This window comes from Ptychodera flava, unplaced genomic scaffold (genome assembly GCF_041260155.1).
Source record: "Ptychodera flava strain L36383 unplaced genomic scaffold, AS_Pfla_20210202 Scaffold_41__1_contigs__length_1339820_pilon, whole genome shotgun sequence".
In the NCBI taxonomy this organism is placed as follows: Eukaryota; Metazoa; Hemichordata; class Enteropneusta; family Ptychoderidae; genus Ptychodera; species Ptychodera flava.
In genome coordinates, this window is record NW_027248363.1 from 103,841 (window position 1) to 377,174 (window position 273,334).

Genomic DNA, 273,334 nt, shown 5'->3' on the forward strand with positions numbered 1-273,334 from the left:
GAAAAAGTAACATAATGACCTGTGCAAACGGACAGCATATAAGTTATTGAAAAATAAAACCAGTATAAGTCGAGTTCGAATAACCTCATTGGTTTTCTTTGCACACTGTCTGACAAGAAGAGACATGTCATCTACGGATCGGTAACAAATTACGTACAAGTTTAGTACAAAATAAGCTCGTTAACCAGTTATATAGCGAGCCGTAGAGAAAATTGACTTGGCATTTAGCGAACCACGTCTTTGTTTTCATAGCGATACCATTTTTTGTTTGAGTCTACTGTAGATAGACACGTTAATAAATACTTCGGGCTATGTTGCCATAAGACTTATCTTGGTGAGATGAATGTTGTACAGAAATGGCTAATTGTTAGGACATTGGAATCTGAATGAACGTAGTAGTGGTACCGGGCAAAATATTATACAATACACTGCTGAATAAAGATGCTTTTTTAAACTTCATTTGTCGTCTTATTTTTCTGCTTTTTGAATTCAATAAAGTTCCCATTGACGTGCTTTGTCTGTGACTATATGATGTGAATTGGTTTTCTCTTAAAAGAGTATGAAATAAGACGACTCATACTTGTAAATGCAGGTTAAATATGTCACTGTCATAAAGTGAAACGTCGCTAAATTAGGTACGGTAGTCTTAAACAAGGGCCATGTAACACTAGGCGTATCGGTAAATGTCACGTAATTTGTTTCACTTGTACCAAAGTTTACACGATGACCCCTGATTTTTATTCTTGTTTTGTTAAGAGCACAGCTGAAAGTTTCATTGAGGGAAGTGTGAGCAAAAGTCTTCCACTTTCACGGCACATGTTACCTTATCAAGTCTCCATTGCAAAGCAGCTGTGCAAAGTTAAAATACAGGTGCGGGTATTTATTGTGAATTGACAGAACACCATGGTTAGCCCTGGCAACGATTCCTGGATGTAAATACCGTGAGTATTATCAGAGTTTTCTTTTTAAGTTAATTAGGCTGTCACTATACGTATTCATGCCAAGAAAAAAGCTCACATCGATGACGTTCAACATCCCCTACGACCACAAGTTATCGTCCTTTGAAGAAAATGTATTCTACAATTGATTGTAATTCGCCATTACTTTTTTCCGGATAAAGGATACACAAACTCTGAAAATGATGCGACACAGCTATGCTCTGTTGACTGAACAGACTATTGTAGACACTGATAACACTATTCACAACTTTTGATTGGATCTCACGTAATCCATTAAAAGATCAATTACGAAAGATTTACCCAGATTAACAGAATAAAGCAAGACAAATGTGTTGGTTTCACTAACATCCCTACAATTACACCACTAACGTTCATCAAACAGGGAAAACTATGCTGACCTAGCAAAGCCGTTTGTAATAACATTCGAAACACAGTGAGCATGCAATGACCAAGACATTCCACGATGCTTGCCGTATAGCATGGAGGAACTACCTCTGCTCTTGGCTCCACGACTAACCATGCAGGTAGAAGATAACTTTTTACCTCCTTCGACTGACGTACGCGTGACCTAAAAATAAAGTCACGGAAGTTACTATTTATATATATATATATATATATATATATATATATATATATATATATATATATATATATATATATATATATATATATATATATATATATATATATATATATATATATATTTTACTAGTGTGTACATGTGTGTGCATATGGGGGTGTGGGGTGTGTTTTCATGGTACACATATTCTGTATCCTGGCGGAGAATGATAATCTTCAAGAAACTTAATGTAATTTGTTACAACAAGGACATCTACAGGTGACAGAAATCAGTGATGGATGAAACGATGGCACTTTGTTGTCGACAGATTTAACAGTTTGACAGGTGTGTACGTCATTATATCTCATTGACATATGTACCTAATATAGAAATAACGGGCGACGCGCTGACCATTAACGTTTATTTGTGGGCAAGGGCGAGAGGAAAGCCAAAATTAACGGGCGAGGCTTGCCGAGCCCGTTAATTTGGCTTTCCTCGAGCCCGCGCCCACAAATAAACGTTAATGGTCAGAGCGGAGTCTGTTATTTCCATTATATTATCAGCGAACCCAAGAAAACCGTCAAAATTTCCGAAAATTTCAGGAGCGAACGACAACTGGGCCCCAGAAACTGAGCAATACGCGACGCACTGTCACGCGCGCTGTAAAAAATTGGCAAATCCGGAAATATTTTCAAAAAAAAAGTATCTCAACTTGACCTAAGAGTGCTCCATTTTATTTTGTGATTGATTATGATTTATGTTTGAGCTGTAAAGTTACGATACTTTGAGTTGTTAATCTTATTATTCATATTCACGGGCATGTAAACGAACCATTACTGTGTATTTGTGGTCAGTCACGTGGTTCAGCTCGACCAATCAAAATGCGACGGGCAGGGCATGGTAATATAATGAAATATAAGACTATCACTGCAATCAAGAAGTGCAATATTGATTCCAGAGCCTACTCTTACTTTTTAAGTGCATGTCTTACAACTATCAAAAGGACATAACCAAAATAGGTGCCAACTGTAAAACGCGCTCTTTACATGAAGAAACCTTTTTCCGATTGCAAATTCATGCAGAAAATAAATATAATCAGGACAGCTTGCAACTTCAGACTGACAGAGATAAATTTTTCCTCAAATTGTCCTTTCAAGCATACTCTTGAATGTTCTCTTTAAAATTTAAGATATAAATGTATCGTAACTGTCCAAATTTTGGCACCTGACCAATATCACCTATATTTTACCGACACTTTACAATAAAAATGGTTTCGATGTCTCATTTACAAGTTTTTCTTTTAATTAATTGTTATGATCAAGTTCACCAGTTCTAACATCTGATTGTGAGTGAAAACATTGCCAATATAAGGGGGACTAAAGCGTGCAACTCTTCTTACGCTTCTCTGGTGTACCGATCCCTTTTGCTGCTAATTTTGTGTGTCCTGTATGTGTGTTGATACGTCGATTTCCGTGCTGTGTCGTGGGTTAACGTGTTCGACCTTATTTTCTGTTATAAACAAGTCTACAGTCATTATTACTAACAATGAGTTTGGGGCAAACAATGGCGGCGGAACTGTTAAGCCTACTGTTTACGGCTTCTTGAGTCTATTCAGAGGGAATTCTTCTATTCACTACTTTGGTTGTCTTTAACCCTGATGTTTTAGAAGGTGGAGTTTGATTATACGGGAAAATGGACACGTCTACCGCTACTCTTGAAAGGTGTCCCAGTCTTTGCATCGCTGTCGTACAGAAGTAGAGTCTCTGACTTCTGCATGACATTTAATGAGCCTTTGGTCGGTAAGTGTCGCAGCACGTAATCAATACCAAAAGCGATTTCGCACGTTCTCATGTTAGGTCCATATTTTTCAAACGTCTGGATGCAAGATTCGAACCTAGATTTTACAGGATAAAAATGTTAAACTTCGAAATCTCTCTTTGAAACCAGCCTAACCATATGTCTACATAGTTATTGAATCTAATAACCTCGCTTCGGATCCCATCAACCAATCTTAACTTAAGATTCATGCAACGTTACTTTAGATCCTGTCAAGTTACCTTCGAATCCTTGCAACCTAACTGCAGATCTTATCAACCTATCTCTCAAACCTAACTACTTAGCTTTGAATTCTCGCAATGTAATCCAACAATCTGCCACCTTAATTTGGCGTTTACTGTGCGCCATATATCTCATTAGTGACTGGATAATTGTCTAGTGGAACTAACGACCCGTGCAACGGCCTAATTAGCGAGTGGAGGCTGAGTGAAATCATTAGCAGTCGAAATCAGTCAAATTAATCAATACCTTCATTTTCAGTAGAATCACAAGATGCCTAAAACCAGTGACTGCAACAAAGTAGCTGCACAATGAACGACAAATCATCGAGGATTACCGACAGCATGACTGGAATTGGCAGGTGCATAACCTGGTGACAACTGAGTATACTCTTATAGACGAAGTTGTGACAAGGTGTTATTCGGGGGGGCGGAAACTGCTACAGTACCAGAAAATATTGTTTTGTGGGACTCGGACCTGTTGTGAGAATGTCCATCTTTAAAATACTCTGAAACTTTGAAATTAGAATAGGTATGATATTTGCAATTTGTTCCAAAGAGATGCTTTCCTATGTGTGTTTTCACTCGATTTGGGTTTTGTACATATTGTTCTTTGTTTTGTTGCTTTTTTATTTATTTTGTCTTTTACACATTCTTGTTCTGTTTCAGCTTTTGTCATAAAAATACATCAATAATTAAATAAAATAATTCATGCTTTAATAATAGAAAAAAGTATGCCTTGTATATATGTATGTATGTACGTATGTACGTACGCATGTATGTATGTATGTATGTATGTATGTATGTATGTATATACGTATGTATGTTTACCAAGTTTACCGTTTATCACTATAGTGAGAGAATCAAATTACGCGTAATCTCTTCGTAATCTGTTGCTCACAGTCGTGTGGTAATTGTCTTTATAAAATAAAGTATAATATTGATCTGCTCAAATTCCAAGAGCAATGCTAGTATCAACGATGTACCTAACACTGAATGTGGCTGTTTAATAAGACACTTGCAATATGCACATTTGAAAGTTTATCTACTAATCCAGATAACGAGCAGTTAAAAGTTTCTCGTCAAATATTGATGGTCCTGGATAACCGTGGCAACTCAGTTGCTTCCGTTATAAATCGTGCAGTCATAGTTTTTATCATGTGATATTTGGACGTGCCTGCGCCTGCGGCTCGTGTGAGACAAAATATCCCCAACGAGTGTCAGAAATCTGATCCCAGGCCCTTTGTGTGTGAGATTCTTTTTCTCACATGATAAAAAAATGCGTTAAATTCATATTGGACACGTAAAACATTATCCAAAATCGTGACAACTCTGTCGTCTGCCACTGTACTCCTGACCTGCTTACTTTGAAGTTCCGGTCCGTGTGTTACTCGTCGTGCCATTGGACAACATTTTGCGCTTGGAACGAAACATACTGTTTATCATCCAACCAGAGCTCGTGTAATATTTACTGCAGAGTGTGGGACGATTTCTGAGAGTGTGGCATCGATTTTTCCCACACCGCCGATCCCGCACTATCAGCGGCCAGGAATGTGAGAAAAAAATAGAATACTGTTATTATTGCTTTCGCTGAATCTATTCAATTTGTAATGAAAGAATAACACAGTAATTGATGAAGTTTGAAGTTGTTATTCGAATAGACAAGTTTGCGCAATGTTGAACATATTTACCAGTATACGTCTGTTCCAGATTTCATGCCTTATATCGTTAATCGACACATCATCTGAAATTAAATCCAACTCGAATATTTTCTCCATTGTTCCCCGAAAGGCAACTCTTTGGGTTCGCTGAAAGGCACAACTCCGAGTAATTATTTACAACGCTTACAGGCAAGCCTTGCCACTTCGATGCCTGGTATACATGTTTTTTTACACACACTAAACGTTTTCATATCATTAACAGGAAGGAACCTAATGACTGGATTGTTTGTACAGGATAAACAACAGAAAACCGACACCGAAATATATCTGACATGTAAGCCTTGAGACAGATTACTATCACCAGTCTGGGTGCAAATTAATGTCTTTACGACCAGACCAGTCATTAGGTTCCTTCCTGTTAATGATATGAAAACGTTTAGTGTGTGTAAAAAAGCATGCATACCAGGCATCGAAGTGGCAAGGCTTGCCTGTAAGCGTTGTAGCTTGTCAACACTCCCTTTTATAGGATGACATTGGTGTGGACGACTTGCAGTCTTGGCTGAAATTCAGTGATACTAAACAACAGTAATGCGCTTGCCCACAGAACCGAGCAGTTCAGTATGCTAGTTGAGTAGAAAAGTATGATTTAGATATTCAAAATGAACAAGGGTATGGCAGTTCTTGCTTATTAAGCTTTCTGAGGGCTGTGGCTAGGGTTTGAGCCTCCTAATTCAACCCAGAGTCAGCATATTGTCATTTTAATAGTGCCCTGAAATACTTAAAATGACCATCTGACAACGCTGCACTGTATTCTTTGTGATTTGAGAAAGTAATATAAAATACGACTGTCTTGTACCGCGACATAGAAAATGCATTCTACATACATGTAGACCAAGGTGGCCAGAATTATATGAAACCTCTTTTATTACTATATAACTGCAACATATTTTTACATTTTTATTGTCCATATTCTCCTTTATTTGGCAGTAAAGTGTAATTATGTTCATTTTTTAAAATCAAAAAGGCTAAAACTGTATGCAATGATCGCTGTTAAATTATAATTAAGAAACAACGCCAACAAATTTGAAATAAAAAATTATCCAATACCTTATTTTTATTTTAATCCTAAATCTAATCGAAATAGGGAAAAATACTGCATTCCTAAAAAGACAGGAACCAAACAATTTAAGATTGTCGAGGATTAATTCGACCAGAATGCACTTCGACCATCATGAATTTATAAATGACGTTGGATAAATCTGCATAATGAGTTATGCTGACAGCTGACACGTGGCTTTCCTAGTTGCATAAATATATTCATTCGGAGACAAGCATATCATTTTCAGCAGAGAAAGCATTGCGAAAAGACCAACCCAGTGATCAAGCACACAGTCAGCGAAGCAGTTTTGTCTGAAGAAACAAATTTTGTTGCCGCATACTCTATACTAAGGTAAGGTTTCACATTCATGATTCCCATCTGTACAAACGAGAAGAACCAATATTTCATTTAATTATTTCAACTTTTTATCCATCTTGCTTGGTTCGACAGAAATTGTTGGGCTTTCCACTCGTTTTTTTTTCTCATGTCGATAAATATTATCTGACTGTGTTTTTAACAAATTAAGGTAGAATCGAAAACTATGATGTTATTATCAGTGTTTGCACAATAGTCTATTCAGTCAAACAAGCATGGCTGTTTTACATTATTTCAAAGTTAATGTATCGTCTCCTCCGGAAAGTAGAAATGACGTGTTCCAATCAATAGCAGGAAACATTTTCGTTAAAGGATGATACATTGCGGCGGTAGAGGAAGTAAAATATGGATGAAAGGTAATCTTTTGGAATGAATACTTATAGTGACAGCCTGGTAAGCTTACAAAGGCAACACTGATAATACTTGCAATTTTTATATCTGGGATATCTTTGCCAGGGCAGTTCATAGTGTTCAATTCAACATGGTGTTCTGTCATTTCACAATTAAAGACCTTCACCTATTTTTTTTCAATGTGCGTAACTTTTCTTCAAAGGAGCGTTAAGGTGGCATGCACGTCGAAAATGGAAAGCTAAAACTTTTGCTCAAATTTTTCTCGATATAACTTTCAACTATGCTCTTTACCAAATATAAAAATTCAGATATAAATTAACTGGCATTTAGAGATATCAGAAATTAGAAACGGCGGCTATCCCTGTCTTAACTCAATAGGTAAAAATTCGCTTGCTTTTTTCGAAAAAATAAGACACTGAAAATATTGCTTACTTTAAGAGTTTTAAAAGAGTACCGTAAGTGGTAGGCTAGAAAAGAAGTTTACAAAACTTAAAGTCCGAAGACACATTACCGTAGATAAATGAAGCCGAACAAAAAACACATAAAAAGAGATTAGTGGAAGACAACTCTCGACGAACTAAATTTCCATCTCGAGCTGCTTTGACAGACTATCTGTGCCAAGTGTTACAGGGTACCCGTTTAAAACTACTATTCCTTACGTTACAGCGATGTCTTACTTTATGTGACATATTCAACTTACACTTAAAGTGTTGTCGTCTTATTTCGTATTCCTTTAAACGACATCAATTCACAAAATGTACTCACATTAAGGAAATCGAGAAGGACTTTATCGAATTTCAACGGGCACTGAGATGATGAAGCTTGAAAACTAGCATGTATTGCGTGATATTATCCCAGGTATCACTACTAAGTCCATTCTTAACCTAATGCTCTAACAATTAGCCATTCCTATATCCCATTCTTCTTACAAGGATGGGTTTTATGGCAACAACTTCCCCCCCCCCCGTATGTACAACCGTGTCTGCAGTCGACTCATATGAAAAAACGGTATCTCTATGAAGATAAAAGAACGTTGCTCGCTAAATGCTGAGTCAGTCTACTGTATGGATCTCTGTGTAGCTGGTTAATTTGCTGATTGTGTACAACGTAAATTGATCTGTAATTTGTAAACGATCCGTAGATGACATGCCTCTTCTTGCAAGAAAATATGTAAATTAAAGAAAACAAGACATTTACGGTTATCCAAACTCGACTGACGCTGGTTTGATTCCTCACTCACAAGGGCGCTCGTTTGCATAAAATATTTACATGTTCCTTTTTCGAAAAAAACATGACCTGCGATACGATTACCGTCAATGTGAATCACTGTTTGACACAGTAATACACGAGATTCTTGGATTTTTTGTCTAAGTTAATGTTATCGTAGAAAAGTAAAATGCCGAACTATTGCGATGTAAAAAGAGAAATTGTTCGATTTTCACCAGTAACTCGTTCTTTGCCGCGTTATGGTAGCAACGCTATATTATCTTTACCACTTTGATTTTCCGTCCGACTTTGCTGACAAATTTCAACACGCACGGCATTATGCATAGGGTGTTTTATTTTCATATTTTTATAGAAACTTGATAAACATATCAGCACTGAGTATAGAATGCAGTTCGGGGAAATATGTTCAGACTCTCAAATTTTCTGATTCTTTTTTCATCTACCACTAGTGGGGGCTCATTTCACTGCAAGGAACTTGACCATCTAAGTTTTTCGAAAATCGAAAAAATTATTTTTTCCAACACATTTAACACAAGGATGGCGGCCTTTTTTAATCTGAAAACTCGGTAAATGTTAGATAGTCTGTTTCTATAGTAACAAACCTTTCGCTGAATGAGAATGGTTGAAAGGGCCACTGAGGAAAGTTTGAGCACACATTTAAGTATTTCTATTTCGAGGCGCCAACTACCTTAGGCATCATAATAATTACAGCTTTCTCACAGTTGTGTTTGTATTTGCAACAAAATATTGTTGTTAATAAAATGAGAGTTGAGCTTGATGACAGTGTTTCCTCTCAGACAATTGCTATTCTCATTAAAAGTAGGCTCATCCATCATCAATGACAGTCTAGCTATCAGTTTTCAATCTTTGATTTGTGTTGATAAAGGAGAAAGGGGATAATTCTACTCATTTAAGAGAGAGACAGAGACAGAGACAGACAGACAGAGACAGAGACAGACAGACAGACAGACGACAGATAGATAGAGGCAGACAGAGAGAGATAGAGGCAGACAGAGAGAGATACTTCTCGTTGAGGCAAACTTCGACTAGAAAGTAACTTTTCCCTACCATTCCCTTCAATGAAACATGTTACCGCTTAGTTCCTCTTCTTATTCAAGTCCAGAAACCTTCTTTCTTGCAAAGCAGGAGACAAACAACATTTAAAGAATTCATAATTCACTGTGTCGTTTTGCTTCCACCTTCAAAAAGTCCCCAATGAAAAACTGCCTGTTAATTCGCAAAAAAAAAGACGTGTGCTGGTCGAAGTGCAAATAGTCGTCAGGACATTGACATGATAATCGGTTCAAAATTGTACTAGAGATGCACAAAAAAGTACAGTGAAATGACACAGGCATGCTGATTGGCACGATAATGATGCACGCCTTTGAGGGTTCTTTCGACTTACGAAGATTTACAACGGTTGAAAAAGACGTATCGTTAGAGTCATCTGTCTTTGATTTCATGTTAGCTTATTATAGACATAATAATTGTCATTTACTGAACACAGAATTTTGGGTAACAGTTGATGTTGTTACTTCAGATGGTAGGGTCAACATCTGTTACCTTTTTGCTTTGCATCGAATATTTTAACGTATGTGGGAAAAGTTCAGTCACTTCGCGCAGCCAACGTGTAAGCAAGATCAACAATAACTATCGACACTATTCGAGTACAATACCTGAATACGAATAAATATACATTAGCGTGTGGCGAAATCCTATGGGCTCGACCAACGGTTACTAGGACCTAGGGCGTGTAGAAATATACCCAGACCTCGTTCAATAAGCTTAATATTTGTGAAAGCTTATGTGAACTATGCTTATTGCGACTGCTTCAAAACCATATAATGGAAAGTATATCCGTAAAATAAAAGTGTATGTGTAGGACACATTGATTTGATCTACGAAGTAATTTATCGATTAAAAAATAAATTTTACGTCACTAACTTCACTTTTCAGAATCAAGACGATGTTGAACAGCGCCTCAAAGTGATATCATTAGTACTTGTACATTCCGATTTTCTGCTCTTTGATTACCAACACTGCATGAAGAGTTCTCTTATGTTTTATTTTTTCAATCTTTTTTGGACAGAACGAAACGTAAAAGTTCAGACATGGTTGCTGAACTGACGTTGTTCTTACTTGCCAGCACTGTGCTTTCAGAAGTGATGGGTGACGTATGTGTTGAAGTGAACACCGCCCGTCGACTTGATTCGTGTTTGAATACATCGCCATACAAGCCACTGTGCAATTCGGTGCCGAATTTGAATGATCTCCCCGGGACGCAACATACATGTGGAGCTGTAACTGCGACCCGAAGTGCCTTTACTTTGGAGACTGTTGCTATGACTACAAGGAGGTCTGTCAAAATGGAACTGACTCCCATCCATACAATAACGACAGTTACACTGAAGAACGTAACGACGAGAAGGTACATATGTGTACAAGCGTCGCAGATCTGCCAGGGAAAGGTTTTTGGATGATTCGAAAATGTCCCACGTCATGGAAAGACGACCTGATTCGTGAAAGCTGTGAGAATGTCACTACGCTTGGTGCGTTATACTTATTATTTACCATACCACTTCATACCAAGACAACAATAAGCCAAACTGTCAGGTCATTTAGCCAAGCAATCAATCAGTCTGCGTTACTAACCATGACATGCCCTGGCAGGATGACTATCAGTCGAAAATAATTTATTTCGGTTTATGTATAAAGCTATCTATAATTGTAAGGGTATCCGCAAGATTGCCAGGGTTGCTAATAACTGAGCTCATTTCATCTATTGCTAGCATTAGCTACTTCAGATGGTGTATTCGAAGGGAAAGTTCTTCGCCTGTCTAGTTTGGCTTCCCGACTGCCGTCCCTTTGCATTCCATAAGTGGCGATTTATCTTGAAATGTACATACTAATGTTAATACAGTACTCTCTTTAGAAAACTAAAATCAAGTATAATTATTTTATCAATTTTATAATACTTCTTCTCGTATTTATGTTTTTGTTAGAATGAGTAACTACGCAAATGAAGGAAATTTTGCAAACTTCCTCATAGTAGCGTGTACTGTACGCTGAGGCAAGTGAATTTGATTCTATAGTATCAACATCAATTTTATCTTTGCTAAGAGAATGGCTTTAAGTTTTGCTTAGGTATAATGCCTCTATATAGACTTCTACAGTTTTGTAATAATTTTGGGTCACCCCTTTTTCGGACAAGGATTAGCCGTGGCAGCTCAGACAAACTCGAAACTTGAATGAAGATAGCAGCCATTTTGAATTTCAAATATTGGTAAATGTTAAGCAGTTTGTTTCTCTCGTACCTAAATTGGTAAGGTGACCTTATCGTCGATTAGGTTTTCTTGAGTACTTTCAGTTTTGAGACGCCACTACCTTGAGAAAAGATTGACCAAACTTTCAATTTTTAGATGAATACTACTAAGACTAAATCTAGATGTCAGTGAAGCAAATTCTTTATTTGTATAATATTTGCAATGAAGCGCACGTGCCTACAAGGTGACAAATGACAACATGGTGTCTACGTTGTGACCATTTTCTGCTAGTTGTGGTTGAAGGGAAGCTCATGGTTAATATCTTGTGTCCGTTTCAGTAACAATTAATTATTGGCACTCATATAATAGTCTTTAACCACATTCTGAATATCGGAGAGTGACGTAATCTAAAAGAGCAAGATACCAGGATGTTAGATGTGCTTAAGTATCTTTAATGGTTGTAGGTTTATGTGGAATATAGCTAATCTTTTCAAGAAACATCGAAGAGAACCTCAACTATAACACAAAAATATTGAAGGAATGTCTTCCACGTCACATCGATCTGTCTTTCCAGACGTTTTGCAGTCGAAGCTTTTCCATATATTGTCTTTCGATGCACTTTTAGTGTAATTTTTTCAAGTTTTAGCTCTATTGCTCTTGTCAGGAAGACTCGAGAATCTTGCAACCAATCAAATGCTTTTTTCGTTTTATTTTGGGAGATGAAGAGATAATTAAATGTGGGTAGTAGAATCACGTGATATAAGCAATCGTTGAATATTCATAATAGCGACTTCATTTTTAAGTTTCTTTCTCGAAAAGTCTGACCTTACATCATGTTCCTTTCCATTGTAGATATATCCTTAAGAAGTATCCCAGTGACCTGGCCAGCAGGAAGGGACGTCTTCGCTAACATCTATTGCGCACAATGCAACGGCATCGGGCATACAGAGGTGGTAATGTGGAACGTTTCCGTGAAGTGGCGTCATTTTTCAAGCAGTGATTTTGAGCAATGGACCAACAGCATCAACCCTATGATGGCATTTCTGAACGTAACACAAATATTTCGAGAGAACTTGATAATATCAATGGAAGAGACCAAGGAAGCGTTTCTGCGTCCCTGTTTCTATGGAATCATAGATTCATGTCAATCGTCTCTGTACGATGACGAGTCAGAATTTCAAAGAATGGAGCAAATGTGTCAGTCAATGTTCTCAGTCCTCACAAAAATTAAAGCGGCGACGGGAGCAATGTTTGCATACAGAAATAAGCACTGTGTTATATGCAACAATCGAAATCTGGACAGGATGTCCTGTGGTGCAGACTTACATTTGTTTGGGGAAGGCACTAGATATCCTTTTACTTTAAGTATGTTGTTTGATATAAAACAAAATGGCTATATATCGCTTTCAGTTAGCTCAATGCGTTCATTTGGCCCGAACATGGATATCTCTTACAATTTCCTTTGTGAAGTAGGTGAAATATTCGATCCTAAGTTACAAACCTGTTCGAAGCTAAGTAACGGTTTGGCAAATGTAGATAACGAATACCTGAACAACACTACACAGAATAGAACATTTAATTCAACAGTTAATATCGAACACAATATTCACACTGTCATTCGCAATAGATCAAGTGATGACGTAATGACGAAATTCCGGAATAAATGTCCGTTATCTTCTTCGTTGCTTTTGTTGAACGAATCTTATTTTCAGATCGTTGAAGGTAAGCTTGTTTTCAAAATTAACGGTGATGTGATACACAGTGAAATGTTTGAAGTATTCGCCAATGGATCATTAGCAATTGTATGCTTCCTTTCACATGTTTCCCATGGTAACTATATTATATGGATAACGATTTCCTGTTCCTCGTTGTCCGCTCTCTGTCTCCTTATTCAAGTTGTTTCAAACATTAGAAGACGAGCCACGTTAACATTTCCAGGCAAGTTAATGCTGAATATGGTGATTTCAATGTTTTGTGCACAGATGATATTTTTATCAAGTATGGGTCTGAACGAAATTGCTGCATTGTGTTTCCCTTTGGCAATTATATTACACTACTCGTGGTTGGCGAATTTCTTCTGGATGGCTATTGTCAGTTTTGATTTGTGTCGAACATTTCGATCGATAAACAAGTCGTTGTTTGTTAAACAAAATACCAAATGGCTGGTTTCGTATTGCCTTTTTGGTTGGTTGATGCCTGCATTCATTGTGTCACTTTGTATTTTGCTAGACCTGAGCAATCTGACAAATTTTCGCATAGGCTACGGTGAGGATGGGGTATGTTGGATTCGTAGACGCCAAGCACTCATTGTGTTTTTCATAAGCCCTGTGATCGCCATCGTTGCGTTCAATACAATCTGTTTTTCAATTGCTGTGCATTACATTGGAGTAGGTACACTAAAGACACAGCAGAATGCATGGAGGAAATATTTTGCTGTATGTGCGAAGATATTCGTCATTGCAGGCTGTATTTGGAGTCTTGCTCTGGTTGACATGTTTGTGGATAATAAAATCTTGAGTGTTATATTCAATATGACTAACTCTCTTCAGGGATCGATGGTATTTTTGACATTGAACGAAAAGAAGATTTTTGCCAAGTGTATCACGCGCAATACAAACAATGACTAACAAATAATAGTACTTTAAGTCATACTCGGCCAAGAAGTAAAACTTCTTTTTGTTATTATCTTGCTGACTTTTTCATTTAGTTGTGATGTCATAGCGAAATTAAATAAAATAATAGGTTATCTGTTCAATCCAAAACCCATCCATGCCATACCATGTTAATGATCTTCGCAACCGTGTCAAATAAGTGTATCCTCTCTACCTCGCCATCCATTTATCCATTCATCAAGAAAGCACTCCAATAATCGTTGAAACGCATTGAATTGTATTGTATTGCCTGGTATTGCATTGCATGAAAACCCAATAATTCAGATAAATCAGATAAATTCAGATAAATTCAATCACATTAATGATGTTGCCTGTATTATAGTATAATACACATACAGTGTTTTGCATTGCATTGTTTTGCATTGCATTGTATTGTATTGTATTGTATTGTATTGTATTGTATTGTATTGTATTGTATTGTATTGTATTGTATTGTATTGTATTGTATTGTATTGTATTGTATTGTATTGTATTGTATTGTATTGTATTGTATTGTTGTATTGTATTGTATTGTATTGTATTGTATTGTATTGATTGTATTGCTATTGTATTTATCTATGTTTTGGTATAATATTGTACTAAATTGTTTAGGGATATTAAGGAATTGTGCTGTTTCTTCTTCAGCTGTAATGTTTTCTGTGATTATTATTGTGTAACAGTACGCACATTCTACGCACTATTCTATTGAAATCCATTTGGCGACCACAGAGGACAATTTTAGAAGAAATTGGGGAAAATTGTAGGGAGTCATGAATAATTTCATTGGCTATGTGTCAGTAATTTATGTCTAGATAATCAAAACAGCGTGACCGTGATATAAGTGTAATGCCGTCTACTTTTTAAATACGTACTTTCAATCGGTCTGATTTTAAATCCTATAATGTTTTTTTTGCTGGTTTGCCTCGAGTACGAAACAACTATTTAAAAAGGTAATTTGACGATAAGTAGTAAAGAAATATAAACCTGTTTGAAAGTTATTATCGTCTATCGAAATGTACAATCACTGCCTCCATGATGAAAGGTAACGAGCTGCAAGTCATAATGGAACTCACTGAGCAGTTTACATTGCGCACATGTGCATTGATCTCGACTAAACACGTCAGGACAAAACATCCTGCAATTCGTCAATGTACAATTTAAAACATTGAAAACTTTCGCCGAGCTATTTTTCGGCACAATTTTTGTAAGTGTTGTAATTTTTCATGAGTCATTATAAGGACTGTCATTGTATCAATAAAGTACGAATAACTTTTCTTTGAATGACATATTAAAATATTTGCTGAACTTAAACGTTAAGAGTGTAATGTAATTTTTCGATAACGTCTGAGTGAATTAACTGAAATAAATAAAGAAAATAAAAATAATTCCCGTCCAAAACCTTGCTTCCTGATGTGGTTGATTTTAAAATTGACGGGAAACTTCCATTGTTTTGAGCATAAAGAGGCTCGTAAAGTATTACAAATAATGACTAAGTTATGGAATATGAAAGATAAATTTTCTTTTGTGAGCTAAGCTGATATTATCAGCTTACGAATTTGGTCATTTCTACTGCAACAAATTACTTTTACATATCACCTAATTAGTTTTCAAAATATCAATTCCGTTGAAGGGCCATTTAATTGAACGAGGACTTGAAAGCATACAAATTCATCCTTATTTTCAAAATGGCGAACGAGGACTGGGAGCACATCCATGCAGTCGGATGAAGGATGACTTTGATAATGGTGTACTTGTACAGCGACTTTCACTAGCCAAATGGAGACAACGCAGTGCAACGACTGTATAGTTGGCAAAATGCCTTTTTCGTTTGTCGAGGTACAAGACAGTCGTATTTTTCTTTATTTCTAATTGCCCATATTACAGGTCAGTGTTGTCAGATCGTTGTGTTCGATAGTGAGGATAGTAAGATATCTGAATCTAAAATTAGGACGCGAGGACGGAATTTGAAGATTGTTTGATAGGATCCGAAATCAGGTCGCTAGATTCCAAAAACTGTGTCGACAGAATTTTAGGCTGATTTCCACTGTAGATGTGGAAGTTTAATGTTCGTATCCTAAAAACCTGACTTAGAATCTTAGAATCCTGATCTTTGGAAAGTGTGGACCTTATTTTAGAATGTGCAAACTTACTTTTAGTGTTGATTACGCGCCATAGCGACACTTACCGACCGAAGGTTCGCTAAATGTCATTCAGAAGTCAGAGACTCTATTTCTTTGAGACAGCGATGCAAAGACAGGGTAACCTTTCCAGGGCAGCGGTAGACGCGTTTATTCTCACGTATAATCAAACGGCACCATGTAAAACATTGGGGTTAAAGAGCACAACAGCGATGAAAATAGTCATTTCACTGAGCATAGGCACAAGAAGCTGCAGCAGTAGGTTTAACCGTTTCACCGCTATTGTTTGGCACAAACCCATCGATAGCAAAACTGACGGTGGACCTGGTTATAACAGGAAACTGAGTTGAACAGTTTAAGCCACGACACTGCTGGGAAATCAAACCTTCCGTACACATACAGCACACACCGTAATTACCAAGCAAAAGGAACGGGTACACCTGAGAAGTGTAAATGTGCGCTTATCGTATCGAGGGGGATCTGAAAAAAAAATTCAATCGCGATTCCTCCAGCCCCCCCCCCCCTAACCGCTATTTGTGAACGCAGCCTTAATTAAAGGAAAAACTTGTAAATAAATGAAATAACGCGGCCATTTTAATTTCAAGTCTCGGTAAATACCAGGTAATATTTTGTACGGTACCAAATCAACGTAGATTGCTATTATTAATTTTATAGAGAACATTCGAACGTATACTTGAGGAAAGTTTGAGGAAAAGTTTATCTCTTTCAGTTTGAAGATGCAAACTGTTCCGATTACAATCTCTGAATGTTGATTGCTGCGTGAAATTTGCTACTGGATTAAAGGTTCCCTCATAAAAAAGACTGTGTTTTACGTTTGACATTTACGTTAACAATGTCTTTTTGACAGTTGTAAGACATCCACTTAAAAATTGAGAGTAGGCTCTGAAATCATTATTGCACTTGTTGTTGGCAGTGATAGTGTTGTTGTTCATTAGGTACGTATGTCAATGCTATATAACGACGTACACACCTGTCAAACTGTCAAATCTGTCGATAATCAAGTGCCATCATTCCATCCATCACTGATTTCTGTCACCTGCGGATGTCCTTGGTGTATAAGAAGTTGCATTAATTTTGTTGAAGATTATCGTTCTAGGCCAAGATACTGAATCTGGGTACCACTGATTTATGCTTGAAATAGTCTCCAAAATATTTGCAGTATATATATATATATATATATATATATATATATATATATATATATATATATATATATATAATATATATATATATATATATATATATATATATATATCGCCTGTTCCTATGTCGTATCAGCATGAGTGTCAATTGTGCTGCGTCAGACACGAGACGAGGTCGATTGTCTGACGCAACACAGGCGATATGGTAATACCGATTTATCATATACCCGTGCCAAGAATTTTACAAATACTAATTACGAAAAAGCTAAAATTTTGAGGCTTTACTTTATTAGGCCTTGCTCATAAATACCGAAATATTTGTGTGAACAGGCTCCATTCATAAACTATACGACAAGTAAACATCACGAGCGACATCGCTTCAAGTCCTTGATACCTCAATGAACCCCCAAGAAGAAAGAATCCGGGATTCAAAAATTGTTTTCAAATTGATTAAAAAAGCGTTTTAAGTTGCAATATGCTGTTACAATTGTAACAGATCAAAAACTGTCCTTTGCTCTAAATCTCTCCTAATTTCACAGTCACCTGTGGTCTATTCCGCTCTGCGTCTATGCGCGCAATAGACGTGTGCACATATGCCTGAGAAGAAGATCTCTTCTCAGGCGGAGAGCGGCAGCCAATTTGTTTGTTTACGTTGTTCCCTATTAAATTACAATGTAGTTTGGGAACACTCCCAAACCGATGACGTGAAATATCACGGCTGATATTGTACGGTAAAACGTCACTAGGATGAAGCGATATGGGGATGTGTACATGATTAATTCATATATATATATATATATATATATATATATATATATATATATATATATATATATAATATATATATATATATTCGCCTTTCCTTAGGGAATATGTCTTTCAAAATTCTAAGCTCAGAAATACCCTAAAGGAAAAACCTAGCAGTGAAGAAATGAATTGTTTATAATTGCAAAGACCAATCATTACCATTGACCATTTCTGTGTTGAAACAACAAGACCGAGACGTTATGCTCAAAATGGCTGAAATTCTTGAATTAGTGCTTCCTTAAATACGTCCTTTCAAAAAACGAGAAAACTTCACGATCATTGTTCTAATGTTAGAATATATATATATATATATATATATATATATATATATATATATATATATATATATATATATATATATATATATATATATATTCGCCTTTCCTTATGGAATATAAGTCTTTCAAAATTCTAAGCTCAGAAATACCCTACTTACTGAAGTAAATACAGGTTTGAAAAGTATACATAACCGCCAGTGTTCACAATTTCTCAGTTTAATCCATGCACAGATGATCTTTTCAAGAAGGTTTATGATGACGTTTTAGGTATTTATCATGAAATGAAGTAGTAGGTTTTTTTCAGTAACGGCAAGATGTTATCTGTAATGGAATCCGTAGACTATATTAAGCAAATCTGCTCAAGTAGTCAATTTTTCCGAAAGAAAACGTTCAACCAGTTCTTATCAAATCATAAATAGAAATCGTGGATCACCAGGCACATGTTAGTACGAGAAAAACAACATTTACTGATATTTTGAATTCACAGTGGATACCTTCTGTTGTTAAGTGTATGAAAGAAAATTATTTTTTACTTTTCAGTATACCCAAGCCTGTGAAAATTACTTACTAAAAGCACATCAAAATCAGCCCCCATAAGTAATAGACTGAAAAAAGTATTTGTTCAAGCTGAGAGTCAGAACGTTAACTCTACATCCACATATGCACTTCAAAGACGTTACAAATTTAAATTTGGATGAATATTGTATTTTCCTTCTGGAAGTGTTAACAGGTGGCAAATTACCGATGGCAAAATAGCCCTCGTGACGTTTAAAGCTTTTTAGCAAAAGTGTAATGTTTGCATTGTAAAAAACTACTCTACCTAAGGCTATTTGCTATTCTTATCGTCGTCAGCTCAATAGAAACGCATGACTATCTGCCATTGAAAGGTTTCAATAATATCTTTTTACTGCTTGTTAACACAGTACCAGTGAGACGTGAACGTTCTCCTCTGACGTTCGCCCTCTATAGTTCACTATTCGTGGATATAAACAACGCAGAATATTTAGGTCAAGTGTAACACTCTCGTGCATATTATTCGCTGTAAAGAAGTTAATAAAGATACAGAATATCATCACAGCAACCCTTTCTGTCTCATTGGTTTAGGTCGCACAGGAATTGCCTTTATGTACAAACAACGTGCCATGAAAACGAGATGGCTGCCTGTTGACGTCATACTGTATGTTTGTTTGTTTCTTTTTATGATTCTTTCGTTTATCACCTATTCATCTTCACTAGGTGCAAATTTAAACGATATACCCTCCTGAGCGAAAATTGGCATAAATAACATCACAGTACAATAAACGCAGTTCGCCAGTTTTTTCTTGTACCATCCTCCTTTGACGTTCCGAAAATCTAAATGTTGTCGTCATGGTGATATTGTCCTAGTATTGTTAACTTATTTCATTCCAGAGATCGATGAAGCAAAGCTGTTGTTATTTTAGAATGGCAGAACAAAAATGTTTGTCGTCACTTGAGGTCGTCGAAGGTCATCCCATTCAGCGTAAGCACTCACTGAAAATCCACATAATAGGCGCAAATGGCTTGTTTACCCACAGTAACACGGCTGGGTAGGCATCCGTTCTTACGGTCTATGGCATAGGTTATCATGAAGAACACGGTGCATACAGTGTGAAATACTAAGAGCTAATCTGAAAGGTCATGCAGTATAGACTCCTTGTGACAATATGAAGTAGCTAGTGAACAGTAGTGTTCTGACTGCTCTGTTTGCCGGTCTCTAACCACATTTTCCATTACCTTCGTCATCGCATACATCGACCACAGACCGGTAACACTTGAAAGATCAACCTTTCAACAAAGGCAAATATCGACAGTAAGGGACCACCATCCCAATTCTGAATGTGGTCGTCTTCTCAAGTCTTTTTGGAGGTGATGCACACCTATTTTTGAGAGCCCTACATTTCAGTACAGTAGATGATGTAGTTCCTCAGGATATTATTTTGACTGATTGAGGGAATATAACTTCAATCCAATTGTTCTCCGTGCTTCATTTTATTTGGTCTTTCACAAAAATCGGTGAAACGTGTTCATGTGCAAAATAATTGAATGCGCAGCCCTAACCTCTGTGGTCCTAAGAAATAATTTATACTTTTAGACGAACTTCAAATTATCATGAGTTTGAATGAGGTACTTGAACGGTTTTTACATTGCTTGAGGATACTGAAAAAACTCAGTCTCTCCCTCGACATGTTTGTTAACTCAGCCTTACCCAACAGAGAAATTTTACCCCAAGAATATAATTTTGCTCGTACAACTTTGCTGCATTCACGTGAATTTAGACAAAGTACAACTGCCGACAAAAACTGAACGTGTGGCAAATTTAAACAGAATTGACAAAGGCGTTCTTTCAGTTGAAAGTCGGACGTTCCAAGTCCGGCAGGTCCCAGTGACATATATTTAAACGCTTGTCTGGTTATTGTGAAACTTTATATCAGAGAAAGACTGACATCAAACGTAGACGAAACATTTTAAACTTAGAAGTATTATGTCTATCCATATACTTAAGCCTGGGTGTGAATCAAGTTTGTAGAGCAATTCTTCTAAATCTTAATATCACTTTCATTAATTGTATGTACCAGTATCGTCTTTCTCTCTGTATCGTCTTCTCTCTGTGTTTCTGTCTCGGCATCAATGATGTATGTTTGTGACTGTGTATGGACCATATCTGTACGTTTAGCAGTGCTATTCACTGACTTTGTAACTTTGCAATTGTATTTCTCTAGCACAGTTGTCTGTCTGTCTGTCTGTCTGTCTCTCTCTCTCTCTCTCTCTCTCTCTCTCTCTCTCTCTCTCTCTCTCCTCTCCTCTCTCTCTCTCTCTCTCTCCTCTCTCTCCTCTCTCTCTCTCTCTCTCTCTCATCATCTGTTACCATGCAGCGTTGCCTGTGTCCATTGACAAAGTTGGACAATAAAGTATCGATACCCTCGTATCGTGAATTGGAGTAAGATTCTATTATTAAGTAAACAATGCGGTTTTCAAGGTTGCTCTAACATGGCCTCACTGTTTTTTTTATTGAAGAGTAACAATGGTATGGTTCCACGAGACAATTATGTCTGAAGTCTATATCTATAAGGAATAGGGGCATCAGTCCCTTTATCGCGACGTGATTGACAGAGTAAATAATAGATTTGTATATATTTATATGTGTTTTTATTGTTTGTATCAACCTACACTTTGTCGTCACTCAACTGTGATAGACTATTTACATAAGGTGCTCGTTTCCATTACAACAACAATAACAACAACAAAAACATTCACGCTTTCACGATTGCGGGTTGTCACGTGTTTGTACGGCACATACAAATCGTTCACCTCCTGCCTTGCGAGTTAAAAAGGCGTTTAGAAACTTCGCGTGAAGCAGGGCAAACGAGACCGTAGTGTGAGTTGTCATCACGGCTGGATAGCGACGAACAAACATGAAGAACCGAGTGTTTTGTGTCCTGGTCTTGGCGATCGTCTCCCTTGGACTGATACAAGGTTACGAAGAAAACTATCGCGACAAGAAAAGCAAAATAGATACCTTGGACAGATTACTGTCGAAGACATTTGAGGTAAATTACTTAGAGTTGCATTTTTTGCTCGGTAATATGCACAGTTTCTCGGAGGCTGAGTCGTCACGCCGACTACAGAAGTCAGTCTATTCTACATGGAGTCATATTTTGTCGTCAACTTTGTACTCGATCCAAGCATATTGAGCAACTAACCTAACCGCAGCACCGGGTGGACGAATATCCATTATTTATTACTTGAACCATACCCCTTCTTTCTGTCCAAATGTTTCCGCTATTTCTTCCCATGCCTCCCTGTCTGTCTGACCTTACTGATTTCAGAATCTTTTCTGGAATCTCCGTTACTGAAGCCATATTGAGCACGATAAACTTCGAGAGCTTTCACGTTTTGAACGTCTTGAAGTGAGATCTGATAATCAAGCCAGATAGATCTGGTCATAGAGCCACTACATGACTGCTGGTAACATAGACTCGTACTTCCATGTCGCGACCTCACGCTTACACACCGGCGTTTAGAAAGACTTCATTGATCGTTGCCTTTCAAAAATATATGAGCTTTTCAACGCGCATCCTTTCATTGTACCCGGTGTCTGCACCTTTGGCGAGCGAGAAGCCATTCCATAAGAGGTCAAACAGTTTAAAGGGACATTAGCTGTAACATTTGACAAATTTTTCACTACTCTGTTTCAATGTATCAACTACAGAATTTTACTACAATCCGATCATCATGACCAATGCCCGGTGTCCTGCTTGCCAACACAGCCTGTGTGTGTGAAATTACCATTGTTATTGTTGATAAATGTATTCTAGTCCGGACCTGAATACAAAATTTAAACATAACAATGCAGATTATACTCATATAGGGTATATTTATGAGCTAAATATTAGGAATTTCTCCATGGTTTAGGGATTCAAACCAGAAACCGCAGATGATACACAGGACAAACGAAATAAAAAAGGACCAAAGTTACAGCTAATGGATCTTTAATATAGAAAATTAGTCTGAACCCGATCTGTTCTACGTAAAACTAATTTTACGTAACGAGTCAACCGTCGATAAAAACATTAAAATACACCTCAGGTTATGCAGTCACATTTGGGACTCAAGCTCTACAGGACAGGATTCGCTAGATCCATAGTTTTCACAGTTTACTTCAGTTTACTCCAAGTCTGTGGGCATATATGTTTAAAAACACATTATAAATTGACGAACTAAACATCAGCTGACCGCCGTGCTTAGTGGTAGGCTGTTGAATAAATCATGGGGTGAACATCTGGGCCAGTAACTTCGCTGCCGAGAAAAAGCCAGGCCACTGGGAGCCAGCCTAGGTTCACTCAAAAGCGTTGCATTGTTTGGCCGTATACTGTACTCGTTCTTGACGTGACAATGATAATGATTGTATAATGTGACCTTTCTTTGCTTTGTCCTGACTGAGCTGCTCCTGCTGGTTTTATTGAGAACTTCGTGAGGTGATACCCCGGATGTTCGTAAAACTTCAAGCCTTGGTAATTCCGTCCGCTAAAAAGCAGCATGTCGGATATCAAATCTCGCGGTTATTTTCTGAAAATAAAGTCAAGGGAACGTTGCTCCATCGGTTTTCGCAGAGACAAGAAAAACTCAGCAATTTTACTGCGCATACCAGCCAAAACAGATGACCATGATAGATGTGTATATCATAGTGTATGTAAGGTCTTCAATATTTTTACTGGTTGACACCCATTCTGACCATTATGAACAAATGTTAAATCAAGTAGTGAAAATATCGGCGCGGTCTATAGTTTATGGCGTACCAGTCAAACAGGACATTGTGAACTATAAAAAGTTTGCCGGTGTTGTTAACAAAAAAGGCGTTCGATTTTTATTTGTAGCGACGAATGCACCGAGCATCATTTTTTTTCAGCTCATTGTTAGTCCAGTCACCTTTCTGCGTAAAGAATGAGAACATGGATTCCCTGAAAAGGTCTTGTATTTAAGGTCGAACGCACCTCGGGGACAGACATTCAGACTCTCAAACTTTTACAGTTCTCTTCTGATATACCACATGTGGGGGTTCATTTTAAAGCTCTTGGTGAAAGAAAACTTTTCACCGGCTTAGTTTTTTGAAATTCGAAATTTTATTTTTTCGCCATAGAGTTAACACAGGGATGGCGGCCACTTTGAATTTCTAATATCGGTCAATCTTGGGTAATTTGTTTCTCTAGTACCAAAATTTGCACGATGATCCCCTATTTTTATTCTTGATTTTGAAAGAGAATCGTTGAAAGATTCCTTGAGGAAACTTAGAGCAAAAGTTTTAGTCTTTCACTCTCGAGGCGCATATTGCCTTAAGTTGCTGTTCGGTTTTTGCAATTTTTGTTTGTTTGTTTTAGTTTTGTTAACTAGTGTTGACAGATTTCAACCTTTTAACCACATTAAGATAGAGCGCGGATTAGCGTAGATATCCAGACTCACAAAGCTTTATTCTACAACTTGTTGGGTCAGTTTGAAGCCAAGAGAGCAAGTAAAGTTTTCACTGGCGTCTATATCTCAAAAACAATATATTTTTCCCATTGAGATAACACTGAGATTTGCCGCCATTTTGAATTTGTTGTGTCGGGAAATCTTAGTAATTTTTTGTGTGTGTTACGAATTTTTTTTTCAGTGAGACTCCTAATTTTTATTCTTGATTTAATTTATAATTTCCATACGGAGAGTTTTAGCAAGAGTTTTACACTTTGGCTAGTGTAATTTTTCCCACCAAAATTTTAGTGCGACATTACACCAATTTTTCTATAAATTTTTCTGTTATGTTCTGATAATTTTTGACCAAAGATACATCGCATTTCATTGGCTAGAGCTTGTTATGAAACTTTTGGCCAAAATCTGATGGAAAAAATAATGGGGTATAACTTGTGATGGCGACAGATATTGACTTTAGCGCTCAAGAGGTAAGTCGTTCAATTTCAAGACGCGCTCTATTTTAGGCCGATCCCCCTACGGGAAGAAATATTAAACTATTCCTCGGAGTTGCCATTTCTACTCTAGCCAACTTTGATTTTTTTAAATGCAGCAGAGAATATTTTTGTTTTACATATTTTTAATGTTTTTGGTTTCTTCAGGAAACATGTAGAAATGATGAGAATTTGTCCATCAGCACTGCTTGTATATGTAATGCCTCTATTATTGCTGAGGGTTTGTGTAAGCTACACTCCAAGTCATCAGTAACAATGTAACTTTTAGGAAATTTTGCTATCAAGTTAAAAAAAATCAAAAAATCGCTCGTCACCTTGGTAGTTCCGAAAAATTCAAAAAGACAACATCTTTTTTTTTCTAATCGAAGTTTAATGTTTAGTTTTTTACTTTTCTTTTTCTTTCTAACTCACAGGACGAAGAAGCTAATAAAAAGGAACACAGTATACGTTCTTTTCTTCCAGGTAGGAAAATGATTCTTTTGCGTATTTAAACAGCGTGACAAGCACGTTGTCGAAAATAAATCAGTGTTCATGTATTTGTTTGCTCTGCAAATAGCATTATAAAAGTTGCCATGGTAGGAGAATAGATGTTTTTAAATGTTTTACGCTGACCTACAAGGTATAGCGTGAGTGAGTCATCAACCCGGCACAGTTCACATTGAAACGGTCGGCGTTTTGTGTACCGCTACATGCAACAAAAGGTTGCCGGGATCATATCAATGGCTTAAAGAAAGTGTTCGAACGTGTCCGTCTGTACAGACCATCTGATATTTAATCGGCGTCACTGCCTTGATATCGCTAAGTCGTATTTTGGATACTTTTTTATTACGTTTCTGTATGATTTTGAAGCAGTGGGAATCGCATCTTTACGTCAGACGTGTGTCTGTGTTAGGTCACAGAAATAGTGCACGAGACCACTGGTGCAATGTATCGCCCAGGCGTCAAATAGGCCGAGTAGGGACCATTTTCATGAATTTCTCAACATTTGTCTTCCAACTTCCACCGTTGAAAGATATATAGAGAGCACGCTACCGACAACCTTTGTAGCCACACGTAATGTGCGTACACGTACTGACTCTAACAATCATCAAATGGGACCTATTGTGAATATTTTATGTAATTGCACAGAGTCATCCCTAAGAAGACTGGATGTGGTCAAGATTTCGGACAGATTTTCCCGACCGTGTTTACTTGCGTGCGTATGTGCGTATGTGCGTATGTATGTATGTATGTATGTATGTATGTATGTATGTATGTATGTATGTATGTATGTATGTATGTATGTATGTATGTATGTATGTATGTATGTATGTATGTATGTATGTATGTATGTATGTATGTATGTATGTATGTATGTATGTATGTATGTATGTATGTATGTATGTGTGTGTGTGTGTAGGTGTGTGTGTGTATGTATGTATGTATGTATGTATGTATGTATGTATGTATGTATGTATGTATGTATGTATGTATGTATGTATGTATGTATGTATGTATGTATGTATGTATGTATGTATGTATGTATGTATGTATGTATGTATGTATGTATGTATGTATGTATGTATGTGTGTGTGTGACACGGCATTTGAACACACAATTTGAAAAAATCACATCAAAGGATCTTATTAACTCCCATTAAGTGTGCAGTTTCACGCCAAATGTTCAACAAAGTACAATGCGAAGTGAACTGAGAGTGCACCGTTCCCTGTTCTGCTCAAAGATCCTGACCTATTTAAAATCCCTCTCCACTATAGTCTGTTAATCATTTTATTTTAGCTAAACACTTCTTCTGTGGTCAAAAATATTGAAATATGACGAGAATGCATAACAAACTGTTTGGTCTAAGCCATGGAGGTAGGAGAGTCATGGTCCTGCCAAAATGTATCAAAGATGTTTATAAAGATATTTTCTCTAGGAATTCCTTTGTCCGATGGTTGAAGGCGAACACCAGATAATGTCAACGATTCTATCCCCCTGTAGTGTGCACTGACACCTGTGAATACGCAGCTGATACAGACTGTGATGATGGAGGTGCAGATTCCGACTACAATGTCTGCCAGTACGGCTCCGATTGCACCGACTGCGGGCCAAGATATAGCCCACCTCCAGGTACAGTATCACGCTGAGATTGTGCATACGCTGAGAAGCACAGTGGGCTGTCGTTACAAGTGCTTGGCGTTCAGAAATGAAAACATCCAAAGCCGGTTCTAACCCCTGCACCCGCGTTTCTGACCAAACTGAAAATCAAAAAAGTTGCTATTAGCCTTTGTAATTAATATTTTAATACCTTTAGGATAAGTGGCAAAGTGGCACTTTGATCGCAATTTAATCAAAGTAATCTTTCAGTTCTGTTCTTTCACTTTTTTGTTGGTTTCGTTTCCTCAGTGTGTTCCGATATATGTACCTATGCTGGCGACGGCACATGTGACGATAATGGACCGGGTTCAGTGTACGGTTTCTGCAGCCTTGGGTCAGATTGCTCTGATTGTGGCTCGAGAGATATCGGGGAGACGGAATATGAAGGTAAGTTGTGTTACTAAGCTCTGTGTTAAAAATCTCCTTCAAACTATTCTCAAAGGCAAAATCGGTTTACGAACGAGGCAAGGCAGAGTCCAAATTTCCATTCAGCTGAACACGATTTTATTCCCATCGGAAAAATCCTTTCTTGTGGGAGAGACTTCACTTATGAAGGACAACACGCTGACCTCCTTTCAGCCTTCAAACACAGCTTTATACTTCACTTGGTGTATCTATATCCGTTCTTCATGTTTTGTTATAGAGCTGCTTTCTTGAATAATTGGCGAGGCCATCTCATTACCCAAGATGTTTCCTCAAATTTGCAGACGTTACCGATAGCGTTATGGCGGTATTCACACGAATATGTCTTTGACGATAATTTTGCAGGGTTCATCAAGGACTAAAACACTTCCTCGTGGTCAGCTAATAGCAATCACACACACAAACGCACACCCATATATATATATATACAGACAGACATACAGACAGACCGACAGACAGACATACATACACACCTCCATCCATCCACCCATCCATGCATCCTTGATCTCGCATAGTTGTCAGTTCAATTGTCGATATTGCCTATGCATACAGGTTGTTCTTTCACGTGTTACTGGTCTGATGACGGTGAATGCGATGATGGTGGTATTGGTGCCACATATGCAGACTGCGAATTCGGGACAGATTGCGCTGACTGTGGAGTAAGACATGGTAGGCACACCCTCCAGTATTACAGCCGCCAGTATTCGTCGTTGAAGTCACGTATTACCATATCAAATTGACCACGTGGTATTCTGAAGTGTGAATATGTTAATCAGATGCAACAAAAGCACTTGTGTTCTGTACTTAAAGGTTTTCCAGCCTAACTCGTTATTAGTTATACTCTCACTAGTTTGTTTATGTTTTGAAAGTCAATATCTAGTGAACCTCACGGAGTTCCTCTGATGTATTCGTGCTTGATATGGGGATGAAAACGATAACAGGGACACACGATAGGTGACATATGTGATTGACAAGAGAGTCTAAGTTCTCAAATGCACCCTACATTCCCGTCCAGTTTTGTTATTGGCAGGTCAGGGGTATGGCAATGCCAGCTTCGTTTTAAATATAAAATGAAGGTGTTAATAAATAAGTAATTTGTTTTCAGTGGTATATCTTCTGGGTCAGGAACAATAAATTGTGTCTTTAAGTTTGAAAAAAACCCCGGAAACTTGGCTTTATGATTGATACTTTTGACTCTTGTAGTTTGTGATGAACTCTGTGAGTGGTCCGGTGATGCGGTATGCGATGATGGAGGAAGCGGAGCAGTGTACAACGTGTGTGCTCTCGGAACTGATTGCACTGACTGTGGTCCTAGGGAATAAGGTAAATCTAATTTTTGACACAGACACAGACACAGACATAGAGAGAAGACAGTCACAGACACCGACACAGACACACGTTCGTTATATATATATATATATATATATATATATATATATATATATATATATATATATATATATATATATATATATATATATATATATAATTGTAAAGTTAGAACAATGTCGTGAAGTTTTCTCATTCAATGTCCCGTACGCTTTTGTGAAAGGACGTATTTAATGAAGCACTAATTCAAGAATTTTAGCCATTTTGAGCATAACGTCTCGGTCTTGTTGTTTCAACACAGAAATGGTCAATGGTAATGATTGGTCTTTGCAATTATAAACAATTCATTTCTTCACTGCTAGGTTTTTCCCTATTCATTTTTTGACTCGATTTCTTTCTTTCTTGAATTCGTAGAATGATTGCAGCCGGCAATGGTGCATTGGTGACGTTATGACGTCAAGTGCCTATCACCGTGGAACATTCAAGTACAGACAAAGTTCGATCCCTAACGTCTGCCTGTGTCAACTGTCTTGTACCATAAGAATCTACTTCTAAATTCTTTTATCTACAGTACTTATCGAACCATTTGACATGAAAATTATTGAATCGAGTATATTAGGAGTACTATTGATATTTATGAAAGTATGCTTACAACATGTAGAATAAACAATATTCGACTCGCTGTAGCCTCAATATTAAAATAATGATTTACGTCACATGAAAATAGCAGTCTTCCTTTGTTCTAAATCGGAAAGTCAAGTATTGGAGAACAGAATCAAGGTGAACATCATCGTGCAATCCGATCCATTGAGTCATGGATGATAAATGCGAAAGGGCAAATAGGCCCCTATTGTATGTATCGCCGATCTTTCCTCTCCTGTAAGGGGCCAAAGCCCTATGCGGGCTGGGCCATTATTGTGTTTACTCTGTACCATTAGGGCTCAAGCTCTATATGGACCGGGCAAAAGTCCGGGTTTTGGTACACAAAGGTAACCAAGAGAAGAAACTTTTTTTGATAATATGTCACGTGACTTCAATGACCTTTGACGTCGAATATGCATATATGCATATGAGTTACCGCAAGTTCTACGCCCTTCATAGTTTGTATGTTGGGGACTTTGTAGTGCAACATCCTTGACCTCATTAATTATGTACATATCTAATCTGGGCTAGCCAATAGAGGTAGAGGTCTAGTTTTTGGTACAGAGGCATAGTGAAGAAAAAGTTTTATCAAAATGTAATGTGAAGCACATGACCTTTCACCAAATCAAATCAATCAAATTCACAAATACGCGAATAAATCAATAACCATGAACGCTGCTGCCTTAATGTTTGATGCGATGAACAACCGAAAGGAACTACATCCTTTACCTCATCAAAATGCACATATCTAATTATGAGCTGACCTGATTTTTTGTATAGGCCCTACATAGATAAAGTTGGGAACAAATTTTCTATACCAAAATCTGCAAGAGACCAAGACGACCTCTGAACACGATTTCACTTATACGCATATACATCAGTATAACCACAAGTGCTACACTCTTTAAATTCGATCGTCTGAAGCACACAGCGGCATTAGAGGGTCATTGATTATTTTTTCTGGTATCCTTTGCCATTGTTTGCAAGTGTTTGGGCCCATGAAGTTGCTAAGGGGCGACGTCAAAGTTCAATGTAGGATAAAAAACGTAATGCCCTTAGTTTCCCACCAACCCCCCCCCCAAACCCCCTAGAAACTTAATCGAATTATATTGAACCTATTGACAGGCTCGTTCTATGTAGAGCGAAGGAAAGGACCAGTCAATTATGGGGTGAAATAAAAAACGACTAAAATAATACTTCATTAACACTGAGAACACATTTCAGTTTTGTTTTATCCAATGAAATACGACAATATTAACAACAAACTTTAAGTTGTTACTTGTTGTAAGTTTTTGGAAATCATTCGAAGGGTTTTTATGATTGCGTACGGAGGAATTCGCCAGAAATATGTCAAAACAACTCACCAACTCTCCCTGCGCCATGCACCACTCCGGCCTGTTCTTACGACACTACAGTGACGTTACTCGCACGTGCAGTCCCCTAAACTGGTCCCATCGCATGGCCCGGCGATCGACATGTAAAATGTCGACACGTACACAAGAAATATAGCAAAACATAAATTTCGCGCGCAACAGAGGCCAGCCTGCATTGTTTGCACTAACTGGGCAGGGACCGTCGCACAAAATAACCTTCGTCTGCTGGCTTCAACACGAAAGTGCAAATTTCTGCTGTATATTTTTCAAAATATTCATTCCCCGGGCAATTTTCACCTTAAATCGATTTGTCGGATAGAAACTTTTCGGGGTCAACCCCCCCCCACCCTCAAACTAAAAGGATTAAGTTTTTTATCCGACATCGAACTTTTGACGCCGCCCCTAAGTATTGTTAGAATAGAATGCTTTATACGTTGCTCAAATAATCTGCCACACACTTCCCCACCATCGTCTAATCTTGTGACATTCTGCTGTCCTACGAAATCCAAGAATGAGGCTGGGAAAACTGCTATAATTAGATGGCAGCATTCATAAAAACACTTTGATCATCTAAATTGCATTCTTAATCTCAATAAAATAAGAACAACAACAACAACAATAACAACAACAGATCACGATACCATCGTGCCAATATTTCTCCAATACCAATTTATTAGAATTTTACCGCCACCATTTAAATTCGAATAATTTCGAAATATGCGACTTTTAGAGCACTATAGTTGTTAGCTTAGATGCAATAACGTGGTTTAATTGGCCATGACCTCTACTTCACACAGATTCAAATTCTTTTCTCTATCAATGAGCTGAATCGACACATAGCGCCCTCTCATGGGAGTCTCGCATCCACATCTTATCGGGATGGTTTCCTCTTTAGCCATCTTACCAAGTACCATCATACCACACACAGGATTGTCTTCGAAGTTTTCACTATCGCCGACACGAATTTCTGCATTCTTGATACGATGTGCTGTATACAATAAAGTTAAAGAACAAAGAGGACGTTTGTCACATTCTGCCCGAAACCCCCATGGGTTCCCGTGTGGGGATGAATGGGTGAGTCAGTAAATACGTTGATATAAAGCGAGCAAGCAAGCAGACGCGCGAACAAGCTACCAACTTATTCTGTAAGAACGTGCTATACATAGTTGTAAGTACATATGCAAGCAATAGTTTCCACTCATTACGTCTGTCAATAGAGTAACCAGCTTAATATCTACTATTGAACATAACTATCTGTCATCCATTTCTTCAGTGCATCTTCTCACCTTTACATGTACGATTCACTGTCTTATGAGCATATACTGTTGTCATGTAGCAAAGTGTAGCAACGACCCTCACGTTTGATTAACAATCATTTACCCTATCTTATTTTGTCGGCAAGACGAAGCATCTATCCAAGGTGAACATGACATTAGCAGACATTAGTATCATTTCTTCTATTTCGTCTGCATAAAATTTTGCTTAAAATAATACGACGCGATGTTTCTACTTTTAGCCTCATTTTTTTTGGGGGGGGGGGTTGTATGGCAAAATCAAACAAATCAGGACAAATGCCTAAATTTTGAAAATTGGTTTGCCCGTCATAATATTTTGCACGGGATAGTCTATTTGTAACAATACACTTAACTTACTGCAACAATCTTGTCGATTGGTTATGATGACTTCGTAAATATCGAAAGACTCTTCGAGATCTACTTCCCATCTTGGCTGATACTCTCTGTCAGTAAAGGTACACGAGTTCCCCTTCTTCAAATCACTGTCCTTGTTTCCATCTACTGCTTTCTCGGGTCCTCCATCTTTGTTCTTTTTTATTGAGCTCTGGCTCGCCGGTTTTCCCAGTGCAACGTTCGTCAGGTCTGCAGGATACTCACAGGCTAGAAATATATAATGAAAAAGGTTGTTCACTGCAATATCTTATCTTATTCCGCCTTCCTTTATCAAACGAATAGATGATAAAAATTCTATTATTAATTAAGCTGTAAGTATGCAATAGTGTATGTACAGGGAACTTGGCAAAACTATGGGGAACTTCTATGCGATTTAATATGTCTTACCATTACCTCTCTCTCTTAATATTTAATCAATAATTCTTTGAACACTTATTGAAAATATCGATTAGCAATCTCTGCATATTATGATGGCTAATGTTAACACATCACCACTGCACGCATTGGTACTATCATAACTGTTGCAAGTACACCTGCCATGACCACCACCACCATTACTACATAGATTTTTAGTATGCTGATGAAGTATAAAAAATATACATATTATTAGCACTACCACCACCACCACCAATAAAAGCAACAACAACATCATCATCATCATCATCATCAGCAGCAGCAGCAGCAGCAACAACAACAACAACAACAACCACAACGACGAGAACAACAACAAATACCACAACGACGAGAACAAGAACAACAACAACAACAACAACAACACGAACAACAACAACCATCGTCATCAACATCATCATCATCATCATCATCATGTATAGCAATAACACATTATCTTTAATTGTTCTGTGGCGAAAGTCCAATAATATTTTTCCTGTACGATATTTGTGACCTTTAGACAGACATATATTACAGTAAGGAAACTTACGTGGTAGAGTTGGTATCATAGTGGCTTTATTCAATCAGAAGAAAAAAAGGAATGACGTTAGTGACAGCTCAAAGGTAAACGATATAAAGATCCAAAAATTAATCCAATAAATCAAGTTTGTTTAAACGTATGAAATTGCCATGTCCTATTTCAACATATCGAATGGTTTCACGATTGTATTAAACTAACTGTGTGCAATCAATCGACAATGAGTGACTCTTAACATAAATCATGGTGTATGGCTGGCTTTGAGCAAGTGTGCATTTTAACCATTTACTCGAAACTTTTTAATTGATTGGTAGTTTGTAGTCATCCACAGCATCAGAAGGAGTCGAAAACCAAAGATATTGATGAGTAGATAGGCTAGGCTGCTTTGAAATGAATAAATACAGGAGTGATATTAAGCCGGTCAATAAGTTAAAAAAGCTTTCGAGACACTGTGCATTGCGAGGTGGCTTTTGTTAGCTTGTATGAAAGTGTACAAGTTCAATATCGTAGCATGAGTTTTGAAATTTTTTGACCATTTTGAACTATTTGTTTCCAAGATTAAATAGTCCAACTGAGTAAAAATGCAAATGTTTTGCAGGAGCGTCACATTCCTGTGACAGACCCTGCCATGATACGATTACGGCTACGAAATCAATACAATTTAAATTGCAATATATGTTTCATGAAAAGTTATCAGGAAGGTTATCATGCTACATTACTGATTACAATCTTAAAAGAATGCACAATTTAACAGCAGTCACTTTCTCTTAAATAACATAGGCCTTCTCGCAAAAGTTATATGACTTGACTCACTAATAGCTGCGCCACATAGTAAACATTTTCAGCGTGTAAGTAGCGATGAAAGCAGAAATGTTGTGATAAGCAGCAGATAAAAAACTGAAAATTCGAGCTTAGTGGCACTTATTTGGATGCAAAAAAATTATAGATTTCACTGGTATCCTGTACACGCCTTCAAACAACACCAATAGAGATATTTGACAGAACGAAACAACGACACTAAAAGTTTAGTGTTGTTTGATATATTGAACAATTAAATGCTTACTTAAAGCTTCTGTTGGCTCTGGCGGAGCTTCCGTCACTATAACTGTAATACAAGAAAATTGAAGTGTCACTTTGTGTATCAAACAATTCCTAAAATGTACAGTGAGATGTTACAGAAGGGTTGGAAAAATACTGACACATCAACTATAATTCTATAAGTCCGATTGGCACATTTATAATTTAAACAGCAATTTGGCACAGATAGGCATACTTTCAAGACAACATACCGTTTCCTGGCTATTTGTAGCTGTATCAGGAATGGTGATTGCTGGGTGAAATTCTAAGAGGCTTTATTAACCAATTAAACATATAAACATTCGGCTAGAATAATCATGTTTTCTATTTTTTGATCTTTCATTTAATCAACCCACCATTCCATTTAGCAGTACAAGCAATACTAAGTAATACACCCAAAGCTATGGCATAGGGGCTTTCAGGAATTGATATCTTACCTGATGTATCGATGATTCTGTAAACCTGATTGGCCCATCCGCCACCTTCCCCATCGCCCGCACAGTTATCTGCCTCACCATACATCTGATATGTATCCTCAGCATCTGCACTCGATGCACACCAACCGCCAGCTTGAATAGCGAACACTGAGAATCCCCTTGACTTTGCAGCTTCTTTGCACTTGTTGATTGCATCTTCCCGTGCAGTGTAGGAACCGTCAAGCCTGTCGTCCTCTCCTTCTAACGTTGGTATTGCTCTTGCGCTTGTGTCTGTCCAACAGCCAAGATTTTCCAAGTCGGAAGCTGACGGAATGAACACCATGCGTTATATATTTTTGGAAGAAACACCTCAAGAACACCATCCATATTTGTGTAATTTTGACAGATGCATGCTTATAAAATATGTTTGGGTAATTATATTGAAAATAGCATCTACACATTGATATACCCTTTTCTTGGGGTATGAATAATGTGAAAAATTATCTTTCCTGTGTGTCATATCCTTTCATCGGTTGTAGTCTGAAGAAATTCACACAGAAAGCGGGAACTTTTCACGAGTAAAAACAGAAGAAAATATGCACGCAAGCTTTTCGCTTACAAGATTATGCTATCCAATGTTAAACCGGCAATGATGAACTCGCATAATTTACTTAGGAGTGAGGTATAACATTTAACAAGGAAGGCATTCTACATGATTATCTAGAAATTCGATGACCAACAAAGGACAGTATGCAAAAATGCTACATGTACAAAGAGTTTTATGGTTGTTCTAAGAGGTACAATGTTACGGTCTCCCACCTAGCACTATTTTCAGTTTACATTTGTACATCAGCCTACGAAATTATTATAACTCACCAGGGGCATTTTTTATTCTGTAAACCTGATTGGCCCATCCGCCACCTTCACCGTCGTCGGCGCAGTTATCTGCCTCTCCGTATTTTTGGTAGGTGTCCTCAGCGATAACGCTAGATGCACACCATCCTCCAGCTTGAATAGCAAGACTGAGTACCCGCGGTCGAATGCAGCATCTCTACATTTTGTGATGGGATCTTCTCTCGTCGAATATGCTCCATCTAGTCGGTCATCCTTTCCTTCTAAAGTTCCTATGGCTCTTGTCGCTGTATCTGTCCAACAGCCAAGATCTTCCACCTCTGCGTCACAAAAAGGGTCAGTTGAGCTTACGTTGATCGTGATATTACTGCATGACAAGTATTCAGTAAGTAGCTTTTTTAAGAACCACAATTATTCGTTTCCGAAATATTTTGTAATTGGTCATAACCATTATCGTAAACAAAAAGAATAATTGTAGCATGAAGGTGAACGATTGCTTAATGCTTTTAAGTCATATTTTTGCATAACAATTGTACTGAAGTACCACTTTATTTAGCCTATTTTCTTGCGAGAGAACTTTATTAGTCTTATTAGTTATTGTTTAAGGTTATCCTAAAGTTCTTTGCGTTTTTCTCATATCGGCTGTAAATTAAGTATTATCATTTTTGTGGTGAGATGGTGGTAAGAAATACACCACTGATCTTGTTTCTGATATTATTTTTAATTGTGTCAACTTAATAATGAAACTACGAAAAGGCACAACCAGTAACATCAACATAGTAGATAATTAGACATTTGTATGTTTAAATTTTTGAATTAAATGAATTAAATGAATTAAGGCATAACACAACCTACAGGGTTTCAGTTCAGATTTTGGACGCATGTTGTATCGAAATAGGACGTGTGCTTTTCCCAGGCGACCTAGTAACAGCATTTCTAGCTTTGAAGCAATTTGATGGCATTTCAAGATTACATAAAATTTGGTATTTTGGTTCAATCTTGATGGGTGTGGCTTATTGGTCGGGAACACCTGGTTCTATTTAAAAAAAGGGGTTTAAGGTTAACCTAATCGATATTGTAATTTTCTATATGCTCATTGGCCCTACTAATTTATTGAATTACCCTGAATGGTACTGATTACTAAAATTTTAATGTGACGAATACGTGATATAATTTGAGTAGAGACCGTAATGCTATATTTTACAAACATAACTGCGGCGCTGATTAATGCTAAGTGAGTGTACATCTTACAGAGCTTCAAATATAGTTCACATGTGAATAATGCTAAAAACATTCCGTTGGTTTTGTTTTTGTGTTTGGTTAACAATATCGCCGTTACTGCAAACGTGATTTTCCAGAAGCTTTTGCAAAATTTGATTTCTTACGAACCAGGAAAAAACTTACGATCGTAAATTTGTATCCTGTAGACTTGATTTGCCCATGACCCGCCCTCACCATCATCAAGACAGTCCTCTGATGCCCCATACATTTGATATGTATCTTCAGCATCTGCACTAGATGCACACCATCCGCCACCTTGGAGTGCAAATACAGTGAATCCGCGTGACAAGGCAGCTTCTTTGCACTTAGTGATTGCATCTTCTCTGTCTACATAGTTGCCATCAAGTATGTCGTCTTGTCCCTCCAAAGTTGGTATCGCCCTGTCACTGGTATCTGTCCAGCATCCAAGATTGTCTAAATTTGGAGCTGAAGCGATATAAAATCCAGACTAGGAGTTAATGCATAAAATCACTGATTTCTGGTTTCTTACAACCGTCATGGTATCTCAATTTCTTATCATTTGCGCCCAGAGGTCGTAAACGATAGCCTTATAAGAAATTAAAAAAAAACTAGTGTAAAAGTCAAACAGAAACCTCGTCATCTCACATTAGTCGGTGGTTATAAAACGAATGTTTATCGACGCTCCGTTAGAAGTCAGTCTGTGAACACCAAATACAATGGTGACCTTACCCTAATGGTCAATGTTCAGACTTTTGGACGACGAGCATAGGTCCGGACTTGGAAATATTTCAGATCAGGACAAAGTTTTATAGTTTTCATGTACATTAGGCAAGTCTTCGTTAAGGTTAAGATACGTGATTATGCTTAATTGAGAAGACTTTCCGAGTAGTTAAGTCATTTGATTGAATCTTGGAGGGTTGTGGAGTAAGGATACGTTTTAGTGTTACCTTCTTGTAAAGAATCCAGGTATCAGCAGAAAACAAATGTACTTTTCTGAAATGGAGCCTTGAGGGCGCCTTTTCGCAAATTTGATTAAGATGGAGCTGCATGTTGCTAACACAGTATTTTTCAAAGCAATATTTCTCATCAAACTTGACAAGGAAACCCCCTCATACTATATATTTTCAAAAAGAATAGACTCTAAAATTTATTATGGTAGCAATAGCTTACGCGTAGAATGAACTGAGTGTATATTTGGGGTAAAAAAAAACCCAATTTCGGTATTAATGATAAGAATTAATTTAAGTCAAAAACTTGACACTATTTTCTGTAATGTAATATTTCACTTGAAAGAAGAGTATATGTAGAAAAAAAGACTATTTTATTTTGCATTATTTATCCTCATTCAAAAATGGCATGGGTTGAAAGACTGACACTCAAAAAAAGTGATCAAAATCATGATTAGCAAAATTCAAATGCCTCTTATTCAAAATGTAAGAATTTTATTGCCAAACAAAATAGTCGTTTTTAATAGAGCATTTAAAGAACATAATGTGAAAATTTCAGAAAATTTGACCCAGCCAGAGTGGAGTTAAATTCTTTGGAAATTTTGAAATTGGGAGAAAAAGAAGCCAGGAAATCGGGTGATTTGCATACATTTGCATAAATTAATACTTCTTTATCACATCACTTACGACTGCTTGACAAGCTAAAAGTGAACCCAACCAATATTTTAATGCTGGGTTAACAAATTCATTAAAATTGAATGAATATTTGCAAAAAATGTGATTTTTGGGCAAATACGCTGTGTGGGGTGCAGCGCCCCTTTAAGTTGATGGCGCTGGTTTAACCTCTTTTCCTTGTTTTTCAATTTCTACTGTGAAGGGTGTCTTGCCCTTGTTGAGAGTGTGAACAACAAAAGACTTACCAGGAACATTCAAGATTCTGTAGACCTGATTGGCCCATCCACCACCTTCACCATCACCGGCACAGTTATCGGATGTGCCATACTTTTGATAGGTATCTTCAGCATTTCTACTCGCTGCACACCAGCCACCGGCTTGCAGAGCAAACACAGCGTATCCTCGTGAAAACGCAGCTTCCTTACACTTATTGATTGCGTCTTCTCTGGCAGTGTAAGTACCATCAAGTCTGTCGTCCACTCCTTCCAGGGTTGCTATAGCTCTGTCACTGGTGTCTTCCCAGCAGCCAAGATTTTCAATGTCAGGAGCTGAGGGGGTGTAAAACAATTGGTAAAATACTAAAGGAAGTAACGTCAGGTTGACTTTTATCGGGAGAAACAAAAAAACCCAAAAGGTAGGCCTGCATAAGATAAACTCCCCTTATAGTATTTATTTATTTATTTATTTATTTATTTATTTATTTATTTATTTATTTATTTATTTATTTATTTATTTATTTATTTATTTATTGTACATTTAACATATTTTGTCGAGGGGTGTTAACATGAAAAGGCTATCAACCGTGAATTTTCAAACAAGGTTTCTGGTAAGGGACTCGCGGGGATGGTCGTAGAAGAAAGGGAAACGCTGAAAAAATGTCATGAAGGAAATTGCCACATCAATTAATTACTCTTCATTTGAGAGTGCTTGCTCTTCTTTGCATTGCAGATTTAATAAAGATGATAAAGCACATTGTATTGTACGGTGATAATGACGACTAAGTCGACGTTGAAGAATAATCATTAATGTACCCTTTCCGTATCACTGTACAATGGACGCTTGTCAGTTCCATTCAAAAACTCGCACGGTAAACGTAGCATTATTTTTGGTAAAAACGCAATTATACTTAATCAAATAGTTCTGGTAAAAAATGTGATTATTTGCGGTAGCACTAAAGGAGAGACATAGAAACTAGTAACACCCTTCCGCCACTTCCGACCAACAGTATGGAAGGCGAATACAACTTACCAGGGACATTTGGTATTTTGTAAACCTGATTGGCCCATCCGCCACCTTCACCGTCGTCGGCGCAGTTGTCAGCTGGTCCGTATTTCTGGTAGGTGTCTTCAGCGATAATACTGGATGCACACCATCCTCCAGCTTGAATAGCAAAGACTGAGTACCCACGATCAAATGCAACATCTCTACACTTTGTGATGGCATCTTCCCTGGCAGTGTAGCTGCCATCAAGCCTGTCGTCTTTCCCTTCCAATGTCCCTATTGCCCTGTCCGCCGTGTCTTTCCAGCATCCAAGATTTTCTAAATCTTCATCTGAAAGAGATGGGATGTGAATTTTAAGTTCAATAGTTAATAGTTATAATTTTGTTACGATGACAAGCGGTATGTTGTTGTTTGAGTATGCGAAGCAAACTTAATTTGTAAACAATGGCTTTATGGTGTTTTTATACGTTGTTCATCAAAATTAGATAAAATTAACCAATTTGAGCAAGACAGTGGGCAGCAACTTACTTTGTGCAATTACCAGAGGCACAATAGCCACCAGAACGCAAAGTATCTTCATCTTGCGGATTCCAAGAAAATAAATCTGCAACAGAGGCGGCGGTAAACAATATCACAAAAACAACTTAGTACGCATAAAAATATTTCCAAAGTTTCCAAAAGTAACACGATTTGAACTGAGTATAGAAAATTACTCTTTTAAGAAAAGTATCAGGAAATCAAAACGTAAGTTTACAAAATCGATGGTTGATGTCTTTGCTTGGCGACTAGGTGCAGCACGTAGGTTCAAACTCAGCAATTGAGAAAGAGGGACAAACTCCACCAATAATGAAACGTGCTAAAAGGTAGAACGCGCCACGGGGACAGATAGTCAGATTCTCGGACAATTCTTTTCTAGTCTACCACTTGTCGGGGCTCATTATAATGTCGCTGGAATGTTTTAACTGCAGCAAGTTTATTATGGGTATTGAAATAACTGCCTAATGTTAGCACTACAGCTAATCAAATAGATTAAATTTAGAAACATGCAAAACCATAATAACCTTGTATACATTTATGTAAACAGCTACCCTTGATGTTATATATATGCGAAATTTTAAAATACATAGCTAAAAGGTTAGGGAAAAAACAAAATAAAAAAGTTGCCATAACAGGCCCAATCTGATGGGACGGGCGACAAAATTAAGACTGTCATTTAAATAGAAGAAGATTGTGCAAAACGACGCAAAGCGGATTTAAAAGAGATCTTAGTTAGTCGTCAAAGTTGTGGCTCGTTATACAATTTTGTGATAACCTGTAAAACATATGGATGCAGTGATTAATTTAATAAAAGGTTTTGAACTTTAAAGTAGAACATCAAAAGCCGATACCGAGAACCTGAAATAAAGATTTTCGGGGGTGAATATAGAAGACCAAAATATTGCTATGAAATTTGCTTGCAGGGAATGGTTTGAAAATTATGCAAATGAAGCAACATGTTTGATGGGGTTCAAAATCAAGTCTATCAGAATTTAACTATTTCGCAAAGACGGTAATTATCAAACCAAAAAAAAAAGACTTAGATTCTATTTTATTGGCCCCCACTTGAGCATAGAGTGTTACCAAAGCAGTGAGGTAAACAGCAATAAGCGAAACCAATAAATATGACAATACCCCACCAGCTAATTGTATTAGTAACAGCGTCATTTTGTGATCAAGAAACGAAAAGGACTCCCTATGATTGCACGAAAAACCGGTATTGGAAATACAGGTACCATCTGGTGCCAATGCGATGGGCATGCGTAGTAAAAGAGAGTTTTTGATGCGGGGATACAAACCATCGAGTGAAATGATGTGACAAACTCTACTGTACTGTATACAGTGAGCTGTTCTTTGCGTGTTTACATTCACTTCCATTTTCCTTATTTGTGAGAGGAGCTAAACATGATCAACGAGATACCACGAGATTCATGAAAGCCCGAATACGACTTTTTCATCTAATTCACATTGGCAGTAACAATTGGTAGATTTTTACAAAGATAACATTACTGATTCGCTAATTGAATCAGCGCAAATCTGCGACTCGATTAAATAGTGTTGCACACTTGTTGTTAGATTTGAAGCGAAACAGACGAAACAAGAACAAAAAACAATCGCATTTTAAGGAATATTACGGAATAGAATGGAATAAAGTGACACGTAAACAAATTCGCCAAATGGTCACCTAACTATCATATCCCGATGTAGTACATGCCTTTCATTTACCAACACTAAGCAATGCGCCATTACTATGCGAAAGTCGTTGAAGATAACATTTAAAAAATCTGTGTTTGCTTTGTAAGTTGGATTGAATAAATAAAAAAGACCTTAATTTCATATTTAATAATAATTGAATCGTCATTATCATCATCATCATCATCATCATCATCATCATCATCATCATCATCATCAGACACTTATATACATTACACGATGTCCAGAAAAAAAAGGTATCAAGGTGAACCCTAGGTAGAGATTTTTGTGGACAGATATTTAGTCCGTCATTTCTGTCGTGTCGCAAAAGAAAAAATGAAAACCGTAATATATGTTGTTGATATGACAGCACTCCATTCCCGTAGTTCATTCCGCATAACTTAACCAGCTCCTGGTTTTATACGTAGCTTATATTGTGATGTTTGAGATAAAAGCTTTGAAAAAAAATTAAAGTTAGGTTTATTGATGTTATGATAAACTCAAAGCGAGTGCATATGTATGGTTATCTTTTCCAATGCAATCTATTCCATAACGAAAAGCAATGAACACGATTGGAATATTGGGAGAATAGGATACTGTAGAGATGTTGGTTTCATCACCAAATTGAAGCTAGTCTACGTTTTTGGCAAATCACTTTTTATCGGTAATTTTTGATATTGTAACTTTCAGATACAGCACATTTAACACTTTTGGTAGATTTGAAGATCCTCTCCTCTCAAATTAGTCCCAGTCGAGCGTGTTGATGGTGATGAACATGCCGATTGTCTACAGCTGCAGAACAAGGAATTCCATTTTGCCGAATATCTCATAAAGTGGTGACGTCTGAAAATATTTTTTCATGTCACTGAGATACCAGCCTGAGGTTGACAGATACAGAACCTGGGATTTCAGTAACAGTCAAACACTCATACCCTACCGTTCAAGATCAAATGCAGCCAAGAAGATCGATGAGCAGACGTCAGATAAAAAAAAATCCTGAGGAATTATTCATTCGATCAGTGTTTTTCACGTTGCCGGATTGACATTTATTACCTGATACACCCAAAGGTCAGTTACTGTGTCTAAGACTAGCTTTCGGTCACTCGGTCAACCAGTCTTTAGGGGCGGGGGCAACGATATTTGTTTCCGCGCAACTTAAATGTGCAGACCTGCTCGGACAAGACATTTTACTACATGGATCTGTTTATGGTTCAAAGTTAGAATAACCCAATCGTCACCTTGCTGTTGTCTTGAAAGGACAGCTGGAAGCAAAGCGATATTTCCTGCCTATGACACAACCAACAGCTACTTTTCTATTTTCCTGAAACATGTACGCCGATAGAACTAAGTTATTGAAGTACATTGCTTGACAATTGTCGAGTTACATTGCTTGTAACGGGCACTATGCGTCTCTCTTTATAAAAGTTGTTAGATTTGGTGCACGAAATTCGATTATCGTCTATTTTTTAAAATATAAGTGATCAATAACACAGGTGTACATCGGTGAAAAATACTCTAGATTGAGGGTGGTTAAGATTTCGTTTTGCAATGAGAAATGAAATGACGAGAAACTTACCTGCACTGAAGTCTCTGTACCGATACAGTGTGAGTTATGTGGACGTCTGATGCAATTTATATAGTTTTCTTTCTCTAAAAATAGTTTTGGCCAAGCAAAACAGGTTAGAGGTCAATATGTAACATATCAACAGTATCATCAAGAGTATCATGATGTGCACAATAAAGTGAAGCAATTGTCACTGTTATCCTCCCTGAAGTAAAAGAAAACCAAACTTTTTTTATCTTTCGATCACATTGTTGACATGTCGTCAATGTGTGGCTTATTGCCTTTAGTCCTTTGGGGAAGGATGATATGTAAATTCACTTGTTATCATTCGAAATTCAAGACGTGTAGCAGATACACTCCGTAACTTACCATGCAAGGAAAAAAAACGGTTTCACAAGCTAGGCATCTTACAAATGTACCGCGGAAACGAGGATTTTTATATTGTATTTCTATTTTAGTGTCATAGGATCAGACATAAGAATAGCAATCACGTATGTTTGTTACATGTAGCAGAAACTGTGGCATACAGCAAGTTTACAAACATAAATTCACTGTTTTGTCTGTTCATATAATCATATCCAGATGTAACATGTTATGCTTTTTGGCGTCATCTCATTTACAAGCGAAAATGGGTTTAAAAGTAAGCGTGGCTGACCTAGATTAACATGCGCAAGAAAAAAAATGAAAAGCATGTCTTGCTTATCCTTTGTCACGTTTAGAAATTGTTTAATTAAAATTTAAAAAAATGTATATAACGCTATAGAAATCCATCTTTCAGCTTAGCAACTTAAATTCGGAACTATAGCCACTTGTACTGGTACCAATATTAATGCAAATTAGCAAAAACAGGATGCATGTCTATGGTAATCTATATATATCACTCAGGTTAGGAATTTCCAGGGCATATTGAGACAAAATGTAATTTCCACAGTGTTAAAAAAGAGCTGCAAGGTTGTAGATTTGCAAATGTGGCGTCCATATTGATTGACAGTACGTTGACACGGTAAATGAGAGAGACAGAGACAGAGAGAGATAAATACAGACGGACAGACAGATAGGCAGGCAAACATGCAGACACACAGGCAGACGGGCGGAGGGCAGGCCGGTATACAATGCAAGATTCGAGGTACATGAATATTCCATATTGATTAAGGGTCATTAGCATAGAATATTAATACCGAAACAACACTCATTAGTGTAATCTGCATATTTGAATATCATTATACCTCGCATCTTGGACTAATAGCAGGCCGGAGGACGGACGAACAGACAATCAGAGATATTTAATATAATCATGCCAGTAATTAAATATCCAGGTTCTTATAAAAAAGACATTAACTGAGCAAGGTTCAACTGCCTACAAGTGGAACAACGAAAAATAACTAAAACTGACAGTACCAGGTTTCCAGGCTGGTTAACCACTCGCACTTTCTTACTCTTTCAAGGAGTCACAAACAGTTTTCAATTGCTAATTTTCAGTGTTCGATAGTTTGTAACATATCCCAGTGTCAGTTATTTAACTTTTGAATTACATGACCTGTCTCGTGTTTGAGGGGAGAACCCGTGTCCCATTGGCGCGTTACAGCAAGCTTTTATTGTATTACGTGAAGGGGAATATAAACGTGCGGACATGGAGCATTTTCCTATGATTTTGCTCTTCCAGAATTACTGTTATTGAAAATTAAATTTACTATTTTTATTATTTTTTATATCTACTATTTAATTATGTTTTTTGGGGGGGAGTCGGAGATCCGATTTTATTTACGTAAATTTAAGAAGTTTCAGACCTGCATTAAGAGAGCTGATCATGAAAAAGAAGAATTAATATTTCTTGTATGTCGATTTAATCATAAACTTGTTCGTCAGTTACACCAACGGACTTGTTTTGTATTTAGTTGTCAGCATTTGCTTTGTTCTTGCTGTTGCTGTTGTTGTTGTTGTTGTTGTTGTTTCTTTTAATAACGAAATCCGTAAGACCGAAATTCCTAACATATGACCTGGCGGTGAGAAGCACTCCATGTAATCAGCATCCACTGGGAGGGGATATGACATTACACTGGTCCTTTAATCATTCCCTTTCAAGGCAATAAGTTATTATACATTACCAGGTCCATGGGACTTTGTGATTTACCAATTCAAGTAGGACCATCCTGACCCACTGATAGTTAGTGGTGGTACCAGGTGTCCGGAATGGGTAAGCGTACCCAGCTAGCATGCTACACCCGTCGGGATTGGTCCCAAAACTATCTAAATATTTTATAAAAAGATACAGGATATGAATCACTATAATAAGTCGCTAATCATTTGAGTGACCGAGTGTCATTTTTGGCCACAATGTCATCATATGGACCGTAGAACTTTTGGAAAGTCCTCACGAGTCTTTTAGATTAGTATAAACGTTTCGTATATTGCTCTTTAGTGTTCAGCTCTTTAGAAACCATATTTGAAGGTTACAAACCAACCCATCAATATTCCATAAGGAATGCCAACAATTTTACAAATCATCTAAAATCATTTAAATGCCCTAATTCTTTGTTTATATCATGCAACATGCTATTTCAAAAGTCTACCTGTAACTTTTAAAGCGCAAGGTTGTTAATCTCGTTTTAAGGCTTTCCTCATGATCATCATTTCTTCTGATAGTATACACTATTCTCTGTGGTTTTGTTTCTATTTTGTCTATTTCTTAAAGGTAACTTGAGTTCATTTCCGTCATTTTTTCTGTTCGTTTTGAAGTAGTTTACAGTAATTTCCATTTTGTTGTATTAGGTTCAGATGGTCCCTGTTTGTGCATCTTTTTAGATTTGTTATATAATTGTCGTTTTAACCTTTCATTTTTCTAAGGTCTTCCCTTTAAATCAGCATTGATCATGATGACTGGGGCTAACCGCTGTAAATATGAATAAACAAAATAAGACCATGCCTCTTTCGCTGCAATTCAGATGTCGAAAGTGATATGTATTTAGGTGAACTAGACCTGCGTTTAGCAGAAGCTCGAACACCAATGGCCTTCATTTTGACGAGCAATGAATATGTACATTTTGTTAGTGTCTGTCTCACTTGAAATCAGTATTCAAACTACTATATGGTGTTAAACGCTCGCATTGTTCTCCCTGCTTATTTTTAACTTGCAACTATATTTAGGTTTTACACTTCCACATACCCTGGAAAATATAAAATTCAAAAGTTGTAATACTATGTATTGTAAATATGTATACAGCAGCAATTAATATTTATATACTCAAAAAGAACTGTTGTGGATATAATCATAGACAGTCGAGAAAGACAGGCGAGAAACTTTCTCGACTGTCTATGATATAAGGAATCGTATCACCCAGATAAAGTAATGCACCACTGATTCAGTGGCGTATCGCCATGTTACCTAGCTAATATAGCAGAATTCTAAGTACTAACCAAATAGACCCTACTTGGGGAGTTATTTTCTTTCATTACAAAGGGCGTGAAGATTGGAACAAGTTGAGGAATTGCCAATTTGATCGTACATGTATACACCCTCAGACTGCCTCGTATGAACTTTTACATGAACCCTTGTTGGGCAAGTTACAAATTGTATGATCAACATCTTCATGTGTAATAATACATATGGACGCGTGCAATTAACTCTCGCAACTACTGTTGCAATTTTCTGACATTTTCGTTGTTGTTGAGAGATAGATGGATTTTTCGAGTCCCGTGTGATTAGCTATACAACATATCTTCTGCACGTTGTCCATGGTCTTGTGTTCCTATAATGACCCTTGACCTCGTTCTCAGAGCAATCATGTATGATGAACATTTGTCCATATTGGTTTCGTAAGTGACCCTATACAAATTTGGTCATATCCTATAGAACCTGCGACCGACACTCTAGGATAAACAATATCATGTTGTACCGTTATAAGGGTTAATTAGGTCATTGTATGTCTTATAGTAAGTGCCCTAATGGGCCAGTGTTATCTTAACGTATTTTGGCAGTAATCCTATGGGAATTATGTGATTGGGTATGGACATATTAGGCTATTAGAATGCTTATCCATACGACAATAATGCAGTGTAACTAGTCTTTGAATTGAATGAGAACGGAACATGACCCCATGGTCAAATAGTAGAGGGGAAAGATGAGTACACAGTGCAACTCTGGATACTGGAAAATATCAATTGCCCTCATAAATGTCTTATTTTCTCAGGATTATGTCAAATTAGCTCCTGTTTAACTTGTCAAAACAACGTATTTGTAATGCTGTGCAATGCCCGTCGTTATTGTTGCAAATGAATTCTGGCTGGCTGGGACTAGAATTTATTTGTCTTGAGTAAAGTTTAATATTTTAGGTTATTCACGGTGTCTGGTGGGATTATATTTAAATTGTATATCTACATATATTTGCAAAGAAAAGGATATGTTGCTGGAATGTATTATCGGAGACTTGCAGAATATGCCCCAAATTTGAATTTGATATTAATATCAACAATACTAGTAGAAAACATAATCCAGTGTGAAAATGATGAAATAGATAAAATTAGCTGAGTGTGGTAATTGCAATTTTGTATTAAAGCCACAGTGCCAGTGTAGCAGGTGATATGTAATGATTCATTGCAGTGGAAATTGCCTAACCTGAATAGAAATATAAGATAACTATCGCTGGTATGGTTGTTAAGTCTTTAGTATCATCCAACAGATGGTATGCATAACTCGGCATACAGGTCAGGGCTGTATCCTTGTCAATCTTGGTGTGCTTGTTTAAAGGATGTCGACTATAGTTTATGTACGCACCAGGTGAAACGAAAAATATTGGTATTGTATTTGAATAAAGTAGAAAGATAAATGTTTATATCTTGTTATTGTGGAATCTCAGGGAAATAAGAAATTTTGTATAGGCCTAATTGCTCATTTTGTAAGGTCCACAATTTCTGATGTCTGAACCGAACATGTTTTTAAATGATCTAAACCTGCATTTTAAGAGCTGATCAAATACCAGAGGGTTTCATTTTGGAGAGCAATGATTATGTAAATTATGAGCCATTCTTCCATCGCTTGAACTGTGCGATTAAACAATAATATTATTAACGGTACATTCCGTTAAACAATAACCCTGTTCTTTTATTATGAGTAAGTCTGCGGTTATATCTAAGTTGTATACCTTCACATACCCTAGATAAGATATTACTGGAACGCTCAAACAATAATTTTACAGGGATCAGAAATGTAAAAAATGCGATGTATTATAAGTATTTATAATTTTTACTGGGATAAGAAATGTTAAACATACGCTGTATTATAAGTATATGTATATATTAGTTTTTTTCAATACACGACATAAAGAGGAAATTTAAAGTTTCTTTGGCTGTAACGTTCGGTGTGTTTTCGATGAGGTCAGTTACTTGTAAATATATTTTCCCTATCCTGCAAAGTAACGTAAAACTACCTGGGTTCAAGTAAAATATTGGCCGACCAGCGGGAGATGAAATACTTGTTAAAAGGCATGGGATAGAAACTGCAACAAGCTAAAACAAACAGTAAAATACTGACCTACCAGCAGGATATAAAACACTTGCAAATCGCAGAGAATCGCAGTTTGTGTTTTTATTCTCTGCGAGTTGCAAATGTTATTTTATTTGTCCCGCAGGTCGGTCAATATTTTATTGTATTCATTTTCACTTGCTTCAGTTTCATCCCTCTTTTGAGGTCGTTAAAATTTGAAATTTTTACCTGGGTTCAACTTTCGAAACAGCTTACGAGTGGGAAATGTACATCAGATTGAGAGAAAATGCAATATAGTAGGTACTAGAAATTATTTTCTTTCAAGAATTGTGTTCGATATTGCAGACAACCACTCTGATGATAAACGTCAGACTGGTATTTGCCAGTTCCCAAGAAAAGCATTATTGTATTTGAGTGAAACAGGCAAACCTTGATTTCTGACTTACAGGTACCTTCACTTCCATCTAGTTGTTGTGTCTAAGGTGATTTAATTGATTGAAATAATTTGACTGAATGGAAACAAACAAAACGAAAATATATTTTAACGCAACCCTGTTTGAAATCAATTTCCAGTGAAGCAATAGAATCGTAAATTTCATCACTGTTGAATACTTCTTTGAACTCCGTGAAGTCCATAACTATAGAAACTCTATAAAGGCAGCACAGACAGAAGGAATGCCACAGAAGCAATCGAGGTGGTAGAAAACAATGCGAAAGATCGGAGTTTTCGATGTAAAGAAATGGGTATAAATACTGAATTGTGAGAAATCAAGATAAAGAACTACTAAGACTTGGCCAAATTTTCACACCTTTGAAATTTTCTATTGTAATGTTTCTTCAAATAAAACAAATATCAAATCTTTGAAGATAAATCTAAAGAGTATAATAGACAATTGTAATGTCATAGAGCCAGGGTTATAGAAAAACAGCATAGCTGCTAAAACATCTGGTATACCATACCTGTATGGTGTTGATCAGCAGACAGGACGTACAGGAGGAATTTGCAGTTGTGTAGGTCCACAATAGGAGAATAATTTACTGTTGAATGTGTATAATGGAATGTACCCCATAGAAACGATGAATCAAGTTCGTGATAATCTACTGAGTTCTTTACTTGGAAACTCACCCTGTATATCAGTATCTTTCTGAATAAAATGAACTTGACATTTGCTTTGATACTGTTCTTGATTGTAAGTCTCTTAGGTTGAAATTCCGGTATTCGAATAAATGACGCTCATTGATCAGGTCTATTATAATATGCAATAATGCTTGTTTATCAAACACATCTGTGTCAACATAGTATCTAGCTTACATGTATCTCACAAATATCCTCGATGTGATCATATTAAAGGTTGAGGAAAAGATCTGTATTACTGCATCTGTACATCATCACTGTGTATCAGACTACTGTCTTGTCATTACAACCGTCAGCAAAACTAATGGGGTTTTACTTTAGACAGTTCGTTTATACTGTAAAATAGATTTAAAGGGATTGAAAATGGTATTCTGGAAACACCATCTTGTACCAAGACATTCTGACAAGTGATAATTTAGACATAGTCTCGACGAATAATTCTGCAACCAAGGACCTAATTGACAGACATGGTCATGTGGGGACAAAACGATCTGTCACAGGTCCAGAAATCAAGAGGCACCTTCTCCCCACAGTTTTTCAGCGAGCAGATGTATTACCTGACACTTTTATCTGCTATGCTGATGATGCTATGGAGATACTAGGCTACGTAATACTTTGTTGCTGTGAGAATCACCTGGCAGACATTGCCCTTGATTGAAGATCAATGATTGTTAATTTTTAACACGCACAAATATGCTAATTATCTGATTAGTCTAGACAATCCAGACATATCAAATTACTTACATCATATTTATCCTGATGAGTTGGAAATCAAAGAAACAACTGAGGGTAAGAACTCAGCTTCATATCTTGATCTGTTCCTACAAGTGGGTACTAATGGGCTACACACTAAGCTGTATGACAAAAGGGGTGATTTCGATTTTGAAATCATAGATTATCCCCACTTGTCAAGTAATATTCCATCTGCACCTGATTATGGTGTGTACGTGTCTCAACTTCTCAGATGTTGTAGGGCTTGTGATTCCTACATTGATTTTCAACTGAGACACAGCTCATTGGTATCAAAACTAGTGAGACAGGGATACACATCAAAAAGACTCGTGAGGACTTTCAAAATGTTCTACGTTCGATATGACGACATTATGAACATATATGACACCTCGAGCTCGGTCACTCAAATAATTAGCGACAGCATTCCTAGTTTTGACTAATGTGATTCATATACTGTATCACTTTAGGGAGCCTTCAGTAATAACAGGGGGTGGGCCGGAGGAATTGCGGGGAGGGTAACTTTTTAGAAAATAGCTCAAGGGGGAGGGTCACTTTTGACAGAAGCTGATTTTATGGCCAAAACTTTGATTGTCCGTGTGATATTTCCTGAATAGAAATCACCAACAAAATACGTACACATTATCTACAAGTTTCACAAGCAAAGAAGATGCAGTGGTATCCTACATTAAAAATGGAAAAGTGTATATCAATTATGAAATGTACATAAATACAAAGATATTGTCAGTTTTATATTGGAAAAAATTGTGCATAGTTCTCTCATATATAGGCTACCATTAACTTTTCAGTGAAATTCCAAAATCAAATTTCATGCACAACCATGGACCTGTAACCACTCTAGTCTAATCAAGAACATTAATATCAATAATCAAGAGCACACAAATGCAAAGATTTAGCTATTTTTGTGTTGGAAAAAACTATTCATAGTTTCATCATAGACACCAATGGATTTAGTGAACCAGCGTTTTAGATGAAAGTCCCTCCAAAAACACCAGCTTTCCCCTCTGTAATTTGTCCATAACATAACAATTGAACCAATTGTTATGTCAATTGGCTGATACTTTTTCAGTTTTTCCTGGGGAGAATACCGCAGTGGTTGGGGGGGGGGAGGGTCAAGTTTTAAACTGTCGGACATGGGGGAGGGTCACGTGTACATTTTAGACAGGGGGATAGGGGAGGGTCACATTTTATGGTACAGGTGTGCGCCAAAGTCCCCCGGCCCACCCGCCCTGTAATTACTGAAGGCTCCCTTATACAATATTTAGACAATTTTGGGACCAATCCTGATGGGTATAGCATGCTAGCAGGGTACACTTACCCATTCCGGACACCTGGTACCACCACTAACTGTCAGTGGTTCAGGACGGTCCTTTGCACTTATATTGGTAAATCACAAACGTTCCATGGACCTGGTAATGTATTACCTTGAATGAAAATGATTATTGGACAAGCTTAGCGTCATATCTTACTGGTCAGTGACAGACGTCATATCAAGTGACAGGTGCCACAACACAGATCACCATATAGTGAATTCCTGATTATGTGCATGTATATGGGTGTGTGTGTGGCCGTGTGTCTTCGTTTCAAAACTTTACTTTCTTTTGTTGTTTTTCAACATAGGTTATAATGGTTGATGAGGACCAATCAGAAATGGTTACCCTTTCCTCAATATATCCTCAGTCGGACATTCTTTCATGCTGGTTCCATGCAATGCAGGTATAGATTAGTTTTCTCGCCTGTCTTTTATCTTTGAATTCGTCTTGCTAGTGTATGATTATTTTTGCTAGTTAGTGGCAGCATATGTAATATAATGTGAGATCTGTTTCAGAATACAAGCGTACAATGCAAATATCTCTGACAGGGTTTACACACTGTGACTCTTTATTTTGCTTACTATCGTTCTCAGTCAAACTCTATTTCATTCTATTTAAGGCTGTACATCATGAAAGAGGAGGTGGTGCTTTGTGTTGAAAGACAAATGCATTATATGGAAATTTGATAGTACAAGCAATTCTTAAAATGAAGAACTGTGGGTCGGTGACCTCTTAATTTTTGATGAAATGCTGAAGATTTAAAGTATTTGCATTTATTTGTCCAGAGTTAGAATTTTTTTTATTGTTTGCTCGTTCACTGTCTTGTGAACAAGCAAACAATTAGAATATTTCTGATAGGGTTTATACGTTGTTACTCTTTATCTCTTTATTTGCTTATTATTGCACTGTCAAACACTATTGGATAAATATTTGTCCTTAAGGTAGAACGCACCTCGGGGAAAGACTTTCGGACTCTCGAACTTTTACAATTTTCTTCTGATATACCACATGTGGGGGTTCATTTTAAAGCTCTTGGTAAAAGAAAACTTTTCACCGGCTTAGTTTTTCGAAATTCGACAATTTAAATTTTTCTCCATAGAGTTAACACAGGAATGGCGGCCATTTTGAATTTCTAATATCGGTAAATCTTGGGTAATTTGTTTCTCTAGTACCAAAATTTGCATGGTGACCCCCTATTTTTATTTTTTATTTTGAAAGAGAATGATTGAAAGATTCTTTGAGGAAAGTTAGAGAAAAAGTTTAAGTCTTTAACTTTCGAGGTGCATACTACCTTAAAGTGTATACTAAATGTTAACAGGAAGTGTCTACCATAAACACTATCTCAGGCAATTGCCGAAATGCAGATAGACAGACAGACAGACATATTACATACAGACTTTTTCTCCACGAGATAGCCACCCAGTTGCCATATATTTATGGCAAATGGAGCTAACAATACTCTCATTTTTAAGTGTCTTCCTTTATCAGTGCGCCTCCTCATATCACTCGTGGCTTTTGTCTGCAGCAATAGTAGAGGGCAGCATCAAGAAAATACTGAGACCTATTTTGAGTGATTATTCACTTTTTTGAAAATTCAGAAACAGCTTTGAAAATTGATCAGTCAATGTGTCAACGACTGGGTATTTCATGGTGACGAAATTTGTGATTATTTTGGTTCAATGGATCTTTAATTTCCAGCAAGTTACACATTAAACATATCTTTAAAGCGCAGTGGTCGTCGCACTGCGCATGCTTCTGAGAGGGTCCCCCCTTGTTGACAACATATCTGAGAATGCCGCATGAGGTTCCGGGTTGATTATTATGTTTGCGATATCTGCAGATATGGCAGCTGATTTGTCACAAGCATACCAACTTACCAAATCTAGCACGCAATAAAAGGTCAATTAATCTAAGTGAAATATCTGCTGAATATTGAATAGTACTTACACGCTGGATTGAGATATAGTCCAGTCAATCTACGAGATTTTGGCACCTAACCCACCACAAATTGCAACAGAATTTTTTTCTTCAGAATGCATTTTAATGAGGTACCCAGAACAACATATTAAAAGTTTACTAGAATCCACCTTGGGGAAATATGTCTAATTTGCATAAATCAAATATGGCGGCCAACCATCCAACAAAATATCATAATTGGCTATATATCACATATTAAACAAGCTATTTCAGTTATTTCAAAGTCTGACACTAGTTATTTGGCTCAGGGAATACTTTTGGAGGTATAATGTTTCATATAGGCACCTTGTTAATTTGCATAATTCCAATATGGCGGCCAACATTCCTACAAAAGACATTTTCGGTCATATACCATGTACTGAACAAGCTATTTCAGTGATTTTAAAGTTAAAAGTATATTTCGTAGGCATGGACAAACGATTTTCGAGATGCATGATTTGCATAGGTAATTTGTTAATTTGCATAATTCCAATATGGTGGCTAACATACCTACAAAAGACATTTTGTGTCATATACCACGCATTAACCCGTTTGGTGCCAAAGTCTATTTTTGTAAACTTTATAAAATGTACCACAGTCACTTTTTCTGCTTTTTGCCAAAATTTTGATAAAAATATGTAGCTGCTGAAAAATGATATCCATTTGGTCCAAAATTATGAAAAAAACGTACAGAAAAGTTCACAGATATTGGTAAAATATTGCATTAAAATTTTGGTGTAAAAAATTACAGCAGTCAAAGGGTAAACAAGCCATTTCTGTGATTTCGAAGTTAAAAGTGTATATCTTTGGCATGGACAAACAATTTTCGAGATGCAATGATTTGCTTAGGTACTTCGTTAATTTGCATAACTCCAATAGGGTTGCCAACATACCTACAAAAGACATTTTCTGTCATACACCATGTATTAACCCTTTGGCGCCCAAAGTCTATTTTTGTCAACTTTATAAAATGTACCACAGTCAATTTTTCTGCTTTTTGCCAAAATTTTGATAAAAATATGTAGCTGCTGAAAAATGATATCCATTTGGTCCAAAATTATGAAAAAACGTACAGAAATGTTCAGAGAAATTGGTAAAATATCGCATTAAAATTTTGGTGTAAAAAATTACAGCAGTCAAAGGGTTAAACAAGCTATTTCTGTGATTTCAAAGTTAAAAGTATGTTTCTTTGGCATGGTCAAATGATGTTTGAGGTGCAATGATTTGCGTTGGCACTTCATTAATTTGCATAAATCCAATACAAAAGAAAGTTTCTGTCATAAAATGTATTGAACAATCTATTTCAGGCATTTAGAAGTTTAATTATATATCTTGAGCATGAAGAAACACCTTTTGTGGTTCAATGTTTTCAAAAGACACTTTGATGATTTTCAGAAATTAAATATGGCTGCCAAATTAATGCCCAAATAGCTTCAAATATAAATAAGATTATTGTATAGTTTTTAGGAATAGGAATATCAAGAAAAAACTGTCAAGAGGGCTCTGCACCCAACGCACTGTATTGTGCAAATATTCTTCCAATTTTTATTAATTTGTTAACCCAAGATTAAAAATTGGTTAGGTTCACCTTTTAGCTTGGCAAGCAGTCGTAAGTTGCATGATATAGAAGGCTTAATGTATGCAAATGTATGCAAATCACCCGAATTCCTGCTTCCCTTTTATCCGAATTTCAAGATTTCCAAAGAATATAACTCTGTTCTGGCTGGGTCATATTTTCTGAAATTTTCACATTATGTTTTTACATGCTATATCACAAAACATCTATTTTGTTTTGCGATAACATTCTTACATTTTGAATTAGAGGCATTTTTATTTTGCTAACCATGATTTTAAGCACTTTTTTGAGTGTCAGTCGTTCAGCCCATGCCATTTTAGAATAAGGATATACTCTTGTTTCAAGTGAAATATTACATTTCACAAAATAGTTTGTAAGGGTTTCCTTGTCACCTTAGATGAGAAATATTCCTTCGAAAAAACTGTGTTGGCAACGTGCAGCTCCACATTAAGTCCTTGAACATTTATTTTTAAAAATGTAGAAAATATACAATAAATTTACATACAATAACGATCCATTTACAAATAAAAGTTCATTTTAATAGGTGTCTGTGATACCTGAATTCGTTAAAATACCCCATAAATATATTGTATTTTGAAAAGAATGTTAAAGCAAATTTGGTAGACTTACATATATGACTTCCGAACGGATTAAAATACGTATATGTTGATGTGCGTTTACTATTGAGTTGTAAGAAAGTCATGCAATTTTAATTATTTGCGATTTTTCTAAATATGACAACCGTTAATGATTGTTAGTCATCTAATAATAATCTCTTTCTTAATATAACATTGGATTCATCTGTATACGGCATTATTTGTGATTTTTATATGTGCTTTATACTCTACAGTGTTAAAACATGTGATCTTTAATGTTTACTGTTTTAAAAAAGTCGTGGACAAAATCTTTAGTTTCTAATTTAGACTGAACCCCTTCCTTATGGACGAGTGCGTCTTTGGTATATCCCACCCCCCCTAGATGATAGGCAAGAAGTCATCACATATAACAGCAAAAATACAATAAACACAACAAAGATAATAACAACGCAAAAAATAAAATAATGTGACCAAAAATAACACATGCCACAATACAGACAAATTAAAACCTAGCGCTGATGCAAACAATGTCAGACTCTTAAAAACTTGATCAACACACAAACTCACAAAAATTGAAAATTGCATGCTTAGCAAAGACTTAAAATTAATTCAAACAACTCATTAGCCCAACAGAATCCAACTGTTACACGATACAAACATGTACATCTGGAAAAATGACACTTGGAAAAATGACTCAAGATGTACTTCTTTGTATTGTGTAATAGTTGGATTCTGTGTTTGGATTAATTGTAAGTCTTTGCTAAAGCATGCAGTTTTCAGATTTTTTGAGTTTGTGTGTCCAGAAAGTTTTTATGAATCTGACATTGTTTGCAATAGTGCTAAGTTTCAATTTGTGTGTATTACGACACTTTTTATTTCGGTCATATCATTTTTTTAGCTTTGTTGTGTGTATTGTATTTTGCTGGTACGTGTGATGACTTCTTGCCTATCATCTAAGGGATCTTATAAGGATGCACACATCCATAAGAAGGGGGTTCAGTCTAAATTAAAAACTAAAGATTTTGAACACCCCTTTTTTAACAGTAAACATTACAGATTACATGCTTTGACACTGTAGAGTGTTAAACACCCTTACAAATTACGAAAATGCCACACACAGATGAATTCAATGTTATATTTAAAAAGAGAATATATCATTCAGAAGACTAACATTGATTAACATTAACAGTCGTCATATACAGAAAAATCAAAAAATTTTAAAAGTGAATGTCCAAGGATTTAACAGTTTCTTCTTGATAGTTTCCTAGTGCTAAAAACTATACCAAAACCGTTATTTATATTAGAAGCTATTAAGCCATGGGGCATTAATATGGCAGCCATATTTAATTTATGCAAATTATCAAAGGGCCTTTGTAAAAATTAAGCCACTTAAAGTGTTTCTTCATACCCAAGAAAAATATTAAAACTTTAAAATCAAAGAAATAGCTTGTTTAATGCGTGGTGTATGACCGACAATGTCCTTTGTAGGAATGTTGGCCACCATATTGGATTTGTTGAAATTAACAAATTACCTATGCAAATCATAGCATCTTGAAAATCGTTTGTCCATGCCAAAGAAATATACTTTTAAATTTAAAATCACTGAAATAGTTTGTTTAATACGTGGTATATGACCGAAAATGTCTTCTGTAGGAATGTTGGCCGCCATATTGGAATTATGCAAATTAACAAGGTGCCTATATGATTCCCTGAGCCAAATAACTAGTGTCAGACTTTGAAATAACTGAAATAGCTTATTTAACATGTGATATATAGCAAATTATGTTATTTTGTTGGATGGTTGGCCGCCATATTTGATTTATGCAAATTAGACATATTTCCCCAAGGTGGATTCAAGTAAACTTTTAATATGTTGTTCTGGGTACCTCTCCGAAATGCATTCCGAAGAAAAAAATTCTGTTGCAATTTGTGGTGGGTCTAACCCTATTTGACTGGACTAATAACATTTGATCATGATTTTCTTGAATCAGTTGAATGGGGCTCGCTCGAACCATGGAGCTAAACACTCACCCGTACACGTGTATATGCCAACAGACTATCAATGACCGGGCTCTGGTCTACGACATCGCTAGCAAGGACGAGAACTTTCATTTCAAGAGGCCCAACACGAGTACAGTTGACAATTACGCAAGCTACAGAAATCTACAGCTCACAGAGCAATGCCCGCTGCAGCAAGAAGCATCTGTTCCGTGGCCTGCATGAACATCAGTGTCAAGAGAACCGGGTATATGGCGCGCTACACTCGGCTGTGGAGAATCAAACTCCACTTTGAAGTTTATCCCGTTGGGGGTGCAAACAAGAATTCCGAGTACAGGCAAGTCAAACGAAGGACCTTTCATAGGTATTCTTGTTATGTGAGGGTTATCTCATTTGAAAGAGGAATCAGACATATCGCGGCAATCAGGCGGTACAACAACGAAGTTTGCTTAGCACCAGTAGGCCTACACTAGCTAGCCGTTGGATCTCTGCCATGACCGTGCACAGGATCTCTCAATACGTCCCTATGTGTAACCGTGCAATTTTCCTGCCAAATGCCTCGAAAACCCGCTCGTTTTGTCTATTGTGTCCAGTCATTTGGCTATTTCTTGCCACGTATTACTAGAAGTAAGAAATGGTGATCAACAGTGGGTCGTGGGCCAAGTCATCGCGGGGCAGGTGCGTTGTGCAGCTGGTTGTGGGACCGGATTCTCTTATATCCGTGCGCGTCAACGCAGTGACCTTCTCCCTTATTGAAACGTACAACCAGCGTGACCGCGACGGATCAAACCCATTTGTTCACTGTGACTGCGTGCAGTAAACTCAGCGACATAATATGCAGAGTGTCTCAATGTTCATAGCCTTACATGAGTTTATAGATAGAAATACACCACTGAAGTTCGTTTCCGATCTTAATCTTTTACTATTGCATGATGTTGAGTTTTACAAAGGCGTTAACAAAGTGAGGGACCGCTCCCATATCTCACTCCGATTGAAGTTGAGAAGACCTATGTTTACAAACATTTATGTTTATCAACAAAAAAATCAAGCACGCGCAGCGAGACGACCACTGCGCTTTAATTGGTACCTGTAAGTCAAAAATGAATGCCAGTTTCACTCAAAGTCAACGCATTTGCAAACATCAATTGAAGACCATGACTTACTACTCTAGAATTCGGAAATTGGAGCAATTAGTATAATTTTTGCACATATTTCATGCTGGATAGGCTAATGAAGGCCTCTGAAACCTGTTCGGTGCTTTTGTGCATCACGAAGACCTTTTGAGCTGACCCTGATATTGTAATACATTGACGTAATACACCTATCAATGTCTTCAACCGGGGTGGGAGGGGCAGTGTGGGACTAACAGGGGGTCTTGACCATTTGACCCCTCTTTGCATATGTCACGAAAGTGCCCATCATGATTATTAAAATTTCTCATATGGTGAAAGTGATCCTATGAGTATTCAAAAACTCCCACCCAGTGTATGCAAATGGCTGCATCATCAGTAATCCCCCTATTGTGCACCCACAGTCCAGTGACTTCCCCTTTAAATGACCAGTAATGCTAACTTTTGATGATTTAGTCACTATTTTTGCTCGTTCTACACCCAACTGCATGTTAATATATCAGCATTCAGCTTGTCAACACGGCCTGTACATGTATAAACAATGCACTTTTATTGTTTGCATTTGAATTTTGCATCCAGACTAGAATTCAAACATAAACAATAAAAAACTACATTTTACACACATATAGGTTATGTCAACTACCTAAATAATAGTTGTTGGACATTCTTGGGAGTACAGTAGGAACTTGCAATTGATATATAGAAAAGAAAATAACAAAATAAATCATCAAACATTAGCATTACTGGCCCTTTCAAGTGTATCTATGTACTAGAAAACCACACATTCGTACACAATGCTTGAATCTTTCCACTTTGATGGCACATTCTATTATTTTCTTTGTAAAAAAGGACAAGTTTACAAAAGAGGCCGGAAATTTAAATAATGTGAAAACTTTACAAGGAGATACACCTCATAGGTGCTAGGCATTTAATAAACTTGTGTATGTTGGAGCAACATACAAGAACACGAAAAGCCAAACAAAGAATCTCTTTTCAAATGACATAGATTTACAGCGCTTGTCATTTGAATTTAGAGTTTAAGTTTTTGGCACGCACAGATATTTTGACTGGGAAGTACAAGTTGTTTTACTCTAAAAAACGCATCAAAGGATGTGTTGATTGCTGCACGTACTCTTATCATACAGAATGTTAAAAAATAAATACACTGTAGCAGAACTTTCCTCTCCAAAAAAAAGCGATTTTTTTTCAGGTTCAGGCATATGATTGGCTCAAAACTTCTGAGTCTCGAGCACGCATGAATATGTTCCTATGTTTTTTTGAGCAGGACACAGACAAAAATGAAAACATGTCCGTGTGACTTTGATAAATTGTTGCATTTCCATCGAGAGATTCTTTGCGTTGAACCGCAAACCTTAGGGTCTACTGAACAAGAAATCTGTGCCTGACAAAAAATGAAATGCCAAAGTCAAATGACAAGTGCTGTATTTGAAAAGAAAAGCAATAAAAAATACCACATAAAAAAACCTGTTATGATACTTTGTGTGGCAAGTCACACAGTATGGTTGAAAATACGGCTAGTTTTCAATCGGGTTCGAACCCACAACATACGGCATCAGTCGCCTAGCGCAGAGGCCACAGAGAGAACCGCCAATGCAATTTAATGTCATTTCAACACCAGAGTGCTGCATTCAACATGAACATTTAGAACAGAAAATACTAACTTTACAGTTTAACAATGATAAGGAAAAGCTCCCAATGGCAAGCATTTGGCTTCTGTTTAGTTTAAAACACTTGTATAATTGTCAATAACATTTCAGTGACCATTACGGGCCACACTCAGTGTGCACACCATGTCATTTGAACCATCTAATGACTTGTAAAGAGAGTTGTCCGATATTTAGAGCTGTTTTTTTCTGGTTTCTGCAAACCAGCGACAGATGATCCATGGAAGTCTGTCATCATTCTGACATACCGGTACATTGTGTGCAGATGTTCATGGTGAACAGAATTACACCATATCAACCGAAACCGCTTTTTGATCGCAAGACTTTCATTATCTGGTCTGCTGTTTGAATGGGACAAACAAATTTCCTTCCCTGTATGACGGATTTCACCACAGCATGCAATTTCAAATGCATTTTCAAGTTCAGTTGAAACTGCCTTAATCATTACTTTAAGCCAGTTGCTAGACAACCAGCAGCCTGCTGTGAAACAACACCCCTCTACAGCAGGGATCAAATCTATTACATAGTCTCGGCTGACTCGCAGCGTGTTTGCAAGGTTATATCTGATTGGTCGATTGTCACTATTCACAGCCACTTAGGGAGTCTATTTGTATTGTTTTCATTATATTGGTAAGATTCAGCCACCCAATTGGATAACAGCTTCGAATCGCTGCGAGTCGGCCCCATAGTCTCAAATGGGTGCACTATGCACTTGATCTAGAGCCGTGAATCCAGTGTTAATGTTTGAGCCTTGCCCAGAAGAAGTGTTTTTTATGGCTGGCTACATGTTTCATGAAAATTTCACCTGTTAACCCCCTCCACCCCACCCTCACGTCTTTAAACAGGCCCCCAATCACCATTGATACCAATGGGTATGGGGCTAAGCTACAGTGATAACTGTGGCAGTTTCACTTACACATACAAATGCCAAACCGGTCTACATGCCAAACTGTGGTCATTTCTGTTGACCATTTTTACATTTCCAAACATTGTATTGAGTGAGATGGCCTGACCTTTTCCATGTGTTCTGAGTTCGTTACCAGGGGATTTATTGCCAGCTAAAGGGATCAAAACAATGCTAACTTTTGATGATTTTTGTCATTATTTTTATTTCGTATGTCACCTGCAACTTCTTATTCCACTTCTAAAAGAATGCTGAAACACCCACTATTAAGCTTGTCAACTTAGTGTCTCTATATGTAAAATGCACTGTTGTTGTTTACATTTGAATTCTGGTCAGGACCAGAAATCACTTGTAAACAATGACAATGCAGTTTACACATGTACAGCTGAGTTGACAAGCTGAATGCTTGTACATCAACATGCATTGGGGAGTAGAACAAGGAATTATGGTTGACATTGAAAACAAAACTCATGAAAAGTTAGCATTACTTGCCCTTTCAAGTTCTTACCCCAGGTGTAAGAGTGGTCTTACGCAATAAATCACACCCAGTGACAGAATACCATTAGTTTTGACCAGTTCAAGACATGCCCGCATGTGCATGATTGATAGCAAGTGCATATATGAGTGAACTGGTCAAAAACAAGTGGTATCATAACGTCGCTCGGTTTGATTTATTGCTATTATATCTAACAGTATATTGAAATTCTGGGGTGGAACGACAGAAGAGGCTGAAAGCTTCCGCGTGTGCAAGCCGTGGTATATCGCAAATATACCACAGTTCTTTTCACATCACGACCAATCAGATCGCTGCATTTGTGCCCTCAATATGCTGGTATGATATAATATTTGATAACACATTGCCTGTGTTCTTTGCTGTGGTTGGGTACGTATTGTATATATAGGTAACGCTTTTGGAAGTAAGCTTGATACAATCTCTACTGTCCCCTAATAGGATTTCATTGATACACTAATAACATGACACAGCACTACCATGACATGGAAAGAGATTGGCAAGTCTAAGAGATAATTGCCAAGTTTTTGGAGTCGATTTGTTTGAAGTAGGTATGTACTGCTAGTTATCTTAAGCATGGTAGAAATGCATGCGCTCTCTTTTCTGTATTCTTTGGCAATGTCTTGTAAGTCCTGCAGTAAGACTTTCCTGGGTATTGACTACTTCTCATTTAAGTTCAAATTCAATATCAGAAAGTGGGTTATCCTTTTGATGCTTACGATACAAATGTAATGTGGGTCACACATTTTCTGCAGCATTCCTGATGGTAGGCTGAAGTCTGACAGGGAATGGCTGTAATGATGATGATGATGATGTTGTCCCTGGCAACACACAGGAAGTTGATGTTGTCCCTGGCAACACACAGGAAGTTGATGGCATCCCCGGCACCACACAGGAAGTTGGCAGAGTCCCTGGCAACATCAAGAAAGTAACTGTGTGGTGGTTCATAGGAACACCCATTGTGTCTTTACTTCTTTCATGTGACTTTTGAGTCTGTGAAGCAAAACTGCTATTGATGTCATCACTTCCTGGGCACATACTTTGGTAGGGCCGAGGAAAACTACGGTTAATGTCATCGACTTCTGTGCTCGCGCTTTGATTTGTCATACATTTCTTGGAAACACTTCCATGCACAGCCATGTCCATGGAAGGCTCCACAGTTATTTTCTGTGCTGTGTTCACACTGTCGGCCATGCCGATCATAGGAGTGACATCACGTGTTTGTTTGTTTGTCACATGGTCCCTGTCACTATCTCTTCCAATCACATCAATGTGACCCAGCTGCCAGAGATGATTAATAATAATGGATACATCTGTGAAGAAAGAACAAAACACAATTTACCACCGTTAGAAATGTAATTCTCAACTTTTCCAAAGCCAATACTACATGCCATGTATCATGAGACATGACAGTGTACACTGATTTACATCTATATTGATTCTAACACTGGAAAACAATGGGCTGTGATGTAAAAAGTGCATAAAATGTTGAAACACTTGAACTTTTGCTCAAACTTTCTTCGAGCGAGGAAAATTTTAATTATTATCTTTCGAAATCAAGAATAACTAGAAAGCATTTGCAAGCAAAAGCGAAGTTCCAGAGACCAGAGCAGCGGAAGAAACAAGAGAATGTGTGACAAAGATAGGTGCAGAGTGAAAGAGTGCTTTGGATTTTAATATTCAGGGCTGATAGCAGTAAACACCATAATACAACTAAAAGCAAGGCAGTCCGGGGAATTACAGTACACAGATTACAAATGCCTACATGTACGGTAAAAACGCAACAGATACATACGGGGCGACGACGCACGGAAATGTTTATCAGACGACATTCTCGCGAGCCAGAGCAATAATTTTCGCTCCGCCGACCTACGCAAAAATCAATCGCTTGACAGGTAGCGCTGAGTTGTTGCCGTAAAGAGGGGTGTCATTTACGACGATGATCAGACGAGAGGAAACATCGGACCTAGGCCGTTGAAATTGAGCCACATGCATTTTCATTTGATTAAAAGCACAGACTAAAACAATTTTCATTGCTATGTCGCTGTTTTCACAAGATACTGACCATTTGATCTTGGAAAGTTGAGTTGCTTTTACGTGCAGCCAACGCATGCCGGTGCATGACAGACAGTACGTTCACTATGAATGCCTAGCTCGCATGGCAGGGCTGTGTGTTACCGGCGTTAAACGGCCTCCCACCACAGCCCCGCAGACTGATATAGGAAAAAACCGCTGGTGGCTCCTCAGAAATACGGCGGGCAGTTTCTCCGCCAAAACAGCCGATTTTGAGTCCAAATTTTGCATTGATCATCGTTTTCGAGCACACCCACCTCGCCAAGGTACACGATGTGCCCAGCCGCGCTTGTAAACTTATGGAAAGGCTTCTTTTCCGTCCCTGTGCGAGCGAGGCGATCGATACGCCGCCATGTTGTTTCATGAGCATTCGGGCGAAAACAGTATAGCGCCACGTACGGCGAGTATTTAGAGAAAAATAAAATCAAAAGCAACAAAAAACAAAGCGAAATAAAGCTAGAATTATTAATAACTGAACGCAATATGATAGTTGAGCAATGCCAAATAAAAAATAAATAAATAAACAAACAAGAAATGCCCGTAAAACCCGTCCGAGCTGAGCGATGACGTCATAAGCGTGTCGCGATGCATTCTGGGTAATTAAGGTAAAATTTGTGTATAGCATGTTCTATGGTAGTAAAACCGGAAATAGAGAAAGAATAGAGAAAGAAAGAAAGAAAGAAAGAAAGAAAGAAGAAAAGAAAGAAAGAAAGAAAGAAAGAAGGAAAGTGAGCAAAAACTAACAGTTCCAGAGCTGGTCTCTGGAACTAATAATGCGGGGGTCACTCCACAGATTTTTGTACTGGAGAAATAGACAACCTGAAAATGATTGACATTTGAAGTTAAAATGTATGCCATTCCTGCGTTAACTCAATGTAGCAAAATTAAATTTCAGATTAAAAATATAATTTACGCAGTGAAAATTGTGATTACTCCATGAGCTCAGTTCAGAATATGCCCACACAAGCTGTAGACAAGAAAAGTGATTGCAAATTTATGAGGGTCTGAATATCTGTCCCTCAGGCGCATTCTACCACAAGCCTAGTGGAGACTCAAATCAGTGTCATGCACACAGTGAACCCACTGAGCTCCACTGGTACATGACACGTTCATAGTCTACCTCTGCTGCCCTCATAAATTCACTCATTTTCTACATCAAACCCTCCTCAGGACTTTCAATCACCTACAGGGTAATTCTCGGCACCTAAAATGTGACTTTGCCTCCTTTGTGAGTTGTAAAAGTCTCAGTCGGAACACCATAGTTTTAACTTAGCAGATAGGTAAAACACATAATATTACAGAAGCGAACGTAAAGTTTCAGGTTAGACAGGAACTTAATGCAAGAAATGCGTAAAAGATGAACACAATGAATGTGTCCATCTAGTTTCACAAATGAACAGAGTTTGGTCATGACAGGGATTGCATGTGTGTGGACTGTTTACCTGCAATGCACTTCAATATCATGTAGTTTGCCCCCTGATGAATATGAATGCTAGAGTGGCTTCTATAAACTATAAATTTTAATACACTACAATTGAGTTTCACTATCAACTTGCGTTGCAATGTTCCAACAGAAACAGCTCTGAAGTTTCATTGGTCTTTAGAGTGTGAATAGACTGAAAGATCCGTCAATCAAGGGTGCTCTCTACACTCCCTCTAGCGTAGACAGCGCCCTCAAGTGCCAGATCTTTCAGTCTAGAGTGTGTGCATACATTGAATCATCCTCAGTTTCATCCCCAGTGGATAAAACCATTTTAACAGTAACAGTGGGTGGAAGTCATTATGATCAATATGTCATTCCTTAAAATGAAAGATGCAATTTGAAACTTACCTGAACAATTAAATATTTTGATTTTCACCGATAATGTATGTTGAAATTTTTAATTTACATTTCATATGCTTGGACGTTTTCTACATATGCCATATCTTACCCAAAGTTGAATGGTTTCATCCAATGAGGTGTTTCAATGAGAAACTGAACACAGGTAGCATACAGCTGGTGAAATCATAGCTTGAAGTTCATTGTACATGAGTGTTCCTACACATGTACACTGGTTTAATTTCTATGAAAGCAAGAGTTTGAGCACCCCTTTACAGTGGACCTTGCACTGTTGCGTACTTTCTACTTGATACAACAAAGTTCCTCTGAGTTGTTGTGCTGAGGAAATAGCAACATCATTTAGCAATTAAGGTAGTATGCGCCTCGAAAGTGAAAGACTTAAACTTTTGCTCAAACTTTCCTTAAGGAATCTTTCAACCATTCTCTTTCAAAACCAAGAATAAAAATCGGGGGTCACCGTGCAAATTTTGGTACTACAGAAACAAATAACCCAAGATTTACCGATATTTGAAATTCAAAATGGCCGCCATCCCTGTGTTAACTCTATATAGAAAAATAAAATTTTCGAATTTTGAAAAACTAAGCCAGTGAAAAGTTTTCTTACACCAAGAGCTTTAAAATGAACCCCCACAAGTGGTATATCAGAGAAGAATTGTAGAAGTTTGAGAGTCCGAATATCTGTCCCCGAGGCGCGTTCTACCTTAAGGTAGAATGTGTCTCGGGGACAGATATTCAGACTCTCAAACTTTTACAATTGACCAATTCTTTTCAAATATACCACTTGGGGTTCATTTTAAAGGTTTTGGTATAAGAAAACTTTTACCTGCTTTTTTTTTATAAATCCTAAAATTTCTATTTCTCTCTATAGAGTTAACACAGGGACGGAGGCCGTTTTTAATTTTTAATATCGGTAAATTTTGCGTTATTTGTTTCTCCAGCACAAAAATTTGCACGGTGACCCCGAATTTTTATTTTTGATTTTTAAAGAGAATGGTTGAGACATTCCTTAAAAGGAAAGTTTGAGCAAAAGTTTCACTTTCGAGGCGCATACTACCTTACGATCAGACATCAATTTTTCAGTGTGAATCTTTATGGCGGTCACTGTGAAACCCAGAGAGAAGGATGTGATACACAACTTACCAGTTTCTGACAGCATGTGACTGTTGAATTTCTGGATACATCTTTCACGAGTCGTATCCAAACAATGGATGTACTGCCTCAATTGTGCCGCTTCTTGTTCAGTATATCCTACAATATAGTTGGTTTAAATATCATCGAAGCGTTCAAGCAAAGGTATATATATATATATATATATATATATATATATATAATATATATATATATATATATATATAATCAAAGCGTTCAAGCAAAGGTATATATATATATATATATATATATATATATTATATATATATATATATATATATATATATATATGTATATATATATAATATATATATATATATATATATATATATATATATATATATGTGTGTGTGTGTGTGTGTGTGTGTGTGTGTGTGTGTGTGTGTGTGTGTAAATAATATTATATAAAGAACAGGTACCTGTCAAAGCAACTGACCAGGGTCAATGTTCGCAGTGAAATTTGTTTTGCATCTTCCTGTGTGGATGTTTTCAGTGTTACTTCGGAAAAAAACAAAGTTCTGTTGTAGAATTTCCCATTCGTTATGCAAAGGTCATTTAGAGTCATACGCTGACCATTACACACAGGTTTTGTTCGAAATTGGAGCAATTACATGTGGCCACAGACCACAAAAAGAGAGACGGCTGTTCTGTAGAGGGACTTGACCATGTAAAATGTTACAGGATTGCCAGTGCGTGACCACTATAAAGAGGTGACCACTTTGTCAGGGTGACAACTATGACAAGTGGCGCAAATGTTTTGTGTTTGTTTTAAGAACCGCAAAGTCGCCCATCTTAGAGTGGATACAAAACAAAGAATTTCCTTACTCTTACCATGCTCTTACTCTGACCTTATAAACTATACCAAAGAGGAAAACTTCGAAAATAATGAGCACAGTGAGAGTGTTCCATACCTTCTCTCTGTATTCTACGTGAACCACAACTGTCTCGGGGAGTCCTCAACGATTGTTCTCTGGGTGAAACACTGGCGGACTTCGGATTTCTCAATCCTCTGTAAATATTTTGCTTCCAAACGAAAAACCTGAACTTCAAATTCTTTTTCTCTCGACTCTTGAGCCACTTCGCGTGAAGGCAGCAATTTGTGTACACAAGTGAACAATTTGCTTCCTTTGAGATTTCTTTCAATTTTTCACCAAGCGTGTTCTTTCCAAGGGGTGAAGTATCGTACCAGATCACATCAACATCATCGCTGATTGTTTTCTTCGGTCGCTGCCAGAAAATATGAGACAGTGGATTGAGCCGTTCTATGTAACGTTCGTATGACTTAACCGGACACAGATATAACTGTTCGGGCTTTCGTACATCCGGTCACCGAAACTGTTGTTCCTTCGAAGCGCGACGTAGCGTCGTCCCTTCGAATCGATCCTCAAGTCGAAATCAGACTGTACCATATTTCGGAGATTTTGCCGACCGATGTTTCGGTAGTTCACCAGTACGTCGACGAAAACTTTGTTTTGAAGCCCTCGTGGGGTGCCTTGGTCGGATGCGACGTATTCCATAATTTTTTCCAGATCTGTTTCGGTGACGTATTGCATCTGTTGGGCTCCGCGTCCGTCTGCTCGCAGCTTCGCGAGAATGGCGGAAAATACCTCGTTGGCAGGCTTGAACAATTCATCTCTAATGATATCCACGCCACTGACACTTCGAAAATGGAGCTGGAGGCCATATCGCAGGGCACCCATTGACTTCACCGCATATTCCCTGCCATTACACTGCCGTACACCAGCGTAGAAACAGCTGAGAAAATCACAGAGCTCTATGGGCGACTTCCGCTCGACTTCGGCCAGTGGTGTACCTAGTGCGACGCAATACTGCTTCAATATTTTGAGCGCGCATTTGATACCACTCATAGTCTTCTTAGATGGTCCAATTTCGCCATTTTGCCGAAACTTGCATATTGAAAAAGGTGCATATTGCGACGAATTACAGTTTGGGTTGCTGGCATTCGAACTGAAAGCCGACATGTTTAACAGTCTGCGCGTGCGTATATTGTTTTTTTGAGGTCACGTCGGAGGTCACTGGGTCAGGTGACTTCATGGTCGGTGCGTGGTTCATTATTCGACGTACTCGTAAATAAGGAAGTTACCGGGCCGTGAAGCTGGTTCCCAGTTCCTTATTCGATCGAACGTGAAGAAGGAAGTAAGGCGTGAAGCCAGTAATTCCCAGTTTCTTATTCGACTGAACGTAAATATTGCTTGCTTGTAGGCTACATATTATAGAATTTAGGCCTACATCACATTTGTGGCAATTAATAAAAGTGTTCAAACTTTTCTCCAATAAAGGTAAAGTATAGATACAGTATAATAGTATTAGCTTATAATGGATATAACTAGGTATTTCTTTGTTTATATAAAATTAAAAATATAATCTGCAAATTGGTCATTTGAATGTATTTGCATTAGGCCTAGTAGTATGTGGGTTGTTTCGCCTACACTCTTAACACGGACAGGAACAGTGTTATTAGTAGGGGACAGACGTTTGGACACTCAAACTTTTACATTTCTTTTATGATAAACCACACGTGGAGGTTCACTTTGAAGCTCTTGATGTTTGAAAACATTTTACCGTCTTATTTTTTCGAAAATCGAAAATTTTATTTTTCTCCATAGGGATGGCGGCCATTTTGAATTTCAAATATCGGTAAATCTAAGGTAATTTGTTTCTGTAGAACAAAATTTTCTCAATGACCCCCTATATTTAAAAGAGAATGGTTGAAAAAATCCTTGAGGAGAGTTTGAGCAACAGTTTATATAAATCTTTCAATTTCGAGGCATATAAATCTCGAGTTACCCAGACTCTCCTGTTGGGGACGGACGGACGCTGTTCGCAGCTCTTGAACTCGATCCAATTTGAGAGTCCAAACGTCTTCCCCTACTAACACTTATTTCCTTATTCCGCCGGATTCGACCAAAACATGGACATTCACGCTAGCTCTTTAAACCATGTACAGCATCTTTTTACGTTTTCTGGTTCTTTTATTTTACTTATTTCTGCCAATGATGATACCTCTTACCCATTTTATTGTAAACTAAACCATATTTAGTGCATGTTCATATTCAAAATGACACATTTTCAACTTCACCGCTGACAAAGCGAGACGCAACCCTGCTGAGCTGAGCACTCCTATTTCCGCCTGGCGACCACATGGCGCGTACTCGTAATGGGCGCTTCCTACCGTCACTGCTGACAGGGAGAGCTATACACATTACATTTACGGCACGATTCATAACATATCCGCGGACATTTCTTTTGTGTGGGTTTATCAACAGCGGACAGTTTCTTTGTCAGAAAACAGTGCTGATACCAGTTATCCTTGGCACTTCTTTTGTATAAAAGAGTACGGATTACTGGAATGCATAATTATTTAGGAGACTTGCCTGTTAAACTGTCAATATCGAAAGTAAGCAATATAGTTCAAGCGATAGAGGGCGATAATTACACTCCGGGACACCGTCAGATGAAACAATGAAGGGAACATTGCAGAGTGTAGAGGGACTGTGGGGGACTGTAGGAACATCAACGCTTGTGGACAAGTTTTACTCTTGAAAGTAATGTGTTACAGTGGAGAAAATCAAAATGAAGTTAGCACCTGGAGTTCACTGGAATGAGAAATGACACATGGAAAATGCCAAAACTACAAAAACAATCACAACTTGGCATAGGAGTATACATACGCGCCTTTCCGATGTACAGAAGTTGATCCAATCCAAACAAATTGTGAAGAACTCACTTAAACTGGAAAGGACGTTCATTACCTTGCACAAAATGAAAAGAAAATCCATTAAATATTAGAATTAAACCGTAAAATTACACAATGATTCACTTAGTGATGTCGGGTTATTCACAACAAAATGCACACGACAATCTCGTCAACAGTATGACCATCCCTAATCTTGTGACGAAGTGGTCATGTTGACTAGACCATGGGCGTAATTACGACCGTGACCAGACCGAGAACTAAAAACAGGTTGATTGATTTCAGCAGGAACTCCGGCCGTGACTTGGAACGCATGCAACATTGGCTCAACGCGAGGCCAGTTCAGAAGCACAACAGCACACCGGTAAAGACATTACATTCTGCAGAGACCCTGGATGTAAAAAATGGCAGAGACTGTCATGTCAGATCAGCAGCGGTGATACCATGGCACCGTTATCGATATCTCAGATATCTGCATCGTCCACAATCACCTGTAACTAAAAATCTCCGAATCCAAGACGATATATGTCCAGTTAGTCCATAGAATAGTCTGTCACGATAACAGTGACAGTAGTCATGCCGCAAATTGAATGAGCAATGTAAACGTTTTGCCTTCACTGAAATGTTAGGCTACAACTGCATGTGATTTAGTTGCACCTGCAAATGTGAATAATTATAATCACCCAATCAAGCACTAGGTAGCAGGTCTATGGCCCAATCAGCAATTGTTTATTAGCTTATTCGTGAATAAATGAATAACACATGTCCAGTTCTATTGATTTTCAGTTTTGCCTGCGAATCTGCATTATTCATAATAGAAGAGTTACAGAACTTCTGTTAAATATACGTACAGCCTTGTCGAGTAAGCTTAATTTCTTGGAAATGTCGGCTGGAACTCACCAAATTCGCTATATAAATTCGCTCCTCGCCTCGGACGCTCACCTGCTGAGACGCTGAAGTGGCCGCTCTTCACCGTTAACCTCCGTCACGTTTTTTTTATTTTGGTGTCTTTTTCTACTGCATTTAATACAGGAATACTGACGTCGCTTGTTCAAACGTTCGCAGATCTTGCAGCCGATCCCGTAAACATTCATTACCGATTGTCCAGATATCAATAGCTCCTTCACTTTCTTTGTGCCCCCATGGCGTCTCAGGTCTTCTGACCTTTTCCGGATTCCAAATCACCGCGTTAACCTGTCTAAATATTGTTTTTCGTCTCGGGCAATGTCACTTTTAAATAGTGTCTATCGTTTTGATATTGATTTGTTTACCAGTCTTAGTGCTTTTAAAACACAAGTGTCATCTGTTTTATTATCTCTTGCTGATAGTCATTTTACTACCGAGAGTTTTTGATGTTTGTCAGTCTCTGTTGTTACTTGTTTAGGTGCCTTTATTTAAATTAGTTTCTGCATGTTGTAATTTGTCTTTTTCATGTTTTAATTTTTCTCTGTTTGCATCCAGTTATTGGGCTATGCCTGTTGGATGTCAGAATGAATAAATAAATAAATAAATAAATAAATAAATAAATAGAATGGTTGGCCGAAGCTGGTTTCTCGGGTGGTTTAGGCTCAGGGTAGTAAAATTCAGAGGCCAAGTGTTCAAAATATATACAATGCTGCCAGTTGTAGTTCTTACATTCGTCTATCGACAACGTCAAAACAGGAGCAGAAAGTAGTCCCTTTAATCTGTATATTCATTTCGATAAAATCGCGGGAAAATACCAGTACCACTCCACTTAAAAAATATTTAATGGCACGTGACCGGTTTGCGAAGTTCCTTGTGAAATGGATGAAAGGCGACGGGACTGTGATATTACTGGGAGGTCCAAGAACAAGGCAGGCCTAAATTGTCCCACAGAATCGTCTCTTCCCTATTTTTAGCCCATTGGGATTATTTTGAAACCGCGGGAAATTGATAGCATTACATATTTTTGTTGTGCAAATTTTAGTTTTTTTCTCTCTCTTCCAACCATGTCGAACTGCTCAGAATTTTGTTCTGTCAAGATGAGCATTGACTGTTAGGGATCGTCACAGATTGTAGCATAAGTTCAAGAAACGAAATTCCTTCGTTTAGATCAAAACCCCCTCCCCTAAAAGCATATTTAGAAAATGATACTTTTTATCTTCATAATTTGGTGAATAAAAGGTTTAGGATACAATGTTACTGTCAGTAAATTGTATTTCGGACACGAACGAACTAGAAACAGTTACAGTAAAATTTGTTGACACGAGTGTGCATTTTTTTTTTTACACACAAAGAATTAACTTGTGATCACAAAATAAAAGTCCGAAAATGAAGTTCACTAATTGACTCATGGAGGTCAACCCCCACCCCTGTAAACGAATGAATTTCGCTTTTTGAACTTATGCGACAATCTGAGACGGCCCCTTATGTCTCTATTATTGTTGAAACACTAGTCATCAGTAACACTGTAACTAATGAGAGACTATTTACGCCGTAAAAGGGACCTCGTCCATGCACTTGCTTGAGAATGCGCTTGTTTTGACTTAATCAGACATAAACGTGTCCATCCCTTCCACTGTTTTTACTCTTCCTTCATTTCCCTGATATAATACATTGCAATAATTTTGAAAAACACCACCAGAGCATGCGAAACGAACGCTGTCAATCAAAACCGAAGAAATTTAGTTCGGCGGAAAGTTATGAGGGAGTAAATTACCTTTTAGTTCGGCAAATATGGCGGTTGTTGACAGACGGCTTCCGGAGATAGGGCGGAAAAACGAGCTTGCAAAAAGCGCTGACGCTGTAATGAACTTCGTCCCTGTAAAGTCTGACGACAGCATGCACAAGCAGCAAGGATGCATGTTATCATCCCAACCTCACTTCGTGTTTCGGCATGAAGTCGCGGCAATATCGTCTTCCGCTACCTCCAGCGGTGAAGAGAGTGATTTGGCGGTTGACGACAACGAAGGCCGTGGCCCACCGACCAAGAGATGGAGGATGGGGCACGTGTTTCTGTTGAACTTCGAAATCTACGATATTCCCAGCCACATCGCCGCTCTCTGTCACAGCTCGGCCTTGCCGCTACGATACGGTGACAGTGTTCCCATTCGACATATCCTGTTCGAACGAACGCAGATCGGCCAGACGAAAATTGACGGTCCGGATATCGACGATTCCGTGATGCGAAGTATGCAACCCGAGAGTTTTGGTAATTATGCATTTCCCGTGATTTTTCTTTGTGTGTTTCTGCCCCCCCCTCCCCCAACAAAAACATATTATTGGTTTGGAGTAGCACCTCTGAAGTTCAGAATTGTTGCGGAGAAGTTGAACTATTGAAGTGAATCAATTGCCATGAAAAATCGCTACTCTAGACCTGGATGTATGCTCGAACGATTCCGTGATTACCGCTATTAAACCCCATCCATTCAATATTAATGTCATTTTCCTTGATTTGTCACCCCTTTGAAAATAATACCTGTCATGGCAAAATAAACATTCTTCTTGAGAAATTACAAGGTACCAATGATAGTGAAGATATGATTAGCGCCGCCAGTGGTCGGAGTTGAAGAGACGTTTGTTTCTATACTTCGAACGTGTTGCAAAAACTTTCAAAGATACCTTCACGTTTGATACATGCCGTTCGAACAAGGCCAACTGTGTACAGTCTGTTCCCAATGTGTAATCTGTGAAGGGGAAAGAAAATATTTACAAGCTATACAATCGCAGAGGCAACCATGTGATACTAGAGGCAAGCTTGCTGACAACTATTCTGAGCAAGCTTACATAGTTTATCTGACCGTAAAGATTTCTTTGCTGATGGTGCATGTTGCAAACTTGTTTAAATTCTGTCAGTCCTACCTTTCCATCGAAGTAAAACTGGTAAAAATGAAAGCGTGAGCATCATTAACAGTATATTTCTTGAAATTCTTTTCACAGTTTTTGATCCAGTCCTTCAACACGTCATGTCCCTGTACGATAATTTTTCATCATCTCCAATACTGATGGACAAAGATGGAATCAGAAGATTTTCTGTAAGTTATTTTCAACCTGTTCACCCCTAATTCCCTGTAAACAGGTCCACAATCACCGTTGATAACAATTGGGTTTAGGACAAACCATGGTGGTGAAAGGGTTAAATGATCTTAGTAATCTCATAGTTACTTTAGAAACACAACAAAGCCAAACCTAGATAGAAATTGACTATCAAGAATGTCTGGACAATAGTGGACATGTTAAACCTGCTCACCCGTGATTTCCAGTAAACAGAGCCACATTCACCATCAATAACAATGGGTTTGGGCCAAAAATCACGTTGGTGAAATGGCTAACTTCAGCTGAGGGGTAAAAAACTGTTACATCCAAAGTCATGCAATTTTTCTGCAAACAGAACTCTAAACAGTAAATCAGTATAATTGATGAGTGCATGGACTACATGGCATTGTACTGATAGCATCCATGACCAGCATTGACGCAAGATATACCAAAATCAGCATCAATTAAATACGGTCAGACAGCTGGTGAAAGCTTGTCATAGTACATTGTTATAGTTTTGTCAATACCAGTGACATTTTGTGATGCCATATCCTCAGATTATTACTGATAATGTATCTGATTATCCAGCATTGTTACCCCAGATGTTTTCTACATCTACAAATTCACTGGTATAGTCAAAACTATAATATAATAGCAATAATGTAACCCCTCCCGGCCCTCAAGCAAAGTTTGCATATATAATGTACTCGGCTATGCTTCATACATTATGTTGTTCAAAGTTTACTTTCATCCATAATGGGCTGGGAGGCGTCAATTATTGCTTAATTACCGGTATGCTCTCTTAATCTTGATATGCCCATGCTGATTGTGAGCTGCCACTCAAAGTAATACAAACCAAGGAAGAGCTGTGAATTTTGCCAACACTAAAATAACCATCTCCCTGATTGGAAGATTGTACTCATCATAACAATTCTCATTTTTTTCCTCCAATCACAGAACACTTTACCGAGACAATCAGACAAGGTAATTCTTTCCAGCCATGTGATTGGTGCAGTGCGTCTGCTGCTCTATGACATCCACCAGATCTACGCAGAAAAGAGCGTGTCGGAATTACAGATTAATAACCTGATTTACGACATGATATCTATGATTTTACATCAAGAAGGGCTGTCTGCTGGATTTCAAATCAGGTGAGATTTGACATAGTTGCTGTCTCTTTATTTGGTCAGTTTTTTCACAATTTTTAAGGTAGTGTGAGCCTTGAAAGTGAAATATTTACACTTTTGCTTGAACTTTCCTCAATGAAACATTCAATCATTCTCTTACCAAATCACCAATAAATATTGAGGGTCATCATGCAAAGTGTGGAACTAGTGAAACAAATTACCGAAACATTTTGTGATATTTAAAATTCAAATGGCCGCCATCCCTGTGTTAACTCTAGGGGAAAAACTAAAGCTTGGATTTTTGAAAAACTATGATGGTGAAAGTTTTTCTTTCTCCAAGAGCTTTAAAATGATCCCCCACAAGTGGTAGGTCAAAAAAGAATTGTAGAAATTTTAGAGTCCAAATATCTGCCCCGAGGCACATTCTACCCTAATATCAATAACAATTTCTTGTTCTACTGCTGAATGTATGTTGAGATACTCAGTATTCACCTCGTCAACTCAGCCTGTACATGTGTAAATGGGACAACTGAAGTGGACACACATCTTTTGTTGCAACCTAAAAAGGAAGTGATAGCATGAGTGGACTCCCTAGATTACCAATAGTTCAAACAAAATTTTGGGCTAATGTGCAGCACTGAATAAGATCTGACCCAATTGGGTAGCTGAATCTGACCAATATAATGAAAACAATACAAATAGACTCCCTAAGTGGCTGTGAATAGTGAAAATGGACCAATCAGAGAAAGAGCTTATTCAAGCTGCACATCAGCAGAAAATTTTTTGTCCACTAATCTCCAGTGTTGCTGTATAAACTGCATTGCCATTGTTGAAAATATTACCCCTTTGAGTACCAAAGTCAGTTTTTGACACCTTTGCAAAATATAACCCAGTCAAATTTTTTGCAGATTTTCCCCCGATTCAGATTTTTTGATCAAAAACTTGAGCCATTGAAAAGTGATGTCCATTTGGTCCAAAATTATTTTTAAAAATACAGAAAAATTCATACATACTGTAAAATGTTGCACTAAATTTTTGGTTGGAAAATAACAGCACTCAAAAGGTTAAGGTGGTTGGAAAGGCTAGAGCGTCAGTTATAAATTTCAACAAAACTATTAAAATATAAAAGTAGTCAACATTCTCTGTGGAATTAAAAAAACTAGACATTTGGGCACAAAGGCATTGCAGAGTTACAGCCTGTTGAAACTTCTCAAAAACTGACCAAATAAGAAGAAGTTGGGGAGTCCTTAGTGTATTAACTATGGTAGAGGTCCCTTAGCTTTTAATAAAATGTTTAAAAAGGGAAAGTCATTACTTGCTGTTTTTCAGGAAAGTTTAACAAGGCGGTGCTGGCATTCAGAGTGAGTGACTGCTATTGTAAATGCATTTTTAGATTCTTTGAGTGTCAAAGAGGTGTCAAAAGTGAGATTAACCAAAAGACTGTGACTTCAAAAGAGGGGTGCAAATATGGCTTGTTTTCAACATTTTTGACAGAATAACAGTTTTCCTACATAATTATATACCAATTTAATCCAACCTTTGAAATGAGATATGGACATGGAATTTTTACAGCCTATTAACAAGGTTACAGATAAGATATGTACGGCACAATTTTCCTGTATTTGAAGTACTTTTTGAAAAATCATATTTTGAAATTTGAAAGAATTTTTAATAATTTTTGATATGTAAACCCATGTAAAATCATAAAAACAGATTTTATTTACAAATCCTGCCGTACAAATCTTACAAATAATAGTGTCAACATATTTATAACTAATTTGGTAATATTAATACTATCCAATTATTATTAAATTCAAATATGTAAAAAAAATATGAAAAATAATTAAATTTTAATATTTACTGGTGTCATATTTCAAAATCATGGCTGCAAATATACAATTTTTATATCCTTTGGAGAAAGTATTAACTAAGAGAGTTATCCTGAAAATTTGAACTAATATCTGGATTCTAACACTTGAAACTTGACATTAACTCTGAGAAAAGAATTGGTGCAAAAATAGCCTTTCCAACCACCTTAATCCAAATGTGAACAACAACTGTGCATTTTCAGGCATGTGCACTGTGGTGACATGCTGAATAGCGGGTGTTTCAACATTCCTTGGTTGAGTATCACAAGAATTTGAAGTTGACATACAAATAAAAAAAGTGAAAAAAGTGATCAAAAATTACAGCTACTGTCCCTTTTGACCCTGTCAGCTATTGCTGAAAATCAAATTTTATTTGAAATAATTTTGTAACACATCAAAAACTGTTATGTCAGTTACAATGCAGCTTTGTTTATTGAATTGCAGCATGGGAGAAGGAACCAAGGTTTCTTTCAAAATCTGCGGAGCAGAAATGACATCCACCACTGGTGTGCTTCTGTCGTATCGCAGTCTGCCAGACAGCCAGGGCCACTCTACCGGTGTTGAGAGATTCCCAATTGTATTAAGTGAGGTATGGATTAATACTGTTACTCATAAAATATTGAACAAGCAAAGCTTGAATTGCTTGTTAGACAAGCAGTTTGGTTACTTGGGAATACTTGTCCGTGTGTGGAAAGCTTCTATATATCATCAATGTTACAGTCTATTACCTACTCAACTATTCAAAGTTTCGATTAATTCTTTTAGAATAACAATTCTTCTTATCAAAATATTAAAAAGTAACTCTGACTGGTCATTCACTTATTGGATTACAAGCTAAAAATATATATTTGAAGACTGTTTCTTTCTGACCAAAATGAGATAATGCTATTTTGACCTATCTTGGGCGGGCTAGGGAAAAATTTTTTCAAGCATTAAGAGTGATTGTGCCAATGCAGCTGACATGCCTGCAGTAAAAATTAAATTTTTTACCACTTTTGGCATGATAATCCTCTTCTGTGGTTGATGTTCTACAAACGTGACTAATGATGTAACTAAGGGTGTTTCAGAAGTTTCAAGTGATGTTGTGATTTCGAATCCGATCGCAAGTCTACTGTATATTGTATAATCATCACAGTAAATACCATATCTTAGTTTACTTTCAACTGTAGTAGAGGACATGAAACAGAAGTGAATAGCTTGAGTGTCAAACATTTAATTTTGTTAATACCGTATATGATAATTATATGCATCAATGTCTCTCTTATTTTGCATCAGAACAAGTGCAACTTGCCAACTCTGAGGCGGCACAGTACATCGAATCGCAAAGTCAAGCTGACACCGTCCTCTCCTGACAGCTCTCAAAATGAGTGGCAGGAACTCTCTCCAATCTCACGCGACACCGTAGATCAGCACTTCAAAACGTGGAACGTGCCCCAGGTCATAGGTCAAAGCATGAGCATCGGCAAATGGTCGCCATTCCAGTCGGCGGACTGCAAGATCGTTTACCACGTATCGATGAAACGGAACACGGGGATTGTCATCAGGCGTACTCACATTGACAAAACAACGCTGCAAGATATGTCGGGAAGTTGCAATATGAAATCGCATGACGATTTGCCAAAGTCATATGTGTGTTCGATGAAGTTCGACATCAACCGATCACCACTGCGCTGTTTTATGGTGTTATACATGGCATTCAAGTATCTGATCAAAGCAGCCAAAATCAAGGTGCCTTAACTGAGAAACTTTGAAGTATTAATACACAGCTAGAAAAACTACAGGCAGATTTCAGGACATGCCTGTAACAGGGTCTGTGCAGTACCTGTAACAGGCCCTGAGAAACAACCTCTGTTACAGGACCTGAAAAACTGGTCAGATTTCAGGGCTGTGTGGACAGGTCTGATTCAGGTCTGGTAGTACAGGACTGTATACAGTGCGAAAATTTCTGACTGTATCCAGTACTGTGAACACAGCACTGAAACATGGATGTATGCACATGACTGTGCCAGTGCTGAGTTCACAGGGCTGTTACAGGACCTGAAAATTCGCTAGATTTCAGAGATGTATCCACAGGTCTGAATCAGAACCGGTAGTACATGACTGTATACAGAGCGAAAATTTCTGACTGTATCCAGTGCTGACTTTGACTTTGATAGTGGCCATTTCCAGTAGGTTTACATGGTTTGTTTATTTGAAAATTACCAAGATATTTATCGAAATTCCAATCAATATGATGTTCGTTTTTTAGGTTTGCCTGTACAGATAATGCAATCATGTTCAGTACAATGACCAATGTAAAAATAGATCATTTCATATGGAACTCCCAACACTCACATTTACACTCATCACACATTTTGAATGTTAAAAAACATCGACCATCAAAGGTATTGGGAACAATAATAAATATTTATTAAAACGTTACAAATTACAAACTATAATCAAAATTAACATCAAACTGGAAGAACCTTTCCAGGTCAGTGACGCTGGCGGCCAGACGCGCTCTCCAAAGGCTATATGAACTGAAAAACCCGTGGTGGCGTGGGCTTTCCTCTCTGACGAACTTGCGCTAGAAATGAGAATGAAATGGAAAATATTATGCAAACTACCAACAAAGGAAGGTCACATTGTTTCATGCATAATTGTAGAGATACCTAAAGGTAATAATCAGTGGTTATTACTGTGTGAACATGATGCGAAAGTTTATATACATTCATTAATTTTATGGAATTTCCTGTTTAAAGATGGACAATCGGTGAAATTGAAAGTAATGTCATTTCTCTGAATCGTAATTATTATCAAAATGTGTAATAAAATTTGGGGTTTCCGTGTTTGTGAGATTCAAGACTATGAATTTTAACATTTATGAGAAAAAATGCCGAGTCAACTAATGCATTTTTCATGGACGAAATAATTCGATGCCGTTTATCTCAAAATCAAGCGCGGTGATCATATCATTTTATTTGATGACTATTATTTCTTTTTTTGATTGAGCTTTGTACAACATTTCATGAAAATGACAATAGGAGAAGTTGCTTTTCTAGGAATTTTCAATATAATCCTATGGAAGGGGACAAATTCCATGTGCGCGTAACGATCGTATATCCTTAATGCCTTTTAAAATACATTGTCTATAACCTGACCGCAAGTTATGCCTTCATCAATTTAATCCTCAGTTATTTTTAGATTAATATCAATTTCAAGTGCATACAGAATATACAATCTGCAACAGTTTTACTTACCAATAATGCAATCTCAATTTCAGCATTTCTGTCTGCCTTTACAAATTTTTGTGCACACAAGTTCTTTGTTAGTTTTTTTGTTGTCATTTTCAGGTACTTGGTGCGTCCTGCTTCCCCAAGAAGCTGCAATTGATAAGAAAAGAAGATTGTTATATGTCAAGCAATCATATGTCAGTCAGCTATAAAAACACCATTTCCATAATAACATGTACATATTGCCTTAGTCTTTACTTCTGCTGATTCTCTATAAAGGTTGAGTTAAACAGACATATTTAATTGGCCCTAAACTAAATTCTGTGCAAACAGCTAGGCCTCACCAAGGGCACTGTCGAGTGATAGTGACCCAACCTACCAAAGATTAAACCCCAACCCCTTTTCCAACTCAAAATCAAACCCCGCAAGCTCTTTTGAAAAAATGTAAACCACAACAAAATCAAACCTACAATAGTTTAAAGGGGAAGGTTACCCAGCCATCTTGTGTTCATTAATATAAAAAATCTATGAAAAACTGGTGCGAAATCCGAATTTCTTATTCGCTTTCCCTTGCTGAGAGCGTGATAGCCCCCATTTGAAAACCTTTAGTTATAGGTAGAAGTGACGTTTCAGGCCTGTTTCGACACTATAGGGCTTCCCTGGCTCTAGACTATGGGGAAGCCGAACAAGCGTCAGTGCAGTCCTCCGCTCTTACCTCACTTCTATATATAACCAAAGGTTTTCAAATGGGTGCCATTGCGCTATCAGTAAGTGAAAGTGAATAACAAAGACAGATTCGCACCAGTTTTTCATGGATTTTTATTTTTTTTAATTGCTGAACACATAATCACTGGGTAACCTTCCCCTTTAAACCCCAATTCCTTTCCAACTCAAAATCAAACCTCGCAAGTTTTTGAAAAAAATGTAAACCACAACTGATTTATGATATGTCGTGCAAATAATTCGTACAAAAATAAATGTACATGTACATTTTTGTGACATCATGGATATCACTTGCATAAAACTTACATTTGCATAAAACTCGTTGACCATTTTGGAAAATGCTGCATTTTTATCCGTTAATTAATTATTTTTAAATAATCAGTCATACGTTAAAAGCACGTTAGAGGAAACACAATAGTTTAGACCTATAACCAACACGTGTTTCAATTCAAAATTGTGTCTCTTCTTGGATAACAATGTCCCATACAGTAATCCTACAACCTAGAAAGTTCAAACTGAAACGGTTAGTGTGTAGGGGCCAATTTCACACATTTAAGTGTACCTGGAAATTGAAGGATTTCTCTTCGCTTGTATCATGATTTACATTAGGACCCCATAGTTCATAATGCCTTTCTTTGCACAATGTCCAACGATTTTAATCATTAAGACATATCCGAAGATTATATTGCTATATGGAATCATTGTACATGTTTTATGAGCTCTTTGTTTTACTTACTTTTCTGATTTCTTCCTGTCTCCAATCTCCCAACTTTCTGAGGCATAGGCTTGTCAAATATTGCATCTTTGACAATGATGCAGCTGCTGCAGGCATAATGCTCTGAATAATTCTCTGAAAGATGAGTGGCAGAGCAAAATAAAATTTATTTTATTTTCACTAAATCTGTAACTTGTTTACATGTACTTAATGTTAACTATATGGTCACCGCGCTAAACTTTGAGATCAATGGCAGTGAATTATTTCGCCCTAGAAAATGCATTAGTGGAAAAATGGTGACTTGGCATTTTTTCTCATAAATGTCAAAATTCACAGTGTTGTATCTCAAAAACAAGTTTGGTGACACCCATATTTTATCACAAATTTTGATTATAATTACAGAGAAGAATCCAAAAATCAATAATTTTACCACGAATTCGGACGCATACGCGTTTTAGAACTTGTCTGTGCCGCAATGGATTATTTTGTAGTGCACATGTTTGACATCACCTGCCATTGTTGAAATTGCGCTTTTACCTAATTTTTGACCCAATCTCTTAGAAATACACGTGACCTATAACCTTGTCATATTTTTACCCCTTAGGAAACTGTTTTTTCTTAAATATGAGCGAAAAATGAAGACAAATTAATTCCTCTCTTGGAATTTCCCTCCCCGAATGACAACAAAACTTAAAGACTGCTTATTGATATAATTGAATGTCTACATTGTAAAATACCATGCAACCATGCCCTGTACATGCACAAAATAGAACAACGGAAGAGTTACCACTCTGAAGTACTCTTAAATGCCATGCTACCATACCCTGTGCATGCACAATAAAGACAATGGAAGGGTTATCACTCTCAAATGCCATCGCTGTACGTGGCCAATAAAGAACAATGGAAGAGTTACCACTCTGAAGTACTCTCAAATGCCATGCTACCATACCCTGTGCATACACAGATCAATGGAAGTGTCTTGAGAACGACAATTTTCAGAGAGTTGCAGCTCGACGCTCATGCGAATTTAAATCACACCTCATGTCCTGTTGTATGTTATCCAGCAGTATAACTTAGTATTCAGCATACATTGAGTACAAATGAGAGTAAATGGAACCCAAAGTTTTGTTATCATTGAATCACTACAATTTGCCAACATTGGGTATTATTACCTGTATTTTTTGTCTAGAAATATCCCTCAATGTACTATGCACATACTCTTTTCCCAGAGCTCCCATGAGATGAACCTGAAGACAAAAAATAGATCTTGGTGAGATTAAATAATTGCATACAGTCACTCTCGGTTAATAGTTTTAAGTCCTGGTCACTAATTTTGGGCCTTTTTAAAAAGGTTTTTGTATCTTTTAGCAACTACAGTTTCTTGTTCAACTCCGAAAAGTATTTGGGTGGGGTGGGGCCCGGGCGGGGACAGGCTGGCCGCGGTCGCAACTTGAGTGAAGCATGGAATACTACTTGAGTACGTTAAAATATTCCTGATGTTTTCATGTTTTATTTTGATGCAGAGTAAAACAAAATATCGCCGTAGGATTGCAATTCCATCAACCTGAATTCAAGCGGGAGTACATCGCTACACCCGAGTTTAATCAAATTGCATACAACGTTCGACAAAGTCATCCATAATTTCGACAATACCATACTTGTATCTAAGTGTGGCGGGCTGACAAACCCACTGCATAAATATTTTTGCGTATTTCAACCAGGTTCAAATAGATAGTCGAGAAAGCGATTATCTATATGGTTCAACACAATAAGATCGGTATCCGTGAGAAATTACTGCGCATGTGTTACGGCGGATATGGGAACCTTACAACTGAACTTTGGTATCCATTGTTATCCAGCTATTAATGTGCTCGAAAATGACGACAGCTTCGTGTCTAACCTGCGCGTCTGTCGACGTTATGGGATAGAAGTTGTTATAATAAAAGTTTGTCACCACCCTAGGGCGTACGTTTTATCGTAAGACAAGTTGAGACTTTATCTATCCTGAGACACTGAAAAAAATATTGACTTTGTATTATAAACCCTCTTTCTTCTAACATTCGCATTTGCATTGTTATAAATGTATTTGAACTTTACAATATCGAAAACCAGTCAACGGCCACAGATGCTTTGTGACTCACAATTGTTTTTATGTAGGATTTTTATGTGCGCCCTATATGATAAAATGTGTGACATCGGGCCCTGGACTAAGGCAACACCGTACATTGTGTGTAGAGAAAATAATTCTCACTCTCACCTGGGACGAATATACCTAACATATTAGCGCGCCTCGTCAATGAGATAACACAAATTTTATTTTATTCGTTACCAACAATTTACATTTATTTTATTAAATTACTGAAACATTGCCGGTTACGATTTCAGATAAACCCTTTCAGAAACATGAATGAAAAAAGTTTGTGAAAAGGGTCGCCCACTTACGATAATTCCTTTGTGAATGTCAAGTCATTTGATCTACATGAGAAAAGGCGGGTCACGACCTACTTTTGCAAACTACCATTCGCTCCCAAGAGTTCTGAATATCAAATGAGATGTTGATTTTATGTTAATATATTCTCCTTTTATGGTTTCAGGGTGGACCGGGATCCATCTAATAACTGCGCAAGCTCAGGGATCGTCATCCACATATTTGGTTCTCATTTGCATAACAATACCCGAGAGGCACATCTTCGTTCTATTCGCGTCGTTTCCGATCCCTGTTGGTATACTAGTCCCAGCTCTCACTAACTAATTTCGGGGAGAAAGCAGCTGCAGCCGCCCAGACACGAAACGCTGGCTGGAAAAAATGCCGTCACCCCTAATACACTCGACTGACAAAGCCAAAAAATATGTTTTATGCTTTCTATTTGTTTGTGACTGTCATGTTACACAAGCAGTATGGACAAACTTACTCGCATTGCACTGGATTCTGTCGAAATCGAAGCAATCGCACACCACCAAAAATAACTGTCCTATTTTCGCGCTCCCCAAAATTTGTTTTTCACCGAAGTTTATCTTGTAAGTCTAGAATGTAGGATAACGCAGGTCTTCATGACAAGTGCATTAGTTACTTACGTATTCTGGATCTTCTTTAGTCAATTTAAAGTCTTCAACGTAGTCTTTTTTTGTCGTTTTTTCGATTCTTCTTAGTCTTTCTTCCATCCGCTCTTGATTTTCTTTCATTTCATTTAACATGCTGATGATTTTTTCATTCTGCTTTTTCAGCTCTTCGGAGCATGTGCAACTTTCTGTATTCAGAGAAACAGGATTGCGGGTTAATCAAGACATGCGGAAAACTACCGTATCTTTTTTGGCCATGGTCAATCACTTTCTATAAGCTAAGTCTCGATAACCATTGAGTTTTCATGTCAAACTCTTTTCGGACAAGTCGAGAAATAAAATCTGTATGGCCTATCTACCAAAATATTATCAAATATAAAAGCATGGTGTTGACAAAATAGACAACATTTAAAAAGTAAAGTGCTCGAAAAGTTTGTTTGCAATCTGAGATAAGAGTTTTGCTGCCGCCATTTCGTAGGCCTAGATGGTATGACCGTATGTATTGCCAAGGGACGTGATAAACAGGGAAATAATTGATGAAAACGCTAATGCAAAATGCTAATAGCCTCTGCTACATACATTTAAATTTTGTCGAACCCCGGTCACATACAAAAACACACACCCTATTTTTTTAAATATTTTAGGAAGATGCGAACAATTTTAAGTTTAGCTACGGTCGGGCGCTGTTTTTATTTCTAAATCATGGGTCGGGATACGTAAAACATAATTTAGGCCTACCACAAACAAGCCACGATAGGCAAAAAAAAGAAATGTTTCAGGTCATTGACATGTGGCAAAAATGATACGGCGACGCGTTTTTTTATTTTTCTGAAATTCTTAATGGAATTTGATATATTTTTTTCTTTTTTCCAAAAGGGCAAACTGTAAAAGGAAAAAAAGGTTGACGCGCACACATTTAAGTGATGCGCGCGATGACTAGAAACAATTCTTTTTTGGCCCTTAGCCTATAGCTCTTAGCTAATGATTTGTTTGGTAAATTGTCCTACCTTTACCTGTCTGCTTAGCAGTCGGTCCGTGTTCGCCCTGTCGGCCTAATCTATTATTGGGAGGGGTTTTTGGAACGCGTTGCTCTCGCATTGGCGGAGTTTCGAAATCGTAAACGTTCAGGCTAGCAGGACTTTCACTACTTGGGCTGCTTTCATTACTGCCATACAGTTCTGGTGTTTCGGGAACGAAGGTGGTGTGTAGACTGGACGTCATGCCTTAGCTGTGCTGAGCTGCTGCTGAGTTGATGCGACTGAGTAAAATTTTGCAGACAATCTTTCCATCAGCTCGCAATTTATATTCCATTTCGGAAAAATGTTTCGATTGGATAATATTTCAAGCAATGTGGTCATCTAACCAATCAGGCATGGCGTTAGATGAATGCTGCCCGGGCATGTAGATTAGTCACTTCGACTTTCTTGGCGCGGACATAGATTCTGCAGACGACGTTTTCATAAACTTTTGTGACCTTCTGATTGGATTACGTCATGCACACTGCTAAAGTTAAACCAATCACAAGACTCAAACTGTCGACGATAAGAAGCTCCGACGACCGACCAAAGTTTGAGAGGAGACAACTTGTAAATTTTGCCCGTAGAACCGGAGGTAAGCCCTAAAGTTTTCTATCAGCCTACGCACCTATAGAGCTATTTCCCAGACATATTTCACACGTGCTTGCTTCATTTTAAATAATTTTCACTGAAACTGTATGTGGAATCACTCCCACTGGTCTTGGGTTCATAGTTGTGCTGGTTTGTCCGGTTTCCGCGTCTTGTAGCCTACGGTGTAGCCTACGGTAGGTTGCGCTACGTGCCGACAACTTTTCACTATCATTTCAGTTCTCATGTACAAAGCCGCCTACTCAAGACGAGCAAAAGTACATTTTAAAAAAGTAATATATACTTGTATTTCATGTCTCGTATTATGCGACTAAGCTCCGTAAGGAAATTTTATTGCTCTTTTTTTTTACGTTTTTCTGAAAGAACGACCAATATTGCTGCCTCCTTTGTGATGGCAAAATACGTCATATTGCACATGCGCATTCCCGAGCATCCTCAACGATGCAGGATGATGCAGGACATACCTCAGGACAGCTAGTAGTAGTACTTCTCGCTCATGACTGTCAGAGTAATTCCCAAGCGCCCCGCACACACGTCTCTGACCAGGGGCAGTGCATCCTTGTTTGTGTCATTCGCTGGGGAACTAAAGTATGTCGTCAGCGGTCACGACTGCAGTGGCTTATGCTAGCTCCGAGCATGGAGGTAGTCTCTACTACCTCCACTGCTCCGAGTTAGCGTCCTGCGAGGCGTCATCTTCGTCGGTGGCCCTGCGTGCACGTACGTACAGGTACGTGCCGGTCTGTGTGTTCCGGCAACTACAGACAAAGAGATTTTTGACAGTGTGATACTGTGACAGTGAAGGGACGAGGTAAGCCTATGCGTGAATCCACAGGGAACACACTCGTCTATGTTTTTGTTGATGACATCGATGGTGGCTCACAAAATCAAGCAACACATTACTTTGGTGTTAATTGTAACTAACATATAATTTATGTAGTATTCCAGTGCTTCCTCCCAAGTGGCATTGATTTATGTGGTTTGTCCATGTGACTCGGGAAGAGGAGGAGAATACTGGTGTACTGGACTGAATTCTTACACCGGCCGGCCATGCCTCGTCCCTCCCACCATGGAAATATAACCCACACCACAGTCCTTTGGTTGAGGGACTGTGCCCACACACACAGGCGCTTAAACCGTCGCTACGCGAAGCCGGCCTGTATACCGGAGGAGACAGGCCGGCTTCGCGTAGCGACGGTTTAAGCGCCTGTGCCCACACATACTTCCATGTTCCCACGTACACGCACGTGTGGCTTTGAAGTGCTTAGACCGAAGCTTCCTTCTATTTACATAAGTTACATAGATATCCTGCTACTGTCTTTGGGATTCATAACTATGGCATTATAATGTTTCCATTTAAATTTTTCTAACACTTAACAGGTAAACATTGATTGTAATGACACGGACCATCCATGGATTCTTTCTGTGAAATTTGCGTGAAGAATTTCCCTACCCACAGACATCTAGTCAGACATCTTTTAAGTGTCACTCATCAGAGGCAACTGGAATTGACTGCATTGGATGATGTACCGTCACCTACCAGCTCTAATACTCTTTCCCAGAAGTCATTATCTCCAGATATTTGCACCGATAGCGAGATTTATTCTAGCAGTGTGATAAATCCGGTAAGATGATTGTGGTAGGCTACAGTAAAATGTTCCACGTTAGAAGATGTCAATCCACTTATAGATAAATTATTTTGTCTCGCATTTGAATTTCATGAAGGAAACCTGCATAGTGAATAGCATACCTCACATGGACTCATTGAAAAACACCTCATCAGATATTTTCTTAGTTGGCCTTGGACACATTATTTTGTTATTTTATTACTGAACTCTTTGTTATTTGTATGTTTTGAAATCAATTCCTGCAGTGCATTCTGTTTGGTTGGGCATGTCCCACTGTGCCTATCCAAACCCCAAAACTTGAACGCATTTCTTTCAGTTCATTGCATGCTCAATCCCCCCATTCCCCCTAAAAATGTGCAAAGGGGAGGGTGGCAGTGTCAGTGCAGTGCTAGACTCTTACGTCACTTCTGCCTATAATCAATGGTTTTTAAATGGGTGCCATTGCACTATGAGTAAGTGAAAGTTAATAACAAAGACAGATTTCGCACCAGTTTTTCATAGAATTTTTATTGCTGAACACTTAATTGCTGGGTAACCTTACCCTTTAAGGGCAATAGCTGGTCCTGATTTTTCTGTTCTAAAAAGTTATTCTGTATTTTTAGGGCAGTTTTTTCCTAAAAAAAATCACTGTCCATTTGCATTGTAATTCAGCATAGTATTGGGAATATTTTCAATGTGATATTTAACAATGATATGATAATGTTGATATATTTTGGGGCAATATTCCCCATCCTTTCATTCAAAAAATATTTTAACTAAATTTTAGAGACTATTTTACATTGTTAATTTTAGAGACTACATTGTTAAATCTCCTTGAGGATAATGATGAAATCCCTCTGCTATGAAATATTCATTATATAATAGTATTTTTGACAATGTATTGCATTTCCCTCAAAAGCAATTTCTTACACAAAAACATTTCTGTAATGACAAAATTTCAGAATTGTGGAACAGCTAGTTTATGAGATATTTCACTGAAGACATCTCTGTGTACATCTAAGGGGCGACGTCAAAAGTTCAATGAAGGATAAAAAACTTAATTCTTTTAGTTTGGGGGTGGGGGGGTTTTGACCTAAAAAAGTTTCTATCCTACAAATCGATTTAAGGTAAAAATTGCCAGGGGAATGAATATTTTGAAAAAATAGAGCAGAAATGCACACTTTCGTGTTGAAGCCAGCGGAGGGAGTTGTTTTAACACGGTGCAGAGCTGCACCTGGCCTAGTTAGTGTAAACAATGCAGGCTGTTGGCCTCTGTTGCACCATAGACGGTAGTTTCTCTACTGTCTATATGGTTGCACTCGGAATTTATTGTATTTTGCTACATTTCTGGTGCACGTGTAGTCCGCCTGAATGGAGTAGTGTGAACTGAGTTGTTACAACCACCAGGACAGTTGAGATAGTTTTTATACCTCTGGAAGGAGACACCTGGACTTTATTGTTGTTGTTCTTGTTCATTCATTGATAAACTTCAAGTTTGTTGTTAGTATGTTGTATTTACATTTGATGAAACACAAAGTGTGTTCCCAATCTTAAGCCCCACTAGCTTTATCTTTTAGCATTATTTTTATGATTTTACTTTCAAACTAAAATAAGTTGGTGACAATGTAGTCATTTAGGTCTGTGTACACACTTATAACTACCTGCCGGGGCTATATATGCAATTTTGAACAATATAAAGATTACACTGCGATTAAATGTTCACCCAAACATTAAATCACAGCCCCATGCAGAAAAGCTAAAACCCTTGATACTATGCATATCTGCATTTAAATCTTCATATAAACTGCACAGAGTAGTCCAAATTGTAATGCACAAGGGTGAATGTTTTCAACTATGACATTGTATGTTCTGATTCCTTTTTAATATTACCAATTTTTGAAAATGCCAGGAAATCAAAATGACCGTTAAAATTTTAATTTACATGTGAAATGTTTCTGAAAGGAATGGTTTCCTAATGCAGTAAAAGTTCATATCTCTTCAGAGGGTGGATTTCAGAGAGGAGAGAATAGGTAGATATTTCGAGGTAAATAAATTTCAAGAGTTACAGCTAGTGCGGCTTTAACGATGCATTACTTTATTTCACCCGTAAATTGACTGATCCTTAGCTTTGCTTTACATAGAAAGAGCCTGGCAACAGGTTCAATGTAAGTCAATTAAGTTTCTAGGGGGGTGGGGGGGTTTGGGGAGAAACTAAGGGAATTAAGTTTTTTATCCTACATTGAACTTTTGACGTCGCCCCTAAGCAAGTGTAGGTTTTCATAATTGAAGGTGGTCTTACAGCCATTGCCCTTTGGGATACATTGAGTTACATAATACTAATTAACTGAACATAGGCTTCAAGATTTTTCTGTTATTCATATAATTAATTGCAGTGTTCTCCACAGCCCAGAAATCACAATGGGTGGTCAATTTGCATAACAATACATCATTAACATATTGCTTTGTTGTTTGGCTATTAACATATGACCATATTTCTCCAAAAATAGAGGGGTGGCCCACAACAACAGTAAATATCTTTTTTGATATTTTTTTCAGAATTTCATGCAGTACACTACATCATTAGTTTGTTATGAATTTCACGACACTTCTAGTTGTGAAATACTAGAAATTTACCAAAAAGTGCACTCCATAGTTATCATGATTTGATAAGGGGCTTAAATGTCAAAATAATAATGAAAACAATTTAGTGTCCAGACGTACTAGTTTTCCACATTCGCTCCCAACTACCCTTCTAGCCAAGATCACTTGGTCTTAAATGTTTGCCACTTATATCATGCTGAGATTATGCAACTGTTTTAATAAACCAGGCAATCATATATAATCATACTGCTAATAAACATAAGATCATATTCTTTGACTGCAGACTTCCATGCTATATCAGTTGCAAAGTCTCCTCCATAGCCAGGATATCTCTGGTATCACAGCTGCTTCCTCCGTTGCATAGGTCTGAGGCTAAAGGCTGAGGGTCAGTGCACTCTGACACTGAAGGCGGAACCTCGGTAGTAGTACTAGTAGGAATGTCAGACTTGAAAATTGCAGAGACTTCGAAAACCAACAAAATACCCACCCATCCAAAAAAGACAGGCTGTTGGAAATATCATTGATACCTCAAATCTTTACTTTGGTTGCTACATTTAATATGTAAATGCCTTAACTCAGCGAAAATTCACTGACATCAGAATCTCTGCATTCATGTTGCCAAACTGCTGTTGTTGTCAAGTGTTGATGCCCAAAGGATTGCTTGTGTAAGAGGGAAAAAATATTGGAACTGACAAAATTTAATGATGTTGATCAATATTGTTCAAAATATTAAACAAAATTTGCCCCTTTCTTATGTATTATGAGATTGACAGTTTGTACTGTGTTAACATCAACATTTTGCTTGTACATATATGTAGAAATTAATGGCTGAGTAATTTGTTTCACTTGTTTTTAATTCCGTGAGTTTACAAATGACAAATAATCTCAGAATGATCTTATCTTCTGCTAGACTCCTCAAGAGGATGACGAAGAGAGAGACGTAAACCAAGAAGGATGCTCAAGAGATCAATGTGGTTAGTGTGATTTTGTGGTTTATGGTATATAACAAATACTCCAGTACATTTGGGAAAGTAATGTTACAAATTATGATGTACACTCCATCATCATGTACATCAGCATACTGATTTGACTCAAACCATGGTGGTGAAAGGGTTATTTGCCACTCTTGTGAAAGGATGGTTGCTGAAGTCACTGCCAGCACATTGTGCACACTGTTCCAATGTACAGTATGCTACCAACTGCTCTGATGTTTCTATCACACATACATTCATGTTTTAATAGCATAAAGACATTAGTTGATACAAATTTATACATAAATTGCGAACTTTTTCAAATATTTATTTTAATCCATTATCCAATGGGAGTATATCCCAATTACAGGGTGAGATACCCACCACTCCTGGGTAGGGGAGAAGCAATGACAGGAGAATTGCCTTGCTCAACATGTCAGGTCTCCACCCCACCATCCTCTGATAGACCACATCAAAATGAACTGTATGCTGTTCATTGACTAGTATCCACATAGTCATCAGTAGAAATTGCAATGTATTCACTTGCTTATCACGACTTTCTGCTTTGATTCTCTAAATACAGATGAATTGAAAAGAACAGCTTGGTGGCCATTCAAAAACGAGGCTGAAGCTGAACTTGCTTTGTTGCTTCATGGACCCCATCCACTTGTGAGTAACATCCGCCTGTCCAAATATTACTTGGTCAAACCCCAAAAATATATGTGGTTCCAGAAACATACTTTTCAAAAATGGGTAGGTTGAAATAAGTCTTTAACCCTTTGAGCGCCAAAGTCAATTTTTGCCACCTTTATAAATACACACCAGTCAATTTTTTTTCAGATTTTTGCCAAAATTTTGATAAGAAACTGTAGTTGATGAAATGTGATGTCCATTTGATCCAAAATGAAAAAAAAAATCCAGAAAAATTCATAAAAATTGGTAAAATGTTGCACTAAAGTTTTGGTAGGAAAAATTACAGCACTCAAAGGGTTAAAAAATATTTGGTTGCTTTTGCATGTTGCAAATTCATCTGATATGTTAATATAGTTGTGATCAGGTCCCACGTAACAACACTGAGTAGGATAATGATTGAAGGTCCGTTTACAAGGATGTTCCCTGAGTGCAGGGAATGCCCTCATCAGTGAACCTTCCATCTAGGTGATGATGTCATTGTAATACATCACAATCTCTTGATCTTGCTTGATTTTGTGATTTTATTTTGCTTTGAATCTCTCATAAATAATCTTATTTTTCATGTCTGCATAATGGCTATATTAAAAGTTAAGGTTTGGTAGGTTAAAGCTCCATGAGCTGCAATTTTTGGGATATTTTTCATGAAATTTATTTTCAAAATAACATTAGCCTATACAGATGTACTCAATGAATGATGATAATGCAAGTATTATTAGCCACTAAATATGACTGCAAATGTAAGTTTTAACTTTATAAATAATAAAACAGTGCTGGACCCAAATATGGCCACCACCATATGATAAACAAAATAAGATGAAAACAGTGCATTTACCTTTGATTCTCTAGGAAGAAAACATTATCCCATCCCCTATAACACATGGAACTAAATATATAATTCTGAAACATTTCATTTTCTATTTTCATTGCAATATTTCACATGTTTTTAAATGGTGAGAAATTTCAAATGTATCGATATTTCCTTTGTAGCGTTTTGTCTCAAATAAGTGTTAACTTGATATAATATCATGCTATAGGTATAATATCATGTAATAGATGGAGTAAAAAGCATATCCTAGATTATTATAGACATTTGAAGCTTTACAAATTTTATCGACTTACAGCTCATGGGGCTTTAAAATTACAGTTAGCTGGGTTATTGGAACCACAATTTTTTTGGTTTTATTACTGCCAGAGTGTTTTTGCACTTGTATTTGTGGTGACAGATACCACATTCACATTTATAATTTGGGAAGGTTTAAGTGGTAATGGTTGTGTTCTTTCAATTCCAAAGTTAACTAAGCCAACTTCTTTGCAAAATGAAATGTTTTATGATTAGTACTGACAGAATTATTCTTTAATTAAATTGTAAGCTTGTCTGATTTTAGGCACGGTTACTCTAACAAACGTTTTGTAGAGTAACCGTGTTTTGGGTTATCTGCTACAGCCTTTCACTCTACATTTGAAAGCGACATGTTTGAACTGATACATTCAAGACAGTTATAGTTAGAATTTTTGTACACATTGTAGGGTGAAAGTTTACAGAAGTATGTGTGGTACTTACTGAAAAAGAGAGACCCATCTGTTCCACCAAGGTATAAGATAAAAAATATTATTGATAGTTTACCAGGCTTTGAGAAACCTTACAAGGTAATGATATTAAAGGGACAAAGTCACCCATTTTTGACATAATTTTGCTCATTTTAGTTTCTTTTGAAATATTTGTAGCGTTCTTCTCACTGAAGTTGGCTCAATCTCTGGTAAAAACAGCTCAACTCACACCCTGTACATGACCATAGTGCATGAATACTGCCATCATTTAATTTTTAGTATGTACCCAAAAATGTATTGTAGAAGAATTCATGTATTATTATCATTTGCAGGGTGAGAGTTGACTTGTCACATCTTGTGATTGGGCAAATTTTCGTCAGTTTTGTAGAATGAATAACAAGAGAAACAAAAAATCAAAATAATGTCAAAAATGAGCAACTTTATCCATTTACCGTCTGATTTCTCAACTTTTATATTTTCACTTTTAGGTCACATTTGATTTGGTATTTCAATGTGGGCTTATAGTAAAAGCGTAATTTGGTAGCATGTGTGTGTGTGGTTGTATGTATATCTGTCAATTCCAAAAAACACTGCACTTTCATCTTGATATTTGAAGTACATTCTGGACTATGTGATTGACAACCTGTCATCACCAAAATAATGCTGTGAATGGATGTGAGTGATGTAACTTTTCCGACCAAAATTTTAGTGCAACATTTAACCAGTTTTTGTGAATTTTTCTGTGAGTCTTTTGATAATTTTGGACAAAATGGACATCATGTTTTATTGGCTACATTTTTTTCAAACTATCGGTAAAAAATCTGAAAATAATTTACTTGGGTAAAATTTATAAAGGTGACAAAAATTGACTGTGGCGCTCAAAGGATTAAGTTCGAGCCCTGTGTTTGCTTTTGGGTAAGAAATCAGTGACAGTGTATGGGGATCACACTTTACCTTACTACACATGCAGTGAGAAATGCAATACCAGATATAAAACATCATATTAGGCTGTCATTGCTTCAATTTGTGATAAAAACTATCTTATGAATTCATCCATTGATTTTGACATGTTTTCACCGTTCAACCACCAGATGGAAAATCCTGATGGAATTCCATACTACACTCACAGCATTATACAAAACATACGCTACAAATTGGCAGTGCCTTCTACAGCTTCAACTTTGAGAAGATTTCCTGAAATTAATACAGATGGTATGGTCAGGTAGGTACTTAACCCTTTTATCATAGTGGTCAACTTTTAACACCTTTCACAAAATTGTCTGCTTATGTGCATAAAATATGAAGAACAAGTTTAATAATTTTGACTTAAACATAAAATTGTGTCATGTTATTCATTTTGGGTTCAAAAGGGGAAACCAATGTCTGTTAAAAAATGTCAGAAAATATGAAAATGTCTGCAATTTTAATTTATAGATGATCACTTTCAGTGATAATATGACAAATACTTTTTATGCTTTTTTCCCCTTAGCACTGAATTTAGAAATGTAATGCGACAAGTTTAACAAGTAAGAAGGTCCCAAAAGTGATTTGTAAAATGTGTGGCCTGTTTGATATGAATCGGAGAAATTTCATGATGTTGTAGACATGTTGCAAACAAATATCTTGAAGAAAATTGTGAAAAATTCCTTTTATAACTTTCATTTGTATCCCATTTTGATAACATATCAATCAGTTGATCCTCAGTAATGGTGGTTTGGCTTTAGAAGTGACATGGAAATTTTACAGTACCATATCACCTCTCTTCCAGGAAATGTATCAAGCAAAGAAATGGCTAGATGATCCGAAGTTTTACTCACCTATGATAATCCTGAATGGAAGCTTTTATTATGTCAATGAATTTGTTGTTGCAGTGGTTGATGGTACAAGAAGTATCAGTTGCATACTAAATTTGTAGGAAAGGTAACTATTAATATTGATATGTATTCTTTGAATTTCAAGTTTCATTCATAAATCATAAACATTACTGTACTTAGACATATACAAAGCTGTAACAAATTGTACAAGTCACTTTTATCAACCATTTTGAGAAGTACTTGACTTGTTACAACACACATTGATTACCAGTGTAATGCTTAAGACCTGTGCACCCTACACAAGGTCTAAGCATTAAACAACAAATTTTCTGGCAGAATTTGTTCACAAATATTAAAAGATCAATGCATGGCTTTGGCCCTGATTTGACAGATCAAAGGTATTTAATATCTATGGTTACACTGAAAATGCAATACTTGACATCATTTATTGCACAGCGTATCAATAAACAGATATTCCATATTTTGGTGACAACTATAGTATGCATGTATTCATTACTACAAATACAGATATAAATTCTGAAAAGAAAATGCTATTTATGTTAGAATGTGGTAAGTTCATGTGCAGATGAATGTTTCCTTGGATGTATATATACATAACACATCTCACCATTGATATACTTATTTCCATCAAAGTAAATTAAACTGCACTTCTTCTGTATATATTGACTGGACGGCACTTAGAATAATCACAAATATCACTTGTTCATTCTTTTCTCAAGGTGAATAACAGAGAATCACAGCTTCATGCTTTAGTTAGCATAGCCGAAGTAAGAGAAGAAAAAGTCTGCTTTATTGGTAGAAGAGAGTTGATATCTGTTGATGCCATCATTGAACACTATCAAGGTGAAATCACAAGGGACAGAGTTGGTTGGACTGTGTGTGGTGATCGCTTAGTACGTGTACCTGAGAAGGTAATCGTTCAGCTTCATTTCTTCATACATAAAGTGGATAAACAATGCTTGCTCAATAGTTGCCACTTTGCACTGAATGTTTTCCCAAGCTCTGATCACCTATGAAAAACTTCATCACACAATCCAATACAATGTCTATACAGAATTGAATATCCCCTATACACATTTTGGTAACTTTAATGACTATCCAGCTAACGTTAGCATTTGTCTTGTGGATCAAATCAAAACTTCAAGTACTGCCTCCCCTTACGTTAATTTGTAACAAGTTTAGCAATTTACTGCAAGGAACCCACATGAACAGATGGCACCAGAGTCTATACAACTAATTTGGGATAGCATAAGAGAGACTATTGAGTGTACTTATATTTGTAAATGGATTCACAGAGGAAATTACTAATAATTGAGTATTTCTTCCCTTCACACACAGACTCTTCATCTGCTAACCTCAGAGCACCCTGTGAAGAAGAAGGCTGGAAATAGAAGAATTCTTAACTTGCCACTGCTGTTTTTTTCAGATGATGTTGGTGGAAATACCACAAATAAGTGGAATAGATTTGGTGTTTGGCTTTTCATGCTGGCTGGTCTTCCCCACAAAGAAAATAATAATTTGGAAAACATAGCCTTTGTGAATGCTTCAAATTCTGTCGGTGCATTAGACCTCTCAAAAGCAATATTATCAGAACTGGAGACACTCCAAGAAGGTGTGGTAATGTTTGACGCAGCAGAGGGAAAAGAAGTTATGGTTGTAGCTTCGGTTTTGTGCACTCTCGCTGACAATGTCCGAGCCTCTGAATTATGCAGTCATTTGGGATGCAGCAGCCTCCAATACTGCAGATTCTGTGATGTAAGTATTCATGGTCTTTTAATTGGGATTCATAGATTCTATTTAGCTAGGTATACAGAAATAATGTATTGTAAGATTTTGGCTGGAGAAGTCTAATTTTTCATGTCAGTTGCTTATTTATGAGATTCATGAGTCAATTTGGCAAACCATATCATGCCTGTCAAATGCTCAAACAAATGATTTGTCATGCAGTAAATCCTTCCACCATGCACTGGTGCCTATTGACAGTAAGGCTAAAATCTAACTGTAAATTTGACTACTTTCATGTTGGTCATTAGTGAAAAGGGGAAAGTTGTTTTTGAGATACACGTTTGCATTTGAAGATTTTGCCATCAATGAATATCCTACAGCCTGGAAAAATTTCAATTTTGTTCTACAATGTAACACCTTTAGCAACAGTGGCTCTGTATAATTTTATGATGTCTAAAAAAAGAAGTATGTATTTCCTAAAAGTAGAAGTTACAGATTTCAAAACACCAGAGAAATGTGGATGAGGGGACACAGTTACCACCATATAGCATCCTGGATGAACTACTGAAGAACCCCATTCTAATAAATTGAGCCCTGATGTATAACCTGTGAGCAGTTGCTCAAGTGTGTATGTGACACTGGCTTGATAATCTGTGTACACTACTGGCAGACTTTGTGAAGTTTGGTATGTTTTCACATTGTTCACAAATTGCAGTTTTGTACAAACTGTAAGTGGCTAAAAATGTAGCAGATTACTTCAGTGTTTATAAAATTTTGATTAAAATCAACCAACGTGGATTTTTCCTCCTGTTCAATTTGACTTGTGAAGTTTGAGTTGTTAGACAATAGGACGTCTTGAGTTCTTCCAGCAAAAGTCAACTTAATGCAATAATATTTCTAAAGTATTTTATATTGATTGCTAGATTGGAGCTTTGCAAGAAAAACTTATTTAATGTAAAATGTATCCATGTATGTGTATGGTTCATTTCCCTAAATTTACATGTGTATTCCTTGATTATTTCTTCATCAGACAACTCGAAGACAGGTGAAAGAAAATCCTCTTCAGATTGGTAAAAGAAGATCTACAGCATATACAATGAATGCCATCAAGAAAATCAGACTTGTACAAACAGAAAAGTAAGTTATTTTAATTAACCATGTCAGAATTGTTCGAATTAGCAAGTTATATGATACACATGTGAAACAAAAAGATGGTATGTTAAAACAAAACGATAGGTGAAGACTGTTTTGTCTAAAGTGAAATTTTATCAAAACCAGTGTATTAGTAATGAAAAATGACATACATTGCTGTTTAATTTGCTGTGTATCCTTTTGTGAAAAGTTGACTATCAGTGCTGGCAGAGTCATTTTTGAAGATGGTGCCAGAGATTATAGCAGCTGTAAAAACAAACTGCTCTCAGTTGCACTTGGAACACACAGGATAACTCTCACACCTCTGTAACAGTCACACTGGGCTGTTTACACGGTTCACTCTGCATGGAATATCCCATGATTCATTATGATGTGTATCCTCGGAGGTTCCTCACTGATGTCTGGAAAGTCTCCCATGTGCAGAGAAACTTGTAGACAAGTAATAAAAATTTGGAAACTGTACTTTTGAGGACATGGCTGTGCTCAATGTCCAGTTTGAATGATTTGAAAAATAATACTTGATTGAGAGAGGAGATATCAATTTTGTGAAATTGTCAAACAATTTTAGAGCCAATGATACACAATAATTTCATGGAAAGTAAGGAGTCTTTTGGCATCTGTTTTGTCAAACAAAAGGATTTTGATTTCTTTCAAATAGATCTGCAAAAGAAATTAATGTTAACTTTTGCACTGAAAGTGACCACCTCAGTTGGTCATTACAAACTTCCCAAAAGTGTTATTTGTAGTCCCTGTAAACCATCTATTTTGTGGCCGTTTAATGGTGATGTTGAAATTTCTACTAAAAAATCGGACCGTACTTTTATTAGATATTATCAAATGGTCATTGTAATGACAAATGTCACTCTCAATATGCAGAACTGGAAAAGTTATGATTACATGAACCTTCGAGTGTACACATCATACAGACTTGTGGGTATATAATGTACTGTATTGTGCGGTTGTGGGCATAGCTGTATCAGCCCTATGGAACAACACACCTTGTACCAACCTACCAAAATTGTCACTGCTACAAGGGTGTCAGCATAATAGCAGGGGTGTATTTCACAGCCATGTACCTCACAGCTGTGCACTGCTACATGTATGCTACACTATTGAAAAAATATGGCTGCTTAAGGTGTGTGAACGACAACGTTGTCACTCACATTTCACTGACACACACAGTTACAGCTGTATTTCTCACACCCCTGTAGCAGGGATGTACAAATAGCTGCTTGCCAAACCACGTAACTTTCCAGTGCGCATGAGTAGAGTTTGGATGGAAAGCTACGTAGTCTGGCTGGAGTTGTGTAGACAAAAATAGCATCCAATTAAATCGCTTGAATCTATGTACATTCAAACATGTGATGCATTTTGTACAGCCCCACTTCGGGCGGGAGAAGTTCAAAATAGAACCTGAGGTAGCAATTAAATCTCGCATTGGGGATTTCTCTACTTAGGTGAAGTGGTACCATGGTACATAGACAACATGTGCTAGTACTCAAGGGAAACAACATGTAAAGCACCTGGAATTGGGTGGAACACATGTATTCACTTTGTTTGTTCTTGTCAGAAGGTTTTGTTCCATCAGACTGACTTGCTGCCATTACATATAATATATGTTTAATATTTCAGTGCGAAAAGATCTTTATGTGTCATTTCAGAGAAAAACAAGAGTGTAGGAAGAAATCTGGGGTGTCTGAAAAGAATAACCCAATCATTGAGCATAAGATATTTGAGAACTGCAGGTACCTCCTTTCAAATGAATTTCAAGTAACAATGTACTGTCGTTTACAATTAAAGTCAGATAGCTAATGATCATCTGTGTAATTTAATTGGCAAATTTGGCAACTACTGGATCTGGTACTTGTGATTTACAGAACTTTGAGATATATAGTCATGCAATTTTTAGCTCACATTGGTATACCAATGTATGAATAGACTTGTATGACACTTGTATACCAACAGGCAAAATGTGTCAATGCATGGACAAAGATTTTAAAGCATGCATTGTAAGGTATATTTGTTGCATCTATAAGTCTGACATGTATATTATGACATTTCTTTATAGGACGCCATATGAAAGGCTGCATTGCTTGTTGTTGGGGCCAGTGAAAGATTTAACAAGGAGAACTTTCTCCAATATGTCACCAGAAGCAAAGAAAAGTATACTCCTAAAAATCAAGGCAAGTTGATTCAGTGTTGGTAGACCAGTCTTGAAACTAAATTATTTCACTACCATGCACAGAGTTTTTTTTTCCTCTCTGCTTTTATATACGTCAATGAAAGCCTACGGTATCAGGTCAGTCAGCATCTATCATCAATAAGTTTGTCTGCCAGTATATCTGGATGGATGATTGATGGTCTTGGTTCACAGTTGGATATCTGTATGTATTTCTGTACATCGCCACTTAAAAATATGAGTCATTCTGTGCCACCTTATTGTGTGGCATTTAGGTGTACCATAAACAGCAGATGGAAGGTGACATTGCACACACACTCAAAAATGGAAAAAATGGAAGTGCTGAATATCAAAAAAGTCTGAACTGTATGTACTGTTCTGGTTGCTTTAGTATGTAATTGTAGTTCTACCATAGACTTTTGAGAAACACTAGAAGGTATGTGGTTGCATGTAAGTAAGTTTATAACATGACTTAGCCAAAGGGTATTAGGAAATATGTCCCAGCCGCGAATAATGGCCCATAGAGGGCACTGTATCCCCAAAATTAGATGGATGACCTCATATTTTTATTACATAAATAACACCTGTGGGTCATATTTCATCAGCACCATAAATTTGAAAATGAAGAAAACATTTAATTTTGAGGTGCGTACTACCTTAAAGCACTGAATAATTTTGTAGCAGGAAAGAATCCAGACTGTCCACAAAAGATTTTTAGTGTGAGAGTACAATGTAAGTATATATCAAATCTGATCCATTGACAGCATTTTTTCTGTTTGCTTTTACAGGCAATGAACTGGAAGCCAGGCAATTCTTTGGGAAATATTTCTTCCAACTGCAACTCATTTTTGGGAAGAGACTGTAAAATATGGGCTCAGATGGCAGTATTTGTATTGAATGAACATATCCAGCCTCAAGAGAGACAGCTGTGGCTGTTATTATGCAAAGTGAGGTTTACATTGTTGCATATACATATAATTTTATCAGAATATTTTTAGCCATTTTGAGATATAGACTGAGGGGCATAGAAAAAGTGATCTGATTGCATTGTGCAAGATTTGTGACGCATCCATTTTGGGGCAACTTTAATCCAAACAATAACATACAATATAATTCGGATAGTTTTCAATCGGATTCGAACCCACAACATACGGCATCAGTCGCCTAGCTGAGAGGCCACAGACAGAACCACTCGGCTAAATCTCCACTCCCAAAAAAGAGTGGTTCAATAGCTGGCTAAGTTGTTACATTTTTCTGACTGAGACCGCTCAACACGTTGTAGAGTTCGTGAAGCACTCACGCACGCATGCTCACTATCATACATCGCACATACACACTTTATCGAAGCGAAGAAACGAATTTCATCGCTTTAACTGCGCGAACGATAACCTCGGGGACAATTCTGTCCACCAGCAGTGTTACCTACCCAGGGTAGAAAATAAGGATAGTTTTCAATCGGATTCGAACCCACAACATACGGCATCAGTCGCCTAGCTGAGAGGCCACAGACAGAACCACTCGGCTAAATCTCCACTCCCAAAAAAGAGTGGTTCAATAGCCGGCTAAGTTGTTACATTTTTCTGACTGAGACCGCTCAACACGTTGTAGAGTTTTGCCATTCTTTAACCCTTTCACCACCATAGTTTGACCCAAATCCATTGTTTTCTATGGTAAAGTTGGACCTGTACACAGGGAACTGGGGGTGAAAGGGCTAAAGTACTAAATCTCATGAAATATGTATTCTTTTTTTTTTTGTAAATTGCATTAGCTATTCAAGGAGCTGTACTCATCCAACATCAATGCTGAATATATTGCCAAGGTCAAAACTTTGGTGAAGAGTTTTCTGTTGAAGGCAAAGGAAGTGATGCCAACTCTCCTTAATAAATCAAAAGTCCATATGTTACAACACCTACCAGAAGATTTAGTTGATTTTGGTCCAACAACTTGCTACAGTACAGAACGGTAAAACAGTAATTGCACATCAGTTTAGAAATAATAATGAGTCTAGTTAATACAAAGTTCAAAAACTTCAGAAGCTTGTAATATACTCATCCACACAGTTTTTACCTGTAGAAGCAATTTTGAGTAGCAAGTTTGTAAACATGGACTTTCCGGACAGTTTCTCTGACACCCATCTTACTGATTCACAGGTAGTTACAAAATTGGTTGATCAACACACACGGTGAGTTTTCATTGATAGACAACCAGACAAGAAATTTAGTTCTCTATAACATTATTCTGCATTTCCATCTTCCTCTAACAGGTGTGAAAGCTATATGGGCCATGTGCGTTTGGCATATCAATACACAAACAGGCACTCACCATCACAAGACCTTGCCCATCATTTTGCAAGAGTTGCGTATCTGAGATTTGTTTTCAGTGGTGGCTTCGTACATGAAAGAAGTTACATGTGAGTATTGTTTATATACTGTAAAATGGGAAATTTTTGCGATATCCACAAAGGTGACTATTTTGCGATGATTAATTTTCTTGTTCTCTCATTAGCTACTATAGACTACTATGGTCTATAGAAGTTCATGGGATCAAAACAAATTGATCACAGACTTAAGTTCTCATATCACATAATATCATTTTGTTGGCCATACTTTGAAAAGGGTACAATTTGGGGGAACATGCCATTTGTTGGTAAGGTTTTAGAATAATATTAAATATGCACTGAGTATCACCAAGAGGAGTAGGTATTGATCACTGTGCTACTTTCCTTGAGCGTGGGTTGGTGGTGCTGTCCCTACCCAAGAAATTGATGCAAAGTGACCATTTAATCAGCAGAAACCCCAAAACTTTGATTGATTCTCAACCATAACTACTCAAAAGTGAGTTTAGTGTGTGAGCTTTTCACTCCACTGGTTCTTCAGCGATATATCTGAACAGACTTCATTGTGTAGGTATAGGATTGTGTCTTTCCTCAGATCCCTTTGTTTAAAGAGAGATTGAATTTTTCTCACATTCTTGGCCACTGGGATTTTGAGATAGACAGTGTGAGATTGATTCAACCTTGCACTCTCACAGACATGAAACACAAGGGCTGATTTAGTTGGATATAAATTTTTATTTACTGAAGTGCGCAAAAAGTCATCCAATAGCACGACGTGTTGTAAACAGACAAAACCTACAGTGTGACCACACGACAGTCATACAGATTTTACACATTTTGTGGTCATGTGAGAAAAAGAATGTCAAACAAGGACCTGGGATAGTATTCATTGGGATATTTTGTATCCCACTTGCCTGTAGCTGGTGTGAAACAAAATATCACCAATGAGTGTGAGAAATATTATTCCAGGTCCTTTGCATTTTATTCTGATTGCTATTTTCTTGTTGATTATAACGTAGAAATATGCTGACAGACATGTTTTAGCTCACATTTGGTATAGCAATATGAACTTTTATAGTTACTGTATAAGCTGAAGTTGGTGATGTGTGTGTGTCCCCCCATCCGTCAACAGCAAACACTTTCATGCACTTTACTAATTGTATTCATTCATTTTGACAGGTCATGTGGCCCAAGGCTGAAAGAATTAAATTCAGATCCTGAAGTTCAGCAGTATTTGTACTCTAGAAACAACCAGATCAAGCCACAAAAAGGAGAATTACGTTTAGTAAGTGTTCAGAGAAAGTTTCACATGGTTTATATTTGTTAGTTCACGAGATTATCTGAATATATTTTCATAAAGAAGTGGATTGCCTAAACAGGTATATGCCAAGTTGTGATTTCAGGTCAAGGCAAACCTGAAACGATGCTTTATGCGCCACAGTTCAATAATTTGAACTGTCAATACTGTAGTTAGCTAGGGAACTGTTGTTGTATACTGCTTGTATATTGTCTGTAGTTTTCATCTTTCATTATGTTCATTTTTAGCTCCCATAGCCATATGTATATATGGCAATGGAAGCTATTCTTATAGGCTAGGGAAATGTCTGTATGTATGTATGTCTGTATGTCTGTATGTCTGTGTGTCTGTATGTCTGTATGTCTGTATGTCAACATCAAAAACTCCAAAACCGCTGTACATTTCATCTTGATATTTGGTGTGTACATGGATGATGGGCTGTAGATGAGATTTTGTTCAAATGAAGTTGTCATTGCCAAAAATATGCAAATTAAGTGAAAAAATGTAAAAACAGTCAAAATTGAAAAAACTCAATAACCACTGAGCAGATTACATGAAAAATTAGCATGTAAGTACTTTGGGCTGACATGAAATGATTGTGCACATCTTGGGTCAGTATCTTGGACTTGCTATTTTTCATGAATTTTTTTGTAATTTTCTCCCATTTTTGGTCAAAAAATCTCCTGCTCTGAAACCACAAGTCCGATTGATTTGAAACTTGGTATGGAAGTGCATAGGAGTGACCTTTCCCAAATTTGGGCAAATCGTGGTGAAATTTGCATATTTTTAGTTTACACGTCCATAGACTCCCATGTATAAGGCAGATCTCCATAGACTCCCATGTATAAGGCCACGAAAAATAAAAATTTAGTTTCTCATCGTATTCATATTGCAAAAAGGATGCAGTGACACAATTTTTAGTCCCCAGGGATGAAGTCCAGTGAGCTTATAGATTGGGTCATGTCCGTCTGTTCGTCCATCCGTGAGTCCATCCGTTCACGCATATATCTCGGATATTTTGACAAAATGTCATGTGACCTTGATGACCTTTGATCTCAAATATACATATTTGTCCATGACTCAGTAACCACAAGTGCTACCACCCTTCATATATGGTATGCGCCACATATTGTACCTCATTAATTATGCACATATCTAATTTTGAGCGAGCCAATAGAGCTAGAGGTCTGATTTTTGGTATATAGGGATAACTTAGCAAAACAATTTTTTTGACAAAATGTCACGTGACCTCGGTGACCTTTGACCTCAAATATACATATTTGTCCATAACTCAGTAACCACAAGTGCTACAGCCTTCATGTATGGTATGATGGGACACCTTATGACGCCACATATTGTACCTCATTAATTATGCGCATATCTAATTTTGAGCGAGCCAATAGAGCTAGAGGTCTGATTTTTGGTATATAGGGATAACTTAGCAAAACAATTTTTTTGACAAAATGTCACGTGACCTCGGTGACCTTTGACCTCAAATATACATATTTGTCCATAACTCAGTAACCACAAATGCTACAGCCTTCATGTATGGTATGATGGGACACCTTATGACGCCACATATTGTACCTCATTAATTATGCGCATATCTAATTTTGATCGAGCCAATAGAGCTAGAGGTCTGATTTTTGGTATATAGGGATAACTTAGCAATACAATTTTTTTGACAAAATGTCACGTGACCTCGGTGACCTTTGACCTCAAATATACATATTTGTCCATAACTCAGTAACCACAAGTGCTACACCCTTCATGTATGGTATGATGGGATACCTTATGACGCCACATATTGTACCTCATTAATTATGCACATATCTAATTTTGAGCGAGCCAATAGAGCTAGAGGTCTGATTTTTGGTATATAGGGATAACTTAGCAAAACAATTTTTTTGACAAAATGTCACGTGACCTCAGTGACCTTTGACCTCAAATATACATATTTTTCCATAACTCGGTAACCACAAGTGCTACACCCTTCATGTTTGGTATGATTGGACACCTTATGAGGCCACATACTGTACCTCAATAATTATGCGCATATCTCATTCTGAGCGAGCCAATAGAGCTGGATGTCTGATTTTTGGTATATAGGGATAACTATAGGAGAGAAATTTTTTGACCAAATGACATGTGACCTCGATGACCTTTTACCTAAAATATAAGTTTATGTCATTAAATAAGTAACCACAAGTGCTATGTCCTTTGTATTTAATAGGATGGGAGACCTTATGACAACACACACTTTACCTCATTAATTATGTACACATCTAATTCTGGGCAAGCGAATAGAGCTAGAGATCAGATTTTTTGGCATATAGGGATTAATTAGCAATATAATTTTTTTTTTCAAAATGTCATGTGACCTCGATGACCTTTGACCTTGATTATACATATATATGCATATTTCAGTAACCACAAGTTCTATACCCTCCAATTTTGATAGGATATTAGACCTTAAGATGTCACATCTTGTACCTCATTTATAATGCGCATATGTATTTCTTGGCTGGCCAATACTGCTAGAGGTCTGATCTTTTTTCCCGATTTAGAACCATAACTTAGACATGCCTCATGTGTTTCAAATTTGGAACAACGACATAGACCTATGTGCCCATAGATCTCAACATATACACTCCAGTGATACTTCTTAATGACCACATTTTCCTGCCCCATCAAGACTAATACTCCTATTACAAGTGGGGACTATGTCATTGTAAATGACTTGTTGAGTTAATGGTTGTATCACAGTATTCGATATATCTAATTCTGTATTTTTTCCATTTTATATTCTGAATAATTACATTAAACATATTTCACTGTCTCCAGTACATTTCATTTAAGTATTTTCACTTCATGCACTTTATCCCTTTCACACATGTTCAAATATCTGACCAGAGAACAAACACTAAATAGTCCAGGATGGGAGCTACAGTGTCATTGACGCTATTTTTTGTTTTGTGGTATGCTGCGCATAATAATAGATTTACTTACATGTGAAAACACATACGTATGATTGTAATTCTTGTAAATTTTGTTAAGATCAATTACTTTACAGGACAAACATTCTGTAAAGACATACCACATTTGCCACTAGCTGTCCACTGTATGATATAGGTATATTTTTATATGGTTATATTGTTTGGGGTTGAAACAATGACAAATATACATTGAGATTGAAGCATTTCTGTTTGTGGTTTGCTTCATCTTCAAATTTGATCTTTATACAGCTAAGGAAGCAGGCTACTCTAAAAGATGACCTATCTACAGCAGAAGAGCTTGATGTGTGCAGGTTAGTTATAATATCAATAAAATACAGTAAGTTTGCTGTGTAGTGCAGTTTCCATAATGTTCACTGGCACTTACCACAGATAAATCATAGGTAAATTCTCAACAAGTGAATGTTATGTTTGGATATAAAATTTTGTTTGGTAAGAGTTGATGAATATAAAGTGATAATTGATTATAGAAATAACGGGCGACGCGCTGACCATTAACGTTTATTTGAGGGCAAGGGCGAGAGGAAAGCCAAAAATTAACGGGCGAGGCTTGCCGAGCCCGCTAATTTGGCTTTCCTCGAACCCGCGCCCACAAATAAACGTTAATGGTCAGAGCGGAGTCTGTTATTTCCATTATATTATCAGCGAACCCAAGAAAACCGTCAAAATTTCCGAAAATTTCAGGAGCAAACGACAGCTGGGCCCGAGAAACTGAGCAATACGCGGCGCACTGTCACGCGCGCTGTAAAAAATTAGCAAATCCAGAAATATTTTCAGAAAAAGGTATCTCAACTTGACCTACAAGTGCTCCATTTTATTTTGTGATTGATTATGATTTATGTTTGAGCCGTAAAGTTACGATACTTTGAGTTTTTAATCTTATTATTCATATTCACGTGCATGTAAACGAACCATTACTGTGTATTTGTGGTCAGTCACGTGGTTCAGCTCGACCAATCAAAATGCAACGGGCAGGTCATGGTAATATAATCCTCAATATTGCTGAGCAGTATAAGCAAATTTATGTGTGTTAAAGAGTAAGGCCATGGATTATTTTCTACTGAGAAGGTTTTACATGTTAAACAGGGCCCCAGAGTAGTGCTTTTTACTATTGGTGTAATGCAATGTTTATTCTTTGTATTTGTGATGAGACGACTGCAATAAAATGCATCTATGTAATTAGAAGCCCTTGTGTGTGGTGTAAATAATAAAATCAAGTGGATTCAATGTGCAGAATTATTCATGAAATCTGAAAGACAGTGTGCCTGACAGGCTGTTTTGTAGTTTACATGTTAATTTCCAACAAACTTTGCGTGTGATAATTTCTGAAATTTTAAACTTCTTCCTATTTTCACAGAGACTTTGGAGAAAAACAGGCCACTTTTTATGGAGGCATTAGTGAATCTGATGGAGGTGGTGTAATCCATTGTGGAGAGTATGCCCAATTTGCAGACAAGGATGGAAAGGTGAGTCATTGCAAGTTATGTGTATGTAAAAATATATCCTAGAAATAGTCTCTCCAAACAAGAGAAAATAATTAATCACCAACTTGGAGATAAAAAAATCAGTGAAACACAAATGGTAAATAGTGCTATCACCAGCTGTAAATATTTAGAGGGGCAGCTCAGTAGAGTACATGGATAATAATAGGTCATGCAATAGGCCTTCAAAGGCAAATATTTTTTTGAAACCATCATACTTGTTGCCATTACTATCCCTATGTGCATTATAGGGCAAGGCATAGTCTTTCTCCAGGCACAGTTCTTCATGCTTGCTTCTGATAATAGAGCATGCAACAGGAAACTCCAAGCCTGGCTAACAGGGTACCAGCCCAAACATCAATATTTTCTTTCTTCTAATGTTTTAAGCTTAAAATTAAAAGCTCAAAATATTGACCTATATCTGCTTTGCAGTAGAAACCATAACCCCATTCCATAGCAGCCATGATACCTTATGTTGAGTGGTTGCTGTACGTACGTATGTAAAGCACACCGGAGTAAAGATCAACCCTCTAATAATGATGTATTTGGTGAGAGAATATTACACTTGTAGCAATCTGATCATTTAAATACTTTATTGTGTCTGCACAACATTTCATCCCCAAAAGTAGGATTTTCTTGGGTGCTACAGAGCAAACATTTTCAATGCGGAGTTATAATTGTATTTATCACATGATAAGTAACATGTCTGAGTATATTACTGTGAAATGGTATTGTTCATATATTTGGTTGTGAAACTTGTGGTGGTTACCCCTATAGTTTAATTTGTTGCATGCACTGGGAAATCATAAGATCTCCTGATGATTTTACCAGTGCAAGAAACTGACTGCATAGGTAGCACCACAGGTTCCACACCCAAATATATCTCTGCCCTACAGAAACATATTGAGCACTATGCGTTGCCTGAATTAACACCCAACTACATTATACATTATACAGGCTGTGTTTATAAGATGAATATTTTGACTGGCTTTGGGCAACAGAATAAGAACACCACTTGATACAAAAATAAAACTACTATAAACACACCAAAAGTTACATATACTGCCATTTAACCCTTTCACCACCATGGTTTGTCCCAAATCCATTGTTTTCTATGATAAAGTGGGACCTCTATACAGGGAACTGGGGGTGGAAGGGTTAAGGCCACTTGATTATCATACTGATGTAACAGGAATTTTGTGTACTTTCATTTCAGGATCTGTATGGAATACTTCTAAAAGTCTTCAAGATAGAAGATGACAGCTGGTGTCTCTTGAAAACCTTTCACCCAATACACAAATATGACAAATTTGGTTGCTCTATATTTAGATTGTGTGGTTCCAAACTGGTAGCAGCATCCACATTTGTGGAGGGTGCTACATTTCACCACTGCTGTGAAAAGACAATTTGCAGACAAATCAGGGAAAATGGACAGTTTGTTTTCCAACATGACACAAGTTATCCGTACTATCGCTTGAATAATTTCATATTGTAGTGACACGTTGGAATGCCTTGACTGCATATTGCAGAAGATAACTGATACAGACTCTTTTGGACAGTTGATGAAAGTTGTATTTGATGAGGTTAGAATGACCAGTATTTAAAAAGACTGACAATATGATGCAATCCACAAAGTTTATACAAGTAAACATTGCACCAGTTTCATGTAAATACTTGTAAGTGTATTTCTGTCTGAATAAAATTTCTACTGGGAATATATCTGTGTCGTTTGGTTTTTGGCTGATTAAAAGTATTCAGGCTTTTTTGACATCTTTAGTGAAAACATGTTAATTCCTGTTCAAAAACAATAAGAACATTAAGCATTCTGTGTACAACTCAAGTCATAATAACCACAGCATATTCAGACTCTGTTATACCACTGTGCAAACAACACCGTATACAGTCCTGTGGATACAGATGCTGTGATGGGCAAAAATTTCAGGTCCTGTTACACTACTGTGCACACAGCACTGTATACAGTCCTGTGGGTACAGGTGCTGTGACAGGCAGAAATTTCAGACCCTGCCACAGAGCTGTGCACACAGCACTGTATACAGTCCTGTGGGTACAGGTACTGTGACAGGCAAAAATTTCAGGTCCTGTTACACTACTGTGCACACAGCACTGTATACAGTCCTGTGGGTACAGGTGCTGTGACAGGCAGAAATTTCAGGTCCTGTTACACCACTGTGCACACAGCACTGTATACAGTCCTGTTTATCAGATACTGTGACAGGCAGAAATTTCAGACCCTGCCACAGCACTGTGCACACAGCACTGTATACAGACCTGTACATCAGCCCCTGACACAGCAATGGGACGTCTTTGCTGACACAGTCCTGTGCCACAGGGTTGTGTCAGGGCCTGTGCAGGGCCTGTCACAGGGGCGAAATTTTTTTTGCTGTGTAGAGTTTCATGCTTCCAGAACTTATTAGAGGTACCCGTCTTTTTTTCAAAGCTGGAGTAAGACAGACATGGACGTCAGGAATTCTGTCCATCCATACTTTGTTGTAGCCACCCGTTTTCTCAAGCCTGCCAATTCATGAGAAGATCAGATCTTTTATTTTCTTTTCAAATCACATACTTTGTGGCACGTACAGTGTCCGTACGCACTCAGAAAATCTTTGAATAATGAAGCCTCCTGGAACGTACTGGAAAAGTCCTTTGAAATAAAATTGAGTTCTGGAAAAGTCCTGAAAAACTGATCATACACCCAAAATTTTCAAAAAACTGCAAGATGATCAGTTATGATCATAACGTAAAAATGAGACGTAAAATGACATGTATACAAAGAAAGTCTGAACATGATACCTGGAAAATCTTATTTTGGTCCCAAAAACTCTGTGAAAATTGCTGGTAAAGTCCATGAATTTTAGTGACGTGCAGTGTATGGACCGTGCATGTATAGTTTCTCAGTTAACCAACACACATCTTGATTTTGTATTCCATGTTACCTGAATATGACCTTCAGTTGTGTTGATTTTTCACTTCAATGACATTGTATTGTTTAGAGCCATGGCTTTTGCCTTTTGCTTAATATATTGCACTTTATTATTGTTAAGAATTCTAGATGTTATAAAAAGATTGTATCTGATGTCCACATTTGCTGCAACTTACAGTGATTCCAGCCATTCTTGTAACCATTTAAAGGGAGATGGTTGTCGGAACTCTGCTCAAAGATTGCCAGGGACCCCTACGACCGATGTGAACACTGTATCTAGGATACGTCGGCGATTGATGAAAGTTAAAACATGTTTGTTAACAATGAATATCGTAAAATTTAAATGTTGCAGCTCTGTTGACGTGATGCATCTAGATAACATGTATGAAATACATTGTTTGTAAACAAGAAAGTCGCACACATGCAGTTCCAACGACCCCTCCCTTTGAAAAAGCTGCTAAAAAGTTTTTTCAAGTCTAAAATTTAGACTATGATTCTTGGACAAATAACCTCTAAATTATTCAAAACCTCACTCATGATGGGCCCCTATGGTCAATGTACAGACTCAAGGCTTTCAAGCGATGTGCAGCAGCTGCGATTATACTTACAGTTTGATTTGGCTAGATATCATTGACATCAATGAATCATTTCAAAAACAGCCAATCAGAAATTGAATAGCCGTGGATTTAGACTACCTAAGTTGCTGTGAACAATTTATGAGCAGCTGCAGCATCTCGGAAGCTTTCAGCCAATTGGTTGGCTGATACTCATTGTTCTCATTGAATTATTTTGAACAACCAATCAGATTGAGAATAGCCCTAGTTTCTGACTCCCTAAGTTGCTGTAAATTAATGGCATTTCTGGCTCCTTAAGCTGCTGTCAATTAATGGCAGTCTACCAATAACATAGCCTTCCAAACCACATCGCAATTTTCAAAGACACTTTCAGTACAGTCATTGCTATTCTTTCAGAAATACGATGTATCGGTTTACTTTGAAACAGAATCATGTCTTATGTCAAAACCTCACCTCATGATGGGCCCTAATGGTCAAAGTACAGACTCAAGGCTTTCAAGCGATGTGCAGCAGCTGCGATTATACTTACAGTTTGATTTGGCTAGATATCAGTGACATCAATGAATCATTTCAAAACAGCCAATCAGCAATTGAATAGCCGTGGATTTAGACTACGTAAGTTGCTGTGAACAATTTATGAGCAGCTGCAGCATCTCGGAAGCTTTCAGCCAATTGGTTGGCTGATACTCATTGTTCTCATTGGATTATTTTGAACAACCAATCAGATTGAGAATAGCCCTAGTTTCTGACTCCCTAAGTTGCTGTAAATTAATGGCATTTCTGGCTCCTTCAGCTGCTGTCAATTAATGGCAGTCTACCAATAACATAGCCTTCCAAACCACATCGCAATTTTCAAAGACACTTTCAGTACAGTCATTGCTATTCTTTCAGAAATACGATGTATCGGTTTACTTTGAAACAGGATCATGTCTTAGAAGTGTTTTTCATCAAATCAAGCATGGCATAATAGATGTGAAAGAAAATGATCTGATGTTGTAGTATCTAAGAGTTGCATTTCAAGCACATGTATGAACCATACGTTAATCATGTTATTTACAACCATTAAAATGGCATGCTCCATGTTTTCAAAAAGTGAAAGTCTATTTTGAAAAAGTGTATTTTAAGTTTTCTGTAAAATTATTTGATGAAAATAAAGTTTATTTATTTGTTATGTCCATGTTCTCAAAGTCCAGTTGCATAACAGGCAAGACAGTGTGCACACCAATGATCATCGTGTGTGATGTTACCTTTTATAACAATGGTTTGGTCCAACTCTATTGTTTCCAATGGTCAGGGAAGACCCATGCACATGGAAAGGGGGTTAGAGGGTTTAAGGGCCAGTGGCTGTAACTGGATAATCTTTTCATTAATTTTGTTTTGTATGTCAACTGCAAGTTCTTGTTCTAGTCTGTGAAGCATGTTGAAACACCCAATATTTAGCTTGTCCACACATTGTGTCTGAGTGTCAATTGAACTGTTATTGTTTACATTTATATTTTAGCTGGGACTGAAATTCATTTGCCAACAATGTTCATGCATTTTACACATGTACAGGCTGAGTTGACAAGCTGAATACTGTGTACCTCAACATGCTTTAGGAAAGAAAACATGTACATTATAATAAAACAAAAATTCAAAAGTCACAGCTAGTCCCTTTATACGTCAACCTTCACCTAATACGATATTATATATCATACCAGTATACAGACTGAAAGATCTGTCACTCTAACCAGTATATTGATTGTGCAAATACAGCTTTCTGATTGGTTAGGACTTGAAAATAACCATGCCATATTCTCTTTATAGCATGGTTGGATCACATGCGGGCTCAGCTGGAGAAAAATACTCTTTTGATGTTCCATGCCAGAATTTCAATATTATGACACAATAGCAGCAAACAACATCGGCAACGGGTATACCACTCGGTTTTGACCAGTTAACTCCATATATGCACTCGCTATGGTTATTGCACATATGTCGTAACATGGTCAAAATCTCCTAGTGTACATATTTATTGCTCAAATACAACAGTACATCTGTGTAGTGTTGTTATCCATGAAATACTGTGTCTGGCATTTTTCCCTCTTGGTCCTCATCAGAACAGTCTGTCAAAGTAATCAAGGCTGAATACGTTATTTGGCAGATTAAGTCGCCTTACCCTCTCACTGACATGGTTTAGCCCAAAAACCTATTGTTATCAATGGTGATTGGGGACCGTACCACAGGATACTGGGGGTGTACAGGTTAATTGAGAGCAGCTACACAGGACGACTGAAGCTTCAAATAAATGTGTTTATTTGTCAACAGAATGGAACCAATAAACACACACATCTCCACACTAAGTATCAAAAAACACGGGCAGTACAGTATTTGAATTTGTTTGAAGACATGCTACAGGATTTAAGGTCTGTGAATATCACTGTTGCAGTAATAAAGCCAGTCACGTGCTGGACTAGAAATTTCGAGCTGTAAGATTACAAAAAAATAGAGAGTGGAAATAAGTTGAACATAACTTATGCTCATCAGCCTGGAAATAAAATTGGAACATGGACATGACAATGTGCTAAAAAGTAAGCCTCGTTTTAGCTGAATAATTTTGGGTAAAGGTTTCGAGAAAAAATTTCCATTTTGCATGATTTCATGGAATATTTTTAAAGCATTCCGTGTTAAATAACCCACATTTACCAAATCTTGGTCAACAACTGGTGAATATCTCTCCAGTCATTGATTGTGACAAAATGATTTATCGGTACATGATATAAAGTAAATTACAAGGTATTTAGAACTCCAAAGACATTAAATTTTGTACGTTTTCTTACCGATTTTCAGTGCTGAATTTCATGAATATTCATGAATAAGACCCTGTTGGCATGGTGACAAAATATTGTCTGATAATTCAAAAATTCTTTGCCTCATTCCATGTTTAACATAGAGAAGACTGCAATGGCATTGTCATGACCCCTACATAACCTTTACATCCTGGTACTTTCACTGTCAGACTCCATTGAATACTGCTCTAAGCCAATCATATTCACTGAATTCTGCCCTGAATTGCTACTTAAACATAGATTCCAAAGCAAACATTTGCACTGTTCCACTTTCACAATATTCAATGTTTGAATATCACATTTGCTGGACAAATGCCAGAATATAGCCTGGAGTCACGAATGGGCTTTAGCAGAGGTTTTATGACTGATATTCAATGTCACATTTGTCACACAAGTCCAATTATGCACTGGAAAACAATAGTTATAGTCTTCGGTGATACATTTGTTTTTATCATCTTCGTTCTACAAATTAAACAGACATGTTTTCTTAGTTTTCCCAATAAGTGTGTTGAGATAAAAAAGTTATGAACCCTGCAAATACAACAACACACTGTGCAAGGGCAGTAACAATGGACATCACATACAATCCAGTGTGTGTTGATAAGATGAACATAGTTGCTATAAGAAATCTACTTAGAGATTATACTGTAGGGTATTTAACAGGACTACTTATTCTTTGAAAATAAAACGAAGTTAAACTTCACATAAACAACAGAAATACAGTCAACGCAAACTCTATTTAAATATTCTGGACCTCTATTGGCCTACAGCACTGCTGTACCATTGAAACAAGTCTATATCTTCCGTAATAAAAGCCATTTTGTGTGAGATGGGTTTCTGTTGATAGCCTAAAAACAAATCTTTTCCTTCAGCGACTTACAGCGCTTGTCATTTGACTTTGGAGTTTCATTGTTCCACATGTACATGTTTCTTGTTCGGTACACCTAAATCTTTAGCACCAAGAAACATCCAACTAAAATACAACAATTTATCCAAAGACACACATTTTCATTTTTGTCTTGCTTGCATACAAATTTTAGACGTGCTACAACCAGATAACAATCATACCTGGTCACTTCCATAAAGACTAGCTTCAATTTTTGCATTAATTTCAATATTTCCAACAAAAAAATGCCATTCTCCTTCCAAATAATGCCCCTTGACGTTAAAACTGGTGAACCTTCATGCTCGGTTGACCATGGAGACAGCACACTTTCTGAGAAGTCTGAGCCAATCATACTCCTGTCACTTTTTGAGAGGAAACGTTCTGCTACGGTGTTTATATTTTGTAGCAATCTACACATCCTTTGATGTCGTGTGTCAGAGTAAAACAACTTGTATGTTACTGTCAAGAAATCTGCGTGTGCCAAACAATGAAACTCCAAACTCAAATGACAAGTTGTGTACTTACATTTGAGATTTTGTATCAAATAATACCTTGTTAATTCCATCCTGATTCAGGGTGAGCAAGACAAAAGAAATGTTGGCAGCTATGAAAGCTGCTTTGTGATTTGTTCATTATGTGACAGCTGTCCTATGCAGTAGCAATTTCCCCCAATGGCAAGCACTCTTACATCAGACTGGCTGGCAGTAACTTCACTCCAAACATCCTTACATTTGATTGGCTGGCAGGAGTTTTCCCTTGCATTCACCGAAGCCAACGCGGAAACCATCGCCTTGACAATAACCTGGTAAACAAACAACAACAACACAAAATATTCAATATCATCACAACCCTGTGAATAGATTGGAACACAGCAGTGTTCTGTCATGTCCCAAATTATGACTGTTCAAATTATGCCCGAACACGTAAAATAAGCATGTACATCCTAATAGAGATAAATTAGAGTGATAGAAACTTGGACAATGATGTAGGGTTTTGTGTTTGAGTATTGCAACTGTACCAATTTGTGACTTTGTCAAATATTACGCTGACATGTAAAAGTGTCCTTTCATGCTGTTTACCTCATTGCACATTGGCCCTTGTTTGTGATGTTTACCTTGTTTAACATTGACCCATGTTTGTGTGCGCTACTAGTACAGAAATACTAAATGATAAACTTTAAACAATTTGAACCTGAAGATAGATAAACCACAGTCAGATATGTACAAAAATAACACTGACATTGTTTATTTTGCTTTAAAGAACTCGGATCAATTTACACAGGAGAGAGAGAAAATTACATAATTATAGAGGAAAATTTCAGACTTCCATCAGAACCAAATGATCCCACATTAAAAAGAAGTGTAAGCCCTTGGCAGGGCAATTTCCTTTCACCAACATCCATCCTACAGGCTGTGACCTATGACCCTGTGTATAATGATTATATTATTCATATGCTCACCAACACAATGATTTGTATGCTTGTTTTGCCCATGCATGCAGATAACCTATGTCAAAGGTCAGCCTTGCATGCAGACAACCTGTGTCAAAGGTCAGCCCTGCATGCAGATAACCTGTGTCAAAGGTCAGCCTGCATGCAGATAACCTATTTCAAAGGTCAGCTTAAACTCTGATAGAAAGTCAAATATTAAAACACGGGTATGGCAGCAACCAATGTAGGCCAATATTTGTGATACGAATGCTTTGTACAATCTCCATAAACTTACACATTACCACCATAGTCATGTGACAGCTCCCGGCCAATGAAAACTCACCAGACAAGATGACTTCATCACCGTCTTGAATAAATTTTCTGACCTCTCCGTTGCCCATGTCAACTGGTTTGGTACCCTTCCAGCACAGTTCAAGCATTGAACCATAGCTGTCTTCGGTCTGAAGATTAAAATAAGTCAAGAAATTATACACTTGTCTGTCACTAAGGTAGTATACCACCTTAAAATTGAAAAGACTGAAATTTTTGCTGAAACTTTATTCAAGGAAACTCAAAAAATGGTCTTTCATTATCAAAAGTAAAAAATCTGGAGTAACCATGCAAATTTTGTTACTCTGGAAACTCATTACCTTCCATGTATAGATACTTGAAATTCAAAATAGTTGCCATCTCTGAGTGGAGGTAGTATGCACCTCGGGGACAGATATTCGGACTCTCAAACTGTTTCAATTTCTTTCGGATCTACTAGTTGTGAAAGGCTCATTTTCAAGCACTTGTTGTAAGGAATATTTTTCCCTGTCTTTTTTTTTTAAATTCAAAAATTTTATTCTTCTCCAGAGAGTTAACATAGGGATGGCGGCCATAAATAATTTCAAATATCAGTCAATCTTGTGCAGTTTGTTTCTCCAGCACCAAAATTTGCACGGGTACCCCTGATTTTTATTTTTTGATTGTGAAAGAGAATGATTAAAGGTATACAGTCACCTGTAATCTGAATATGCCCATATATGGTCAAAGGGGCGTTCCTTGGTATTCAAAATGCCCATGTGAGGGCGCTGTTTTTAAAAAGCGGCCACCCGCTTAAAATCTGTGATTGGTTAGATTTTCTCTTTCCATTGTAACTGTGGCAAAATTGGAACAGGTGACAGTATACCTTGAATACATTTCTTGAGGAAAATCTGAGCAAAAAGTTAAATTTGTTCACTTTTGAGGCGCATGCTACCATTAATAGTTGGTAATTTCCATCACCATAATGAACACTGGAAAATTCTGGCAAGATCCTGTAAAATGCTCATGGTATATTTTGCAAAGCAATCTCACCATATTGTCAATAGGTTGAATATATGTACACTAGAACCATTCACTGACTATTTGATTAAATAAGAATTTGTTCATGAAAATGGCAAAATGGAAAGCTATTGTGATGTTTTTTATGGTCTAATATTGTGAGTGACTCACCGGTCCACTAATGGTTCCTGACGCCATCAGATCACCAGGCTGTACGTTACATCCGTTGATAGTGTGATGGGCCAACTGCTGTTTCATGGTCCAGTATAAATACTAACGAGAAATCATTTTCATAAATACACATGATTATATGGAACTACAAAATACTAGAAAAACCAAATTATTTACTAAAAATTGATGATTATCTTGATACAGTAGAGTGGTGTGTGCATCTGCCCTAACAGGGGTCAGCTAAACAATGCAACGTATGAAACAATATTAGAAAATTTAACTGCATCTCAAATTATATGAAAGCTTTGTCAGTAGCGGTGAATTTTGTGATGTCATCTCCCAGATTATTACTGATAATGTATCTGATAATCCAGTATTGTGGCCTCATATGTTTTCTGTATCTACTAATTCAGTTGATTAAAGTAAAGTTTGTATTCCATAATGCGCTCTGCATCGGCTTGTACACTATGTCGTGGAAAGTTTGTTTTCATCCATTATGAGCTGGGAGTGCATGAGTACATTATTGCTCAAACAGGGATCTTTTGTCATGGAATTTCCTGTTTTAAATTACGAAAGTAGAGTGTTTTCCAAGGATAACTCACCTGGTAATTGGAATTGGACACAACTTTAGGTTCAGACATGGATTCACCTAGAACACAGAAATAGAAATTTAACAAATTTTAAATGAGTATGTAATCTGTACAAAAAAATCAACAAAACAACCAATGTTGGGAAAAATGTGAATTCACAACATATTTCGCCCATTTTTAAAATTGTTTTGCATGAAACGAATTGCCTTTTGTTATTGTAAGAGGGTTGTATTCTGCCGATAATATTGCCACTACTGCCATAAGATCAACTCATGGAAGAAGATAAGCTGCAAAATAGATATTAGAAGATCTGGTCGCACAGCAAGTCTGAACCACTCCTGATGTTGGATATAAAATTCTGACACTCTATGGTCAAGACATACGGGTATCATACCTAAAATTTCAACCCCTTCTTGTCTTAACAGGCTTTTTCAAAAAATGCTAAGCCCCAGGTCTACAGTATGACAGTCTAGAAAATGGGGAACTCAGGTTGTTCTGATGCCCTTCATCTTAAGCAGGGCTTGACAATTTTTTTTCCAGTTCACTTGTCCGTCGGACAAGTGGATTTTCAATTTCACTTGTCCTCTCAAAAATTTTACTTGTCCTCCATTTGTAATAATCAAGACCAAAATGCTTGCGACGAAGTCCGTAGCGGCTTTCAGGGCTTTCTTATCTTGGTAATTTTCGCCGATGTTGACGCCGATTTTTTTCAAAAGTTTACATTGAAGTAGGCCTGCGTACGGTCTGTGTGTTTCCGGCGTCATACGGCCTCCACCACAAGAGGCCGTATAACGCCGGGAACTCACAGACCTGTACGCAGAGCTAACATTGAATTTGAAGGTACATATCATACATCGGCTTCCCGTTTTTGGCAAGCATAAATGCCGTCGTAAAAAGATTGGTCAGTTTCTATCGCTGGTCGTCGTCATTCGGTTCACGCATTGCGAGTGCATGCGATCGGATTGTTGGCAAGTGAAACCGTACTATCGGGCTCAGCGGGACCCACAAAATTTCCACAATCATTGTCCCCGTCACGATCTCATCTGCGATGCGCCAAACAGTCCAAATGCGGTTGACTAAACTCGTGAGACCTTATCGATTCAACGCGAAACATGTTGTATCTGTCAAGAAAAGCATTTCGCTTGGTTTGGTCATGGAGGTAGTCTCTTCCTACCTCCATGCTTTGGCAATGGTGGGGTATTTGAGACACGACGTACTGAACATTTTGGAACCGTCATATTTCAACCAAGGCCACTGTGCTTTCCAAATTTCGTTTCGGGAGATAACGTCTACGGCGTTTTCCTCATCATAACGCTTATGTTTAGATCTTTTTGTCAGAAACATCGATCATCACATCGAGTCGTCGATTCTCAGACGATCCCACTCACGCTGGCCCTCGTGGCGCCATCGTAAATCATCACAATGTTGTTTCTCAGAGTTACACAATGCCCATCGTCGTAAACTACATGCCTCTTTACGGCAACAACTTTGCTTGGTTTTTGCGTAGGTCTGCGGAGCGGAAATTACGCTCTGGCTCGTGAAAATGCACAATGCCTTGTTTGCATTAGTGGAAATATTACCGTAAAATACTCATATTTACAGCGATCACTCCACAAACTATCTGCCAACAATGTTCGTCTACCTCACGAGGCCGCATAATGATTTTGAGTACTGCACGGTCGATTGCCAATAAGCACTATGGCATTGGGTTTTGCAATTTTTACCTAATTTGTTGGGGCGGAGCAGTCAGCATACAACAAAGAAATGCTGTTTACGCCAAGTTTTAAGCAACTTTTTAATTGGACGATGAAACAATTTCATGTCGATCATCGAAAAATTGCAACATTGTGTGAGTCGGCAAATCAATCGCAGAAGAACGTCACAATTGTATCTAAAAAAGTCAGTGATTGACATTTATTTGTGTGTGAACGACAACGCAAATCGGGCGACACCGCAACTTAGGTTCGCGTTGATTGCGCCAGAAGTTGTATAAACAACTTGTCCGGCGGGCGACCAGATTTTATTTTTGACTTGCCCGAACGTAAATTTCACTTGTCCCGGCGTCGGGCGATAGGAATTGTCAAGCCCTGTTAAGTCTTGAAATGTAGGTGCTATACCAATATCTTAACTTTGGAGTGCTAAATGTTGTTATTTGTCATCTGAATAAACAAATTAGGAATAAGATCTTCATACCTTTCACAGCACACGTTAGTTTGATATCATAATTATACTGATCATCATGTTTCAGATATGGCAAAGGTTCTGGATCCTGAATGACAACAAGATGACATAAAACACAGTTATAATGTGTTGAACCACAACTCAAAGCGCCACCATGAATTTCCAATGAGTCGGGAGACTTTTTATACCCCATAACAGGGTTTAAAAGCTAAAGTGTACAATATTGTTCGAGAATTCTCAATAGAAATTTCCATGACGATAAAAATAATCATGTTAATTGGTTTCTCTGTATTCAGTACGCTGTCCTTTTATGACTCAAGGGAGAACACCACATATATTTCAGAAAGGTTACAATTTTACATATTTGTAGAAAAATAATGTATCCTTGATGCCATATCGTAATTTTAAGTCAACCTATTGATCTATACGTCAAAATTATCTGACTGAAAAAAGAAAAGGAAGGTCATTTACTTGGCATTGACCTGTATTGGTACACTATGTAATATACATATAAACAGGCCATTAACCGTTTACCTGCCAAGTTCATATTTCATCATCAGGTCAAGTTGGTTAAAACTAGTACCGGGTACAACAAAACACGTCCCATATGGTACATTTTAACAAAGACTTGAAGATTGGAAAGTCCCTGAAGACAGAGACACTGTAAACATGATTTTTACAGACTAAAGCTGCTATAACATACCAAGCCAAGTGGGTGAGAATACATTAATGTAGGCTTTGCTTCAATACTGCTCTTTACTGAATAATAAGTGACAAAAGATGTCATCATCATATGTTCCGCCACTGTATAGAAAGGTATGTTAAAAGTTGTGAGAAGTTTGAGAGATTACAACTTTACCTGGACTGGATTAGCAACAATAAACGGTTTCAATGCCTCCATGGTAACCACCCACGGCGATATGCTGGTACCAAAACTTTTCCCCAGGAATGGACCGAGGGGAACATACTCCCACTTCTGGATGTCACGGGCTGTTTTGGGTTACAAAACGAAAGATAGTCACGGGCTGTTTTGGGTTACAAAACAAAAGATAGTCACGGGCTGTTTTGGGTTACAAAACGAAAGATAGTCACGGGCTGTTTTGGGTTACAAAACGAAAGATAGTCACGGGCTGTTTTGGGTTACAAAACGAAAGATAGTCACGGGCTGTTTTGGGTTACAAAACGAAAGATAGTCACGGGCTGTTTTGGGTTACAAAACGAAAGATAGTCACGGGCTGTTTTGGGTTACAAAATGAAGATAGTCGCGGGCTGTTTTGGGTTACAAAATGAAAGATAGTCACAGGCTGTTTTGGGTTACAAAACGAAAGATAGTCACGGGCTGTTTTGGGTTACAAAACGAAAGATAGTCACGGGCTGTTTTGGGTTACAAAACGAAAGATAGTCACGGGCTGTTTTGGGTTACAAAACGAAAGATAGTCACGGGCTGTTTTGGGTTACAAAACAAAAGATAGTCACGGGCTGTTTTGGGTTACAAAACGAAAGATAGTCACGGGCTGTTTTGGGTTACAAAACAAAGATAGTCACGGGCTGTTTTGGGTTACAAAACGAAAGATAGTCACGGGCTGTTTTGGGTTACAAAACAAAAGATAGTCACGGGCTGTTTTGGGTTACAAAACAAAAGATAGTCACGGGCTGTTTTGGGTTACAAAACGAAAGATAGTCACGGGCTGTTTTGGGTTACAAAACGAAAGATAGTCACGGGCTGTTTTGGGTTACAAAACCAAAGATAGTCACGGGCTGTTTTGGGTTACAAAACGAAAGATAGTCACGGGCGGTTTTGGGTTACAAAACAAAGATAGTCACGGGCTGTTTTGGCTTACAAAACAAAAGATAGTCATGGGCTGTTTTGGGTTACAAAACAAAAGATAGTCACGGGCTGTTTTGGGTTACAAAACCAAAGATAGTCACGGGCTGTTTTGGGTTACTAAACAAAAGATAGTCACGGGCTGTTTTGGGTTACAAAACGAAAGATAGTCATTGTGGATCTATGGTAGTGAAGACTTTGATTGCAGATGAAGGGATATCATTAGAAATGCTGATGTTCAGAGAAATCTTTCGGTCAGCTGAAATTTGTCAGCTATGAAAACATCATAAATGGAAAATAGAGTCACACACTCAATGTGCCCACACTTTACTTGTAACCACCTACAGTGTTATTTTTGCCACCTGTAACTGCAATTTTTTACAAATGGCGTAAATGGGTGCATTCAGTTTAAGACAGCCTCCCTTATTTTTTTTCATAAAAACAAATACTGACAAAATATCAAAAAATGACATAACTTGTGCTTTGTGTACAATCAAAATGACGTGAATATACCTACAAAAGGCAACTAAATCACTTTGAATTCAATAAACCCTTTCTGACAGGATTTCGCACTGTATTAACAATATTTAACATAGACTTTTGATATATTTACAATTTTAGAGCTGATAATAAACTCATACTGTATTTTTATTCGGAGATGAAATATTACAATGAGTCTAAATATTTAGACTTGGAAATTATTATGGCAAGAGACATGCATATCGTAATTCATACATTATTATAGGCGTATATTACTTCTGAACTGAAAATGTTTATTTGAGGACATCTTGAACAGTTTAGTCAGATCAATCTTTACCATGGCCATTTGCAAACACTTCTAGATTTCTAGTTTTGGCCAAGTGCAAATTTGTCATCAATCATGGCGATTATTGACCTCTATTAAGGAAACTTGGGGGGGGGGGGGACAGGTGAAGAAATCTTAAGTTTTCTTGTACTTACCGCTCCAATCATTCATGATGACCATTCCGAAGATGTGTTGGTGTGCCTGGGACACTGGAATTGGCTGTCCCAGCTTGTTACCCGGTCCAGTGAAGAATGCCTGGTGATAGGACATATGGACAACATTTTGGTGTAAAGATAACACACAGAGTTTCAAACCCAAAGTCTACAAATCATAACTTGCCTGGTGTGCAGACTGAAAGATCTGTCAAGTGTGGCCACTGTAGTGTAACATGGGAGTGCGCCCTCAAGTGACGGATACCATGCTACCTTTATGTTGAATGATGGGGGCTGTTTTCAGTAATTCTTTCAGTAGACTCACAGGTAAGAGAATCATTTCTAGATCAAGCAGCCAAGGGACAAGCACCAAAACAAAATCACCAGCTAAGCCCAAGAGTCCAACAGCAAAGTAGTTAACATTATAGTTACCAGCTGAGTAATAAACCACTCGATTCACGTAGTTGACTCCAGTAGAAGCAAAAGCTACTACTACCAGTGCTACCAATAGTCCATGAGCCTGTACTAAAGGATTTGCTCACCGCTATGAGTAATATGAAGGTAATACTCACCATTTCCAGTTCAAAGTCTAGAAGTTTGCATGGTCCAAATACCGGTGGCTTTGCTGAAATAATTAAAGTATAACAAGATTAATGTTCCAGCCAATAGGGACGAACACAAACTTTGGACTCCATACTGTATGAGGTGAAGCCAAGTAGTCATTTCGGAAAGCAAAATTTGCTTGAGTCCATTATTGGCTGGGAACAGGTTACATTATTGCTGTTATTTTATAGTTTTGGCAATGCCAGTGAATATTTAGATGTAGAAAACATCTGGGGCCACAATGCTGGATAATCAGATGTATTCTCAGTAATAATTTGGGAGGTAACGTCACAAAATTCACTGATATTGACAAAGTTACAGCATAACACAGTATTAAGTATGAAACACATTAAAGTTATCTCAAAGCTTTCCCTTCAGCAGTAAGTTAAACTGAAATTTTCTTTGCACAATCAAAATTCAACATTCCAAAACAATCTGTTTCCCCCTCACGTTGACATGATGCACAATGACAACTCAACCCTTTGAGTGCTGTAATTGTTCCCACCAAAATTTCAGTGCAACATTTTTACCAATTTTTATGAATTTTAGAGAAATTTTTTGATAAATTTTGGACCAAATGGACATCACATTTCATTAGGTACAGTTTGTTATCAAAATTTTGACAAAAATCTGAAAAAAAAATTGACCGGGGTATATTTTTTCTAAAGGTGACAAATAAATTTGGCGCTCAAAGGGTTAAACAACCATAGTATCAAGGCTGTAGATATTTGGCGTCAGTGACTTACTTTCATCTGGTTTCATTTGCCCACAAGGACGTCTGACAGGTGTTCCTGATATGACAACAGATGATGAACGTCCATGATATCCCACCGGTAGATGCTTCCTATTAGGTTAGTAATGGTAGAGTGAAAGTTTACAATAAAAAGGTGTCATAAAATTTTACTAATTAATAGGGATATTGTTTATACTACTTCATTAGGCATGTGGTTTGAGGATTTTTACCTCATCATTTATGTATGTGTCTGGCTTTCCTATCCTATTGGTAAGAAGTTATGGTACTCGGTGCTTTACACATGTATGTGCTGCATTCTGTACAAATACAGTTACTGAACATAGCAGTCTGTTTGTTACATGGGACAATTCATGTCGATAACATATACACACAGCGCAGTGTGCTGTACAACAGGTTAAATTAGGAACTTGAGTCAAGTTTAGGGACTCGTGGATATTTCTTTGCCTTAGCCCTACATCTTTATAAATTAACAGCAACAAATGTTCTTGTGCCACAGACAAAGTTTTTGCGGCATCGCACGACGCATTGGCTTTGAAGACAGTCTGACACACAAACATATCCTCTAACTCCCTCAAACACAAATGCACGCAGAGACTTTGTACGTTCTTTGTTTGCCTCTGCTCAATGTAGATTTTCCGAGTTTTTCAGGGAAAGAAATCAAACTTTTCTTGCAGAATTTCCCTATCAAGTCAAAGCAATGACTCTTAATGGTTCTTCTACTCTGGAATAAAAAGGATGTGATGTGTTCTACGGAACAGTACACCAAAGAGGTCATGTGATGACAGTACAAACAAACCAGTGTTTGCAAATGCGTAGAGCAATACACATACCGGTACTTCTACGCGTGTTTATGCACATGGTTTTGTTTGTACAGTGGTCCATTTGAATTCCGGCTTCAATCTATTGCAATAAAATACTTCTTTTACTGCATGCACCATGTGACGAAGTAAAATTGCATTCTCTTAAAGCATATACCGGTAGTCACAGGAATGAGCAGGTAGTATCAGAAAACTGCCAATCGATGACATAATAATTTTATGCAATAGTTTTTGAATTCTGAGTGGACGCAAAACAAAGAATTTAACTACTCTGGCCTCAGTCTCAAAGAATGTGCATCATAACCAGAATTTCCATGGTGACTTACCAGTTTGGCATGAGGGCGTTTTCTTTGCCTCGGAACATAATACCCACATTTGTAGCATGGTAGACGGATGAATAGAAGTCTGTATAGTCTCCGATATCTGCTGGTAGATGCATGGTTGCATCACTCTGTGCAACGAATGCCCTGGAAAGTGATAACAAAATTACAAGTCAGGTCTTGAACAAATACCGGTGTTAATGAAAACTGTTATGTGTTATTCCCCAGTATTTTTGTTTTTGGATAAAAAGATTTACACAGAAAGTGCACCACAGACAGTATTGAACGCTGCAAAATGGGCCTCATTTTATCATCTTAAAGGGCCAGTTCATTTAACTGTAACTTTTCATGTTTATTTTCACTATTTTTGTTAAGTCAATTGCAAGTTCTTTATTAGACTGAAAGATCCGTCGCTTCAGGACGCTCCCTGCGCTCCCCCGAGCGTAGAGAGAGCGCCTTCGAGTGACGGATCTTCCAGTCTAGTTCTTTATCCAACTCTCCAATAAGCATATTGTGACACCAACTATTTATTTGCCAACACACACACTGTAATCGATAAAAAGTCACCTTTGAATTCTAATCTGCACCAGAATTCACTTTTAAACAATAACAAAACTGTTATACAGGTTGATTTCACAAGCTATATCGTATCTCAATTCATGTATTTTGAAATAGAACAAAGAATGGACTGAATAGTATCTAAAGGAAACAAATGTTATCAGCTGTGATTTATGAACACTAAAAGTTTGCAACTCTTCAGGTACTCCTATAAATTTACCTTTGTTTGCATAAGATAAACTACAGACACTCCGTCCCAAATCAGTTGCAGTGAATCAGAAATTCATGGACATATCCAGGTATCGGGGTTCAAATGAATATCTTTTGTACTAACATGGTCCCTCCATTTTGTCAGTTTCCTAACCACTTTATGAACAGCACTTCATCAATTTCTGTTGACACTCGAATGAAATGTTTTGATTTTAGATCGCTGTTGAAGTATCCCCTGTATACAAACCTGTATTACATGGAAACATCTGTGCGAGTTTCTTGCTTACAAACAATGTATTTCGCGGACGATATCTAGATGCACCTCATCATCATAGCTGCAACATTTAAATTATACGATGATAGATTATGACAGACATGTTTTATGGTCGTGTGAAGATAAGAATGGACAGTGAAATTGATCCAAATGTTATCACACTTGTGTAATTGGTTTGTAAAGTTGTTCCAAAACTTGCTGCAGTATCAGTACTTGTAATTAACTTGAGGCAAAGAACAGACGGATGATAGTGTTGTTTCACAGCAGGCTTCAGCTGTAATTGCTGAAGTAAAGCAATAAAACCTGTCGGCCGGTAGGAACTGATTAGTGTCTATGTGTGGGATAAATGTTTCCTACAAGTGTACACACACTTGTATTTCAGTAGTGGCCATGGCCGAGTATATGTTCAAAGTCGAGTTCTCGTACTATTCCCAAACACGGATAGTGCCCGTCTTCATTTCTGAGGATGACTTTCACAGCATGTCTTACGCTGATGACTTGCCAATGCGGTCACCGCTGATATCTGTCGAAATGACTTTCCATCCACGTACATTTCCAGAACTTTCTCACGTACTGCTTCTGGCGTATGTACACCTCTTTTCCCGCGGATCATGATTTTTTTTTTTGCACAAAGAACTTCATACAGTGCGAAGACAACAAGAGTCTAATGACAACTAGACACTGACTTGGCTGTGACACTCAGAGCGGCGGTAAGGAATGTAATATGATTCTGCGTATGTGAAGTGCACTGCGAAGTGCGCTCCCATGGTGTGTGTTTATTAGGGGTCCATAAAAGCTCTCTGATTTTCACCGCAATTATAACAAGTCAGTGCACTTCTAAGGCAAGTTTGAAACAACTTTACAAACCAATTACACAAGTGTGATAACATTTAGATCAATTTCACTGTCCATTCTTATCTTCACACAACTGTCATCAATCACCATCATACCTTGGATACAGTGTTTACATTGGTCATATGGGTCTCATACGACCTTTGAGCATAGTTCCAATGACTGTGTAGCTTCAGACATTACCTGTGACAGCTTCTGTTGGTCCGATGACAACGTGAAGAATCATTGTATAATATGCTATGTGTTGACATTTTACATTGACGCTGCAATCAAATACTTACTGGCTCTGAGCTCAGCATTGTCTCGTAGAGTTGCTCACTAGCTGACAGTAGTTGCTGTAGAGTAGCTCTGGCCTCGGACCAAGCTGGTTGACCAAGTCCCATGAAGCTGTTCAACACTGCCTGTTATCAAAAATGACCAAAGTGACCATAGGATAATCTAAGATATGAATATGCAAACAACAGCTACGGGATTATGTTATCCGTTTTTGAGTCAGTTATACCAGTAGTTATGTGTCAGACCATTGTTGTTGATTTTTTTTTTCATTTGCCTATAGTTCATTGCTGGGAACATTTGAGTTTTTCACTATACTGGTTTGTACTCATATCAATTGCAATTTCTTGTTCAATAAATACTCATAAAAACAGGTCCAATGCTGAGTATCATTCAAGGTCAATAATTAATTTACAAGGTCCAAGGAACGAACAGAAAATTATGATAACAAGGGGTTATCCTGAACCATACTGAAATATCTAGTATTCAGCTTGGCAACACAGTGTCTGTAAATGTGTAAAAATGCTCTCTTACTCTCATTAGTCTGGACCAGAAATCACTTGTCAACAATAACAATTTTGCAGTTTACTTATACAAAGGCTCAGAGTTGACAAGCCCGGCACTGTATTTTAATATGCCTTGGCAATTAGAACAAGAAACTGTTGTGAAAAAATCAAAACCGTCACAGCTCTTGTCGTTTTGATACATTTTCACCATTTCAATTTTCCAGTTACATTGCATAAAAACACTTCCAAATGTGATTTCTTTCAAATATACAACTTATCCCCATTTCCTCGAGATATATATATATATATATATATATATATATATATATATATAATATATATATATATATATATATATATATATATATATATATATATATATATATATATATATATATATCATGTTAATTTTTTCAGTTTATTCCGTATGTCTCTTCTTTCTAGTCCTCAGTTCTTGACTATGTTCACCCTTGAGGGAATAACTTCAATAAAATTATAATTATCATGACTGATATTCATATTTGTTGACCTCTGACTCATGGTCTAGATGTAGATTGTGTACATACCTCATCAAAGACATGTCTGCATTGTGACAACACAGGGCCTGTGAACAAGTCCTTGACGACGCTTAAATCCAAGATCTGGTCACCAATAGCAACTCCTATGCGATGACGTGGCTGAACGGGACATTCAAATGAAAAAAATAGTGACTTACAAAAGAGCATATTTGCTATAAAATCTAAACATGTTCAATTACAGGAAGTACATGTAACTACGTAATATCAATAAACAGGCCAAACCCGAAATTCGAAAGGACCAAGGTACAACGAAACCACATGCCTAGAAATACATGTATGTCTATTTCGATATGCATAGTACACACGTGGATTTGTTTATTGTACCAGCATGAATGAGATCTCTTGAGTGTACTGAGTCTGTAGAACACCCATGCGTCCGTGTGCCCTTCTTGTTCCTCAGCAGTATGATACAGCAGAAGGGTGACAAAAACACCTTGATGACCTAAATATTGTAAAAGCTATAAGGAGCAGTCTTAAATGCTTGGTTCATGCATTATTGGTTGTCAACATAGATATGTATGTGATTTTAGTCAATTGTTCTCCTTTGAAAGTTGTGCACAGTTATTAATCAATTTGCCTAGAGATACAGCTGATAAAAAAACCTAGCCCTTTAAATTTCTTTTCAATCATGCAAATTTACAGCAGCATTCTACGAGGAACTTCAAGGTGTATAAAGAAATATTAGTGCTATTCTTTACATGACAAAATGTGCCTCTGGGACAAACATTCAGACTGAAACTTTGAAAATTCTTGACCAACTTGAGGGGTCTCATTTTGTAGCTCATAGTGTAAAAATAAACATTTGCTGACTTATTTTTGTGAAATCTCTAAGTGTCTGTAAATATTGGGTAATTTGTTTCTCAAGTAATTTTGCACTGTAACCCCTAATTTTTATTCTTGATTTCGAAAAATAAAAGTTTCCTTACAAAAAAAATTGAGAAAAAGCTTAAATACATGTATTTCTATAGATGAACATTAAATTGGAAAGCAACTAGATATTACATAAACACTTTCTGATTAGGTTAACCTTTTGAGCGCTGTAATTTTTTCCCGCCCAAATTTTAGTGCAAAATTTTACCAATTTTTATGAATTTTTCTGTAATTTTTTTTATAATTTTGGACCAAATGGACATCACATTTCATTGGCTACAGTTTTTTCTCAAAATTTTGGCAAAAATCTGAGAAAAATTGACTGGGGTTTATTTTATAAAGGGGAAAAAAATAGACTTTGGCGCTCAAAGGGTTAAGCTGTAGGTGGCATGAATGTATATGTATCTTAGAATTATTTGACTTTGTGAATACAACTTCTAACAACTGATGTTTGCTGCCCTTAAAATACTTCAAAACCAATACACAGGAGTTTTGCACACTTCAATAATGAAAAAACAATACTAGACAATGTGTTTTTAGTCCATGCTGTCATGCCAATTGTAAACAATTTGACAAATTATAAGTATAATAACCCTGGTAATTACTGATTAATTTCATGTCTAAAAGTTCAACAATATCCTTGACCATTCCAAGATCTGTTTCTGTGATGATGTCGTCTACAATTTTGTAATAGCTCACAGAATAACGAGATTACCAAGGTTTGTTGGGTGACCCCTGATTAAGTGTGGAAGGTACCAGTAACTGTTGAGCCCCAAGATCCACAGGATGTCAGCGATAAAGTAAACTATTGCTGGCATGTTGTGGTGTCAGGGAGTAACGAGTTTCATAATTAAGCCAAATAAAATTATAGGTGTCGAGATTCTATATGAAATCAAGTTGGTTTTTTTAAGTTGCATTTCATATGAAAATATCTTTGTAGCGGGTACAAGTCTGCAGTCAGTTCACATGTTTACATCATTTGGACATGATAGCAGTCGATTACCGTCATGGTTGTACAATGACCAAACCCCCAGTCACACCCCCACACATTGACCAATAAAAACACGTGGATTGGCCGCGCGCCCTACTTACATTGTTAGCTGTCGAAAATACACCGTACGGGAGGTTTTGGATCGAAAAGGGACAATCAGCACCGTAGGAAATGAAAGACATCGTGAAATCGTATCCAATGCCAAGTTAAAATGCCCAAGTTAGATGTAGCGATAATGTGTGTACGCGTCCTCTGTTGTGAACGCGTGTTGTCTTCTTTTTATGTGTAAAATAGTTCGGGCAGTAGTGGCTGACCTGAACCTCGGTATCTCACTGGAACTTTTCACACCATATATTTATTCGCTACTATGTCGAAACATCCTTAAGCACTCTCATTGTTCGTGAATTGAAATTCCGTACAATTAGTTTAGTAACTGAAACGGTATAATGAGTGAAGTTCAATTTAAAAAAAATAAGAGTCCGTTTCGTAAAGGAATTTTTATTTGAGGCGTATGCCTATACGTTGACTGATGGGTACAACGGTTTAATGGAGCATCATGGTATAGCTATGGCGCTGCCCTTAGGACTTTGAAGGTTGGCCAGAAAGACGACGGTTTGAGTGTTGCCGGTACACACACCGAAAATGATCTCTGTCTTGAGTCGGTTTCGAATACTTGGCGCAAGGCCCCTGTGCCACGCCCAGACGAGGCAATATTTCTTGGACAGAGTAATTCCAATCGGAAATAAACCAGATGTGAACTCTGACACATATAAGGTAACGAACTTTCCTGTCTTCGCCGCATAACGTTCTCATCTCACGGACGATTACCAAGTCATCTATAGACTGTCGACAGTTCCGTGTGTCTTTTTCTTTTCTGTTACTGGTATAGCCTCTCGCACATGCGGGGGTGGGGGTGATAGGATGGGGGTCGAAGGCTAGCTGCTGTGATGTAGTTCGACGTTTTGCTAGTGTGGGTATTTGGGTTGGACGGCAAAACCAGACGTCCAACCCATAGCCAGGCAAAACCTCGAGCTACAGTACTGCAGCTGCAGTTAGCCATAGGGAAATTACAGTGCTCAGCGCCGAAAGCCACCTGCAGTACTGTAGCTCTAGGTTTTACCTTCGGTTTTGGGTTGGACGGCAGAACCAGACAATCCCATGGAGCTACAAATGGGCAATCCCAAGCAAAACCTGGAACCTCATTACTAGCTGCAAAATTGTAGCACTACGGTGAGGCGGTCGGTGATTTTTGGTTTTTGCGACTTCGCTCACCAGTAGCGCTACAATGCTGATGGCCCTTAGGAGTATAAAATAAGTGCATCCCACTGGACTAGTAAATATGTTGCATTTACATCAACACGCCTAGTCCAGTGGGATGCGCTTATTTTATACTGCCCAGGGCCATCGGTATTGTAGCGCTACTAGTGAGCGAAGTCGCAAAAACAAAAAATCACCGACCGCCTCACCGCAGCGCTACAATTTTACAGCTACCATAGACCCTGTGCAATAAAAAGTGCAGAATTGCCAAAATAGCTAACTGTTTGAGATATTTAGCACCTATTCAGCTATTTTCTCAGTGGGGCTGAACACCTGCGACTACTCATCTATTCAGGCTATTAGGGGGTTTTACTTAGCCACTCTAAGGCAAACTGCATAGCTATATTAGCAATTCTGCCATTTTACAATTGTGTGAAAACTGTATTGTCTATCATTAACCTCTAACTAATATTTTGTCTTCCGTTGCACATACATTCCAAAGCTGCAACTTGTAGCTCTACTCTGAGGTGGTCGGTGAGTTTTGGTTTTTGCGACCTTGCTCACCAGTAGAGCTGCAATGCCGAAAGCCCTGTAGAGTTCAAAATAAGCGCACTGTGTATGGTGCGGCATTTGGATAGGAAATGCTACATATTTACTGCATTTGGTTGTACTGATTCATCACTACTGAAGATAAACACTATACTACACTAACCTTGTCATTTATGGGTTTTGTATTTGTTCAAACTCATTGAATGCCTTCCAAAAACATTTTTAGGAGCTGCCATTACCAACTTACGGTAATGGCGGGCACCCAGAAACATGGATGCCCCACTCTCAATGTTTATGGAACGTAAATCGATGTGTTTGAACAAGTACCAAACCCCATAACTGACAAGGTTGGTGTAGTATAGTGAAAGACTAAAACTTTTGCTCAAACTTTCCTTAATGAAACTGTCAACCATTCTGTTACCAAATCAAGAATAAAAATCAAGAGTCACCATGCAAAGTTTGGAACTAGCGAAACAAATTGCCCAACATTTTGCGATATTTGAAATTCAAAATGGCCGCCATCCCTGTGTTAACTTTATGGGGGGAAATTAAATTTTGGATTTTCGAAAAACTACGACTCTGAAAGTTTATCTTTTTTCAAGACCTTTAAAATGAACCCTGACAAGTGGTAGATCAGGAAAAAATTGTAGAAATTTGCGAGTCTGAATATCTGTCCCGAGGTGTGTTCTACCTTAAATCACTGACTTGTACTCGCCATTTCTTCACAGAAGTTGACACTGTAAAACAGGTCCTTGTCTGTCAATTTGATAATTTAAGATTCCACTAATTTAAACTTTTCCGTATATTTACCATGGTTACAACGTCTTTTTAGCCAAATAAAAAACCTGCTGATTGAGATGGAAATTCGAAAAAAAAAAGCACGCAGCTAATTCAAAGTGTTTTACAGGAATTCAAGGTGACTAGTGGCTAACAAAAAGCCTGTGGAAATATACAATAGCTTAAATAGCCGAGTAAGGGAAAGCTTTTCATATGGCTAGCCCAGCTATTAAGGGGTACATGTATAGTCAGTCACTGCACCGTACTCCTACACACTCCAGGGTCTATACTGGAAGGGTACCTCCATGCATTTCCTTTCGAAATCAAGAATATAAAAACCAGGTGTCACCATGCAAAATTACTCCATATTTACACAATAGCGCTGTTCACGGTTACAGGGTTGTTACTAAATATAGCTGTACGCACGCGACATCGGACATGCAGCTTGAAATGCCGACAAATTTTATCAAATGTTGCATACATGACTGTTTTTGCAGCTTGTACTCTGAGTCATGAAATATGCCTTTTAGTATTCATTGTTACACTAGCAGTCGCCTACTACGATGTATTTTCGTCGTTTTTTGCATGAGTAATTTTCAAAAGCGTAATCTAAAAATGCGGACAAATATTTATTTTTGCATATTAATGAGAGAACAGTGACGTAAACTGTGAACAGCCCTATATACCAACACTTGAAATTCAAAATGGCCACCATACCTGTGTTAACTACTTGCTGAATATTATTATATTTTTAAATTCACAAAAGAGTGAACCATTGAAAACTTCAGTTATTCCATCAGCTTCAAAATGAGCCCCTGGAGGAGGTAGACCAAAAAAGATTTAAATCTCTAGAGTCTGAATATCTGTCCTTGTGGCGTACTCCACCTTTATTACATGAAATATCTCTCGTTTCTCTCGGCAGGAAAATTATTCACAGATGAAAATACTCGTGGACGAATTGAGAGCCAATGTATCAAAGATCACAGATGGTGGAGGTGAAAAGCTTGTGAAGAGACACACCTCCCGGGGGAAACTGTTTGTCAGAGATAGAATATCAACACTGCTTGATCCAGGGTAGGTAACAAGAAAAATATTATACCCTTTGAGTGCCAAAGTAATTTTTTGTGGCATTCATAAAATATAGCATAGTAAATTTATTTCAGATTTTTGCCAAAGTTTTGATAAAAAGCTGTAGCCAATAAAATGTGATGGCCATTTGGTCCAAAATTTATCAAAAATTTCATAAAAATTCTTAAAAAATAGTAAAATGTTGCAACAAAGTTTTGGGTGGAAAATTACAGCACTCAGAGGGTTGACCCTTTTCCTGCCACGGTCATATTTCATCGTCATGTCAACTTCATTAAAATTAGTGAGCTCAATATGTCCTGTTTGGTGCATTTTAACAAAAAAATTGGACATTTGAAGGCCCCTGAAATCACAGCTACTGTAAACTTGACTTTTATGGACTAAAGCTGTTGCAACAAACCAAGCCGAATGGGTGGAAATATGTATGGTTTTGGCTCATACTGCTTTTTACTGAAATGTCGGCTGATGGGAAGTGATACTGTCTGGCAGGTAAAGGGTTCATATGATAAGATCATTCCCGAAATACTGCGATCATTTATGTCAGAGTACTTCATACAGTCCAGGTGATATGCACCACAAAAGTGAAAGACTTGACCCTCAGAGTGCAAAAGTCAATTTTGGTCACCTTTGAAAAATATACCCCAGTCAAATTTTTTCTAGTTTTTGCCAAAACTGTAGCCAATGGAATGTGATGTTCAGTAGGTCCAAAATTATCAAAAAACAATTCGCGAAAGTAAAGTTTGCAAAATGTTGCATTTATATTACAGCACTCAAAGGGTCAAACTTTTGCTCAAACTTTCCTCAATGAAACTTTCGACCATTCTCTTCCCAAAGCAAGAATAAAAACCTGGTCACTGTGCAAACTTTGGCACTAGAAACACAAAGTAGCTAAGATTTCCCGATATTTGAAATTCAAAATGGCCACTTTCCTTGTGTTAACTCTATGGGGAAAAATAAAATTTTCGACTTTAGAAAAACTGAGATGATGAAAAGTTTTCTTACACCAAGAGCTTTAAAATGAACCCCCACAAGTGGTATATCAGAAGAGAATTGATATAATTTGAAAGCCCAAATTCTGTTCCCAAGGCGCTGTCTACCTTAGGTATTGGCTAAGAGGCATTGTTTCAAGGACAATACATAAAATGCTGCATATAATTATATGTTGCATGTCATAGACTACATCACATAAAAAGACTTAAAATAGATAACAAAAATTATCATAGGAATAAAGTATGATATGTTTTTTATACATTGTGCATTGTGTATTCGACTCACAAGTAACTTTGTCTTTTTGTTTTTAGCTTTATATATATATATAGATTAAATTAGGGTGTTTATATAAGATTATATATATATATATATATATATATATATATATATATATATATATATATATATATATATATATATATATATATATATATATATATATAGCTTCAACTCTGAGAACATTCAATACAATATGACTATGGTCTGTATGTATAGATGGTGTTTTTTTCAGCAAGCTGAGAGCAAATGGCCATATCTAGTACCGTCTTTCAGATTTCCACCAAACATTTTAAAAGAATAGAATAGATCAAGAAAGACCCTAATTTATTCAGTAATTCTCTTTGTTAGATTGTTTGTCTCTCTCAATGCTGATTGTATGAAAACAAAAGTGGACAGGAAATTTCCCACATGTATTGTTAGCCATTCTTTTGCACACTTTACCACTCTTAACTAACTATTGAATATGTGTATAATATGAAATAAAAACCTTAATGAAGAAAACAATACAGATATGCACATTTTTAGTGGGAGCAGCATTCAAATCAAGATTTTTCAAACCGGGCGTTAATTTTTGCAATTTTCAAAAATGGACCACATGAGGATGTTAAAGGGCCAGTAATGGTAACTTTTGATAATCTCTTCACCATGTTTGTGTTTTTAATAATGTCACCCATAATTTCTAGTTCTACTGCCCAAAGCATGTTGATATACACAGTATTAAGCTTGTCAACTCAGCCCATAAACTACGTTGTTATTTTTGACAAGTGAATTCTGGTCCAGACTAGAATTCAAATATAACAATAATATATATATTATTGCCTGAATACAGGGTTTATGTTGCCGAGAGCAGATGGCAATTTGTTCGACGCCAGGAGGGTAAATTTTCTTCTGCTGCGAGGGCACATAGACCCATGTTTTCAGGCAATAATATTTTTATTACATGCCTCTTCACAATTAACGCTACATATGACATTAAGTTACATGCAGGGCATTCTCAAACAATTTTACCATGATAGACCAACATCAAACAGATTTTAACGAAAGCCAAAATAGCAGTGCGCGCATGAATATTTTACATCTAGCGTTTAGAGTCTACCTTGTCGTCAAAAACCTCGAAGGGCTTCACCGGACCTGGTAACTATAGAAACCGGTCTCTGCATTGTTCACAAGGCCTGCTAACTGCTCGGATGTTCCTATTCAAATCAATGCACTGATTTGCACCCATATCGAGGCATGTAATAACAGTGCATTTTACACATCATATAGATGATATATTGACAAGCTAAATAGTGGGTGTTTCAGCATTCTTTTGGGAGTTGAAAAAAAACTTACAAATGACATGTAAAATAAAAGTAATGGAAAAAAATCATCAAAAGTTAGCATTACTTGCTCTTTCAGGATCATCGTCAAGTGTGAACAAATTATTTGAAAATAAGTGTACCTGATGGTGGGCCTGAAATTTATGGATATACATGACATGCACAGGCAGGTGCAAACTCGTTCTTCCCAGCTTTGAAACACAAAAGGGCAACAATTTACATAACAATACATAATTTGCATCTTATTTTGTAGCAAAATTTAATTTTTTTTGTGATTTTGAACATGTTAATGTTCAAGAAACATTCCGCCCATCCCTGAAAACCCTCATATAGAATGTCTAGCGGCCGCCCTTGTACAAGCATGCTGTTTGGTCAAATAAATACTTCTACTATGATACAAGACTGTCAACACTGCACTGTTGTTGCTGGTTGCCCCGTCTGACCATCGAACATGCTTCATCGCGAAAGTATTAATTTACAGAATATGTGGCATTTTCAATGGTGAAGTCTGTGAAAATGAGTTATATTACTCGTCTCCTGCCAAATTTACCTGTTTTACCAACCAACTGAATTCGTACCATAGGCACAGATGAAATTACTTTTTTTTTATTTCTAACAATGCTGGTTTCGCACTATTGATGCAACTGTTATTGTCTTTCATCACTGGCTGCATAATACTTCCTATTTTCTTTTTAGCATTTTTGGACATGCAAACAGGATATCAAGGATACCTGTACTGATGAGTATGTAACCCCCCAAAAAAACATGACGAGCAGGTTCTGACATGACGCATGCGGTGACCAGAAACAATCTTTTTTTTGGCCTGAGCACCATGACATGCCTTCATGTTATACTGTAATTACATTACCTTTAACTGAGAATTTGCACTTTCTTCACTTTTATTCTAGAACACCATTTCTAGAGTTTTCCCAATTAGCTGGCTATAAGTTATATGGAGAGGAAGAAGTACCTGCTGGAGGTATCGTGACTGGCATAGGACGTGTCTCAGGGTAAGCCAAGATAATCAGTCTAGCGCCCTCAGGGTCAGAATGCAAGTAAATCTGACGGTGGGTGGACTTGATTGGGACGACCGGTGTAGACCGGTGCACCCAGGCCAACTAAGTTCGTACTTGATTGGGTCGGGGATTCTGCGCGCGCATCTATTCGGGGATCCCCGAATAGCCCAATCGATTTTGGTCGGGGCAGACAATGAATACAATATGGCGGCCACTTGATTGGAGAATCCGCCGGATGACCCCGACCACGTGACGGAAAGAACCGGTCATACTCCGGTCAGATGAACCGGGGCATCCCAATCAAGTCCACCCACTGACAGTGAGTTATATTTCTCCTGAAATAAGCAGAAATATACCTCTCTCTAACAGTTTTTTTTCTTACAGGGGCAGTTTTTTTATCAGCTTCTCTTAGCAAATATAGTAACTCTGCACAACTTTCAAAGAAAACGATGGACTAAAATCACATAAACAGTCAATTTCAACGACCAATACTGCCAACTGTCAACTGCCCCTTTAAGGCCAGTACAGTGCTAAATTTAAGTTGGGTTCCCTTGTCGACTGGCCTTTTATAACCTGAATTTTCAAACACGACATCGTCTTCATTGTGATGGAGTGAGAACATTCATAACTCTGTATTATACCAAGTCACAGACACTGTTACCTTGAGTGTAGAGTACCAACCCTATTGTGGGGGCTTTGCACATGTGCAATGGGGTCCACAGGGACAGGTGGACTAACACAGTTCAATCAAACAAAAGCAGACAAGGTAACACGTAGGGGAAACACTTAGTATCTGAACAGGCCTTATACAAAGCCTCTCTTATCAGGGATGTAGAAAATAGCCAGCAGACTGCAAAAACAACCGGCTGTCAGCTAAAAAGTAAAATTTGCCTGGCTGGGAAAATTTAGTTTCAGTGAAAAATCAAGACATTTTAGTGAAAAATCAAGACATTTTACACAAACTTAATGTGCACATAAACTTGCAACCACCCGTACTTTGGTTTTGTCAGATGCGACCAAAATTTCCTACATCCTTGGTTTTGATTTGTAAATTTAATGTCATGTAATGAGTCTTTTTGGTTCTGATACATGCTGAAAGATAGTCACTGGTTAACAGTTTTAGAACTGTTAACCAAGAGGGTAATAGTTTCGAAAGCTGTTACCCAGATGAGTTGAAAGCATCACCATGCATATCTGTATCTGCATATTCCAGAAAACTCGTTGGAACTGCACCTGTGCAACTTTCTTACTATACAGGCAATGTATTTCATGCACAATGTCCAGATGCATCACCTCAGCATATCTGCAACATTCAAATTTTACAATGTACATCGTGACAAATATGCTTCAACTTTCATCAGTCACCACTGTACCTCAGATCATATTTTTGAAAGAGTTCAAAATAAATAAATTATAAATAAATAAATAAATAAATTAAATAAATAAATAGATACAGTGTTTACATTGGTAATATGGGTTCCATACAAGATTGGGGCTGATGTGCAGCGTTTCGGAAGCTGTTATCCAATTTGGTAGTTGAATCTTACCGTTATGATTAAATAATACAAATAGACTCCCTAAGTTGCTGTGAATAGTGACAATCGACCAATCAGATATAACCTTCTTAGCACGCTGCACATCAGCAGCAAGATTGAGAACAGTTCCGAAGATCCTTTCCTTTTGTATGTGTATACTAACCAATGGTGATATTTTCTCTGCATTGTTGCAGTGTTGAGTGTGTCATAGTGGCAAACGATGCAACCGTCAAGGGTGGCACCTATTATCCAGTCACAGTCAAGAAACATCTCAGAGCACAAAGAATTGCCAGAGAAAATAGACTTCCATGTATATAATTAGGTAAGTCCCATGTATATGTACAAGTCCCATCTATATATTTAGGTAAGTCCCATGTACAAGTCCCATGTATATGTACAAGTCCATGTATATACTTAGGTAAGTCTCTTAATATACTGTCAAACCTGTGTATAGTGGTCACCCAAGGGACCAAGAAAAAGTGACCACTATATGGAGGTGGCCTTTCTATAGTAGAGGGTGGGTGTGGCATTACTTTCAGTGCAGGTGATGTGCTGAGTGGTGAATTTAGGAACAGAGTAACAGTAAATAAAGTTTAATATCAAATCTCTTGAAAATCATGATACATGCATTTAATTTCTGAAAGAATCATTTTGCAGAGCTATTAAATCCGTGTAAATAGGCCAATTTCTTGCTTCCGATTCTGATCTCTTAATGCAAGAGTGAATGGAATTATGGGAATAGATTTGGTATTGTAGAAATAATGATAAGCCAATGTTTGTATTTTTACATTTTAGTTGACTCTGGGGGTGCAAATCTACCCCGGCAGGACGACGTCTTTCCAGATCGGGAACATTTTGGTCGGATTTTTTACAATCAAGCCACACTCTCCTCTCAGGGAATACCACAGGTTTGTCAATACATAACTGTTCTTTCAAGTAACATGGAATCTAAAGCACACAGTATGAAATATTTGGCATGTCACTGAACCTGTTACCATTGAATAAGTAATATTTCACCTATTAACCCTTTCACCCCCAGTTCCCTGTGTACAGGTCCAACTTTACCATAGAAAACCATGGATTTGGGACAAACCATGGTCACGTGGTGAAAGGGTTAAGGCAGAATACATCTCAGGGACAGACATTCAGACTCTCAAACTTTTACAATTCTTTTCTGATCAACTTCTTGGGGGGGGGGGGGGGGGGTTCAGTGAGAAAAGTTTTTCGCCTTCTCAGTTTTTTCAAAAATTCTATTTATCTCCATAGAGTCAATAAACACAGGGGTTGCAGCCATTTTGAATTTCAAATATCATTAAAACTCAGGCAATTTGTTTCTCTCGCACCAAAATTTGCAGAGTAATCCCTGATGATCAATCTTGATTTTGAAATAAAATGGTTGAAATATTCCTTGAGCAAAGTTTGAACAAAAGTTTTAAGTCTTTCACTTTCAACGTGCATACTACCTTTAATACATGTACCATGTGTTTCAATTGTATTGATTAAAATATTTATACTGGCAAAAAAATCCCCACCAATTGTGTGTGGACATGTGACATGTGAGATGCTATTTCATCTGGTGGGATTTATTAGACAAAATTTATTCTTGCTTTTAATACCGAACTGAGTTTTGTAGAAAGTCTTATTCAAGCATGTGACTTTTCAAAAAAATGAAAGAAATTCAATTTTTAAAGAGCTACCAATAAATAAATAGCGTGAGTTATTTTGATACCTTGATAATATGCGTGTTTGTTATACATTACCATCAAGGACAATACTTGTGTTGGCTACATTGACTGTTTCCATATGCCCCAAATACATTGCATTCTGCATTTACGTTGTACATCTGTGCCTTCACTTTTGAATTGTTTTAAAAGACCCAATTTGACCGTTTGCTTGAACATGTCTCACGCTCCATACGTGTTGTTGTGCTGCATATCACCTGACACAAGAAGTATTGAATGAGAGAAGCAAAAGTATTGAATGCTATCTTGGACGCGCTTCTAATTCATGATATACAGACGTCTGCGCCTTCGCTTTTGGACAGTTTCAAGGGCCCCCGTTTGACTTTGTTGACGGAATATATCTCATGCTCCATTAGAAGCATGTACCAGTAGCTCTCAATACTATTGCTACTTTCACGAAATACTTTTTGCATCATGTGATATACAACACTAATGTCCTTTTGCGTCTCTGTGGTATTTTTGTCATGACCTCATAACATTCAAACAGGTATTAGACATTGAGCCAGTGACTCATTAAATTGAATGTCATTTGTGAAGCATAGTTTGGTCTGTATATTGGTAAAAAATAAAGTACACTTTGTAGCTAATTCTTTTCCTCAAAGGGAGCCTGGGGGGCCACATTTCTCAGTAGCTAGACTCTATTATAGAGTCTAGCTACTGAGAAATGTGGCCCCCCTAGGCACCCTTTAATGAAAACAATGAATTCATCATGTGTTCTTCCATAGCTTTCTTTACCATACATGTATAAAATTATAATATTTTATAAGAAGGGACCTGACAAAGCGTTCATCAGTGTCAAGTACTGACTACTGTACTAAAATTACTTGTTAAATGAAAGCGTATTGCTCATTCAACTGTGAGGAAAGATTTCACCTTTTTTCTCCCAGCAGCATTTGTAGATGATTTTCTGATGAAATATCTGCTGAATATCTATTTTATTTACCGAAATATAAGTTTCGTGCTCATCACCAGTATAAATTTTAATACATGTAGTTAGTTTTGAAATATCAAAATCCGCTTACTATTGAATTATTTCTCAAAATTTTCAAGTTGTTTTTAACTCAACAGAGATATAAAAGAAGTTAACGATGTATAAAGGATCAAGAAATTGAAATTTTTGAGGTGTTTTCGTCAGAGAATTTATAATGTAGTTGTTTATTTGCCTGACAGATTGCTGTTGTCATGGGCAGTTGCACAGCAGGGGAGCTTACGTACCTGCCATGTCAGATGAAAGTATCATTGTTAGAAAAAAAGGCACTATCTTCCTTGGTGGACCACCGTTGGTAAGTTACTGTGTGGTAATGTCCCTGTCACTGTGTAGCTTGTAAAGGTATACAGTCACCTGTAATCTAAATATGCCCATATATATGGTCAAAAGGGGCGTTCCTTGGTATTCAAAATGCCCACATGAGGGCGCTGTTTTTAAAAGCAGCCACCCGCTTGAAATCTGTGATTGGTTAGATTTTCTCTTTCCATGGTAACTGTCGCAAAATTGGAACCGGTGACAGTATACCTTTAAGGTAGAATGTGCCTCGGGGACAGATATTCAGACTCTCAAATTTTTACAATCCTTTTCTGATCTATCATTTGTGGGGGCTCATTTTAAAGCTCTTGTAGTATGAAAAATTCACACTGTTTAAGTTTTTCGAAAATCGTAAATTTTATTTTTACCCCATAGAGTTACCACAGGAATGGCAGCCATTTTGAATTTTGCATATCAGTAAATGTTCAGTGATTTGTTTCTCCAGTACCACACTTTCGATGATGACCCCTGACCTGAAAGTTTAATCTTACTGTTGAGACGCATACCACCTTAACAACAAATTCATGAATAAGTTTGTTTGATGCAAGTTAAACGTTTGTGTACACAGCCAAAAATTTCAAACAAGCAGCTTACAGTATGTGTTGCCGTACAGCGTATGTAAAATAGTCCTTGTTACTGGGAATAATTTCCAAGATTTCAGAAATGTGTTCTCAGGCCTGCAGCATCCCTGTTGGTACATGACTGTACACAGTCCTGTACATACTCACTGTATCCATTGAGGTGGCCGCACACCTAGAATATGGGTTTATAGTTTCAGCTGCATCAATTGATGAATCTCAGTGATGCAACATGAAAACCCTGGTACACTTAACCATGGTACCTACCTTCATAAAAACACTGCATTCAATTCTACAGAGTATACCTAGTACACGTACCCAGTAGTAACTTTCTGGTCAAGTGAGTGCATTGTAGAATTCATTGGTGTGTGACTTTTATGACAATATACCAGCAACTACACCATTCTTGAAAATCACAATTTACAATCCCTCCACCACAGACTTTGGTAAAAAGTATAGAAAGTGCATGTACTCAGATTGAAATCCTTGTCAAACCTTTTTTCCTGAGCACATTCAAATGTGAGAGTATTGGTGATGACATCAGCATAGTGTCTGTGGTGTATAAGGTTCCAAGAGTGTTGATAATAGCACAGACTTTCACATTATAGCATCTTGAGGCAAGATTGGTTATCCAGTGTACGTATCTCTGGAGCATTGTCCTGACGTGTCCTCTTTCCTTCAGGCAAGACTGGTGGTTATCCAGTGCGTGTCTCTTTGTAAGATTGTTCCGATGTGTCCCCTCTCCTTGAGGCAAGACTGATTATCCAGTGTACGTATCTGTGGAGCATTGTTCTGACGTGACATATTCTCCTCATCTTCGCAGGTTTATGCTGCAACACATGAAACAGTTTCCGCTGAAGAACTTGGTGGTGCTGATTTACATTGCAGGTTAGTACTAGATGGTTTGGTCATCAAAGAATTGGAAAAAGTCATTTGTACTAGTAATAACATTTTTAGAAGTCATTTTATTCAGTAACTCTCCGCAAATTATTGTATAATTGTCATCTGACTAGCTGCAGCCAGGGTTTATATTCTCAACAAGAAGACCTGCCCAACGTTTCAAAATTTCAGCTCGAGGACTCCACATGCCATATGTCGGACAGGTCTACAGCATGAGGTTGTTTTGATTGTTAAATTTTAGCCTTGTGCAGCTCAATGAACTCACCGATGAAAAGCTCACACAAGCAGAGATGGCAATCAAACAAAGACAAGTAATTTTCAATTTCTTGTTTGGCATTTTTCAATTAAAATTCTTCATGTTGGATGATTTTAATAGCGCTGATTGAAAATGACATCACTGTTCTCTCTCATTAATATGCATAAATAAATATTCGTCTGTATTTTAGCATAAACAACAAAATAAAACGTGCTAGTGTTACAATGGCTACTTAAAGGCATAATAATAACAGTGAATTTATGGCTCAGACTACAAGCTGCAACAACAGCAGCACATTCAACAACAAAATTTGTCAGAATTTTAGGCAGCGCTGTCCGAAGTCGCGTGCATGCAGCTATATTTAGTAACAAACCAGAAATCGCGATCAACGCTATTGATGTGTTGTGTTACCTTATTGTATAATGGAATCAACAGTGCATGTGCGCGCAAGTCTCATACTGACACATTGTTTAGAGTTTGTGCTGAGGCTCCCTAACCCTGATACCAACTAGGCATCCAAATGTATAACATATGTTGTTCTGTTTAAATACAGAATATCTGGAGTCACGGACCACTACGCAACCAATGATGAACACGCATTGTATCTAGCGAGAAAAGTTGTGAAAAACCTCAATTATGAGAAGAACGTCGGTGTAAGTTAAAAGATGTCAGACCTGTAGTCAATCCAACCACTCCACTTTTTAACTTCTTCACCCCCAATTCCCAGTAAACACTGGTCCAAACTTGCCATAGACAACAATGAGTTTGGGCCAAACCATGGTGGTGAAAGTGTAAAAGCTAAACTACTGTCTGAAGGTGCATTGAAGTCAAAGAAATAAAGTACTACCCAGAATTTACACAGCAGGCTTTGTAAACATGAAAAGTGAAGTTAAGCCAAAGTCAATAGTTATTTGTACCCGCCTTGAGCATTCTTGATATCAAATTCAAAAATGTTCACAGGAAGCAACTGTTTTCAAGTCATTGTCAAATAGGTTTTAGTAAGAGCCATAGATAAAACCAATCGCCATAGTCTTCACAAAATGTATTCTTCAAAAATATGTTTCTGGCGATATGTGATGCAGTTCTGTTTCTTTTAATTTTGTTGTCACTTGTGTCAAAAAATATGTGTATGAATTTGTCTTATGGTGATATGGAGTGACATAATGTTTCTAAGCTTGTCCTTTCGCAATCAAATATAACCTTACTGAAAAGACAGTGCATATCAGAGAAGAACTGTTTGTTGCAGATACAAGGTGTTTTTTTCCGATGGTGATACACATACTGTGTTGAAAAATGCAAGTTTGCGATAGGATGATGAAATATTACTTAAATATGTAATAAATATATGTTTGTACTGTCATAGTCATTGACCAGGTGCAAATGCTGAGTTTATGCAAAATGTCACCTACTTTGAACATTTTATGAATTTCAGGTGACCATTGACACACCAGAAGAGCCAAAGTTTGCAGCTGATGAAATGTACGGCATTGTGGGGACCAATCTGTTGAAGCCCTATGACGTACGCGAAGTCATAGCCAGGATCGTCGATGGCAGCGAATTCCACGAGTTCAAAGAACTTTATGGGGACACTCTTGTCACTGGTAAGTTTTTAAGATTGTGAAAAGTGAGTTTCTGGCAGCAAAATTCTAGTGGTTTATTAAGTTCGTCTGTATCATCTTGAAATGATTGTTTCCTGTACACAAACGTTGGTCTTGCCAACAAGCTATCATATGAATACATTTTAGTATACCCATAGACTATGATGTGAACCATGTCAATTCTGTACAGGCCATAATGCAGTACAGGCCCAATGTGTGTTGGTTTTAACCTTTGTGCTTACATGTACAGTTGGATGCTCAGGTGATATGCCATATGTGTTGTACTGGATTCCATACACAGCTTCAACTGTCGGCACTTTGTTGTGAAACATATACCTGTTTTGCCCAGAAGCACTCTGAGACTGACTGTACAGTGTACGCTTAACTTCAGCACTTTTCGCTGAGATTATGAACATAAATAGCCATTAATGGGATAATATTGGTATCTTGAACAGCATTTCAGTTACTTTTATTCAACAAATACTTTCCAACAATTGTTTCTTTGAAGAATGTTGAAATGCAACAATTTAAGTAATGCAATGCACCTGCAGACACAGTTCACAAGTTGAACTCTGGGTAATTTGACATGTTTTTGGGAGAACAACAAAAAAGTGTATTTTACAACGGAACAAAACTGTAGTGAAAATGCATGAAAGAGTGCAGCTGATTGAGCTTGAAGTAAATGACTTTGGACAATGGCAGCATATCTGCTGTTCACCCTGTCTGAAATGTATAACCTATACATCCCCACTGCTCTGTAAGATGGTCCACAATCACCATTGATAACAATTTGCTATGTCCAAAACATGGTGGTGTACTGGGCGTACTGTGTATAATGAATGCAGAAACCCAATCTGCTGCATTGTGTCTGTCTTTGACTACATGGCTGTTGATTCTCAAATTTTTCTAAAATATTTTTACAGGTTTCGCAAGAATCCATGGTTATCCTGTCGGTATCCTTGGCAACAATGGTGTCCTATTTTCAGAATCAGCTTTAAAGGTAGGCATAATAAGTGAATGTATAGGAATATTAGTTATTTATTTTTTTATTTATTTATTTATTTATTTATTTATTTGTTTGTTTGTTTGCTTTCTTATTTTATTGATTTTACTTATTTGTTTTATTTTATTTATTTTTAATGCAGTACTTGTTACAGATGACTAGATGTCTAGTATCTGTTAAGAGAGAGGAGTCTGTAAGGTTTGAAAGACAGCTTGCATGCAAAATGTTCATTTTCATGTTACTTAACATGCAATACCCAGTACACCAGATTACACACTTCAGTCTTGATGCTATTGGTGAAACCAGCAAGTCACACTTTTTTCACAATAATCATTGTTAAATGATGCCTATACTGACAACATACAGAAAGACACAAGTGTTTGGGGTCAAGGTCAACTTTATTACAATGTTGACTGGCTATGAGCCGATTTCCGTCACTATAGGAGTATAGAGATACAGATTCTAAAGACAACAGACCGTCCCACACACAGCCTCGAACCTGGCCCGTTTAAACTACAATAAACAAGTATTATTATGCACTGAACTGTCACAGCATGGCTCAAGATAATTTTTTTTGCCAACATAAACATTGCACACATCAGGTTCTGCATCAATATGTATCTACTGTTTGGTTTTGTGCACAGCTAACCAAGGTATAATCACAGATGCTGATACTTTCCAAGTCATCCTTCCCATCACATAGGAGTTCTTTCTTTTCCATTCTTGAACCACACGGCCATGTTTTGGGTCTTCCGTGTGTCTTAGCACACTTGCACCAAAGTTGCACCAGGCTGTTATACCTTACATCTACATATGTACATTAATTAACCCTTTGAGCGCCAAAGTCAATTTTTGCCACCTTTATAGAATGTAACCCGACAATTTTTTTTTCAGATTTTTTTCTAAAATTTTGATCAAAAACTGTAGCCAATGAAAGGTAATGTCCATCTGGTCCAAAATTGTCAAAAAATTACAAAAAAATCATAAAAAATTGGTAAATTTTGCACCTAAAAATTTTGGCGGGAAAATCTACAGCTTTCAAAGGGTTAACTCACAGGAAAAATGATGCCTATACTGACAACACACCGGTACTGACAACATACAGAAAGACACAAGTGTTGGGGGTCAAGGTCAAAATCAACTTTATTACACTGTTGACTTTCACTTTCAGGAAACACAACAGTGTAAAGTGAGACACATACCACCTTGGCTTGGCATAGAATGCCTTGCTTGTTGGTGACTGTGTTTTATGATAGTAATTATCAAAGATTAAACTCCTTCTTTTATCTCTCCAGGGAACTCATTTCATTGAACTATGCTGCCAACGGGGAATACCACTTATATTCCTACAGAATATAACAGGTGAGACATTCTATGCTATTCTTTTGTAAAAAAATATCATGCTAATAGGCAGAAATGATACAGAATAACGATGTTAGAAAATATTTTTCCATTTTCCAGGTAACCTTGTTGAAAACATTGTATGTTCTTATTTATGCTCTTAAATTCTGAAATACAAGATGCTGTACAGCTATTTGGACTCTTTGTATAGGATTGGTCAGGAAATAGCGTTGATCGCGATTTCGGGTTTGTTACTAAATATAGCTGCACGCGCGCGACTTTCGGACAAATATGCTGAAATTCAGACAAATTTTGTCGTTGTATGCGCAGCTGTTGTTGCAGCTTGTAGTCTCAGTCATCAATTCATACGAATAAGTGTGACGCTAAATAGCCATTCTAACACTCACAGGTTTTATTTTCGTCATTTATGCGGAAAATGCGGACAAATATTTATTTATGCATATTAATGAGAGAGAACAGTGACGTCATTTGCGATCAGCGCTATTAAGGAAGAATGTGCCTCAGGACAGATATTTGGATTCCAATTTTTTTTCTGATCTACCACCTGTGGGGGCTCATTTTGAAGCCCTTGGAATAAGACAAATTTTTAGTCTTGGTTTTTGAAAATAAAAAAAAATTTTTTACAGTCATGGTTTTTTGAAAATAAAATAATCTGTTTTTCTCCATAAAGTGAACACAGGTATGGCAGCCATTTTGAATTTCAAATATTGGAAAATTTGGGGTTATTTGTTTCTCTAGTACCAAGCATTGGCCCCTGATTTTTATTCTTGATTTTGAAAGAGAATGGTTAAAAAGTTCCTTCAAGAAAGATTGAGCAAGCGTTTACGTCTTTCACTTTGGAGGCGCATACTACCTTAAATGACGCTTACTTATTCTCCTTGAAGGATATCCACAACTTTTATTTAATAACTTGTATTCATTGATTTCTTAAATTTCACAAAGTATATAAGTTATTCACAAGGAAAGGCAAATGCTGTTTTCCTGAAGGGCGATCATCAGATGAGGAACACTGTTAGACCTTTGTACAATTATTTGATATTTGTCAACCAGGTTTCATGGTTGGTAAGGCAGCGGAGGCTGGCGGTATTGCCAAGAATGGAGCTAAGATGGTGACGGCTGTGTCGTGTGCCAAAGTGCCAAAGATTACAGTTATCATCGGTGGTTCCTATGGCGCCGGCAACTATGGAATGTGTGGCAGGGCTTATGGGTAAGACACATTTGCTTCTATGTCAGATTTACTTTTAACCCTTTGAGTGCCATAGTCAATTTTTGCTGCCTTTATAAAGTATTCCCAGTCAAAATTTTTTTTCAGATTTTGCCAAAATTTTGGTGAAAAAATTTAGCTAGTGAAATATGATGTCCATCTGATCCAACATTATCAAAAAGTTTACAGAAAAATTCATGAAAATTGGTAAAATGTTGCACTAAAATTTTGGTGGGAAAAATTACGGCACCCAAAGGGTTAAGCTTATCAATTTTATGAATGAACTGCATGTATAACCATCAGGGTCTCTGAAAATTCACAATCATGAATGTTACTACTTTATATTTGCAAAGTCTAACTTTCTACAACGTGTTGAGGGGTCCAATTCAGAAAATTGTAACAGTTATAGCTCAGTTATTGAACCTCTCTATTTAAGGATTGGATTTTACTGGGAGGTTTTGACTGTAACATCTTCCCTGGGTGGCTGGTTGCTGTACGTTTTGAGTTCAAATCCTATCGAGAATTTTGTTCATGTAATGCAAATACGCATAACCTAACGTGAACATCAGTGAGTTGACAAAGCCATACCCATCAGAAGATGGTCCCTGCTGTATCATGTGATGAAAGGGCCAAGCTTGGTGCTTTTTTCCCATGATTCAAAATACATCAAGTTGATGAAGCCCTAAACTGCCTCTTCTGCCACTACTTTTATCCATTTCAGTAAAAAATTGCTTTATTTGAAAATGGCAAAAATGGCTTTCTGGAATAAGCTACCCAAAAGCCACCGCATGTGTAAAAATCAGCCTTGGTGAACTTCCCCCCTTGAGATCTAATTCTGATCATGTGTTGCTTCCAGACCAAGGTTCCTATATATGTGGCCCAATGCAAGGATATCTGTGATGGGAGGGGAGCAGGCAGCCACTGTGTTGTCAACTGTCAAAGAACAACAAGTTAGAAAAGAAGGCAAGGAGGTAGGTCTACATGAAGCATTTGCTGACCCTGTAAGCACTGTAATTTTTCCCGCCAAAATTTTACCAATTTTATGAATTTTTCTGTCATATTTTTCATAATTTGGACCAAATGGACATCACATTTCATTGGCTACAGATTTTTATCAAAATTCTAGCAAAAAATTAGAAAATAATTGACTGGTGTATATATGATAAAGGGGACGAAAATTGACTTTGACGCTCAGGGGGTTTAGAGTGCCTAAAAGAAATTGTACTTAGTACATCAGTGGAAGTTCAGGGGCAGTTTTCGTCAATTTGATGACACAGTCATGGATGACATGAAACAAATTTTACAAAAAATTTTCAGACAACAATAGAAGTGAGTCGGCCGATATGTGGATGTCTTCAACAAGGAACGCCCTCAATCATTATATCTTGAGAAGAAATCTGGTTTGTGTTTTGGCCCATGTATAGCAGAGCTTTGTTTTGTTTTATTTCCGAGCAATAGTACAAGTGTCCTCACTAGAAAATTAGATTGTGATCTTTTTGGGTTGCTAATATGTCGCCCAATTGTCTGATCTTTTGACTATTACGCTCATGGGATGACAGTGGTTTTGCATTCAGATGAAATCCAAATAGCATTTATCGTGATTTTAGGATTGTTACTAAATATAGCTGCACTTGCATGACACGGGACAATGCTGCTAAAATTCAGACAAATTTTGTTCTTGCATTTGTAGCTGTTGTTGCGGCTTGTAGTCTGAGCCATAAATTCATGCGAATTAGTGCGACTTTTTGTAGCCATTGCAACACTAGCAGGTGCTATGTTTGTCGTTTAAGCGAAAATGCAGACAAATATTTATTTGTGCATATTAATGAGAGAAAACAATGACAATCATTTGCAGTCAGTGCTATTACACACAGTTTGAAGCAAGTGGTGTAATTATTTTTAACAATATCATTCGTACTGCATGCTTTAATTGAGTGGAAAAATTAATAAAGGAATGATTTTTCAATGAATTTGTTTTCTCTCAACACTCTGCAGTGGACAAGTGAAGATACGGAAAAAATGAAAAGACCAATTCTTGCAAATATGAAAAGGAAGGCAATCCGTATTACGCAAGTGCTAGGTGTGTAGTAAATGCGATGTTTTCAACATCTTCATCATCAGCTGACAGCCAGTGTTTTCCGAGGGACGTGTCAGTGCATAATCCCTCCTTTCTTATCGAAATCCCCCTTCAAATATTTACAAGTGCACACCATGTCGCCACCTTCTACAATGAGGTTTGAGATGTTGATGTACACAGAGTATTCATAGTGCATTCCACTTTATGATTAGTGTCTATAGTGTAACATCACACAGTTAATGTCATTCACAAATGACTCAGGGATGGCAGCCATTTTGAAATTCAAATATCAGCAAATATTGGGTAATTTTATCATTATTTAATCCCAAAGTTGTCATGTCGAATATAGTTCCAGTTCACTTTCAGTGTAGTGATGACTATGCGGCCCATGACATCATCGTTCAGTTAACATTGAATCCTTTGTAGTGCACGACATTCCATATACAAGGTATGTAATAATCGCATGTAATAATGTCCTGTTTTGATTTCTACGCAGGCTATGGGATGACGGAGTGATAGACCCAGTTGACACCAGAACTGTCCTAGGTCTCAGTCTGAGTGCGGCGTTGAACGCACCGATTGAAAAGACAAGGTTTGGCGTCTTCAGGATGTAGTGACGGAACAATCATGGCACAACTCTGACAATGCAAGCAACCATGTTATCATCAGAGCCTCCTGTCTTGGGAGAACACTGAAATAGAATCGTAAAGCCGTCTATGTTTGAATGATACAAATCAGGTCAAGTACATGAATAGAAGCATAAAGTTGACATCGCTGAATACAATGGACAAATATCCAGAGCTTGTCAAGGAATTGTCAATTGAACCCCCCCCCAATATGTAATAGTCCATCCCTTATTGACCTTGAGTACTGAAGGGAGAGACCAGAATCTTATGTAGATGATTGAGCCAATATAAATACCCCCCCAATATGTAATGGTCTACCCCTTATAGACCTTAAGCACTGAAGGGAGAGACACCAGAGTCTTATGTGGAGGATTGAGTCACTGTATATATGAACACCCCCCAATATGTAATGGTCCATCCCTTATTTACCTTGAGTATTGAAGGGAGAGACCAGAATCTTATGTGGAGGATTGAGTCCATGTATGAGCACCCAGCCCCCTTCCAATATGTAATGGTTCATCCCTTATTGACCTTAAGTATTGAAGGGAGAGACCAGAATCTTATAGGGAGGATTGAGTCCATACGCACCCCACCCCCATTCAAAGCCTGAATTCCTCAGCCTTTCATTTCTTTCAAGTCATGAGAATGCAGGTACCGGTATACTTGTCAAGTAGATGTGACCTGTCCAACAGCTTTCTCTCTCAATGGTTTTCTCCACTTGTGACCGGCTCCTCCCAAACATTTAACGGTCTGCCCCCGATGTCCATGGCCGTAATAATCATCTCATACCATACCTATCCTTACCAATTCTTGTTTTCACGTTAAGGCACAACTAGGTGTAACTTTGGATTTATTTTCCGGTATTTTTTGTTCTGTTAATAGAATACCGTTTCTCCTTGTGTGAATGCCTAGAACTCAACATGTCCACACAGCCTGTGTGTGTCTAGTGTCCAGTGTCATCGTTAACAATGAAATCGTAGTCAGTTGTCAAAAATAACTTTTTTTAAACAAGTTGTAGATGATTTGTTGTGTTGATAAGGCAACTATGTAGCTCAACATACCTGTTTGTACGGGAAGAACAGTAATGAAAATCAGTGTTCTCCACAGCTTGGAAAAACAGAAGGGTGGCCAATTTACATAAAAATACATAAATTTCATATTCTTTTGTTGTTATAATGTATTATTTTGTGTGGATATTAACATATGAACAGATTATTCCAAAAATAGGGGTTGCCCTCCCCTCAAAATCCCCATGTACAGAAGCCTTGAGAATCGTATCTGAAGGTACAGCTGTTGTCCCTGTAGTAGTGTTCTGAGTGGGACTCAATATGGAACAATCGTACCAGAGATTCTGAAAAGACTTTCACCTGTTCACCCCCGATTCCTGTAGACAGATCTGCAAACACCAATGATGACAATGGGTTTGGGTCAAACCATTGCAATAAAAGGGTTAAGAGTTTTCCATAGGTGAATGAAATTTTATTTATCTGAGGGACATTGTCCGTGACAAACAGTTTTATCTATTTATTTGAATGCTGTGATCCCAACTATGCTATATGTGTAGGTGAACCAACCCTACTGGATGCAATGTGGGTATACCCTAATCATGAGAGTGCAGAGATCTTAGGTTGTGGCATGCCGGCAAATTTCATCGACTTGAATGTAAACATGCAGTGCTGTTTTGTTTCGTCATTTTTTGAAACTTGTATGAAAGACAGGCTTGCTTATCAAAGCTGACTTTTTGGACCTGTTTACTGGAATTCAGAGGTGTGCAGATTAAGGCTGAAAATTTGTCGTAAATCAATGCGATCAGCATGATATATAAAAGCATATACTGTATTCTCATGCAGTTTATCCCAAACAGTAAGTCAGGGAGACCGTTAGTCCTCCATCTCAACAACCTAATGAATGCATGATGACACTGTATTAAGGTATACTGTCACACCGGTTCCAATTTTGCCACAGTTACCATGGAAAGAGAAAATCTAACCAATCCCAGATTTTAAGCGGGTGGCCGCTTTTTAAGAACAGCGCCCTCACAGGGGCATTCTGAATACCAAGGAACGTCTCTTTGACCATATATGGGCATATTTAGATTACAGGTGACTGTATATCTTTAATGAACAGGAAACGCTAGTGTCATCAAAACTCAGGTTTTTGAAACAAAAGTCCATGACATCAGAAGAAATGCAAAGTTAAAGGTACTTTTACGTGAGTGTGAATCCGTTTCAACTACTTTCAGGGCTAGATACTGTGTCCATTTTTCTATGGGTGAGTTATGCCTCCATGTGTTTCATCAGTAGGAGGGACTATTGAGAAATCACTGACATTGTATTTAAGTTGTAACTTTGAATAGGGTAACGTTGGACAAAGTTCAGGTGATGAATCCTGAGTCTGGAATGGGTATTGTATTTGTATTTGTATTTCAGTAGCAGTTTGATTGTTTGCTTTACCATGGTAACAAGGCATGTATCTTGCAATGTAAATAAAATGAGAAACACTTTGTATTTATTCATGTCAGGTTCTGTGTTTGATCTCCATGCACATCAAAATCCTCCCATGCATTATTTTTTACTGCTGTATCAGAACTTATTTCATGAGCTTTTTGTCCAGTGTTGAGGGGCAAACTATGAGATGTTTCAATGCATTGTGGGTAAAAAGGTCAACTTCTTCAATCTCTAATATATGCAAATTTTATGCATTATTTTAATGGTATTATTTTCAAATCAAAGTTGGTTCCTGGAAATGTGCTGAGTGAAGGACATGTACCGGTATAGAAATATCACTGCTTGCTGATTTGGACCATGCTTACACGTTTTAACAGGTTCAATAATAAACAGGTGCCGCACTCATAAAATGGCACCCATGGAAAAGTACAAAAACTGCAGTATTTCTTGCACATACACATCGTGATCATGAAAGGAACAAGCATGATGCCATTTACTTGAATGCACAGCACACAGTGGCCAACATTTTGCTGTTGTAATCTTTAGTTTCTCTGTCACGTGATTAGTTTCTGAAAATGACAGGAAATCTAAAATGATGTAAAAATGTTTGAATTTACATGCCACTTTCCACAGTTATGACAGTGTTATATACACTTTTTCAGTCTTTAATTGGTCTTATCCAAAGAAAACTTAGGAAAACGGGATATTTTTAGATTGGTTTATTACACATTTGCAGCTTTTTGGGTTTTAAAAAACCTTACTTTGACTACTATTTTCTCTTCTGTGTTTTACTCCAGTGTAGAAAAGATGTAAATTCATGTTCAGCCAGTTTCAGTATCAAACAGAATTTCTTGCCATGATAGATATTACTTTAGTATTAAAAGTATTTATGAAATCACTTTCTTACAGGTATACTGTCACCTGTTCCTATTTTGCCACAGTTACCATGGAAAGAAAAAATCTAACCAATCACAGATTTTAAGGGGGTGGCCACTTTTTAAAAAACAGCGCCCTCACATGGGTGTTTTGAATACTACCAAGGAACGCCCCTTTGACCATATATAGGCATATTTAGATTACAGGTGACTGTATACCTTTAAACTCTTGCTCTGTTGAAGCCCCAATAGCTGCAAATGTGTAATAAATGATGCCTCTAAAGACAATTTCAATAGCTGTATGGACCAATCACAGCGAGGGTTCCTTGAGCTCAGCATTTGCTCAAGGGAAAGGCCAACAGAGTTTGGCAGGAGGGTTTGTCATCAGGTCGAGCGTTTACTTTTCCCAAAATTTCGCTATTTGACAACTTTTCATGTCCTGTGAATGCAGACCTGCTGGTTATGCAGATTTAGATTGTCCAGCAACTTTTTCTCCAAAATAATTTTCCTAATTTTGATTGGCCCATCCAGAAGTGCTTATCAGGATTGTCCAGCAACTTTTTCTCCAAATAGTTTTCCTTATTTTGATTGGCCCATCCAGAAGAGCTAATCCCTAATTTAATTTGTAGTAGCGACAACACTTTACAAAGCAACAGATTTACCACATTAAGGTAGAATGTGCCTCGGGAACAGAAGATATTTGGACTCTTACTTTTGCAATATTCCTTTTGCCTACCACTTGTGTGGGCTTATTCTGAAGCTTAACCCTTTGAGTGCTGTAATTTTTCCCACCCAATTTTGAGTGCAACATTTTAACAATTTTTATGAATTTATCTGTAATTTTTTTATCATTTTGGACCAAACAGACATCACGTTTCATTGACTACAGGTTTGCACCAAAATTTTGGCAAATATCTAAAAGAAAATTTGATTTGGCTACATTTTAAAGGGGACAAAAGTTGACTTTGGCGCTCAAAGGGTTAAGGAGTGAATAAAGTGTTCACCAGTAAAGTGTTGTGAAAATCGGGGATTTTCATTTTCCTCCATAGCGCGGGATGGCAGCCATTTTGAATTTCAAATATTGGTTAATACTGGGTAATGTTTCTCTAGTACTAAATTTTGCATGGTAACCCCCTATTTTTGTTCTTGAGTTTGAAAGGGAAATTGTGTGTGTGTGTGTGATGAAAGTTTGGGCTAAGTTTACTTGGAAATATGTGCAAGTAAAGCAAAGTATTAAGGTAGAACGCGCCTTGTGGACAGACATTCAAACTTTTACAATTCTCTTTTGATATACCACTTGTGGAGGCTCATTTTAAAGCTCTTGGTGTAAGAAAATTTGTCACCGGCTTAGTTTTTTGAAATATTTGGAAATTTTTGTTCTTCTCCATGAAGCTAACATATGGCGGCCATTTTGAATTTCAAATATCGTAAATCTTTGGTTATTTGATTCTCTAGTACCAAAACTTGTATGGTGACCCCCGATTGTTATTCTTGATTTTGAAAGAGAATGGTTGAAAGATTCCTCAAGGAAAGTTAGAGCAAAAGTTTAAGTGGAATGCTATATGTCAAGCAAGTTAAGGGGTTCGATTCTTGTTTTGGAATGCGTAAGAAAAAGCTATGTGTCATGGAGCAGAGCGTTTATTAATGTAGTTGACTGTTACAGAATTTGAAAATCGAAAATGGCGGATTTCCACCATATTCAAGGAAAGCAAATCATTGATTGATCACGAAAATGTTGGATGTCCAGCCCAATCATTCTTGAAGTGAGATAGACACGCGTTGCTAAACTGTCGGGTTTTCCACGTACAGGAGTCGGTTAGGAGTTCCTGGACCGGGGTTGATGACGGTGCCAGTGGTGGCGTCATTCCTCAGTTTGTCTTTGCAGGTCGCTCCAGAGCTACACCGCCCTGCAGCCAGGTGAACGGCGATGGCGCCTGTTAGAAACATATATCACGTGGTTAGTCGCACGCCGTAATATAAGATGGTGCATACATCAGAATCACGACATAGTTTCGCAGGCAAGTTGAGTGTCGACATGTTCAAATGCTGCATAGTCAGTGAGTAAAAGTCGGAACAATTAGAATAATTTTAAAGGAGAAAAATACTTATAAGGGCAAATGCTCTGGCTAGCGTAATGTAAGCACAATTCAATACAAATGTATTGTGGCCAAGAAAAAACACACATTTCTGACGACCGTAAATTGTTTTATTTTGGATTTTAGGCTACAGCTTCAATTTTCCTGTTTCAAAACTAAAGCATGTTCATTTCCGTTCCTTTCAAAGAAGATCATTTTCTATAACATTCCTCAGCAATAAAATTTAGTTTCAAAATAAATGAAGATACATGAATGTAATTCTTGGCACAAAACATGCTGCGCCCGTCGTGCTTTTTCATGTTAAATAGTGTACAATAATTATAGAGCTTACACAAGCTTGGCGACCATTTTGAATTTCAAATATCGGTATATGTCAGGTAATTTGTTTCCCCGAAGACCCAATTTTTTAGAATCTATCGCTTCTCTAGCACCAAGCTTTGAACATTGCCCCCGATTATATATCTTGATTCTGTAAATGTATGGTTGAACGTTTCATTCAGCAAAGTTTGGTCAAATTTAGGTTTAAATCTTTCACTTTCTTGGCGCGTACTACTTACAGGTATCGCACAGGATTTTTTTGGATTCGGATTCAGAAGGATACCAAACAAGAATGATTATTTCGAGTTGTTTTTTTCCATAGTAGAGTATGTACTGATTCGTTATAGGGGAATGCGCCTCGGGGGCAGATATTTTGACTCTCAAATTCATACAATACTAATCTGCCACTTGTGGGAGCTCATTTTAAAGCTCTTGGAGAAAGAAATACTTTCACCGTCTTAGTTTTTCGAAAATTCAACATTTTATTTTTACCCGATTGAGTTAACACAGGGATGGCGGCCATTTTGAATTTCAAAAACCCCAAAATGTTGACGAAATTGTCTTGTTCAAAACTTTGCATGGTGACCCCTGATTTTTATTAGTGATTTGGCAAGAGAGTTGAAAGTTTCATTCGGAGAAAGTTTGAGTGAAAGTTTAAGTCTTTCACTTTCGAGGCGCATACTACCTTAAGTAAGGATTTATAACTAACCTGCAACGTGTGGAGCTGCTTGTGAAGTGCCACTCATGATAGTATACGATGTGTCGGTTGGATGGTGCGCACTTCTAATGCTTGAACCGCCAGCGAAGATGTCGACGCAGGTACCGTGGTTGGAGAAGGAGGACCTAGTGTCCGTGCTTGTCGTAGACGCCACAGTTTCAGCCTGACAAGAAAATTGAGTCAGATTCTTTAAAGGACGTTTGCGTTTGTGAGAATTACCTTGATTCTAGTCGGTGAAGTTTTACAAAAATTGAAATCACTTTTCAATAGGTTTGTATGAAATAGAAAAGACACAAGATAAACTTTGCAAATGGTGCCTATTTGTAACATTCTCTCTTGTGTCTCTTCTATTTCATACAAACCTATTTGAAATTCAGCAGCCCAGGTCAGGTCACAAAACCACAAAACAAAAGTTCTGAAAATAGCCAAAAGATACAGCTTATGGAGCTTTAAATACGCGATTACTGATCGCTATTTGGGAATGTCTAGATTGGAAAGCCAAACGGACTTCCGCGCTGTCATCTCAGATATATATGAATAAATACCAGCCCCATACCAGAAATTACTAGTCTTGAGGCAAGGTTTGTTTGTCCTGGGACCAGGGATTACCATTAAAGCTCCATAAGCTGTATCTTTTGGCTATTTTCTAAGAACTTTTGTTTTGTGGTTTCCATACACTTTCTGCATTGAATCCCTAAACTGTAATTTAATGCCAAGTATTTAGCATATCAACACAACCTATATGAGTATAATCTACATTGTTATTGTTGAAAATTGTATTCAAGTCCGGACTAGAATTCATTTGTAAACAATCAACAATGATCACTACGACAAAAAGAATACTCGAAATTTCAGCATGACAAACGGATTAGGGTCAGACACGGTAGTTGATATACAGAGGCAGAATACTGAAAAACTTGCCACAAGTTGCAGTTACGAGTCCTATATTCTCATAGAGAGTGTGTTCACAAGCTGAATATAGGGGCATTTGAACATGGTTTCGCGGTACAAGAAGAATTCGTATCTGACAAACATAATAGACGATAAAAGAAGTCGAGTCAAAAGTTGCGGCTTATGAAAAATCTTACCGTAGCCACTCTTGCCGGGGAAAACGCACAGGCGTCAGCGCTGCCATTGCCAGCGGAGACAACCGTTGGAACGCCAGAATTTATCAGATCACGGACAGCGTTGTCCAAACTGGTACTAGGGCCAGCGCTCGAGGACAGAGACGCAACGCCGGGCTTGGGGCTGCCGGCGGCGACAGCGTTCAGCCCTGCAAAGAGACATGTTAACTGATGTTTTATCTCTGCGACATTGGTGCTACACAGAAGTTTAGCGTCTTGACGTATACATGCGCGTATCATATGTGAGTCGAACAAGTTGAAAATAACGGCATACAGAACAATTTAATATAGGCCTGACTCACTCGAAATTAATGTCGAGAAGAAAAGACTCGGAAAGTAAAATCGGGCCATCGCTTATGTAATATAAATGTTTAGAATGTTACAGACTTCAGATATATCTAAAAGGTGGAATAAAATGAATGCATGTACGAAAGTACTTAAGCTTGCCTGCCATCATGCCTTCCTACATTCATGTATGTATGTATGTATGTATGTATGTATGTATGTATGTATGTATGTATGTATGTATGTATGTATGTATTTGTGTAATGCATAAGCTTATATGTTTCAATATAATAATAAACATACATTACATGTAACTAATATGGTCCCGTGTATATTACTTTAGAGTCAATCGGTGGTTTACATCCTCTAATCGAGGACAGCATGATCCTGTTTCTTTAACAACACTGATAAAAATTAAAAATTAAAATAAAAAATGAAATAAAATAGCGCCACTCACCGGCAATGATATTAGAAGTGGGACCTGAACCAGTGCATGGGAGAACACGGACAGAATGGACGGTAGCTTGCACAGCCACGCCAACACTTGTGCCGCCAGCAGTTCCAGCACAGTGAGTACCGTGCCCGTTGCAATCTGTGCCCTAATGTTTTCAGAAAACAAGAAAAATTCAAAGTTTTGAAATTTTGAAAATTTGAAATGTGACTGGGAAACAAAAGTCCTACTGCACGTCAAGAGTTGCCTTTAAACACGACCGAAGTAAGACTGCCTGCGTGTATAGTATGTCTGTGCGTCTATCTGCCAAGTCTGGCGTCTGTACTGTGGCAGAGACGGTCTAGCAATAGGCATACCGTAGAACAGCCGAGTAGATTCAATATATTATTGCCTGAATACATGGGTCTATGCGCCTGATCAGTTGACAGTTTGCACGATGCCGGGATGGCAATTTGTCTCCGGCTGCAAGGGCACGCAAAGCAATCTATTCAGGCAATCATATTTTTATTACAAGCCTCTTCACGGTTTAATTAATGCTATATGACGTTAAGGTACATGTATGGTATTCTAAAAAAAATTACTATTATCGACCAGCATCAAACAGGTGTTAATGAAAGTCAAAATAGCAGTGCGCGCATGGATATTTTACATCTAGCGTTAAGCGTCTATCTGGGCGACGATGGGCTTCACCAGACCGATAACTATTGAAACCGGTCCGTACATCGTTCACACGGTCCACTAACTCCCCGGATGTTCCTATTCAAATCAACGCACTTCGCACTCACATCAAGGCATTTAATAAAATATACGCTTGCCATTTTGTACGCGCGTTAACAGAGTAGGACACTTGGGTGTCAGACATTGACTCGAATCGGACTTTTAAAGACTAACTGATCAATGTATGACGTTTGCAGACGTCAGGAAAGCCTATAACGACGGTGGACCGACCTCTTACATATAACACAAATTAAGCGAAGATTCCAATACATCATTACATGGACGTTTGGGATTTTCCAATGTATGATCGCGATCGTTCCATCAGAAATTCTTACAAACAGGAACTGACTTCAACTACTCGAAATAAATTTAAGAGATTGTTTTTTTTCTGTTGTAATGTTACTTACGTCACCGAATGTTTCGTAATCCCAGAAGAATTCAGCACGGCCGCCGAATTCCACATGGGTGTAACGGATACCAGTGTCTAGGATGAAGATGTTAGCGCCAGCCCCGGTACCTGCCATAGAACAGTGGATATTTTCTTATTAAACGTGGAAGTACTGTACAGTACAGCTACATTCATCTAATTATGAAAATTTATTATATTAGCTAAAATTAAATGTCTTTCCGATAACCCGAACTACCCTTAATAAAACCCTCCTACTCTAACAGCCCCCGCCCCAATGATTAATATTTGCCAATTTGAAATTTTGTTGTTTGATTAGTCTCACTGAAATTAAAATACAAATGAAAAATGAAGTCCCCGATTGACCTGCCCTATTTCCAGAGGATTTGTTAACAGAAATGCATAATATTTCTCTTTTGCCTTATTAAATAACAAAAATGAAAAATGGAAAGATTCCACACTCGTAGTACGTATGATCAGTATTTTTTTTCCAAGTTCAAGTGTGTTTAAAGGTTAACGGTACAACGTAACTGTTCGAACTGTCCACAATCAGATGTGCATCCCAACGTGAGTGCTGTGATCAAACATGAAATCACATAGATGAAGTAACTGTCAAGCAGCCTGGGACCAAACCATTGTTGAAAACCACCATCCCAATGTTTTTTTGGAACATTTTCTGATCATATTCATTAAAATGAGCCCTCTATAATTTGTCACGACGTACTCCTGTAGAAATATACTCAGGTAGTACTTGGCCGCTATCTACTTCACAGCAATATGCATGAGTGTATGTACATTGAAGTAACTTACAAGCTTCATAAGCTGTATCTTTTGGCTATTTTTTCAGAACTTTTGTTTTGTGGTTTCCATACACTTTCTGCATCGAATGTCTACACTGTAATTTAATGCCAAGTATTTAGCATATCGACACAATCTTTATGAGAATAATCTCCGTTATTATGGTGAAAATTGCATTTAAGTCCGGACTAGAATTCATTTGTAAACAATAAACAATGATCACTACATGCATACAAGCTGTGTTGACAAAAAGAATACTCGAAATTTCAGCATGACAAACGGATTAGGGTCAGACATGGTACATAGGCAGAATACTGAAAAAACTTGCCACAATTTACAGCTTATGTCCCTTTAAGACAGAACTCAAGTACACCAGCAGATATCGAAACATACCATAGATGTTCATTACACCGTCGAGGGGGAGGTTCCTCTGATCCAAGCGATCACACCCCCATTCTACGTCAGACTTGGCCATGGAGTCCTCCTCCACGTATTCAACGAATGGGAGTTTCGTCAGCTGGATAGTGAAGCAAGAATAGGAACAAGATTTGAGACAAGGAATAATGGTTAAATTATTCCTCCGAGCGACAAACAATAGGAACAGAATTCAACCCTTTCACCACAATGGTTTGAACCAATCCCATTGTTTTCTATGGTAAAGTTGGACCTCTTGATAGGGAAATGGAAGGGGGGGTTTAAATGGTTAAGGCTCCTACATACATAGCCAGTTTCAGATTTTGTTTTTCTCGCTTAAAGAAGTCCAAACCCCAATAAAGTATATATTTTCTGAAAGCCCTGATTTCGGGAATTTCAACCGTGCACAGTACAAAGTCATTGTTTGCATAATAGTCACGTGACAAGCGTTTTTCTGACTATTCCAAAATTGATTTTTCCTCCCTGGTTAGCAAACACGCTGCAATGTTTCCGTTTGAAATTGATACTATCTTTCAAATCCTTCTTATTGACACCATTCTGCGTCCAGATTCAAGTATCTCTCTATCATTAATCTTCGTATCTTAGGTACTGAGCCGAGTGTTGCTACCGCTTTAATCGGCCCTAAGCGGTATTTGGTGGACCAGGTAGGTCTTAACGATAGGAAATTTTGTTTCAAATAATAACCAAAACAAAACCGTGGAGTAAAGCTCTGTAAATAGTCATCTAAGGTGTTCGTGTACTCTGATGAAACATAAAGTATAATTCTAAATAAATAAATAAATAAATATGCTACCATTGTAATGACATGCCTTTTACTACAATGACACCTTTTTCTTAAAAGTTTCCTTGGAATTAACTATTTCATAGAAAAGGTATTGAATACTCTTTTCGGGTAGTCAATAGAAGTAAACTTTGCAAGGCCAAAATTCAAAAAACGAAAACGAAAACAAAAACCCGTTGAACACGAAAAAGTCTCTTGTACTTAAAAATGTCAATTATATAACATCCACAATCATCGTGTACTGTATATTCACGCGAGAATATTGTTTTATTGTTTTACTCACGAAACATTTATTGCATTTCAAGACTATTTCTTTCATGTTTTCATTTTAAGTAGACACAGGTGTTATTGAGTTTGGCGTGTTGGTCAAGTGCACGAGTACATCTGAGATCGAAGTCCATATGATAAATCTGTAAGATCGAAACTCATAAGCTTGAAGCATTGGCATTAGACGAACCAGACATATTGTCTAAATCGAAGTGTTGCCAACACTGTCGGGTGCAATTAACTTTGGCAGAGTTAATTTCACTGTGATCGACTGGAATTACTGCTCAGCTGATAATCACACCTGATAGTGTTGGCAACAACTCGATTTAGACAATATGTCTACTTCGCGTAATGCCAATGCTTCAAAGCAAACCACTGTAGTTCAAGAAGAACACATTGTACGGAATAATGTCAGCGATGGAAGATATTGGAATCCTATGAATGTTTATGCTGCACTTCACTTCTGAACAAGGCTTTGAACTTACTGCGCTGACGGATCCAATGTGGTCGACGGCGAAACCATTCAAGACATCGGTGAAGGCGTACTTTACAGATGCCCCACTTGGCAGCTCAGCCAGGACAGCTTTGACGTCAATGCCATCCTACCATAGGAAAATTAAAAAGTGTCAATCATTTCATATGCAAATAATGAATTCGAACCGCGGGCATTGGCATCAACCGTCTCCTGAGGATGTGTTCTATAATTTATATATCGGACCATAGCTCCACGTTGCTTGTTAACACAGCCTTTTGAAATACAATCAATAATTGTGAAGAACGCCTATCGCCATGGCGAATTCAATGATTGGCACTACATCGTGCCGAAATGGAACGCGCTTCGGGGACAGATATTAGGACGCTCAAATTTCTACAATTCTTTTTTGATCTACCTCTTGTAGGGGCTCATTTTAAAGCTCTTGGAGTAAGAAAAACTCACACAGTCTTAGTTTTTCGAAAAATAGAAAATTTAACTTCCTCCATAGAGTTAACACAGGGATAGCGACCGTTTTGAGTTTCAAATATCGAGAAACCTTAGATAATTTGTATTTCGAGTGCCAAAGTTTGCACGGTGAGGCGCATACTACTTTGACAGATGTAAGGGCTATAGCTTTCTTGCTTCCAAGCTTCCGAAAGACTTGCATCGAATTACTTTAAATGCGCATATATGTATCGTGATAAATCCGTCACAATTTTAATTGAGTGATATTAGAATTTTTAAACATGAAATTACAGTGAAAATTCACCCCGAAAAGTTTCAAACATTTGGCAAATCTTGTAAAAGGCAAACCTTATACTGTCCCCTCTAAGAGCAAAATACCTCTATATGTAACTGAATCTTATATTACCTTGACTTTCACGATGTAGCTGTTTTTCACAGGATTCATGGCCTTGAAAAATGGAGCGAAGGTGGCGGCACTGGCCGCTGTAAGGAAGAGTGTGAGAAGAAAGATACGCATCTTGGAATCTTGGGAGAGAGAGAGAGAGAGAGAGAGAGAGAGAGAGAGAGAGAGAGAGAGAGAGAGAGAGAGAGAGAGAGAGAGAGAGAGAGAGAATTAGTAGATCGATGGCAATGGTCGACGGTATTGGTCAGTTTAAAGCGGAAGGCCAGGACACTCCAAAACGATGGACTATGTCGTGCGCATACCTTTACGGAATGGAATTGCAGACTAGCCTGTGTACTGTGAAGAACCCTCAATATAAATGCGTCACAGAACTTATCAACTTTTTTGAGATCCGTTGGATAATAAGATACAAGACAATGTCTATACGACCAGACGGCTGGCCTTGGTTAAGCTAATCCCACGTGCAGTGGAAACTGAGGTTGTCATGTGCATCTGTCTGGAGAAACGTAGATTTTCTGTCCCAATGGTATTCCATTGCGTATCTCTGTAGAGCATTATATTCAATAAAAAAGATGATAATTTGATTACGAATATGAAGCTGACATGGCAGATGGATAGTTTTGACGTCATCAGTGCCGCGTTCTCCCGGAAAGGGAGTTTGAAATGATAGTTGGCGAAGATTACATCTAAATGAACGTTTCTTACATCTGTGATCAGAGAGCAGAATTCTCACGGCTGGTCCCTAACGTGTAAAAATTGACCTAAATTTGTCATGTAATCTTCAAATTTGTGATAAACACTGCCGTTATTTTGCCAGACACTGAGCAAATATTCTATGTATCCTAATTCTGGCACAATTGTACGAAATGGGATATATTTCACAGTAAAATCTCGACACAATTTGTACTTTTTATTGTAGTAAAATTTGGTGATAAAAATCATCACACATGATCCCAATTGTCTTGTGAGGGCAGCAATTATACCAGTATAAGTGGATACGTTTTTACGGGTGAAAATTCAATATTATGAGAATGCCTTCATTTGACGCAAACGTGACAACACCAACCAATCATCAACGATGTGCGACTACAGAAGATAACATTATGTACAACTGCTAGAATTATGCCACTAGCCTTTTTTATATATTTTCAGTGAAATTCGTCGTTCCACGTAGAAAGGAAATATTTTTATATTTTGTGAGATAAAGCAGGTCAAATCAAAGGCCTGGTCCATAAACCATAACAAATTGACACAAAAAACCTTGACCTTGAACAAGTACCAATGGACTTAACTTCTGAAAATACTTTGCAGTATTTAGTGTACCTAGGTTGTTGTCAAAATATTAGCGCACTATTGAAAGAGTGTTATTAAAGGGACATAAGCTGTAACTTGTGGCAAGTTTTTCAGTATTCTGCTTCTGTATATGAACTGCCGTGTCTGACCCTAATCCGTTTGTCGTGCTGAAATTTCGAGTATTCTTTTTGTCAACACAGCTTGTATGTGTGTAGTGATCATTGTTTATTGTTTACAAATGAATTCTGGTCCGGACTTGAAATCAATTTTTAACAATAACAATGTAGATTATACTCATATAGGTTGTGTTGATACACTAAATACTTGGCATTAAATTACAGTTTAATGGATTCGATGCAGAAAGTGTAGGGAAACCACAAAACAAAAGTTCTGAAAAAATAGTCAAAAGATACAGCTAATGGAGCTGTAATTGTTTCTCAATAAAAACAGCACTGTCCTTCTGAAAGGCCTGATCTATTTGAGAATGTAATTTGCATTTCAGATGCAGGGTGGCGTTTGAGTGGGGTTAGTTCAGTTCGTCCCCAATGCGTTTTCAAAGATTTGCATGGATTTTGTCGGGCGCTATCAGTGAAGTCAGCATCGATTTACCAGCAAGTCAGCAAGGCAAAGGCAGTCCACAGGTCTGCAAGCGCGCCAGGAAAGTCACAACAATGTCGCGAGAAGTTTCTTCCAGCCGGTAAAATGTCGGCGACGCTGGCAGATCTTGCAAACCGGAGCCGGTCATTGACATTCTGCCGTGCGTTACCCCTGCACGACCCTAAAACACAAACGTGATTAATATTTTGCTGTCACTCGTATGGATTATCATCCAATCATATGCGTCACGCACTACGATGAAGATACGTTATCAAGCACGTATTCCTGATGTAATCAGAGCATATGGTATTCTATGTACACATCGAGCAAAATAGTCCACCCCTGTGAGGGGCTCTGTGCAGCGACTGTCACAGAACTGTGGTATGATGGATCCGTGTAGGCACAGACAACTAGAAGAAACAGACTAGCAACGCGGCATGGCTTTTGTTCCATGGTCGTCTCGGTAGACTATGACCTTTTCAAATTAAAATGAGCTTCACAGGTGTTAGATTTTTTGGAACCTTTGTTCGTGGTTGATAATTGCACGAGATTATGCAAAAAGTACGACGAGATGGCATCGTGCTGCCAGTCGCGTAGCAACCATACTTACTTTGTGAGCTCTCAGGGCAGAAACACTGCTTCACGCCAATCAAAACATAACACGCCCGCAGTTTCATAAACACGTCCTTCAATTACCAACTTTTAATAGACGATATGACTGACCGTAAACCATTGAGTAAAACCAGACAGTATCGATAGAAGATTTTCAAATTTGGTTGAAACACACTCATTATATATTCATAAAAATGTGAGATGAATTTTTAAAATGGTAAAACTCACTTTCCCGAAGCTAAAAACTTTCCCGTTTTCGCCAGCATGCCGATTCCACTCAGCACCACATGACAACAATAACACAAACTTTGCCGAACATACTTTCGCTTAAAAATTGGCAAAAATCCGGAAACTACCGAAGGGTGCATGGTCGGCACTCTTCGGAAAAGCGAGGCGAGAGCTACCTGAGGCGAGGCGAACATGGATGACTTACGTAACCGCTTCACGCATTGAACAATACCCGTTGCCTGTCTGTTTCTATTTGTCTGTGGTGTAGGCAAGGACAGCACAGTGATGCAACAGTGCTGAGACTCGGGCGTGTATGCAGTACTGTGCTTTGCTGTGCTCATAGTTATGTTTCAGTCTCTGAAGAGACCTGTATGAAATACTAGTTTAACACGACTGTATACACTTCTGTGCTCAACAGAAACGCGACAGCGTCGAAACGTTTTCACGTCGCCCATGTATCTTTTGTCAGACAACAGACCTGTTACACATGAGAATGTTCATAATTTGCACACTCCGTACGATGCACCGCAACAGTGGTCACAACTCTGCTCGTACATTTTCAGGTGTATCAGACCGGCAGCAATGAATGTGACGAGATGTCACTTGACTGCCCAGACATACCAGCCACGTCCGTGAACTGACACAGCCGTGTCAACACAGTCCTAACACACAGTATACAGACCTTGCTATACACTCACTGACACCGTATAGGAACTGATCAGGGCTTGTTACGTGGATACTCCCTAAGCTGCCTACAGGTAGCTTGTTGTGTGCTCAGAAGTCCTCCTAGCTATGGCACGATGACACAACATATCAAATAAATGGCAAAAATTACGCAATTGATCGTATAGTACTTGTAAATGTACGATAATTTATTCAGCGGAGTTGATAGGGGAGACTTTTTCGCAAATAAAAGAGACCATTTCTTAACATTATCAATATATCCTTATTGAAGGTAGTGCGTGCTACGACAGTGAAAACCTTAGACTTTTGCGCGGATTATCCTCAATGAAACATTCAATCATTCTTTTACCATATCAAGAGTAATAATCTAGCCCAGGGGTCACTGTGCAAAGTTTGGTAATAGAGAAACAAACTACCTGACTTTTACCTATATATATATGAAATTCAAAATGGCCGCCACTCTATGGCGAGTCAGAAAACCCGGACCGAGACGAGTCGAGACGAGACCAAAATACCTCCTATCTTACTGATAGAAAAGTTACGGGTTTTTTGCACAAAGGCAGCATCTGTACCAATGCCACGGGAAAAAAGGACGTTGATCCACTTCTGTCTTAGTCAAAGAAGTGATATCCCACCCTACCATCGACTAATGCTTGTTCATTTTCGTACATTCTAGTCAGTGGTTACATAGTTCTCCGAATTTGAATCTTAATCTGAGGCTGCCTCAGATTCCACACAAATAACATACATGTACTATAGTATCGGTAATGTAGAAAAATGGTGCAGAGCCACTATAGGTACCTGTTAATAGACAAAAGTTGGCTATTGACACGCGGGACGTTTTTCTTCATAATTCACCACATTTTAGTGAAATAAACTGCTCTTCTTCCACGTAAATGAAGAACACATTGTTCTGCCATGCAGTAATTACAAAATAAGTTCTAATACGTCGGAAAATCAATATTTTGCAATGCTAGTGAAAACCGTCACGCACGGTACGTCGTACGCGTGCACCGTGTCACTCTAGCATAACCACGGTCCTGCATACGCGTATTTTTGCCGATTGGTGATACTTATTTGGTACAATGCCACCCTTTAGTGATGATGAGGTCCGTTTTGCATTGTAAAAGTCGGAAAATCTTAGTAGTTCACGTCAGAGAACTGTCATGACAGGCATCGTGATTTCTGATGGCCGCGACATTGACAGCTTGGTCGCTTTCGACATAAGTGACTCCGCATGCCTGCATTGAGAAACGACTATTACCATGGTGACAACATTCTAAAGCTTCGTCAGGTAATCCAAAATAGCAAGCAAAATGCACCCGAAGCGTAACTTCACGGCCTAGAACGGCGCGAGGCAAGAGCCAGAGAGAAAGATACAAAGAGTCTGAACACGGGGAGCCGATATTTTAACCTTGACCTCCAGTTCGGGTCAGCACTGGTGTGCTGCCTCCATGGTATAGTAAAGCCAATGACCTCGGGTACGACAAAACTGTACCCGGAAATTAAAACATTTTGGTAAAAAATTTTTCTCGCTTAAAACATCGTAGTAAACATTGCTATCACTTTCAATATCATGTCTTTCCTTTTCAATGTGCAAAAAAATTTTCAATATGAATCTATACTTGACAAATAGGTTTGCAGGGGAAGCAAAGTCGCCTTGCCCCCACAAATTGATTTTTTTACCTAATAAACGTTTTGTTTACTTTATAACATTATTCTCAGAACTATTCTTAAAAGATGATGCCATTTAGGAGAAATTCCTGACTCTCCAATTGCAATAGCATTACCTCTTATCCTCGTATTTCGGCTTTTCCTTTGCAATTAAAAGAACCGTGGACGACGACTTTGTTCATTCTTACGAACAAAATGGCAGAGGAAAACATTCTGAGAAGCATGAGGAAGTTTATTTCGCTAAAATCCGGTAAAATTTGGCTAAAAAAGTCCCGCGTGTCAATAGCCAACTTTTGTCTATTGACAGGCGCCTGTCAATAGCCACGGCATAAAATTAAACCTATGAGCTTCCAGTTTACTTTTCTATAATGTGTTTATAAATGGTGAATCTAATTTCTAAAAAATGATTACTTAAATCTCCTGTATGTATGTTTCTAATACAAGGTTACCTATTTTGAATTCACAGTAGATATCATAGTAGAATCTGAATCTGGCGCTTATCGCTTAGGCCAAAATGCCGACGTCGCATCGCAGTTCGCATGTTTCGAGCTCGCCTTGAACTCAAGTTGAAAAACCTCAACAAATCTTTTTTCAGTTGTTCCAATCGTTGATTGTGCTATCTCTTGCTTTGTGCATCGATCTTTGACACTCTCAACAAACTGCAAGCTTTCTGTAGTGTTGTATATATGATGTATTTACAACGCCTGGCCTGAGGGGTCATTATGGTCTCGTCTCGACTCGTCTCGGTCCGGGTTTTGAGACTCGCCGCCACTCTATTGTTTACCGTGGGGAAAATTCAAATTTTTGATTTTCGTAAAAAACAAGACGGTGCAAACTACTCACTCCAAGAGCTTTAAAATGAACCCCCAAATATCAGAAAAGAATTGTAAAAGTTTGAGAGTTCGAGTATCTGTCCTGGAAGCGCGTTCCCCAGGGAAAAAAATAAAATTGCCACCAAACTTTTTAAAGTATAGAATGAATACCTGAGTTTTCAAGTCTGTTGGAACTTTTCTACATGATATGCACGGATGGCATGATATTAATTGTAGAAGTCAACCGAGACAAATCCGTTTTAAAGATGCTGGTTTGAGAATAGCAACTTGAACAGATAAAAACAAGACAAGTGACGAAAACAGTCTTAGAACTTCTCAGAATGCATGGCACATTTCAGCTCGCTTCAACGTATAACTCATATCCTGCTGTAACAGTATCAGAGTATCGAACACGTGATCAGAACAAGTCTATACGATTGGTGCGATCCGCTTGACGTCATTTCTGTTCTGTGGTATCTCTTGTTTGCGAACATTTTACACAGACGTTTTTTTTTCAAAATCTCTCAGGCAATATTGGAATTATTTTTAACACCTGATAAGTCAAACTCGATCACACCACAGGCTCTCGTGACTAGCCAATTAAAAGATAATGAAGAAAAATGCTATTAAATATGGTTTACCCACAACCACAAAAACCTTCATTTTAACAGAAAGAAATAGAGTACCTAGAATTAAGTATACACAGTTATCGTGACCGAGGGTCGCATATCTAGGCTTGCACAACATCCATATACTTGATATTAAGGGGAAGTGGTATCATAACTACCCCGGTTGGTAAGTCTGGATCCACTGAATCTCAATAATTAAAAAAAAAAAAAAATTGGTCCATCACTAGTTCATTTCCTTCAAAAAGCAATCATTTTAACCCTTCTAGTCAGCCTAGAATTAGATGTCCGCACAATTAATAAGGTACAGCGGGTGAAAGGTTATAGACTCGTGTATTATCCCCTACCTTATCACACTGTTAGTAGTAACTGTCCTTTTATGCTGTATTCAAATTTGCCCTCCCTTGGTTAAATTTTGGTATACCATTTCTGTGTTGACCTCCATACCGTTGCCATATACTCATAGCATGCCAACATTTCACCAAAGCGGGGAGAGGGCGCACTGCACACTGCATACACAATATTAACACTGAACCGTCATGACTCACAGAGCGAGGTAACATACGGCGAGAGATTGGAACAAGGGCAAAAAGGCTCGCAAACGTGCACAAAATTAGATTTAATAGCATTATTCTTTATCTTTTAATTGGCCATTCACGAGCCCCTGTGATCAAATTTAAGCACGGGACATATTTTTGTTTGGCTAAAGCAAAGGTCCATAATAAGAGGTTTTGGGATTGGTACCCGTAATCATAGACCATACAGAAAAGTGCTCGCTATTGTCTATGGCCTAATCAAAGACGGGTCAGGTTCAGTGTAACATTTGCATAATCGCCTAGCTTCCACAAATTTATTCCACGGCCGATCGCCTTTGGTGTACGTGAAAGAAATCACACACTGCATACCAAACGCTCGGCATCGAGTGCCGGGAACTGAGTGCGGTCCTAAAAAGCTCTCAATCTCGAGAAAAAAAATTACATGACTGAAATTGCATTCGGCTTAGTCCTTCTGACCGACCGTCTGTATCATCTAAAAGTTACGTTTCAAAGTAAGATTTCTATAATGATCAAGTGGCGAGAGGAACAAACCAAAAAAGCAAAAACGCGATAACTTTTTGATTCTCTGCCGCACTGCAGAAGTCGGAAGAAGTTGATTTGCACTATTGTAAGGTTATGATTCTCGCAAAGTCTCACGAACGTGATTATGGGAAATTGATCGAAGTGAAATAAAGTAGCAATTTTACGACTCGTAAAGCAACATTAAATTTTATTTTTATAGAAATATTTTAAGTGAATAGCGTGAAATTTACCCCTCTATGGTTATAGCATGGATTTAACAACATTTGTATCCATGGTAACAGCTACTACTATAGTCGACTACTGAGCTAAGCGGAAAGGGGCCAGGCATGGTTTGGATCTATTTATAAAACCAAACTCTGATTAAATACACACCTGGAGATTCAAGCTGTGGTTTACACAGCTATTCCATTGACAGCGATTTTCAATGCACCAGCGATCGGTTCTCGTGTAAGTTATCAAACAAATCGACAAAAAGGTGTCAATGTGTGAAATTTCAAAACTGAGCTCTCTTGCCGAGCTTTGATGTATTTACGGTGAGCAGAACATTGTTTTCGTAACGTTTTCATCGAAACAAACTCAAAAAAGTTAGATTTTCTCGAGCTTTGACCCCGTGTTGTTCTGTTGGAGGCGTCTTTAATAATGAGCGTTTGCGGCATCTTGCTCCATTTCATACCTCACCCGCCCCTTTAATCCGTCAGTTGAATGGGCGAGAAGACCATTTACAGTAAACACAATTGGAACTAATTTGGGATAATTGGATGGTGAAGTAATGCCGATTTAATCTACAAATGTAATCTCATCTGCTTTTCTTTTTACATTACACACTTGTTTTTATGAGTAATTTGTATTATTGCAACATTCAACTATCTGGCAACTAATACTTTTGAGAAATTTTAAAAATATGAAAATCCAATTATCCCAAATTAGTTCCAATCGTGTTTGTATTAGGTTCCTATAACACGCTCTTCACCTGAGCAGTGGGGGTAAAGTACCTCGCCAAAGGGTACAGCATCTTGCTACCGTCTCAAACTAACTCGAACTCCTGTCACTCGTGGTTCTCGATCTCACTATCCATAGAGCGTGAGTCAAGCATCCAAAGTAACGGACTTTTGAAGTCAAAGACATTTTTCAAGTACAAAGGCTTAACACACCAAAAATTAGAGTCTTTACATATAGAGTTTTATGTTCCGCAAAAGGAAACATAAAATAGCGTTTTTAAATGTATCCGTATCCGTGCTACAATATTATGATCGAGAAAAACCGAAATGAGGGAAACCCCAAATATATGAGCTGTTCAGGGTAAAAAGTCTTTGGATGCACAATGCATTTAAGTTTAATACGATTGTAGCTAATTATGGATAATTGGATCTTCATATTTTTCAAATTTCTCGAAAATGTTAGGTGCCGTATGGCTGAATATTGCAATATTACGGGTAACTCATGAAAAGCAAGCGTGTAACTTAAAAACGAAAAATTGATGAGGTCACACTTGCAGATTAAATCGACATTACTTCACCATCCAGTTATCATAAATTAGTTCCAATCGTGTTCATGGTAACTTTTGCGGGAAAAGAATGCCAATTGACACAAGATCTCAAGCGATATCAAAACGAACGCAATCCCAACTTCGAAACCAATGAAAGGAAAAAGACACTATGAAAATCGAAAACTACTATGAAAATTTTCAAACGTGAAAGGTTTTAGAAATCACCGTACACCTGCCTGTAAAAATCTCTGCAATTAAGTGTCCGTAGGTCTGTGTCATGTCGTTTTGTATCCCAGAAAAAGACTCGGAGAAGTTGTAGCGAGGTTTTAAACGTGGGGCAAATATAATGGAACGTAACAGAGCAATGGAAGATACAGCTGGCTTTCTTACCTTAGCAGCACGGAGGTCCGAAATGATGATTTGTTGGCACTGGGTCATCTTTTAAACCAGTTAAAAAACCCAACAAAGTATCTCACCATCCGGTGCTTATCTGATCTGGGTCACACACAAGACTCACAGATAGTATTATGCAAAATGTGGTATTTTTTTATTACACCATGATGAATCACTCAAATTTTTATGATAGATTAAATAAGATGTTCTCTTTGACAATTTAACAACATTCTACCATAACTGTATCACCATTTCATTTCGCGCGTTCTCATGATGGTGAGCCAGAGATGGTATTCACAAAGCAACTACGCACGTGTATATGAACTCCGGCCTACTGGTCTTTTTTACCAATGAAGAATCTCCAACATGAGTAAGGCTTTAGAGAAGTCAAATAAATAAAGCGAAAACCTATCATAAACACCTGCACATGTATTTTGAGTTTCACTCGTTAATTTCTGCTAAGTCATGCTGAGTCAGTTAACGTTTAGTTTGATTAAGGTAGAACGCGCATCGGAGACAGATATTCGGACTCTCAAACTTTCACAATTCTTTTCTGATATACCACTTGTGGGGGTTCATTTTAAAGCTCTTGGTGTAAGGAAACTTTTTACCAGCTTAGTTTTTCGAAATACGAAATTTTTTTTATTTTCTCCATAGAGTTAACACAGGGATGGCGGCCATTTTGAATTTTAAATATCGGTAAATCTTGAGTAATTTGTTTCTCTAGATCCAAAATTTGCACGGTGACCCCGGATTTGTATTCTTTATGTTTAAAGAGAATGATTGAAATCTTCTTTGAGGAAAGTTTGAACAAAAGTTTCAGTTTTTCACTTTCGAGGCGCATAATACCTTAAAAAAAGAAAAATTAAAGTAAAATAACGTTTTAATGATAGAATTGCTTGACTTATTGGTAGGTGTATTCGTCTTGCAACATAGTTTATTATTCCTTTCCTCCAGTAGTCGAATTTTGACAGTTATGACTCAGCAAAAACTAAATGAGCGAAACCAAAAATATTTGAGCTGGTGTTCATACTAAAATAGTTAATGCATGAGACAATACACCAACGAAACACACGATTTTGTGAATTTATTAAATAATGAGAATGAATAAAATATACAAAGTTCTTTCGAAAACTTCAATTTGGAAAACTAGGAGGTTCAACTTGGTCGAAAATCGAATAATAGAAGCACGTGTGGTTTTTAACTAGAACCAAAAACGTTTTGCCAGCCATCCAGAAACAGTTTTAGCAAGCGTACGCCGTCAAGGCGGACAATCGCCAATCATAGGCACCGTCACTGGCGTAACTGACTTCTGCGGCAAGATGTGTTTCATATAGCAATGCGCTTACACATTGTTTCTTGGCCAGCAAACAGGCAGTTGTATCTCGCATCAGGTCGCTGGGAGAGGTCTACGGTGGGTTGCACCTTGTTATCATTGGTAGCGTGGGAATGTTATCTGCTTTCTCAGCTGGTTAGCTTTGCATAAACCTAGGTGGCAGATAGCAAGTGGGATTAGGGTGGTTGCTTGGGTTTGTCCCTGGGGAAGAGACAAAGTGATATGGTGGGAGGGGGACAGGCCAGTGATGATCTTCGGTAATGCGGACTAGACGACAAGCGGGAAATCTCCCTGCTGGCAAATGGGAAGAGGGGGACACTAGCTGCCAATCGGAACAATTTTAAAATCATAGCAAGGTTTGTTGCGAATATGTCTCACTGTCCTCCAGCTGGAGGGTTGACGGGACGAATTCATCGTCTGTAGCGTGGATTTTTTTTAATCGTTTGCTCAGCCATGGGCATGAAAACCCACTTGACGAACCTGAAAAAACCTGAATTCAGTTGTTTGGTGTGTTTTGCCGACTCGGAGAGGGGCCGGGGCGGGTTGAGAAATCGTCTGGAAAGGTCGGTGATAGCGGTAATCAAAATGACCCATTTCTATGTCCACAAGACTTACCTTCACCCGTTTCAACCTATTTCCATTAATTATTTAAGAAAAAGGCAAACGATAGGACGTGAAAATACTAGGCAAATACATGAACCAACCATACTCCCGCCGTTCTTTAAAAAAAAAAACGGAATCGAATACCACCAAAGTACACTACACATAGGGTGTACGCAGAGTGTCGCAAAGCTCTGAAAATGTGGTCTCGATGGGCTAAGGCCCCTAGTCAAATGAGGTCGAATTTTCATTTGTGCTGCACTTTGTCCAGCGTACTGCTTCAGTTTTTAAATTTATTCCAGTCAGATAAACTGTATAACATCACTTCGATCAGAGAAGAAGGCCATCTTAGACTTTATGAATAAAATACACACACATAGATATCTATAGTTTCCTCCAACACAGTATGACACGCACTGTGTGCGTGATATACCAGCATGTAGGTTCGAACAAAAACTCGAATTCTTTCGAAAAAATACGTCGATTGCATCGAGCCAATATTTGTTATAATATGAAAAAACCCCCGAATATTCATAATACTGCGACAATTCAAAATTACTTGACTGTCATATTTTTTCAGAAAAAGTTTAACAAAAACTCTTACCGTGTATGTCTCTCTGTCGTCAATAGATATTAATTCATCGACGCTTCATTATTACTGTCAACGATTACCAAATCAAAGGCTGGCCAGAAAACTGCTTAAGGTAGTGAGCGCCACGAAAGAGAAAGACTTAAACTTTTGCTAAAACTCTCCTAAATGTAACTTACGGCCACACTCTTACCAAACCAAGAATAAAAATCAGGGGTCACCGTGCAAAGTTTGGGACCAGAGAAATAAATTACCTAACATTTACCGATATTTGAAATTCAAAATGGCCGCCATCCTTGTATTTGGAAATGTGTTTGTTAGAATAGTTAAATACTTCATAAACACATTTCTCAGGACACAGTTCTTAGAGCTAATATGCACGATAGTAGAGTTACAGTTTCCTCGCTGTACATGATCTACTGCATGTCTCACACTTCTGTGAGACATATTTTTATCCTTGTTAAATATATCTGGGCTTTAAGAAAGTCCAGCCTCGAAAACACACGACATTAACCCTTTAAGTGCTTAATTTTCCCCACCAAAATTTTAGTGCAACATTTTACCAATTTTTATGCATTTTTCTGTATTTTTTTTGATAATTTTGGAGCTGATGGACATCACATTTAATTAATTACAGTTTTTAATCAAAATTTTGGCGAAAACCTGACGAAATTTGACTGGGATCTATTTTGTAACGGCGACAAAATTGACTTTGGCGCTCAAAGGGTTAAGGAAACCTAGTATCGAATGTACCAAGGAGGGTGCAACGGTTGACTTGAATGTAATCAGATTTAAACATTTAAAACTGAACAGTACATGGACAATTTTCAGCTGAACTACGATTAAACACTACTCTAGGGGGTATGTTTGTATTTTTTATTCATGAAGGTACCCTAAGGTCAGCAATATTATTGCCGTGAGGCAGATTGGTCCAGTGAGCTGGAAATATTGCCAAATGTCTTCCGAGTCGATCTACGATATTTGGCCAACGTATGTCAAACGTTGTAGGGCATATCTCACTTTGCATGAATACTAGACGATAGCATGTTGTTGTCGTTGTTGTTGTTGTTGTTGTTGTTGTTGTTGTCGTCATTGTTGTTTAGTGGTTACCATTGACGCATTTTAAGATAAAAAAAGCTTCCGCGACTCTCTGTCCAAGAAGGCATTGCTTGTTATTGATTCTTGTATCCGATGATTGACGTTGGAAGATTGACGTTTACTATATTTTGTATCATTAAATTATTGCACACATTTGTGCAATACCAAAATATTTGATGTTCATCAAATATTACAATACAAGTCTAGGACGAAATCCTTTCTCCGAGAAGACCAACACTCGAATTGACCCTTTTCATAAGTCTAGCGCCCTCCTGTTGCCACTGTGAATTTGAAGTCTAAGCGAGGCCACTGGTGAAAACCCTGGGCAGGGGCTGGAGGGTTTTCCCCAGTGGCCTCGCTTTGACTTCATATTCAAAGTGGCCACAGGAGGCGCGTATAGACTTATGAAAGGGTCTATTTCCAGAATAGTTCCTGTCTAATTTCAATACTGACGAGAGTGTAGTCTAAAAGTGCTGTTACGCGTCGGATATATTGGCCGATAATTATCTGAAAGTTCGCCACCTTTACAAATAGACCAACTCAGATTTTCCGGACCAAGTCTGATGGGTAACGTCGACACGGGCACTTAACACACGAATATGAGGGCGCTTTTCCTCACAGCGATACTCAGCACCATCGCTACGTACTGTATAATAATAAATACTACTAAGCGTCTCTTAAGTTGGAAATGACGGTCCATAAAATCTGTTTTTTTTCTCCTTTTATGGTTTGGTCAATTTTGACTTTCTAAAATACAGTGTAACTTTAATTTTAGAGTACATCGAAGTCTAAATATCGCTGATGCCATCTTTGTAAACCACTTGCCCCTTTACGGCAATAGCTTGGCGCTACCCGCAAAGAGGCTTGATTTTGCGTAGGTGCACGGAGCGAAAATCATGCTCTGGCTCGCGAGAAGGCGCTGATGCACATCGGATAAATATCAAAGATGTCATAATCTCTTCCATACTGTTTCAAAATGAGCATTTCGATGGCTATAGGATCATCTAGAATGACAAATCTCACGCAATGACATGGCCGATTGCAGCACATACTGCCAAGCCATCATGGTTCAAAGTAGAATGTGGCCCTGGGACAGAGATTCGGACTCTCAAACTTTAACAATTCTTTTCTGATCTACCTTGGAATAAGAACAAGTTTCAGCATCTTAGTATTTCATATTTCGAAAATTAATTTCCCATAGAGTTAACACAGATGGGCGGCCATTTTGAATTTCAAATAACTGTAAATGTTAGGTAGTTTATTCCTCCAGTGCTACACTTTGCACCGTGACCCTTGATTATTATTCTTGATTTGGTAAGAGAATGCCTGACGGTTTCATTCAGGGATATTTGAGCAAAAGTTTACGCCTTTCATTTTCTAGGCGCATAATAATTTTCAGTGTTGATATTTGGAGATACTGGATTCGAAAAATCTCGAAATTTATCCTACAAAAATAGGATATTCATCAGCTGCTTGCAATACAAAATGAAATGTTTTGAGGTGACAAAATGCAAGAAAAATGTGAAATTGACATGAACCTTTAGCTTTTCATTGAGATAGCTTCCCTATAGACTGAAAAATCCGTCGCTTGAGGGCGCTCTCTGTAGGGTGCGTATGAGCGCATCGTTCTCGACGTCGATTCTCTTCGCTACATTTCCGGAATTAGCCGATGTTCGTTCCTAGAACGGAGAACACAACCCTGGTCTGATTCGGAGCAGACGAGAACAAGATGGCGGAAACCAGCCGCGCGAAAATGAAAATGTTAGCACTATGTTGCTATTGTATGAGAGACGTCTCTCAAGATAGGTGAATTATTATTACAGGTTTGAACTTTCCACTCAAAAACTTTCCACTGAAAAATTTTCGAGAGTAAACTGTTGTACAAATACTACAAACGTCTTCAACGTAATATTGGGGTGTTGTAAAGCAGTAATTTGTAATACATTGAAATTTTTAATACTGCAGTAAATTGTAATAAACTTTGGAGTAATTAAAATTTGTTATAATTGAACTAGCGCAATTTGTAATAAAATTTGCAGTAATTTATAATAACAATCAGTGCAGTGATGTGTAATAAAATTTGGAGTAAATTGTAACAAACGCAGACGCTGATAACATATCTTTTATTTCGAGCAAACATGTTTTCATGTTTTAGCACAGTTTTAACATGTAAAAGGCATAGACGGCCTTCTATCTATCTATCCACGGTAGGGGCGCCCTGTCATCCTTCCTGAGAAACCGTAACTACTTGCGGCTACAGCACATTGAAGTTGGGAAGAAAGTCCAAAGACCTAATTCTACTGATTTCAATTGAATATACTTAAGAGCTTTAGAATGTTTAGTAATTGGTCATTAATATTAGTTTTACAGGCTAGTATTGTTTCTGGAATTTGAACATATAAAAACGCAACATTGAGAAAATATGTAATTGAACCTAAACCAATACTCTTTCTTGCATCGGCGACATAGGTGTAATTTGGCAATGTTTCCAGTGGAAAATATCCTATAACTTTACCATTTCCAAAGATTTTTCAACAAAACTTCGATACCTTGCAGAACGTTGGAAAATCTTCCAATCATTATCACTCTTAAAGAAATGCAAGAGTTATAATCCTGGAAAGGAGCCAAACTTTTGCCGTTTGTCGCGAAATTTGGCTACTATCGCGCCAGGTATACAACATAACCAATGAACTCCTTGATTCATTCGAACGAAACTTTAGTGTGCAATAGGCCTAACCCCGCATATAAGTATTCAAAAGTTTATCTCTTGTTTTATATTTGAAGAAATAATACAGTTAGGCTATTGACCAAACCCTAATGATGTAGTCAATCTGAAGCTGGGTTAGGTTTAGGTTGGCTCGTCCCAGTAAGTTACTTACCAATGTAATTAAAGTACGTAGTTGATCACGCCATCGTCATTGCTTCAGAATGGTGCCAATTTAAGTTTAGTGAAAACGCTTTAACAGTGCTTGTTGATGACTCGGTTCTCAGGGAAGGATAGCAGAGCGCCCCGTACGATAGCTAGATAGATAGAAGGCCGTCTGTTACCTGAATATCCATCTATGACTTTACATGTTAAAACGTTGCTAAAACATGATTATAAGAAAACAGTTTGCTCGAAATAAAAGGATATGTAATCAGCGTCTGCTCACTGACTAGTACCACCTTTCAAATTAGAGATTGGTTCATCAAAAAAGCCTACTTACAATTTTACTTCAAATTTTTTACAAATCACTGCAGTGGATTGTTATTACTAATTACTCCAAATTATATTAAAAATTGCGCTAGTTCAATTATTACAAATTACTCCAAAGTTTATTACAATTTACTGTAGTATTATAAATTACCGCAGAATTTTATGACAATTTACTGCAGTATCACAAGTTACGAAAGTATTACAAATTACTGCTCTACAGGGTGGTATGTATGAACGATGATCAAATATAGCCAGTACCACTGTAGGAACAGGATCTCCTTCGTGACAGGTTGCTTATCGCCGAGACTTCAATCACATTTATACAAAGTTCTGCCAAAGCGAGGCTATGTCGATTGGTCGTCAAGAACAAGAACAGCCATCGGAAGCTCGCTCTCGTGGTCGGATGTTCTCCCGACGAAAACTGTACGCCCGGACGCACCTAGTCTGGCAGAGACCCTGCGATTCGCGTTCTTCCCTGTTAGAACACGCGCGCGCCCTTCAGAGACGCGACGCGAATCCCAGGGTCTGGACGTTCTTGCAAGCGACCGGTCGGATTTCTGCCTGATCCGGGTACTTTATAGAACTCCACACATCCGTTAATCAAAACAAAAATGACAAGTACCATAGCCAAATAAAATTAAAAATGAAAAATAAAAACATACTGCGTATATAAGTCTACCAGCTACTAGTAAAAATTTTCTCCGCCCAGTTAGATAGTTGTTTGTTTTGACGACACTACCCTTATGAATATTCATATACTTGCAAGAACTGACAGTCGCTGTGTCTGGCAGCGCGTGGTCACAGCTAGCACAGCGTAGCCTTCGAATGCAGGCCCATCGTGGGCGCGCACAAAACAAGGCACAGCGACTGTGGAGAGTCTAGGACGCACCCTGTAAGAGGGTAGAGAGCGCCCTCGAGCGACGGACTTTTCAGTCTACTTTCTTTGCAACTTTCTGAGAGTTTATGTACCTTCTTGACTATGAGACAAATGTAAAATTAGAGCAACAATTGGTGTAAGGGCTGTTGACCTTTGACCCTTCGACGTTTACAGGTAACAACCCAGCACTTTCCAACCGAATAGTTTGTGCAGTGGGTATGGATACAGCTTGGAGCAGTGTCCGTTCAGTAAATATCCAGAGATTACTGTTGACCACCCCCCGACTCCAGGCTAACTCAAACACCTCGAATGGTATCAAGAGTGTTACATCCACAAAGAAGGAATATTTTTCAACTATTCTGCTCCCTGGTTTTGTCTGAGATACTCCAACAAAGTTCTCAACACCAGTACCTGTCATTTTAATGGTGACCAAGTCACAAACAAAATTAATTGTCCACTTGGTACTCACACAACCAGTGGAAATTCGATCGATAAAAGTCATGATATAAACTCTTACATAAATCCTGTCACGCATACCGAACAGTTTGATTTTATTTATTTTAACAAAGGGAGCCGAGGCTTTTGGATTCTATAAAGCAATTAAGCTATATTTACAAGAGTAGATAGATGACAAGTTTGCTCTATAAGGGAAAATACGTTAGGAAAATGTCCGAAAGATAGATAGATAGATCAAGCTGTTGAGGGAGTTATCAAACTGTCTACCCAACCAATATCCAATGCCAAGATACAGTCCTTACAGGCAAGCCTTGCCACTTCGATGCCTGGTATGCATGTTTTTTTAACACACACTAAACGTTTTCATATCATTAACAGGAAGGAACCTAATGACTGGATTGTTTGTACAGGATAAACAACAGAAAACCGACACCAGCATGTAAGCCTGGAGACAGATTACTATCACCAGTCTGGGGTGCCAATTAATGTTTTTACGACCAGATGGCTATTGACTCACACACATCCAAATTAAAGTCAGGCACACTAACAGAAACATGATATTTATTATTCCCTTGTACTTGGACGTTTAGTGTGTGTAAAAAAACATGCATACCAGGCATCGAAGTGGCAAGGCTTGCCTGTAAGCGTTGTAGCAAGACCGTGGATATATTTTCCCACGTACACACGTTGCCCTGCAACATGCAGTCGACCATGAGCCTCTGCGTCTTTTTCCCGATCAGACCACGTGACAGTTCTTGTTAATTACGGGGACGGTGTACGGTATGGAGTGCCTCTTTCACGTTATCGGCTTATCGTTGGCACAACGCAGCCATGTTATCAAACAGTGACAAGAAATTGGATCGCCATAACGTTTGATTTGACATACAGCCCTAGATATCTGTGCATGGCTTACCGATATCGTCAAGGACATGCAAAAACAGTTTACTACGGGATGTCATCATGACTAGTCGAACAAGTTTGAGGAGAGTTGCTCATTTTTAGTAAGTTGATTTATAAGCCTGGGTCTTCCTGGGGAGAGACTATGTGTCAAGTTTCAAGAAAAGCCATGGTTTTCCACAGGGAACTTAGTAATCTTGTTGTTGTTGTTGTTGTTGTTGTTGTTGTTGTTGTTGTTGTTGTTGTTGTTGTTGTTGTTGTTGATTGTGGTGATGATGATGATGACGATAATAAAAAATATTAAAAAACAATGTCTCATTCCTTGCTGTTGTTTGTCGATGTTGTAGATAATTGTTAAAGAAAACTGTAATCGTGATCAAAAAACGACGTAGGTCGCCCAACGTCACTCCCGTCCTATAGGACGGAGTGACGTTGGGCGACCTACGTCGTTTTTTGATCACGATTACAGTTTTCTTTAACAATTATCTACAACATCGACAAACAACAGCAAGGAATGAGACATTGTTTTTTAATATTTTTTATTATCGTCATCATCATCATCATCATCACCACAATCAACAACAACAACAATAACAACAACAACAACAACAACAACAACAACAACAACAACAACTAAGTTCCCTGTGGGTTTTCTATACAAATGAGTGACTAACTGTACAGACTGATCCGGCCTCATAAATGCACACCTATCAGTTAACTGCACTACATAATGGTGCCTTGGTAAGCCAGTCTGAGTTGTGCATATCTAAAATTGCTTTAGAGGCATAAGTTTATGAAGTTTTGGGTGATGGCGTAGTGCAGGTTTGACGACATAAGAGTATCCCTGTCGATCACCATGTTTTACGAACGAATGAAAAAGGAAATAACACGGAACACGAACACGGCTGTGATTTTGATGCGCCCCGGTCTTAGAAGTTACTAACACATTAGTCAATCGACTGTAAACTTGGCTAAAAGAGACAGGCACAAGGTGCATGAGTCTCTCACCCATGCTAATAACTCTCTCAAGGCGTTGCAATATTAACCCCAACCTGGATAGGCCAATCATGTACCGGTACAACAAGCGACTGATGAAGGAAGTGTCGTTGCACTCTCTTTATCATTTCTATAATATTATTTGAACCTTTAGATTCCCGTGGGCCTAGTTTTATTTTGGCAATCACGTGACCGACCCAACACTCCAACCATTCTCACAGCAAACAAATAAGTGAATGACAAAATATTTGTTATTTTGCATATTTATTCTTCTCCATTAATCTACAGACATAGAGTTTCAGAACAAAGATTTCTCAGCTGGTATTACATCATCCACTTAGAACTGAAAACAAAGGAAATTCACACCGTTAGCGAGTCTACAACCTTGGCCATTACACTATAGGAAAAAAAAATTGCGAGACTGGAGCGAGGAAATGACGCTTTCTCGCGATTGGTGAGAATCTCTTGTTATGCTCACTGCTCTTAGTGATAATTTTTTAAATTCTGACTGGCGAGCAGTGAAAAATGCACTCCTTGGTGAGAATCAAGTATGATAACATATTCTCATCGGTGAGACTGGAAATTCTCACCAAACACAGTGAGAATGGTGATTTTCAGGGTGAGAATATATCATACTCATTATTCATGGCTGTATCTTTATTAACTTATTGAGAGCTGTAATTGCTCACACCAAAATTTTAGCACAACATTTCACCAATTTTCATTAATTTTTCTGCATTTTTAAAAATAATTTTAGACCAAACGACAACAACTTTTAATTGGCTACAGTTTTAGATCAAAATTTGGGAAAAATCTGAAAGAAATTCTGGATCTGAAATAAAATGTATGTGTTATATTTTACGATGGTGACAAAAACTTTCTTTGGCGCTCAAAGGGTTATGGTATTATGCGCCTCGAAAAGTGAAAGAGATAAACGCATTTGCTCAAAATATTGTATTTAGTAACATTTGGGTGAACCTTAATGCATAGCAACCAGTGTAAATAATTTCATATAAAACGGGAACATTATATTCTTTGAATTTAAGGTGGCTTGGCTGGAAAGGCTATTTTTGCACCAATTCTTTTCTCAGAGTGAATGTCAATTTTCAAGTGTTAGAATCAAGATATGTAGTTCAAATTTTCAGGATGACTCCCTTATTTAATACTTTCTCAAAAGTATATAAAAATTGTTTATTTGCAGCCATGAATTTGAAATATGACACCAGTGAATATTAAAATTTAATTTTCATATTATTTTTTACATATTTAAATTTAATAATAATTGGATAGTACTAATATTACCAAATTAGTTATAAATATGTTGACAATATTAATTGTAAGATGTGTACGGCAGGATTTGTAAATAAAATTTGTTTTTATGATTTTACATGGGTTTACATATAAAAAATTATTAAAAAATTCTTTCAAATTTCAAAATGTGATTTTTCAAAAAGTACTTCAAATACAGGAAAATTGTGCCATAGTCATCTTGTCAGTAACTTTGTTAATAGGCTGCAAAAATTCCATGTCCATATCTCATTTCAAAGGTTGGATTAAATGGCATAAAATTATGTAGTAAAACTGTTATTCTGTCAATAAATGTTGAAAACAAGCCATATTTGCACCCCTCTTTTGAAGTCACAGAGCAGTCTTTTGGTTAATCTCACTTTTGACACCTCTTTGACACTCAAAGAATCTAAAAATGCAAGCACCGCCTTGTCAAACTTTCCTGAAAAACAGCAAATAATGACTTTCCCTTTTCAAACATTTATTGAAAGCTAGGGGACCTCTACCATAATTAATACACTAAGGACTCCCCAACTTCTTCTTATTTGGTCAGTTTTTCAGAAGTTTCAACAGGCTATAACTCTGCAGTGCCTTTGACCCCAAATGTCTAGTTTTTTTTATTCCACAGAGAATGTTGACTACTTTTATATTTTTATAGTTTTATTGAAGTTTATAACTGACGCTCTAGCCTTTCCATCCACCTTAACCTACTGAAATGAGCTCAAACGACCCCAACGGAGTACGGAAAAGTCTTACATCTTACAGAGAATGGTCTGTTATATTGAGTGTGTCAAAGCCATCCAATCAGGTTATATCAGAGAGTCATTATCTCCAGAACGAGGCTTCTTCTGTTACAAGATGAATGAAACCCTGAACGCAATTGTCAGGAAAATTATTTCATCCTAAGTATTCACCTGATCGAATGCTTTAAGGTAGCGGTAAAGGCTATTTTTGCACCAATTCTTTTCTCAGAGTTAATGTCAAGTTTCAAGTGTTAGAATCAAGATATTTAGTTCAAATTTTCAGGATAACTCCCTTAGTTAATACTTTCTCCACAAAGATATAAAAATTGTATATTTGTAGCCATGGTTTTGAAATATGATACCAATCAATATTAAAATTTAATTTTCCATATTTTTTTACATATTTGAATGTAATAATAATTGGATAGTATTAATATTACCAAATTAGTTATAAATATGTTGACACATTTATTGTAAGATTTGTACGGCAGGATTGTAGATGAAATTGTTTTTATGATTTTACATGGGTTTACATATCAAAAAATTATTAAAAAATTCTTTCAAATTTCAAAATGTGATTTTTCAAAAAATACTTCAAATGCAGGAAAATTGTGCCGTACAAATTTTATCTTAACCTTGTTAATAGGCTGTAAAAATTTCATGTCCATATCTCATTTCAAAGGTTGGATTAAATTGGTATAAAATTATGTAGGAAAGCTGTTATTCTGTCAAAAATGTTGAAAACAAGCCATATTTGCCCCCTCTTTTGAAGTCACAAAGCAGTCTTTTGGATAATCTCACTTTTGACACCTCTTTGACACTCAAAGAATCTAAAAATGCATTTACAATAGCAGTCACGCATTCTGAATGCAAGCACTGCCTTGTCAAACTTTCCTGAAAAACAGTAAAAAATGACTTTCCCTTTTCAAACATTTTTAAAAGCTAGGGGACCTCTACCATAGTTAATACACTAAGGACTCCCCAACTTCCTCTTATTTGGTCAGTTTTTCAGAAGTTTCAACGGGCTATAACTCTGCAATGCCTATGACCCCAAATGTCTAGTTTTTTTATTCCACAGAGAATGTTGACTACTTTTATGTTTTAATAGTTTTATTGAAGTTTATAACTGACGCTCTAGCCTTTACCGCCACCTTAAGTGCAATGGTTTATTGTTTACAGTGTACTCACTTGTTCACTCGACATAGAGAAGTAGGTTTGGAGATCCTGTACCAGGGTTTGAAATTACACCGTTGGTGGCGTCTGCTGCCAATTTGGCCTTGCAGTTTTCACCAGTGTGGCATAGCCTAGCGCCCATGTGGACAGCGATGGCACCTGCGACAGAAATAAATTACGATCACATTTACCCCATGCACATTAGCCAGTATACCAGTTGACAGCAGAATTCAATAGTTAAAAAAAACGTACAAAACTTGTTGTGATAACCGTCTTCAGCTAGGGTGTCCAGTCACAAGTCTAGACCATTGCGACTGTCAATAAGCTGCAGCGAGATATTATGTAAGAAAACTGTGAAACACTGTTGCTCATACTGATATTGTATAAAATGAATCATAGGCAGAGAATTCCATGAACGATTTTAGTTTGTCCTTTGCGTTTTGCCGTTTGCAAGGCTCGCCATTTTACCCAGAATCCGACATCTGCGAGTTGTGACAGTTGTCTGCCGCTCCTCAGAGGAAACGCTCAACGTTTTGCAAGGACCATGGTCCCAGCCGATGACGTAATAATTTAGTTACTGTTTTCAGGAGGTATTCTGTTAGTCGCTTTTCGGGCTAGTACCACGCTAAGAACCACGTCGATGATTGGTCAATAAAGAACAATAAACAACAGAACCAATAATATCCTAATAACAGCTATCTTTTGGAACAATTGTGTCATAACAAATGATATAATATGATATAGTTGTTGATATAATATGATATAATTATGATATAATTGTTCCAAAAGATAGCTGTTAATTAGTATATTATTGGTTCTGTTGTTTATTGTTCTTTATTGACCAATCATCGACGTGGTTCATAACGTAGTTGTTAGCGTGGTACAAGCACGAATAGCGACTAACAGAATACCTCTTTTCAGAGGCGACCAGGCCTCCTTCATCTTGCTTAGATTTCGCACAGAAAATTTAGAGAAGCAATCAATTTTGAAGAAGGAAAGTCGAAACAGAGGTCTCTTCTTGAAGAAAATAGTCGTGTCATCGGCTATAAGAACCACCATGTAAAATACTTTGAGAAACTGAGATTTCGTGGAAACTGATCGTACTTAACTAACAATTGAAAAATCAGCAAAATGTGCCCGAATTTCAATTGTTTGATAAAAAAATCCCACTGCAAACACATTTCAAACACTAACAAGTTTTTCTCAATTGACATAATATTTTTTCAAAAACCCCCCACTTATGATAAGGCTTTGGGTTCATTTTTCCTTGGATGAAAGCTACCAGGAGTTCAGCTTGTCTTTAAAAACTAACAGCTAGAAGTTTGAAAAATGTTGAATAAGGCCAAAGTAATTAAATTCTTTGTTTTGCGTCCCCACCCGTCTAGGTTTTTAAGGTTTTCATGGAAAACACACAGTGTATTTGAATAGGAAATTTTAGGACATAACCGCTTAACTTTTCTGAACCCAAATTTTGTTACAATTTTTTATTTGCTGCCATCAAATTACATTGTGTTAATTTTCTTGTGTGTGTTTTTCGGCCGCTTAGACGCGTACCTTTTCCCATTTAGAGTGGACGCAAAACAAAGAATTTAATTACTTTGGCCTAATATAAATCCATTTAAAAATATGTCTTGACGCAAAGACAAAAAAATGGCATCACCTGCGTTAGACTTATGGCAAACTGGTCCGGCATCTTCAATCACTCAAACCGTTTATCAAATATTAAAGGAGAAGCCAGTTGTGTGTACACTTTGATATAATTTTTCTCGATCATGACATTATCGTCTATAGCACGAATGATGTAGCGCTGTTCAAATTTTATCTGCTAATCTTTGCAAAACGTCATATGCAACAAGGCTTGTATATGTGTGATGCACAGCGAAATTATCGAACTGTTGCTCATATTTTAGAGCTTCCATCGAAGCTGACCGCGGCGTATACGTTGCAGTACTTTTATCCTTCCATATTTGCTAAAAGACAGTAATTTGAACTGACCTGCAACGTGTGGGCAAGACATGGAGGTACCGCTCATGGTTTGGTATGCGGTATCGCTAGTATGGTATGCGCTTCTAACACTTGAACCGCCAGCGAAGATATCAACACAGCTACCGAAGTTAGAGAATGATGATCTGGTATCGGAACTGTCGGTAGACCCAACGGTATCAGCCTGGTAACAAAACGGAGGTACAGAAAAACAAATCAAGTTGAGGAAGACGTTTAATTTGTTACTGTTTCACACTCCTTTCATAGTTTAACGTGCATTCCTTTCATCGAACCACTTTGATACGATAGACAGCAGCTGTGACTGCCCTAAGCTTGTTTGACATGCAGAAATAAAACAAATGTTACCACGACATTAATTGTGAAACAAGACGAGACGCTGAATCACCTAAACACATTCACAGTAGTTTTACAGCGTTGACGTTCCGTGTATGCGTAGAGAATTGAAATACTGTGGAAAAGTAGTGGGTGCATCAGTCAAACTGAGCTGCTGATCCGCTCCGACAAGCGTGTTGTTTGTCGAAATGAACGTACTGCCCATTAACTCCCCCCCCCCTTCCCCTTTTGTTTTGGTCTTTCCTCTTCGAAGGAATGCAATTATTAGTGTTAGACTGCACTCACAAACACCTCTGGAGGGGCCGGGAGAGTAAAAAAATGTTATCAGATTTTTTTCAAATGCTCAACTTACAAATCCACAGTGCGTTCAAACTCCCGTGCTGACTTGCTTTAATTATGAAATTCCCCTTATCAAAGGGATCGGACAGAAATTACAGGTGGGCCGCAATTATTTTGAGCAAGAATTTTTGAACGGCAATGAAATTTCATGCATGCCTTTCGGGGAGAATCACCATTTTTGCCCAACTATTAGCCAAATGTGGCCGAAATAGTGCTTCGACCAAAAATACAAAATCACAATACATGGGATTCTAACGGGCAAACTATTTACATATTTGCCTAAGAACAAGCGATATCTGTTCATTTATATATGTTTGATAATTTATGTAAATTCACTTTGCTTGAAGTGTGGCAGGTAAAAAGTGCTTGTGTGTACAAAAATTAGATTTTTTGACTTCATCGATAATATTGATTCACTAACACGATTGGAAGTAATTTGGGATAATTGGATTTTCATATTTTTCAAATTTCTCAAAAGTGTTAGGTGCCACATAGCTGAATGTTGCAATATGGCAAATTACTTATAAAACAAGTGTGTAATATTAAAAGAAAAGCAGATGAGATAACATTTGTAGATTAAATCGACATTACTTCACCATCCAATTATCCCACATTAGTTCCAATCGTGTTTATACATGGTAGTCTATGAAATAACTATGAACAATATTTTTCTAATAAAAAAAACTAGCAATATCTGCGCATTTATAGATGATTGCTAATTGATATTGGCCTAAATGTACTTGATTAGCATAGGGTGGTTTAAACTTTTCATTACGCTTCAGAGAGTAGAAAAAGAAACTGCAGTAGATACACAAAACAAAACCACTCAAAAATTAGCCGAACGCTTTGGCTTAAAATTGACAGCCCAACTCATATTTCATATCGATCAGAGATATCTTTGTTTCGAGTCCCCCTTTAATTCCCCAAATCCCTTCAAGTGCCCCCAACATATCCTTAATATTTTCAAGTCCCCGTCAACCCCCTTCCAGAGGTGTTTGTGGATGCAACCTTAGCGTTGGGCAGTTATTAACTGTGTAGCTCTGCTGATTTTCATAAATACACATTAGTTGAGACGTCTCGCTTACCATATAGATGTATGCAAGTTTGTGCTGTCAGAACAAAGACTCGAGAGTTTTTCTCGTGGTTTCCTGCGCAAGCGCACTCCTGTGCATTACTTTACTCTACGTGGATACCTGTAGACGTTTCAAAGTCTCTACATGGCTGGGCTAAATTTATCTAACATACCTCTTCAACTCTGGCTGGGGATTGGTTGCAAGCGTTGGCATTAGAGTTACCAGCGGACACGGCGGTTGGGTAGCCAGCGGCGATGACATTCTTGACACCGTTATCCATGGCTGTACTTGCACCACCTCCCAGAGACATGGAGACAACTCCTCGTTGAATTCCACTTGCAGCTACGGCATCCAAACCTGAATAGTTGAAATATTTAAGGTGGTATGCGCCTCGAAAGTGAAAGACTGAAACTTTTGCTCAAACTTTCCTGAAGGAATATTTCAACCATTCTCTTTCAAAATGAAGAATAAAAATCGGGGATTACAGTGCAAATTTCTGTGGACGGTTGCATATTCCATAGTACCATGGAAGGGGGCCTCCGGCTTTTCACAAAATGCAAAATATACTTAGGCCCTATACATCACTTTGGACGGAGTAGAAGACATGTTTTGGAACGAGCTCTGTTTTTATATCCTCTGAAACAGTTGTCTGTCCTCTGACTGATAAACATGTAAAGTTTGTGAACACTATGATGCTGACTGTCAAGATACGGTTATGAGATAGGACAGCAATAGTTGACTATCATGGGTCTACCAAGAGTTGTAGTGATATCGCCCTCTACGGCAAGGTTTGGCTGTAAGCCTCGTTCTGGTAGACAATGGACAATATGTCAAGGCAAATTAATCAATTTAAAGATACAGCTAGTTTTAAATTGACTTTTTTAAATATTTTGCCAAATAAACTCATTTGTCAAACACATAACCTTATGATGAAAAAATTCCAATATGATATTTGTTGCACAAGTAAGGGCTACTAATAGCCCCATTCCAGTGGTTGAATTTATGTCGGTTGACGAACATACAGACCAGATATGAACTGAATGGCCTCGCGTGCACATTTTGTAAAGTACTTCTTGGGGTATTGGCTTTTATGAAGAAGGAAAATGTGTCAATAGATGACAAAATTTGTTCCCGAATTTCTCAAAATTAGAATAGTTGGACGATAAAATCACTTGCACAGTCTTTAGATGGTTGTAAGTTGCTGTGAACTGTGCCTATGACAAAGATAAAATAATGATGGCGTAAATAAAACATACATAGAGACATACATACATACAGATGACGGACGCCGTGTCATACTATAAGCACACATTGGTATACCAAATGTATGCCAAAAAAAATAAATAAAAGCAAAATCAGCTTATAAAGATTGGAAAATTTACAGAATTAAACTTTTACAAATCATTTACATTACATTGTTTTTATTCCCGAAATTAATCCAATCTCTCTAAATTTGACATTATCCCCACTGTATTACGCACTGAAAAAAAGAAAAGAAACCATTTGAAAAATTATGATCCAACAATATCTGTCGATGCAAGTGCAAATGGCTGAGCAGGCTCTTGACTGGCAGAGGTCGCGTTTGCGTATAAATTCTGCATATTTCACATAAAATTGCCATGTAGAACGAGTTGACCTACTTCACAGTATCTCAATGCGCCCAAAAACGATACAATTATCTGTGCCGCGCCGTGTAGCAGCAAAATGAGTTCGTGACCTTTGAAGCACGCGTTTCAAAAAATAAATACCCATGGGAACCTGCTCACCACGCCACGCAACTCATGTACAGCTGACTATGGTGCACTTGTCAGGCGATGGTCGATGATTCTGGTTATTGCCTATATTGTCAAGTTCAATGCCTAATTTACGGAAACACGAACTCTGTCTAGTGTATTCGAAGCTCTGCGTACAGGTTGTGCACACGGCCTCTACCACGTGGTGTCCTGTGGACAGTGTGGTACAAGCCGTCGGCCTACCACCGTACCGCCGGAAACGCAGACCTATTGTACGCAGGAGCTAGCCTACTGCTGCTGATTTAACATCAATGCCAACATGGAAATCTCATGAAAAATTTGTTATTGTTGGTTCTGTAGCTAATACAATCTTGAAAAGCAACTTAAAAGACACAGACTGTCAATACGTCGCCATAATATTATGCTGATCTCAGGGGAACCATGCCGGAATATAAATTCGCTGACACACACACAAGATTGAAAAGTGTCACTCTACGGTAAGCGTCATAATATTTGATCAATGCATTTTTCTCTGAGAATGAGATGTAGCTACATCTCATTCTCAGAGAAAAATGCATTGATCAAATATTATGACGCTTACCTTCGATAATCTAGCTTTTGTTCGCTATGTCCAGAGTAACCCACACGATTCTTAAAGTCAAACGTCGACACGACGACATCAACAGTCAAAACTCAAGATTAGCGATCAGCAGCGCGGCCGAGTGACTGAATTCAGAAATCACTTTGTGTAAAATGTTTTAGTATAGCGCCCTCAAACATACTTATTTAGCCTGCCATAGACTTATACAGGCCACAAATTTTCTTTTACTCATAAGTTGATAAATTCGCAAAGCACAACCACCAAAAACTAATCAGTTCTTGCAAATTTGAAGAACAAATTGTGTGCGAAATGTGATCGGAATCTGCCAAGCCGTTTTTGAGATATCGTGCTAACAGACAGACAGACAGACACAAACGCCTAAACCATAACCTCGCTGCGCGCATGCGCACGCGAGGTAAAGATGAACTCAGGGAAACAAATCGCTCATAGTTTGTACCATAGACTACCATGTATAGTGAAATTCCCAAATTAAACTTCTAGTATCTGTTACCTAAGTTTCATGCATTTCGCAATCTTCAGACAGACAGTCTGAACTACAATATCCTTAGCTGTACACTCTCATTTGGATGGTTAGGCCTGCATTCACTGGTTCTCGCATCGTTATACCGGTAATTTGCATAGCAAACTTGATCAACAAATCGAATTGACGTAAGAGGGTAGACACCTCGCTACTCACTGATCGCTCTCAAAGGAATTCAAAGAAAACGCTGACTCTTGCATCAAACAGCATGATGGCTCTGATACAACCTAGAAGTGTCGTTATTCTGGGACAAACTTACCAGCCACAATATCGGACGTAAACCAGACCCCTGGCAGTTGAGAACACGCACAGAGTGGACCTGTGCGTCCACTGCGACGCCAACAGTTTCACCGACGGCAGTGCCACCGCAATGGGTTCCGTGACCATGGCAATCAGAGCCCTGAAACAGAGACGCACGACAATGTCGCTCATGTTGGTGTCCACCCCGTTTGGATTTTACGAACAGCAGTACATCTGCGCGTTATCCATATAAAAGCAATGCTATCATGCTACGTTTATGAGATACTTGGAGCGTGTACAAGCTAGAGAAAGGTCTTTCCTAAAACCTATATATATCAAAGGATGTTTAACTGTTTTAGAAAGCGCACTACTTTCTTCGATTTAGAAGATCGTTCGATTCTGTCCTACGCTGTTCGTTCCCTTTTTTTAGTTTGCTTAGCAAACGACGTTACAATTAAGATTGAAAGAGAAATTTGTACATGGCACTTTAAAAAGCATGTCGAATAGAACCGTTTTGAGTTTAATGATTGCCCGGGAATGATAATGTGTAGTTTTTAAGCATTTTAAACTGTCATTAGGGAACAGGCATTATTAACAGAAGAGGGCGGGAAAGAATTTTCTTTTTTTTGAGGGGGAGAGGAAAAGCTAGGTGTAAATTGGGGGAGGGAGGGGGCTTGAAAATTCCAGAGTTTCTTTTGGCCTACAATTTTTCGCTCAGAATTAATGGAAATTATACCGATGAATCAAAGTGAAATGGACAGAAAACAAACAAATAAGCCATTTTTCTGAGGCTATTCAAGGAAACAAATATGTTTCAATCACTGACGATATATAAATAGTGAGTGCTAGCGAGTGACTATAATGCTGATTGTCAGAGCGTGGCACGGCAAACGACAGCGCCAGTCGACTAGCATTGGGACTCTGAATGCAGACAATGGGCTGGGTAAAGAGGTTCAGACAAATTTTTAGGAATCTTGCTTTTGTGTTGAACTGCTTCCACAAGTTGCCCTGAGGACTCCAATGCATAACACGTTATTATTTTTTCGTGGAATTTCAGTGTCGTATCTGTAGTACATCTGCGCACGTCTGATCACCATATTCCAGTAGATTAAATTAGCATTAAATGTCAAATGTATACACATGCACAAATACAGCTAGTGTCGTATAGGAAAAAAGGTTTTTCATAGTTTGCTCCTCAGGCAACCATATATAGTGAAGTCATAATATCAAATTTCATATCTACAAACGTAATTTCAATCACCGTGCTCTTGTCAAGTTGATTCATGCTTAAATTTAGATATACATAATGGCTTATTTCTTACGTGCGTATGGCCTTTATAAAATCTTAACATTTTGGCTAATGTTGCTGGGAGGACAGACGCCGCGAAGCGGAAAATCAATGACGGAATATTACTGATCTCTTCCGCCCCTGGCATCACGACTATATATAGTGTACTAACAGAATATCCTAAAGGATGTGATTGTAGCCTACGATGCAGGTGGCTTATATGTTACAAGAGCTGACAGTTGACATATATGACAGATGATATTTTGCCTTTTATGGTGATTGAATAATAGTGACAATCTCATTAATAAACACTGCGTTAAATAAATTATGTATTATAAAGATGCTAACTTTTTCTGAAATAATTAATAGTTCAGCTCTTTACTGAGGACACACCATATGGACCTTATCACCCAAGGGAAAATTGACGCCACAACCCCTTTTTGTACAAACGATTTGGAAAAGTTACCATGACTTACATCCCTACCACTTTCGAAATCGAAGAAAGGATGGGCACGCCCTCCGAATTCCACATGGGTGTAGCGGATACCAGTGTCAGCAATAAATACATGAGCTCCGGAACCCGTACCTGTGCGTGGAATAAAAAAAAACGTACTTGTCTGTAGATTTACAAAAAACTACAGATTTCTCGAAAGAAGTAAGTCTTGCCATGTCAATTTAAATTTATTTACACACCTGACAATTATATTAGGGGTTTCCTGTTGAATACAAAACACATTTGAATTATCCAAGACAATATTGCTTACCATATATATCCATTCTTCCATCGAGTGGCAGGTTTCGTTGATCAATACGATCACATCCCCATTCAACATGAGCTGTCATGATGGAATCGTCCTCAACGTATTCAACGAAGGGCAGACCTCTCAGCTTGATGTTTAAACGAGAGAGAGAGAGAGAGAGAGAGAGAGAGAGAGAGAGAGAGAGAGAGAGAGAGAGAGAGAGAGAGAGAGAGAGAGAGGGGGGGGAGGGAGAGAGAGATTATATATATATATAACAATACTGTTTTATATATATATATATATATATATATATATATATATATATATATATATATATATACATATACATATATATAACACAATATTGCAGGACAAGATATCCCTAGGAAATCCCTAGTGGATTAATGATTAATGAATGAAAAGACAACAACTTGAACCAAGCACGCTAAGACACTGGTTATTTAGTTTAGACTTGAATGTATGGCATCTCCATTGACGGTAATTGGTCGACACCCATTTGCAATTTGCTGTGTAGCAGTTGTGGTGCAGGGCCACGAGGTAAGCATGCAGATATTTCTCATTTGAATTTGGAAAAATAATGCTTAGGTCTGAAGGATAAAGTAATACACTTACTGTGTTTATAGAACCAATATGCTCAACGACGAAGCCGTGGAAGACCCTTGTGAATTTACGGAGAATTCTGAAATTTCTTGTAAGTTTAGCAGTGACGCTTGAAACTTGAAATTCATCCTGAATACGTAAGAATGCACAAATTCAACAAAAAAGTCTTCTTATTTACATGTAAATATACATTACCCCAACACAAAGCTTGCATAGTAGCAAAAATAAAGGCATAGTTATAATTCAGGGTTAATCACCTTGACCTTGACGAAGTATCTGTTCTGTACAGCATCCTTAGACTGTAAGTAAGGCGCCAACTTTGCAGCACTGGCTGCGGTGACAAGGAGTGCCAGAAGGACAATACGCATCTTGAAGCTTGAGAGAGAGAGAGAGAGAGAGAGAGAGATTATTATTTTAAAAAGTTATTTTTTCAGACTTAGCTTTGTTTCCTTTACCGTTTATACAGGACTGTTCTTCACCAGATACGCACAAAAAACAATATCATTGCCGCAGATGCCCACTCGCACCGTCGCTTGTTGTTTTGTAGAAACCGTGTGCAATGACGTTGTCAGTGAATAAAGTTGGACTTATGAGATCCAGAATAAATGTTCTACATAACAAACGTATTGAGAAGGTTGTTTCGCCGGTCTAATTTATTGTCTCACGCTGCGCATCCATTATCCTCTCTGAAGTAATGCCCTATCTACTGAATTCGTACATAAACATATGTTCCGACTGAAGGGCAATGTGTCTGTTGCTGCAAAGAAACCTGTCGCGAAAAAGACATGCCTGCAGCTGTTTCGTACTTGCAGTTCGTTAACGTGTGCGGAAATATTTTCTTCGATAAAACAGCGGAGCATTTGTATGCGTACGTGTGAGTCCCCCAGATGTTCAAAGCCAACTTTAAAACTTGTCGAAACCTGTTTCTTATATAACACCGAAGAGGCTGGAATTTATCGCTGTTTTTGGGATGGGACAACGGGGCGTTGCAAACATTATATTAGAGAGTTAAGATGGCGGTCTAACATATGGCCTGTACTGCACTTGCAAAGTCTGTTGACCATAAGTTGAAGTCTTTTTCCCTGCGTGTTCTACCCCGAAAATAAATTTGAAAATGTAGCGTATATATCATGACTGACAGAAGTTATCAGGGAAGATAGAAGAAAAGCAATTTTTTTTCCTTACCTCCGTGGGTTTGAAGTCCTATATTGATGTGACGTCTACTGAGATCTCTGAGTTTATGAAATGGTGACCTTACGATGACTCGTCTACATCAGGTGCTTATCAGATACAGTTCACACGCGACGTTTTCTGATACCGCCGTGCAAATTGTGACATTTTTGTCGATAACTCAATAGTTTATCTCCACAGAAAATTACTGTTGTGATGTATTTATCCTAAGTGGGTTACAGTTGCATCCCTCATGTTCCCACGATGGTGTTTCAGAGATGATAGAATAATATACTCTCTTTCGTGTGAAAAGCTTGAAAAAATACTATCAACTTCGAAGGTTTTTAACAGTCCCGGACAACTTGGTGATAGTTCACGAAACCAAACAGAACCCATCAAAACCACAAACAACACTTTCAAAACAATAAGAAGGGTGATCCAATAAGACGTAAAATGTACTCATTTTTCGCACAGAAAGAGATAAGAATGTTTAAATATCTCATTAGTTGTTGAATCTTGGAAAACTCAAATTAAAATTATTTTTTGAAATATGAATTTTGCAGAAAAAGAACCAGTCCCTGCACTTCCAACTCACACGTAATACTTTAACAATCATTTTTGAACTAAACTTGCCAGCTGTTGTCCGCTGGATTGCAAAGAAAACTAAGCACTGACAACATGAGGTTATCTTAGGCTTCTTATCACTGATTGGTTGCCTTGTATTCCATGTATAAGATGCAGGCCACATCACGGAAGCTAAATACAAGAGTGATGTGGCCTCTATCCTCACTTGTGGCAGTACATCCACGCCGGGAACTAATCAGAATAAGGTGTTTACCATTGCACAGACCTAATTTCCAATGAAGCTCAATTAAAATCGAAAATTAAGTTTTGTTTCTGCCCATATTTGATGGTACTATTTTTTGGTAAATTCTTCTGCCATTATAAATGCACCGTATATACCTTTGTTTATAACAGCCGACAGCGGTCATTTAGCGCCAGTACGACAATGTCAGGACTGTATTTATTCAAAAAATTGAAAATGCGATATTTATTGAGGTCTTGTAGTTCAATGAAATTCCTGTATTCCTTAGCGTAAAAATCGATTTCACGTTAAAATGAGTTTGAAATCACTTAATTGAACTCGTGCCAATTTACGGCTGACGTTGAAATGCAGGTAAGGCCAAAGTATTTAAATTCTCTGTTTTGCGACAGGTAAAAATGTTAGGGGACGAGAATTAAAAACCTTCTCAGAAAATTTCACACGCTCAATTAACATTTGTATGTTCTTAATTGTTTCCATATATTATCCTTTCAATGATGAAATACTTTATTCAACTCCATAGTAATACTGTAATGTCACATTATTCTGCGAACATGCACGCGTTTTCACTGCATTTTATATCTGCAAACAAGCATTCATAGGGAGATGATTGAATAAGTGTTGAACGGAGACTGAACAAAATGATAACAACAGAGTAAAAAATGAAATATAAAAATTCTGAAAAGTAAAACTGAACTCACCGGGAAGGGTGGAGATAAAACTTGGTGGAGTAATTTGCTATTTGCCAGAACAATAAAGTGAACGTACTTGATGTTGCCCCCTAGTTGTACAATAAAAAGAGAGTCTAACCCAGAGAGTTACCAATCTTCCATGATAATGCGATACGGACAAAGTGTAATTACCTTTTCGAGTTGGCTAAGATCATGTAGCTGTAGAGTCAATTGTAAAGTGTAACACTACTCCCTAATTGCACGTACTGCAATCTGCAACCCCTGCAGCAGAACACCAATATTGCAGCTTATAATGCCAAGCTCCATGGTCTCGGTCGTGAAATTTTTTTATAGAAAGGAGAAAACTGGTCGGAGACAGAAAACATATAAAATCACAATAAAATGAGACTACATTATGCTGGACAGTGTCAACTTTTTAAAAGCTGATCAAGGCTTCTCTGTTGATGGTGGATGTTGCCCAACGCTGATGTGATGCACATCAAATGTCAAAGACGAACGCTCTTCTTCCCACTATCACTGGCATTTCGCCTGGGAAAGAACGTGTTTTTATGGAAGCGCTACTCCCTACAAACCTAACTGAAGGCCCATCAATGTTCTTCATGTCAAGTTGTCTTTTAAGGACCATTCGCCATTTGTGATCCTTAGAAATCATCTGGAGAAACCAAGGTTTCTCCGCGTTTTAAAAGAAAGAGTAGAATCGTTTATTTTTGATTTCGCGTTTTCTCATGATTTGTCTAAGCTAACCAGGCATACGTTTTCATTATGAACCGCCATTAAGTTTACAAGATTATACACATGCTCTCTGTGCAGGCGAAAAAAAAGAAATATCTGACCAGTGTAACGCTAAGAAAACGAAATACCAGATCAGGGTAACGCTAGATGTAATGCTTATTTAGATTTATCATGTGTGGATTATTCAAAATATTGCTATAAGCTTTGAGATATTGTCGGAGTACATTCATCCCTAGTAAAGTTTTGTACGCAAGTATACAAGGTGCAGTTTTCCTCTGAGTAACTATTTGCAGTCGCGTGAACAAGACAGCCAGGGTTGGATGTGGGAACCACATCGTAACTCTCTGGTTCGAAAAGCAGCCATACTTTTATAGTCAGACCGGAAAAGCACCCCTATTTCTCTCACAAAAGCTAGTCTCAGTGGAATTCATGTCAACTTAAACCATCTACATGTGTGTTGCTGCAGCAGCAGGCCAGCCAAGCGTTTTTCAACTAACTGCCTTAGATCCTCATGTAGTCCGAGTCGACTAAGGCTGAAAAAGCGTGTACAACAGTTGATCTCATGCCACCAGTGAAACCAGATTTTTTCAGATCAGAAAGAGTGAGAAACAATGCTATGGAAATCGACTATCCAATTATATTACTGATGTTTTTTAAAAAAGTCAAATTTTGTCGTGCATTTCAATCGAGTTTAGTCACACAAAACCCATAAAATATGGACTTTAGTGAACTTATTTTTTGAGCGCTCACTGATAACTTCAGTGTCATCTGTTTATCTGAACATTTTCACGACATTAACCATTATCTTGTCTGAGATACGGGAATGGAGACAAGAGGAATGTATCGATGGATTAGGTCATTGAAGAAGATATCAAGTTATAAAGTGAGAACAATTCATATAGAAAGGTATGACTGTCCAGCTGCTACGAGGCTGACACATTCAAATCATGATAAATGATGCGAAAGTCGACGCTAATTTCGATAATCATTATCTTGTCATACAGTTTCGGACTAGCCAATTCGAGGGGGTTCCTGTGTGCATCACGTTAACAGATTCGTGTCCATTCGTTGCAAAACCATTCACCTTCAACATCTGGCTCGTTCACCGATTTAATAATATTACTGAGCTATGGCAAGGAACGATGAAAGTACACGTAATTGGCACGTAATCTGATTGGTTGAAAAAAATAGAAGCGTCCAAGGGTGACGTCACTTTTTTAAAAGGTTAATATCCACGAGTTTGCTCACATGACCGATCAAACACTCAAACAATACCAACAACGAAGAAAGAAATGAAACACGATTGGAACTAATTTGGGATAATTGGACGATGAAGTAATGTTGGTTTGATCTGCAAATGTAAGGTCATATGCCTTTTCCTTTTAATTTACACGCTTGCTTTTTATGAGCAATTTGTGATATTGCAATATTCAGCCATAGGGCACTTAACACGTTTGAGAAAATTGGAAAATATGGAAATCCTATAAACCGAATCTGTTCCAATCGTGTTATGAATGAATGAATGACAAAAATATTTGCTATTTAAGATTTTTATTCTTCTCTATTAATCTACAGAAGCACAGTTAGAGAAAAGAAAACTTTCTCTGCTGGTACATCATCATCAACCCAGAACTGAAAACAAAAGAAATGCAAAAAGTTAGTGAATCTACTGAAATAATATCCCCATTCCAATAATCCTTGAAAAAAGGACTACGAATAATATACTCGCGATTTTATTATTATGGCTACCCAAACGCTGTGTCGCTGGGGATTGTATTTTACTATTTTTCTTCAGGAATGTGGTCAAACTACGGGAACGTTCTTACTTTCCAAGGAAATACCAGATCAGGATACTGTAGCTGAAATAAATGACTGTTGTGCATAGCTGCCAGCTTCATTGACTGATTTTTTGGTGATTATTGTAATTTTAGTTTTCAACTAAAGTTTTGTCGTTTTTTTCTATACAGTGAGAAATTTGATTTTAGTCGTTACTACACTTTTGTGAACGACATAGTAAATTTAGACAAATGAAAAATCCCATTTGGTCCCAAAGTATCACTGATAATATAAGACTATATTTAAAAACTGAAAAATTAGTTTTACACTCCAAGCCATTTTGGTATTTGTTTCTTTTAAGCCTTTTTGTTGAAATTAGGCAGTTATTTCGGGTCTTCAGTTGAAAGGGCATTGTGGAAATGGCGCTTATAATTTAGGCAATGTATTCTACGTCAATAGACTATTTCGTGAAGGACTTGTCATTATCAATGCAGCTTGCATCGTTTCAACGTTTTTTGATTTAAGATCGGAGTAGCAAAGGGTCTTGTTACATGTTTCCATTATTTTGACTCAAGCTTAAAGGTCCATAAGCTGTATCTTTTGGCTATTTTTTTCAGAACCTTTGTTTTGTTTTTTCCATACACTTTCTACATTGAATCTCTAAACTGTAATTTAATGCCAAGTATTTAGCATATCAACACAACCTATATGAGTATAATCTACATTGTTATTGTTGAAAATTCTAACTCAAGCCCGGACTAGAATTCATTTGTAAACAATACATAATGATCATTACACACATGCAAGCTGTGTTGACATAAAGAATACTTGAATTTCAGCATGACAAGCTTATTAAACGGGCCAGTCACGATAGTTGATATACAGAAGGAGAATACTCAAAAACTTGCCACAAGTTACAGCTTATGTCCCTTTAAAAGAACCATACAATCAGTGTGCCATTGAAGTGAAATCGTATTCAAATGGTTTCAATTGTACGACGGAAAAACAAAGAAACTCTGGAAGCTTTTGTTCAGAAAGGTGTTTACTTCCAATAATAGTACTCACTTATCTAAGCGCAGTAGAGAAGCAAGTTTGGAGATCCTGCGCCAGGATTTGAAATAACACCAGACGTGGCATCACCAGTCAGTTTGCTCTTGCAGTTAGCACCAGTGCTGCATTGTCCACTGGCAAGATGAACAGCGGTGACACCTGTGAGAGGGAAGTACATCTTACAGTTACCGCAGCTCTTATCAGAGAAAGATAAAACAACGATGGACGGCAGAGTTCATGAGTGACTGAACGTGCGAAAATGTTCTCATGACATGGTCTATAGCACAAATAATGTAACAGTTATTCATATTTCCGTCTGTGAATCTTTGCAAACATAGAGTGGCCTACAGAATGTTAATATATGCGACGAACATTGAAATAATAAATCTGCCACTCATATTGTATAGCTAACTTACAAGATACCCACGTTGCGTTTTTTTCAAGACATTACTTCCCCCCTCTTTCGCAAGAGACAATAATTTGAACTGACCTGCAACGTGTGGGCAAGACATAGAGGTACCACTCATGGTTTGGTATGCGGTATCGCTGGTATGGTATGAGCTTCTAACACTTGTACCGCCAGCGAAGATATCAACACAGCTACCGAAGTTAGAGAATGATGATCTGCGGTCAGAACTGTCGGTAGACCCTACGGTATCGGCCTGGTAACAAAATGAACATATTTTAATTGAGAAATAACAGGAATTCGATCATTAATATTCAGGTAAGATCTTCATAATAAAGTGCACGACAAAAAATATTAAGTTCTACTGGCCTTCCGAACATATACATTGTTGACGGGCTTCTTGTTCAAATATGTGGTGATAGAGTCACTTCATACTTGTATGTGTTTCCTGCGTTAACGTACTGCTGCGCATCCTCCGTTTTAAAATCTCTATGTAGCTGACCTAAATTTATCTAACATACCTCTGCAACTCTGGCTGGGGATTGGTTGCAAGCATTGGCATTAGAGTTACCAGCGGAAACAGAGGTTGGGTAGCCAGCGGCGATGACATTTCTGACACCGTTATCCAAGGATGTACTGGCACCACCTCCCAGAGACATGGAGACAACGCCTGGTTTTGGTCCACCAGCAGCAACGGCGTCCAAACCTGAAATGTACATTGTGAAATATAAGACAGCGAAAGTCGACACATAGAGTAGTATAGATATATCGCTAAAATGCAAACCGAGTTTGTCTTTATTCCGAAGAGTTATTCAAGAAAATCGCAGGTAAGTCGCAAAAGCCCAAACTTGAATTTTGTATATCTGTACCATACTTTTTTGGAAAAACAACACTCAGCAAAAAGCAAGATTATTCTGATAACCAAGTGTGTCATATAATTCATAAATAAAATATTTAAAAGCTAGATCCTTACACTCTACGGTACTGCATAGGTTTTTTGCTGTCTATAGATGTTCTGAACAAAGCAAGTCAGCCCCCAACACAACAAATATCAGAATCACCATTATACATGAAATTTGTATTTTCTCTAATTGTACACAGTTTTCCGGCTTTAAGTACAATTTCCCCTTTCAACACTCGCAGTAATACCTCAACCGCAACAATGAAAAGCCATAGCCAGTGAGATATATCGCTCATTTGCATTGACTTTCTATATATACCGTGAAATTGAAAGTCGTCGCTTCTTGCAAGAGCAAGGCAAGTAGACACACATAACGTTCAGATAATCAACAGTCTCCCAGTCATCTTTACTTACATAGCTAAAACTGCAAAGGAAAAATTTAGCTCATGTGGAAAAGACAGGGCCCACTAACATTTACTGGAACTTGTTCGGATAAATTTACTCAATACATACAAATGACACGCGAGGCTGGAGATATAATTATTCACTGATCACTTTCAAAACAATTTATAGGAGAACCTTAACCCAAAGACGAGATATCAGGATAGATGAGATAGAAATGAAGATGTTCTTGTAATGTGAGAATCTTACCGGCCACAATGTTAGAGGTCAAACCAGATCCCTGGCAGTTGAGGACACGCACGGAGTAGACGTTTGCTTGCACTGCAACACCAACAGCATTACCGACGGCAGTACCACCGCAATGGGTTCCGTGACCATGGCAATCAGAGCCCTAAAACAGCATCATATACAAGTCATTTTCGATGGTGTCCACTTAATTCAGATATCAGAATTTGTGTTCATATCTGTATTTCATCAATGCACAAACACGACTTTGTGGCGATTCTTTAATTGCATGCTTGGAGAAGATAGAAGCTAAGAACTTCGCACGTTAAACTCACCTAAGATGTTTACTGAATCTACTTTAAGGTAGAAATGCGTAACCGCATTATTTATCATCGTTGAGGTACAATTGAATCATATGGAAAAATATTAAGTTAAGTTTTCAATGGCGTATTTGAAAATGGAAAGATTAATTTTTCCCAGTTGAGTTAAAATAGGAATGATGGCCATTTGAATTCGAAGTGGTGGTAAATAACGGGACATTTGTTTCTCTTGTGACAGATTTTGCACAGTGACCCACAAGGGGGACAGATCAAACTTCTTCAGGGAAGGTTTGAGCAAATGTTGAAGTCTTTCGATTTCGAGGCGCGAACTACCTTTGTACGACATCCGAAAGGGCATTCTCGAATTGGGAAATTCCTTTACTTTTATCTAATTTAAAATGTACGCCGTTTATAATATCCTTTGCAGGCGACACAAACTATGATGTATGAAACAGTTAGACACTGTATTTTGGATACATGGAATGGAATCGCGTATAGTGTTGTTGATGAGGGTGTGTTCCATTTTGCATTATAGGGTGTTAGTTAAGTCACAGTGCCTGAAGGGACTGTGGTTAAGTCGTCTATTTTTCTCGCACATTCTATTTTGATAAAATGTCCAACAGCTACAATGCGACAATTGCCTCCTCTAGTAATTACGGAGTTAAAATTAATGAATGATACTTAAATGATAATGGAAAACCTCAAAATTTTGAGCTTTTCAATTATAATTTAAGTATCATTAAATGGAATTAATGATGTAATTAATAGTGAAGACCCTCTCATGTATTCGCTAATTAATTTTTTGCTGAGTTATCACAGTGAAAATTCGAGTATTAGAGGAAAAGAGTAAAAAACATATTGCAGCACGGGTACACCTACCAACAATAAGTCAGAAAATAAACCGTTAAAACGTTTATTTACATTATTTTTTAAAATCAAACTTTAACGTTAAATGACTCAGCAAAAACTGAACGAGCGAAACCCAAAATACGTTGAGTAGGCGTTAGTGCCACTAATTATAGAATTATAGTAGGCGAAAGTTTCCTTGTATGTAAAGTAATTTGATACATTAATAATATGATACAATTAATCTTCTAGCCAGGACCAAATTTCCAGGAAGGAAATGGGCACCAGCCCTTTTTGTACGCAAAGCTAGGGAATGAGAAAGACTTACATCACGACCACTTGAGAAGTCATAGAAGGGATGGGCACGACCATTGAATTCCACATGGGTGTAGCGGATACCAGTGTCAGCAATGAAAACATTGGCCCCATTACCGGTACCTGTGTGTGAGATTGAAATTGAAATTGTTTTGCAAAGCAGTATAACAAATATTAACCACATCACAGGAAGAGCAGGCACCAGGGTAAATATATATTTATTGCGATATCTGAAAATTATGTATCAAGATTTTCCCGTTTGACCATGCAATACATAATAATCGAAGACAATATTTCTCACCATAGATGTCCATTCTATCATCGAGTGGCAGGTTTCTCTGATCAAGACGATCACATCCCCATTCAACATCAGCTTTCATGATGGAATCGTCCTCAACGTATTCAACGAAGGGCAGACCTCTCAGCTTGATGATTAAACGAGAGAATGAGTTTTACTGCATGATAATTTGATATAAATACCTTTTGAACAGTAGGTCCAATGCTATCATGAACCTGCCCCTAATCTGTTTCTGCAATAAACGATACCTTTTTATCTATTGCCGTTATACAAGATAGACATCTGTCCATTTGCTGCAATCTAACTACATTAAATATTTTCTAAATCAGTTGTGTTTACAATAGAGTTTACGCGAAGAGTTTTTTACACGGTGGAGTAGGACAAGAAGCGTTTTACAAACAAAAGTAATCACTTAAAAGTTAATACAAAGTTACAGCTTGATACAATACAAAATACAACTGTCGACGGCAAGTTAGGGTGTAACAAAATGAACTATGTAGATGAAGCATTGGGTGACATTCTCTCTAAAGTTACTTACCTGGTTGACAGATCCCATGTATTCGACGGCGAAACCATTGAAGACCGTTCCATAAACATTTTTAACGGATGCGCTAGCTGGGAGGCTATCCATAACACTAGCGACGCCAACACCATCCTGAAAATGAAACGCAATGCATATGTATGACAGAGATTCCTCTAATATTATGATTTGCTGCTACTGGGCGGGTCGATATCAAAATTTGCAAGCAAAATATTAAGCTCCCATTAGCAATTCCTTTATGCAGTGTAATGATTTTATATTTTGGTGCGCCCAAGAAATTACTTAGCTTTGGGGTTATTCTTGAAGTAATAAACGATGTGTGTGGCGATTCCCATAACCGAATCTATACTTGAGTGTTATAATGTCTAAATTGAAGATTTCAATCCTAATAATGCTCTCGTTTGGTTGAAATGTCCGAAGCTCCTTCAAATGACTCACAGGTAACTTTTGATTTGATACTTTGTAAATTATATTTTGATATGACGAACCATCATTAAAATAATGATCACTGTCAAATATTATGCATGAAAGATTGCTCTTACAGAGACACAAGACCAAGTGAAACGAGCAAAAATAATCATCTGCCAATTAGAACAAAGTAATTTTGAAAAACAGCTGTACGGAATACTCGTATGATAATAAAGACTTTTTCAAGGCGCCCCCAAATGTGTACTAATTTGTACGATTTTTCGCATCCGCACGTCCATTCCTAAACGCTTTCAAGGGTGCATACTGCGATAGTCAAATATGTTTTCGCTTTGTGGGAAATTTAGGATATGTGACAGTAGCATTGATATGAAAAGTAACACGTACAGCAGAGAAATTTAACTTTTTTTTAACAAAGTGTCATGATTTTAAGCACGGACGTTTCGATCCTTGATCGATCCTTTCTGAATGAGGGCAAATTTCAAGACGTATATCGTGCAGAGCCGAACTGTCGGTGTACTCCATTTCAACTTTAGAAAAAGAGACTGTAAATAATATCAATGCTCTGTCTAAAACATAAAATATTGGAATGTTTTGTGTGAATATGGGTGTCTTACCTTGAGGGCCACCAGGTATCTGTTTTTGACAGCATGCTCGGCCCTATGGTAAGGTGCCATGTAGGCAGCGCTTGCTGCGGCGACGAAGAGAGCCAGAAGAAGAACACGCATCTTGAAGTTTGTCTGAGAGAGAGAGAGAGAGAGAGAGAGAGAGAGAGAGAGAGAGAGAGAGAGAGAGAGAGAATATAATAGCAATGGTAGGTATTTTGTCTAGTAAACTGCCAATTCAATTGAAAACCATGATGTGATTAGAATATCTGTATTCTTACCTCTATGGCTTGGAAGTCCAAAGTGATGAAGTGTCCCTGAAGAACCGCAATATATAGACGACTTACCGACGGAACAATTAGTCATTAGCATCTGGTGCTTATCATATACAGGTCGCACGTGAGGCTGATTGATGGTTTTGTTTTGCAGAATATGATATTTTTTTCGCTGATTCAATAATATTTCATCACTCCAGTCTGTGTGAAAATAAAATATGATGTATTTTCACCCAGTTGTTGTCATGATGGTATCGCTATTGCATCAGTACTTCATTGCAAATGTTCTCACGATGGGGATCTGTAGAGGATAATCAAAAAGAGAGCCCATGAATGCCTGTATAATGATCGTCTACTAATGACAATAGTCGATCTAGTCTTCAATAATGGAAACTTAAGAAACTTTATCTACCCAATGGCGATTGTTTCAGTGGGAGTAACATCAGTACAGTTGAGTAAAAGTTCAAAAAATAACAAGATTACAAAATTTGAGAAAATCCTCTGCTTTATCCATAAAGTTCAATAATATAATGATCACTGATCCAACTAGACGACAGATTTTGTCGTCTCCCACTCTCAATACATTATCTTTACACAAACATAAAATAGAAAACATAGTTAGAAATTCTAAAACTTGACTATAAAACGAATGAAATAATGAAATATTTATAGCGAATAGAAAAATTCTGTCATTTCAATTTTCGCTGCCTGAAATGCGTTTTTTCTTATGTTAAGGGGTCAAAACGCGTGATGTTGAAATGTATTGTGGGAAAAAAAACAACTTATCACCACAGGAAGATTTTGAAATGATGATCTGGTAACATTTTTTAACGCAAATGCAATCGTTTTCATGGCAAAAAGTTCCATTTCATTGTTAAAATAGCTTTACTGACGCATCTCTATAGGCATTTCTGGTGTTAAATTCCTACAGCTTTACTTTGCTTTCTGTGGGCTCATTGCTTTACCTGTAGAATTCCGCCACGTTGAAAATATGGTCGACCGCCTGAGACAGACTATGACTCACTTAGGTGGCCAAATCGTGTTACAGGTTCCTAGCATTGCAATTGTATAAGCTTAACATTCACCATTGGAAGAGCTTTGCTAACTATTGTCGAGAAGATTGTCAGAAGCCTAACATTTACACTGTTAACTGAAAAGTTTGGTATTTACGGCAAATTCGCCTTACTCAGTGTCATTAACATAAACTGACTTACTGTAACAAAATGTGTTTTGAATTTAATTTTTCAGGGGCGACAAACAAAGCTATTTGCATAAAAAGGTGACCTCTAAGTATATTTTTCGATCAGCAGTTTTATCTCGCGTCAGCCGGAAGGGAAAAGGGTAGGCGTTCGCATTTTTATCATCTGGTTGCATGGAAATTTTAATTGTTTACTCAGCGGTTTATCTAGAATAAATCGCGCAGGTACGCTGGTCTCTTCGATTGCCCTGGGGTTAGAAGAAAACCGTAGGGCTGAGAGTGCGCAGTGTAGAGCTTTTATAATCCGAGGTATCAGAAGGACTTTCTTATTGTAACAGTCTGTTGGGAAGTCGTATCGAGAGCCAATAATCGATGATTGAGCCACTAGTGTTCGAATCATACTTTGAAGGCAGTTGCGAACAGCTCCACTCACCTGTCCATACCTTAATTGTGCTCTAAATCCCATCGAAAATAAGACTTCTTTGTCGACACTTGCTGAAACTGGCTCTGGTTGGCTTCCTGCCTAAATTTCTTATTATTTTGATAACTTTAAGGTAGAACGCGCCTCGAGGACAGATAGTCGGCCTCTCAATTTCTACAGTTCTTTACTGATCTACCGCTTGTGGACTCAATTTAAAGCTCTCGGAGAAAAAATATTCCTCCGTCTTAGTTTTTCGAAAATCTAAAATTTCATATTGCCCAGAGTTAATTACAGGAAAGGCGGCCATTTCGAATTTCAAATGTCGCTTAATGTTTGGTAATTTTTTTCGCTAGTTCCAAACTTTACATAACGACCCCTAATCTTTATTGTTGGTTTGGTAAGAGAATGGTTGAAAGTTTCATTGAGGAAAGTTTGAGCAAAAGTTTAAGTCTTTTTCTTTCGAATCGCATACTACCTAAATACGAAATATCAACATGAGACACTCAGCGGTTGTTATCAGTCGTCTGCAGCTTACAACCCTCTGCCATTTAGTTTAGCGATACATTCCTATTCTTCCTAGACGAGACAAGTGTGATTCACGGATATGCTCATTTTTAGCGAGGGATAATAGCTTTTCGGTAAGAATAATATAAGAATGTACATAGATTCCCAACCAGATTTTTCAAAATGATAGAGGCGTGCCTTATGTCTGGTCGGTACTGCCATTCATCAACATTCTTTTCTTTATCTGCCAACGTGTGCGCCATGTGGACATCCCTTCACACATTGCAAAACTGACTAATCTATTGCAATATTATGAGGAATTGCCAATAAAATACTAAAAGTCACCACAACCCCGCTGGCATTTTTTAAAATTTGCAATTTCATCAACGGAACGTTTTATATCTGATATTCGAAGGTTTTGCATGCTTTAGTAATGCCTACACCAATCGATCAAGGCATACTACAGGACCGTTTATATGATAACCGCTTTCAGAAGTTGTTTAAAGAACATGGTTCTCGTTTAAAATATCACCAAATTCTTAGACACATATGCAGTAATGCTTATTTTTTAAGTGAGTGTTGTTGGCCTTGGAAATTTTATTTCAACATTATATTACCATCGCATTTTGATTGGCCGAGCTAAACCACGTGACTGACCACAAATACACAGTAATGGTTTGTTTACATGCCCGTGAATATGAATAATAAGATTAACAACTCAAAGTATCGTAAATTTACAGCTCAAACGTAAATCGTAATCAATCACAAAATAAAATGGAGCACTTGTGGGCCAAGTTGAGATACTTCTTTCCTGAAAATAGCTCCGGATTTGCCAAATTTTTATAGCGCGTGACAGTGCGTCGCGTATTGCTCAGTTCTCGGGCCCAGTTTCCGTTAGCTTGGGAATTTTTCGCAAATGTTGACGGTTTTCTCGGGTTCGTTGATAATATAATGGAAATAACAGACTCCGCCCTGACCATTAGCGTTTATTTATGGGCGCGGGCTCGAGGAAGGCCAAACAGCAAGCCTCGCCCGTTAATTTTTGGCTTTCCTCTCGTCCTTGCCCATAAAAAACGTTATTAGTCAGCGTGCCCCCCGTTATTTCTATAATACATGTGTGGCATTCTTTCTTCGTCAAATTAATTACGTGGTTACCTGCTCTGTCACTGCATATAACCCAATGTTACGACTCACGTCCCATCCCTCCTTTTTGAGATGACTTGGGTATTGAATACTTTAAAAGTGCCATTGTTGACGTTTTCAATCGAACGTCAGATTGCAGTTAAAATCAGCAAATGCGTTTAAACATATAAAGTGTGCCACTCGTGTAATAAAAATGATAATTAATTAATTGGCTGTAGAAAAAATGGGCGATATCATAAGGAGACCTTACAGTTGGTTCGATTTAGCAGAATTTATAATCTGAAAATACAGAGACAGGCACATTATTTTTTTCATAGCACGCAGCATGAATGTAGTGTATGAGTGTATGTTATATGTAATATCTGACTTTTAAATAGACAGCAATGACATGTAGCGTTGGAGACTAGTTCTATTTGTTATTTTAAATATAAATTTAAGCCGAGACAGGTTAAAATACACTTTGATGCTCGCTCAGGTATTCTAACAATTAACAAACGCCGACGACACGTCTTGCTTTGAGTGAGATCTGTGACTTCTTAATATTTGAAAACATATTTATCCAGGGAAAGCCAATATCTATATTTTTGTGACACAGATAAGAAGGGCAATACCGCGGCGTGTAATTTGTCACTCTTATTTATATCTAAATATTCCGTCTGGGTAATGGTCGATTTTGCAACACGTCAATTTAAGTAGGTTCTGTTGCCAGGGAATATTTGTGGCAATAGAATTCTTTGCCGAGAACCTTGCGATTCAGAAATTATATGCTGTAAAGGTACCAGACAATGTCGTTTTGAGCAAACGGGTATTAAATCTTTTATTTCAAAAGTGGTCTTTTACGGCGCGCCGATTGTTTCAAAATTATTTTAAATATTTGCGAGGACCTAGAAAAAAAATTAAATAAACGAAAGGGATGGGGGTCATCCAAGATAAAAAAAAATGCAAGGGGTAAATAAAAAGGGAGAGGGTACAGTGTAGATAGAGGAAAAAATCGCCAGGGTTATTAATAAAGGGGAAGTACATCCGGAAATAAAATGTAGGGTATCGTGAAAAAGGATGGGCGGGGGGGGGGGGGGGGGTAACATCCAGAGAAATATGGCTCGGGTAAAAAAACAGGGGGGGGGGGGTATTATAATAGTGGTAGATCCAAATTAAAGAAAATCTGTTTGTGTCATTTAAAAAACGAGGGGGTGGGGGTTTAGCGCTGGTGTAAATAAAAATGGGTTGGTTAGATATTTCTGAGAATCCAAAAAAAAGTGAAGGATAAGAGAATAGAGTTTCAAAATTATTTTAGATATTTGTGGTGATTCGGGAAAGGAATTTGGGAAAACAAATTGGGAAGATCCAGAGAAAAGAAACACTTGGGAGAGAAAACACATAGGTTATCACAATTTACTTTGGAAAAAATACGAGTGTACCATGATGCAAAACTTCAGTAGCTTTATGAATGTCAGAAAAATAGAAGAGATAGAAAAGGATACTGAGGAAAATCAACGAGCCGTGCTAGTTGAAATTGTGGAGTACTTGTTTGGTGGGAAAATCAAGATAGGGGTCGCTACCACACAAAATTTGTGGGGTGGGAGGACAAAATAAAAAATGTTAGTTGGTCTTGGTATCCCGATTTTCCCTTGAGCATTTCGCGAACTGAAAAAATCAAGGGGTGATCCTTAAGCTCTCTCATTATTTTTAGTCAAGTAAAAAAGTGAAAGGATGGTGATCCCACAGCTCCCTCATTATTTTCAATATAGGGTCGATGGTGTACTTTATAATGACCGAAGAAAGTTGACAACAAGGTAACCAAACTGGAAACAGCTAAATTCCTCCTAATTTCACAAGCACTAGGTCGTGTATTAAAAAAGTGAAGGGATATCAATCATTTGTATCCGTATGTTTCGTGTTTTATTTCCCTGCGAATATGACATAAAACTGGTCCAATAATCATTTCCATTGAAGGTAATACATTACCAGGTCCATGGGACATTTGAGATTATGAATTTCAGTAGGACCATCCTGAACTACTGATAGTTAGTGGTGGTACCAGGTGTCCGGAATGGGTAAGCGTACCCTGCTAGCATGCTACACCCATCTGGATCGGTCCCAATTGTCTAAATATTGAAAGTATGAAGTGATACAGTATATGAATCACTGTAATAAGTCAAAGCCGGGAATGCTGTCGCTGATCATTTGAGTGACCGAGGTGTCATATTTGGCCAATATGTCGCCATATCGACTGTAGAACTTTTTGACAGTCCTCACGAGTCTTTTGGATGTGTATCCCTGTCTCACTAGTTTTGATACCAATAAGCTGTGTCTCATTTAAAAATCGGAGTAGGAATCACAATCCCTAAAATATCTGAGAAGTTGGGACACGTACACACCATAAGCAGGTGCAGATGGAATATTACTTGATAAGTGGGTACAATTTATGATTTCAAAATCGAAATCATCGCTTTTCTCATACAGCTTAGTGTGTACCTCATTAGTACCCACTTGTAGGACAGATCAAGATATAAAGCTGAGTTCTCACCCTCAGTTGTTTCTTTGATTTCCAACTCATCAGGATAAATACGATTTAAGTAATTTGATATGTCTGGATTGTCTAGACTAATCAGATAATCAATATATCTGTACGTGTTGTTAAAACGCCTTGCAAGCTTTTTGGACCCTCCTAAGATTGTATGAATTCTGCTTTATATGAATACAGAAATAAGTCAGCAAGAAGTGGTGCACAATTTGTACAAATTGGTATGCCGATAGATTGTTGAAATGTTATACCACCAAACTTAACAAATATGTTGTCGATTAAGGATTAAGCATTTTAATAATTTCTTAATCTGTGTATTTGTGCCGGGCATCCATGTTGTTACTAAAATAACCTGACGTATGTTTGATGGTAATGTATTGGTACCTTCTACTGCCATTTTTATACAGAGAAAGCTTGTTTAACTAGAGATTACAACCTTGTTTTAAGTTTATCGTTGGGAATTGTGGTGTATAGTGTGGAAAAGTCAAATGTTCGGATTGACCTGTACTTGTTTTTCTTGACTCTTAAATCAAGCAACAATTGCTTTGAATTTTTTAGTATCCCCATTTAATTCAACCCACTTGTTTCATACACTTTGTCACAATATCGAAAAAAAACCTTTTTATGGTTGTTAAAAGTATAGTCAATAATTGTGACAGATGTTTAGTAGTGTATTTGCTTGATTCTGCAATAAAGCGTTATTTGTAAGGGTTCTTGTGCTGTTTAGGTATCCAATACAACATAGACAGTGTTTTTTCCTTCTCTTGCAAAGGAATGCCAAATTCATTGAGCACTGATGAATTGTTTGAAATAATGTCTTCATTAGAAAGGGAGCAAAGAGTATAGGTTGTATTACTCTTATCTGAATGAAGGTTTAATTCATTTATTACACACTGGATATAATAATTCGTACAGACAAAGATAATGTTGTTTGAAGCTTTGTCTGCAGGAACTAAAACATATTCGTTGTGTAAAGCATCGAGGCATGCTTTGACAGACGGGTAATCTAATACTGAGGAAGTATTTACACATTTAGTGTGAGAACAGAAATGTGAAATACGTGATTTTAATTTATCTCTGACTTTGCTCAGCCAGTCAGAGTGGCATTTCACATCAACTTCCTCAACTGCAGCCGACTGTCTTGCATATATTTCGGAGGCGAACTGTAAGGCAGGCGACCATATTAATCACTTACATCAGTTGTATGCCATACTTCAGTGACTGATAGTCACAGATTACAGATATCCGACGATTAGGGATGCTCGTACAGGTTTCTCAACGCCGATGCTTTCCGTATCGAAAGCTGATGTAAGTAAGATTCGATCGATGCAAGTCGCATGAACATCCGACGCGATTTGATAAAGTTACGGCATTCGAAGTACGTTCTCGCCACCATATCTTGGTTAAAAATAATAATCAGGCTTTAAGAATAAACGAACAATTAAACAAATAATTATATACGCCTAAACAAACAAATAATTATATGAACAATCAAAATAAATAATTAAATAAACCCCTAAACAAACAAATAATTATATACGCCTGTGACTGAAATCATTTCCATACTACATCCTTGTTATAATTTTTAATACCGTTTTCATATTGCCATTCTTTCAAACAAATACTTGTGCGTTTACTGCAGACTTCTCCTCAAATCATTTTCAATATAAAGCAGTATAGCCTTTCAACACAGTGTGTCATTTTTTGACACTTTCAGCAAGACAAAGCCTAAGACTCGTTCGGGAATATTGTCACTTTTCTGATTTTTTGCATGTATCTTTCGTTTATTTTAATAACAAAATAAACTGAAAAAGGGGGGCTACTGTCGTATCATTTGATTTACTAGGTCCTGAAGAATCTCTACCTATGTTATTTCAACCAAAAGCTTACTTTTTCATCATTTATAGGATACATTTCGCAAAACACAAAACTAAAACTTGTTAGGTAATATTGTAATTTTTCTGATTTTTTTTCATGTTGTATAACGTACAGTGAGTAGAAAAGATAAATGATGAGAAAAGTACTGTGTCCATCTTGCTTTTAGAGATATATTTTATAAAAATATGCAATATACCCTTTGATTTTTGTGGTGTTCACACTGTTATAAGACAAAACAAAACATTAGGAAGCTAATTAATACAAACGTATTGTACTTTCCTACAGTGTAGAGTTCTAAATAATTCCTCTACAAATAACTTTTGTATATTATGGGAAAAATGGCTGTTTTTAATGAAGTTATATGGTATTACATATCCATCAAAACCACAAACTGCAGTGTTAGTATTTGTTGCATTTTTTTGAAGAGAAAGGAATACTCTTAGCATTATTTTAACATCTAGTTCGGTGTCATCACTTTACAATTATAATTTTCAAAATGTCTTCTCATTTCAAACCTTTAAGTTTGAATGTTTGAAGAAAATGACATTATTGCAAGGGTGTTACTTTTGCATTTCTACATGCAAATTAATGGAATTGGCTGATACTGCTCCATCCATTGAAAGTCCTTCACCTTGAAGTGAAAAGCTGGGTTTCAGAGGCTGATGTTAAGCCGACGGTTTCAACTCATCCAAAGTGTGTCCACTTTCTGTGGTATTCTTGCATTGTGCGGATTTTAATTCAGAGACAGTAACTTAGTCATTTCGGCCCGAATATTTCCTCTTCAAGTTATTTATCTCCTAATTACTTCGTTAAATACTTTCTGGTTTAATCAACGTAGAGAAGAAGGTTGGTTACATTCATCCTTGATTTCATGCAGCTGCAAAATGCTATATATATAGGGCCTGGTTTTCATACAGCTGCAAAAAGTTTACACACATATATATATATATATATATATATATATATATATATATATATATATATATATATATATATATATATATATATATATATATATATATATATATATATATATGTTGTATGATGTATATATTATATATATATATATATATATATATATATATATATATATATATATATATATATATATATCTGTGCTAACAATTGAAATAGTACGTTAAAAATTGAACTGAATGAGTGGCTATTTGAATATGTTGTAATTAGCTTGACGTTTTTCACTGGCTTATGTCCAGTTTTCCGATTGGCTTATGTCCAGTTTTCCCATCGGCCTATGTCCAGTTTTCCGATTGGCTGATGTACTTATATTCTGATGAGATTCAAGCCTTGTTTTGAGTTGTACCACTTTGTTGAAGTATATCAGTAAAGGAAGTTGTATTTAATCAGTAGGGAGATGCTTAATTCTGTTAGTGATAAACATTAGTTTGTAGGTGGAGATAGAGGCACGTACAAATACTGTAAGCTTTGATAATCTAGGGTTGAATTTAAAATGTCATTTAAAAAGGCCTAACACAGTGAGGACTTTGACACCTGTACCAGAATTTGGAATGCCGGGCCAGAGCAAATATGGCGTCCCAGTGATTGCACTTGAGCAGCGATACTAACTACTTATTCTTACTGCCTCATGCAATTAATTTTCTAAGTATCTTTCTTCGTGATTCATATTTGAAAGACATTCTGTGTGTGTGTCTCTAGATTAGTTGAGCAAATATTAATGTGATTGAGGGTGGGAGACAGTTTTACTGGCAAGATCGATTGCTACGGCCATGGAAGTATTATACTTCAATGCTACAGCTGTATACAGCTACTGCGTGAGGGCGCCCTCAAGGAATCCATCAGATTTTGAAATGGAAAGTTTTACTTGTTGGTGTACAAGTCTAATTAGTACGCATAACACCAAAATAAAAATATCAAAAACTATAGAGGCTGATGAAAAGGATCTTCAGACTGATTAAATAACGGTAGTCAGAAGGTTTGACAAACTTTACAAATATAAATAAGGGAGCCTTCAGTAATTATAGGGGGCTGGGCCGGAAAAATTGGGGGCAGGGTCACTTTTTAGAAAACAATTCAAGGGGGAGGGTCACTTTTTATGAATCTATCTTGGGGGGAGGGTCACTTACGACAGAAGCTGATTTTATGGCCAAAACTTTGATTGTCCATGTGATATTTCCTGAATAGCAAATCACCAACAAAATACATGCACATTATAGACCGCTCAAAAAAATCATAGTTTCATCATAGACCACAATGCATAGTGAATCGACATTACAGTTAAATTCCAAAATCAAATGTGTTGCACAACCATAGACCACTCTAGTCTAATCAAGAAAATTAATATCAATAATCAAGCATACATATATGCACAGATTAATCTAATTTTGTACTAACAAAAAAAACATTCACAGTTTCATCATAGACCGCAATGCATATTGAATCAACATTTCAGTGAATTTCCAAAATCAAATTTCTTGCACAACCATTGACTTGTAACCACTCTAGTATAATCAAGAAATTTATATCAATAATCAAGAGTACACAAATGTAAAGATTTACCTATTTTTGTATTGGAAAAAACTATGATAATTTCATCATAGACACCATGAATAGTGGTGTGCGCGAAATTCCCCAAGGCCAAACTCTCCCTGTAATTACTGAAAGCTCCATAAGTTATTGAAGTTAAGTTACTTTTTTCAATATTACAACAGATATAGCATAACAATGCCACTCACAGAGTGTGACTGCAATATGTTCTTCTATTTTATTTTAATTATTTTCAAAATAAAGGCCAGAGTCATATGATATTATTTGCAGTTATAGGTCAACTTTATGAAACATAAATTTTCAGAGACATACAAAAACAAACATCAATTAGTGCAGACGCAATACACTTTCTAATGTACTTTCTAATTACACTACCGCTGAGGCAATGTCACTCTAATATTGTGCCTTCTTTACACCTTATTCCAGCCACAAGACTCAAATCTGCTCCAATGGAATAAAACATGCATTCACACAGCCCTAAAGCTGTGCCTTGACAAGATAAATGTCATCTCTGAGACCAAACTGGATAACTTCCATCCAGGCCAGCACCCCTCCCTATAAACATTGATGCAGACACATCAGGCCAATATCAGAGCATAACAATGCCACTCACAGAGTGTGACTGCAATATGTTCTTCTATTTTATTTTAATTATTTTCAAAATAAAGGCCAGAGTCATATGATATTATTTGCAGTTATAGGTCAACTTTATGAAACATAATTTTCAGAGACATACAAAAACAAACATCAATTAGTGCAGACGCAATACACTTTCTAATGTACTTTCTAATTACACTACCGCTGAGGCAATGTCACTCTAATATTGTGCCTTCTTTAAATCTTAAATTTTGAATTTTCCAGACACAGGCCAAAATCTTATGCTATATCTGTGCTAACAATTGAAATAGTACGTTAAAAATTGAACTGAATGAGTGGCTATTTTGAAATATGTTGTAATTAGCTTGACGTTTTTCACTGGCTTATGTCCAGTTTTCCGATTGGCTTATGTCCAGTTTTCCCATCGGCCTATGTCCAGTTTTCCGATTGGCTGATGTACTTATATTCTGATGAGATTCAAGCATTGTTTTGAGTTGTACCACTTTGTTGAAGGTATATCAGTAAAGTAAAGTTGTATTTAATCAGTAGGGAGATGCTTAATTCTGTTAGTGATAAACATTAGTTTGTAGGTGGAGATAGAGGCACGTACAAATACTGTAAGCTTTGATAATCTAGGGTTGAATTTAAAATGTCATTTAAAAAAGGCCTAACACAGTGAGGACTTTGACACCTGTACCAGAATTTGGAATGCGGCCAGAGCAAATATGGCGTCCAGTGATTGCACTTGAGCAGCGATACTAACTACTTATTCTTACTGCCTCATGCAATTAATTTTCTAAGTATCTTTCTTCGTGATTCATATTTGAAAGACATTCTGTGTGTGTGTCTCTAGATTAGTTGAGCAAATATTAATGTGATTGAGGGTGGGAGACAGTTTTACTGGCAAGATCGATTGCTACGGCCATGGAAGTATTATACTTCAATGCTACAGCTGTATACAGCTGTACTGCGTGAGGGCGCCCTCAAGGAATCCATCAGATTTTGAAATGGAAAGTTTTACTTGTTGGTGTACAAGTCTAATTAGTACGCATAACACCAAATAAAATATCAAAAACTATAGAAGCTGATAAAAAGGATCTTCAGATGATTAAATAACGGTAGTCAGAAGGTTTGACAAACTTTACAAATATAATAAGGGAGCCTTCAGTAATTATAGGGGGCTGGGCCGGAAAATTGGGGGCAGGGTCACTTTTTAGAAAACAATTCAAGGGGGAGGGTCACTTTTTATGAATCTATCTTGGGGGGAGGGTCACTTACGACAGAAGCTGATTTTATGGCCAAAACTTTGATTGTCCATGTGATATTTCCTGAATAGCAAATCACCAACAAAATACATGCACATTATAGACCGCTCAAAAAATCATAGTTTCATCATAGACCACAATGCATAGTGAATCGACATTACAGTTAAATTCCAAAATCAAATGTGTTGCACAACCATAGACACTCTAGTCTAATCAAGAAAATTAATATCAATAATCAAGCATACATATATGCACAGATTAATCTAATTTTGTACTAACAAAAAAAACATTCACAGTTTCATCATAGACCGCAATGCATATTGAATCAACATTTCAGTGAATTTCCAAAATCAAATTTCTTGCAAACCATTGACTTGTAACCACTCTAGTATAATCAAGAAAATTTATATCAATAATCAAGAGTACACAAATGTAAAGATTTACCTATTTTTGTATTGGAAAAACTATTGATAATTTCATCATAGACACCATGAATAGTGGTGTGGCGCGAAATTCCCCAAGGCCAAACTCTCCCTGTAATTACTGAAAGCTCCATAAGTTATTGAAGTTAAGTTACTTTTTTCAATATTACAACAGATATAGCATAACAATGCCACTCACAGAGTGTGACTGCAATATGTTCTTCTATTTATTTTAATTATTTTCAAAATAAAGGCCAGAGTCATATGATATTATTTGCAGTTATAGGTCAACTTTATGAAACATAAATTTTCAGAGACATACAAAAACAAACATCAATTAGTGCAGACGCAATACACTTTCTAATGTACTTTCTAATTACACTACCGCTGAGGCAATGTCACTCTAATATTGTGCCTTCTTTAAACCTTATTCCAGCCACAAGACTCAAATCTGCTCCAATGGAATAAAAACATGCATTCACACAGCCCTAAAGCTATGCCTTGACAAGATAAATGTCATCTCTGAGCCCAAACTGGATAACTTCCATCCAGGCCAGCACCCCTCCCTATAAACATTGATGCAGACACATCAGGCCAATATCAGAGCATAACAATGCCACTCACAGAGTGTGACTGCAATATGTTCTTCTATTTTATTTTAATTATTTTCAAAATAAAGGCCAGAGTCATATGATATTATTTGCAGTTATAGGTCAACTTTATGAAACATAAATTTTCAGACCAATTAGACATACAAAAACAAATATCAATTAGTGCAGACGCAATACACTTTCTAATGTATTTTCTAATTACACTACCGCTGAGGCAATGTCACTCTAATATTGTGCCTTCTTACACCTTATTCCAGCCACAAGACTCAAATCTGCTCCAATGGAATAAAACATGCATTCACACAGCCCTAAAGATATGCCTTGACAAGATAAATGTCATCTCTGAGCCCAAACTGGATAACTTCCATCCAGGCCAGCACCCCTCCCTATAAACATTGATGCAGACACATCAGGCCAATATCAGAGCATAACAATGCCACTCACAGAGTGTGACTGCAATATGTTCTTCTATTTTATTTTAATTATTTTCAAAATAAAGGCCAGAGTCATATGATATTATTTGCAGTTATAGGTCAACTTTATGAAACATAAATTTTCAGAGACATACAAAAACAAACATCAATTAGTGCAGACGCAATACACTTTCTAATGTACTTTCTAATTACACTACCGCTGAGGCAATGTCACTCTAATATTGTGCCTTCTTTACACCTTATTCCAGCCACAAGACTCAAATCTGCTCCAATGGAATAAAACATGCATTCACACAGCCCTAAAGATGTGCCTTGACAAGATAAATGTCATCTCTGAGCCCAAACTGGATAACTTCCATCCAGGCCAGCACCCCTCCCTATAAACATTGATGCAGACACATCAGGCCAATATCAGAGCATAACAATGCCACTCACAGAGTGTGACTGCAATATGTTCTTCTATTTTATTTAATTATTTCAAAATAAAGGCCAGAGTCATATGATATTATTTGCAGTTATAGGTCAACTTTATGAAACATAAATTTTCAGACCAATTAGACATACAAAAACAAATATCAATTAGTGCAGACGCAATACACTTTCTAATGTATTTTCTAATTACACTACCGCTGAGGCAATGTCACTCTAATATTGTGCCTTCTTTACACCTTATTCCAGCCACAAGACTCAAATCTGCTCCAATGGAATAAAACATGCATTCACACAGCCCTAAAGATATGCCTTGACAAGATAAATGTCATCTCTGAGCCCAAACTGGATAACTTCCATTCAGGCCAGCACCCCTCCCTATAAACATTGATGCAGACACATCAGGCCAATATCAGAGCATAACAATGCCACTCACAGAGTGTGACTGCAATATGTTCTTCTATTTTATTTTAATTATTTTCAAATAAAGGCCAGAGTCATATGATATTATTTGCAGTTATAGGTCAACTTTATGAAACATAAATTTTCAGAGACATACAAAAACAAACAACAATTAGTGCAGACGCAATACACTTTCTAATGTACTTTCTAATTACACTACCGCTGAGGCAATGTCACTCTAATATTGTGCCTTCTTTACACCTTATTCCAGCCACAAGACTCAAATCTGCTCCAATGGAATAAAACATGCATTCACACAGCCCTAAAGCTATGCCTTGACAAGATAAATGTCATCTCTGAGCCCAAACTGGATAACTTCCATCCAGGCCAGCACCCCTCCCTATAAACATTGATGCAGACACATCAGGCCAATATCAGAGCATAACAATGCCACTCACAGAGTGTGACTGCAATATGTTCTTCTATTTTATTTTAATTATTTTCAAAATAAAGGCCAGAGTCATATGATATTATTTGCAGTTATAGGTCAACTTTATGAAACATAAATTTTCAGAGACATACAAAACAAACAACAATTAGTGCAGACGCAATACACTTTCTAATGTACTTTCTAATTACACTACCGCTGAGGCAATGTCACTCTATTATTGTGCCTTCTTTACACCTATTCCAGCCACAAGACTCAAATCTGCTCCAATGGAATAAAACATGCATTCACACAGCCCTAAAGATGTGCCTTGACAAGATAAATGTCATCTCTGAGCCCAAACTGGATAACTTCCATCCAGGCCAGCACCCCTCCCTATAAACATTGATGCAGACACATCAGGCCAATATCAGAGCATAACAATGCCACTCACAGAGTGTGACTGCAATATGTTCTTCTATTTTATTTTAATTATTTTCAAAATAAAGGCCAGAGTCATATGATATTATTTGCAGTTATAGGTCAACTTTATGAAACATAAATTTTCAGACCAATTAGACATACAAAAACAAATATCAATTAGTGCAGACGCAATACACTTTCTAATGTATTTTCTAATTACACTACCGCTGAGGCAATGTCACTCTAATATTGTGCCTTCTTTACACCTTATTCCAGCCACAAGACTCAAATCTGCTCCAATGGAATAAAACATGCATTCACACAGCCCTAAAGATATGCCTTGACAAGATAAATGTCATCTCTGAGCCCAAACTGGATAACTTCCATTCAGGCCAGCACCCCTCCCTATAAACATTGATGCAGACACATCAGGCCAATATCAGAGCATAACAATGCCACTCACAGAGTGTGACTGCAATATGTTCTTCTATTTTATTTTAATTATTTTCAAAATAAAGCCAGAGTCATATGATATTATTGCAGTTATAGGTCAACTTTATGAAACATAAATTTTCAGAGACATACAAAAACAAACATCAATTAGTGCAGACGCAATACACTTTCTAATGTACTTTCTAATTACACTACCGCTGAGGCAATGTCACTCTAATATTGTGCCTTCTTTACACCTTATTCCAGCCACAAGACTCAAATCTGCTCCAATGGAATAAAACATGCATTCACACAGCCCTAAAGATGTGCCTTGACAAGATAAATGTCATCTCTGAGCCCAAACTGGATAACTTCCATCCAGGCCAGCACCCCTCCCTATAAACATTGATGCAGACACATCAGGCCAATATCAGAGCATAACAATGCCACTCACAGAGTGTGACTGCAATATGTTCTTCTATTTTATTTTAATTATTTTCAAAATAAAGGCCAGAGTCATATGATATTATTTGCAGTTATAGGTCAACTTTATGAAACATAAATTTTCAGAGACATACAAAAACAAACATCAATTAGTGCAGACGCAATACACTTTCTAATGTACTTTCTAATTACACTACCGCTGAGGCAATGTCACTCTAATATTGTGCCTTCTTTACACCTTATTCCAGCCACAAGACTCAAATCTGCTCCAATGGAATAAAACATGCATTCACACAGCCCTAAAGATGTGCCTTGACAAGATAAATGTCATCTCTGAGCCCAAAGTGGATAACTTCCATCCAGGCCAGCACCCCTCCCTATAAACATTGATGCAGACACATCAGGCCAATATCAGAGCATAACAATGCCACTCACAGAGTGTGACTGCAATATGTTCTTCTATTTTATTTTAATTATTTTCAAAATAAAGGCCAGAGTCATATGATATTATTTGCAGTTATAGGTCAACTTTATGAAACATAAATTTTCAGAGACATACAAAAACAAACATCAATTAGTGCAGACGCAATACACTTTCTAATGTACTTTCTAATTACACTACCGCTGAGGCAATGTCACTCTAATATTGTGCCTTCTTTACACCTTATTCCAGCCACAAGACTCAAATCTGCTCCAATGGAATAAAACATGCATTCACACAGCCCTAAAGATGTGCCTTGACAAGATAAATGTCATCTCTGAGCCCAAATGGATAACTTCCATCCAGGCCAGCACCCCTCCCTATAAACATTGATGCAGACACATCAGGCCAATATCAGAGCATAACAATGCCACTCACAGAGTGTGACTGCAATATGTTCTTCTATTTTATTTTAATTATTTTCAAATAAAGGCCAGAGTCATATGATATTATTTGCAGTTATAGGTCAACTTTATGAAACATAATTTTCAGAGACATACAAAAACAAACATCAATTAGTGCAGACGCAATACACTTTCTAATGTACTTTCTAATTACACTACCGCTGAGGCAATGTCACTCTATTATTGTGCCTTCTTTACACCTTATTCCAGCCACAAGACTCAAATCTGCTCCAATGGAATAAAACATGCATTCACACAGCCCTAAAGATGTGCCTTGACAAGATAAATGTCATCTCTGAGCCCAAAATGGATAACTTCCATCCAGGCCAGCACCCCTCCCTATAAACATTGATGCAGACACATCAGGCCAATATCAGAGCATAACAATGCCACTCACAGAGTGTGACTGCAATATGTTCTTCTATTTTATTTTAATTATTTTCAAAATAAAGGCCAGAGTCATATGATATTATTTGCAGTTATAGGTCAACTTTATGAAACATAAATTTTCAGAGACATACAAAAACAAACATCAATTAGTGCAGACGCAATACACTTTCTAATGTACTTTCTAATTACACTACCGCTGAGGCAATGTCACTCTAATATTGTGCCTTCTTTACACCTTATTCCAGCCACAAGACTCAAATCTGCTCCAATGGAATAAAACATGCATTCACACAGCCCTAAAGATGTGCCTTGACAAGATAAATGTCATCTCTGAGCCCAAACTGGATAACTTCCATCCAGGCCAGCACCCCTCCTATAAACATTGATGCAGACACATCAGGCCAATATCAGAGCATAACAATGCCACTCACAGAGTGTGACTGCAATATGTTCTTCTATTTTATTTTAATTATTTTCAAAATAAAGGCCAGAGTCATATGATATTATTTGCAGTATAGGTCAACTTTATGAAACATAAATTTTCAGACCAATTAGACATACAAAAACAAATATCAATTAGTGCAGACGCAATACACTTTCTAATGTATTTTCTAATTACACTACCGCTGAGGCAATGTCACTCTAATATTGTGCCTTCTTTACACCTTATTCCAGCCACAAGACTCAAATCTGCTCCAATGGAATAAAACATGCATTCACACAGCCCTAAAGATATGCCTTGACAAGATAAATGTCATCTCTGAGCCCAAACTGGATAACTTCCATTCAGGCCAGCACCCCTCCCTATAAACATTGATGCAGACACATCAGGCCAATATCAGAGCATAACAATGCCACTCACAGAGTGTGACTGCAATATGTTCTTCTATTTTATTTTAATTATTTTCAAAATAAAGGCCAGAGTCATATGATATTATTTGCAGTTATAGGTCAACTTTATGAAACATAAATTTCAGAGACATACAAAAACAAACATCAATTAGTGCAGACGCAATACACTTTCTAATGTACTTTCTAATTACACTACCGCTGAGGCAATGTCACTCTAATATTGTGCCTTCTTTACACCTTATTCCAGCCACAAGACTCAAATCTGCTCCAATGGAATAAAACATGCATTCACACAGCCCTAAAGATATGCCTTGACAAGATAAATGTCATCTCTGAGCCCAAACTGGATAACTTCCATCCAGGCCAGCACCCCTCCCTATAAACATTGATGCAGACACATCAGGCCAATATCAGAGCATAACAATGCCACTCACAGAGTGTGACTGCAATATGTTCTTCTATTTTATTTTATTATTTTCAAAATAAAGGCCAGAGTCATATGATATTATTTGCAGTTATAGGTCAACTTTATGAAACATAAATTTTCAGACCAATTAGACATACAAAAACAAATATCAATTAGTGCAGACGCAATACACTTTCTAATGTATTTTCTAATTACACTACCGCTGAGGCAATGTCACTCTAATATTGTGCCTTCTTTACACCTTATTCCAGCCACAAGACTCAAATCTGCTCCAATGGAATAAAACATGCATTCACACAGCCCTAAAGATATGCCTTGACAAGATAAATGTCATCTCTGAGCCCAAACTGGATAACTTCCATTCAGGCCAGCACCCCTCCCTATAAACATTGATGCAGACACATCAGGCCAATATCAGAGCATAACAATGCCACTCACAGAGTGTGACTGCAATATGTTCTTCTATTTTATTTTAATTATTTTCAAAATAAAGGCCAGAGTCATATGATATTATTTGCAGTTATAGGTCAACTTTATGAAACATAAATTTTCAGAGACATACAAAAACAAACATCAATTAGTGCAGACGCAATACACTTTCTAATGTACTTTCTAATTACACTACCGCTGAGGCAATGTCACTCTAATATTGTGCCTTCTTTACACCTTATTCCAGCCACAAGACTCAAATCTGCTCCAATGGAATAAAAAATGCATTCACACAGCCCTAAAGCTATGCCTTGACAAGATAAATGTCATCTCTGAGCCCAAACTGGATAACTTCCATCCAGGCCAGCACCCCTCCCTATAAACATTGATGCAGACACATCAGGCCAATATCAGAGCATAACAATGCCACTCACAGAGTGTGACTGCAATATGTTCTTCTATTTTATTTTAATTATTTTCAAAATAAAGGCCAGAGTCATATGATATTATTTGCAGTTATAGGTCAACTTTATGAAACATAAATTTTCAGAGACATACAAAAACAAACAACAATTAGTGCAGACGCAATACACTTTCTAATGTACTTTCTAATTACACTACCGCTGAGGCAATGTCACTCTATTATTGTGCCTTCTTTACACCTTATTCCAGCCACAAGACTCAAATCTGCTCCAATGGAATAAAACATGCATTCACACAGCCCTAAAGATGTGCCTTGACAAGATAAATGTCATCTCTGAGCCCAAACTGGATAACTTCCATCCAGGCCAGCACCCCTCCCTATAAACATTGATGCAGACACATCAGGCCAATATCAGAGCATAACAATGCCACTCACAGAGTGTGACTGCAATATGTTCTTTCTATTTTATTTAATTATTTTCAAAATAAAGGCCAGAGTCATATGATATTATTTGCAGTTATAGGTCAACTTTATGAAACATAAATTTTCAGACCAATTAGACATACAAAAACAAATATCAATTAGTGCAGACGCAATACACTTTCTAATGTACTTTCTAATTACACTACCGCTGAGGCAATGTCACTCTAATATTGTGCCTTCTTTACACCTTATTCCAGCCACAAGACTCAAATCTGCTCCAATGGAATAAAACATGCATTCACACAGCCCTAAAGATATGCCTTGACAAGATAAATGTCATCTCTGAGCCCAAACTGGATAACTTCCATTCAGGCCAGCACCCCTCCCTATAAACATTGATGCAGACACATCAGGCCAATATCAGAGCATAACAATGCCACTCACAGAGTGTGACTGCAATATGTTCTTCTATTTTATTTTAATTATTTTCAAAATAAAGGCCAGAGTCATATGATATTATTGCAGTTATAGGTCAACTTTATGAAACATAAATTTTCAGAGACATACAAAAACAAACATCAATTAGTGCAGACGCAATACACTTTCTAATGTACTTTCTAATTACACTACCGCTGAGGCAATGTCACTCTAATATTGTGCCTTCTTTACACCTTATTCCAGCCACAAGACTCAAATCTGCTCCAATGGAATAAAACATGCATTCACACAGCCCTAAAGATGTGCCTTGACAAGATAAATGTCATCTCTGAGCCCAAAGTGGATAACTTCCATCCAGGCCAGCACCCCTCCCTATAAACATTGATGCAGACACATCAGGCCAATATCAGAGCATAACAATGCCACTCAGAGTGTGACTGCAATATGTTCTTCTATTTTATTTTAATTATTTTCAAAATAAAGGCCAGAGTCATATGATATTATTTGCAGTTATAGGTCAACTTTATGAAACATAAATTTTCAGAGACATACAAAAACAAACATCAATTAGTGCAGACGCAATACACTTTCTAATGTACTTTCTAATTACACTACCGCTGAGGCAATGTCACTCTAATATTGTGCCTTCTTTACACCTTATTCCAGCCACAAGACTCAAATCTGCTCCAATGGAATAAAACATGCATTCACACAGCCCTAAAGATGTGCCTTGACAAGATAAATGTCATCTCTGAGCCCAAATGGATAACTTCCATCCAGGCCAGCACCCCTCCCTATAAACATTGATGCAGACACATCAGGCCAATATCAGAGCATACAATGCCACTCACAGAGTGTGACTGCAATATGTTCTTCTATTTTATTTTAATTATTTTCAAAATAAAGGCCAGAGTCATATGATATTATTTGCAGTTATAGGTCAACTTTATGAAACATAAATTTTCAGAGACATACAAAAACAAACATCAATTAGTGCAGACGCAATACACTTTCTAATGTACTTTCTAATTACACTACCGCTGAGGCAATGTCACTCTAATATTGTGCCTTCTTTACACCTTATTCCAGCCACAAGACTCAAATCTGCTCCAATGGAATAAAACATGCATTCACACAGCCCTAAAGATGTGCCTTGACAAGATAAATGTCATCTCTGAGCCCAAAATGGATAACTTCCATCCAGGCCAGCACCCCTCCCTATAAACATTGATGCAGACACATCAGGCCAATATCAGAGCATAACAATGCCACTCACAGAGTGTGACTGCAATATGTTCTTCTATTTTATTTTAATTATTTTCAAAATAAAGGCCAGAGTCATATGATATTATTTGCAGTTATAGGTCAACTTTATGAAACATAAATTTTCAGAGACATACAAAAACAAACATCAATTAGTGCAGACGCAATACACTTTCTAATGTACTTTCTAATTACACTACCGCTGAGGCAATGTCACTCTAATATTGTGCCTTCTTTACACCTTATTCCAGCCACAAGACTCAAATCTGCTCCAATGGAATAAAACATGCATTCACACAGCCCTAAAGATGTGCCTTGACAAGATAAATGTCATCTCTGAGCCCAAACTGGATAACTTCCATCCAGGCCAGCACCCCTCCCTATAAACATTGATGCAGACACATCAGGCCAATATCAGAGCATAACAATGCCACTCACAGAGTGTGACTGCAATATGTTCTTCTATTTTATTTTAATTATTTTCAAAATAAAGGCCAGAGTCATATGATATTATTTGCAGTTATAGGTCAACTTTATGAAACATAAATTTTCAGACCAATTACATACAAAAACAAATATCAATTAGTGCAGACGCAATACACTTTCTAATGTATTTTCTAATTACACTACCGCTGAGGCAATGTCACTCTAATATTGTGCCTTCTTTACACCTTATTCCAGCCACAAGACTCAAATCTGCTCCAATGGAATAAAACATGCATTCACACAGCCCTAAAGATGTGCCTTGACAAGATAAATGTCATCTCTGAGCCCAACTGATAACTTCCATCCAGGCCAGCACCCTCCCTATAAACATTGATGCAGACACATCAGGCCAATATCAGAGCATAACAATGCCACTCACAGAGTGTGACTGCAATATGTTCTTCTATTTATTTTAATTATTTTCAAAATAAAGGCCAGAGTCATATGATATTATTTGCAGTTATAGGTCAACTTTATGAAACATAAATTTTCAGAGACATACAAAAACAAACATCAATTAGTGCAGACGCAATACACTTTCTAATGTACTTTCTAATTACACTACCGCTGAGGCAATGTCACTCTAATATTGTGCCTTCTTTAAATCTTAAATTTTGAATTTTCCAGACACAGGCCAAAATCTTATGCTATATCTGTGCTAACAATTGAAATAGTACGTTAAAAATTGAACTGAATGAGTGGCTATTTTGAAATATGTTGTAATTAGCTTGACGTTTTTCACTGGCTTATGTCCAGTTTTCCGATTGGCTTATGTCCAGTTTTCCCATCGGCCTATGTCCAGTTTTCCGATTGGCTGATGTACTTATATTCTGATGAGATTCAAGCATTGTTTTGAGTTGTACCACTTTGTTGAAGGTATATCAGTAAAGTAAAGTTGTATTTAATCAGTAGGGAGATGCTTAATTCTGTTAGTGATAAACATTAGTTTGTAGGTGGAGATAGAGGCACGTACAAATACTGTAAGCTTTGATAATCTAGGGTTGAATTTAAAATGTCATTTAAAAAGGCCTAACACAGTGAGGACTTTGACACCTGTACCAGAATTTGGAATGGCCGGGCCAGAGCAAATATGGCGTCCAGTGATTGCACTTGAGCAGCGATACTAACTACTTATTCTTACTGCCTCATGCAATTAATTTTCTAAGTATCTTTCTTCGTGATTCATATTTGAAAGACATTCTGTGTGTGTGTCTCTAGATTAGTTGAGCAAATATTAATGTGATTGAGGGTGGGAGACAGTTTTACTGGCAAGATCGATTGCTACGGCCATGGAAGTATTATACTTCAATGCTACAGCTGTATACAGCTGTACTGCGTGAGGGCGCCCTCAAGGAATCCATCAGATTTTGAAATGGAAAGTTTTACTTGTTGGTGTACAAGTCTAATTAGTACGCATAACACCAAAATAAAAATATCAAAAACTATAGAGGCTGATGAAAAGGATCTTCAGACTGATTAAATAACGGTAGTCAGAAGGTTTGACAAACTTTACAAATATAAATAAGGGAGCCTTCAGTAATTATAGGGGCTGGGCCGGAAAAATTGGGGGCAGGGTCACTTTTTAGAAAACAATTCAAGGGGGAGGGTCACTTTTTATGAATCTATCTTGGGGGGAGGGTCACTTACGACAGAAGCTGATTTTATGGCCAAAACTTTGATTGTCCATGTGATATTTCCTGAATAGCAAATCACCAACAAAATACATGCACATTATAGACCGCTCAAAAAAATCATAGTTTCATCATAGACCACAATGCATAGTGAATCGACATTACAGTTAAATTCCAAAATCAAATGTGTTGCACAACCATAGACCACTCTAGTCTAATCAAGAAAATTAATATCAATAATCAAGCATACATATATGCACAGATTAATCTAATTTTGTACTAACAAAAAAACATTCACAGTTTCATCATAGACCGCAATGCATATTGAATCACATTTCAGTGAATTTCCAAAATCAAATTTCTTGCACAACCATTGACTTGTAACCACTCTAGTATAATCAAGAAAATTATATCAATAATCAAGAGTACACAAATGTAAAGATTTACCTATTTTTGTATTGGAAAAACTATTGATAATTTCATCATAGACACCATGAATAGTGGTGTGCGCGAAATTCCCCAAGGCCAAACTCTCCCTGTAATTACTGAAAGCTCCATAAGTTATTGAAGTTAAGTTACTTTTTTCAATATTACAACAGATATAGCATAACAATGCCACTCACAGAGTGTGACTGCAATATGTTCTTCTATTTTATTTTAATTATTTTCAAAATAAAGGCCAGAGTCATATGATATTATTTGCAGTATAGGTCAACTTTATGAAACATAAATTTTCAGAGACATACAAAAACAAACATCAATTAGTGCAGACGCAATACACTTTCTAATGTACTTTCTAATTACACTACCGCTGAGGCAATGTCACTCTAATATTGTGCCTTCTTTACACCTTATTCCAGCCACAAGACTCAAATCTGCTCCAATGGAATAAAACATGCATTCACACAGCCCTAAAGATTGCCTTGACAAGATAAATGTCATCTCTGAGCCCAAACTGGATAACTTCCATCCAGGCCAGCACCCCTCCCTATAAACATTGATGCAGACACATCAGGCCAATATCAGAGCATAACAATGCCACTCACAGAGTGTGACTGCAATATGTTCTTCTATTTTATTTTAATTATTTTCAAAATAAAGGCCAGAGTCATATGATATTATTTGCAGTTATAGGTCAACTTTATGAAACATAAATTTTCAGACCAATTAGACATACAAAAACAAATATCAATTAGTGCAGACGCAATACACTTTCTAATGTATTTTCTAATTACACTACCGCTGAGGCAATGTCACTCTAATATTGTGCCTTCTTTACACCTTATTCCAGCCACAAGACTCAAATCTGCTCCAATGGAATAAAACATGCATTCACACAGCCCTAAAGATATGCCTTGACAAGATAAATGTCATCTCTGAGCCCAAACTGGATAACTTCCATTCAGGCCAGCACCCCTCCCTATAAACATTGATGCAGACACATCAGGCCAATATCAGAGCATAACAATGCCACTCACAGAGTGTGACTGCAATATGTTCTTCTATTTTATTTTAATTATTTTCAAAATAAAGGCCAGAGTCATATGATATTATTTGCAGTTATAGGTCAACTTTATGAAACATAAATTTTCAGAGACATACAAAAACAAACATCAATTAGTGCAGACGCAATACACTTTCTAATGTACTTTCTAATTACACTACCGCTGAGGCAATGTCACTCTAATATTGTGCCTTCTTTACACCTTATTCCAGCCACAAGACTCAAATCTGCTCCAATGGAATAAAACATGCATTCACACAGCCCTAAAGATGTGCCTTGACAAGATAAATGTCATCTCTGAGCCCAAACTGGATAACTTCCATCCAGGCCAGCACCCCTCCCTATAAACATTGATGCAGACACATCAGGCCAATATCAGAGCATAACAATGCCACTCACAGAGTGTGACTGCAATATGTTCTTCTATTTTATTTTAATTATTTTCAAAATAAAGGCCAGAGTCATATGATATTATTTGCAGTTATAGGTCAACTTTATGAAACATAAATTTTCAGAGACATACAAAAACAAACATCAATTAGTGCAGACGCAATACACTTTCTAATGTACTTTCTAATTACACTACCGCTGAGGCAATGTCACTCTAATATTGTGCCTTCTTTAAATCTTAAATTTTGAATTTTCCAGACACAGGCCAAAATCTTATGCTATATCTGTGCTAACAATTGAAATAGTACGTTAAAAATTGAACTGAATGAGTGGCTATTTTGAAATATGTTGTAATTAGCTTGACGTTTTTCACTGGCTTATGTCCAGTTTTCCGATTGGCTTATGTCCAGTTTTCCCATCGGCCTATGTCCAGTTTTCCGATTGGCTGATGTACTTATATTCTGATGAGATTCAAGCATTGTTTTGAGTTGTACCACTTTGTTGAAGGTATATCAGTAAAGGAAAGTTGTATTTAATCAGTAGGGAGATGCTTAATTCTGTTAGTGATAAACATTAGTTTGTAGGTGGAGATAGAGGCACGTACAAATACTGTAAGCTTTGATAATCTAGGGTTGAATTTAAAATGTCATTTAAAAAAGGCCTAACACAGTGAGGACTTTGACACCTGTACCAGAATTTGGAATGGCCGGGCCAGAGCAAATATGGCGTCCAGTGATTGCACTTGAGCAGCGATACTAACTACTTATTCTTACTGCCTCATGCAATTAATTTTCTAAGTATCTTTCTTCGTGATTCATATTTGAAAGACATTCTGTGTGTGTGTCTCTAGATTAGTTGAGCAAATATTAATGTGATTGAGGGTGGGAGACAGTTTTACTGGCAAGATCGATTGCTACGGCCATGGAAGTATTATACTTCAATGCTACAGCTGTATACAGCTGTACTGCGTGAGGGCGCCCTCAAGGAATCCATCAGATTTTGAAATGGAAAGTTTTACTTGTTGGTGTACAAGTCTAATTAGTACGCATAACACCAAAATAAAAATATCAAAAACTATAGAGGCTGATGAAAAGGATCTTCAGACTGATTAAATAACGGTAGTCAGAAGGTTTGACAAACTTTACAAATATAAATAAGGGAGCCTTCAGTAATTATAGGGGGCTGGGCCGGAAAATTGGGGGCAGGGTCACTTTTTAGAAAACAATTCAAGGGGGAGGGTCACTTTTTATGAATCTATCTTGGGGGGAGGGTCACTTACGACAGAAGCTGATTTTATGGCCAAAACTTTGATTGTCCATGTGATATTTCCTGAATAGCAAATCACCAACAAAATACATGCACATTATAGACCGCTCAAAAAAATCATAGTTTCATCATAGACCACAATGCATAGTGAATCGACATTACAGTTAAATTCCAAAATCAAATGTGTTGCACAACCATAGACCACTCTAGTCTAATCAAGAAAATTAATATCAATAATCAAGCATACATATATGCACAGATTAATCTAATTTTGTACTAACAAAAAAAACATTCACAGTTTCATCATAGACCGCAATGCATATTGAATCAACATTTCAGTGAATTTCCAAAATCAAATTTCTTGCACAACCATTGACTTGTAACCACTCTAGTATAATCAAGAAAATTTATATCAATAATCAAGAGTACACAAATGTAAAGATTTACCTATTTTTGTATTGGAAAAACTATTGATAATTTCATCATAGACACCATGAATAGTGGTGTGCGCGAAATTCCCCAAGGCCAAACTCTCCCTGTAATTACTGAAAGCTCCATAAGTTATTGAAGTTAAGTTACTTTTTTCAATATTACAACAGATATATATATATATATATATATATATATATATATATATATATATATATATATATATATATATATATATATATATATATATATATCCACGTTTTCGAAACAAGATAGTGACTTATGTATGGTTGTATGGTTGTATGGTTGTATGGTTGTATGTATGGTGATATGGCTGTATGTATGTATGTATGTATGTATGTATGTATGTATGTATGTATGTATGTATGTATGTATGTATGTATGTATGTATGTATGTATGTATGTATGTATGTATGTATGTATGTATGTATGTATGTATGTATGTGTGTATGTATGTATGTATGTATGTATGTATGTATGTATGTATGTATGTATGTATGTATGTATGTATGTATGTATGTATGTATGTATGTATGTATGTATGTATGTATGTATGTATGTATGTATGTATGTATGTATGTATGTATGTATGTATGTATGTATGTATGTATGTAAGTATGTATGTATGTAAGTATGTATGTACGTACGTACGTATGTATGTATGTATGGATGGTTGTATGTATGTATGTATGTATGTATGGTTGTATGTATGTATGTATGGTTGTATGGTTGTATGTATGTATGTATGGTTGTATGGTTGTATGGTTGTATGTATTCTCAATGTGTGAATGAATACACTATATGCAGGCGCCTATGATTATGTGTATGTATAAGTATGCATACATATGTATGGCTAATGTATATATGTGTGTGTGTGTGAGTGTGTCTATTTATATATTGTTGTGTGTATATATACGTTGTTTATATATATATATATATATATATATATATATATATATATATATATATATATATATATATATATATGTATAAATATTAAAAATTCCTCTCTATATACATTTTTCAGCTGTTCTATGTCTGAAATAAGCGTGATTGTGTGAATTAATTATTTTACATTTTGCACCTCGTTACCTTAAAAATGAATAATCAAATCGAAACCTGTGGCTTATAAACGTTATGTCGTTGCCTAACTACCACACATTGCTTTACGTTTTCCTGATGTAATACTCCTTCGCTAAGTGATTTGGATGGGCTTTCTCGGATAAGTCAAGGATAATGTGTAATTCATTATCTGCTATAAAAGTTTATCACTATTGACGACGAAAATAACGACAGACTCGATTGCTACTGTTCTTTACAAACTTTTTTGTGAAATCCATGCATGGAAAGGGTGATAGCTTAGGTACGACCTGACCTGCAACGTGGCGACAAGATATGTAGGTGTCGCTGTTAAGACTCAATGTTGGACAAAGCAGTTTATACGTACAATAGTGCTGTTCTTAACCAACACTTTACAGGTCACCTAGCACAATTTCGAAGTCAACACATTCCTTCAATTATGTAAAATTTGTTTTATAGAGCAGTGGGAGCATGTAAGAATTATTCGGGACACTTAATGTCACGAGACACGTTTGGAGTCATATGTATTCTCTTCAAATCGATATTATATGTCGCCATGGAAGTGTACTGTAATCCTATTAGTAACTGACACCTTACACTTCACCCGTCACATTTTGAAGTTAAACACATTAGTATCGCAATAGCAAAGGCAGCATACAATCATCAGAATTATCCGGGGACACATTTGAGGTCATAGGGACACCTTTGGAGTCAATCTATATATTTTTTATACTGAATGTTAGACAAAGAAGCGGAAGTCACCTGGCACACGATTTCGGGTTTTTGAGGTCATTCCTCACAACCTTAGGCTGTAAAAACTGACAGCTCCCTTGCAACAATTTTACAACACTGCGGCTTGGTGGGGCCGGAAATAACCCAAAATTACTGTTTTCTCAATAAAGTCTTGAGAGACTTTGTTTAATAGTCTGCTTCCCAAATCAAAAATACTAAAAAGAAAATCAACTAAAGTCGGCCAAAAAAGGTATAACTGCATAAGTAGTGCTCACAGCTTGAACATGACTGTCACGGGCAGTTCGCAAGAAAAAAGAGGGTATTCTTATCGAAGCACCACTGGCTACAAACAAAACAGAAGGCATGTCACCTTTCTTAATTTCAATTTGCCTCTTAAAGCACATTTGCCATTCGTGATCTTGAAGGTCATTTGGCGAACTAAAGTGCTTCATTAAGTTTTAAAAACAATGCTGAAAGCGTTTCTTTTTAATGTCATGGTTGTTTTAATTAATAAATAAATACATAAATAAATGAATAAAATAAATATAATGTACACATAAATAATAATAAAATAATAACAATGATAATAATAATAATAATAATAATAATAATAATAATAATAATAATAATAATGGTTCATATCATGTCAGTGTTGAAGTTGGTAAAAAGAAAAAAGAAAGAATGAATAATAGGTTGAACAAAGAAAGAAAGAAAGAAAGAAAGAAAGAAAGAAAGAGAGTGCACTGCTCATTTGTATTTAACCATACGAAAATGGTCCTACTGCCTGTCACTGTCCGTCACTGTGCGTTGAGAATTATAAAGCACGTGCCATATTCAATTTAAATTTTATTACCACGTGTAATTTCTATCTATACACACACACACAAATAAGTCCAGCCTCCAAACCGTTGACTTTTGAACCTTTTGTTAGGATAGCTGGGCATACGTTTTCATGAAGAACCGCCATTTTGTTAACAAGCTTATGCACAGTCTCACCATGCAGGCGAAAAGTAAAAACGTGATGAGGGTAACACTAGTCGTAATGCTGATTTAGGTTTTGTCTTATCACAAACACTGCCATAAGCTTCAAGCTATTGAGTACATTCATCTCTTGTAATGTTTAGTAGTCAAATATACCAGCTGCAACCTCTCCGAGTATTTTTTTTGCAGTCACGTTAGCAAGACAGCCAATGTCCTGTGTTGGAACCACATCGTAACTTTTCTGGTTTGAAAAGCAGCCACCATGTACGTGTGTTGTTGCAGCCTCAGCCATGCATTTTCACCTAACTACCTTAGATTCTCACTCACTCAGTCTGTGTGTGTCGACTATGGCTTTCAATCGCATACCACAAGTGATCTCTCTTGCCACATGACCAATACGCGGCAAACGTGAAATCAGATTTTTCAGGGCAAAATTAATTTTAATCACTTAAGAATGAGAAACAATATCATCGAAATCGATATTCTGAACATATTACAGATTTTGGGAAATAATATTTTTTTCACACGATTCAATTGAGTTTAGACGTACAGAAGACCGGAGACATATGAACTGCCATGAAAAAATACGCTGTAAATTAAACTCATTCACATACTGATAGATTCAGGGTCAACTATTTCTCAGAGCATTTTTACAACTGTAACCGATATATTTGCTGCGGTAGGGAAATGGAGACTAGAAGAACATACAGATAGATAAGGTCATCGAATAGGATATCAAGTTATAAAGAGGAAAGAAACCACATACAATGGAAGCAAAAGCGTGGACATTACAATGAAAATATTGAAATCACCCGTAAACCATCATTTTTTTCAACCCTTCAGATTACATTCCAATTACGTGTACCTTCACTGTTAGTTGGCACAGCTCAGTAATATTATTAAATCGGTGAATGAGCCAGGAATGATTTTGTAACGAATGAACATGATTCTCGCCGGATCCCACTTGAGTTGGCTAGTCAGAAAATGTCTAACAAGAATTTGATTACTGAAGATAAATTTGACTTACTTTATTATTTGATTGCGAAAAGTTAAGATTTGAATGTGTCAGTGTCGTGGCAGTTGGAAAGTAAAAAACCCAATCATACACTCAAACAATACCAAGAGTAAAGAAATAAATGAACGAATGAATGAACGAATGACAATATATTTGCTATTTAACATATTTATTCTTCTCAATTAATCTACAGAAACAGAGTTTTGAGATCGAAGCTTTCTCAGCTGGTACTACATCATCAGGACTGAAAACAAAAAAAATGAAAAAAGGTAATTAGTCTTCAAAAAGTATTTCAAGCTTAGTCATTAATATTCCTATTCAAATAATCCTAGACACATCACTATGAATCATACAAGAGCTTATCTATAATTTTGGCTAACCGAATGCAATGTTGCTATTGATTGTATTTAAGATTTTGAAAGCACCGAATTATAGTTATTTGCTATTATTGTTTTTCATTAAAATTTAGTTAAACAGAGTAGCTCGGTAAATTTCAGTAAGATGTTTATCGTCGTAGGGCTCTCAAATGAGTGTCCTTGCTTAAATATTAGTTATTAAGGAATGAGTTTAGGCACCTGATTTGCTTACTTGTTCACTCGACGTACAGAAACCTTCATAATCCATTTACCATTGTGGTCCCAAAGTATCGGAACTTTCATATGTTTTTATTACAAACACTACATAAGAACACTGTATATCAAACAAAAATCTTTTTGGATTTGCTTTTCACAAAATTTAGAAGAGCACGAATTTCTTTCTTATACCATTTTTGTGATATTTAACAGTGATGTCAGGTCTGAAGTGGAAAGGGTTTCCTTCATGAATATACTGTTTTGTAAAGGGCTTATTATCACTACACCAAGTAGTCTTTAAAAGTTGTAATATACGTCCACTAAGATTCAAAATTAATTACATTCTCAAAAGCGTCACAGTAGAAAAGGGCCTTGTTAGATATTTCTAAAATTTCGACTCAAGCTTTGAAGAACTGTTCGGTCAGTGTACCATTGAAGTGAAATCGTATTCAGATGGCTTCAATTGTAAGACGGAAAAACAAAGAAACTCTGGAAGCTTTTGTTCAGAAAGGTGTTTACTTCCAATAATAGTACTCACGTATCTAATTGCAATAGAGAAGCAAGTTTGGAGATCCTGTGCCAGGATTTGAAATAACACCAGACGTGGCGTCACCGGTCAGTTTGCTCTTGCAGTTAGCACCAGTGCTGCATTGGCCACTGGCAAGATGAACAGCGGTGACACCTGTGATAGGGAAGTACATCTTACAGTTACCGCAGCTCTTATCATAGAAAGATAAAACAACGATGGACGGCAGAATTCATGAGTGACTGAACGTGCGAAAATGTTCTCATGACATGGTCTATAGCACGAATAATGTAACAATTATTCATATTTCCGTCTGTGAATCTTTGCAAACATAGAGTGACCTACAGAATGTTAATATATGCGACGAACATTGAAATAATAAATCTGCCACTCATATTGTATAGCTAACTTACAAGATACCCACGTTGCGTACTTTTCAAGACGTTACTTCCCCCCCTCTTTCGCAAGAGACAGTAATTTGAACTGACCTGCAACGTGTGGGCAAGACATAGAGGTACCACTCATGGTTTGGTATGCGGTATCGCTAGTATGGTATGAGCTTCTAACACTTGTACCGCCAGCAAAGAGATCAACACAGCTACCGAAGTTAGAGAATGATGATCTGCGGTCAGAACTGTCGGTAGACCCAACGGTATCGGCCTGGTAACAAAATGAACATATTTTAATTGGGAAATAACAGGAGTTCGATCATTAATAGGTTAGATCTTCACAATAAAGTGCACCACAAAAAATGTTACGTTTTATTGTCCTTCCGAACATATACATTGTTGACGGGTTTCTTGTTCAAATATGTGGTGATAGAGTCACTTCATACTTGTATGTGTTTCCTGCGTTAACGTACTGCTGCGCATCCTCCGTTTTAAAATCTCTATGTAGCTGACCTAAATTTCTCTAACATACCTCTGCAACTCTGGCTGGGGATTGGTTGCAAGCATTGGCATTAGAGTTACCAGCGGAAACAGAGGTTGGGTAGCCAGCAGCGATGACATTTCTGACACCGTTATCCAAGGATGTACTGGCACCACCTCCCAGAGACATGGAGACAACGCCTGGTTTTGGTCCACCAGCAGCAACGGCGTCCAAACCTGAAGTGTTCGTTGTGAAATACAAGACAACGAAAGTTGACTTAAAGAGTAATATTGATATATCTGTAGAATTTAATCCGAGTGTGCCTTTAGTTTGTAGAGCTATATAAGAAAAATTGCAAGTAAGTCGCAAAAGCCCAAACTTGAATTTTGTATATCTGTACCATACTTTTTTGGAAAAACAACACTCAGCAAAAAGCAAGATTATTCTGATAACCAAGTGTGTCATATTACTCACACATCAGGCATCAAGGTGTCCTCATAATGTAAGAATCTTACCGGCCACGATGTTGGAGGTCAAACCAGATCCCTGGCAGTTGAGAACACGCACAGAGTAAACGGTTGCTTCAACTGCAACACCAACATCATTACCGACGGCAGTACCACCGCAATGGGTTCCGTGACCATGGCAATCAGAACCCTGAAACAGCATAGTATTATTTGTTCCTTAATGTATATATCCGACTATTATACGTGCAAAGGAAGATTTTTGGGGGTTGATCAATAAAATGCTACCAGATTATGAGATCCTCGAACAGGATAGAAGCTAGAAATCTCTTTTGTACAAAAAACACCATTATGATAGCAATGATTGTGGTGTAATTTTATAAGGGGAACAACACTCTCCGTTTTAAAAATATCCTGCATGTGATTCGCCTATCCTTTTCTATTCGTCTAGCCTTTTCTATAAGTTTTTTTTTTACTTTCTTTCGTAAACGACGTCCCCGTCAAGGTTGCATGATATACGCACATTGTATTTGCTACATCGAATAGAACCGCTGAGAGTTTAATTGAAGACAGGTATATTTTAAAACAATCTGAAGTGTTTCTAAGTTTACTGTATGTCGTGTATTGGTGAAATATCCTGAAGTGTCTTGCCTCTTTGCAACGATGTATAAATCAAATCGCAAACGTTTCCTTGAATACATGTTTTTACCTGTGGTCAAATATGGTAAAAATATCACCATTTTAGGATATTAGCCCAAGAGCAAATGGTCACAATAGCATTTTGTACAAACTACGACGGGGATATTTTATTATTACTTACATCACGACCACTTGTAAAATCGTAGAAGGGATGAGCACGACCATTGAATTCCTGATGGGTGTAGCGGATACCAGTGTCAGCAATGAAAACGTTGGCCCCATTACCGGTACCTGTGCGTGGAAAAAATATGCTATTGACACGCGGGTTTTTTTTAGCGGGGATTATAATGGAGCAATTTCACTCATTTGCTAGCGCTAACTCTCTTGGCTAAAACTGAGCTGAGAGGTACCTACATAGAATCGCACTGACACCCTATCCAACGTCAGATTGATACCATAACACGGTTGTCGACCTTTATTATAGCGTCATTTTCACTATCTTGAACAGGTGTATCGCTGACATATGTATCTGTAGCACATTTAAATAAGAGTGAAGCTTAATAGAAACTGATACGAAGATTACTTTAACCTTTCGGTCTTATTCGTCAATTTGCATCGCAACTATCATGCCACTGCAAATGTGAACGATTTCAATACTTGAGTTTATTAATGGATTATTGAGAAAAGAACGCAAGTCAAGAAAAAAATTTGTAAGACTTTCTACTCAGCAAGCCGGCACTTTAACGACACTCAATCGCATTATCAATTTCAAACCTACTTTACTGACAAACGAAGCTCATAGATGAAGAGAGAATATCGTAATGAATTGCTCGTCCCAAATATAACCTAATATTGTCGACCTTGCCTTTTAGGGTAGAGTACGTCTCGGGACCGACATTAGGACTCTCAAACTTTCAAAATTCTTTTTTGATCTACCACTTGTAGGGGTTCATTTGGAAGCTCTTCGAAAAAGAAAAACTTTCACCGGCTATATTATTGTTTCGGAAATCGAAATATGTATTTTTCTTCCATAGAGTTAACACAGGTATGGCGGCCATTTTGAATTTCAAATATTGGTAAATCCTGGGTAACTTTTTTCTCTTGTACTACAATTTGCACGCTGACCCCTGATTTTTATTGTCGATTTTGAAAGAGAATGGTTGAAAGATTCCCTAAGGAAAGTTTCACCAAATGTATGTCTTTCACTTGCGAGGCGCATACTACATTAGTGATACAATTATACTACCGATGCACAAAATGTATATAAGCCCAACCTGAACCATTAATATTATGATGTCACTTTAACTTCATTTGGATGACTTTTATATGATTGAAATCGCTCAATTAAGTGCTGTGATTCTTGTAACCAACAGTACTTAAACACTGTGCACTCACTGGGACTAAAACAAGGCATATGAATTATCTAGGGTGATATTTCTTACCATAGATGTCCATTACTCCATCGAGTGGCAGGTTTCTCTGATCAAGACGATCACATCCCCATTCAACATCAGCTTTCATGATGGAATCGTCCTCAACGTATTCAACGAAGGGCAGTTGTCTCAGCTGGATGATCAAACGAACAGAGTGATAAAGTATAAGTTTCAATTGCATGATAATGTGATTACTAGTACTTTGCTAACTGCCCCTTTGATCTCATCATGAATCCGCCTCTCACAATTACTATAAAGAACGATGGCTTTGTGCTTATGCATGAGCAGCGTGAAGGTCAGTGGTTTATCTTGCTTCTCAGTGACACCTTGATATTGGACATGGATTATAAGGGACAGTATCAAAGTATATCTTTCTACAAGTACGATTCTATTTTGGTTTTAGAAAACAAAAGACATATTCTCTACCTCGTTTTCGCTATCTGAAATAATTAGTGTCAGCACAGAAACATTTTAGTCACAGAGTATGGAATGTCATTGTTTACTAAGGAATTCTGGTTAAACCTTTCATTCAGCCGTCCACAATAACACTTGAACGTGGCAAAGACGTAGGTTTTGTGTACACCTCAGTTTACACGAAGGACTTTGATAGATTATAATGGTGGAACAAGAAGCGTTATTTTGAATAAATGAATAAAATAGAAAAGTAAATCATAAGTGACAGTACATCAAAGTCTTAAGAACTGAAAAGACAAATTTCCTTGAACGGCAGGTCATAGCGTAACGAGAGGGATTTTATCTGTGTTTAAGTCACGTGGTAATCTCCATTGCTCCATTGGAAGGGCGAGAAGGGTTACTTACAGAGTTGACAGATCCAAAGTGTTCCACGACGAAACCATTGAAGACGCTTCTGTAGATATTTGCGACCATTGCGCGGGAAGGAAGTCTATCCAATGCAGAAGCAACCTCGATGCCATCCTGTAAACGACGCAGAACGCGAATATATGACAGCGGTTCCTTAGACGTGCATGGTATACTTAATGTAGAATGCGTATCGGGAACAAATATTCGGACATCCAAACTTTTCTTACCCACTACTTGTGGGGCTCTTCGAGTACGAAACATTTTCATCGTCTAAGATGTTGCGAAAATTAACTTTTTCGGCATAGAGTTAACAGTGTCCGTGGTCATTTTGAATTTCGTATATCGGAAAGTGTCAGATCGTTTCCCTGGTACCAATATGTGCACGGTGAACATCGCTTTTTATTTTTGATATGGTTAGTGAATGATTAAAAGTTCCATTCTGGAAAGTTTGAGCAATAGTTTAAGGCTTTCATATTCCAGGCATATTGTGCCTTAAAAATTGGCAGGTAAAGACGACAATTTACAAGACAAACCAGAGCATGTTGTCTTCATTTCCAAACGACTTAATATAAACTTGTAAAACAACTAATTCTTAATGTATTGTCTGGCAAAGCTTGGCATTCTGCATTATACCAAGCGTGGCCGATAGGTTTTGTCCGGATGCTGAATGTGTAGAATTGGCGTGGTGAAAGGTATAGTAGCATGCCATTAAGCAAATATTTCTGCCTATAACACGATTGGAACTAATTTTGGAGAAAAGGATATTGTAGTTATGTAGGTTGAATCAGTAAATTTAAGCTCATCAACTGTTTTCGCAATTTTCTTATTTTTACTGATAATTTGTTATATAAAAACTATCATTTATAGGACACCGAACACTTTCGATTAATTTCAACAATTAAAAGATCCTGTTCTCTTAAATTGGTTCCAATCGTTTTCTGTTCAGATCTTTATCATATTTGCCCTCTTAGAAAAACGCTACGCTACGAATACATTGAACTATGACGCTGTGTTTTAAAACCTTCCTTTAGCATTGACTGGATAAATTCTTTAGGCAGTATATTGTATATTCGCGTTGATTCCCTTTTTGATGGAGCTATTTTATCACTATGGAGGGGGGGGGGGGGGGTTAAAATTTACAGATTTTGACACATTCAAAAATGTAATAGAACTGCCAGGAAATGGGTTGGCAAACGGTGAACAAGTTACGATAGAGAACAAAAAACATGGCAGACCTAATCATACCTCAATCGTGTAATTTGAACAAAGAACGGAGTTTCCCTTTCCAAAAAAATGTCGCAAAATTCAGAGAGCCTTACTTTGTCGGGCAATGTCCTGGCAAAAACATTTCTCGAAATAAATATTTACATGCTTGCAAAATGAATTAAAATTCATACACAAACGTTGAAGATTTTGTTGTTTATTTAAGTGCGCCAAGTATATCAAAATTGTGTAAGAACTGCACGCCCTATAAAGAACAACCCCAAAAACGCTCGAATCGAACGTTCATTTATCTAAGTATCTATTAGTAGATGATAATATGTATTAGTTACCTTGACCTTCACGAAGTACCTGTTCTTGATAGCATTCTTAACCTCAAGGTAAGGTGCCAATTGGGCAGCGCTGGCTGCGGCGACAAGGAGTGCCAGAAGGAGAATACGCATCTTGAAGATTGTCTGATGGAAACAAAAAGAGCGTTTGAATATGCAATGAAAAAGAAGTAACATTGTTAGTAGCATGGTCCACTTTATTGAAATTAAAGGGTACATCTCTTATTTCAACTTTAATACTGTCCATTCACATGACGATTAAGCAAATGTCGTACTGCCATTATAGGTAGTATGCGCCTCGAAAGTGAAAGACATAAATTTTCGCTCAAATTTTCCTCAAGGAATCCATCCTCCGCACACTTCAAAAATCAAGAATAAAAGTCCTGGGTCATGTGGAAAGTTTGGTATTAGAGAAACAAATTACTCAAGATTTACAGATATTCGAAATTCACAATGGCCGCCATTCCTGTGATGACTCTATGGAGTAATATAAATTTTTAGAGTTTCGTAAAACTAAAACAATGAAAGTTTTTCTTACTCAAAGAGCTTCAAAACGAACCGCAAATGTGGTAGATCAGAAAAGAATTGAAAAAAATAGGAGTCCAAATATCTTTCCCCGAGGCGCGTTCTACCTTAAACAGAGAAGCACGAATTCTAAAAGCATGAAAGTTTATCCAATCTTACCTTGTTGAACTGTAGTTCCACACTGATGTAGGTACTGAAGCCCTGCGTTTATAAAGACATACAGGCGCTCAAGGTAATTATTTTACCTGTCAATGTTATCTTCAATATCCGCCCAATATCAACCTGTATCATCAACAAACGTGAGACACTTGTCATTCCCATCTGTTTCAGAGCCAAATATAGTAAAATTGGCTTCCTATCGATAGCTGCAAGCAGGGGGGAAATTTTCTGAAGGACCTCATTCTTAAGACTCAACGCAATGATGTACGTGATAACCCGGTTTATGTTTGAAAGAGCCTTGTTGAAATTTTCCATTATGACGTTGTCATTCTTTCCATAATTTCCATCTACGTGTCTCTGAATATACGACTCTACCTGTAAAAATCGTTACAGCCCAATTGATGAGTCTTGTCCTCCGTTAGTTCTGTACGTCTTTCTCTCCTTGTGTCCTTCTGATCTTCTTCCGTAAACTTGTATGCGCTGGTCTCGCCTATACCCCTGGCACTTTTTTGTGTCGACAAACTTTCCAATCTTAAAATCGGAGTATGTTTAGCAGCCGGCGATGGTATATCTCCGACTTGTTTTCGGGCCAACACATCTTAGAGTTAGAAGGGATTACTTTATAAGTGACAACAATGGATAATAATCCTCACAAACGAATGAATATAGTCAGCTGGCCAAAAATTGTGGAACAAGATGTCATAAGGTAACATGTGCCTGGGGCACAGTTTTTAAACGCTCAAATTTATTTCACAGTACGCTGCCTGTGCGGACTGAATTTAAAGCCTATTTAGAACTTAACTTTCACCATCCGACTTTTGTGAACGTCAAAAATTTCCTTTGTGTACATAGAGTTAGAACATTTTGCATTGGTATGAATCGTTGGGTAATTAAGTATTTTCTCATCCAAAGCGTTTTGAGGTGACGTATGATCATGTTTTATTTCTTACAACGTAAGGGTTACTTTTTTCTTTCGAATGCGTAAGACCTCTTTTAAATAGCGCGGTGCAGTAATGTTTTTAACCTTAAAAGTTGGACATAAAATTTTAAACTCTACTCGCTTGTGAACAGGAAACCAATGCAAGTTACGCAGGACTGGCTGTATGCGGTCTGATTTCTTAATTGTTGATACCAGGCGTGCAGCGAAACTTTGAATCAGTTGTATTTTCTTTACTTGACACGTGGGGAAACCCGAAAGAAGGCTGTTACAGTAATTCAGTCTAGATGTTTCGAAAACATGAACTAATTTTTCAGTCGAAGTCTGATCAAGAAGCTTGCGTATTTTACTACTTTTCCAAAGAGCAAATGAAGCTGATTCAGTCAAACCTGCGACATGAGGAGACATAGATGCTGATGCATCTAGAGTGACACCATGATCACAAACAGTAGGCTACTGGTGGTGAATGAACGCTGGCACTGCCAACTTGTATGTCACAGGGACGTGAACGACCCCATCACTAAACTTTGAGGAAAACCGTATCACTTACGTTTTGCTGCTATTAAGGGCTAACTTGTTATTGCAGACCCCGTGACAAATCTCTTTAATACAGTTCTCAATTTGTGCGACGGGGTGCAGAGCCACGGAAACAAGTGACGTAAAGCTGGGAATCATGAGCGTAAAATATAGCATCTGAACCGTGCATTGTTATGACGTTCAAAAGATGTTCACTATACAGACCGAAAAACTACACAGAGCCAAAAACTGAGCCCTGGGGAACAACAGAATCGAGCAACAGAGCATCCGACATCACTGACCCGAAAGACACTCTCATTTTTATTAAATCAATCGAGTACAGTGCCATAAATTTTTAACCTACAAAGTATGTGTATTAAGATATCATGGTCGATGGTGTCGAAGGCTGCAGAAAGATCAGAATGACGTCACAACGCTGACCAAGGGCTCGCAACACATCATTGTGCACTGTAACTAGTGCAGCTCCCGTACTGTGACCTTCTCGGCAGGCGGACTAACAATTTACATTTTAAGGTAGTATGCGCCTCAAAAGTGAATGACTTGAACTTTTACTAAAACTTTCCCCACGAAACTTTCAACCGTTCTCTTACCAAAGCAAGAATAAGAATCAGGCGTCACCATGCAAAATTTGTTACTCGAGAGACTAGTCACTGTGCATTTCCCGATATTTGGAATTCAAAATGGTCGCCATCCAAGTTTCAACTGTAAGGGGGGGGGAAATAAAATTTTCGATTTTCGCAAAACGAAGAGGATGAAAACTTGTTTTTCATTAAGAGCTTTAAAAAGAGCCCCAACTGGTGGTATATCAGAAGAGAGTTGATTACATTTAATAGCTCGAATTACTGTCCCGGAGTTGTGTTCTATTTTAAGCCATAGTGAAAATTTTCTGGCAACGACAATGAACATCTGTAGGCATATGTGTAAAGACGAAAATACGAGATTATCAAAGCACGTTTGTTACATCCCCTAGAGCAAGGATGCAACTAGTAAAAAGTCTGGAAGCGCAGTAACGGAATGTCCCCAAATAGACTTTACCACTATCATCTACATGTACTAATTGAGCGCTGTAATTTTCTCCCGCCAAAACATTAGTGCAAAAATTTATCAATTTTCATGACTTTTTCTGTAAGTTTTTGATAATTTTGAACCGAATGGACATCACATTTCATTTGCTACAATTTTTCTCAAAATTTTGGCAAAAAATCTGAGAAAAATTGACTTGGGTTTGTTTTATAAAGGGGACAAAAATAGACTTTACGTACATACATACATACATACATACATACATACATACATACATACATACATACATACATACATACATACATACATACATACATACATACATACATACATACATACATACTAATACATACATACATATTAAAATTAAAAATCACATATTCAGATCAGCAAGGTTTTATGAAATTCTCTAGTTGCTTTACGCAGAGGACGTAGAAAGAAATGATATGAGCACAAGATGCAACAGGTGGTTCATCTTTAGCAAAACACATATATCATCCACATACAAAAGACAAGCACTGTGTTGTGTCAAGATATGCGACAACCACACAAACCAAACCAGCAGATGCCCTCTCAATTATTCCCACACTAATCTAATGCGTAAGAAAATGTTAAGCTTGAAGCCAGATATTTTAAATTTTTTCTACATTGTTCATATTTTTCTTTTTATAAACTAAAAACATGTATTTTCTCAATGGAATACCTCATAAGAAACTAAAATTTAATATGTGAGGGCGTTAATGCTGTTCCGTAGGAGTGTGCCACTCCAAGACATTAGTAAGTATTGCTGTGGCAACATGCAAACTTAGGCAGGTCAAGAAACCTGAGAGTTATTCTGGTAGTTGTATTTTAAGCGAAGGTACTTAACAATCTAATAATCATATATGTGTTGATCTGCGACCATGTGCAAATTGAATGAGACTCTTAATTATTCCATGAATTCACGATCGTGCGGGTACTGGGGACAGAGAAATTCTTTCTATATTATTGAAAATATTTCATTTACGCACTGATTATTTAATAATGCCTGCATAATCCTAAACCCCTAAAAAAATACAATAACATGGACCTGTGCTTCGGAAGACGCGTTTTTTTAATAAACGCAACAAGAAATGGAATTCAAAACTCCAGGACTATTTCCTTCGACCTACATAATGTCACCCTTTATTCGCTGCAAAACGATAGTGTTTACTTTTGCGAGTCCTCAGTACACTGTCAAATGAACTTTATCATAATTCCTGTCGTTTTAAAATAGCGTATCGTGTGTTCGCCCCTGTTATTTTCTTATCGTCTTGATGCAAACACGCCCGTTTATTTATCTATGATCCGCCAGCTGCATGCTGGTTATTTCTCACATACGGATTGTACTGCTTTACGATATCGACTACACATTAAGCTTTCGGCTGCTGGGTGAACTGCTGTTCGCCTTGGTTGCAGTGTCACGCTGACAAACGCTATTGCCATTATAATATTGTCATATGCATTTTCCTGAAATTTTCTTAGAAATAAAAGAAACCTCATCCAAAATGTGTACTATAACCATTCCGTATTTCAGGATAAAACAAGAAGATTATTTCTTCGTGAACAGGAAGTCCGTGACTGAGCGATTTTCCTTACTTTTTGTTAAAAGAAAATATTCAACGAACACACGAACAATTGTGTCATAACGAAGTTTTATAAATTGAATGAAGCCAATAAACAGTAACATGTACTGGATTTTCTTATTGACATTTCGATACACGAGGAAAGTCACTTTAATAACAAGACAACAAACACATAAATATCACCGGTAATTAAAACAAGAAGGGAAGTGCATAAATTGTCATTATATGCAGCAACCTAACTTTATCGAAGAGACTGCAGCGTTGTTGTAACCTATATGGTATTATTTTCATTTTAATTCCTTCTTTTATAAAATCGTGTTATATTTTCAGTCCCTTTGCCCTAAAGTATGTCAAAGTTCAAAGTATTAGCCTCTAAAACATAAGGTGCTTTAACCGATATGCAGGCTTTTTACCGAGAAGTGAATTCTACTCAGGCCTACATCTGAGGTGTGAACAGAAACACCGAACACCTTGCACATTCAAGGTGATCACCATTGTGAGATATGAATTAGAGAGTCGGAGGAGAAACCATGTTTTCTTGAAACTTATACAGCATATAAAGCGAACCACGCCATTTTCGTCCTGTATAAAGCGACAAGGGAACTTAAAATTCGCAAACTTTGACCAAAAGTTGATAAATGCATGTGACAAATAAATTGTGTTGCACCTGGGACGGAAAACAGTCTCAGGTGATAGATACTATGAGATAAATGCGAAGATAGCTAGTCTAAAGCATAGATTCGGCATCGAGCAGATAACCCAGTTTATTTTTTTGGCGGATCCATAGCCTGCGCATGCCTCTGGAATTTTCCGCACTGTCAGTGTGTAAATTTATGTAAATTCTCCAAATTCTAGTTAATTAAGGTTTTGGCCACTCGGAAGTTTGGTAAGAGTACGGCCCCTTTGTCGACCCACAAAATCGGGCATTTATCAGCTTCGTGGCAGTCACTTTCAGCGGTTGTAGAACGCGAAATTTTGACTATCCTTCCAAAGAGCGGAGACTGCGCACCAGACGTGGGACAAGTGTAAAAGTCACACACCGATAATTCTGCTCTATCCTCATTAGCAACCAACGAAGTCACAGTGTTTGCACAGAAAATGTCAGCAATCGCTTTTGACGACGGGAACAATTCATTATTTTGCTCTGCTGGGAACTTTGGAAATAAAGCCGGTGGGTTGATAGATATTTTGATTACATTGCTTCGTAGGGGAGAGCGCAATCATTTTTCAGAGCAAGGAGATAAGTCTCCATACTAGGGGAAAGGTGAGTGGAGATCGTGTAGCGGAAGCGGAGGCAGGCAGCGAGCTGCCTTGTGGGAAGAGAGAAGAGGGGGGAATACAAGCGAAAGAAGGATTTTTCGAAACACGGCGGAAGGGCAGTTGCAAAGGAAATTGGAATTTTGTTTCTTATTTTGATTTGTTTGAATTTCCAGAGAGTTATACATTTACACTTAAAAACACTCGACAGTATTTCTTTAAATTGTCTGGTTTGCTACCTATAAATTCGCTGACATATGAAATATAAGGCAATACTAATTTGAATACTTTAACCGTGGCCTTCCCTGTGCAAACTTGGATGAAAATATCCGATAATAATCTTCTGAAAAGGAAATTGCAGCAACGTTATCCCTTTTTAGCTCATATGTTCAAATCAAGAATAAAAATCATCGGTGGTTATCGTGCAAATTTTAGTACTAGAGAAACACACAACCCAAGGTTTACCAATATTTTTAATTCAAAATGGCCGCTATCCCTTTATTTATCTATGGACAATAATAAATATCAGAATTTACAAAAACTAAGCCGGTCAAGTTTTCTGACATCAAGAGCTCTAAAATGACAACCCCAACAAGTGTTAAATCTGAAAATAATCGTAAAAGTTTGTGCAATCGAATGTCTGTCCCCGAGTCGCATTGTACCTTAATGTCTGTAGGTAGAACCTATTGATGCCAGTAGAGGTTATCCGTCGTTGCTACCAACGGAACCGAAATAAACTGATCTTTCAGGATTAGACCATGCACGCACTTAAGCTGTCTGTTTGACAAACAAAATCTTCATCAATCTGATTTAAGTTATCTGTGAAAATATACTACAACAAAATACAGTCATTTATTGAAATTTGTTACAGTCAGCAGAAACGCCACATAACATTCATAACTGCACAGACACTTTAACCTGATAAAGATCAGCATCGGCATAAAAATGCACCGTAAAATATTGATGCAAATTATGAAAACATCTTTGAGTGGGACAAGAAATCGTGTTTACGTTCAAACTTATGCAGCCTTAAAAGCGAACCGTGCCGTTTTCGTCCTGTATAAAGCGACATGGGAATTTAAAATTCGCAAACTTTGCACAAAAGTTGATAAACGCACGTGACAAATAAATTGTGTTGCACCTGGGACGGAAAACAGGAACAGGTGATAGATACTGCTGTGAGATAAATAAGAAGATAGTTTGTCTAAAGCACAGGTTTATCTCACACGGAATATGGCGACCACATTACATGGTCTGGACGATTCGGTTAACCCTGTTTTAATTTTTTGCGGGCCGTAGCCTGCGCTTGCCACTGGAATTTTCCACGCTGTCAGTGTGTTAATTTATGTAAATTATCTAATTCTATTTAAGCAAGATTCTGCCTACTCGGCAGTTTGGTCAGAATAAGGCCTCTTTTTCGACCAACTAAAATCGATTTGGTTATCAGCTATTTGGCAGTCTCTTTCATCTGCCGCAAGAAAAAAAACGCGGAATCGTGACTAAGTATCCTTCCAAAGAGTGGAGACTGCACACCAGACGTGGGATATGTGTTAAAGTCATACACCTGTAATTCTTCTCTATCAGTCGCAGCCAACAAAGGTGTTTGCCTAGAAAGTGTCAGCAATCGCTTTTGTGATAGGCGAACAGTTTTTAACCCGTATCGATTAGCCAAGAAGGAAAATGTTTGTTTTTGATCATTTGAAGACGGGAAAGATCCATTCTTTTGCTACGATGGGAACTTTGGAAATAAAGCCAGCAGCTGGACAGAAAGTTTGATTCAGTTTCTTCGTAGGGGAGAGCTCAATCATTTTTCAGAGCAAGGAGTTAAGTCTCCATAGTAGGGGAAAGGTGAGTGGAGATCGTGTAGCGGAAGTGGAGGCAGGCAGCGAGCTGCCTTGTGGGAAGAGAGAAGAGGGGGAATACAAGCGAAAGAAGGATTGTTCGAAACACGGCGGAAGGGCAGTTGCAATAGAAATTGGAATTTTGTTTCTTATTTTGATTTGTTTGAATTTCCAGAGAGTTATACATTTACGCTTAATAACACTCGACAGTACGCCTTTAAATTGTCTGGTTTGCTACCTATCAATGCGCTGACATGTGAAATATAAGGAAATACTAATTTGAATAGTTTAACATGGCCTTCCCTGTGCAAACTTGGATGAAAATATCCGATAATAATCTTCTGAAAAGGAAATGAAAGTAAAGTTATCCGTTTTTAGCTCATAAGTTCAATTCAAGAATAAAAATCATCGGTGGTCATCGTGCAAAATTTAGTACTAGAGAAACAAACAACCCAAGATTTGCCGATATTTTAAATTCAAAATGGCCGCTATCCCTCTGTTTAACTCTATGGGGAATAATAAAATTTCAGAATTTACAAAAACTAAGCCGGTGAAGTTTTCTTACAACAAGAGTTCTAAAATGAGACCCCCCACAAGTGGTAAATCTGAAAATAATCGTAAAAGTTTGTGCAATCGAATGTCTGTCCCCAAGTCGCATTGTACCTTAATGTCTGTGGGTAGAACCTATTGATGCCAGTGGGGGTCAGCCGTGGTTGCTACCAACGGAACCGAAATACACTGATCTTTGAGGATTAGACCATGCACGCACTTAAAGACGCCCATTGGTTACAGATACCGGATTACATGAAAGGACGCTCATTAGGCAAAGAAACGCCGACCGAGTAGCTTGAACAGAGAGCCCCAGAAAGTGTTTTTTCTTGTTTTTAATGAAAACTTAGAAAATGGAATGCTCTACAGCAGGGTAAATACCTTATCAATACATAACGACTCCATATTTTTCAAACCGATAAGTTTTCGGGACAATTTTAGTGAGTAATTATGCTTGGCCAGTGAGAACGTCGACCCAGGGGACGCCGATGGGATTTGAATACCACTGTCAATCTCAAACCCTGTGCAAAGTAAAACACGAAATAGCTGGATGTGTACCTAATGTCGATTAGCATTCGCCTTATCTGCTAACGGTGACTAAAAATAAATTAAGTATGTGTCAAGATTTCCAGTGTCGAAAGACGTGCGCAATAGCGTCTTCACAATTCTCCAACTTTTGTACCTACCCGCCACATTTTTGGGAATAAAAACGTGATCAGACTACATTCTAGTCGACTACATCTAGGCATGGAGGTAGTACCTCCATGATCTTGGTAACCATGAAGAAGAAAATGTATTATCGGGTTCTCTCTTTTTGGAAATGTTGGTGGTCCTGAAAAGGGCCGTTTGGTTTGGTTTTGTGGCTTCTACCCTACACCAAACGATGGCAAACGTGTACGGTACGCCGGGCAAGTTTGGATATAACGATCGGACGAGAGAAGTCACGTAAAATTGCGTATCAATGTTCTTCTTGTGACGACTACGTCATCGGCCTGCATCGGATGCTGTTTTCGGGCCAAATATCCCCAATCACGTCAAACGTATGTCAGGTCCAGGATGTTCCTATACTTCCGACAGAGTCGGAGTCGTACAGACGCGTTGTAATTGCCAAACTAATGATGCTAAACTCAGAATGACAAATCAAGAAATGTTCAATACCCCGGCACAGAGGTGTGAAGCGATACGGTACCCGTGTATAGTTTCCCATGGAGTGTCTTTTGTATCTCCATGAGTCTCCTAATAAACTAAATGTTTATTTGACTTCCTTTGTTTTTTTCTGTCGTCGCTAAAATAGAGCGTACGACGTTGTGTGCAAGTGCAATCGATATTATGACGACAACCGACGCGATGCAGTTCCGATCTACATATCAGTCAGACTTCACTACGTCTGAGAAATTTACGAGATTCCCTGTCCGAGTTTTGGATATGCATCTGATTTTTTTACTTTTTTGGTTCCAATCAAAACGAAGTCTCGCAACTCAAATTGGCAAAAAATGTAATACACGATAATCTGGGCTTGTTTTCTGACTTTCAACCGCCATCTTGGCCACATAAGTTTTGAGTTTGCTGGTTGAGTACGTGGGAATCACGATTCAAGCTTCAGCAAATAATCGTTTTATCTTATTTCGACATCGATGTTTCCAAATTTAATAAAAGCATATTAGTTCTAAGAATTTAAGTGAATCGAGCGATGCAGATTGTGTTTTTGCATACCAGTATATTGACTTGTAGTCGTAATTTTGTAGGTCGAGGACAGTGTCCGCATCGATCGTGGTCCTCATCCGGCGCCAAGACACACTGCTGTAATTGGTGAAATCTGTTTTGACCACGTAGGTGAAAACACCTCATGCAAAAATGTACGTATTTTAACGCACCAATCGACGTTCGACGTGAATAGTTTATGTTTATAAATCTACTAATATAGCTGCGTTTGACGCAAAACATTGAAATCGACACTATATTGACAGGTTGGAGCACCCACTAATGCGCGAACCTGGGATTGAGAACGGCGGCTTTAAACTGTCTTAGTGACAAACAATATCTTCATCAATTTGATTTAAGATATCTGCGAAAATATACAACAACAAAATACAGCCATTTATCGAAATGTGTTACAATCAGCAGAAACGCCACAGAACATTACTAACTGCACAGACACTTTAACCTGATAAAGATCAGCATCGGCATAAAAATGCACCGTAAAATATTGATGCAAATTATGAAAACATCTTTGAGTCGGACAAGAAATCGTGTTTACGTTCAAACTTATGCAGCATATAAAGCGAACCGTGCCGTTTTCGTCCTGTATAAAGAGACATGGGAATTTAAAATTTGCAAATTTTGCACAAAAAGTTGATAAACGCATGTGACAAATAAATTGTGTTGCACCTGGGACGGAAAACAGGGTCAGGTGATAGATACTGCTGTGAGATAAATGCGAAGATAGTTTGTCTAAAGCACAGGTTTATCTCACACTGAATATGGCGACCACATTACATGGTCTGGACGATTCGGTTAACCCTGTTTTAATTTTTTGCGGGGCCGTAGCCTGCGCTTGCCACTGGAATTTTCCACACTGTCAGTGTATAAATTTATGTAAATTATCTAAATTCTATTTAAATTCTGCCTATTCGGCAGTTTGGTCAGAATAAGGCCTCTTTTTCGACCAACTAAAATCGATTTGGTTATCAGCTATTTGGCAGTCTCTTTCATCTGCCGCAGAAAAAAACGCGGAATCGTGACTAAGTATCCTTCCAAAGAGCGGAGACTGCGCACAAGACGTGGGATATGTGTTGAAGTCATACACCTGTAATTCTCTCTATCAGTCGCAACCAACAAAGTTGTCTGCAAGGAAAGTGTCAGCAATCGCTTTTGTGATAGGTGAACAGTTTTTTCCCGTATCGATTAGCCAAGAGGGAAAATGTTTGTTTTTTGATCAACGGAAGACGGGAAAGATTCATTCTTTTGCTACGATGGGAACTTTGGAAATGAAGCCAGTGGATTGATAGATTTGATTACGTTTCTTCGTAGGGGAGAGCGCAATCATTGTTCGGGGCAGGGAGATAAGTCTCCGTAGTAGGGGAAAGGTAAGATCTTGTAGCGGAAGTAGGGGCAGGCCGCGAGCTGTCTTGTTGGAAGAGAGAAGCGGGGAAATCAACCGAATGAAGGATTTTTCGAAACATGGCGGAGGGAAGTTGCAAAGGAAATTGGAATTTTGTTTCTTATTTTAATTTGTTTGAATTTCCAGAGAGTGAGATATTTACGCTTAATAACAGTCGACAGTATTTCTTTAACCCTTTCACCACCATGGTTTGTCCCAAATGTTCCTGTCCCATTGTTCACCTGATGAGGGCGTGCACACAGTTAAGACATTTTAATTATGATAAATGGTATTCATAGCATTGTCACTGTAAACTGTACGGTTTAAAAATAATAGAAGGGTACTCTTCGTGTCGTTCCAGTATTCTCCCAAGAAACGCAGAGATTGTCGATGTTCATAAAGAGGGATAGCAGCATTAACAGTCGACAGCATTTATCAAAATTGTTTGGTTGGTCACCTCTGTATGCGCTGACATCTGATAGGTACAGGAATAACATTGAATAATTAAACTGATGGCATTCTCTTGGAAACTTTTTTGAAAATAGCCAAGAATGATCTTCTTGATGTGAACTGACGTTACCATTATTCTTTTTCATTGAAATTGTTTTTTGATTTTAAGCAGGGTTTCCAAGTAAAAATTGGAATTACATTATTTGCGTTTCGTCCCTCGTCAGCAGAGGCGCTCTGAACGTGCCGTGTGTGGCGACAACATTAGGCAAACACTCATTGTGATTTAAATCGAGCGGAAGTAATGATTATTCGAGATTGCTACCAATGGAACTGAACTAAATTGAATTTTTATCACAGGAATAGAACATACACGAACTTGAATTGTACTAGTAAGCCTCATTACGTTCATAAATAACAATCCGACTCAATGGTGAATATATATATATATATATATATATATATATATATATATATATATATATATATATATATATATATTGTTGTCTTATTGACAAATGAATAAGGTATATGCAAAAACACAACAAGAACAAAATATAATCCTTCATCAATGATAATCATTGTACTGAAATGATTAGTCTAACCTAACATTTCATTAATCACCATACCAACATTGTAACCGAATAAAGAGATTTACACCATCATAAAAACCGGCACCGTAAAATAATGATACAAATCATCAAAAATTGTTGCATGAAGCGTGTTCTAAGAAAATTCGTGTGTTAGATCTTATGTACAGATCATCGAGCGTTCATTGTTAAGATCATAGACTCAATAATGCTTCGATCGTCAACGCCATACTCAAGGATTCTCTCATTTAAAATTTGGATTATATATACAGCTCGCTGCACTTATGTTCGTTTTCTGGCATAAGATGAATACATAGTTTCATTTTTGCCGCATTCAGGGTGTTTTGCATAGTGCAGTTGACCTGATGACACGCGAACATAGTCCCACCCGAAGTTATACAATTCAACCATCGCATCAGTTTTTGCACCGATATACTACATTAGTTCACGCTCACTTAGTCGATTTTTGAATATTTTTTGACGTATTCACTTCTTCCTGCCGTCATGGTGGTCGGCTGCAGCCTCTTTGTCTTTTTACCGCTGGCTTTGTATCAGTCTCTCCCTCGCCTGTTGCTCTTTGGATTTAGTTTGGTTGATTACTTGTCTTACCCGGATTATTCACCAACGGATACAACTTAGATTGCAGAAACGTGGAATTATCTCCCTCTTCTGGGGAAAATGTACTCGTTGTACTTAACGAGAGTTAATCGAGATCTTGATAGATTAAAAGTATCGATTTTTAACAAAGACAAAGTTCATTCCAACAACTTTGTATTTATTTTTGGCTAGACTTCCTTATAGATGCCAACGTCCAAGATATGGCTTCTCCCATGTGTGTTTTGGAATAAAGCGAAATTATCTTTGTTTCACCTTGTCAAAACAAGGGTTTTAAAACATTAATTTAAACGCCTGGAGTCTATCATAGAATAGATATGAATTAAAGAAAGTACACTTTCAATTATAAAAAACAACAGAGCTTCATCTCCCACAATGTACAGGTCACAATTGATATTCATTATTGACAGGTTATAAAACCACCAAAATAATATCCGCCAGGTGACTGGATGCCGTATGTTGTGGGTTCGAACCCCGAATGAAGACAATGTATTCTGATGTAAATTCATAAACTACAGGCTGCCTTCACTTTCTTGACACAATTCAAACACATATTGATTTCATCAACAATTTCGAAAAACGCTTGTACAAACCAGCTGTCTTTGTGGACTCTGTCCGTAGTACAAATCAACTTGTTAATGGAAACCTGTTGTTTGAATCAATAAGATAGACATTAAAAACGACCACCCTATGCATGGACCTTTTGTATGAGAGAAATGACCTCGGAAACAACAATTTTGAAGACCTTTCTCAATAGTATTAATTCCACTTGTTACATGTGACGTGCCTCAAGGGTCAGTACTTGACCAACTCTATTCCATACTTCCATCATTGACCCTTCTAATTCCTTTATTTTCGCCGATTTGCTGTCAATTCAAAAATGTTTATCCAAACGGGCAGAGTGTGCCCTTCCCTAATGTAGACGTCCATTTCAAAGATGTTATAAGATAATGCAATACGAATAAATAGACAGAGAATATGAAAAAATTCTTCAAAAAAACACATCCTGTGATTTTGCAAGGTCATATCAGGTGATATATATATATATATATATATATATATATATATATATATATATATATATATATATATATATATATATATATACAATATATATACACACACATATATATATATATATATATATATATATATATATATATATATATATATATATATATATATATATATATATATATATATATATATATATATATATATATAAGTCTAATCAAAGCACACAACAAGGAACAAGGACTTTTATGCCTATTTTAGAGTAAATTCTAACAGTCCCTTGAGTCCCCTGTTTGTTTTAGGGTTTTTTTTGCTTGGGTGTTAAAATTTGTGACGTCACAATTGGGCCAACGAGCGTATAAGAGTATAACCCCACAGTGCATCACAGACCTGAGTAATATTTTCTTTGCCATCTGCGCAGCACTAACCAATGCCTTGTACAGTACTAGACGTAAAGATTATCTTGTGATAGAAACTATATTAAGAAGCAAAGCAATATGCAATATTCGTTGTTTTATTTTTAATTGAAAGACATCTTCAACAATTCATTTTCAGATCAATGTTCAAAGACAGAACTGACAGGAGCTCTTTTTGAGTGAGGCAATTAACCGCATTCTTTTCGCATTGTTTTGTCGTCATTCGTAAAAATGCAATACAAGTAAATGTAGTTAAAAAACCGAGCGTATAGCACGTTTCAGTACAATATACCTAGGTTTTCAAACAGAGGGCGCACTGTATCAGCCATGTGTATAGAGTATTGTAAGGGACGTATTGTCTTATGTTAACTGTACTGCCTAACTTCAAATTGCAGGATGAAAACCAGTATTCACTCCAAAAACGCACAATTTGTGTATCTAGTTATTGACACAGAGGGCGCTCTTCAATCCCAGCATTGTTGGCGTGTGTCCTCGTTCGTATGCACGACAGTTTTGTCTTTTTTCCTATATTTTAGGCGTGATTGTAATGATATCTTATATCAACGACGTTGTGGAGAATTATACTTACAGGCTTATGGTAGCGATATATTTTATTAGTGCGAGTTAAAAATACTACTATTTCGATCAACAAATGACACCCAGTCACCCAGCAAAGATGTCACAGTAAAAAACCACCCGGCAACATCCCAGCTCTCAAAAACGAGTGATTTAAAAATTGAGCTAAGTTCTTAACAGTCGGCTGCATTTATTGCAAAAAATGACCTTACCCTAAAAAAATTGCTATAGAGTCAAATGTACTTAACAACTTGACTACCAAGGCCAATGTATTCCTATATACCAGGCCTCTTATGTAAATATTGATAAAATATTGGGTTTGGTCATTGCATCAACACTGCTTAGAGTAAAAATTAAGTAAGTACGAATAAACCATATATTTTCTGAATCAGCATGAAATTTCCCACTTTTTCATACATAAGTTTTGTATTTCCAGGTCACGTGACTGATCACATGACACATCATGTGACCAGAGTTGGCAAAGAATATGAATATTTGAAGCATCAGGACGTGTTTTGAATCCATAAAATGAAGCAAATTTGAATATAGTAAACGGTTGCAATTTTCATGGCATTGTCTTTACATATATGTAATAAAAACCTACCGTTTACTTTATTTATTGATGTACCTATTTAAGATTTTTCTCACAAAAGGCAGAGTAAATGAACCACAAACATCAGCATCTGACATGATTCTGTATTTGAAAATCAACACATTTATATTTGTAAACACCAGCTTTATGTCTTCCTTGCAGAAACATGCATCTAAAATGGTTATGATTTATCAAAAAATAATTCACAATATTTAATATATATTTTGGGGAACATATATCACATGACCAAACACATGACCAGTCATATGACCAGTCTTATTGATAATATGGCTGCTATAAAATCTTACTGGTTTATAGTAAAAAAATTGTATTTCCTCTAGTTTCATTCACGAATATTGCTGTTTATTGAAAATATTTACATATAAATCATTTTTTTTCAATAAATAAGTTTACATATCATTTCATGAAATAAACCCAAACCATAAACATCTTCGCGATCGTCTGTACTTCTGAAAACTGTAAACAATCAGCGTGACGCTTCTGTGATTAGCCTGACCTTTCAGGGTCGAGGTCAGGGGTCACAACATTTGCTTCCGGATTTTGGCCATACTCGGACGTACGGGAGGGCAATCACATTCAGGCCAGATTGAAATATATCAATCTTCGTCGCTCTGCATGCCGACGCCGAAATTACGGGATTTTTAGCGACAAAAACGAAGCAAATAAGCCTATTTAACTGTGCCAGATATTTCCGGCACTCAAGGTATATGGTAATTAAATATGGCGCCGGAAATATCCGGCACCATAGGTAGTCAAGGGTTAATAACATACTAAAAGTCTACCAAAATCTGACCACCGGTCATGGCCATAATTACTTAAATATTAAACCTAGACTAGTGATGTCTGTGTCTACCACCATGTTTTAGTGGTTTAGGAATCCACGTATCATATCTAGATTATAGATCATAAGTCCCATAATATGCATATTTATACTTGTATTGATAATAATCACTTTCACATTCTTCGTCCGCAGAACGTGTTGCTTAATTTCACAATTTCCAAGGAACACGATTGGAACTAAATTGGGATAATTGGATTGGCAAAATTTCTCAAGAATTTTAGAAATTTGTCTAATATTACACCATATTTGCTCACCATCTTTAAAATTTTATTCAAAATTTACGATGCTGTTGAAATGTTATGAGTAAGAATTAGTGCATGATAGTATCTAATGCAATATTGTTCAAAACATATGAACAATATTCATATTCGAATGAAAATATGAGAGTTTGTCTGTAGTTTCTTCATTACTGAAACACTAGTAATAATCTCAGTTTGTCACTTTTCCTCGGCCAAAATGAACCTTTTCGATTGATTTACAGTTAAGTCAGTCAGGGTCATTTGAAATGTGCCCTGACTCAATTTAATGTTTATGAAGCCTTAGATTCACGAAAAAGTCAGGGGCATTTCAAAAGTGCCCTGACTCAAAAGTCGTCAATTAGAGAAATTTTAAGCATTTTGTCTCATTTCTTTAGTACATTTACACAAAAATGAACTTTTTTTCATGAAAATGAATCCGATGAAAGAGGTATGCAATAATCGTTGTGTTATCGTTGTTTTGTTCGATGAGAACAATATTTCAAATTTTACACTATTCTATCATTTTGTAAAATTTCAGCTGTAAAAATTTCGATTTCGTTACATTTTCCTCATCATGACTCTCATCCAATTTTCCCAAATTAGTTCTAATCGTGTTAAGGTTAGGTAGTAAAGGGAAAGCAACTCCACACATCGTTCAAATTTGGATTGTTTGCGTTATGTGTATGAAATTGTGTATAATATAAGTGTATATCATGTTTGGCTGTTTTATGTAAAATGTTGCTTAACCGTGCCGAGACGTACCAGTAATCTATGTGTCTTGATGTTACTCCACACTGGAGCGGAGAGACTAGTGTGACACTGTGATCCTTTGGTGCTGCGTTTCGAAAACAGAGTTTTCTTCATCTGTCGCTTAAAATTCATTTTGACTGGTGAGACGTGTTGAATGGTTGATTGTTTTTATTTGGTAGTATGTTGTTCCACATACGTTTGTTGTTCAAGTAGGGAAGCTAGAATGTCTACTGTTTGGTCTTGTTGTGTTTATGTAGGTTCGTGTGGACCTGAGTTCGAGCTGTTGTCGCTTTTGTGAAGTCTGGCGCTTATAAGTGTGTCGCCTATATTTCTGTTCCTTCTATAAGCGATTGTTGGTTGATTTTGGAACAGTTTTTTAGTGTTTTGTCTTCTTCAACTTCACTCCAGTTTTCTGTCAGGGCTTACTTGATTTTTGTCGTTTCAATGTACGGGCTATGGCGTTCTTTCTTTCTTTTTGTTGTTCAAGCTCTCTTTTTCTGCTTTTATGATCTGTTTCTCTGATAATGCGTTCTATTTCATTTTTAGCTCATATTTGGTATGTATATAAATACCAAAAAGAGCTTATATGGTGAGTCGGTTGCGTCTGTATGTCTGTATGTATGTTGGTGTATATGTGCGGATGTATGTCCGTCACACGCAAAAGCTCCCATTGCGCCAAAGCTACCATCTTAGTATTTGGTGTACAGGTAGATGCAAGGGTTTAGGTGTGACGTTCAAATGAACACGTCAGTGTCAAAAATGTGCAAAGGAGGTAAGAAAAAGGGAAATCCTGCAAATATGCAGAAGTGATGGCATGCCAGTGGCTGAAACAGGCTACTTCACTGACCTTGAGTCATTTCCTGCCATTGTTTATGAACTGTTACAAATTAACAGACCTGCTCAAACTAAGAGGGACTAGCTGTTTCTGCTATGCATGTTGCTAAAGTTGACCTCCAGTACCTGTAGTTTCAGACGTTATTTACTTTTGTCATTCGTGTTTTCCGGTTTAAATATTTCTTGTTGTTTTTCTGATTGTACTGAGCAGAAATCATTGTCATAACTTCAACGTACAATTTTCCTGCACTGAACAGATAGAAACAACATTTATTGTTGATCTTTGGTACCCATACTGGTATGTTCCAATTCTGGTCAAATGTGAGCGACACCATATGATTGCAGTTTTTTATATTGTCGGTCTTGTAATTTTTCACTAAATTGTGTGGCTTTCTGTGTAAAATCGGCTTCGTTGTTGCATGTTCTGATGTATCGTAATGTTTCATCTTTGATCAGACCTTTGAATGTTGCTGTCGGATGGCATGAGTTTGGTTGTAAGAACTGGAATGTATCTGTTGGTTTTATGTGTGTCTTGTTGTCGAGGATGTTCTTTTTGTTGTATCGACGACCTTTGTAGATAGTCAGGCCTAAATATATGATTTCTTGAGAGGAGTATTCAAACGAAACTTTGAAAGTAGGATGCATTTTGTTGATGTTTGATATGAATTCATTGAGTTCGAGTTGTGTTCCGATGAAAGTCAGAAAAACATCGTCCCTGAACCTCAGCCAGGTCGGTATTTGTTGTTTGTGTTTCTGTATTATTTTCATTTCTGTCTCGTGAAATGTAATATCTGCTATTTCCGGCGACGAGGGAGACCCCATAGAGCACCCCATATTTGCCGGTAGAATTCGTCGTTGAATTCAAATGTTTTGTTTTTTAATATTATTTTTAGCAGAGCTATCATGTATTTCGTTGGTTGCTGCTTGATTATGTAATTGTTTGACGATCTTTGATAAATGTACAACACCCATTCAAAATGAACTACAAATGTTTCCCAATTACAAGTGAGAACTCAAAGCTAGAAAATTGTTTGAAAGCGACAAAATCAGCTATTTTTAACACACCTATTCGAAACGCAAAAAACAACATGACACGTGCAGAACAAATAGCGTTGAAAACGCTATCGAAAAGCAAGAAGATAACCATCAAACCGTTTGATGAAGGACAGGGACAGCAGTGTTAAACACTGATGATTAATAAGAGAATGCCAACGTCAACTTAGCGATCAACGATGTACACAAAATTGGCAACAGATGACACAAACACTACAATAAAAGACATACACAATCTCACAACAGAAATGTACAATGAAAAACACATTGACTATCCCATATATGAATATTTGAATCAAGTCTATAGAAAAATAAGAAAATAACTTTGGTACCTTTTACCAAAAATACATTAAATGCCGCCACGGCCAATTATAAGTGGAAGCTCCAATCCAATATTTCACATGTAAGAATTCATTGACCACTTTCTCAAACAAATCGTCAAGAAACAACCAACATACATCAAAGATACAACAGACTTTATACGGAAAATTGAGACAATCAAAGTTCCGGCCAATGCGGCACTAGTAACACTTAATGTAATTTCAATGTACACGAATATACCAAATAATGAGGCAGTTGAATCAGTCGGCAGAGCATTAAATCAGGAAAGGTCATCAAACAATTACATAATCAAGCAGCCACCAACGAAATACATGATAGCTCTGCTTAAAATAATCTTAAAAAACAACACATTTGAATTCAACGATGAGTTCTACCGGCCAATAGGGGTGCTCTATAGGGTCTCTCTCGTCTCCGGAAATAGCAGATATTACACTTCACGAGACAAAAATGAGAATAATACAGAAACACAAACAACAAATACCGACCTGGTTGAGGTTCAGGGACGATGTTTTTCTGATTTTCATCGGAACACAACACGAACTCCATGAATATATATCAAACACCAACAAAATGCATCCTACTTTCAAAGTTTCGTTTGAATACTCCTCTCAAGAAATCACATATTTAGACCTGACTATCTACAAAGGTCGTCGATATAACAAAGAGAACATTCTTGGACACCAGGACACACACAAAACCAACAGATACATTTCAGTTCTTACAAAGAAACTCATGCCATCTGACAGCAGCATTCAAAGGTCTGATCAAAGGTGAAACATTATGATACATCAGAACATGCATCAACGAAGCCGATTTTACACAGAAAGTCACACAATTTAGTGAAAAATTACAAGACCGAAAATATAAAAAATGAATTAGAACGAATTATCAGACAAACAGATCATAAAAGCAGAAAAAGACAGCTTGGACAACATAAAAGAAAGAAAGAACGAGACCAACAATACAGTAGTCTCGACAACAACATATAGCCCGTACATAGAAACGACAAAAATCAAGTAAGCCCTGACAGAAAACTGGAGTGAACTTGAAAAAGATGAAACACTAAAAAACTGTTCCAAAATCAACCAATAATTGCATATAGAAGGAACAGAAATATAGGCGATACACTTATAAGCGCCAGACTTCACAAAAGCGACAACAGCTCGAACTCAGGTTCACACGAACCTACACAAACACAACAAGACCAAACACCGAAACGGTAGACATTCTAGCTTCCCTACTGGAACAACAAACGTATGTGGAACAACATACTACCAAATAAAAACAATCAACCATTTAACACGTCTCACCAGTCAAAATGAATTTTAAGCAACAGATGAAGAAAACTCTGTTTTCAAAACGCAGCGCCAAAGGATTGCAGTGTCACACTAGTCTCTCCGCTCCAGTGCGGAGTAACATCAAGACGCGTAGATTACGGGTACGTCTCGCCACGGTTAAGCAACATTTTACATAAAACAGCCAAACATGAGATACACTTATATTATACACAATTTCATACACAAAACGCAAACAATCCAAATATGAACTATGTGTGGAGTTGCTTTCCCTTTACTACCTAGCCTCGGAAATTGTGAAATTAAGTAACACGTTCTGCGGACGAAGAATGTGAAAGTGATTATTTTTAATACATGTATAAATATGCATATTATGGAACTTATGATCACTTGCCTATAATCTAGATATGGTACGTGGATTCCCAAACCACTAAAACATGGTGTTAGACACAGACATCACTAGTCTAGGTTAAATATTTAAGTAGTTATGGTCATTTTAAGTATATGGACGCCATATTGAAAATGACACGTTTCCGGTGATCAGATTTTGGTAGACTTTTAGTTTGCTATTAAGCACAATTCACTCTATAAAAAACCGTTGAGAAACCTTTTGTAGCAATTTTTTGGGGTCAAACCATATTTTTAGCCGACTATAAGGGTTTTCTGACTGCGACCCTCCACACGCGGTAGAGTTCGTTGTCACTAACGCACACCATAGACAAACTTTATCCAAGCCATGAATACATCGCTTAACTAGGCGAATACTCAGCATGTTTGGTATGTGTTTCTTGACAAGAACTCAAAAAAAAAAATTCCGGGGTTCATGAATTTAATCATCCGGGAAATCTCCGGTTAACCGAATAGTACATGAAATTTGTCCATGCGTATTCCGTAAGCCGCTGGTGCGACATTTAAAGGTAAATATGATATCACCTTATTACTAACGAAATAGTAACAACGTCATTAATACAAACCTAACGTTGACATGTAATGTTATGACTATAACAAGTGCCTTTTTAACTGTAATCCCTGTTAATCAAAAGTAAATGTCGAGAAGCAAGCTGAAACTGCTTTGATTCGTCTTTGAAACATATAGTATGATGTCGTTATATAAAAATACTTAACAGATTAAAAAGCGAGGGCTACGACAATTTTTGAGCCGAATTCAGACAGACTGAGGGCGCATATCTGATTATCATTGTCTGTTTGACGTACATGGTTTAGCAATAATTTACATTTCACCCACGCTAATTTTATTTGTTTTGTTGCCGTGACAACTCACTGTACGATTCAGACTGACATAGGAAGATGGTTTCTGTCAATGGGCTGTTGGTTTATCAAACTTTAAGAATACGGCAAAATACACGTGGCTAAATGTAAAACAGTACTGTTACGGGCCTGTATAATGCGGATAAATTTTCCAGGCTGCGGGATTAGGCAAAGAATATGGATCTGCCATGACTTTACTTCTTACGCTCTTTTATTACCTCGACGTATACATTAAATTGGAATTTGACATTGGACACAGCTTGCGAATGCATCGTAGCCATGTCGAGTTCGCCCTCATAAGGCAAGCAGTACAAATACTTTTGTCTACGTTGGGAATGGCGAATTAAGAACACAATGAAGACTTAAGAATACAATCCGTTACAAAACAGGTCCAGTAGGTTTTCCTTTTCAGTATACATGGGCGAAAAACAGAGAAAATGACATTGCATTATGTTTGTAGTACTTTATACACTATGGGGATAATAATTTGAACAATGCCCGACACACGCGTAAAATTACATGTCATAGAGCCAAAGATGATACATGCATTGCCGTTTACGACATGCACCCGATTTAAATAATATTCATGTAATAGGTAGCTCTGTCTGTCTGTCTGTCTGTCTGTCTGTCTGTCTGTATGTATGTATG

General features: G+C 37.4%; 10 protein-coding genes and 2 pseudogenes across 17 annotated transcripts; 4 read left to right on the top strand and 8 right to left on the bottom strand.

The window, feature by feature from the left end:
- The first annotated feature begins 21,892 nt into the window (after window positions 1-21,892).
- LOC139128006 (uncharacterized) lies at window positions 21,893-29,676 on the top strand. The gene is made up of 7 exons (XM_070693866.1): window positions 21,893-22,154; window positions 25,478-25,526; window positions 27,045-27,173; window positions 27,450-27,587; window positions 28,176-28,292; window positions 28,827-28,946; window positions 29,367-29,676. Exons 1-6 carry the CDS (start codon window positions 22,020-22,022, stop codon window positions 28,943-28,945), a joined length of 687 nt encoding a protein of 228 aa, XP_070549967.1. The 5' UTR covers window positions 21,893-22,019; the 3' UTR covers window position 28,946; window positions 29,367-29,676.
- A 1,934-nt stretch (window positions 29,677-31,610) lies between these two features.
- On the bottom strand, window positions 31,611-43,855 carry LOC139128024 (uncharacterized). The gene is made up of 11 exons (XM_070693890.1): window positions 43,819-43,855; window positions 40,542-40,617; window positions 40,041-40,343; window positions 39,038-39,340; window positions 37,333-37,635; window positions 35,953-36,248; window positions 35,098-35,400; window positions 34,647-34,688; window positions 33,596-33,619; window positions 32,620-32,862; window positions 31,611-31,955 (listed from the first exon to the last, which is right to left on the bottom strand). Exons 2-6 carry the CDS (start codon window positions 40,591-40,593, stop codon window positions 35,965-35,967), a joined length of 1,245 nt encoding a protein of 414 aa, XP_070549991.1. The 5' UTR covers window positions 40,594-40,617; window positions 43,819-43,855; the 3' UTR covers window positions 31,611-31,955; window positions 32,620-32,862; window positions 33,596-33,619; window positions 34,647-34,688; window positions 35,098-35,400; window positions 35,953-35,964.
- Window positions 43,856-62,718: 18,863 nt separating this feature from the next.
- Window positions 62,719-69,194, bottom strand: LOC139128007 (uncharacterized). The gene is made up of 3 exons (XM_070693867.1): window positions 68,813-69,194; window positions 67,893-68,000; window positions 62,719-64,152 (listed from the first exon to the last, which is right to left on the bottom strand). Exons 2-3 carry the CDS (start codon window positions 67,906-67,908, stop codon window positions 63,578-63,580), a joined length of 591 nt encoding a protein of 196 aa, XP_070549968.1. The 5' UTR covers window positions 67,909-68,000; window positions 68,813-69,194; the 3' UTR covers window positions 62,719-63,577.
- A 5,119-nt stretch (window positions 69,195-74,313) lies between these two features.
- Window positions 74,314-80,600, top strand: LOC139127996 (uncharacterized). The gene is made up of 5 exons (XM_070693856.1): window positions 74,314-74,788; window positions 75,517-75,611; window positions 76,570-76,763; window positions 79,052-79,196; window positions 79,883-80,600. The coding sequence occupies exons 1-5, from the start codon at window positions 74,314-74,316 to the stop codon at window positions 80,342-80,344; spliced, it is 1,371 nt and encodes a 456-aa protein (XP_070549957.1). The 3' UTR covers window positions 80,345-80,600.
- A 432-nt stretch (window positions 80,601-81,032) lies between these two features.
- On the bottom strand, window positions 81,033-86,512 carry LOC139127997 (uncharacterized). The gene is made up of 5 exons (XM_070693858.1): window positions 86,333-86,512; window positions 84,430-84,504; window positions 83,279-83,392; window positions 81,847-81,969; window positions 81,033-81,173 (listed from the first exon to the last, which is right to left on the bottom strand). The coding sequence occupies exons 1-5, from the start codon at window positions 86,450-86,452 to the stop codon at window positions 81,033-81,035; spliced, it is 573 nt and encodes a 190-aa protein (XP_070549959.1). The 5' UTR covers window positions 86,453-86,512.
- Window positions 86,513-89,365: 2,853 nt separating this feature from the next.
- On the top strand, window positions 89,366-112,096 carry LOC139128010 (uncharacterized). 7 transcript variants are annotated; one of them, XM_070693871.1, is made up of 18 exons: window positions 89,366-89,564; window positions 93,058-93,121; window positions 93,702-93,787; window positions 95,339-95,458; window positions 96,451-96,581; window positions 97,128-97,279; window positions 97,914-98,105; window positions 98,533-98,949; window positions 99,950-100,056; window positions 101,733-101,816; window positions 102,140-102,254; window positions 103,039-103,197; window positions 104,019-104,212; window positions 104,514-104,660; window positions 105,765-105,870; window positions 109,128-109,189; window positions 110,254-110,362; window positions 111,594-112,096. In XM_070693871.1, the coding sequence occupies exons 8-18, from the start codon at window positions 98,677-98,679 to the stop codon at window positions 111,870-111,872; spliced, it is 1,635 nt and encodes a 544-aa protein (XP_070549972.1). In that variant the 5' UTR covers window positions 89,366-89,564; window positions 93,058-93,121; window positions 93,702-93,787; window positions 95,339-95,458; window positions 96,451-96,581; window positions 97,128-97,279; window positions 97,914-98,105; window positions 98,533-98,676; the 3' UTR covers window positions 111,873-112,096. The 7 variants fall into 7 exon arrangements, with proteins under 7 accessions (XP_070549972.1, XP_070549975.1, XP_070549973.1 ...); XM_070693875.1 differs by lacking the exons at window positions 89,366-89,564; window positions 93,058-93,121; window positions 93,702-93,787; ... (1 more) ...; window positions 96,451-96,581; window positions 97,128-97,279 and adding an exon at window positions 99,406-99,604 and having other exon boundaries at window positions 97,676-98,105; XM_070693872.1 differs by lacking the exons at window positions 89,366-89,564; window positions 93,058-93,121; window positions 93,702-93,787; ... (1 more) ...; window positions 96,451-96,581; window positions 97,128-97,279 and having other exon boundaries at window positions 97,672-98,105.
- Window positions 112,097-116,165: 4,069 nt separating this feature from the next.
- LOC139128033 (fumarylacetoacetase-like) lies at window positions 116,166-133,980 on the bottom strand. Its single transcript, XM_070693900.1, is given in 14 exon segments — window positions 116,166-118,409; window positions 119,380-119,497; window positions 120,516-120,617; window positions 121,118-121,164; window positions 123,299-123,374; window positions 124,146-124,276; window positions 126,072-126,171; window positions 126,641-126,693; window positions 127,418-127,515; window positions 128,570-128,710; window positions 130,735-130,774; window positions 130,777-130,858; window positions 131,803-131,913; window positions 133,777-133,980. Coding segments are annotated over 14 exon segments (1,257 nt in total). The 5' UTR covers window positions 133,858-133,980; the 3' UTR covers window positions 116,166-118,332.
- Window positions 133,981-134,209: 229 nt separating this feature from the next.
- Window positions 134,210-157,639, top strand: LOC139128019 (methylcrotonoyl-CoA carboxylase beta chain, mitochondrial-like; annotated as a pseudogene).
- A 2,437-nt stretch (window positions 157,640-160,076) lies between these two features.
- LOC139128026 (aqualysin-1-like) lies at window positions 160,077-177,724 on the bottom strand. Of its 2 annotated transcripts, none has more exons than XM_070693894.1 (9): window positions 177,675-177,724; window positions 168,197-168,315; window positions 167,336-167,452; window positions 165,761-165,884; window positions 164,571-164,680; window positions 163,453-163,594; window positions 162,675-162,859; window positions 161,578-161,749; window positions 160,077-160,388 (listed from the first exon to the last, which is right to left on the bottom strand). In XM_070693894.1, the coding sequence occupies exons 2-9, from the start codon at window positions 168,305-168,307 to the stop codon at window positions 160,237-160,239; spliced, it is 1,113 nt and encodes a 370-aa protein (XP_070549995.1). In that variant the 5' UTR covers window positions 168,308-168,315; window positions 177,675-177,724; the 3' UTR covers window positions 160,077-160,236. The 2 variants fall into 2 exon arrangements, with proteins under 2 accessions (XP_070549995.1, XP_070549994.1); XM_070693893.1 differs by lacking the exon at window positions 177,675-177,724 and adding an exon at window positions 168,496-168,637.
- Window positions 177,725-187,969: 10,245 nt separating this feature from the next.
- Window positions 187,970-201,249, bottom strand: LOC139128039 (aqualysin-1-like; annotated as a pseudogene).
- Window positions 201,250-205,389: 4,140 nt separating this feature from the next.
- LOC139127991 (aqualysin-1-like) lies at window positions 205,390-212,337 on the bottom strand. The gene is made up of 10 exons (XM_070693852.1): window positions 212,248-212,337; window positions 211,979-212,101; window positions 210,933-211,049; window positions 210,398-210,521; window positions 210,110-210,219; window positions 208,640-208,781; window positions 207,609-207,793; window positions 207,172-207,343; window positions 206,697-206,840; window positions 205,390-205,487 (listed from the first exon to the last, which is right to left on the bottom strand). The coding sequence occupies exons 2-9, from the start codon at window positions 212,087-212,089 to the stop codon at window positions 206,701-206,703; spliced, it is 1,101 nt and encodes a 366-aa protein (XP_070549953.1). The 5' UTR covers window positions 212,090-212,101; window positions 212,248-212,337; the 3' UTR covers window positions 205,390-205,487; window positions 206,697-206,700.
- A 31,199-nt stretch (window positions 212,338-243,536) lies between these two features.
- LOC139127992 (aqualysin-1-like) lies at window positions 243,537-251,058 on the bottom strand. The gene is made up of 10 exons (XM_070693853.1): window positions 250,945-251,058; window positions 250,264-250,386; window positions 248,708-248,824; window positions 247,898-248,021; window positions 246,637-246,746; window positions 245,868-246,009; window positions 245,404-245,588; window positions 244,971-245,142; window positions 244,495-244,638; window positions 243,537-243,628 (listed from the first exon to the last, which is right to left on the bottom strand). Exons 2-9 carry the CDS (start codon window positions 250,372-250,374, stop codon window positions 244,499-244,501), a joined length of 1,101 nt encoding a protein of 366 aa, XP_070549954.1. The 5' UTR covers window positions 250,375-250,386; window positions 250,945-251,058; the 3' UTR covers window positions 243,537-243,628; window positions 244,495-244,498.
- Between the last annotated feature and the right edge of the window lie 22,276 nt (window positions 251,059-273,334).

What these genes read in the sequence shown, in the direction of transcription:
- LOC139127992 (XM_070693853.1), bottom strand. Translation starts at nt 250,374, where the DNA reads ATGCGTATTCTCCTTCTGGCACTCCTTGTCGCCGCAGCCAGCGCTGCC. An exon ending in GACCTCCAACATCGTGGCCG is followed by an intron (nt 245,589 to 245,867) that starts GTAAGATTCTTA and finishes CGAACACTTCAG; the next exon opens with GTTTGGACGCCGTTGCTGCT. An exon ending in CCCCAGCCAGAGTTGCAGAG is followed by an intron (nt 245,143 to 245,403) that starts GTATGTTAGAGA and finishes TTTTGTTACCAG; the next exon opens with GCCGATACCGTTGGGTCTAC.
- LOC139127996 (XM_070693856.1), top strand. Translation starts at nt 74,314, where the DNA reads ATGGCGGTTGTTGACAGACGGCTTCCGGAGATAGGGCGGAAAAACGAG. An exon ending in ATGGAATCAGAAGATTTTCT is followed by an intron (nt 75,612 to 76,569) that starts GTAAGTTATTTT and finishes CTCCAATCACAG; the next exon opens with AACACTTTACCGAGACAATC. An exon ending in TCTGCTGGATTTCAAATCAG is followed by an intron (nt 76,764 to 79,051) that starts GTGAGATTTGAC and finishes ATTGAATTGCAG; the next exon opens with CATGGGAGAAGGAACCAAGG.
- LOC139128026 (XM_070693894.1), bottom strand. Translation starts at nt 168,307, where the DNA reads ATGCGTATCTTTCTTCTCACACTCTTCCTTACAGCGGCCAGTGCCGCC. An exon ending in CGGTGTAATGAACATCTATG is followed by an intron (nt 164,681 to 165,760) that starts GTATGTTTCGAT and finishes GTTCTATGGCAG; the next exon opens with GTACCGGGGCTGGCGCTAAC. An exon ending in AGCAGCTCCACACGTTGCAG is followed by an intron (nt 160,389 to 161,577) that starts GTTAGTTATAAA and finishes TGTTTCTAACAG; the next exon opens with GCGCCATCGCCGTTCACCTG.
- LOC139127997 (XM_070693858.1), bottom strand. Translation starts at nt 86,452, where the DNA reads ATGTTAAATGAAATGAAAGAAAATCAAGAGCGGATGGAAGAAAGACTA. An exon ending in TTTCTAGACAAAAAATACAG is followed by an intron (nt 83,393 to 84,429) that starts GTAATAATACCC and finishes CTCATCTTTCAG; the next exon opens with AGAATTATTCAGAGCATTAT. An exon ending in GACAGGAAGAAATCAGAAAA is followed by an intron (nt 81,970 to 83,278) that starts GTAAGTAAAACA and finishes TATCAATTGCAG; the next exon opens with CTTCTTGGGGAAGCAGGACG.
- LOC139128006 (XM_070693866.1), top strand. Translation starts at nt 22,020, where the DNA reads ATGAAGAACCGAGTGTTTTGTGTCCTGGTCTTGGCGATCGTCTCCCTT. An exon ending in CGGGGAGACGGAATATGAAG is followed by an intron (nt 27,588 to 28,175) that starts GTAAGTTGTGTT and finishes CTATGCATACAG; the next exon opens with GTTGTTCTTTCACGTGTTAC. An exon ending in TGACTGTGGAGTAAGACATG is followed by an intron (nt 28,293 to 28,826) that starts GTAGGCACACCC and finishes TGACTCTTGTAG; the next exon opens with TTTGTGATGAACTCTGTGAG.
- LOC139127991 (XM_070693852.1), bottom strand. Translation starts at nt 212,089, where the DNA reads ATGCGTGTTCTTCTTCTGGCTCTCTTCGTCGCCGCAGCAAGCGCTGCC. An exon ending in GATACCTGGTGGCCCTCAAG is followed by an intron (nt 211,050 to 211,978) that starts GTAAGACACCCA and finishes TTTCATTTTCAG; the next exon opens with GATGGTGTTGGCGTCGCTAG. An exon ending in CCCCAGCCAGAGTTGCAGAG is followed by an intron (nt 207,344 to 207,608) that starts GTATGTTAGATA and finishes TTTTGTTACCAG; the next exon opens with GCCGATACCGTAGGGTCTAC.
- LOC139128024 (XM_070693890.1), bottom strand. Translation starts at nt 40,593, where the DNA reads ATGAAGATACTTTGCGTTCTGGTGGCTATTGTGCCTCTGGTAATTGCA. An exon ending in GCCTCTGGTAATTGCACAAA is followed by an intron (nt 40,344 to 40,541) that starts GTAAGTTGCTGC and finishes CATCTCTTTCAG; the next exon opens with ATGAAGATTTAGAAAATCTT. An exon ending in CAGGATACAAATTTACGATC is followed by an intron (nt 36,249 to 37,332) that starts GTAAGTTTTTTC and finishes TTTGTGACGCAG; the next exon opens with AGGTGGAAGATCTTGGCTGT.
- LOC139128010 (XM_070693871.1), top strand. Translation starts at nt 98,677, where the DNA reads ATGCTGGCTGGTCTTCCCCACAAAGAAAATAATAATTTGGAAAACATA. An exon ending in AATACTGCAGATTCTGTGAT is followed by an intron (nt 98,950 to 99,949) that starts GTAAGTATTCAT and finishes TTTCTTCATCAG; the next exon opens with ACAACTCGAAGACAGGTGAA. An exon ending in ACTTGCTACAGTACAGAACG is followed by an intron (nt 104,213 to 104,513) that starts GTAAAACAGTAA and finishes TTCCTCTAACAG; the next exon opens with GTGTGAAAGCTATATGGGCC.